Genomic DNA, 284,128 nt, shown 5'->3' on the forward strand with positions numbered 1-284,128 from the left:
TGCTGAAGTGTTTCTGTTGCTCTATATTAACTCCAAAGTATATGTGAAAAGACTAGGCAGATTAATTCTCTATATCTTGAAGAATTAATCTTATTCAGTTGAGGAAGTCAGATAGGCAGTCGCTAAGCTGATACGGCTGCTGTAAGTTGACGCCAAAATACATGCAGAAATACTTGTCAAAGAAACATACTAAATATTCAAGACCAAAACAATTAAATATAACACAATGTGTGTTAATACAGGTGGCTTATTAACTAAACTTGGCTTAGCACACTGCCGTGCATCCAACTAAATTAAATACATCTCTCCCCTTTCAATACTTTTTACTTTTAACAATATCTTGATCGTATTAGGACTAACACTGACGGCAGTGACGGCTTAGCTAACCTGAGCTTTCAAAACAGTTTGGTTACAAAATACAACTGAGAATTTCTATGTTAAAAGGAAAACAGTTAATGTCTTCAGTAACTAATTAATATATCTTTTAACTAGCTGTTGCCCGCGACTTCGTCCACGTGGTTAGAAGATATAAGTTATAATTTATACCTGCCTTCTATCTATCTTGTAGGATTCAGTCAGCGTTAGCAATGTAAGCGCAAAAAAATTGTTTTTTTACGACCTCACATTAGAAACTTCAAAAATTGTAGCCTATGTGTTATTCTGATGTATAAGCTATATTGTGGTAAAGTTTAATTCAAATCCATTCAGTAGTTTTTACGTGAAAGAGTAACAAACATCCATACATCCATACTTACAAACTTTCGCCTTTATAATAGTAATAGGATATTTTATTAAGAAAGGCTATTCCCGGATCTTTGTGTAGGCATCTTCAGAAACATTCAAGTCACATGTTCAATACTCCCAGACTTACAACAAGAATTTAACTATCAGAGATATGCTTGTAGGAGGGGATTGAACAAGCGACATAGCCGTTCTTTGTCTGCCAAACTTTTATAAATACATGGTTGAGACCTCTGGGCCGCTCAAAATATGAGCCAAGTCAATTAGTTGTCATTGACAGCGCTTTCATTAAGCATTGGCAGATGTTTAAAGTTTCTTGAAGCAGATTCATAATTAAATAATTTTACAACGATTATCTGTCGCGTATTTATCGGGGTAGAGACAGCTCATGCTTAAGGACTCTGGTTAGATCGGAAACTAGTCAGAATATCCCGATAAATTAGAGTGAATCAACAGATATTAAATAAATAATTAAGATTACAATGTTTATTCGAACTGAGAGATCTTTAGAGGCAAATGGATATATCTGGATTCGAACCAGCGACTGTGTACATGGTACATGGAATCTGATCAAACAATCCTTCCTTTCATTTTTCATTTACCCATAAGCTCAAGTGTAAGCTAGTAAATTAATTTAGATATTGAATTTGTTTCGTTAATGTACAACCTGGTGTCAGAGTTTAAACCGCCCGTAGACCTCTGATGTGACGCAACACACCCTTGAAAACTTGTCAGGTATTTTTTTGTTCCAATGTTTTCTTTTACCATTTTCATCAAATAATACTTATTTTGTAATACGCGTATTAATTTGATATACGTTAGTGCTAGCATCTGATCTTAGTACCTTTCATTTGGCTAACCAAAAGTCATGCCACTCGACCATCAGTGTTGGTGAAGTTATTAAAAAACATTGATTCTAAATCCTATTTCATTAAGTAAGTGATAATTACTTTTATTAAAAAAAAACGACATCCCCCAGAAATATTTTTATCCTTACGTCACGGGGAGTGTTTAAAACTTTCAAGTCACATGCACAAGACACCCAGACTCAGGACAAGCATTCGTGAATCACACAAAGGCATATCGTACGCTAGGATCGAACCGCAATTCGCGCATTGGGTTTGGAGAAGTAACTCGTACCACTCGGCTATCCGTTAATTTTTTTAATGATTTAGGTCATAGAAGTGAGGGTATTGAAATGAAACAACGCTTTCCTCTACTCTACAAACAAAAAATACGAAGGATATATATTTAACCAATAATGTCTCATATTAAATGGTGTTGTGTGTACTGTCTATCGTAGTCCTTAACAATCTTAATATTAATTTGGAACGTCAATTACCTAGAGGATTACATGTCTTTTCCTATACCTAGACTTATTAAATAAATATCTTTACTGCTTTTTTATTACAAAAATACAAAAATACCTTGACTTACTACATCACTTAAATGCTATCTTAAATCTAGGACAGTACAGGAGCGGCTCCGAAGAAAAGGACAAAAGGTCATGTGACCTTTGACCCTTGTGTTCGGGTCCGCCCCTGTCCCGGGCTCCGCTCTACACCGCTTCCAGCCTCATCCGGGCCAACAGCTTGACCGGGAGCTGCGCGCTCCACATGAGGGTGCGCGAGCCTGACGCCTGCTGTTCTCGTGACGTCTGTAACAATGGAAACACATTCATAAGTGATGCGAGAGCTGAGCAAACATGTCAAGTATTTAGCCGTAAAGATATTTGTAATGTTTTGCATTTAATTTCAATTAGAAAAATGAAAAATTTAAACCGCTGACAGGAGTAAACGAATTGGGGAAATCTCAACGCGTTTAAGACTGCAGGTTGCAATAGCTGAGGATAATTAAGTCGCGTTTGCAAAATATTTCAATCTTAGAAGAACAAAAGAAAAACACTTAATCTGTGATATTAAATATGGTTTCACTTAGTTATAATTGTGGACGTACCTTGTTGAGTACCGCGGTCACCTGCTGCAGCGCGCTGCAGAGCCTGGCGCTCCCGCAGCGCTCTGCCGACGGCGCTCGTATAGGTGGAAGCTGAAACAAAATGAAACCATTGTAATGAAAACATAATATTATACACTTGTAACAAAGGGGAGGAAAAGTTAAACCAATTACGTCATCAAAATTGACAGGAACTGGAGACGATAAATTTTTCAGGAACTCGAAAATGTGAAAACCTTTTTGCAGTTTTGGATGCTGAATACTCACTTTTTTAAAATACGCCATGGTGGTCTCCACTACTGGAGGGCTTTGGCTGCGAGCACTGCAGATGGCTGGCGGGAACGTCAAGCACGGCTGAGGGCGAGCGGAGCACTGGATGCAGGCTGCGACGTCCCACTTAAAGCTACCGGGGGGAGGCGTAGGAGGTCAGAGGGTGCAGGTAACCACCCTTCCCCCTATCCCAAACAATCACAGAACTCCAGACTTTACCTCCATAGATATAAAGTCCCAAATCCCTTACAGCAAAATGTTCTAGAACATTCTACGCGAAATGCGCATGTCAGGATTTCCGTGGGATGAGGAGTGCATTGGCCGTTGCTTTAAGTCTGCAATGGATTTAAAACTTTAGTTACTTGAATTTAAGGTAGGAAATTGATTGTATTGCAATTCAGAATAGGATCTTACGTTACTAGTAGATCAGAATCGATCGTTTGTTTGATATATTACGTAAGGGATGTATTATTTGAGGGGGTGCATTACCCCATCCCAGATTGTTGGCTGCAATGTAATTGTGACCTTATGCATATAAGAACAGAGTTCATTTTTGTTTTCATTTCTGTTAGATTCGTTCCGGGAGAAACTGTTTTACCCTTACATTATAATGATATATATACGTATAAATTTCGCGTGGGTGTAGGGAGAGGAATAATGAATTCCTGTTACTGTGTAACTGAATATTCTATTGCGTTTTAAAACATTCAACATTGTATTACCGCATAACTTTTTGAAAAGCTTGAAATTCTGACAATCAGTCTAACTCGTGTTGCCCAGGTAACTGTGTTGAGGAGGTCAGATAGGCAGTCGCTCCTTGTAAAACACTGGTACTTAGCTGAATCCGGTTAGACTGGAAGCCGACCCCAACATAGTTGGGGAAAGGCTAGGATGATTATGATTACCGCATCATTCTTTAGTTGCTAAACTGCTAAGGGTTAAAACATGTAATTTTTCTGCCAAGCTATTATTCATTTCCACCTATCCCTTTGTCTGAAATAAAATCTTCCAAATTAAAAGACAACAAAGCGATTATATTTGTATACAAGTCTTACTAGCTTTTCGCCCGCGGCTTCACCCGCGTCGACGTCGGTTACATCGCGTTTCCAAGAGAACTCTTCAAAAGTCCGGGATAAAAACTATTCTATGTTCTCTCTCAAGGTCAACTCTATCTCTATACCAAATTTCTTTAAAATCGGTTCAGTGATTTAGACGTGAAAGCGTAACAGACAGACACACAGAGTTACTTTCGCATTTATAATATTATTAGTAAATTAGTAATTAGTAAGGATGGCGGGAGTGAATAATAATTATAATTGAACTCATAGGATCATTAAGTCTAGATGAAAGAAAAATCAAAATACCCAGGTTTTTAAATAACAATTTTTTCACAGTTTTTATAATTGTAAATTGAATTGTCATCGGTTTTGAAGCTACGCTGAAAATTTCAGCCTGCTAGCTTATCGGGAAGTGCCTCAATATTGAGTTGCAAATCCAACCGGAACGACAAACAAACAAGAAAGTGAGTGTATAAAAAACGTGGGAAAAAGAAGTAAAGGTGATGACAGTTGCTCACACTAAAAAAAAAATATATTCTTTGGACGAAATTGTTTGTTTTTTTTTATAATGTGGCATTAAAAATACATACTACTTACTAGAAAAAAAAATCGGCAAAACAACGTTTGCTGGGTCAGTTAGTTATACACATAGGTATGTATTTACATATTATTTAAAAAGTACTTTTTAAGTCTCCGTTTAAATTTTTGTTTATTTGTTTCTTGTCTGATATCTGCTGGCAAACTGTTCAACAGATATGGTAAGCGTTTCTTTAGTGTTCTGTCGCCGTAATAGTTAGTTACTCTAGGAACGTCAAATTTACCAGCAGACATCAGGCGCGTGTTGTGGCCAGTGTTAACCAATAGGTACATACAACATTAACACATGGTATGTAATGTAATGTAAAATGTAAATGTAAATGCGGACAACATCACATACATTGTTCTGAACCCAAAGTAAGTTGCTGAAGCACTTGTGTTATGGAATTCAGATACAACGAAGGAACCACACACACCCAGACCCGAGACAATGTAGAAAATGTGAATTTTTACATTGACCCGACCGGGGATCGAACCCGGGACCTCAGAGTTAGCGACACCTTGAAACCGGTGCGTACGCCACTCGACCACGGATTTTATGTCGATCTTATGTTCCTAATTTTTTTTTTTTGGGATTCCAAAGTTACTTTATTTTTAAAGATCTACATATGTACACTTAAAATATATTGTGTACAATTGTTTCGAAAATATAATTGTTAAAAAAAAAAACAGGGCAGGTATAAATCATAACTTATATCTTCTACCCACGGGGACGAAGTTGCGGGCAACAGCTAGTTAAAAATATATAAAGACACCCAGACTCAGAACAAGCATTTGTGGATTACACAAATGTTTGTCCCACGTGGGTATCGAACCCGGAACACAACGCGCACAGCGGTCTTGACGGTGTGACCTCAACCACTCGGTTATCCGTACAGTCAGCAGATTTGCTGATAACAGAAGTCTATATTTGGAAACCAAGTTCCTTCACGATTTTCACCTGCATCATTTTAACAGAAATATCTTGGAACTAGCTGTTGCCCGTGACTTCGTCCCCGTGGGTAGAAGATATAAGTTATGATTTATACCTGCCCTGTTTTTTCACATTTTCCATTGTATCTTCGCTCCTATTAGTCGCAGCGTGATGGTTTATAGCTTAAAGCCTTCCTCGATGAATTGTCTATTTAACACAAAAAGATTTTTTCAATTTGGACCAGTAGTTCCTAAGATTAGCGCGTTCAAACAAACAAACAAACTCTTCATCTTTATATATTAAGTATAGAAGTATAGATAATAAAGAAAGCACTTTTAACTTTGAAAAAGTCTCACTGTTGCTTTGCATGTGTTGTGATCGAACCTGCACCTTCAAGAAGATAAATTCGTACGCAGAACCGAGAGGCCAACACGATACTCCAGTAAGTAATTAAAATTTTCGTCGTGAGATTCGAACCCGAGACTTTGTGTAGCAGCAGTCACGTTAATAAAACAACCAATAGACCAACCCCGTCTTAGGTTCATTGAACACTAGCTGTTGCCCGCGACTTCGTCCGCGTGGTTAGAAGATATAAGTTATGATTAATTCCTGCCCTGTTTTTTTCACATTTTCCATTGTATATTCGCTCCTATTAGTCGCAGCGTGATGGTTTATAGCTTAAAGCCTTCCTCGATGAAAGGTCTATTTAACACAAAAAGATTTTTTCAATTTGGACCAGTAGTTCCTAAGATTAGCGCGTTCAAACAAACAAACGAACTCTTCAGCTTTATATATTAGTATATATATAGATATAGATATAGATATAGATTACTTTTTCAAAGAATATATTTGTCTATAACGTTACTTTAGTGCTTCACTCGTGTGATATTGAACCTGCAGCTCGGTTTTCAAATCCATATACACTTTGTTTTTTTAGTCGTCTTTCAAAAGTAGCCCAGTTCATGTATCCGACATTAAATACCCCTAGGCGTGATTATTATTTTAATATCTTCAACTAAGATAATAGGTACGAAGAAAAATGAAACATGAGAAATCTGAAAAATCCTGTAAAAATGATAAAAACGCCGCCGCCCGCGCCCCTCACCATTGTTACAAGGCTCGGACCGCGCTCGCAACAGAGCTGTTTCTAAAACTACGAATTGCATCATAATATTGAATAAAAATTGCATTTTAAATCTCATAAATACCATTTTTTTTGTCAACGTGTTCTAGTCATAGGATACATGAACTGGGCTGCTTTTGTAAGACGACTAAAAAATCACGGTGTATACTCGTAGAACCGCCAAGTCACTACGAGACGCGACATTGTTTATATTATACATCTTACTACCATAGAAACTTATTAAAGTTTCCCTCAAATCATTTACGAATTTTGGCATTTAGAAGTTTATTTGATGTATAGAATAGAGATTCATTTAGGATACATTTTGATTCAATTTAGCGAATAAACAAACTATTCATTTATTGGGAAAAACAAAGTTGATGTATTAAATACAATGCCGGTTTGACTCGGCATTTTAAGCAATATTATAGGCCAGTGTCTATTTAAACATTGCGTTTCTCAGAAGGTTCACAACTTTGTCAAATGTCACCATATCTAATATTTATGTTTTAAAACTATATTGGACTGAATATTTCAATTTATTTATTTCTTATGTCGTACTTCAATGAAACAGTTTGTCTTTCTCAGTTACCTCTAAAACTGTAATCTGACTGCACGGCGTGTCGCGAGTTCGATCCCCGCGTTATAAGCATTTGTGTGTTCCACGACTGCTTGTCCTGAGTCTGGGTGTCTTTGTGCATGTGAGTTGTATGTTTGTGAAACCCCCCGCTGCACGGTACAATGACTAAATTTCTTTTTTTGAAGAAAAAGAATCTATGATCCTCCGAAACTTGTCAATACTATTGTGTCATTTTCTCGTAAATGTCTAAAACTGACATTTCCTTTCAATAGGGTATTTAACTAAAAAAACTTTAGTGCGTCAGACAAATATCCAAAAAATATTAGATGCTTACGTATTTATTATTTTATCTCTTAAATAAAAAATGAAGGGATTTTTATTAAAAATCTCGTGTGACGTCACTTTTACTAGCAAGTGATGTTATTGGTCCCCACTACTAAAGTTTAGTGTTTTTTATCTTCCTTAATTTTTAATGATGAGATAAAATAAAAAGTACGGATTCAATATATTTTTTTAAATCTGTCTGATGGACTATAGAGATTTGTGTTATAACTATAATAAGATTAAGGGCCGATTTTTCAATCGCCAGATAACTTTTTTCTGAGGAATAAATATGGCCGTTTGACATATTTTCCATACAAAAGCTGCCAAAAAGTCAAACTTATTCGTCAGATAAAAGTTATCTGGAGATTGAAAAATCGGGCCTTAGTCAAATACCCTTTTTATCTAGATGCATTCAAGAGTTTACTATAAACTTTTGAAATTATGTGTGTGTGTGTGTGTTCATTTGTTGTAGGGGATTATGGAGAAGGTAAATGACGATAAAATAAAACCCACATTTCCTTATAATTAAATTTACTGACTAGTATTCACAAAAAAAAAAAAGGGTCTACCAGTAGGATTTGGTGTACTTTAATATGTTTATTATAGCAATAGGTCCACATGATAGGCAAAACTATTCGCGTGCGAGGCTCTGCAGGGAAGTGGTGCTGGTCTGATGCATTGGACAGGCCGCGCCAGGCTGCATCACTGCCTCCTTCAGAGCGGGTATCCAATAACTACGTCAGGAGCGGATCATATGAAACGAAGGAGTTTCGATCCGCGCCGGGGTTAATTACTTGAATACCATAAATTTACATATCCGGGTGGTTTGGTGTCACCAGATACTTTCATCCTGGTGACAAGTCTTTTGAAGTCACGTCCGGGGATTTTTGGAGGTGATCAGGTTGGTGGCTCTGACCCCGGTCGGGGCCGGCGCGCGCTGGACTGCCCGCAGGTGACGGCTGGCAGCGTCTCAACAGCGGCGACGTGATGTCTGATCTCCTCCAATACTTAGGCATTTGATCTTCGTGCGTCATCGCTCGCATTGAGACCACTCTCACAGACTACTTATCGCTGGGATAAGTTAGTCTGTGAGAGCTTCGGGCGTCGGCGTTAGGTGTGGCTGCTGGTGTGGGGTAGAGGGGCTGGAGAGGGGACGAGTGGGGTGGGCCACCCCACGGCAGCCGCAGGGTGCAACTGGAACCTGGAAACAATAATATAACTGTTAGTAAAATAGTTATAACGCAAATAGAAAATGCAGTTCTGGAAACAAGAATATATTTGGAGAATAAAAAACCTCTTCTTAAATCTTTAAACAGTTGATTTAAGTACGGGAATCGAACCCATATCTTATATACTAAACACCACGGCGCTAACACAAAAGAAAACTCTTTCTACAACGAAACGGCGTGAACCAAAAAAATAAAACACTGAATTCTAGCACCAAAGCGATCTAACTTCAAAGAAATTTGAAAAACCAAACAGAAAATTCAAATAATAATTCTGAACTATAAATAAAAATGTCCCACAGTACCAGGATGCTATCACTAACCTCAGTGGAGTCTGTTAGGACTGCGCTGCGGAGACCCGGAGAGACGCGTCACGCTCGCTCGGCGGCGGGCGACGCACTGCCGAGTCTCGAATCTGAGCTAGACGAGCTAAAAGAAGGGGTGCAAACCATCCCTGTATCACAAACAATGGATTCCAAACCTTAACGGCTAAAATTTACGGTTGATATTGCCTTGGAATGGCACCTGCAGCGCTCAGCTCACCATCGATCCGTCACCGACTTATATAATGCAAAGTTGTGTTTTTGGGGGTGCATTCCCCATCCCCTTGGTTGATAACCTGCATGGAATTCTGGTCTTTATTCTGTATGAATTAAAGGTTAAAGTTCTGTGTTATTGTACGTTTTATTTTTGTTATTTGTCGGCCCCGGTAGCAGACATTACCTTATATGGTAGTGAGCGCGTCCCGGCGGCGGTGACTATGTTTACTATAGCTATGCGTGGGGGATGAAATGTTTTCTTTGTTATGAAAGATACGTTGTTATCAACATTTTTGTATTTCGTTCACAAATATTTTTTTTTCAGAATCTTTTGTGTCTTCTTGTTTTCCCGTAATTTCTTCTTTCAATATTTTATTTAATAGCACATGCCTTTCTGTCTCTAATCTGAAGTTAACCCTCGTTTTTTTGGCAAAATTTTTAATCTATTTTGTCCGACGATGCAATAATGTTGGTATGCAATTGATTTAATTCTACAGATGAAAAAGGTCCATAGGACCAATACTACAAAATGCGCATCACTCCCAAGTTTGGGATAATTACAATCGTATTATGACTGATATACAACCAGGACCCCAATTCTGCTATTACAATGGCCGATGAATGAATGAAAATTGGCTCAAAATGACAATTTTCGTATTCTTTTAAGCATTTCTATTACAAAAAAAAATTAAATTATAGAAAGTGAAGTACGGGACGGTATACTCAAGGTCAGTACAATGGATTTTCAAATTTATTTCGTTGGCAATATGCTTAAGAGAATAGGAATAATTACAAATTTAATTCAATTGCCATTAATTCATCGGCTATTTTTAATAGTAGAATCTTGGCCATCTGACGTGACCTGAAACACCATTGGAAAAATCTGGGTTGTACTGGTTTCCACACGATGTTTTAGACCACATTTATCAAGCGATAATTATTTTGTAATACGCAGATGAGTTCGAAATGCCATTGGTGCGTGGGTTCGAACCTACAACCTTTTTTTGGCAGTCCTTAATTTAATCCTTGTGTCATGGTGGTTTCACAAACATTCAAGTCACATGCTTGCCCTACTCGGGGATTGAACCCACGACACGTCGTGTACGTTTGGCGTGGTGACCTCAACCACTCGGTTATCCGTGCAGTAATATTAACCAACTAAGAAATTTAAGATGCTTTTATCACTCTCCAATATTTTTTGGAAATCTGTATGACGGACTAAGCAGCCTTTTTGACAAATAACTTATATTGCTTAAGTTCAAGATTTGTAGTTTTTCCTGAACCGCAAACATTCATTAATAAAATAGTAAAGGAAATTACGCATTTTGCTTACACATTACGACACATCCTCTCATAAACTTTTAGCCAATTCATCTTTGTTAATTATTATTTCCTTTAGGTATTAAAAACAAAACAAATTAAAATCACTCATACAGAGTTTGGGCTAACAAGAATCGGGTTCAAATTAAATGTCAAACGATCGATACCCCCCTAGTAGCTCACAGAATGTTCTAGAACATTTCAATGCATGTGATTTACTGTCTTAACGTTAAGAGAATAAGGTTTAAAATCCAGGAACGGTTTGTAACGTCAGGACAATGCACTCCTCATTCCAAAGAGTCTGTGACCTGCGCATTGCGAGTAGAATGTTCTAGAAAGATTTTGTTTATAGAATTTTCAGCTTTAAATCTAGTACGGTAAGGTTCGAAATCAATAAAACTATTGAAAGGGGGATAATGCAGCCTTTCTCCCTGAAGTAGAACCTGAGGGAGAAAGGCTGTATGATAAACGTAGATTGTAATAGACAGATTCTTGTACGTAGAATTTTCAGTCTTAAATCATGATCATTAAGGTTTAAAATTGAATGCTAAACGCTTATTTAAGGGATAAATTGGGGGGTTGTTTCTGTTCCTCATACCCTGAACGAGGTGGCTCCACGCTGCCTACTTTGAGTAGAATCTTCTAGAAGGTTTTTATTTATAGGATTTTCAGCTTTAAATCTAGTCACGTAAGGTTCAAAATTGAGTAAAATTATCAGAGGGGGGATAATGCACCCTTTCTCCCACAAGTCGAACCTGAGGGAGAAAGGCTGTATGTTATACGCAGATTGTAATAGAAAGATTTTTGTACGTAGAATTTTCAGTCTTAAATCTCGACAGTTAAGGTCTAAAATTGTATGCTAATCGTTTGTTTAAGGGATAAATAGGGGGTTGTTGCTGTTCCTCATACCCTGGAGGAGGTTACAGGACTTGCGCAGTTCGAGTAGAATGTTCTAGAAGGTTTTTGTTTATAGGATTTTCAGCCTTAAATCTCGTAGTGTAAGGTTTAAAATCGAATAATGCATCAAAAGGGGGATAATGCAGCCTTTCTCCCTCAGGTAGACAGACTTGCTGGTTATAGGTAGAATATTCTAAAAACATTTTAGGCAATTTAACTTTCAGCCTTAAATCTAGTTGTGTAAGGTTCAAAATTCAGTAAAACTATCAAAAGGGGGATAATGCAGCCTTTCTCCCTCAGGTAGACTGACCTGTGCTTTATACATAGATTGTAATAGAAAGATTCTTGCTTATTGGATTTTCTGCCTTAAACTTTGTTATATAAGATCCAAAATTGCATGCAAAACGTTTGTATAGGGGATAAATGGGGGCTTCATGCGGTTCCTCATTCCCTGAACGAGGTGGCTCCACGCTGCCTACTTTGAGTAGAATCTTCTAGAAGGTTTTTGTTAATAGGATTTTCAGCTTTAAATCTAGAAATAGAAGGTTCAAAATTCAGTAAAATTATCAGAGGGGGGATAATGCAGCCTTTCTCCTCAAGTAGACTGAATTGCGCGTTACACGTATTGTTATAAATTTATTCTTGTAAATAGAATTTTCTGCCTTAAAGCTTGTTGGATAAGGTCCAAAATTGTATGCAAAACGTTGGTATAGGGGAAAGATGGGGGGTTAATGAAATTCCTCATACCCTGGAAGAGGTGGCTCGACGCTGCCTATTTTGAGTAGAATGTTCTAGAAAGATCTTCTTTCAAACAAGTTTCTGCTTTAAATCTAGTCACGTAAGGTTCAAAATTCAGTAAAATTATCAGAGGGGGGATATTACAGACAGAATTGCGCGTTACACGTAGAAAGATTTTTGTTAATAGAATTTTCGGCTATAAACCTTCTTAGATAAGGTCCAAAATTGCATGGAAAACGCTTTAATAAGGGATAAATGGGGGAATAATGCGGTTTCTCATTCCATGGGCGAGGTTACAGGACCTGCGCAGTTCGAGTAGAAAGTTCTAGAAGGTTTCTGTTTATAGGATTTTCAGCCTTAAATCTAGATATGTAAAGTTCAAAATTGAGTAAAACTATCAGAAGGGGGATATTGCAGCCTTTCTCTCAGGTAAACTGACGTGCTCGTTATACGTCGTTTAGTTATAGAATGATTCTTGTACATAGAATTTTTTGCCTTAATGCATGTTGTGTAAGGTCTAAAATTGTATGCAAAACGCTTTTATAAGGGATTAATGGGGGGTTGTTGCTGTCTCTCATACCCTGCACAAGGTGGCCTCACGCTGCACATTTTGATTAGAATGTTCTAGAAGGTTTCTCTTTATAGAATTTTCAGCTTTAAATCTAGATATGTAAGGTTTAAATTTCAGTAAAACTATTAAAAGGGGGATAATGCAGCCTTCCTCCCTCAGGTTGACTAACCTGTGCGTTATACGTATAATATTCTGGAAGGATTTTCATGCACAGAATTTTCTGCTTTAAATCCAGTAATATAAAGTTTAAAATTCCGTGAAGCTCTTTTAAATAGGGGGGATACTTACTGCAGTACCTCATACCCTGGGCGAAGGAGTCTGACCAGCTCATTAAACATAGAATGTTCTAGAAAGATTTTTGTTTATACAATTTTCTACTGTAAATCTAGGCATATAAGGTTGAAAATTCTATGAAGAAGTTTAAATAGGGGCTAAATAGGAGGGAATACTGCAGTCCCTCATCCCACTAGTCTAACCGGGTTTGCGTCCGGCGTGTTTATATCATGAAATGAAAATATTATTTTGCAAAAACTAATGGTTTATACACAGATTGATAGCTTAATGGTAAGACCATTGGACATTCAATAGGGATGATGACAATTTTTTTTGCAGTGTCCGTCTTTGTAGTTTTTTGTATAATAATAGATACGTATTTTTTAATTTGTCCCGCAAACATAAACTGACCAAATTACAGTAAATGAAACTTACGCGTGACGTCACGATTCAGTATAAATTTTACCATATCGTTACGTCACAAGCCCCCTCTCCTAAACTTTAAAGCAGTTAATCTTTATCAATTCTAGTTTTCTGAAAAAGAAAAAAATACGTGTCTCATACTTTTAAATTATCTAACTGAGGGACTAATGAAAATTTTTCTTTTTATACCCAGTCATCATACCTATTCAAAGGTTTTATTTTCGAATCCACAAATCATGTTTTGAAATCCAAAAAGTGTTTAGAAGCACCTAATTATCTTTTGCTGAAAACGGCCAAGAACCACATCGTAAAGAAACCAACACACCTGAGAGTTTTTCAAGGTTGTGTAGAAACGTCAAGCATCTAAGCTAGGCTTAAACAGAGACATTAGGTTATACATCAACCATACGATAAGAAGGACAGGGCCCCAATTCTTCAAATAATTCAAAATAAATTCAAAATTTGGCTTAAAATATTAATTTTCGTTTTATCTGAAGCATTTTTCTACACAATAATTTGAAATTCAGTGTTTGACGCTAAACTCAAGGGCAATACAATTAAGTTCCAATTATTGTATTGGCAAAATGCTTAAGAGAATAGGAATAATTTCAAATTTAATTCAATTGCCATTCATTCGTCGGCCATTGTATAATAGCAGAATCCGGGCCCAGATGTGTTCTCTATTTACGAACTAAGACCTTTTGTATAAGTAGCCTCCCTCTTCCCAAGTCCTTGCTATTATCATGAAACGGTGCAACAAACTCCAACGTTAGTTAGAAAATATAATAGTATGTCACCAAATTCACTATTATACTTACCAATTATGTATTTAATAGCTGTTGCCCGCGACTTCGTTCCCGTGGGTAGAAGATATAAGTTATGATTTATACCTGGCCTGTTTTTTTTTCACATTTTCCATTGTATCTTCGCTCCTATTAGTCGCAGTGTGATGTTATATAGCCTATAGCCTTCCTTGGTAAATGGTCTATTTAACACAAGAAGATTTTTTTCAATTCGAACCAGTAGATCCTGAGATTAGCGCGTTCAAACAAACAAACAAATAAACTCTTCAGCTTTATATATTAGTATAGAAATATAGGTATAGTTTAATTAAATAAAATCAATCTTCATACAGAATTAAAGTTCTCGTTCTCGATTTAAATCAAACGACCCCTAACTCGATGGGTTTCAATTAAATTCAATTCTTTATTTCTTTCATATATATGTAACAATCACTAAATTAAAAGCCCCACAAAGCCTTTTACACGGTTTTTCTTTTCATAAGGGAGTTCCTATGGCCACCTTCCAGCTCCAGCATCAGATCAGCCCCATGTCATCATAATATTGTACCGTCATGCAATATTCAAATGCATGGGAAGTTTCACCTCAATCGGAAACCGGGAAATGGGTGTTCAACTTGCAAGATTTGATTACAAAACAAAAAAGAATTGAAGAAAGTTTTTCATTTTATAAATTTTTCAATTTATGCTAACTTTACAACTATCGCACAACGCCATCTAGTGTCAATCAAAGCAAAGCTTGCATTGTTAGTACTAGACATATGTAGCTTATGTCACAGGTCACTCGCAAATACCCTGACTTTCTATTAGTAAAAGGATTTCTATTCGAAATCGTATTTAGTAGATTCAAAACGAACTTATAGGAAGTTTTAACATATTATAAATCATACTTAAGAAATATACTTACGCCAGATGTCTTGGTAAACTTTGTTTCACGTTGAATTAATAAATGTTCCTTGGCACCGATAGTAGCGTCATCTATTGGCTTCAATTACGTTTCAAAACCATCTAGGGACGCATTGAAAAATATAATGCACTACATTTAGTCCACGTTTGGCACCGATAGTAGCGCCATCTTCTATCTTTAATTATGTTTCAAAATCATCTAGGGACGCATTGAAAAATGTAATGCACTACATTTAATCCACGTCTAACCGTGAAAGTGTAGTTAGTTGACAAAAACAACTCTAGCTGCAGCCCTCTGGCCCGCCCGTTAGAAATCGAAAATAATCCCACGGGAACATGAAATCTTGATAAAGGCTTATGCTTAGCCGGAGTGCGTGTCAATAAAGGTTATAAACTATCAATGTAAGAAGTTTTGTCTAAAACCATTCTGTGGTTTTCGCGTGATTTGAGTTTTTAATAGTTGATTTTTTAAATTGCATTGTCATCTGGTTTGAAGCTACACTGAAAATTTCAGCCAGCTAGCTTATCGGGAAGCGCCTCAAAATTGAATTGCAAAAATCCAACCGGAACGACAAACAAACAAGAAAGTGAGTGTATAAAAACGTGGGAAGAAAAAACATTATAATAAATTCCCTCCACTGCAAGAGGGAGTTGTGGAGGCTATATTTATTAACACTTTATAATATTTAAAACCGCTAAGCAAACGCATAGCAAAATATCGCCATAAGCTGTCAAGCTGTCTTTATCATTGACAAGAGGAAAGTAGAGACAGAAAGACATAACTAAACGTCACTCAGCTAAGTGCAGTACTTGCACAGATCTGTGAACCACATGACGTAGGGATAGAGGGTCGGGGAGGTCGTGAATAAAACTCATTTGTGCGTGTTTTGTTGGTATAATTAGTTTTTTTAATTTTAGGGATTGAAGTCTTAGAAACTAAGAGGAATAGGAGCAACGTGTGAGGCCACGTCGCTGCTACCCCCGAGGCCCTGTGGCCTTGGCCTGCTGGCCCAGGCCACAGGGCAGCTATCCTAGGCTTAAAAGCAGAATAAAAATTGCTCACATACTTGGTGTCTATTTAAACTCTATAAGAATTACTCGCTAGCTTAACCCTATCTTACATGTTGTCAGTCAGGCGCGCATCCGTCTCCAGGAGGAGGTCGAGAGCAGAACACATAGAGTGAGACTCCATGGGGTCTGTCCCCGCCCCCCCCCTCCGGGATCCGCGCCTGCCCGAGCTACCTAATCACAGAGCACGAGGTCTCCGTCATCTCTCACGCACTACTGGCGCGCATCAGATGAGGCGAGTAGTGAGTGACAGTCTAGTGTTGAGTGCGCTGCTGCTGCTGCTGGGAGTGCAGGTCCGGGGGGGGGGAGGTGGAACCCATCCCCGAGATCTGGAAGTAGAAGGAACCTCTGTTACCAAAAATTACAGACACATAATGGTGTTGCTCAGGCCACAAACATCTGTCTTGAGTAGGATTCAAACCCACCACCCACATCTCTCCTGTACCCTGTACTGTCACCACTTACGTTATGAATCTGCCGCGAGACTCGCTGCTGCGTCAGCTGCCTTCAGAGCAAGGTGATGCTGCTCCTAAATCAGATACCTGCGGAGGAAGAGATGAGATATATTAAAGAAGATACGCAATTATAACACCTAAGTATTATAGCTAAATATTGTTTTGTATTCGATATCCGTCGGCACTTCGGCAGCCATATTAGATTGGCAAACTTATAGTCTTGTAGAACCAAATAAAGAAAAAACGAATTTCAAAATGAATGACTACTTTTCAATGGCGCACTTTTGAACACTACTTAATTAAATAAATATCTGAGTTTAATATTTACACACAACGTGAACTGTGAGGGAGTGTATTGAGAACACTTACCTCTGAGGAGGTCCGGGCGGCGGCGCTCAGCAGTGCGTCATACGCGGCGGACGGCGGGCGGCACACTGACTCCAGATGCGCGTCTAGACCAGAATAAGACGCGAGGGCGCGGGAGGGGAGACTAGCCCCTGAGGTAGCAAAACGTATTAATTTAGACCTTATGTTGACAGGATTAAGGCTGCAATTTATTGTTCTAGAATGTAAAATCCACCATCCGCCGCTCACTGAAGTGTGCTAGCCTACCCCTGTAATATCACATCATTTTACTCAATTTTAGATCCTATCTACCTAGAAATAAAGCACCATATTAAATGCTGATCAAATTCTAGAATGTTCTACGCGGGGGTGCTAGCCTTCTCCCTGGATTACACTAAAGTGATACACAACTTTAGACCTAATTTATGTAGAACGAAAGCTGGAAATTGAATACTAACAGATTTGTTCTAGACCTTTCCCTCTACCATACAGCTCACACAGGGTGCTAGCCTACCCCCTGACATATTCTAACGTGTTATAAAACTGTAGACCTTATTCGTTGACTGTTAAAGTTGTAAATTTAATAAATTGATTTTGTTCTAGAATGTTCGGTCGACACCGGGGTGCTAGCCTACCTGCCCCCTGTGTGACTCCAAAATGCTACACAAAAATAGACCTTATTCGTGTAGAATTAAAGCTGTAAATTAAACGTTGACTGGTTTGTTCTAGAATGTTCCATCTCCCCCTTACAGGTGAATATCGATTTGTCTAGATAAGGTATTAATTCTAGTTATATTTTACTTGTACGGAAACAGAACGTTGAAAATGTAGCCAAGTTCGACAAACATTTTATTTTTAAACCCCGACGCAAAAAGAGGATCGTTATTGTACTACCCTCTGTCCGTCTGTCTATCCGTCTATGTATCTATCTGTCTATCTGTACGTTTATATTATATCTATCTGTGAACTCATCATAGCTCCCGAAAGGATTAAGCGTTTTCAATTATTTTATCATGGGTTTCTGTTACCGTAATAACAGCAAATACAAAAAAGACCAGATTATAATCAATAACAACAGATTTCCTAATCATAAAATTGAGTTTATTTGTCATCCAACAGTTTTCCCTCAATTAACTATTCGCAGGAGCTCGATTCGCACTTGACCGCTCATTACATCATATTCAAACTTGGCTTCACACACTACCATGCATCTTGGTCTCTCATCCCTCATCCCCACTCTCAATGAGTCGGTGGGTTGTGGGTTGTGGGGTGAGGGAGGGAAGGGCGCGCAAAACACAAACACCGATCTCTCAACCCCTGACAAACAGCGGATGAGATAACGGGCGAGGTTGGAACGAGGTGAGGAGCTTGGGGGAGAGGGGAATGTTGGGGATAGGGGGCCAGGGGGAGAGATGAGGGCGAGGGTGGTAGTCAAGTATAGTCTATAACATTCTGTATGCAGCGCTCCGGTCACCATCGATCGGTCGCCGGCTGATGCAAAGTTAGCTGTGACTAGTATTCAATGCTTACTAGCTTTCATACAATGATTTCGAAACATTAAAATATTGAAATAAAAAAGAGGTAGATGACCAATGGTTGAACTAGGCCCTAATTCTGCTATTTACAATGGCCGATGAATGAATGAAAATTAAAATAAATTGGACATTAAATTCTCCTAAGAATTTAGCCAAAACAATATTTGGAAATTCATTCTATTGATCGTGAGTCTTCCACCCCGTACTGAAATGGATACCATTTAATGGATAGATTTTTTCCCGATTTTTGCTCCCGTTGTATCATTTCCGATTTTTAGACGAATATCCACTTATACATATTTATCCATATCTATACTCTATACTAATACATAAAGTTGAAGAGTTTGTTTGTTGGTTTGTTTGAACGCGCTAATCTCCGAAACTACTGGTTAAATTTGAAAAATTCTTTTCGTGTTCAATTTAGTTTTAGGCTATATAACATCACGCTGCGACTAATAGAAGCGAAGATACAATGGAAAATGTGGCAAATACGGGAAAAACTATTCATCTTCGAGGGCTTCCGTTCAAAAATTTCTAACGTGTCTTTTGTTAAAACTTCTCATGAACCAAGGTGGGTTTTACTTAGCAAAGAGAATTAGCATTGCCATTCAACGTGACTATGCCGCCAACCGTGATATTTGTGTTGAATAGACCATTCATCGAGGAAGGTTTAAGGCTATATACCATCACGCTGCGACTAATAGGAGCGAAGAAAAGCTGTTATGGATGCAGTATTTTGGTTCCTTAAACTAAGTGTATACCTACATAATATAATATCTAAAACCGAATGTTTTAGATATTTAGAGCTTCATACCTTTTTATTGATTTTATACCTTCCACATGGGTAAAAAAAACAAATGATTAACTTTAAATCAAAACGTTTATTTGAATATAACTGAATAATTACTACATAGTTGTTATAAACTTATGTTATTTTATATCGCTTACAATATAAAAAATGGGTTTAACTTAATTTGAAATATAATCACAATAGCAACAGCCTAATTTTGTACAGGTTACATATGACAGTAAAAAAAATAGTGGAGATTAAATTACTAAAACATTTCACTCAGAAAGTTTACAAAAACCATCAAGAGATGGCGTGTTTGAATTTAACATTGAGTACCGAAAAGCAACGCTAGATGGCGGTGACATGCAACTAGTACCAAAAGCGTGACATAGATGGCGTGATTAAAGTCAAAGTAGTTTGTCTACTCGACACTAGATGGCGTTGTTTTCAATGTTTGCCTGGTAAATCTACACAATGTATTATTGAGAGTGAAATTTATATTTAATATTATATTTAAACGGTCTTCTGGAGGTATTCGTCGAAGACGTACAAGGCCAGAGACAAGTCGTGTCCGTTGTTGGCCGTGATGAACTTCTTGAGGTCAGAGGTGTGACCAGCGAGGGTCCTGATCTTCTCAGCGTGGTCTTCAATGAACTCTTCTTCGAGGTATTGAGCGATCTGTAATGAGGGAGAGGATTAACCATCAATTGTAATTATTTAGGCTTTTTGCCTAAAAGAGAGACGAGTGTTAGGACCTATATGAGAGACGTGTCCCCAGCCGTGGGGCTGGTCTGATATTATGAGTATCATACACTTGAAACTAATATATACAATATTGTTTATAAACATCACGAGGAAAACGGCATTCAAGAGAATTCTGAACCCGTCACAGATTTAAATACTTCAAAACTCTGACTTTTCTAGCTTATCATAATATGGTTGATGTACTATCATCACTTATGATAAGATAGAATATTGATCTAAAACCAACATTATAAAGGCGTAAGTTTGTATGTGTGTAAGCCTTTTCGAGATCAATTAACTAGACCAATTTTGACAATATTTAGTATTGAGTTAAATAACACTAGATTGAAACACGGGCAGAATTTTCGACTGCATCTAAAAATATTTTTAAAGATATAACAAGACGAAGGCGGAGGAAAAATCTAGCTGAAATTATTCTAGAATTTTCTGGCTGTTTTTTGCTTTTTGTTTCTTTTTAAATACGACTCCCGCACTAAGGAATTTAATTTAATTATTTAATCCTTGTGTCGCGGGGTGTTTTACAAACGTACAATTCACATGCACAATTCCCATTTTTGCAGCTATAGCCGACATTCACATTGGCGAAAGTGTAGGAAAAATTTAGTTGAAATTTTGCCGACATTTTTTGGTTGATAACTAACCTCAGGGTCATGTAAATGCTGGCTGTTCCTGGTGGCCTCCCTGTGGATGTAAAAGGCGCGTTCAGCGAGCTCCTTCTGTGTGTCCAGAGCCTTGGCGAGAGCCTCCAGCTCGTGGTTCTCAGCGGTGTAGTTCTTGCGTTCAGTCTTCATCGTGCTGTGCTGGTCGAAGTTCATTTTGTCACCTGGTGTTAAGGAAGATATATAGGTGATGGATTTTCTATGATGATGATGAAGTCTGTTATCCCTCATCAAGAAAATAGGGGTTGCAGAATATTGTTTCACTCTTTTCGATAGATGGAAACACACGTTTTCAATACTCTTTTGTATTGAAACTACTCACGTATTAAGGAAATTAATCCTTGTTTTTTACAAGCAATCAAGTCATATAACCAACAAATAGTCATCTTCACTCAGGACAAGCTTTCGGGGATCACAAAAATACTTGGCCCATGTGGAGATCGAACACGCGACACGTATGTCGCGTTCGGTGGGTTTGGAGTGGTGTTTTTAACCACTCGTGAAGTCAAAATCAATTTGTTTAGGTACTCAAAAAAAAGTCAAGAAACTAACTGATTATCGACGACACTTATCCGTGCGCTTTTTACCGACAAGTGACGTCATTAGCCCCACTTCCATACATTTCACAATCTTTGATAAATTTTATTTTCTTTTTTAATTAATGTATTACAAATATGTCAGCCTATTCACATCCCACTATTGGGTACAGACCTCTTCCCGTATAGGAAAGGGTAGAGAGCATTGATCCATTTTATATTACCTTACTTATTATATATTTTTCTCAAATATTATTTAAACTCACCTCTCTTAGTAACATGCTTGATAATATCAATGGTCTTGCTCCAGGCTTCATCGGATAACTTCTTGAACAGTTTGCTGAATCCGGCCCTGTTTGTCTGGTAGTTGTTGAAGTATGCAGCCGAGAGGAGGTAGTCGTAAGACCTCTCTAGGTGGAGCTTGGCGTATGCTTGGAGCTCAGTTGCCACGTTACCATGGCTACCGTACTCGCCGTATACCGCGTTACACCGGGGAAGAGCTGTTGTTGGGTAAAAAGAGTAAGATATGTGTTAATTATTTTTGATTCTTTATTTTTTGACTTTTGAAGGTTTTGAGGTTCTGTTAATTATGTATAATGTTTACTTTGTAGTTTTAAAAATGTAAATATTAGATAATGCCTAGGGGAAGTCCACTTTATGACACACTTTCTGGCTTCTGACTACCCTCAACAAAGTCTACAAAAAGCAGTACGAAATAACTAGAAACACTTTCTAACCAGCTATTATCTACTGCTACTAATTCATTTCAAAAAAAATGGTTGCCTGTAAAGTCGGTTTTACGGGCGAAGATTTTACGTGACAGCGTCTTTTTCTCGGTAGAATATTTATTGATATGAATATAATTAAATTGCACAATAGGAACAAGGAATTTAATGAAAATAAGAATTGCACAAATTTTAACTATAGAAATATATTTTGTTTACTAAAACATTGTACATGTAAGCGCCGATTCAATGCGCCTAATTCTCTAGCGCTGCGCGCGCGGCAGACCGATCATAGTTGAGTGGGAGAGAGACGCAAGGCATTCGGCGGGCCTCTCTCTCGTTCGGTGACTCATCGTAACGTTACCGGGCGATACACTTTTTCATAAGTGACTCCCAGCCGCAACCTAATTTAAGACGTTGTCACGTCAAAAAATAAGTATTTTCTTTTTTTCTAAGCATTCATATATCACACAAATACTTTTCCTACGCGGGGATTGAACCCGCGACACGTCGCGCTCAGTAACAAAAGCAACATACGGTGTAAGCAAGGATAAAAATTGTCTATGGCAAACATAAAATAACTAATATGAAAAAAAGATTCCTACATTTATACACATATAGGTGACTTTGGATAAATAATAGTGCGCTGAGTATGATAAGCAAGAGATAAATCTATGCATGACTCGACTTAACCCAGTCATATAATATTAAAAGATTTATTTCCATTTCGAAACTAGCTTCGTTCTGCAGACAGATCGCGTAGCAAGACAGTGTTATCAGCTACCAAGTGTAGTTCCAAATCCTGCCACTGCACGAATTGGCGCTAGCGTCGAGTTCCGGATTTCCAATTAAAAAAAAAACAATGAAAAAACTACTAATTCCTTCGGTATTAACTCTACAGGTCAAGACATTTTTGCTTTGTCATGTATAATAGAAGATAAGCGATCAAAATATCTAAGATAAAATTATAGAAAAAAAGATCGATATTTCTCGAATGTTCCAAAACAAAAGCAGCTAAAATAGTTTTAATTATATAAAATGTTTGTACTTACTCGCCTCTGTGAAAGCCGAAGATAATAACGATATTTATTAATAAGTACTAATATGAATCAAGATATTTATATTATAACTTAATGTACTTAATATTTTAACTTTTAACCTACTGTCAAAAGATATTGTCAATTATTTTTTGACCTATAACAAAAACAAGGGGCTTTAAAAAATATAAGACATCCTTCACACAATTGCGATAGAATTCAAGTTTTTTTACAACAGTTTTTTCAAGCGTATTTATCTAGATTGCCGGACTAATTCATTTCTAATCTAAGCTGACGCGGCGGGAAAGCGAGTGAAAACAAAACACGCCAGTTCGACTCGCGACCGCCGTGAAAAACTATTAAGTTCGATTATCAAAGAAAAAGTTAACTCAATTTAACTCTTTAAGAGCTACAATGCCACAGAGGAAGCCATCAAACTAATAATACGCCGTCATTTACGACGGAGGTTAAAAACGTTTTGGGAACTTTTTAACTTATCTTTAAACTCGAATCTGTTGTTACCAAAGCCATAAAAAAGTATATTTTTGATTGTATAAACTTACCAAGGCTATTAGAAGTTATTCCGCAGTCGAGAGCCACATCGTTGTAACAGGTGTCTGCGGCAAGACTCCCTGTGATAGCCAGAAGGCATGAGACAGCTAAGATGAGCATCTTCATGTTGCTGTGAAGATTTAAACAATACTTATTAAACATTTTCTATTCTGCAGTTTATTAACATGGTACTTAGTTGTTATTTTATTGATAAAGTATGGATTATAGTATTAAGTTCACATGTCACAATGTAAGTTACCATACTCCTCCGAATTGGTCTGATTATTGTGAAATTTTAAGTCTCAAGAATTGGCAACTATATATTTTTCATACCCCTAAGTGATAAGGGTTGTCCACTCCAATTTCCTTTTAATTTATTATTAATATTTTGTGTTTATTCCATACAATACTTTTTTCTTAAATAATTGACATGACAAAACAATGTTTGCTGCATCAGCTAATATTAATATAAACATCAAACAAAGCTAGGTCATATTGTAATTTTTCATCCGCCATATTTAAAACAGCTGATAAGATTTTTGTGAACTATCATAACATCCATTAAAAGAAATTGCTTTATTCATGGCCTAGAAGAATATTAAACCATTTCAGTATCCCATGGGTTATCTCATCAAGAAAATTTCCATTGCTTGACCGTTGTGTTTATTATGACAATACTGATCATATAAAAAAATATAAACTGTTAATGGGTTTTATTCACTAGTTCAATATTTTAAACTGGAATATTTAGGTTTAACAACTAAGCGGTTTATTTTTTATCAAGATTATATTATCTGTACCTATTTCATCTGGATATTCAAAGATAATTCTTTGTTCTAGATTATTAAACTCCTTATTTATGTATAGATTCTCATTTTTAAAGAAACATGGCTAAATAACAGTGACTTTGTAAAATGTTTACCAACATACAGAAACAATTTCTTTTTTCGTAATTAAAAATGTTTTAAAAAACCTAAACGAAATTCACCACTTGATTTAATGAAAAACTTCGTTTTTTTATTGTTTGTTTTACTAAAACACTAAAGCACTTATGAAGCAGAGAATGTTAGATAAGTGGCAATCATAATTTTAGTTCAAAGAGTTTTTTTTTTATATTTTTACAATACCTGATAACCATAAATGAATTTAAAATATGAAATTAGAATGTTGTTTGAAAAGAGGATGTGAAACAGTTGTCAATACGTAGGTTATCTGTATTCGTGTATTTACTAAGGCAGACTCAAAAGATAACAATAATTGGTTATACTAATAAATCAAAGCCCGATAAATACGTGATAAACATCTATACAATGTATAATCATCAATATTGACATTATTGACAAGCGATGGTAGGATTAAAACGATAAAAATAATTTATAAGTATTGATAGAGCCAATCAAAAATTCTCGAGATATACATTGTAATAAATTATAAACATATTTAAATTACAGAAAGCTACATGTCATTGTATTTACCGTCCAATAAAATAACAATAAAATTTATTTAACATTATGAAACACGCGTGAAAACAAAAGAAAGTCGAAAAAGAACACTTTTTTTTGTAGGTAGTACGAGTGATAGACTTTGACATAAAAACTTTTTTTTTAATAATGATGACGGTGACCCTCTATTAAAGTTAAGATAAAATAACGAATTAAAAAGGTGGTTTGCGAACACAATTACACTAAACTAAGTAAAAATCGAACAAAGAAAAACAACAGTATAAACGGAAACTATTATACGACGTAAGACACTCACCAAAATATTGTGAGAAGATTCGATAGAATATTTATGTAGCAACTGATTTCAGTTCCGTCGAAAGTGCAGCCTTTACACACACTGGCGCAGAAGGCGACTCTCAACAATGACTATTAAAGTGATAAAACTCCGTTCGACAAAGTCCGCGGAACACGCAATTAAATATATTTTCAACGCAATACTATTGGTGGTACCAAACGACAAATGATAATAACAGAAAAAATCAGAACTGTCACGTGAAGTTAGCAGCACACAAAGAATGGGTGGCTAGACGGAAAATTTAAATTACCTTGAAAATCAATTTTTGCTGTTATTTCTGGTTTAAATAATGCACTTTCTGTGTGAAATCACTAGCAACAGCTAAAGCTTTAGTTATCAATGTAATTTTATGCCCGAAACGCGTATAAATTACCTTTTTTTCTAATTAAATTCTCCACGAATTCTAGTAAATTCTAGATGTTGGTATTAACCGTGCCTCACCCCTCCCGGCGCATCTCCCCGCAACCTAAACCCTTGAATGACGTATCAGCCCTGTCATACTGAGAAAGTTGAGGTTTTGAGTTTCAAGAGAATTCTTTCCTTTTCTAATTAAACAACTTTTTTAATGTTTCGATGCCATTATAATGATTTGATGCAAGTCAGATTACTATATAACAGATATTGGTATTGAAATAAGAAAGACTTTAAAGCTAAAAATCTCATATAGGTCGGCAAATATTCCATTAGCAGTCTTGGAACACGAAACCTCGACAAGGATTTTTTGTTGTGCAATGGCCGGAGGTATCTTGCATCTCGCTTTATCATGTCATTCCCCGAGTACTTGTCAACACGAGATGGTACTGTTATCGCTGCGTAGTTCATTATTTTTCATAAAATCAGAGGCATCAACGTGAATAGTTCTTGTTTTCCAATTTTGTTGCGTTTTGATAAGTCGCCTTCTGCGCCAGTGTGTGTAAAGGCTAGACTTTCGCGAGTAGTCGTACGTTACGGAACTGTTTGTCATAACATAATTTGTCAAAGTATCTGTGATTTTAATTGTAAAGAAAAATAATAAAATGAATTCGATTCTCCTTGTTTTCGCCGGAATCCTGGCTGTATGCCTACCTGCTTCTGCTACACAATGTAAGTTGTTTTTTTTCTTAATTCCATAAAAAGGCAGGTTATATTTGGAACTTTTTTTTCTTAATAGCGGTTAACCTGAATAAAGAATAAGATTCCTTTGTTTCGTTTTAAAAATAAGACGGTACATAGTAATATATTTTTATTTTGTTTTGATATTTTCTATTGTGTGTAAGGATCGTTTTCCGTTATTAGGGATTATTGAATTCGAAAGTTCTTTTATTATGGTTGTAAAGAGTTGTCTTACCATCATTTCAACAACAATAAATAATGAAGCAAATATATCATATGTTTTCACGACAACGCCATCTAGTGTTTCGCAAGCCTAACAATACAGTCTAAAGGTCAAAAAGTTAATTTTATTATTTGTAATCACTAAGATAAACAAAATTAACCTCAACTCTCCTCATTATTTAACTTAGATTATTTTAAAAACATTACATTTATCAAGTCATGGTCGTAAACGATTAGGGACAATAAAACGGCAATCGTGTAGCAAATATACAGTAGCCATTTTTAAGCTTGAGATTTTAAAATATTTAACATTACGCTAATTATTAAGATTGGTAGGTATTTTGTTATTATATCTTACGTAATTAAACAAATGCCTTCGTTGTTTTCTTTCAGTCTACTTATATCCACCTACAAACCTTTTATAATTGTATTTGTTCATAGTCTATTAGTTGATAACTTATATATATTTTTTTAGAATGAAAGTTCATATAGACTCGGCTTTGCTTGCGGCTTTAAGCTTATAGGAACACTATTTACATAATTTTCCGGAGTTTTATATAACTACCCACTTGGATGAAAGACATACAATTAGAGTGTTAGACTAATAAAATTATTATGGGACATAGTTACAAGTTGGTATAAACAAGAAAAAACTGTCAAGTTAACTTTTTTTGATTAGCCTACTTACCCTTAACTGCCGAAAAAGGGCCTCAATTTGATTTTTCCACCAATTCCGGTTAGATTTATAACAAGGAAATTTATTTGTAAAAAAAATTAAGTCACCGGGCCGTATAAAAAGACTTTTACCCATATCCCTGAGGTTGTGGTTCAAAAATGTAGAGTAGACAACTGATAAGCATACTTATATTTATAAATAATATACCTATATAAATTTGACATTTTTGACATATTGCACCCATACAATTTTTTATTTTTATTTATGCGTTGAAGAACACACAGCTGGGCTTAAACCTACCTTTGTCTATGCCATTGTCCTTTGTCTCTTGCTTTTCATTATTTTATTGTATTTTTTTAATTTGTCCATTTTGGATTGGATGAAAAGTACAATTTTTGATTTAGCAGAATATCCAACAAAACTATTTTCAAAAAGTTTATCCGTTGGATCCCTTATAAATGTTATTATTGATCTTTCTGATGAATGAAAGGTTGTAGTAGGTAATCTAACAATCTTCTAAAGCAATAATATGTTTTAGACAGTTTTTAACTGTAATAGCTTTTCTGATAAATAATACCTGAAAAATACAACTCAAACAAGTGGGAATTGGTCAATTAATTTAAAATTAATACTGTATTGCGTTACTATAAATAATGTTATGACTGTGTTACTAAAATTACTTTCTTTGTTTATATTTAAAGAACATTGTCAAACAAAAGAATGATGAAATATTACTTAATATTGTAAGAAAATGTTCTTGAGCTGTCATCATAAAAATAAATAATATTATTCAGTGCAGTATTATCCATAAGGCCCTATGACGTTGGCTGTCAAGTGTGCCAATACAAATAAAAATATTAAGAGCCAATACTACCCCTTTGCATGGCAGACAGACACTTTTTTGTCCATTCACCTGTTGTGCCTATGGCTGTTTGGGATTTGATTGTGTCTAACAAAGAATAAAATATAGATTGTTTGTACTTAAAATTCATGTAGTAAAATGGAAGTCAAAAGATGTTATAAAATATTTTAGCTAGATAGTGTGATAATTTCATGCCAAATTATAGTAATTTAATTATTTACAACATAATGTGGAACTTCCCATTGCAATAATATTTATTATCATACCATGACAAATACTTGATAATCAGTGGTTATGATTTGTTTTTTTTTTTTATAATTAGCATTGCCATACAAAGTGGCCATGCTACCAACCTTTAGAAGCTAGGCTATGTTAGAGCAAATTTAACTCAACTTTTCTACCTACATTGTTACCTTTTTATTCAATTAAGATTATCGTCTGACAAATAAAGCTATCGTGGCGTTCGCCAGGTGGCGCGACTGATGCGTTAGGTATTGATCATAAAACCAATCTGAAATGTCCCACTTGCAAAATGCCTGTAGGAACAAAATAAATAAGAATTAAGCATTTATAATGTATGATAATTATTGAGTAACATACCTATATTGAATATATTGGTGTAAATTGAATTTTAAAGTTTTATACTTAATTTTAACTCCAATGGCGGAGGAGTTCCATTCCGCCCATTCCATAGACACACTAGAGATAGGATTCGTAAATATTTGCGTTTATATTATATCACACAGGTCAAGTAATAATGGGCTAAATGCTGTTGATATCAGAATAAATCAATTACAGAATGCATCAAGATCACAGGTCAAACTGACAAAGACTGTATAACTTGAAGTTAGTCAGAGTGAGTGAGAAGCGAGTACAAATAAACGGTGTGTGAGAAAAGGATGTCAATAGATTATAAGTATCTACATTAATTTACACGTTACGCCCGCAGAAGTCTTACTTTTAAATGGCGCCAAACGCGTCCCTCCTATTTAATTGGTCGTTGCATACGCGCCATTTTGCAAAATTGATCGATGATGTGAGATAGCACGTTTGTTGTTATTCTTTGAATTTAAATCGTAATAGAAAGCAATAGCCTGTATTTCATTGATTGAAATTGAACCTTTGGATGGACTAGATTCTGAAAGAGCAACATTTGTGCAGGGGTAGTTTAAAAATTTTAGCTTTGCTAAAACATGTTTTATAGGTACAAGGTACTTACAAACTTCAATGAATCACTCAGTCATATCATTCTTTTGTTTATTGACCTAATAATATATATTATTTTGTAATTTTCTGTCCAATACTGTAATGTTTAACACATATGACGAAATGAAAGAAACTTATTTATATCAATTGTGTATGGTCAGACCCAACCAGAACATGTAAATGTGCGAGTCATTATTTTTCTTTGTTTAACAATGAATAATTCAAATTACCTTTTTCACTTATTTGTTGTAATAACAAAGAGTTATTTTCTCGATCTTTGGACAATTGTGTAGTAAGTAATAATAAAGGCAAATGCGAAATAATGTCTGTGACGGTTTAAAAAGGATCAATAGTGAACGCTGACGAATCACTCAAATGTATTGAACTGACAAGTTAAAGTCACGTCACTTGTCGAAGAGGAATGTCATTCACATACATTTAAAGTTTATCATTCCTTTAATGCGATGTTATTATTCTGAGCCTTGAATTAGCCACTGCTGGGCATTCCCTTTTTAAATCTCAAAATAATATTACGTAACTAAACCATAAAATAAATAAACCAAGGGGCGGTTTAAAACTCTTATACCCGGGCCCCAATTACGGGGCGGAACACTCATTATCAATAAATTCTAATGATTCTGTTGGCAAAATGCTTTGGAATTCTCCTAAGCATTTTTATTTCAATTTCCATTCATTCATCGCCCATTGTAAATAGCGCAATTAGCGCCCACCCACCAAACTTTCAACAACCTAAAGATTCCATTCCAGTCCAAATCTTATCCGATGCAATGAAATATTATTTTATTCACTCGTATTTCTTTGACATAACATAACAAAAGAACGAATGCCATCTCTCAGAACCGCCATACTTAACCTAAAAAGATGAGTACCGTTTATTCGTCGTTATCGCTTCTGGGATATCAGTGAATACATAATAATATAAAACAACAGTTCTGCAGTTAATTATGATATGTTTTATTTTAATTTTGATCTCTCGGGTCAAGGTAATTTGAACTTGAGCTATCAAAAACTTTACTGGCAATGACAAGTAAGGACGGTTTTAATTTGAATATGTTATGTTTTTTTTATGTTACCATAACTATAGATTATCTATAGGCAATTATTGATAGTTAGGTTATAAAATAACATTTTATGAGCAGTTTATTGGAAAGGTCTATCTAGGTTGAAGTAATATTTAAATCGCATTACTTAATATTTTCGTTATTAAAGTAACGAAGTGAAATAGTTTATTCTGCAAAAAGCATAAAGATAAAATAACTGTGATAAAAGGATATCATATCACTTTTACATGTCAATTTAATTTTAAAGCTTATCTAGAGCTATCATTTCCTAACTAACTACCCTGAGAAGCGCCAATAAAACCTCAATGGTCATTGCCTCCCTTAAGACCAGACAAGCTCGTTAAATAACCTTCAAATTGATGGTTTTTTGCTAAAGAGCTGACTTTGCTCTGGATTACTCAGATTTCTAAACCTTAAAATGGTTCCAGAAAACAATTGTCTTATAGTTTGTTATAATCATGTTTAATCGATCAACTCTTTGTGTAACAATAATGTCACTGCTACACGACAGCCAGTGTCGCCATCTAGTTTCATTTTGCTTAACTAAAGGTTGTCAATGCCCTGAAAACATTTACAACAAAGAAAAGTCATCTCTGCTGAAGTTTCCACATATTATTATTATCTCGAATAATGATGAAACGTCTTAGAGTTTCCATAGATACTCAGTTGTAGTGTATGATATTTTTAAATTTATCTGATAATGTCAATCTTAAATGGTATTTCATCATTCAATGGTAGAATATTTTGTACAAACAATGGTACATTGTTGCTCAAGAATCAAGCATGAATCATAAACAAAGACTTAATGTCAAAAATGTTGAAAAAAAATAGTTTGATGTTTGACGTTTAACCGCCATTGTACTTATTTCATATTAATTGTTATACCGTTTGTCAGCGAAATTATTGAAACTATGCCGTCAAACCTTTGTCACAGATTCCATACAATTACAAAAGTGATTGGATGATAAAAATGTCACATTTACGTAAACCAATTAAATGTGTTACACGCGTAAAATCGACAATCAGTATCTAGTGACATTTTGATTTTTTAATTTATGATTGCATTGAAAAGACAATTGTCTTTTGTATCTTTTTTTTGTATTGTCTTTTTTGTGGCATACGTAGAATGGAAGATTAAAATTTAAATAGTATATCATTGGTTATAAAGCATCTGGGGGATTACACATGCTCAAACGACGAACCAAATCAAATGTTAAAAAAAACTGTTGCCATGCCAGTTTTTGTCCTATCGCCAAATTTTAAAGATGGCAACCACGACACCGACAAATAGCGTGGCTGTCTTTTAGTAAAAGAATTTCCATAATTGGTTCAGAAAATCCAGCTATTACCTACAACGACAAATACTCACAACCTTTTTTCTAATAGTAGTCTTCATTTAATCTTCAAGAAATTTTTTTTGTCTAACAAGTTTCACCTTTAGGGATCATCTTTATCTGCCTTCATCTTACAAATGTCAATTGGCATGTATCAGATAAAACGGACGTGTCTACAGACACATAGACTTATCTAAACTTGATTAGATAGCAACAAAGTCATGGGAGTATGAGTATTACTTTGATATAAAACCTCTTTGCTTCTTACCTATTTATAAAGGTTTAATGAAAGTAATTGTATGGATGAATAAGTAAATACCTTCGCTGCACGTTTTCCAGGCACTTTTACAACAGTAATGACTTGAGGAACACGGTTCCGAAATGAAATTTTAATTATGGAGAAGAACGGGAAAGAAACTATTAGTTTCTCTTTCAAAACTAAATCTGTTAATTTTATTAAACACACACTACTATCACCTATTACCTAATATCAATCTCGCGGGGATTTTTTGAAAATTTGGACAATGTTGCGAGGATATAACATCGAGCGAAGAAAGCTTTCTAAGGAATGTTTTTTTTAAAGACTCCCCATTATGGAACTTAATCCTTGTTTGCCGGGGGTTTCACAATCATTCAAGTCACATGCACAAAGACACCCAGACTTTGAATACTTTGTTGCGAACGTGCTACGTACTTTATTGCAACGTTTATCTTGCACAACTTGAGAACATAGGAAACGGTAATATTAATCGATTAACCCTTCCCTTAATCGATTAAATATACCTACCCCAAGATTACCTAACACAACAAAACATGAATGACATAAATACAGAATACTTGTCTCTTAAACCTATGTACCATTCTACTTTGTCTATTAATCATGAGGAAAATAAACAATAACTTGTCAATTAGTTTATTAGTAAACATGGGAACTTGGAACACAAAACGTAATTGATGTGTCATAGAACAATAGTCCACTAACCACATTTAGAAACGAGATAACATAATTATAATTATGTTTGTAAAGTGATAGTGATATCGAATTATTGCAAACGTAGATCATTTAAATCTACTTCAAAAAGGAGGTCTGATTCGTCTTTTTTTATTTGTTAACTTCGGACTGGATGAACCGATTTTCTTAATTCTTTTTTCATTGAATGAAGCTGTCATTTGGTCCCATAAAGTTTTCATTTCAAGTCTGTTATGTCAGAGGCAGTGATAGTCTATCTGATCTCCTCAACCGATGTTGGACTGCCATGTTAAAGGTTGTAGGTTTGAAACCCGGTCTGCATTATACTTTTTGAATTTATTTCTATATAACAATGCAAACCATACGAAAAAAAAAATCTTTAAATTGCACGAATCCAAGAATGACGTGAAAATTCGCAATATTGCGTATCTGTAAGGAATTTTTTCCGAATATCTTTAGTTTCAAGTATTAAATAATCTTGATAAAGAGTTAAGTACCTAGTTTTGAGAATTTAAACGTCTATAACTCTAATAGAAACTTCTAGACTGTTTATCTTCAAGTAGGTGGTATTAAATTCACAAGGGCATGGTATCTTTGATATTTATATAAGTAATAAAATAAATACACATCCTTATTCATCATATTTGTATATGTGAATGTAAGTTTGTTACACTTTCAATCTAAACTCCTTTACCGATCATCATGAAACTTTGTATACTCAGTCTAGGAGATAGCCGAAGCAACAGGACCATTTTCATTAAAAAATATATACTTACTAGCTGTTGCCCGCGACTTAGTCGGCGTGCTTAGAAGATATAAGTTATGATTTACACCTGCCCTGTTTTTTCCACATTTTTCATTGTATCTTTGCTTCTATTAGTCGCAACGTGATGGTTTATAGCCTAAATCCTTCCTTGATTAATGGTCTATTCAACACAAAAATATTTTTTCAATTTGAACCAGTAGTTCCTTAGATTAGCGCATTCAAACAAACAAACAAAACAAACTCTTCAGCTTTATATATTAGTAAGTATAGATATATTTTTTAATCTCACAACATAGCTACCTTAGCGCCATCTAGTATTCTATTAATGAGTTCCAACAATTACTGTTTTACTCCGAAAATACTTTCGTTTATCTATGGACAATATTTCATGGCTATATCCAGATTCGTATTAATTTAACCAATCATGTAGTACATGTAGAAACTACGTTTTATACATACATCTGGCAACATTTCAAACTCGAATGACTTTCACAAAATTGCACCTATTTTTAACCTTATTGAATAACAATGCCGTTATTTATTCATTGGTTTGATATACAATGCTGGTTCCTTTGGATATTGACTGACGTACAAGTTATGAGAGGATCAAACCGTTTGACAAATTAGTTTGACTCAAACTTCAAACCATTGACGTATTCTAATTACCTACTTAGATCCAGAATTTTATTTAAAGTAATCTGAACTGTTTGATTGTTTGGAGAGCTCGTAGCTTAGCTATCACGGTGAAAAATGGTCGAACACAGGTTAAGCTACTCTTGACACGGTCGATCTGTGGATAGGTGACCATCTATCGTGTTGTCCAGGTAACTGGGTTGAGGAGGTCAGATAGGCAATCGCTCCTTTAAAACACTGGTACTTAGCTGAATCCGGTTAGACTGGAAACCGGCCTCAACATAGTTGGGGAAAGTCTAGAATGATGATGAATGTCTAAACAGTAGTAAAGAGTCGTCAAACTCTAAACGCGTTATTATTAATTTCGACAAGTTTCTTGGCAATCGTGTTAAAACAAAAATAGAACAATGGAATATACAAATATAGAGACAAAAGTTTAAATAGGGTCATGCAAATGACTGAATTAGGCTAAAAATATTCAATTTAAATAGCAGATTGTATATTAACCACACGCTAAGGAGATATTAGTATAGAACTCCTTTATTTATAATTAAACATAGTTTTATAGTCATGAATACCACAAGATATTCACAGAGCTATAATATTTTTTGAAGAAGAAAAGTCTGAGTACTTTATTCTTGCCAAATACGCTAAAAAATTCTAGCATTCTCCTTTAAAACTCTTATAGCAAGTATTTTTTGCTAGAAAATAACAAAAACAGCATTTAATTCGTAAAACTATAACAAAGAACGTCAGTCAATAAATGAAAGACCTTCCGCCATTTTGTTCTACTGAGTTATTGACCTCTGTACATTTAAATTGACAAAGGAAACACATTGTTATGCCTAAGTCAAGTACAAAAAGTATTGATAAACTTCCTTGTTACTCTGTTGCGTCATGGACTAAGGAATCAACTATTTAAACTTTGCTTATAGACTATGAGTAGCAATAGACATCCGCGAACAAGAAAAATATAATACAAAATCTTTTTAATCTATTCTTCTATACTAATATATAAAGCTGAAGAGTTTGTTTGTTTGTTTGAACGCGCTAATCTCAGGAACTACAGGTCCAAATTGAAAAATTCTTTTTGTGTTGAATAGACCATTCCTCGAGGAAGGCTTTAGGCTATAAACCATCACGCTGCGACTAATAGGAGCGAAGATACAAAGAAAAATGTGAAAAAACAGGGCAGGTATAAATCATAACTTATATCTTCTACCCACGGGGACGAAGTCGCGGGCAACAGCTAGTGTTTCCTATTTACCGATTTCACATTCTATGACTGAAACAATAATTTCTTCGTGATTCTTTCACATAATGTTTTGGCTTTTAGGTTTTCATTTTGCTAACACATAATTCCGCTTAATACTATGACTTTTGGGATTGGCTGTACTAGCTTAGTAGCTAGTCTTTTTATAATTTTTGACTCAGCTATCTATTTGAGCATAAAATTTAATTTTACAGCTCTAAATTTAGCGCTTGAGAAGCAGAAATTTTTAAAATAAAAAAATCTGCCCATTTCACCATTCTAGAATTTTATAGGTCAATAATTAGCCTACCTATTTCACTGTAAGATCCTATGTGGATTCTACATAGGCCATTTTTTATTTTTTATTTTTTTTCTTTTTAAGGCAATGTCAATAATTAGGATATAATACTGTAAATTTCTACGTTGTCCATTTTTTATTGGTTTTTCTTTTCTTTCTAGGCAATGTCAACCCGGTCCAGATTCCCAAGGACTGGATCACGATGCACCGCTCCTGCCGCAACTCGATGCGTCAGCAGATACAGATGGAGGTCGGCGCCTCGCTGCAGTACCTGGCCATGGGCGCTCACTTCTCTAAAGATGTGGTAAGTTGGATGGAAAGCTAAAAACATGAGATCAAAGTAAATCACCTGTCACAAAAAATAATAAATTAAAAAGTTCTAAATACCCACTTTTTTAAAAGTCAATTTTTATCAAATTTTGACAGTTTTTATAGTTCAAAATTGCATCGTCATCGAGTTTGAAACTACCCTGGAAATTTCAGCCTTCTAGCTTATCGGGAAGTGGTTCAAAATTGAGTTGCAATAATATAATCTGAACGGCAAAAAAACAAACACAAAGAGAGTTTATAAAAACGTGGGTAAAAAGAGAGGTTGTAACCGTCACAGGCTATTGGTGTAAAACGAAAAAAAAAGATTATTTGTTTTAAAACTATAAATTCTTTGCAGCAAGCCAAAATCAAAAATATTTAAAAACCTAAAAAAATATTTTGTTACGTATTGTTGCATTTTTAACCAGTTATCTCGCGCCTAAACAAGTTTCACGTCAAAAAATACTTCAATAAAAAACAGTTTTGCAGAAAAAAACACTCTGATATATAGATAATAATTTCAATTTACCCTAGTTCTTCTAACAAAATATTTCTCATGCAGTTTTTTGGTACATGTAGATTACCTATGACTGGCCAAATGTACCTGTAATAAACGTTAAAAAAAAACATTGCAAAGTTAAAAATAACTACTAATAATAGATCTTTCTTCTCGAATAGACGACGCATACAGGTCACGACTAACGACTCATGGCCGCCCAGTAATTTGAAACGAATGCCATTGCCGATAGCGAAACCGTTTTTAAACAGCATCGGTTTAATTACTCATGATTTGATATCACAATAATGTTGAATATTGGGAAGATTCTGAGTGTGTATGTTAGGTACAGGTTGGCCCCTAAAATGGCAAGACTAAATTTGGTAAAATTTGGGGTTGTGATAGCTAAAACTCAGGTTGAACAAATACGTTTTATGTGACTGCGGTTAGAGGGGTAGAGTTTTGGCAGTCGCGGGAGAATGCTATTATTTTCATTACTAAGATACTATTATATTCCCGCGAACCATTGTGAAAATTCCTTTAAAAATGTGTATGGCTTCCAAACTAGAAACATATTTTGTTTATTTTAATTTTAATTATTTATACCGGTAATAAGATATATCATCACCATTACATGTATTTTTATGGAAACGCTGGAAGAATCCCTGATGTTTTAAAAGACGATGGCATAGAAAACTTCATGCACAACACCCGTCTTTCAATAACAAACAGTTTTTTTTTTAAGAAAAATACTTAACACATTCTCCTTTCTAGGTAAACCGACCTGGCTTCGCTCAGCTGTTCTTCGACGCCGCTTCGGAGGAACGTGAACACGCGATGAAGCTTATTGAATACCTCCTCATGAGAGGAGAACTCACCAACGATGTCAGCTCACTGCTTCAAGTCAGGGTAAGTCGAAAATTGTGATACACACTCCACAACTTTTAAACAACGCCATCTAGTGTCAAACTAAGCGAAGCTTGTATTATGAGTATTAGACAACTGAAAAACATAATTATATATTTCTGAATACGTACATAGTATAGATAAATTACATCACACGGAATAAATTATCGTGCTCATCCAAACATTTGTTTGTGATGGGAAATTAACCTACGACTCCTAGCACAACACACTATTCGCTTCACCAACTGGGCTAAAGAGGTCTATGACCAACCAAGACATTAATTTTCCCATAGTTTCCTGTCCTCTACTGTAGCTTTATAAAGCTCAGATTTTAGTGCAATCTGAGGTTAAAAATAAAACATTTTCGTAGTTTTTTTTTTTTGTATTTGTTTATAATTGCATTCGCATTTTCTGCTTATGAAAGTTATAAGGATGTTTAAAACTATACCCGGACGAAAGAGTTTATATTGTCTTTAATACTTCCTTCCCGTAATTCTAGTTTTCCTTTGTGAATGTTCGCGTGGGAAATATCGACAATTTCATAAGAATATCCATTAGGTATCTTCTTATAAACTATAAATAATATAAACTATATTTTAAACGACTTACAAAATTGAGGAGATTAATGTGTTTTCATTATCGCGTAGGACAGCGTTTGGGTGATCCACGAATGCTTGTCCTGAGTCTGGATGCTTTGTGCATGTGACTTGAATGTTTGTGAAGCCCCCTTGACATAGGGATTAAATTCCTTAGTGCATCTAGCTTACAAAAGCTCGAAAATAATGCCCAACTATGTTGGCACGGGTCAGCTAGTTCTGCATATAATTCTTATATTGTAAATAACAGAACCCAAATGACCTTAATTAATTTGACCTGATTGGTGCATTTAGATAAGACCTAGCATTATATTAGTTACAATAAGTAGGTACCACAGATAAAGCAACTTATTGAAATAAATTTAATTACGATCTTAAAATACAGGATATGTTATCATTTGTTTTTAAAATTGTTTTATTCGTATTCAAAATAAGAATGTTTATCAGTTGACTAGTATTTTTACATTGCACGAGCTTCGCCTTGTTTGGCACTAGATGGCGTTGTGTAAAAGTTGTAGGATGTATATTTTTTAATCTTAATTTATTTAGGGAGGGGGGAATCATAATTTATTTAAGGTCACCCCGATAATTTAATACAATTATTTTAAACACTTATTTAAAACTTTTTTCCAGTGTTAAAATAACCTATGCCCTTTCTCAGGCTCTAGACTATCTTTAAACCAAATTTAATTACAATCAATTCATTAGTTTTGGCGTTAACGTGAAACAGAAAGAGATAATTTCTCATTTATAATTTAAGTATGGATTTTAATTTAAAATGTTTATATTCCAGCCCCCAACTCGTTCTTCCTGGAAGGGTGGTGTAGAGGCCCTGGAACACGCGCTGAGCATGGAGAGTGACGTCACCAAGAGCATCAGGAACGTCATCAAGGCTTGCGAGGATGACAGCGAATTCAATGACTACCATGTAAGAATTATTCTCATATGAAATTTTGTTTAGTTTTTCTGTGGAATTTTATCGATATTTTTAACAAGCCAGTACAATATCTACATTGTAAATTGTGCCCATGTGAGGTCATCAGAATAATTTTATTTGTAAAACATAGGATATTTACATACAGGTGTTAGGAGGTATTATTTGAGCGCTATGTCTTGCCGTGAAGGCGTACAAATATTATTTAATAACTAAGTTTATAATTAGGTACAATGAGTGCAGAGACTATCAGAAAAAAAAACAAACTTAAACACGATGGCAAAAAATGTTGAAATTATCAGCAGATTGAAATAAGGAAAAAATAGCTTATAAAAAGAAGACTGAGGGACAAAATATTGTCATGTCAGATGTCAAAACATGTAGTCTAGATATGTAACGGATATTTATTGAATTTGCGTAGTTATTGCGAGTGTATAAAAAAATATAATAATTGGTTTTAAAACGAAAATTATATTTTATGTTTTTTTTTTTTTATAAAAAAAAGTAATTTACCATATTAATCATTATTGTCTTGTCCTGACCTGTCTTTATCATTTGGTATAATTTATTAATTTAACTCGCACTTCGTTCGGCGCCAAATTTAAACAAAAGCTGAATATTCGCAAGAACTAATGCTAGTGGCATTAACACTAGATAGCTGAGTGGCTAAGCACACCACGTCAAAACCTCTGGGCGTGTCGCGGGTACGATCCCTGTCTACGCCAAGCGTTTTCGTCTTCCGTTGTTCCACAAACAATTAAAAACATGTATTACAAAAACCTTTTTTTTTTCACAGCTTGTCGACTACCTTACCGGCGATTTCTTGGAAGAGCAATACAAGGGACAACGCGACCTCGCCGGCAAGGCCTCCACCCTCAAGAAACTCATGGACCGCCATGAGGCCCTCGGAGAATTCATCTTCGACAAGAAACTCCTTGGCATCGATGTCTAAAACCATCGCCATAATTATGTAACATTAAAAAATAAACTTTAAAAAATATCCAGAATTCCTATGTTACCGCGTGATTTGAAGCCTGTCACTTTGACAGCTCTGACATTTGAAACATCTTAGAATGTCAGTTGATATTCTTGTAAAGTTAATTTGTAATTCGGCGAATACCTTTAGAACGTATCTTTTTAATTGATTTTCTTACGTAAACAATTTACCTATTAAACATAGAGATATAGCACATGACCATCGCTATAGTATTCAGGTAATCTGTAAAGTTCACAAAATTCATTTTAGCTGCTATACGCTAGGTATTGTACAAAAATATTAATCTTAAGAAATATTCTATGTTAAAATCATATACTCCACTGTAGATTATATTCAGTCAATTATGAACGCGACATTATTTTCTTACGTGTGGCACTCCTGCACTAAAATGGCGCGTTTTATTTTAGTAGTTGATTCCGCAACTTTTTGGCAACAAAGAGTGCACTTTACAAAAACATGGCTGTTTATTATTTTGTTTAATTATTTCGTAAAATAAAGTTGATTCATACATTATATTTTAGTTTTATTTCCTGTAATGTCTCACCCCACTTTCTGCAGCAGAAAAATTAAACCTCATCGACGCGACGTTCGATTGAAAAAGACACTAATATCCATGAATAAGTATTATTTACTAAATAAATACTCTTTGCAGTGTTTACAAACCACAGAAAACAATTAATGCTCTGACGTTTTGAATCTAATATTCTTTAAATGTCTAACTGACTTGACAAAGACGAAAATCAGTAATTTTTCGTAATAACAATTCAAAAAATGACAAAACCAAGTTACAATGCGAAATGTGGTCATATTAAGCGCCCACCTCATGTCTTAACTATAAATGATGGTAATATATTTCTTTATTATTGTAAACTAGCTGTTGCCCGCGACTTCGTCTGCGTGGTTAGAAGATATAAGTTATGACTTTTTCTTCGCTCCTATTGGTCGCAGCGTGATGATATATAGCCTAAAACCTCTCTCGATGAATGGTCTATTCAACACAAAAATATTTTTTCAATTTTCAACCAGTAGTTCCTGAGATTAGCGCGTTCAAACAAACAAACAAACAAACAAACTCTCCAGCTTTATATATTAGTATAAGTATATTAGTATATAGATGCCAACGATATCTTCGCTACGTTTCATCGATTTTTAATTTCTCGCGCGGAGATTTTAATATTACGATAACTCATTACCTATTCACTTTTTTGGTGTAGTGTAAAAGGCAATTTTGTTCTATATTACATGTATAATATATCTAACTTATTTTTTTGGATAAGGATTAATACTGTATTGTTAAAAATAGGTTCGTAAATAACCCATAATTTTACTGTATTAAGAAAACACATAAAAATGGTTATTGTGGGTTATCCTTGGAAGATAGACATATACCACCGCGGACTTTTTTGTAGATTTATTAAAGAGGTACAAACCCGCCATACATAGTTTTGTTGTAACTCAAAAGGTTTTGGCAGCGTTCTCGAGGAAAGCTCTCGAATGGCTTAATTTTTTCCGACATGTTTAACTAATATCGTTGTAATATTGTCAGTTTACACAAAACCTAAACTTATTATACACTAAAACCTTCCTCAAGAATTGCTCTATCTATTGTTGAAAACCGCATCAAAATCCGTTGCGTAGTTTTAAAGATTTAAGCGTTCATAGGGACATACAACATGATGACAGAAAAAGCGACTTTGTTTTATACTATGTAGTGTTACTTTCGCTGGGCGGGTTCAATATTAATAATGAAGTTATTTTATTAGTCTATTTAATGCTGTCCAAATTAACTGATAGATTGTTTCGAACCCAAAGGGTAGTACGGGTAGTACCTCAATTAGTTAGGGTTCTGATTTTCAGAACCCTTTTACTGAGGAACCCCGCTCTCTTACCGTCAGCGCGTCTGTCACTCACCGGGTTGTATCTCACGATCCGTGATAACTAGACAGCTGTAATTTGCTACTAAATAAGAATATGCAAGTTCAGCAATGGTTGTTAAGCTCATAACATTGTTGGGTGACAAACAACGGATACCCTAACCAATTTGCTTTTTGGCAAGCCCACTTGCACTGTCGCACATGACCGTTTTTATATAAATTCCGACGAAACACTTTGAACTTATGCGGATTTAATGTTGGGCTGATTGTAGCACTGTATCATTATTATTTAACTCCTGTAAACTACTCAATAAACAGAATAAAAGCTACTTTGTCTTCAACCTCCTTGCTTCCAGACCTTAACAAGACCATAGCCAATGAGTACCGCGCTCTGCCTCTATTCGAGAAAACACTTTTTGACTACAACTATATTAAATATTATTCTCTACGCACTAACGACTTTCTAAAGTGCCGTTGGAAGTCTTATATGGACAGTTTTGCGGAACGCGAAATCGCACCATTCCAATTTGTTAACATCAGGTAAGGAAATCTAAATAGTTTTTACGAATTTTTTGGTGCTAAAAGCATATCTGGCGCGAGTTTCGATTGTCGCGGTGAAAAAGATTTTCTAAAATTTTAATTTATCTATTGATACATAATGTAGAAGTTTATCATCAAATCACAATTTACATGCATTTAATTGAGTGGAGTAATTAATTACATGGAGTGTAAATATCATATCTATATAAACTTCTCATAAATGTAAATAATAACAATTTATTTCAGAGATTTCCATTTCTACAATTGTGTGACTCGGCTTATACCTAAGGAGAGCATGCATACTAAAACGGAGTTTCGTTATAAGCTTAAGCCAGGACCGGGAGTCGATTTCTGTGGCCAAATGCCAATACCACATGAGTTGTTAATGAAACGTGGTACTCAGAAACCGAAATATAGAGGAAGAAAAATCTCCCAAGAAGAAACTATGCCGGAGACTGACAAACGATCGTTGCAAAAAGGCGTTGTAAAAAAATAATTAAATATTTTGACGTTCTTGGCTGAATACTAGTGACAATTGCCAAAGTGAAGTAATTAAAAAATATATTGACAGGTTAGCAGGTAGGTATCAAGTAAAAGTCTTATTAATTATTTATTATTTATTTCCTAAAAACTAAATTAAAATATTTAAAAACTTGATTTTCATAATATTTTTCATTAAACCAGAGAGAAATTTTCTGGATATGTCATCGTTAAAAATACTATTATTTATCAGCATTTGTACTAAAATATGTTTTCATACTTTTTAAGTCGATTTTATTGCTAAGTTTGGATTGTGTACTTAAGTTTTTGTTAATTATAATGTTATTGATAATTGGTTTTATGTAGCTTTACAAATAAATGTTAAATTGTGAACATTATTGAAATGTTTTATTTAACGAAATAGCCTAATAGCGCCATCTGTTGTTCAGTAAAGTCACTACACCAGCGCGCTCTAGTGTCGAATAGCAAAATCATACAATATTTTTAATCGATCAATCGTCATAAAAAATACGAGTGTCGGTTTTCTAATGTCATAATATAGCAAACGTATTTTTGCTAGTATTTATAATTTAATGGTGCGAAACGTAAAATTTCTTATGGAATATGGATTTCTATTTGAATTCCAATTCCCTTTTCGAATTATTATGACAAAAGTCAATCATTTATTTAACTGGGAGGCTTGCAGTGGGACATAAGGCTGGTGTTTTTATAAGGCTTCGGTAATGGCGCCCGCCGTGGGACCAACATGTGACGAACGTGTGATTAAAATACGATGTTAGACAAAAAACTTAATTTGAATTGCTAAAATCCTTATCACCTATGTCAGTTTGTTATTTATTTAACAAGATAAAAGGTATTTGAACTCAAAACACGCGACACAAAGACGAATCAAGATAAAATAAAACTGTTTCTGGTAACGTTATTTTATCGTTTATGTATGTATTACATATATTTTTGGGATTCCAAACGGAAATGAAACGAACATGTACTTAGAAATGCATTTGTTTCTATTTGAACGCTTTTTTAACGGGCGTTTAAAAAGCTCCCGTGCGAATCAGGCCTTACGAGATTTCGTTAAACTGTCTTGGTTGTAAATGCTTCAATTCTGACGATTTTAAAATGGCGCCCAAATATTGTCAAACCAAGAATGTTTTTTTTTTATCCTTGTAAAATTAGTTCCAGTAAAATGATCATAAGAACAATGATAATATATAGATTGTTATAATTTACGGCTACACGGATAGCTAAGTTACCACGCCACACCCACTGCACATTAACTCACGGGCTAGATCCTCGCGTAGAACAAGCGCTTACGCCATCCGTTTACCTATGTTCATGTGATATAGTTACCGGCACGGATCTTGAGCGCTGACCTTCACCTGCGCAGAAGTGATTGTTTGTGTAACTTTTGCGGTATGAAGTGAGGCGCGGGGCGGGCTAGAGCAGTGATTGTCCCGCGGCGCATCGCGCCTTAGCCGTCACTCGTGATTGGTTGAAATTCGTTCTTTGCTGCAGTAGCATGCACCGCAAGACGACGAGTACGCACAACGATTGGCGTTTTATTTTACGATACGCAAAGTAATCTCCACTCTTCCGCCGAGCGCTCAAGATCCGTGCCGGTAACTATACCATAACGATAAAATGGTTAAATGACAGTGTCGTTTCAAAGACCTGTCAACATTTTATTGCAGGTACTAAGTTACCAAGTCTAGTTTTTTTGTTTACTCGACAATTCATAAGTACTTGTTAATTGTTAGTTATATTGATAAGTTACCGGAAAAGGTTTCTTATATTAATTACAGTTTTTAGGGCCCCTTAACGTATTCTGCGATACAAAACCCCGGTTTTAGGAATTATGATCTCATCTTTTAGATGATTAAAAAAAACCGACAGTTAAACTTTCACACCCGATTTATCAAATACTAGCTGTTGCCCGCGACTTCGTTCCCGTGGGTAGGAGAAGATATAAGTTATGATTTATACCCGTCCTGTTTTTTTTCACATTTTCCATTGTATCTTCGCTCCTATTAGTCGCAGCGTGATGGTTTATAGCCTAAAGCCTTCCTCGATTAATGGTCTATTCAACACAAAAAGAATTTTTCAATTTGGACCAGTAGTTCCTGAGATTAGCGCGTTCAAACAAACAAACAAACAAACAAACTCTTCAGCTTTATATATTAGTATTAGTATAGAAGTATAGATGTCAAAAAACACTGGCACATATTTCTTTGAAATTTTAGCTGAAATATTTAATTGAAATCAGTCGATTCGTTGAAAAGGAACGATGTCACAATCAGACACGTAAAACTTATAACCTCTCTCTTTTTGCGTCTTTCAGCGATTAGACAAAATTCATTTATTTTCGACAAAAAAACAGTCAATGCAAGAAAGTTTTTTTAATATCACACATATTGTTGAAAAAAGTCGTCTTTGACAATACTGACAAAAGTTGCATCGTGTACATAACAAGAATCCTTTTATATCATATCTCTAAAAATACTTCTACGAAATCATTATCCTTAAATCTCTTTTATAAATAACAAAAAAATCCCAACTTATCTTACGTAACACATAAATCAACAACAAATATAATACGGAACACTGATTGGTTGACTTAAAACATAATGTTTGCTTATTTTAAACAAGTTTGTATAACTGTCTGTATAAAAAGACGAAAGCAAGTTAATTATCTGTTATTTGCAGTTTAAAACGCAGTGCATTTAATTTTGTCAACCATGAGTTCTTTCAGAATTATTATTTCATTATTCGTCATTGTCATGTTTGTGCAGACGATTTCTGGTAAGTTGATTTTTTTTTTATTAGACTAAGGTAATGTATATTCAGCCTGTTTAAATATTAGATGTTTTTTTTATTCTGCCGGTTATTACGTATTCATTGTACAGCCTGGTTTGATAATGGTTAGTAAACATGACTGCTAAACCGAAGTCTATCCCCTATTTATATGATACTAGATGTAACCGCGACTTTGTCCATGTGAAATTTAACAAAAACTGCTTTATTTTTAAATCTCGATAAATATGCGTGAGTAAACCGTTGCATCATTTAATAATGAATCATTCTCACGATAGTTACTACAAAACAACAATAGTAACTACAAACACAGCATTTTCAATATAGTGTAAATGCTGTGTGTATCTATAATATAATAATGTATATCCTGTGACAACTCACACACGGTTATCTGATCCCAAGCTAAGCAGAGCTTGTGTTATGGTAACCACACAACTGATAAACTTACTTATATATTTCTAAATACATACATATTATAGATAAATTACACCCAGACACAGAACAAATGATCATGCTCATCACACATCAGTTGTCCTGGGCGGGAATCGAACCCAAGACCTCTGGTATAGCAGTCAGGGTCACTAACCACTAGACCAACAGGCCCGGCATGCACGCCGCTTATGAGTAATGATGTTATTCCTGTTTTGTACTAAATGTATGTTGTGCTGTTGGTTACATACCAAAATAATAAAAATCTTGTCATTCTTTTGTTTTTAGCGCAATGCAATGGCGACAGAAACGCTGAACAGTCAGATTGCAGCAACTTCTGCTTCCAAAACTGCGAGAAAAATTTATTCTGTACTCTCGAGTGTCAGATAGGGTGTAGTTGCAAGCGGGGATACTTGTTCGATGGTGCAAGGAACGCCTGTGTCGCGGAGCAGGAGTGCAGTAAGAAAATAAATAGATTTAAAAGATCTGAATACCCACGTTTTTAAATGTCACTGTATTCAAATTTTATCAAAATCGGTCAAGCCGTTTTTGTAGTTGTAAATTGCATTGTCATCGGGTTTGAAGCTGCCCTGAAAATTTCAGCCTGCTAGCTTATCAAGTGACTCAAAAAACGCGGCGACAAACAAGAGAAGTGAGTGTATAAAAACGTGGGAAAAATCATAATTTGTTGCATCAAACTAGAAAAAAAGAAATTTATGTTGAAGTTAAAACTATAAAACTCTTTTAGAACCTCAAGATTGATAATAATAGTTATATAATATAATAATAGTTGCTAGACCATCCATGTGTGACAAGTCGCGAGTTCATCCTCGCGTAGGGCAGCTTGCAGCAGTTTGTGTGATCCACGAATGCTTGTCCCGAGTCTGGGTGTCTTTGTGTAAGTGACTTGAATGTTTGTGAAAACATCCGCGACACAAGAATTAAACTCCTCAGCGAAGGAGGCTTCATTTAAAAACGTTTAATATCGAATTAACGAAAACTTTTGCTTACAGGTAATCGGCAGTAAGGAAAAAACGTGACGTATCGAAAGTAAAACTTCAAATTAAGTAACGAAGCGCTTCAGTAGCAACACTGCAAGTCCAATATAATTTCTTCGTCCCTTTTTACGCCATATTAGATGTCTAATTATAAGCTAAAATATTATTTACTGACGCGTTTTATACCCTACCGGAGTCCTGAAACAAGATGGCGGCACACGACCCAGCTGTTGTTAACCATTGTCAAATTATTATGAATCCTCTTCACGAGAGTTATTACTTATTAAATTGAAGGAATTGATAAATATTCCACACATAAGCGTGCTTGTTTGTTGATTTTGACATAAAATATGTTTATGCAAAAAATTTTTCAAAATCGGTTCATCCAGTCAGAGGCTCGAGATTTAAGAACCTCGTTTATGAAGTCGATTGAAAATGTCGACGAAACTGTACTATATTTCTGACTAAACACCATTATAAATAAATGAATGATAAAACAATAAAGTCTTTGTTTAACGTACTTATCTATCCCATGCATCCTTTCCGTGTGTCTTTGAAAATGCTTTTTTTATACACACCAGCTAGGCAGCTGTTTCGTTTGCGTGGCTATGATATAACATAGATAGATGGTAAGTTTTTTTAATCAATCACGCACTGTTGCTATTCGGCAACATCCCACTTATTCCTACTTTCTAAAAATATTAACTTTTTTTAAATTATAAAATAGTAATATAATATATCCTGGGACAACTCACACACGGTTATCTGATCCCAAGCTAAGCAGAGCTTGTGTTATGGTAACCAGACAACTGATAAACTTACTTATATATTTCTAAATACATACATATTATATATAAATTACACCCAGGCACCAGAACATGATTGATTGAATGATCATGCTCATTCACACAAGATTTGTCTTGGGCGGGAATCGAACCCACGACCTCCGGTATAGCAGTCAGGGTCGCTAACCACTAGACCAACATGCCCGTCAATTATACCTACTATACCCAGAAGACAATTACAGGGACAAGTTGTGGCAAGAACTGTAGTTGTAACTAATACCTTGAGAATTTTCAAATCTGCTATTGTTTTAATTGTCTGCCAAAACACCTGTCCCTAAGTTTCCTACGCAAAATCGACAATAAAATTAATTCGGAACAAGTTTACACACTATTTCTGTATAAAATTCCTAGTCTGTTATTTGCTGTTTAATCTCGTGTGTAAGTATAAGTAATTAAATTATCAACCATGAATTCTTTTAGAATGATTATTTCACTATTCGCCATTTTCATGATAGTGCAGACGATTTCTGGTAGGTTTGTTTTTTTTTATTAGACTACGGTTATGCATATTCATCCTGGGCCTCGATTTTGCTAATTACAATTGTAATGGCCCGATGAATGAATGGAATGTGTATTCTCCTAGTCCTAATCATTTTGCCAACACAATAATTGGAAATTCAGTGCGGGGAGGAATACTCACTCAATAAAATGAAATTCTATTGATTGTGTTGTCTAAATGCTTAGGAGAATACCCATTTCCATCAATTCATCGGCCATTGTAAATAGGGGAATTGGGGCCCTGTTTGAATATAAGAATAGAGAGAGAGAAGTAGTAGTAAAAATAGAACGTAGGTGTAGTTTTACGAGACTTGACAGAAGCCAATCGTACCGCGCCATTTTCGACTAGAGGCGATCTATACTGTGAACTCAGTATAATTATTATCTAATAAATAAGTATGTTTCCGCCTTATAAAAGACTAGATACACTTAGGTGGTTAAATATAGTAATAGTAGTTTCGCAATCATTCGTCATTTGGGAAATTTTATGAAATGTTCAAGTTTTTTCATAGAACAAACCAAAAATATAAATAAATAAAACACAAAATTAATAGTCCTTATTATTTTAATGTACCCCATGAGTCCTCTTCATATGTCGTCTTAAAGAATCCTTACTGGCAAAAGGATTATTGCACATTACGCAGGAAAACTTTTTCTCCCCAGTGTGCGTAATTTTATGGCGGGAAACGTCAGATTTCGTGTAAAATAGGTTATGACAGATGTCACATTCGTGCGACTTTTCCTTCAAGTGAACATTCCTAAAATGATTATTGCAAAGGCTCTTCGTAACAAATACTTTACAACAAATATCACATTTATATTCAGGTTTTTTCAAACCATGCTTTTCAACTAAGTGTAAAACACGAAAATTCTCTTGGAAAAATCTTTCCGAGCAATACGGGCACGGGAATCGTAATCTACGTTCAAACTTAATACCATGGACATTAACTTCGTGATTTTTTTTATCAGCTTTATTGGCAAAGGTAACATCGCACTGCCTACACTTCAAAGGTTTATGCGACCTCGTTTTATGCAAATTTAAAAACACTAGGTTCGAGAAACCCGCGCCACAAATATGGCAGACCTGTTTCCTAAAATGTTTATTCATATGAATGTTTAAAAGTCGAAAAACCGTAAATTTCTCTTTACACAGCTGACATGATAATTCCCCGCCAATTTTAAAAGGTACTAATAAGTCTTCTTCTAGTTCAAAATTTAAATTATGTTCGTCTATTAAATGCGTTCTTAATAAATTCAAATCGTCGATACTTTGGTTGCATAATTTACAATTCAGTATCGATATTTCAACTTTTACTAATCGATTTTGTTGGTCGATAATTTTTTTCTCGATTGACTTTAAGGTATGTGTGTTGGTATGTTCCCTTAGAGCGTCGACATCGCAAAAAGGCTCTTTGCAACAGAAGCACCGGAAGCGACTCTTATTCCATTGAAACACGAAAATAGTTGAGTTAGCAAGGAGTTTTAAAGAGTTTTCTCTGAGTATAGGACCGTTGCCGCGTCTCTCGAGTATTTTTGACCAATCTTTATGTGATGATAAACCTGTGAACCAAATACATTGAAATTAACAATCTAGCAAAATTTAAAAAAACACGTACTCCGTAAGGACGTCTTACCTTTATCGGAATCAATTTTACATTTTTTCAATTTAGTCTTCTTTTTATACGCATACTTTTTTCCCGTTTCGGAATTCAAAATGGAGTCGTTTTGCGTGATCTCCATTTTAATATTTGCGAGGATTTCTGAAATATATTGCATTCTACATTACATATTAAACTTATTTCTTTTCTTTTTTGTTTCTTTTTTTTTTAATGACTCCCGCACTCATAAATTAAATTCTTGTGTTAGCGAGGGTTTCACAAGCATTCAATTCACATGCACAAAGACACCTAAACTCAGGACAAACGAGGAATGGACAACTCGACGCGCTCTCTGGGTTTGGGGATCTTAACTACTTGGCTATCCATGCAGTCTACTATCGCAGGATTTTCTGAATATATATACTACTAATATATAAAGCTGAAGAGTTTGTTTGAACGCACTAATCTCAGGAAATATGGGTCCAAATTGAAAAATTATTTTAGTGTTGAATAGACCATTCATTGAGGAAGGCTTTAGGCTATAAACCATCATAGTGCGACTAATAGGAGCGAAGATACAATGGAAAATGTGAAAAAAACAGGGCAGGTATAAATCATAACTTATATCTTCTACCTACCGGGGCGAAGTCGCGGGCAATAGCTAGTTGAAATAATAAACATGGCAACCATTGCTGGCCTTTATGTATGAGCTATGGCCAGCCTGCAATTGACCTTAATATTATGTGAATACGTTGCAGCCCACTGATTATTATCTCCCTAGCAACACTTCAGAGCTGAGTGCCTAGCTTTATGTGTAGCTCCAAGGATCATTAATAAAGTTTTTATTTTCTCACCATCATCATCATAGCTTTCTTCAGCTGGTTCCATCAACGGAGACTCACATTTTATATCCTCAATCTTCAATTCATTGTCCGCCATTTTGGAACCTGAAATTTTTTTTTTTGGAGCAATAACATTTTACATGCATATATGTTTTGAGTTATTCTAAGGGGCCATCATGTTGCCCAGGTAACTGGGTTGAGGTCAGATAGGTAGTCGCTCCTTGTAAAACACTGGTACTTAACTGAATCCTGTTAGACTGGAAACCAAACCTAATATCATTGGGAAAAAGGCTAGGATGATCTTTTGGCTTATTATAAAACCTATTGTACTCTCAAATAGTGTGGCTTTCTATTCATAATAATATTAATGTAATGATTTGTCTGTATTGATCAAAATGTAAGCCGAAAATTTTCACAAATTTTGAGATGACATTTTATTTCATGTTTTACCTTTTTCATTGTATTTAAAGCTTTCCATAATTTTCTTGTAATTCTCTTCATTTTGTTGGACCATATTTTTAAAGGAGGTTGCATCTCGTAACCTTGTGATACATCCTTCACAAATAAGGAAGTTGACAGCCTGGTTTTCAGTGTGAAGCAACTGAAAAATAAGTAATATTAATTAGAAATAAAATAATTATTAATGACTCCGTAAAAATAAGGAAAAGTCGGTTGAACTTGGTCCCAATTATTAGCAAAATGGAAAATAACTTACTTGTATATTAAAAGTATCTTTCAGCATAACATCGTATTTCTCTATTTCCCCAGAATAATAATATTCCGATGAAATATTCTTACAACAACCACCTTGTAGACAGCATCGGCAAATAAGTGATTGTCTTAGTTCTACATCGCTAGTTTCATTAACATCCATGTTTAATAGTTTAGAAAGGTGTTGCGGTTGTTATAGTATAAGTATAAAATGATGTTTCATTGATAAAACTGATATTTTATTCGTTTTTCTGAAGCTTTGTACGAAAACATTGAAACAACAAAAAACATATTTGACATACATGACAGAAAAGTTATGTTGATTCGATAACACAACAGACTAAATACACAGGTGTTTCATCTTATATTCTTATGAGATCCCATAATGGTTTCTATCCTTTTCTCTTAATTTAACATATGTTTAATAATTTGATAAAATATTTCATACGAAAATTACCGAATGTTCATTTAGAGGTACTAGATGCACACTTGAGAATATTTCCTAAGAATATAATAGTTAAAATACATTGCTGTTTAAAATAAATGACCTGTGTACGGGAACTAAGATATCTTGAAAATCAAGGGACTGGAATTTGGTAAAAGGTATTTCATCTCTGTCTTGCAGACCTAAAATTATAGTGTAGGTAGCATAGGTAGGTAGAGTACTTAGAAAAATAAGGAGTGAGCATATTTAGTTCCTCTGTCTACGGAGCATATTCTGCTCATTCTACTTTATAAAGAACTAGCTTTTGCCCGCGACTTCGTCCGCGTGGTTAGAAGATATAAGTTATAATTTATACCTACCTTCTATCTATCTTGTAGGATTCAGTCAGCGTTTGCAATGTAAGCGCAAAAAATGTGTTTTTTTACGACCTCACATTAGAAACCTCAAAAATTGTAGCCTATGTGTTATTCTGATGTTTAAGCTATATTGTGGTAAAGTTTCATTCAAATCCATTCAGTAGTTTTTACGTGAAAGAGTAACAAACATCCATACATCCAACTTACAAACTTTCGCCTTTATAATAGTAGTAGGATAGTTAGGCAAGTATCTAACTTATCGACGCACACATGACAAAAGCGTTTTATCTCTTTTTAACTAACCAAGAGTAAAGAGAGATATCTAAAACTGTCAAAATGTCACAGTCTTGTCAATGCGTGTCGGGGGCGCCATAGATTTATAGATTTCTTTATCTAAGGGGGCACTTAATTTTGTACTAAAGTATTCAAGCTTCATGGTAGTTGTGCTGTCAATAAACTGTCATACAGTTGCTGGCTCAAAGTGTTTTTGATGAATTGAAAAGTTATATTGGTGTTCTGCGTTTAGACAGAAACAGGAACAACATGCCTTCGTGTAGCATAAAACAATGTGGTGCGAGAAAAAACAAAAATCACCCTGGCTTGACATTGCACAAGTAAGTATAAATTTTCAAGAATTCAGTCGTATTGTCGTAGTCGTAGAAGAATGTATTGCTAAAAGATAACTTTTTTGAAGATTATTGAAACCTGTGTCATGTTTATGTGGCTTTCAGCGTTATAATTTCATTTTTTAATTAATTGCAAATTGCATTATTTACAAACAATAATAACTGTCAAGTGTGACTAGTGATGTGCGATGTCCGCAAGTATCGATAAGATTGATTAAGCTTTTAAAATACGTTAAGATGATATATTCATCCACAGATTTCCTGCGAACGAAAGTTTGAAGCAGAAATGGATGCAATATATTGGTTCTGAAAATATAAACCCTAAACATAAACAGTGGAATGTTTGCTCCTTGCACTTCGGAGAATCTTGTTTTAACAAAACCCTGGATGTGATGAGATTACGTGACGGCGCAGTGCCTACTTTGAATGTAATGGTAGGTTCACCAGGTGTCACAGTTTAAGAAATTGAACTCCTCCAAAACGGCTCCACTCATTCTCACCAAATAGGTCCATATTGGGTAGGTGAGGGAATAGCATAGCATCTATTTATCATAGCCCAAATTTCTTTTCTCTCTAGAATTTTTTTTATGGCAAAACAATGTTAGCGGGGACAGTTAATACGTTATATATGTTACTAGCTGTTGCCCGAGACTTCGTCCGCATGGTTAGAAGATATAGGAATTTTTGAACGAAAGCCTCGAAGATTAATATTTTTCCCCGTTTTTGCCACATTTTCCATTGTATCTTCGCTCCTATTAGTTGCAGCGTGATGTTTGACTGGCCTGTTGGTCTAGTGGTTAGTGACCCTGACTGCTATATCGGAGGTCGTGGGTTCGATTCCCACCCAGAACAAATGTTTGTGTGATGAGCACGATCATTTGTTCTGTGTCTGGGTGTAATCTATCCATAATATGTATGTATTTAGAAATATATAAGTAAGTTTATCAGTTGTCTGGTTACCATAACACAAGCTCTGCTTAGCTTGGGATCAGATAACCGTGTGTGAGTTGTCCCAAGATTTATATTATTTATATTATATCACAATTCAGGAGATACAGAATGGTAACAAACGACACACGTCCAAACAGATAGTCGAATGGCCCAACTGACGGACAACGGAACCGTAGTAGGTAATAGCGTACGTTGTACATCTTTGGGCACAGAACGCTATAAAAAAACTTGAAAAAAAAATAGCAAAAATAAAAACAAATAATAAATTTGAATATTTAACCTCATTTATAAACTGGTTTCATGTTATATAGCCTAAAAGCTTCCTCGATTAATAGTCTATTCAACACAAAAAGATTTTTTCAATTTGTACCAGTAATTCCTGAGATTAGCGCGTTCAAACAAACAAACAAACTCCTCAGCTTTATATATTAGTATAGAAGTATAGGATATAATAACAGTATTGAGGAAATATATGAAATATTTACGTACTATTTTCTTTTATTAATTATTATGTGATTTTTTCAGCCCCGGAAAATCACTTCCCCACAATCTACTTCAAGTATAGTGGTAAGGAAACCGAAATTTTATAATATATTTAGATTTTTTTATATGAATTATCCTGCATTTACTACAACCTTCTTTTAATTTATTGCGTAATATGTATATGTTTTATTGATACTAAAGTTTCTTTTAACTCATTTCAAGGCGAAACTTTGAGATTGTATTTCAGTTACATTTTCCTGAAATGCTAGTGTACGGTTTTGACCAAGAGTGGAAGTGATTCTTTATAAATAACTAGCTTTTCGCCCGCGGCCTCGCCCGCGTCGATGTCGGTTATATCGCGTTTCCAAGAGAACTCTTCAAAAGTCCGGGATAAAACCTATGTTCTTTCTCAAGGTCAACTCTATCTCTGTACCAAATTTCATTAAAATCAGTTCAGTTGTGAAAGCGTAACTGACAGACAGAGTCACTTTCGCATTTATAATATTAGTAGGGATGCACTATTTTATTTTTAGGAAAGCGGAACAAACAAAACTACAAGCGATTGTATCGCACAAACTGACACAGATACAGCTAGTCCTGCGCAGTCAGATGACAGTTCGCGGGAAGATACACAGCATGAAGAGGTTTTTATCATTTGTTTATTAAATTATTTTAAATTTAATCTAAGTAACTCACTTTACTAACGATTTATTGAAGTAACATAGAATTTTACGTATACACTAAGACGGACATAACAATACAATAAATTAATGTATAAAATGAAGTAAAGATTAGAATATATAAACATCACTTAATTGTACAATCGTCTCACAAAACGGTCGTAATCAGGCAAGATCCTTCTCCTCCTTCAATCCAATTCAATTGTAATATATATAATCTAAATCTAATATTTTTAGGCTATCAATCCATCGCGCGGTATAGAACCCTGCACTACGTTTGCCAAGGCCTGGACGCCAATCAGGGAATCGCGTGCGTCGAGCCCCACCAGTGCTCACAGCAATAAAGACTACCCTGCCTCCATGACCATTAATCGTGAGAACAACCTGAAATCACAAGCTGCCACGGAAGGCAAACCTTTGGCAGTCGAGAAACGAGAGCAATATTGCGAAAGTATTACTGTAAGTTGTTCCGTCAATAATCAAAATCAAAATTCAAATTCATTTATTCAGATTAGGCTACTAAGTAACACTTTTTGAAGGTTAGATTACATTGGACAGCGCCCAGTTTTGCCCACCCGTCACCGCTTCCTAAGTGCTTTAGCTGTGAGAGAAGAAATGGCGCAACAAATTCCCCAGCGGCACGCTGTCATTCCGTTTACAAAATTATTATTTATTATTATACAGAACAATAACAAAATAAAATTTGAGGTCGCACTTAATACTAGTTGATAATCAAACAATATGTCAATGATTGATTAGCTGTCCCCTTCCCTGCTTTTCTGGGCGGTATCTTGTTGGATAGTTTTTGACACAGAAATCACACTGGCTTTCAATTGTCAAACAATTGAAAGCCAGTCAATATTACCCCTTGAGTTTGTTTCGACATTTCTTCTCAGGGTAGTCAGATAGGAAATGTCGACTCCAGCGTTCTCAAAAAAATAAGACATGTAAAAGTGATGATATATCCTACTTACAGAATAAATGATTTCATTTCATTTCATTTCATTATTGTAGCGAAAGTGGTTCTCCATGCCCGGGGATTGGAGAACTGATTATAATCGTTGTAAATTTTCATTAAGTGATATATTTAAACAATTTTCGCACACCTCTATCTGGTCTCAAACCAAGCAAAGAAAAATTAAAACTAATGAACAAATGTATTTACATACTTCTAAATACATACATATAATAGATAAAGTGCACCCTGACACTAAACAAATGATCGTGCTCATCACACAAGCATTTCTTTTGTATAGGCAACGAACCCATTAGCCTTTTCTTTTAAAATGTATGGATTTCTACATTCTGATATTTTCTCATTTTTCAGATAAAACGCCTGGAAAATAAAATTGAAAAGCTAATGAAACAATGTCAATTACTCAAGATGAATGCAAAATGTTGGAGAGAAAGAGCCCGAAGACGGGACAAAAAAATTGATAAACTAACCTTTATAATCAAAACACTTAGAGGAGACATTCGCTTTAATAAAGAAGGTTCTATTATTCTTGAAAAAAGTGAAATATCGAATAACTTAATAGATTTTAGTACTCTGACTGGTGAAAAACGTTCCGTTTCAATTTCCAATAAAGTCAAACCATCGCTACGTAATAGAAAAACGCCTGTCTCTAGGAAGGCATGTGGAATCGTAAATAGGTCCAACTCTTCCGTTCTTAATCAATCGTTGAGAACTGAAGACATTTCTATGGTGACTGAACAAATTGGATTATCTCAAGATGGTAAAATACGCGGCACTGTTAGATGTACTACAAGTTCAGTTTTTAATAATAAGAGCAATATATTGCAGCGTAGGCTTGTTTCTCTGAAGGGCTCTTCTAACCAACGTAGGGCTGTCTCAAATCGGATCACAACAAGAACGCACGTATTGGCGCCGAGACCGAAGGGAGGAGGGCCTCCTGTTACTACGTCTACCCCTGAACATCTACCTTTTTCAGCCATCTCAACGAAATCGCAAGGAAATCATAATACAAATGATAAATCTAACAATTTGATGCTAGTCGTTTCTCCTTTAAACATCAATCGGCCAAAATTACAAAATAACAATAAATTAATTATAGAAAGACAAAAATACAAAGAAAATATAATTAAACCAAATAAAATATTAAATGACGTAGTTTCTCCCTCGATAGAAGATAAACCAGTAGCACAGAAAAACAAAAATTCCGTTCTTATCACAGAAGTATATACACCTAAAGATCCAGATCATGCAAACACTACTTTACAGAGTGATGTTATTTTACCATCACACGAGAGCACAGATGTCATTGAGGAGACACCTCTAGAAATGGTGCTTAAAAAGTCCGATGAAACTAATCAGAATAAGTTTATCTATATTATTGAAGTGGACTAGTCGAGAAAACTGGGAAAGGGAAACGTATTAAGTGTGCCTGAAGATATTTGATTAATTTGGATTAATCAAGGAAATCAACAAAAATCATCGTGCTTTGAATCTGGGGCCAAATAGTAAAGTTTATCAATGGCAAACAAGGAAACTGGTTCGAAGAATACGTTTTTAGTTAAAGTGATTTTATGATTAAAAATATACTCTAAAGACATCACACTACCGGCATCCGGAAGTTTAAAAGGTTACTCACACGTATGCCAAAAAAAACGAATGCTTTCACTTTCCTAATCGTTCTTTAATTTTTATGTTTATGTGTGAATTCTGTGATCGTTGTTAAGTTTTTAAAATTTAGAATGGTGCGAAAAATCTAGGTAGAAGTCAAATATTATTTAAAAATCTTCTCCGCATAGCGAACCACCTTGAAAAAGGCTACCTGTCCACTGCAACGCATGGCGCGACATTATAGCTGTCCTGAGATAATTTTCTATGTTCTATTAGTTTTATAATCGAATGCGATTTAACATTGACTACACTCAATCCAATCAAAAAATATAATTTCACCGCCTTAAATCAAAAGCTAAGGAATAATAAAAATATTTATGTTCGTTAAACATTGTTTTTTTTATTCAATTTATCTAGCTAATTCCAAGACCTAAGTCACCTGCATTTAGACAGATCCAGTGATAGAAGATACATTGCAAAGTTTAGTCTGTATATCTTGGATTTGAAATGATAAAGGTAAATAAATCAGAAAAACTTGAAAGTACTTTTTTGCACGTTATCACGGTCGATGGTAGGCTAATAAAGGACGTATGAAAAGCTCTATCTTATCCTTGAAGGACATAAACGACTTCGATTAATGCTGTGCACTACAGGGTCCATAATTGATCATTGTACCTAAAATTACCACCTGTAACTACATTATGGAAGCAATAAAGTAAGTTTTGAGTATTGACTTTCCAAGCATTATGTTTGATGATCAAGTTTTAATTTATACATAACCCACGTCTTAAAAGTTATAGTCAATGATTCAAGATGTTTTTCTCAGCCTTAGAAATATCAATTATTTTGATTCAGTTTAAACGTATATTAACCACCTTTTTTCATAGACTGAATATATCAATAATATAATATAATCGATTGAATACCACGGGAGTCTAGCCGTGGTATTAAATCGATATCGATACTTACATTTGCACTCAACCACTAGAACTGTCATTAGCTTCTATATTTTGGTGGTTATGTTGATATCAGCGTAATTTGTTTGTTTTTCGTAAATCGTTAATTAAAAATGATAGAAAAACATTTCTGCCAATGTTGTTTATCGGAAGAATGTTATAAGGATATGAAAAATGTGTATTATAGAGGACAAAAACCGGAAAACTATGGTGATATGTTGACGAATATCTTTAATATAACCGTAAGTAAAACAGCTGTTGTTTTATTTTTATTTTAAGTGTTGTTGTTTGTTTGTTTTTTTTTTGTAGTCTATTAAACTTACTTGACTAGCAAAATATCGTGTTGGTAATGATTAATATGGGAAACCGATTAAAAAAGGTTAAAACATCCCCAGAGATATAGATTTCTTATTTTCGCTTTTATCCTAGAAAATATAAATGAAAACCTTAAAGAAAAATTATACATCAGAATAACTTTGCTTAATTTGACTTGTACTTGTCTATACCTCAAATCTAACTAAATAGTACAGTGCCAAAAAAAAATGTTAACTTCTAGATTTCTGTCAAAATAATAATTATGGAATCCAACAATCATAACACTATAATTTTATTTATAAAAAAGTACCACAGAATAGCGCCAAAATTATTTTCTTTCAGATTTCAAAGACGGATGATGGGAGATGTTTTATATGTGAGGAATGTGTCTCCAGACTCAGGGATGCAGCAGCGTTTAAAGAACAAGTAATAAGCACGCAAGAAGCTATTCTACAAAAACTAGCTGAATCAAACAGCAGTTTAAAAACAGGTACTTTTTTTTTTCCTGGTTCTTCACGTTTAGTAAACAGGTACTTAAAAAAGAAACTAGATAGACGATTCTTCGGTTGAATGTCTGGTGTTTAAAAAGTTCTTTTTTTTTTCTAAAAGTTGTCCACAGACAATCCACTATCAACTCTGAGGGTTCTGTACAAATATGCTAAACAAAAATAAATTGGTTGGACCAATTGTATAAAATATATTTTTTATTTCGTATCATTAAATGTAAGGCAGTTTTTTCTATAAATAAATAAAAAAAACACGCGGTACAATATGGATACAATGTTATTCCAGTTTTGATTTATACTAAATGTATGTTATGCTGTTGGTATACCAAATTAATAAATAATTTATTGTATCAACCATTGCTTAACCTCAGCTGTATTTTTAATATTTGTTGTTATCAACAGCCAGTGCCGGCGTAAGGGCCACTGACACCCCGGGCGAAAATATTGTGGCGCCCACTTGAAGGAAGCAAGCAAGTGTTAGTTTTTGCTGATCCCAAGTAAAATTATATTAAGAATTTCATCTTTCCTTTAGCATTACGTTTGGCGGTGGAAGTATTCCACCTCTAGCGTAGAGCACAGTTCTGAGGGTTTGCCCCAGGAGAGGCAAGAGACTCCAACTTCAGACCTTGGCGCCCCCAGAATTAGTCGCCCTGGGCGCCCCCCCCCCTAACGCCGGCACGGTCAACAGCCATATGTCATCTCTGGAAGTTTTAACTGTCTAGCTGTTGGGGTTCATGACATACATGTTCTAGATTAAATAACAAAATAACTGCAGGGATACCTAAGTTGTGTAGGTCCCACACTAAACCAACTGAGTATGAAGTATCTCAATTTCCATCCCTTTTTAAGAAAGCTTTTGTGTGATCCACGAATGCTTGTCCTGAGTGTCTTGCGAATAATGTATGTATATTGAATAATTTAATTTCTCAGGTCCTATACTTGAATGCAAACTTGAAGATGAATCCGATGACTTTGATGATCATATCAGCGACAGTTTTGTTTGGGCAGAAACAGAAGATACCCATTTGCAAGGTAAGAACTTCTACTTAGTCCTATTTCCTACTATCCTTATTAATATTATAAATGTGAAAAGGTTGGGATGTTTGTTACTCAATCACGCAAAAACGGCTGAACGGATTTTGATTAAATTTGACATGCATATAGCCACATCCCGAGGGAAAGTTGAAAAGGTGTGTAAAAGCTATAAGATCACTAAGGGGATGTATTTCCATGGAAACGGGGGCCACCGAAAGCTGTAAACTGAATCTACGCAGACGGAGTCGCGGGCAACAGCTAGTATTATTATAAACGCGAAAGTTTATAAATGTATGGATGTTTGTTCCACTTTCACGCAAAAATCACTGAATGGATTTAGATGAAACTTGGTGCACGGACAATTAATAACCAGGAATGAGATATAGGATAGTTTTTATCCCAATTTTATGTTACCGTAGGAACATTTTCGATTTGTACCGGGTGCACCCGGGGCAGCAGCTTGTTATATTTAGTCCAGCAAAGTCGGTTTTATACTAATACTAGCTGTTGCCCGCGACTTCGTCCCTGTGGGTAGAAGATATAAGTTATGATTTATACCTGCCCTGTATTTTTCACATTTTCCATTGTATCTTCGCTCCTTTTAGTCGCAGCGTAATGGTTTATAGCCTAAAGCCTTCCACGATTAATGGCCTATTCAACTCAAAAAGATTTTTTCAATTTGGACCAGTAGTTCCTGAGATTAGCGCGTTCAAACAAACAAACTCTTCAGCTTTATATATTAGTATAGAAGTATAGATAGATTATAAAACTGAAGAGATTGTTTGTCTCAATGCGCACATTTATAGAGGAACGCTATGGAATATACCATCGTGCTAAGATGCACATGAGCAGAGCAGTAAATTAATATGTTAGATAAATAAAAAATCTAAGTTATATCTTCATAACTATGTGAAGTTGCGCGCAGAAGCTTATTAACTAAGTAATATACCTATTATTTACAGGCCAAACGTTTGTTATACAATTAGAACCAAGAACAAAGCTCCCCATCACAGACGAAGCAAAGAAGGAATCGAATGGAGTTAAACAGAATCTAGCGAAGGAAAAAAATATGGCAGTTAAAAAAAGCAACTTAAATAAAAAAGGTATGTTTAGAATAAAATCATCATCATCGCCATCCGCCCATATTCGTCCACTGGACATAGGCCTCCCAAATCGTTCGCCATCGAGAGTTATCTTTGGCTTCTCGCATCCAGCTCCTGCCAGCCATCTTGCGCAGATCATCACTCCATTCTCAGAATAAAATAAATAGTACTAATCATACACAACCTCCTTGCATATAATAATAAGTGGATTTTCCTTTCTTATTCCTTCTTTTAACTATTTCGTTGCGGGCAGTTAATGATTTCCCCAGGGACACACCTATCGTTAGCGTTTCGGCCTTCGTTGGTTCATTGTAGATCCTGGCTTACAGGAGTTGCAATGGCGGGCTAGTCCTATTAAAACCTCCTTAAAGTTACTGCGAAGGAAACAATGATACCCATCAAACATTTTAAGCATTGGCACTTATAATACCCAAATCGAGCCGTTTTTTTCTGGGCAAAACGTTAGGTACTGACTTCAACCCACGCTAAAGGTACAGAGTGAGGATATGTCGGTGTCTCCCCGACCTAAATCACCCCGGGCCTGAGTTAGATCTGAGACTAGGGGTCGCTCGCACTTGCTCCGCGAAACTCTGGCTGGCATTTGTCCAGTTGGACTACTTCTCACATTTAAAGATCGATCAGTAGCGGCTACCCGCAGACCGTACTGTGCGGCTCACTCTGAGGCTGATATGACCGCAAATCGTAACAGTTCTTTAATCGAACGTTGCGCGCCCGCGACTGGCCGCAGGCGAAACCGCATCCTGCGATCAGCTGGACGGCTAGCCGCATTGCGGGTACCTAACCGCATAGTCCGTATGAACCTTAGGTACCTATCAGATAGTTTTGTTGTAAAGACGATTTGTTTTAAGTATGCGTATAATTGCAACAGCATCCAGGATTTAAAATTAATACTTTGTGAAAGTCGGCTTACGACTACAAGACCAAGGACAGCGCGGCGTCTAGTATTGCTATAAATACTTAAATATATTTTTTTTATAAAAAAAAGCCTTCACAGAATAAGCAGCAAAGTATATTTACAATTTGGCAATTGTGTTGAGTTACATTGACAAGATATTATTTATTTTTCAGCGAAACAGCCAAGTGTCAAGCGAATGAAAGAAAAACTTCTAAAAACAACACCACCTCATGAAAACTTAACACACTCTCGTGAAAACACACTGAAACTCGTTCAAAATTCCAATTTGTGCCTATTTCGATCCCTCCAAAATAAATATGGCTGCTGTCTTTGTAATAAATCGTTCTCCGAAATGATAGAATTTCGAAATCATTTCAAAACGCACTGCGATTCAGAAAAGTTCTCTAAAGTGCAAAAATTACGCGGTCTTTCTTACAAAAACGCAGAAATCTCTAATCTAGAATGTTCGATTTGTCAAATTAATTGCTTAGATTTCAATGAATTAATGGCGCACTTGATAAATAAACATGAAATTTCCTTTCAGGGTAAAGAACATTTCCTAATTCCCTTTAAGTTATTAGATAAGTTTAAATGCGTTTTATGCGATCTACAATTTAATAGTTATTTACGTTTAGCTATTCATATGCACTCTCATTATAAATATAATGTATGTGAAAGATGCGGACAATGTTTCATAAACCGTTTAAGTTTACGCACACACATTCATTCGATGCACAAACAAAAAAAATGCTCAAAATGTCCCGCCATTTTTGTGACAAATTCAGCTAAAGTCAAACATTTACGAACAGTTCATAACATTCATAATTCGAAGCGTTATTGCAATCTGTGCAATTTGACGTTCCGATACACGTACATGTTACAAGAGCATAAGATTCAGGATCACGGGTTAGAAAGGCCGGTATCCAATTGCATGCAATGCGGTAAAACTTTTTTGAGTGCGACTAATTTGAAACTCCATATTCGTTCTGTTCATATCAAAGAGAGAAATTTTCCTTGCTTGTTGTGTTCCATGAGGTTTTTTACTAAATGCGATCAAAAACGTCATGAGAGAACGCATCAAGATGTCCGCTCGTTTACCTGCGACTTCTGCGGGTGTCGATTCAAATCGAAAGACTCGTGGCGTCGGCATTTGAAGCGACAACACGGTCATGACTCGAAAGATTCCAGTAAAATAACTGAACCAGTTAAAATGTAGAACGAGTAAAAAATCTAAAAACCCACGACTTTAAATGTCGCTCCATTCAAATTTTATAAAAATCTGTCCAGCCGTTTTAATCTTGTAAATGGCATTGTCATCGGGTTTGAAGCTACTCTGAAAATTTCAGCCTGCTAGCTTATCGGGAAGTGTCTCGAAATTGAGTTGCAAAAATCCAACCGGAATTTATGTATTTAGGAGTATTTATCGTGTAACGAACGTGGCTTCTTAAATTTTAAGGATTCTCTAGCTGAAGGGTAAAAACGTAAGTTAATTGCTGCTGAAATGCTTATCCTGAGTCTGGGTGTCTTTGTGCATGTGACTTGAATGTTTGTGAAACCATCCGCGACACAAGGATTAAATTCAATAGTGCGGGAGTAACTAGATTAGAAATAACAGTGCTGCAGTGTTAACGAAATGAATAAATAAAATACATTATTCAACAATAATAAAAGTGTTTTATTGCAAGAAAACCTTTATCTTTTTGCGAGTACCTTTTGTATAAAAAAAATCTACAAGGTTTCAATTCTCATTTGTATTTTTTTTACTTTTTTAACTACTTTAACAAATGAAGAAACCAATAAATTTCTACTTGAAAAACTAACATAATATATATTATCTAGACTGTAAGCATATAAAGAGTTATAAAATACTTCATGCGTAGGCAAATAATATTAATAATAATTTTCTGCATAGAGAGCCAAGCGGATAAGGTCACCACGCCAAACTGACCGCGTCATGTTGCGGGTTCGATCGCCGTTAGAACAAGCATCTGTGTGATCCACGAATGCTTGTTCTGTGTCTGGTTGTCTTTGTGCACGTGGTTTGAGTGTTTGTGAAACTCCCCGCGACATGAAAATTAAATTCCTTAGCGCGGGGTTTATAGAAAAAAAAAGTAAGCATATTTTTTTTATAAAATTTATATTGCTGCGCTTCCACACGCCTTATAATAGAAGGCGCCATTATTATCGATAAGTCACGTAACATCCTATTGCTGGTCACCTGAAAAAATCAAAAGTAATTGACTCTTGGTTGACCTCTGTTATAACCCAAATGACAAAATCATCTTAAGCAGTAATGCAAAAACTGATGTACTAATTGATACTCTATAATAAATTCATTGATCCAGCCTTTTCTCAACTATGTTGGGGTCGGCTTTCAGTCCAACCGGATTCAGCTAAGTACCAATGAAATGAAACGACTTTTACGGATTTTATCGCGGTTTAATTTTTGGTTTTAGTTCCCGACGTTTCGACACCTTTGCAGGTATCATGGTCACGGGCAGACTGAGATGGTGTTCGTCTTGACAGAAGATGTTGCTCGTTCTACCTTCATATTTTTAATTAATTATTTATGGTCCGACCTACGCAGTATGAGCTCACTGTGTCGTGATGTCTTGCAGCGCTGCTCTTGGGTTTAGCTTTGAGTTTTTGTATTATTGGGTCCCAAGTAGGTGATATCTTCCAGCCATCTTCTCTATTGAAATTAGGGTGTTTTTTAATCTCAATAGCCTCGCGAAACATCCTTGGTAGGAATTTGGATTCTTTAGCGAGGATCTGTGGTTGATCAAATCTAATATAATGGCTGGAGCCTTCAGCATGTTCGGCGACTGCAGACTTCGTTGAGCGGCGGTGTTTGACGTCAGCTATGTGTTCTTTTACGCGGGTTCCTATGCTTCGTTTAGTTTGACCGATATAAGAGAGGCCGCAGTCACAATCTAGTTTGTATACTCCTGCATCTTGTAGAGGTATGTGACACTTGACAGATGGTAGGGACTGGCTAATCTTCTTGGGCGGCTTGAAGTATGTTTTAATTGAAGCTCGCTTCAGGATGTAACCAATCTTGTCAGTGACTCCTCGGACGTATGGTAGTACAGCAGGCAAACGATCAACTGTGGCTGGCTTCACTCGGTTTCTGTGACGGGGCCGTGGAACTTGGAGCTTGTTGTCTCGCAGTACTTGCTTGACGTGTTGAAGCTCAGCGGCAAGGTGTCTGTCATCACAGAGTCCGTGTGCTCTCTGAAACAAAGATTTTCCCACGGTAGCTAACTGTTTAGGGTGGTGGTGAGATTCACCGTTTAAGTACCTATCTGTATGGGTCTTTTTGCGATACACGGTGTGACTTATGGTCTGATCAGGATTCCGTTTAACTAATATGTCTAGGAAGGCAAGAGATTTGTTATCCTCCAACTCCATAGTGAATTGAATTTTGTTATTTATATCGCAAAAAGACCCATACAGATAGGTACTTAAACGGTGAATCTCACCACCACCCTAAACAGTTAGCTACCGTGGGAAAATCTTTGTTTCAGAGAGCACACGGACTCTGTGATGACAGACACCTTGCCGCTGAGCTTCAACACGTCAAGCAAGTACTGCGAGACAACAAGCTCCAAGTTCCACGGCCCCGTCACAGAAACCGAGTGAAGCCAGCCACAGTTGATCGTTTGCCTGCTGTACTACCATACGTCCGAGGAGTCACTGACAAGATTGGTTACATCCTGAAGCGAGCTTCAATTAAAACATACTTCAAGCCGCCCAAGAAGATTAGCCAGTCCCTACCATCTGTCAAGTGTCACATACCTCTACAAGATGCAGGAGTATACAAACTAGATTGTGACTGCGGCCTCTCTTATATCGGTCAAACTAAACGAAGCATAGGAACCCGCGTAAAAGAACACATAGCTGACGTCAAACACCGCCGCTCAACGAAGTCTGCAGTCGCCGAACATGCTGAAGGCTCCAGCCATTATATTAGATTTGATCAACCACAGATCCTCGCTAAAGAATCCAAATTCCTACCAAGGATGTTTCGCGAGGCTATTGAGATTAAAAAACACCCTAATTTCAATAGAGAAGATGGCTGGAAGATATCACCTACTTGGGACCCAATAATACAAAAACTCAAAGCTAAACCCAAGAGCAGCGCTGCAAGACATCACGACACAGTGAGCTCATACTGCGTAGGTCGGACCATAAATAATTAATTAAAAATATGAAGGTAGAACGAGCAACATCTTCTGTCAAGACGAACACCATCTCAGTCTGCCCGTGACCATGATACCTGCAAAGGTGTCGAAACGTCGGGAACTAAAACCAAAAATTAAACCGCGATAAAATCCGTAAAAGTCGTTTCATTTCAATGTCTAACATTCGCGTAAACCTAAGAAACCACTAAGTACCAATGTTTTACAAGGAGCCTATCTGACCTCCTCAACCCAGTTACCTGGGTAACACGATACCCCACAGTTAGACTCGGTCGTCAGACTTTCTACCTTTAACGATTGTAAAGATGTATGAATAACAGCCGGGACCCACAACTTAACGTGCCTTCCGAAACACGGAGAAACTCGTTATGACAAAGATGGTCACCCATCTAAAGACCGCCCGCGTCAAGCGTAGCTTAACCTGTGATCGATTTACTTATCTAGTTATAGCTTAGCCACGAACTCTTCAAGTAACCTCTCCTAAATTCGAGTGTATTTGCAGTCATTTGATTATTGTGTACCTACTTACTGCAATTCTCTTCTAAAACACACGCCATTTGTACGTAATCGTATATGTATCCCGGCTTGCAGCTGCACCCTGGCTGGCAGTCCGATGTGCACAGCAATGATGCATCACAGTTGTTTGTACAAAAGTCGCTGCAATCCGCATACGTCGCGTGACGGTCGCCTCCACAATGCGCTGGGAATATAATCGAATTGTATACTTATTGGTAGTAATGTGAATGAATAGACTCCGGATAAAAATTGACAATTTATTTAAGAAGGATAGATAAACAATTCAGGAGTGTTCTTTTGTTTAAAAACTCTCTTCAATAATAGGTGCCTGGGCCCCGATTCTGCTATTTCACAATGGCCGATGAATGACTGGCAATTGGACTAAATTTGAAATTATTTCTTAAGCATTTTGAAAATACAATAATTGGCAGTTAATTGTATCGACCTTGAGTGTACAGTCCCGTACTGAATTTACAATTATTGTGTAGAAAAATGATTAAGAAAATACGGAAATTGTCGTTTTAAGTCAAATTTCATTCATTCATCGGCCATTGTAAATAGCAGAATTGGGGCCCAGGTTATTAACAACAAGATCGTAACACCGACTCTAAAAAAACACTCGTGACGAAATACTGGCCAATTGAGCACCTTCTTTTTACAGTCGGTAAAAAATGAAACGCGGCTAAAATCAAATGTAAACTAAAATAAAGATTACGAAATCAAATGTATCACTGAAATATATGAGTTGTTTATTAATTATTTATATAAAAAGACACACCACGATTGTTAACTATTTCTAACTACTAAACTACCTGGTCTGTACAATGCAAGTAAGTAGGTAGGTAAGTTATAACCAGCGGCAGAATAAAAACAAATATAATAAACAGGCTGAATGGTGAATTCACATAACCTTAGTATAATTAAAAAAAAAACTTACCGGATATCGTCTGCACAAACATGAAAATGACAAATGGTGGGATAATAATTCTGAAAGAACTCATGCTGGACAAATGCACTGCGATTAAACTGCAAATAATAGACAAAGGACTTTCTTTCGTCTTTTATATATAGACAGAGAAAACTTGTTTACAGTAAATAAATCAATTTTGGAAATATTATGTCTTAGACAAACAATGAGAGTTTAGTATAATATTTTTTTGTTGACTTAAAAATAATGTAAGCAAAGTTAGGATAGGCGTTGTTTTGTGTGATTTCGTAATTATTTATAGTGATGACAAATGTTTTCGTGGACATGGGTATATTGTTTGATATATCCTGAACAATTTTCGGTAACGAAGGCTAGTGCCGCAAGATACTAGCCAGCTATGTGTTTTTGCACTGGCGTATGGTTACTGGCAGGGATCTTGAGCGCTGACCTTCACCTGCGCAGAAGTGATTTTTTGGGTCCCCTTTGCGGTATGAAGTGAGGCGCGGCGCGGATAAAGTGCAGTGATTGGCCCGCAGCGCATCGCGTCATAGCCGTCGCTCGTGATTCGTTGAAATTTGTTCTTTGCTGCAGCTGCATGCACCTCAAGACGGCTCAAGATTGGCGTTTTATTTTGTCATGAGTGTACGATGCGCAAAGCGATCCCCACTCTTCCGGCGAGCGCTCAAGATCCGTGCCGGTGACTATACCACTCTTCGATTTTTTTTTCGAATTAGCGTGTGTCACAATTACGTCATTCGAATCTTTATATCACTCCCGTATGGGACATAATATCATAGTGCACAAGCGTGTTTGTAAATTACTCCACCCAGTAAAACCTCCAAGAAAAAGGACAGTCGGGTATTAATAAAAAAAAATGTTTTTTATCCATAATTTAATATATTACAATAATTGCTATAAATAATCAAATATACACGTTTAATAATAACTTATTATACATTATATAATAATTTTTTAATATATTTATATCATATACAATTGATCAGTAACACCCCGTGTTTATTAATTTTCTAATTAATGTAAAACAAGAAAATTCGAGACATCATCATCATCATCATAATCAGCCCATATTCGTCCACTGGACATAGGCCTCCCCAATAGCACGCCATCGTGATCTATCTTCGGCTGCTCGCATCCAGCTCCTGCCATCTTGCGCAGATCATCACTCCACCGTGCCTGAGGACGTCCTACACTACGTTTGTCGAGACGCGGTTTCCATTCGAGACGTATACAACACGAACTTTTCTACAAATAACATGGTTTAGGAATTAAATATATGCTAATTTTATAAAGAGGAAAAGTTTGTAAATTTTAGGAGGTAATCTCAAAAACTACTGAACCGACATTGAAAATCCTTTTACTAGTAGAAAGCCACGTCATTCGTTACCCCGAAAATACAACAAATTGGTCATAAATCATCTAGTACTCAATAAATTGGTCGAAAATTCCAAAACAATCTTTCCAAATGAAGGTACTTCGAAAATAAACTCTAAAACGGGGTGATACTGTTCAATATCATTAAAACCTTGTGCGTAATGATTGCATCATATAATAAGTACTAATATTGCAAGATACACTCGTTTATCTTCTCTTAAATTATCCATCGACGGGTATGAAAACCGGCGATGAAAAAATCACGCTGTACTAGGCGACACAATAATTATTATAATTAATCTAATAAATGAAATTTTCGAGTCACAGTGTACGTATTTGAACTCCTCGGAAACAGTTGGACCGATTTTTATGAAATTTTGAGGGCATGGGTAGGTCTGATAATCGTCAACGTGCTTTTCATACCCTTTAGTATTTTTTCAAGACCTCTGGTTTAGCAGTTAGGGTCACAAAACACAATGACAACAGACTAGGGCTCCGATTCTGCTATTTACAATGGACGATGAATCAATGACAGTTGGATTAAATTCGAAACTATTCCTATTATATTAAGCCAACACAATAATTGGAAATTCACTGTATCGACAGTGTGTGTTCCGCCCCGTACTGAATTTCCACTTGTTGTGTTGGCAAAATCATTGGCCTACCCTTTTCCCAACTATGTTGTGGTCGGCTTCCAGTCTAACTGAATTCATAAAAGTACCAGTGTTTTACAAGCAGCGACTGCCTATCTGGCCACCTCAACCCAGTTACCTGGGCAACACGATACCCTTTAGTTAGACTGGTTGTCAGGCTTTCAAGCTTCTGACTACCTGTAACGACTGTCAAAGATGTAGGAATAACAGCCGGAGCCCACAATTTAACGACTGCAGAATACGAATAGTGTTATTATAATCCAATTGCCATTAATTCATAGGACATTGTAATAAAAAAAATGTAACCTTGTATACGAAGTGCGGCGTGATGTTATACATCGACGTTCATCCCACACGGCTTCGAGTTAAACTGAGCAACAATTTTTAAGTCAATTGGGTTTTAAACCAAAATTTAAAATATCTTAGATTCTAAATCGTTAAATAGTCACATATTTACAATAGGGTATTTGACTAGAATAATGTAATTAGTCGGTCAGATTAATTCTAAAAAATGTTGGATACGTTTTTTTCTTTTATCTCGTAAACAAAAAATGAAGTGGATACGGTGAAATAAAGACTCGTGTGACGTCACTTACCAGTACTTTTTACTAGCAAGTGACGTCATTAACTCCCACTTTCATACGTGTCAGCATCTTAGTAGCGTTTTATCTTAGTTTAAATTGATGCGTGTCCAATATTTTTTAGAAATGTATCTGACGGAATACTTAATCAAATACCCTAATAACAGTAAAAATAAGAATATAAATTGCACCAAATACTTCCGTCTCTTTCTTACTTATATAAAACACATATCTTTATCTCTGTCAAAGCAGGAAGATTTTAAACTTTATAAATTCTTATATACATTAAGTAATTCAGGAGTAACAAATATATAATATAAAAAAAAACTTTTTATCACAGAATTTTGCCCATAATTATGTTATTAAAAGCAAGCCTATTCATGTTACATGCCTCCTCGCTAACGCTGACGAATCACTCAAATGTATTGAACTGACAAGTCAAAGTCACGTCACTTGTCGAAGAGGAATGTCAATCACATACATTTGAAGTTTTCTATTCGTTTTCTATTTAAATACGATGTAACATTGTCTAGGTATTTTAGACGGTTGTTGTGGAAGCAGGACAACGCAATACACTATCTATAGTTGCATCTCTCTTCCACACGACACTCGCTTTAAAATCTCGTAATACAGAGGCTGAAAATGGCAGAAATAAATTGATTAATTGTTTGATAGTTAGTCGTTGAAACCATTTATAAAGTCAAGAGCTGAGAGAGTGTTATAAATTGTATTTCTATACATATATATACTAGCTGTTGCCCGCGACTTCGTCCGCGTGGTTAGAAGATATAAGTTATGATTTATACCTGCCCTATTTTTTCACATTTTCCATTGTATCTTCGCTCCTATTAGTCGCAGCGTGATGGTATATAGCCTATAACCTTCCTCGATGAATGGTCTATTTAACACAAATAATTTTTCAATTTGGACCAGTAGTTCCTGAGATTAACGCTTTCAAACAAACAAACAAACTCTTCAGCTTTATATATTAGTATAGATTCAGGTTTTTGTTTACACCAAACCCTCAATACGCTACACAAAAGTATGTTACGTGTTGCGCTTCATGCTACACCGAGCGCTACGCAACGCCCTACGCTACGCGTTACACGCGCGCTACGCCAATAAGCTTTAAAAAATAACGAAAAAAATAAAATAAAATAAATACATTTGATCATTTACTATAGTGTCAAAGGGCCTAGAAACAACTTAGACTTTTTCATTTTTAAAAGCGCGATAATGCACTATATCGCGAAGAGTAGCCACAAAAATGCCTCTATTCACTCCGTTAGACGGTACTTAGTTTATGAGGTGTAAATAGGTCCTTTTATAGACATAACATAATATCTTAAAAATTAAAAGTGTAACTATATATGAATTGTTGGACGGAAAAGCAATATTATTTATTATATTAATTCAATACTCATTAGATTCACTAAAAATTAAATCTTGGTGTGATTCGACATTAGTTACATGATCGAATCGAGACATAAATTAAAAATAAAGGTCAAGTGAGAATCGGACTCGAGACATAGAGGGTTCCGTACAAAGGGGCTAAAGCCCACTTTTAAATGATAATAATGAAATATAAATATATCTATTACGAAATTGCCTATCATTTGATTTCAACTTCGCTTCGCTTTTTAAGACACCCTGTACATAAAAAAACTATAATAATTAATATAACAAATTGCTTTTAAATACGAAAGAGACAGCGATATTTAGTCCATATTTTTTCTCTATCTAACAAAGTTTCGGAAGATATCGGACGACTTTTATATGAACACCTTATTGTAAACAATGACTTATTTGATAGGTACATTGACGTATAAAAATCTAAAATTAACATTCCATTATTCTAAAACGTTGAAATAATGACTGTAAAGTATTAAATAGTGTGGTATTCTTGCGAAAAAGGATCGCCCGACTAGTTTCGTCAGCCAGCTTAAGTCGGCTCATGATTAAGGACTCCGGTTGGGTCCGAAACTTGTCGGGCGACCCCGATAAATACGCGTGAGTAAACCGTAATAATAAATAATAAGGTATTTGACGGTTTTTGGAAAATGTCTTAAATAATGATGATTGCAATTTGATTATTTCTTTATGAATTGCTATATCCAACTAATATTATAAAAGCGAAAGTTTGTATGTATGAATGTTTGTTCCTTTTGCACGCAAAAACTTGGTACACAGATAGTTTATAACCAGGATCAACACATAGGAGTGTAATAGCAATATGTATTTCATATTTTCATTATATCACGCCTCACGAAAGTTATTGCAGAATAGATCTTATTATACATCAATGCCTCAAATAACAAACAGTATTATTCAACCTAAATAGAATGCAAGGGTTCCGTCTCATCAAAATCAACTTTCCTATCATGAACCTTAAGATGACCCTTTAAAGTACATTTTTGAGTGAAAGCTCTTCCACAAACGGGACAAACAAACCGTTTATCATTATTGTGTATCCTCAAATGTTCTCTCAAAGTCTTCTTTCTCTGATACGACTTCTGACAGACCGGACAAGTATGGATCCGTTCACCATCATGTTTAATCATGTGCATCTTCAAAGCATTCTTCGTGTAGAAGGCTAAATCACACTTATCACACTTGTGATTCCGTTCGTTCAAATGGTCCCTTCTCACATGGCTTGAAAGGTGCCCAGGAGTTATATAACTTTGAGGACAAGCCTTACATTTGTATCTTTTCAATTCTTCGTTGTGTACTTCTGCTAGATGCTTCTGACGCGCGTAGAACGACGTCAGAGATATATTACAGCGTTTGCAAGCGTATCTGACACCGGATTTATGTTCCTTTGACACATGATTCTCACGTTTCGTCACTCTGTCGAATGTCGCGTCGCAGTACCGGCAGGGGAACGTGCCTATTTCATGTGTCCGCATATGGCCTCTTAATCTGGCTTTCGACGCAAAAGCTTTGCCACAATTCTCGCATATATAATTCGGGTAGTGAACATTCATATGCGTATTCAAACTGACGTAATTTAAAAATCTCTTTTTACACACCGGGCAATCAAGTTGATCTTTTTCAAGTTTGAAAGGCAAATTGTTCCAATTTCTGTTGGGGAATTTAAGTCTGGTGCAGTTTTCGACATGCTGTTTCAATTCTTCATACGTCGTCACGTCTGACGTGCATATTTTGCATCTCAAACATGTACCACACTTGTAAAACCGTTGAGAGTTGGAGAAAATCATTTTTTTGAATGCCAAATGTAGGTTCACTTTGCTATGGTCGACTATGTGAATTTTTATGTCGTCTAGATTGGTGGATTTTTCTGGGCATATAGAGCATGAGAACGTTCTGTTTTTCCTAATTTTGAAAGGGAAGAGTCCAGTACCTAGCATGGTCTCTGTTTCACTGATATCACTGAACTTTTTCACTGAGTTTGACACTTTTTTCACGAGCTTGCTTCTTGTCTTTCGAGTGCAGTCCTCTGGCTCCGTTTTGATTTCTGGTTTTATGTCTGTAAAGAGAAATAATGATTTAATCGCTTATCGATCCCGCCCGTGTGGGATATCGCTGTGCTCGGAAAATGCCTCCTCATATCTTTAATTGATGAAGGCAAGGACCCGGCCAGCTCTCTTTAAGCCGTATATTTCTACGGTTTTGCATTCTCTTAGAAAAGCCTCGGGCTCCGTGAGGTTTATAGCAAAGAAAATTTAGGAAAAAATTCACCAGAAAACCATCTGGTAGCGAAACGGAGTTCGCCGGGTTTGCTAGTTTGCCGAGGTCGTGGGATCGATTCCTACCCAGAACAAAAGTTCGTGTGATGAGCACTATAATATGTTCTGTCTATATTTTATCTATATTATGTATTTGTCTGTTGTTACTGTTGTAAGTACTCATAATACAAACTTTGCTTAGTTTGACAATAGATGGCGTTGTGAAATGTTGAATATTATTTAGAGTTTTTCAACAAAATTACCTGAGTCATCATCTTCAGCGATATACAAGTCATCATCATAGTCATCGTCCGAGTCGGCTTCCTTTTTCACTCTCTCAAGAGTCTGTTTTTCTTCTCCTGCAATTTAAAATACATCACCAGAATAAAAACCTTCTTCCTACTAATATTAACGTTTGTACGTATGGATGTTTGTTCCTCTTCCACGCAAAAAACCACTGAACGGATTTTTTTTTTAAAACCTCTCCCGCATTCAGGAAATTAATCCTTGTGTCGCGGGGGGTTAAAAACATTCAAGTCACATGCACAAAGACACCCAGACTCAGAACAAGCATTTGTGGAACACACAAATGCTTGTCCTACGCGGGGATCGAACCCGCGACACGACGCGCACAGTTGGTTTGGCGTGGTGACCTCAACCACTCGGCTATCCGTGCAGTCAAACAGATGTAGTCGAAACTTGGTACACAGGTAGTTTATAAACAGGGTTAAAACAAAGGATAGTTTTTATCCCGATTTTATGTTCCTGTGCCATCATATTCGATTTGTAGCGGGCGAGCCTTCGGACAGCTGCTAGTAAAATTATATTATTCATGAAATCTCTATGGAGCTAAGCTATCACGTTTGTCTGACTAGTTTCGGACCTAACCGGAGTACTTAATCATGAGCTGACGCGGCAGACGCGTAAGTATACAGTTGCGTCATTTAATAATGAGTCATTCTCACAATAGTTACTATCAAAATTAAAGTGAACTTACTCTGCCTCCTAAAGGTTATTTCTAACTTGGTGAGCGACTCTTGTGCTTGCTTCTTAAACTCCACTGAGTCCCTCAGTCTAGCGATGCAGGTCTCACACATAACTCTTTTTGTATCACCTATTTCTACTGTTGTGACCTGAAATAGATAATTATTTATTAAGTAAAATATTAATATTTGAATTTCTTGATCTAGGAAAAAATAATCAATTGTAAATTAAAAAGAAATCTATTTTAATTTACAAATTGTCCTTTTTTTAATTTTAATACAATTAGTAAGACTTTTTTTGATCATCGTAAAAATATATTTTTTAATGATACGAATATAAATTGATAAGTCATGATTTAGATAAGGTTCTTAATCTCACGAGTTTTTTTAGAAATAATAAAATTAATCTGCAACTGAATATGACTCAAATGTAGTCTCATTAGTTTTAAAAACAATAGAATGTAATTAAAACTGTGTTCGGAAATTATATTTAAACATACAGATTCTAATAAGAATCGAAACATATATTATCAAAACCGCAACATCGTTAACAATAAAAAAAAAACTGTTTACTTTTTTAATCGCACCACAGACTACTTGGAACAAGTATCAACTGTTTAGTTACATTATACTTACGTCTATAGCGAAGCATTTCAACAACATATCTGTATACAATTCAGGTTTCCCATTGTAATCTTGTTCGGTCAACATATTCTTAACTACACCATCATTTAAACACAAATTGCATATTCCTAGCAAAGGGAACGACTCCACAGTTATCTCTGTATCCATTATTAAGCATTAAACACTTATTTTCTCATTAAATAATTCATTTATCATTGTATTAATTAGCAATTCCAGAATTTGTGATGGTGTAGGAGTAGCGATTTGACAGTTGATTGACATTGTGGCCGCGTTCCAGAATGCAAATACTCATGATTAGTTTTTCTATCTCGCTCATTCATACTAAAAAGGTGAGACCACGAGAATTTCTTGTCAGAATTTTATGCTAAATTAAGAAACCTGTTTATTGGATACTTTGACAGATTGCGTTTAGTGTAATCGTAGTTTGTTTTTCAATGCCGCAGAGACTGTTCATTACATTATTATCACTTTTGTTTGAGATAAAGTAAATTAATAGTGGAATGTTAGCTAAGATAAACGGAAAAGAGTTGTATTCAAAAAGATTCTTCGCATTCTTTTAAAAATCAAGAAGTGTGGGGTAAAAATCGTAATAAAACAAAACAAAATAGCAGTAAATGTACTTTAATCATAAAATAAAGCAGAATTAAAATAAAACTACTTACAAATAAAACAACAAACGTAATTAAAAATACAGACTTAAAAAATAAATTTACCTAAATAAAATAATTTATGAATAAAAATGACCTTAGCATCAAAAATTAAAGTAGTGATAGAAAATAAACTATATTACTATTATCAATGGCCGAATATTATCTTTGGAACTTTATTTGAACAATAGAAATGTTATGAAGTGTTTAAAATTCCCAACCAAGCAATTGTTTACTGAAAAATCGGACTAATGTTACGCGAGAGCCAGAAACTTAAAAATTGCGCTAAATATCTTAATTTACTTAAAACATTAATTGGTGTTAATGCGCATTAGCTATCAACTTTTCTAAGGACAGCAGATTGTATGATTCATTACGACTTAGAAGTTGGTGTCAAAGCCAAAACACTCGCGTTTATTATTTGCATTAATATTCATACATTTGCTGTTAAAACTCGGCCCAATATTGAAGCCAATTGCTATCGCCTTTAGCAAATACGTAAACGCTAGCCCTATTTAACATTACTATTCTTTACTGCCCGTTTCTTTTCTGCAGTTTTTAGACTTTTTTTCGGTTTTTGTTTTTGTTTCTGAGCACTCTTTTTAGACACTTTCCCTTCGCCCCCTCTACTGTAAAGCATCTCGTTCGGAATGGGAAGCGGTCCGCGCTCGTCGATGTAAGGACCAGCTCTTAATGTCAATCGATTATTATATCGGAAACGATTCTCGCTAGGCATGTATCGAATGGAATGTTTGTCGATGTGTAAATCCCTGTAAATAAAAAGACACATTATTTATATGTGATAGTGATAACGTAAAATAATTATGATGGGCGGTATTTCAAATTTTCTTTTTTTTATGTAGCAAAAGCAATAGACCGGACACGGTGGAACAATAGAAGGGAGGCCTTTGCCATGAAGTGGGACAGCAAGGATTAGTTAATAATAAAATTATGTTGTAAAGAAACTTAGAATACTAAAAGTGTCAAATTTAATCCAATTGCCATTCATTCAACGGCCATTGTAAATAGCAGAATCAAAGCCCTGAATATTCTTGGGCCCGGTTTAAAAAACGTCCGAGGTCTACGGGCAGTTTAAGCTCTGACAAATCTGCATATGCCTATAATACGTGGCAAGTATACGAGAAACGATGTTACTTCTGTTTTGATTTGTACTAAATGTATGTTATGCTGTTGGTATACCTAATTAGATTAATCGGTCATTGTTAATAGCGGAATTAGCGTCCAGGTTCAGGGCCGGATTTAAGGGAGGGCAACTGGGGCGAAAGCCCCGGGGCCTTCACAATAGAGACTTCGGAAAAAAAATCTTTTAGATTTCAAATAGTAAACCTAGTAAACATGTTTTCCTTTGATATTGTTTTTTCGCTTTTACCTTTACCTACAAAATTGATCATTTTATTAGGAAAATAATTTGGGGCGGGGGCCTCCACTCTTTTGTTGCCCTGAAGCCTGTGGACCCCTAAATCCGGCCCTGTCCAGGTTGTACAAAAACCATACGGTCAGAAGAACAGCCTCACCTGATATCAGGGAACTGAAATGGCGCGAACACCTTCCCGTCAACATTCAGCACGTAGGACTCCCACTTACATTTGAGTCTTTGATTCTTTTGGAACGAGCAGTATTCCATGAACGCCCTCTCGTACATGCTCTTCTCAAATGTGGGTAGCACTCGGAAATTGTAGCCTATTTCTTTTAATTTATCTGGTGATGTAATAACAATTGTATAAGTAGGTACACTAGTTGTTGCCCGCGACTTCATCCGCGTGGTTAGAAGATATAAGTTAGGAATTTTTTGAACGGAAGCCCTCGAAGATGATTTATTTTCTCTATTTTTTCCACATTTTCCATTGTATCTTCGCTCCTATTAGTCACAGTGTGATGGTATATAGCCTAAATCCTAAATAATTTTTAATTTGAATCAGTAGTTCCTGACATGAGCGCGTTCAAACAAACAAACTCTCCAGCTTTATATATTAGTATTAGTGTAGATGTTAATTTCACTTTTTTTCTTTTGTTATTACAACTCCCGCAGTAAGAATTTTAATCCTTGTGTCGCGGGGGGTTTTACAAACATACAAATCACATGTACAAGACACCAAGACTCAGAACTAGCATTCGTGGATCACACAAATGCTTGTCCTACGTGGGAATCGAACCCGCGACACGTTGCGCACAGTGGGTCGACCAATTTTCATGAAATTTTGTGTGCATGGGTAGGTCTGAGAATCGGACAACATCTATTTTTCATAGCGAAATTTTTTTATTCCCCAGAAAACATTTGAGATGAACCACGCCAATATTATAAATAAGTAAATAAGTGTTTGTAAGTGTGTGTATGCCTGTTTGTAACCTCCTTAGATCAAATGGGTGGACCAATTTCGATGGAATTCGGCATGAAGGTAGCTGACACCTTGGATCTACACAAGGTTTCATTAAAAGAGGTTATTTTCATTCAGCTACGAAGCAACGACACCCGAGCAACAGCCAATTTAATAAAATTCTTACCTGGATTCAAATTCAAGTCAATGGTCGGCCTATATTTATTAGCACATTCACCATATATCGGTTTTTTGATATCCGTAGCCATTGTAAATATTATAAATTAAATTTGTACAAAATGTTTTATTTTCGTATCGACCAAGCGACGTATTGACATTGACGTTAAAGTTTTCTTAAAAATTAATGTTCAAAAAGGTTTAATAGTTGGCTCCGTGGGCGAGTGGCGTACGCACCGGCTTCAAGGTGTCGCTAGCTCTGAGGTCCTGGGTTCAATCTCCGGTCGGGTCAATGTAAAATTCACATTTCTACATTGTCTCGGGTCTGGGTGTTTGTGGTACCTTCGTTGTATCTGAATTCCATAACACTAGTGCTTTAGCAACTTACTTTGGGATCAGAACAATGTATGTGATGTTGTCCGCAATTAATATGTAAAAAAAGTTAATGAAGGCAAAGTTACACCAGCCTATGATTTTTGTCGGTTGCCCGGGAGCAAGATGGCTCGATAACATAGCAAAGGTCTCTGGTCGAATCTGGCTGAGGCTGGCACAGGACCGTAGATAAAGGTTGTCGATGATGATGATAATAAATGTCTGTCTAATAGGCACTGGCCTCTTCAGTATAGAAAAGATTTGAGTATTGATCAGGATAAGAACTCAGTATATATTTATAAATACCTACATAATGTAGATAAATTACACCGAGACACAGAACAATATTGATCGTGCTCATCACACAAACATTAGTCCTGGGTATGAATAGAACCCACGCACTTTGAAAAAGTCAGGGCCACTAAACCCTAGGCCAAATAGGCCTGTCATTTTGATCACAAACCCAGTTCATTTAAATCCAATATTTAGGTATTATATAATTAAATACTTCTCGCAAAGAGTGATAAGCACGGCCATTTATTCTGTGCCAAGCTTAATTTGTCTAAAATGTGTATGTATTTGGAAATATATAAAAAACTTTGTAAGTTTTCTGGTATCATACATCTTGACAGTAGTCAGAAGCTTGAAAGTCTGACAGCCAGTCTAACCAAGGGGTGTCGTGTTGCCCAGGTAACTGGGTTGAGGAGGTCAGATAGGCAGTCGCTCCTTGTACAACACTGGTACTCAGCTGAAACCGGTTAGATTGGAAGCCGACCCCAACATAGTTTTGAAAAGGCTAGGCCCATGCATGATGACTCATAATATAAATTTTGCGTAGTTCGAGACTAGATGGCGCTGTGTGTAAGAAGTTTTACCTGTAAATAATTTTAATTATTTCCCGCCAATGTCAAACATAGACAGTTTAAAAACATGCGCTTTAAAAAATAGAAGTCTAGATGTCTAGACATTAGACGTGTCGTTGTGTCATTGTAAAAGGATAAAAGTTGCTGATATTTTGAAAATAATAATTTGATTCTGCTTTCTTGCTGTAGGAGTAACAAATAATAATTATGGAGAAACTACCGCGACACACATTCCCTGAATGCGAGCATATACAAAGACAATCAGCTGATCAGTATGACTTGAGCCAAGGTACAAACGTCAAACAGATAATTCAAAATAACAGCTGATATTTATTCATATATCAATGGATTTCGACACCACACTCCATTCCTTTAGGCATTTTAAAAAAGGGTAAACAATCTTGGTGTCACCTTCTGTTTAAAAATTGGTTTAAATATGATTAAAAATCGAAAATACCTACCACTGAAATAAATAGCTTGTCGTGGGCTCCAATTTACAGCGCGCTGTAATTCGAAATGAAGAAATGATCGCGCTCGTCACACAAACATTTGTCCTCTGTGGGAACCGAACTCGTGACCCCTATTGCCCCGATTCTGCTATTTACAATGTCCGATGAATGAATGGTAATTGATAAAAAACTTAAATTCCTATTCTCTTCAGCATTTTGCCAACACAATAATTGGAAATTCATTGTACTGACCGTCAGTGTGCCGCCCCGTCCTGGATTTCCAATTATTGTTTTGGGAAAATGCTTAGAATAATAACAAATGAATCCCATTTCCATTCATTTATTGGCCATTGTAAATGTCAGAATTGGGGCCCAGAGAGTCCAGGTGCCTGGTACATGATTCAAATATTTGATAACGCTACACAAGGATTAAATTGCTTGGTGCTGGAATCGTTTATTAAAAAAACACGAAATAAAAAAAACGTGTACATATATTCCGGGAGGTTATTAAGCACTGCCTAAGACTTTTTAAGCGACTTTAAAAAAGGAGGTTCTCATTTTGACTGTTTGCGTGTATGTATGTCGATATCTTCTAATATATGAAATTCCCGTGTCACGATGTTAGTTACCGTACTCCTCCGAAACGGCTCGAGCGATTTTTACCAAATTTTATATGCATGTTCAGTAGGTCTGAGAATCTACCAACATCTATTTTTCATACCCCTAAGTGATAATGGTTGCTAACACAAAAAAAAAACTTGGACGTAATTGTTTGTTTTTATTGTTTGAATGATGTGGCATTGAAAATACATCAAAAAAAAATATTCAGCAAAACAATGTTTGCTGGGTCAGCTAGTGTTTTTATAACTTTTCTTTCATTATTTTCAGATGAAGCGCTAGAGTTAGCTCAAGCGCAGATGAGAGTGATCCCAATGTTTGAGCAGAACCTGTATGAGTATAAAATATTCAAGTATTACTCTTTAGCTCGAAACGATCTGCTTCGATGTCGCTGGGCTGCTTTCATAAACAGTTTGGAAGGGAGAGTTAAAACTCCTTTCGTATTTCCAAGTTATGAGTATGTTTATTTTAACTATAAGTGCTTGAACGATTACTTAAAGTCAAGATTTGCTTCAATGGATGATGATTATTTTTTCCTCTTCTCATTGAAATCCGGTTTTGGGTCTACCTCTACCACTTAAACGTCTACGTTCTGCTACGATAATCTGTGTAGCGCTAGACTTGCTACAATCACTGATAATCTAGCTCGTAGCCTTAATACCAACCATTTCTAAGTTCTGAAAGATACCTAAAATTCGAAGGTCGTGTACCCAAAAAAAAGCGACACCCGACTACTAAGAATCCGCTGTTAGTTTCCAGGCTGTATAATGTATAATGTTGGACAATATTCACACAACGCCATCTAGTCTCAAATTAAGCAGAGCTTGTGTTATGAGTACTAGACAACTGATAAACATACTTATATAGTTCTAAATAGATACATATTATAGATAATTTACACCCAGACACAGAACACAATACATATATATATATATATATATATATATGTATATAGTGAATAATTCCCAGATTTTTCCAATATTTACAATACAATTAAGATTATTCCAGCAAGTCCTACTCGCACATTTTTATCCCGTCTATTCAATCTATATCTTTATATTTCAGTAATCTACACTTCAACTGTCACAAAGTAAGATACGAGCCTAATGAAACGATTACCAATCGTCCGAATATTCGTCGCCATCTTACTTGTGGACCCGGCGTGGATATGTATGGACAGATACCAATAGCGGACGACATGCATTTACGTAAAAGTATCGAAGCAAAGCATGGGGAAGTTCTCAAAATCGGGAGAAAGCATTTGGTCCGCCATTAGATCATGCTTAACATGTAGAAAAATGTGCCACGGAACGCGGTTTGACATAAGTGGCTTATTCTCAAATGTTTTTGCTCAGGGGTCCTATTATGTAAAGTTGTTCTTTGGTGTTTAACCGCAAAGGTTACGTCCAGTTAATAGTTCAAGCGATTTTTAAGGGTACGCTGTTTTAACTATTAACACAGTTAATACGCATTCGTATCACCTTTAAACTTGCGGTTTGATTTGATGAGTTAGCGACCTGCCTGCCATACCTGTTTTAGATTGAACAGATAAACTGCGAACGCCAAGGTTTAGTCCGCATTTTTTTTTAATTATGTAATTATTCACTTGAGCGATGACTCTTCTGGGTGAACGTTTATGAAGTGTTGTTTTCGCATTGCACCAGAGTGATTTGTTTTAAAAAGTTAAATGATATGTCATTTAACTCTTAGGTCTCAGCCATATTGAAAACATTGTTTATTTTTAAGATTCATTTTGTACGTAATAAGTATAGAGAATACGATTTATTTTAAAAATGTTCACAAAATTGTAATTTTTATTTTTCGTTTAGTAACTTAATTATTTAATTATGGCTTCAGAATATGCAAACGAAGCTTATTGAAGTTACAAAACATAACCGATGAACTGTCAAAAATGTTTTTTTCGCAAAAATTGTTTTACAAAGCGATATTGGTTCCAGTTTATATGCGATTGTAAGACAAGTTGCTGTTCATTTACTTTTGTTTGAATATCTGGCAATTTATGTTTTTCTTTTCTTAAATATTTACGATGTATTTATTAATTATGTATTCAGGGATTAAATAAAGTTTAAGGAGAATCCTAAATTTAATTGAAATGTCAGCCTTTTATTTTAACGACACGAGAAAAGCGATCACATTGTATCGACGAAATGGAACGGTTGAGAAATGTGTTCGCTTTCTCCAAACAAATTTTAATAAATATTTATATTTTCTAATAATTATACTTACTTTAGTACATCTTTGTATTTTTGCATAGTATTTAATTTGTAAAAATATATTTTAATAATTTGTTATATTTCTGTTTTCTAAGGCTTTGACAACTTTGAGAAGGATATTTTAACTTAGATTGAATTTTATTTATATGTCTTGAATTAATTTATTCTTTGGTATTAATATTTTATTGAAATACTTTTAATAAAAATATAAACAAGTATTCATTGGTTTTATTAAGACGATTAAATATTTTAGTGACTATTTGCTAAGTTTTTATAAAGTTCAGACGCCGTTGTCAGTTAATAAGACGCTAGTGGGCCAAATATTCCCTTTTTTATACGCAAGCGACCTTAGGGCTTCAGTAATGGGCGTTTTCACATTTGAGGATTACTATAACTATAATCACTACTAGACGCTTTCACACTGTGTTGTTGTAGTCAACCAAAAAGTAATCTGTGTAGTCAGCGTTGTCGTCGACTGTCTTTCACATGTCGTGCCGATATCGGATGACGACACACGACACGTCACTTGCCCCCGCGCGTTGTCGTTACAAGCACTACTCACTAGTCTGTTACATATTGTTGTTATTTGTAGTCCGAGTTGACGATATCAGGGCCCCGATTAATGAATGGCAATCGGATTAAATTTGAAATTATTCCTATTCTCAGCATGTTTCGAACACAATAATTAAAAATTAAGTGTATTGACCGTGAGTGTTTCGCCCAATAACTGAAATTGAAATTATTCTGATGAAAAATGCTTAAAATAATACGAGTGGTGCCATTTTAATCCAATTGTCATTCAGTCATCGGCCATTGTAAATAGCAGAATTGGAGCATTGACAAATCGCTTAGAGTGGAGTTATTTTCAATCTGTAACAAAAACAAAATTCTAGATTTAACCATTTATCAACATGCAGATTCTTCATGAAGTTTAGTCTATGTGTATGAGAGATTGAGAAAACTATTTCGCAGTTACCTAACCGCAGTTACCAGAAATCATTGAATGGGAATCTTTAATTCTCGAGGAAAAATTGTAACCTGCTTTTTCAACTGAACAAGAAGACAACACAGCATAACTTAAAAAAAAAACATAATGTCATAAAAAGCTAGTATATTTTTGAAGATTTTTACTTTTTGTACCTAATTTTTGATTATTTATTGTGGTTTCACGTGAATTTTACCAATACAATGCCTGGGCGTCAGTATAAAGCGCCGGAATACCCGGGATGCGTACAGTTTAAGAAAGAAAGACCTAACTTTCCTATAACAGAAGGTATGTTTCAAATCAAATCAAATACCTTTATTAGTACAAAATATGCTACAAGAGCTGTAGGCAGTAGCAGTACCTACTGAATAGCAAATTTTTTTCGTACTCTATATTCGGGGTTTAAAGAGCACAGTAGGAATTATAAGTATTATATTTAAAAGTACAGGTAAAAGTCTTAGCACAGGTGCACATGTTGTCTACTAGGTTCTACTACACAGCTACCGTCAAGCTACCGTGCATTTTGCTATTAATGCACCGATCACATGTGCGCTTTGCTTCATCATCATCATCATCATCTCAGCCTATCGCCGTCCACTGCTGAACGTAGGCCTCCCCCAAAGAGCGCCAACCATCCCGGTCCTGGGCAGCCCGCATCCATCCGCTGCCAGCCACCTTCTTTGCTTGCTCATGCGGAAAATGTATAAAAAAATAGAAATCTCATTTTTAAGTCTCAAGTAGGTACTAAAAAAATAAAAGAAAAAGAATTAATGTTCCTCATCATGTTCTATGTTTAAAAAATCATCATTCCCCTGTCCTTATCCCAATTATTTTATTTGGGGTCGGCGCAACATGTCATCTTCTTCCATACCTTCCTATCGGCCGTCATCTCACAAGAAACACTCTTGGCGGCCATATCGTCTTTCACACAATCCATCCATCGTTTCTTTGGTCGTCCTCTTCCCCTATATCCATCCACATCCATGGTTAACGCCTTCCTTACCACATGATTTTCATTCCTCCGCATAACATGCCTATACCATGACAGCCGGTTACCACATAGTTTCTCTGTAATCGGTGCCACCTTCAAACTTAAAAAAATATTTTAAATAAATAGCTATTAGTATCTACTAATATTTATTTAGGTTTTTTAGAAGTAAGTACCTATGTATTCATTTTCAGTTTGTTTAAAAATAAAACAAAAAAAGTTCGCGTACCTAGTTGAAAGCAAGATGCCATCAATATATTTACGTTAATTTGAAATCTTTGGCATCCATTAGAGTTTTATCATCAGATATCTTTAACGAATAAAGATATACCTTCTATTCGTACATTTTCAGAAGTACTACATCAAATGACTCTAGACACCGAGATCCTGCCGCTATATGAGATGAAGATCGATGATTACCAACGCTTCCATCACGGCTCTCTGCGCACCAACAACATGCTATACTGTCGCTGGAAAGAATATCTCGCCAAGGTTTTCACGACCAAACGAGAGCCTTTCTTGTTCCCTTTGAATTCGTAAGTCTAGGGCACCTTTTTTTCATCATCATCATCATCATCTCAGCCTATAGCTGTCCATTGCTGGACATAGGCCTATGGACTGGACATACGTTCTCCAGCGCTACCGGATCTTTTTTTTAAAAGAGAATTATCAAATGTTACTTTTTTTTGAAGGAAATCCTCATGGACACCCGCTCCGTCGGGGGAGGAAATGGGTAGTGTCAGATTCTTACTGACTAAATCTGAACCGCCGCGCTACGTCATCCGCGTTTTTGTGTCGGTGTATGGCAATGCGTTGCAATCCTTCATACACATCAAATGTGCTCTCCTGGATTGAGCGGATTGAAGTGTCAGGGTTTTACTAACTAAATCCTTCCATGTTCCTTCCTTTGCACTTTCTGTACCTAGGCTACGGACCTTACCTTTTCGGACAGTCTCTCTTGGGTCACGGTAACCTTTTCGGACAATTAAACTGGATACTATAGGGCTTCTATCATAAGAATATTTATATAGTAAGTAAGGTAATGGAGTAGCACTTTTTGACGTCACAAAAACAACAAGTAGTCGGCAAATAGTCCCTTCTTCCCTCAGTACTCTAGTTTTTTATTTACACCTGCTCGCTCTCTGTAGTCTCTAAACATACATTGAGCTTTATCATCAAACTAGCTTTTCGCCCGCGGCTTCGCCCGCGTCTAGGTCGGTTATATCGCGTTTCCAAGAGAACTTCCATGTTCATTCTCAAGGTCAACTCTATCTCTGTACCAAATTTCATTAAAATCAGTTCAGTGGTTTAGACGTGAAAGCGTAACACACAGACAGAGTTCCTTCTGAATTTATATTATTAGTAGGGATGCTTAACCCTCATACCATAGACAGGTAAGTACTCAACTTATAAAACTACGACTTCACTATTATAAAAAAAATATCTTTACAATTCCAGAGACCTCCACTTCTATAATAATTTAGTATATTATAGACCTCAAGACACTGTTACTAACAAGACGGACATTCGAAGACATTTCTTCCAAGGTCCAAGGTATGACCATCTTGGACAAATACCACTTGTCCATGATCTGCGGTTTAGGAAACCCGATAATCCAGTTACGACGAAGGTGGAAAAGAAGGTTAATAAAAAGAGAAGGCAAAAGGCTAATAATTAAACTATTCTTAATGCTTTTGCGTTTTATCGATGATTTAGCCAATAGTATGCGTTAAAGGAACTATGCAGCAACGATTTCGATGTTAAAAATGTAATATTTTCACCTGTCATTATGCGCTATAAAATGAATTACATTTGAAAAGTTTTCATTTTTGACAGCGAAATCGCTCTCTTTCGCTTCGCTTTTGTTGCTTAACACTGATGTCGGTTGCCCTTTATTTTTAAACTATTTTTGGTCTAATCGAAAGTTTATTTCAAGCAAATAAAATGCCGGCCGATTTATCGTAATCGTCAAATAATACCTATATTTATCAGAGGAATTAATTAAAACCAAATCAATGAAATTCCTCTGATTAAAATATATTAACACGATAAAAACATGTTAAATGGCCTTATATGACATTTTATACACCATAGTTTTAACAGATAAAAACGCCATTAATATATTGCCGAGTTGCAGCAAAATTATGCTCAGAAACAAGTAAAAAAAACCTGTCGCCATTTAAAAAATATTACAAAATGGCCGCACCTATAAAAAATCATCTGTTTAAAAACTAAATGAAATGCACTCAATAAAGATAATTATACACTATGAACCGTTATTCTAGACCTATACAGTGAGACAGCATCTTTCCGGATCTGACGTCACGACCTCTCTTGTTTCCCCCTCCCGCTCGGCTCCGCCCGGCCGGGGGAGGGGGCGACGAGCTTGCCCGAACACTCAGGCGCGCTCTTCACATTGGCATCGTTTTTCGGTGCGATCACACCTCTTCTAGTGCGGGCAACAGCGCTGCTGTTTAGTGTAAAATTATTATTGCTTTAAATAAAAATACCTACATTTTTTCGTGGAAAAACTTTATTTTAAAATATCGGTAAGTGTTTAAAGTGCACGTGTTGAGGCGCATTTTGTTTGCGTAATGGAAAAATCCACGAAAGTGCCTGCCGAGGGTGATGGGAGTCGCCCGCCTCCCGCTGCGTCACCGCAGGCATCTTCTTCGTCGTCCTCGTCGTCGTCTAACAGCTCCGCCCCGGCATTTTGTCGGGTGTCAAAGATAAATATGTAAAGGAGGACTTGCAAAAAATCCCTCCAACACAAAATAACCTTTTTAATCCACAGGAATTAACCGCCTTTTTACAAAGGGCTGGTGGTACAAGTAAGTTGTTCTCTGCCCAGAAACGCTCTGCGGAAGAGCCTCATGCCATGTCTATGCGGAATAGACAGGATGGCCTGCCAGCTAAGCGACCACGTAAGCCATTTCTCGGTAACAATTCTGGGTTAGATCCCCAGCCATCCACGAGCTTTCAAGCGCCCCCCAAAAGTAGAGGCAGAATGTCGGGTAACAATAAATTCGGCACAAGGCAGAATGACAAAAAACGGTCCTCCGACAATCGTAAATCCGATCGATATCGTAAGTGACTATTCTCAAGAAACTTTGTTTTATGGCGGGCGGTTAAAAAATTACATTCAAATTTGGCAGAATTACGGTGCTCCAGAAAACATAATAAAAATGATATCTGGTTACCGAATTCCTTTTTTAAAAATACCCCCACTTCAAAGTCCAGACTTATTAACACATTTTCGAACTCCAACAAGCTTATTGATGTCAGAATAGATCGAGATTTTGAAACAACAAAAAATCTTGATTCAAATAGATCCATCTCCAAGTTATGTCTGTCCGATGTTTTTAGTACAAAAGTCAGATACCAGCAATCGCCCGATATTCAATTTAAAAAATCTAAATCGCTATATAATGCAAACAAAGTTTCATCTAATAAATATGTACCGTGTGCCGGATTTCTTGCAACCGAACGACTGGGCGATCAAAATAGACCTTTCCCAGGCCTATTTTCATCTAGCGATCGGCTGCAGTCATTACCCATTTCTGCGAGTATTATACGCAACAGAAAAGAAGTCGAGCCCGGAGCTCCTTCAGATCACTTGTTTGCCATTCGGGCTGTCATCGGCACCCAAGGCATTTGCGACAGGGACGAATTGGGTAGCAGACGTGCTGCGCGGGAGGGGCATGCGAGTAATCGTTTATTTGGACGATTATTTGATCGTGAACCAAGATCGATTAACCCTGATGGACCATGCTGCGGAAGCTATAAGGGTCCTAACAACTTTGGGGTGGATGATCAACTACCAAAAATCCACATTAATCCCTACCAAAGCCGTAGACTACCTCGGCATAAAATGGAATCTCGCCCTGAATTCCAAATATTTGCCCGAGGAAAAGGTTGGCAAAATCTCCAATATGATACGCCACATACTACAGGTAAATCAATGGAGTTTGCACGATGCTCAATGCTTGCTAGGCATGCTAAACTTTGCAGCCTTCGTTGTACCCAGAGGTCGGCTTCATTGCCGCCCATTACAAGTAGCTTGCAATCGGCTTCCAAAGCACCAAGCATACGTAAAACACCCACTCGAGTCGGAAGTGTCCACGACCTTAATGTGGTGGTTACGAGCTCTATCAACCGGAACAGCGATACATCCAGATCCTGTCTCACACTATGTAACGACAGACGCATCTGCCAGAGGCTGGGGTGCCATAGTAGACGACGCTTCTCTGAACGGATTATGGTCCCCGGAACAGAAGAAATGGCACAGCAATTTAAAGGAAATGTGGGCAGTTATACAAGCCTTAACCAATCGTCAGCAATCGCTACGTCATTCAACCGTGCTAGTCCAATCAGACAACAAGAGTGTGGTGAGTTACATGCGGAACGAGGGGGGTCTCCGATCACAGAACCTCTATCGGCTAACGTGCATGTTATTCGAGATTGCGGACGAGAACAAGATTCACCTGGTCTCTCAGTACCTGCCCGGTCAGGTAAACACAGACGCGGACATGCTGTCAAGGCTCAAATTACCCGGGGAGTGGACCTTAACGGAAGAAGCATGTCAAGAGGTATTTCGCAAGTTCGGAATGCCCGAAATCGACTTGTTCGCCTCGAAAACCGCGCACGTGCTTGCTCGCTACGTCTCACGAGATTGCAAAGACTCGAACGCAGAGTTTCACGACGCCTTCAGCAGAAGGTGGTCATACCGTCGAGCATGGGTATTCCCGCCACCACACCTAATTCCACGAATTCTGTCACACCTCAACCTGTGCAAGGGTCGCTACATCCTAATAGTACCGCGCTGGTCCAAAGTGTTTTGGCGGCCGGACCTGAAGAGGAGAGCGGTGAGCGCTCCATTACCCATATTCAATCTTCAGCAGCAGTTACTAGATACACGGACATATCTGCCTCCGGTTCACGTGGACCAGATGTATCTAGAGGCATGGCTAGTGAAGGGTGGTGTGCCGAATTAACTAATTGGTCTCAAAACGAAATAGACCTATTTAATTCTAGCTGGCGACCCTCTACGAAGAAAATGTATGCTGCTATTTGGAAAAAATGGTTAAAATGGTGTACTGATAATAATTTCAACCATACAAATCCATCTGGTGCCCAAGTCGCTAAGTACCTAGCATACTTGCACTTAACTCTTAAACTGTCTTACAAAACTATTTTAGTTTATAAATCAACAATTGTCACTTTGGCTTGTCCTAACGGACGAATCATAAGCAGTGATCCTATCGTTCAGAGAATGTTAAAAGCTATTTCACTTGCTAATGTTGATTCCAAACCTAGAAATTCTTTCATTTGGGATCCACGTATTGTGGTAGAATGGCTCAGCTGTAACCAGCCGCCTCATGCAAGTTTATTCCAAGTGTCTCGTCGCACAGCACTGATTTTGCTACTCGCTTCTAGTCGTAGAGTCCATGACCTGACACTGTTACGGGTTGATAGTGCTCATTTTGAAGACAATTCTAATCATATTATTCTACACCCAGCATTTGGCTCAAAGACAGATAGCTATACACACAGACAGTCATCATGGAAATTGCACACACATACAGATAAATCCATATGCCCTGTGTGGTGGATACGTAAGTTGATAGAAACATCTTCATCACGTAGAATTAACAATGACATTAATCATTTATTCATATCAACTCGTGGCAGAGTCAGGCCAGCCTCTCGAACAGTGATTGGGGGTTGGGTTAAAACTATTCTTAAGGAGGCAGGAATAAAGGCTACTCCTGGTAGTACTCGAAGTGCCGCAGCATCTCTTAATTGGCTTGAGTGCCACAATATTGACGAAATCATGGCAAAAGGGAACTGGCGTGTCCCCAATATATTTGCACGGTTCTATTCAGCTGAAATTAACACATCGCAAAGTTGTAACAATTTATCTCTGACATTTGAAGCCGTGTAGATTCTAAATAATATATGATTACCTACCTACTAATTAATGTAATTTCAGTTCAAAACGACATTGTTATATTAAGTTAAAATGATTTATTTAATCTATGATTTAAAGCTAATCATGAGTGAATATCAAGACTTATGTAGGTGTAAGTTCTTATTACTATAGTACCTATTTGTTTTGGTTGATTAAAATAAACATCTTTTTCTTTACATAATTATACATTTTGTTTAATATAGATACTCCTAGGTACTTATATTGAACCAAATTATTTAGATACCTAAGTTATTTATTTTTCACACATTGGCATATACTTAGCTTGCCACCAGGCGATAATAAACACATCTCACTGTATAGGTCTAGAATAACGGTTCATAGTGTATAATATAATGTTTTACCTGAAAATAAAACAGTTATTATATACGTAACCTTATTCTAGACCTATATTTTTAATCCTGCCTGGTGGACTCATACCTGATCCACCGGAAGTGAGATACAATGTGAAGAGCGCGCCTGAGTGTTCGGGCAAGCTCGTCGCCCCCTCCCCCGGCCGGGCGGAGCCGAGCGGGAGGGGGAAACAAGAGAGGTCGTGACGTCAGATCCGGAAAGATGCTGTCTCACTGTATAGGTCTAGAATAAGGTTACGTATATAATAACTGTTTTGTTTTCAGGTAAAACATTATATTATTTTTATTTATTGAGTTAATTTATGTTTGAATCGATGCAAATATGGTGCTAAAAATAATATTAATATATATAACCTACTAGGTACTTGATCTCAAACCAAATCAAAGATTTATTATAATTAAGCTAAATTATAATGGCGCCCTTTATCGAACATTTTATTTAAGGTTTTATGTATTTTATTGTACTTTTTAAATGTTTTAATTTGTAGATTTTATTCGTATATTTCTGTTTTTGTTTATTTTTATCTTTGTTTGTGCAATAAAAATAAACTTTTATTTTCTTGGTCGTTTTCGTACATTTCCATTTTTGGGTGATGCAATTCATTTCATTTCATCCCAAAAAACTTCCATATATCTTTATCCCTATCCCAACCAATATTGTGTATTTTTTGGTTTCAGCGAGCTTTATTTGAATTTCATAATATTAATGTATAGTATTCAAATATGAAGAATATTATACTACTAGTTGTTGCCCGCGACTTCGTCCGCGTGGTTAGAAGATATAAATTAGGAATTTTTGAACGGAAGCCCTCGAAGATGAATAATTTTTCCCGTTTTTTCTATTGTATCTTCACTCCTATTAGTCGCAGCGTGACGTTATATAGCCTATAGCCTTCCTCGATGAATGGTCTATTCAACACAAAAAGATTTTTTTAATTTGAACCAGTAGTTCCTGAGATTAGCGCGTTCAAACAAACAAACAAACTCTTCAGCTTTATATATTAGTATAGAAGTATAGATTTCATTTCATTTCTGCGGGGTAGGCTAAGTAACTTACAAATAAAACAACGACGATATTAATTCAATTAATATTTTAATAAATAATCTTAATTAAATAACGAAATAATCATTATTGTGTAAAAAATGAGTATACTTATCTTTTTACAGTATTTTTCATAAAATTACATATTTCTATAAATTCTCAGATATTCTCCTTTCTTTCTATTTCCAATATAAAAAAATCTTCCTCATCCATTATTGACTGGTCTGTTGGTCTAGTGGCCTGTTTGCTGTACCGGAGGTCGTGGGTTCGATTCCCACCCACAACAAATGTTTTTGTAAAATGCACGATTATTTTTTGTATCATCATCATCCTCAGCCTTTAGTCCTCCCACTGCTGGGCATAGGCCTCCCCTTTCTCGTGCCAATTTCTACGGTCATTTTTTTTATGTCTCGGTTTGATTTGCCTACATCACATAGATATTATGTATGTAGTTCTTATGTTTATCAGTTGTCTAGTACTCATAATACAAGCTTTGCTTAGTTTGAGACTAGATGGCGTTGTGTGCAATTTGTTGATACTGTAATATTTCCGAACACGGATCTTAACATCCACCCTCCATAACCTACACCCGTACTTCATATTCATGATTTATAGGCAACATGTTTCAAATTTCGGATCTTAACATCCGCGTTTCACATCCTACATCCGTATTTCATATTCCGGATTTAAGCAACATGTTTCTAAACACGGATTTCGACATCCGCCCTTCACATCCTACATCCGCATTTCATATTCCGGATGTTGGCTCTTCATATGCCCTTTTAGACTGCAGTTCTGTATAAAGGCCTGTCCACACACATGGCACCTATATCGTCTATCGTTCGTGTGTATTCGCATATGGTCTTTCAGAGTTTTCAGGCGCGGGTAGCACTTCTCGCAGACTTTACATTTGAAGTTTCTTTCGCCGGTGTGTGTTGGCATGTGGTTGTTAAGAGCGAAACGTGTGAAGAACTTTTGGCCGCAGCATTGGCATTCGTACCTGAAATTATTAATATTATGATATCGTGTTGCCTTTAATAATAATGACAGACAATCAACTTTTTTTAGGAAGTTATAAATTAGACAGAACTAAGAGCGGCCAAAATAACTTTTCCACGGGAAGCTAAGACCCTATACCGTTTTTTGGAATAGCAAAAAACATAAAACGGACTTCAAATGAAACACTACCAACTGTACCATCTTTGTAACAACATACCATGTTTCTAGCACATAAAATTTCTTATTTCTTAAGGCAAACGAAAAAGAAGAATAACAATTGAATACAAAGAATTAACAAGAATTACCCGAAATACTGAGGTAATAAACAAAAACAAGACAAAATATAAATATTATATAAAATTCTCAAGCATTTCGACCCCTTCAAAAAAACTATTTTCTATTCACCCCGTTTTACGGTACTTTAATCTATTAAAAGTAATTATTCTTACCTATAATCCTTGAGATGATCTTTCCGTTTGTGTATAGTGAAAGTCCGTCGCGTTTCGAATATTTTGTCACACATGTCGCACGGGAAACTTAATGGTTCTTCACCGTGTACCTGTGAATGAGATATAAGTTTTGATTAACTTCTTATGATGATACGACGGTTTACTCGAGCGAGCTGGGCCCCGATTCTGCTATTTACAATGAATGACAATTATTGGATTAAAATGAGGCCCTGACGTAGTGACTAATGATTAAGGATTCCAGATGGGACCAATCTAGTCGGTTCTTCTTTAATAAGACTAGTTTTTACCGACGTTTCTGCCTGAGGTGGATTTCGGAGTCGATGAAGAAGAAAAAAAAATAGTAGCTACATTTGTTTTCTTGGAGTTAAAATGAATTAGGACTACATATTTAGCCTTATTTTAGATGACGCACTTGGCGCCGTTAATCCGTGGATGGGTGACCGGTGACCCGTGACCATCTATGTCATAGAAAGTCCGACAACAAGTCATACTTAAAGTAATAACACCCCTCTTTCAACCGCAGTCGGTTACCCCCACTCACCTCGACCAGATGCTTCAACTTCTGCGGGTACGACATGAGTTTGACATCACACTTGGGGCAGTAGACCCTGCCCCGCTTACGATGCACCCTGTCTATATGCAGGTCCCGGTTGTAAAGCGCTTTGAAGACCTTGCCGCAGTCAGGGCAGGGGAAGTCGCCGGCCTCGTGACGCTGTTGGTGCATGACAAAACGACCCTTATCTACGAAACCTAGATGGGGAGAAAATGTGTCAGCGTGTATATGAAGTAGTAGATTTTGTCTGCGAGTTTAGTTTTGGGCTGTTGGTACAAAGGCTAAAAATAGAACGTTTTTGGTTTCTTTAATAATTAAAAAAATAAAATGCGGACGACATCACATACATTGTTCTGACCACAAAGTAAGTTGCTAAAGCACTTGTGTTATGGAATTCAGATACAACGAAGGTACCATAAACACCTAGACCCGAGAGAACGTTTTTGGTTTCTTTAATAATTAATAAAAAAATGCGGATAACACATACACACAGCACTTGTGTTATGGAATTCAGATACAACGAAGGTACCATAAACACCTAGTCCCGAGAAAATCGAGAAATGTGAATTATAACATTGCCCCAACCGGGGATCGGACTCGGGACCTCAGAGCTAGCGACACCTTGCAACCGGTGCGTACGCCACTCGACCACGGACGTCATAAGAAATACTAAAATGTTTCATTCAAATACAATCAAAATCGGTACAGCTGTTTTATAGTTGAAAATTGCATTGTCATCGGATTCGAAGCTACCCTGAAAATTTCAGCTTGCTAGCTTATAGAGAAGTGCCCCAAAATTGAGTTACAAAAATCCAACCGGAACGACAAACAAACAAGAAAGGGAGTGTATAGAAACGTGGGAAAATCAACTAAAGCATTAATGTTTGGGCCACACTAAAGAGTATTGTTTATAATTATCGCGATTATGGACCTTATCCGTAGGTAAAGCCACAACTTAACGAGATAATTTGACAACATTGCCGCTTAACGTTAGGCAATAGCTCAAGTGGCGATAAATAAAAAAATAACTCTATTATTATTGGCTTTAATGAGCATTGACGTTAGCCAGTAGCATAAGAAATTTAATCCTTGTATCGCGGGTCGTTAGACAAACATTCAAGTCACATGCACAAAGACACCCAGACTCAGGACAAGCATTCGTGGATCACACAAATGCTTGTCCTACGGGTTTGGTATGGTGACCTATACCGTTCGGTTTTAATATAGCTATAATAAAATGATACTCACCCAGTCCACAAGTCTCACAAACATAATTACTAAAATGTACATTCATATGTTTATTTAAAGCATGAAAATAAGGGAATATGACATCACAAATTGCGCACTTCGACTCATCCCTAGTCAAACGAAACGGCAACACCGAGTCCTTAAAATCGAAATAATACTTCTTTTTATGTTCGCTAGTGACGTGCCTTTTAAAATCGTCTAAATTATCGATTTTTGTTCCGCATAATCGACAATCGATTCTCGTTAAATCAATTTTTATCATGTTTTTGTGTTCGGTGATTTTGAATTTTTTTGGATGGTGTGCCCTTAGCGTGTGATCTCTTAGTAATGCTGGGTCAGAGAAGGATTGGCCACAGTAGTAGCAGAGGAGGTGGTTGTGTCGACACTTGAAGGGGCAAACGAAGGAGTATTCGACTATTGTCAGTATGTTTGTCTCTGTCATATATGTTGGGTCTCTTTCTCTTATCAGCTGTTGTACTTTCGACATCGGGAGTTCTGGAACAAAGGAGCTTATGATAGTTTATTGATTTTGCAAGGTTTATTCACTTGCTGAAAGTAAGCAAAGCTTGTAAGTATTACAAGTACTAGATTACCATACTTATAAAGTTAATGGTTTTCTAAAGAAGCGTTAAAGAATTTAATCCTTGTATCGCAGTGGTTTCTCAAACAATCAAGTCACATGCACAAAGACACCCAGACTCAGGACAAGCATTCGTGGATCACATAAATGCTTGTCATACGCGGAGATCGAACCCGATATCGGTGCAGTCGAAAAATAGACACATATTATAGATAAATTACACTCAAACACAAGCAATGAACATTTGTCCTGGGTAGGGATCGAACCCACGACCTCTGGTATAGCAGTGAGGGCCACTGACCGCTAGACCAACTGTCGAATCGAAACTAATAGTAATTAATGATACTTAGTTATTATATAATTAATAAAAACTCACTCTTTTTGACTATGACTGGCGGTACTGGTGTAGAGACACGTATTTCCGGTTTCAATTGTTCCTCGTCTATGGGCGGTTGTTTTGTTTTAGCTTCCGTTATGTGTTTTAGCGGGAGATCGTCGTTTGAGTCTTGGTCCATGTCTTCTACTTTGTTATCATAGTCTGAAATGAATTCATGAAACTTTATTCTAGAAAATGCGACTACAAATTAAAACTGCTGAGCCAATCTTGATGACATTTTTAAGTTACCAAATAACAGTTATTTCACGTTAAATGAATAAATAGTCGTAAACATTTACGTGATAACCCTCAGTTTAGACTGGTTTTCAGACTTTCTAGCTTCTAACTACCCGTAACGACTGTCAAAGATGTTTAATTTACGAAAAAAATAGGAGCTCGTTATGACATGAATGGTCACCCACCTACGAACCGACTGCATCAACTTAGCTTAACCCGTGATCGATCAACATATTGCAGTTGAATATGACGTTAAATTGTGGGTCCCAGCTATAATTCATACATTTTTGACAATCGTTACAGGTAGTAGAAGCTTGAAAGTCTGACAACCAGTCTAACCGAAGAGTATCGTGTTGCCCAGGTAACTGGGTTGAGGAGGTCAGATAGGCAGTCGCTCCTTGTAAAACACTGGTACTTAGCTGAATCCGGTTAGACTGGAAGCCGACCCCCAGTTGGGAAAAGGCTAGGCCGATGACGATTTGCACGTCTCGAAAGGACAAAGCAAGGCACTAATTGACACCGACCAACTCTATGTAGCTACATTTTACGTAAATAAAGAATTATTATTATTATTTGATACCTGGTGCGTCGGCGAGGGCATCTGCAGTGTCGTCTATCCCATCTGTTTGGTCCTCCTCGCCGTCAGCGCTGGTGTCTAACGGCTCATTCTTTATGATTTCCACTTCGATCTTCGGCAGGCATTCCATTTGAACATCATCTAGTTGAGTTTCTGTCGAGTCTGAAATTTTGAAGGTAATTTGAACATTAATAGATTTAAAAATCTACAGACCAACGTTTTTTAATGTCACTGCCGTATTTTTTTTGTCAAAATCGGTTCAGTCGTGTAAATAGCAGTAAATTGCATTGTCATTGGGTCTGAAGCGACCATGAAAATTTCAGCCTGCTAGCGTATCGGGAAGTGATTCAAAATTGAGTAGCAAAAAATCCAACCGAAACAACAAGAGAACAAGAAAAGTGAGTGTATAAAAACGCATGTATTTATGGATGTTCTTTCACGCTAAAACCACTGAACGAATTTAGACGAAACTTAGTACACAGATAGTTTATAACCGGGATTAACACATAGGATAGTTTTTATCCCGATTTTTTGTTCACGTGGGATCATTTTCGGGGCACGCGGGCAGCAGCTAGTATTATAATAACTCACCATCACAGTTGGCATCAAATATCTTCATCTTCAGGAAGGACTCCTCACATGTCAGCACTTGTCTTCGGAAGCTGATGGCATCGCGTATCCGAGTGACGCAGGTGGCGCACACTAGTCTCTCCGAGATCGGTCCGTCGAGATGTGATAACTGTTAGTAAATTTATGGCGGATAATATTTACATTTAGATACAAATTATATTATTATGATGAAATAATTGAAACCTGACACATAATGAGAGACTGGCATGAATAGTATGATAATAATAAATGCGGACAACATCACATACATTGTTCTGAACCCAAAGTAAGTTGCTAAAGCACTTGTGTTATGGAATTCAGATACAACGAAGGTACCACAAACACCCAGACCCGAGACAATGTAGAAATAAGAATTTTTACATTGACTCGACCGGGGATCGAACCCGGGACCTCAGAGCTAGCGACACCTTGAAACTGGTGCGTATTTTTTTTAACATTTTTGTAAACAAAATCTTTTGCTGTTGAGCATAAAGAATATTCTAATAATAAACTAATTAACTATTTCTTATGACTGTCTCTAAAAAGATTATGATGTTTCAATTTGCAAAGGACTTTACTTAGAAATTCTAGTTCTATACTCCTACTATCTGTTAAGGTTTTTAAAAAGGTTCTGTGTTTTTTTTTTCTAAAAATTCAGTTAGTTGGTCATCTTAGGGACAGAGTGTAGGAGGTGGGGTACACATTCTAATAAATGGCACTTATAATTTTTTTCATCAATAAAATATTTATAGAAATTTATTTTTTTGGAACTCCAACACCTCATACAGATACCGACCTAAGATTCAGTTAAAAAAATAAATTTGAAGTAAAACAAAAATACAGATTACCAAATATACCACTGCCATGGCTTTCTGCATAGAAATATCAAATTTTCCCAGGACCTAGTCTAAACTCTTATTGGTCCTTCTTTAAGCAACACTTATTTATTTAATCTTTATTTATTTATCAAAAAAACACAAATTTTACAAAAAAAATCAAAGCTCTCCAAACTGTTAAACAGTTTGTTGGTGTAATTAGCGCTCTTAAAACTAAAAACTTTTAACTTATGATAAACTAATAATTTTATAAAACATTTACTCCAATTGTGTATGTATTTAAAAAGGTATACAAATTTTGGTGTCTTTTTATACAAACACAATATTAAATCAAATAAAGAAATGATATTTTTCAGTGGTTTAATTGCTTTGGCAATCTTCATTGTTGTTTTACATTTGTTTTCAATCACAATTGATTTGATAAACTGAGTTTTTAGACAAAAATACTCACGAAGATAGTTTAATTTTTTTAAGTATCAATCCAATGAAGTATTTTTTTCAATGCATACAGAGAATAAACTTTAAAAGTAGAAAGACAAGATTCACACAGGCTATAGATCAAGAACTGACTTCCTTATCATATCCATGCCTTTTATCCTTCCTAAAGCTATCAAGTGTACCATTAATCAGTAAAAAGAAAAACAAAATTAACGAATAATCTAATTAATGTTTACACTCGCATATCGAACCTCTCTACTTCAAAAACAAAAATTACTTACCAATAACCCGAAACTGTCCATAATCATTTCTGAATAAACCTCTTTTTGTCCAAAACTTTCATATTCGAAATTCAAAACACGACATTTCTTAATATTTCCGCAGCATCTACACAGACCAGGATCAATTAAAGGCCCTTTGCTTTTCTGTGTACTCATTTTTAATAATAAGCGTAACTAGAAATGTATTTTACTTAGATAAGTCTATCGGTCACATTTTAAAGATAATTTTATGTGATTATTTACGGTTGCTACAGATTTTTTCACAACAAATTCTCGTTTATAAATAATTACAAACACATCGACTGTGGCTAGATTTTGACAGATATTTTGGCAGTGTTGCCCTCTGTTGCAGTTTAATGTCAAAGTAACTTTTTTTTAACAAGTTGATAACTAAACGCACTGGTACTTTCGAAAATAAATACCTATCATAAAATAATGTAAATAGAATAAACAATTCTTTAGCTAACTCGTTATAATTATAGAAGTTCCAGTTCAAATTATACTTTTCAATTTACGAGACAAAATGAATGCCAGCAGTAGGACGATCTTTTTGGTGCACCTTGGGAGGAGACTCTTCGCAAGAGTAGATAGCAAAACACTGTTATAAAATACTTTCATAATTGTATCTTCTTCTACAACATCGACTATAAGACTGAAAGCCGACGGCAACATAGAACGGCTTCGCTAATGGTGGCCGGCCAGCCTAGGTTGACAATTGCCAAAAGTAAAGTCTGATAGGTAATTAAGAAATTTAACAACATAATCAATTATATTTCATAATATATTTATTGCTATATTTCACGTATTTGCATATTTACAAATAAATAACAAAATTTACTTTTAATATACTCTCAGATAGGACATTGTGCAACAGTAAAAAAAAAAATGGTAGACGAAGTGAATTTGAGGATATTTACATCCAAAATGCAAAGCTATAAACAAAACAGGCGAAGCGTAAGAAAGGAGTTTTTTATGTAACCAAATGACGAGCAACCGAAATTGATTATATTATCAAAGTCATAATGACGAACTACCATGCCACGCGCCGACCTCTACAATATTTTAAAAAAACGACCACTTTGTATTGATCAAATGTTATGTAACTCTTGCTCAAGAAATAAATAATTATACAAATACTAGCTGTTGCCCGCGACTTCGTCCGCGTGGTTAGGAATTTTTGAACGGAAGCCCTCGAAGATGAATAATTTTCCCTGTTTTTTCCACATTTTCCATTGTATCTTCGCTCCTAGTAGTCGCAGCGTGATGGTATGTAGCCTTAAACCTTCCTCAATGACTGGCCTGTTCAACGTATTATTTTTCAATTTGAAATAGTAGTTCCTGAGATTAGCGCGAACAAACAAACAAACTCTTCAGCTTTTTATATTAGACTAGCTGTTGCCCGCGACTTCGTCCCCGTGGGTAGAAGAGATAAGTTATGATTTACATATACGTGCCCTGTTTTTCTTTCACATTTTCCATTGTATCTTCGCTCTTATTAGTCGCAGCGTGATGGTTTATAGCCTTCCTCGTTGAATGGTCCATTCAACACAAAAATATTTTTTCAATTTGGACCAGTTGTTTCTGAGATTAGCGCGTTCAAACAAACAAACAAACTCTTCAGCTTTATATATTAGTATAGATTAGTATAGAAGTATAGATATAGATAATTCTATTTAGAAATATAGTTTAATAATTAACTAAATTAAACTACCTAAATATAATTTCTTAACTCTGTATCTACATAATACATTATTTGTATTAATATTTACACTATTATAATTATACTTAAATTGTATATTATTGCATTGATATCTTATAATCTAAGAAAAATAATTAATTTTCCAATCAAATGCGTTAAAATAAATTACAAAAATCGGTGGACTTATTCGTATTTTGCAAAAGCTATCTAACTTTGCGACTAAGCGACAATTTTTCATTCGCGATTTAACTTTTATGTGACGAATATGTTTGACGTTTTGACAGCTTTTGTATATAAAATGTTAGCTTTTCGCCCGCGCCGATGTCGGTTATATCGCGTTTCCAAGAAAACTCTTCAAAATTCCGCCATAAAAACTATCCTATGTTCTTTCTCAAGGTCAACTCCATCTCTGTACCAAATTTCATTAAAATCCGTTCAGTGGTTTAGACATGAAAGCGTAACGGACAGACAGACAGAGTTACTTTCGCATTTATAATATTAGTAGGGATGACAAACGACCATACTTATTCCTCAGATAGAAGTTGACTGATGATTGAAAAATCGGCTCTAAATCTTATAATATAAATCTGTTTAGTCCGTCACTCGGTTAAAAAAATATATTGAATATGTATATTTCATTCATCACTTTATTAAAGAAGAAATAAGTTAACACATCTTCTTAGTCGTTGCACTCTTGGCAGAGTAGTCGTGGTTGTCATTTCAGCTGTTAGTGTTAACACATCACTTGCTAGTAATAAGCGTACTGGTAAGTGACGTCACACGAGATTCTATTTCATTGTAACCCAAGTATGTACTAGTTGTGTTTTAGTTGTTTAAACTCTGCCATCATCCGAATTATTGCTAAATACATATTAAAAAGAAGATACAACAGTTATTATGCACTTTGCACTGTTATTTCATTATACAGGGTGGAAGGGACGTCATACCGATCCCGTGGTCCAGGGGTTCTGGATATGATTCCAGACCCCCCTGCGTTGAAATTTTTCATCAGTTTGATGAATTGGTTTATTCAAGCGGCTTGCTCGCGACCCCGCATCTGCTTCAGCTCATGATTGAATGATGAATAGAACATTTTGACGTCACTTTCGGTTAGATTTGCGAGAGAGCGATGACCGACGAGTACCTTTACGAATCAGCTGATCGGGAGCAGTTTTAAGTGTTTTATTTACATTGCCTTTTTTCGTGAAAAGGGCTAAATAATGATTAGTCAGGACTCATGTCCAGAACCCCTGCACCACGGGATCGGTATGACGTCCCTTCCACCCTGTACCTAGAGATACAAGATATGTTTTAATTTTAAATGAGAAATCAATAGCCCAATTCTATAATTAGCTTAGAATAATAAATATAAGTATTCTATAATTTAAAGCCTCGATTAAGTCAAATTTATTGCTAAAACTTAAAAACAATTTACCCCAGTGTTGCTATCACTCAGGATAAACCTCCTCCATATCTAAATTCTGGTGTTGCCGCTTCATATGATTTTTCAAATTAAAATTCTGAGTGAAAGACGCATTGCACATAACACAGCGATATTTCTTTTCGTTGCTGTGTGATTGCATATGAACTTTTAACCCTCTTAATCTGGGGTAACTTTTCCCACAGAATTCGCACCTAAAATTCCTTTCCCCAGTGTGTGTTGCCATATGCTCTTTAAGACGTGACGGGAGGTAAAACCTCTTCTCGCATAATTCGCATTGATGTTTGAATATTTTTAAATGGTATCGTCTGTTGTGTTCTCTTAGTGATTTTCGACTATCGTAAGCCCTATCACAGTGCTCGCAAGGAAACATTCTTTGCTCCCCATGCACTTCTATCATATGCCTATAACGTAAAGAATAAGAGAATAAAACCTCATCGCACTTATAACATTGGTAGGCAGGCTCTTTTTTATGCAACTTCGCTTCATGCAAAAACCTACTATGTTTCGATTTGAATATCTTTCCGCAATCTTTACACGGAAAGGACTCTTCGACTTTCTGATGCGTCTTTTGATGAAGTATAAGCATGCGTTCTTCAAAATAATGAGCGCCACAGACATCGCATATGCAAGTACCGAAATGTTCAGCCATATGCTTTTTTAACGCATGAAAAAAACTAAAACTCGAATTGCATTCCGTGCACGTCAAATTAGTAACTGTCAAACGGAATTTTAAAAAGTCATTTGACATATCATATAGAGTTTTCCCGTGCGTCGTAGTGAGGTGACTTTTGAAGATATCGATGTCGTCGAATCGTCTTGGACAGAGTCGACAATCGATTTTGTAAATATCGATTAGAAGGAGTTTTTTATTTGTGATGCAGTTTTTGAATGTTGTCGGGTCGTGTGTTAACGTGTGTTCTCTTAGTTTGTTTGGGTCTGTGAATACTTCGCGACAGTAGATGCAGTAGTAATCACTGAAGGACGTGTCGAAGGGGCAGACGTACGAGTTCTCGACAATAGTGACGGTGTTCGAGAAGGATTTTTGATCGGTATCGATATGTTTCTTTGAATCTTGTATCTGGATGCCGGGTTCTGGAAAATATAATTGATAATGTTATAACAAATAATAATCATCAACTAAATTTGTTTAGGCACTTAAATAGGTCGACAAACTTATAAAATAGAATCTATATGTTGATGACTTATACCAACACAAATTGAATAAATAAACGACTGATATATTTCAGTTATGTATTTGAATTGGTAATCTATTTTTTTATTTTCTTTTTGACTGCCATACTGGGGGACATGGGTTCGATTCCCGCCCAGTACTTTTGTTTGATGAGCACAACCATTTGTTCTGTGTCTGGCTGTAATTTATCTATATTATGTATGTATTTAGAAATATATAAGTATGTTTATCAGTTGTCTAGTACTCATAATACAAGTTTTGCTTAGTTTGAGACTAGATGGCGTAGTGTGAAAGTTGTAGAATATTATATTAAATTATTTATCTTTATCCAATCCTGTATTTATGTAATGTGCAGTAAAGAATATTGTATTCTATGGTCACATACCCATTTCTTCTTCTTCATTGCTTCTCAACTTGCGTCTCGATATCTTCTCCGTATAAGTTCCGTTGGTTTTCCGTTTGCTTGTCTTTGTTCTAATTTTCTTTTTCGTTTTTGGAGATTTCTTCGGTTTTGGTTGCGGCTCGCTCTTTATGCTGTCGGCGTCTATAAAGGAATAACTCAAAATAAATACTTTTAATCTATACTTGACAAATATTCCACAAATCAGATACACAAAGATCCCAGAATCACATAAACTCTTGTCCTACGCGGGAATCGAACCCGCGACACGTCCTGTACAGCAGGTTTGGCGTGGTGACTTCAACCACTCTGCTATCTCTGATGTACATATATTTCTGGCAAGTTTCAAACCCATACTGTTAATTCTTCTTGTGTTGTTATGGCAAAAGACCGATATATTGACATCTTTATTATGAGCAAGTGCTAAGAGCAAAGTGGCGCCTTGGAAGCGTGCTGGGCCCATAGCCTGATGAATTTATTTATTGTTAAATTGTTAATTAAATAAAGAAATAATAAAATTGAACTCGTGGTAACCACGGAATTATAGACAGTGTATCATAGAGTATCACCACAGACTAAATACAATCATAGTTGGCGAGAATTTTCAAATTATTAGTTCAACAGATTTGAAGCACTCACGTCATTGTCTCTTGTAAAAAGGGTCTGAGGGCTAAAATTCAAATATTTGTTCTCAATAAACTTAAACTTTGCCTTACCATGGTCATCGAGGTCCACACCATGGCCATCATCCTCTAGAACATTGTTTACTTCTGCTTCTTCTTCTATCTTCTGTGTACACTCTTCTAACTCTATCTTAACTTCTGTTTCGCACTTCAAATCTTCTTGTTGATCATTTATGTTCACTGTAATCATTGGTATCAAATTAATAGCTGTTCGCTCGCTTGGATGTTGGTTATAACAGTAAAAGCTTAAAAAAAATTGTATGAGAATCGAAAATTCTGTGTGTTTATTCAAAGCGTGAGCTACCTTCATACCAAATTTCATCGAAATCGATACAGCCGTTTCGGAGTGAAGAAGTAACACACAAATATACCCACATCCTTAATATAAGTGTTATTGGTGTATGATTATAATTTAAACATTTTTTGTACACTTTGGTGTGTCATTATAATTTAACTGGTTTTTGTCACCTCCACGCTCTTGCTCGGCTCCAATAGACGGACTGCAGTCTTTAATGAGTCAAACAGACACATACCTTCGTGAACCTGTATACTGGCGTTGAGCAGTCTCTCCTCACACTGCAGCACCTGGTGGCGGAAGGCGCGCGCGTCCCTCAGCCGCACCACGCACGTCGCGCAGATCACGCGCTCGCTCTCCGGACCCTCTAGGTGAGAGAGCTGCAGAGACAGTTATAAATTGGTGACTATTGGTCTAACAAGATAAATTAAAAAATAATTAAAACCTTCAGTTAAAAAATTCAACACCTAAAGTGTTAAATGGCTAATCCGAGTTTTATTAAACACGTCTAAGAACAATCGCAAATAATTCACCTTTAACAGATAAAGTAAATTGAAACCGCTCAACCTGTTCAGGAACTATGCTAGCAGAGGAGATTCAAAGAAGGCAGACAGGCTAAAGACATATAAAATGACTATGATTTAATTATTGTATGCCTAAATAGGCTGATTGTAGTACTGAACACCTGTAACCTACTCAATCAACACAACAAAGATACTTTGACTTTGACTAAAAGAAGACAGACACAACAACGTTTTGAACTCTTCTATTTGTATAGGGAGTTCAAAATATTACAAACTAGGGCAATAAGCACAGAATAAACTGACACAGGCGAGTGAGGAAACCCAACACCAAATTATTAAACTACCCTTTTACAAAGTAAATGTATAATCACTCGATCAAAGGCCTTGTGGAAGGCACACATTTTCTGTTCCAAATAATAAAAATCATAAAAAAAACATAATCACCTAGTCTTAGCAGGAAATATGACATGTATGATGGATTAATTAAGGGCTTGTGACCTTGCAGAAAGTGGTATGCATTGGGTTATTTTATCTATACTAATATATAAAGCTCAAGAGTTTGTTTGTTTGTTCAAACGCGCTAATCTCAGAAACTACTGGTCCAAATTGAAAAAATCTTTTTGTTTTAAAAAGACCATTCAACGAGGAAGGCTTTAGGCTATAAACCATCACGCTGCGACTAATAGGAGCGAAGATTCAATGGAAAAAGTGAAAAAAAACAGGGCAGGTTATGTAAATCATTACTTATCTCTTCTACCCACGGGGACGAAGTCGCAGGCAACAGCTAGTACTTAATAATTTACTTTTTGGTAGCAGTTTAATTCCTTTCTGTGGACTGTCTGTCTCCCTGTCCCCAGCCAGAATGAAAATGCCTGAACTTAACAATCCAACAGACAATAATATTGTTACAGTGAGTACATAACATAGTAATTGAAAATCTAAGGAACTTTAAATACATTTTAGATATACGTATTTTAAAGCCTACTCTGATTTTCTCCAGCCTTCGATGTCACAGAAAATATACTGCGCCAACCGTCCCTTCCCAGATTTTTTTATAAGTCCAATGGTGGTCCCACTTTTGAAATAAAAGTAATGTTCCTATGTTACTTATTACCCAGTTTCATCTATGCAGGTTCTCGCCTAGGTATATACTAAATACAACGCGAAAATCGGACCAACAAGCCACTATTCAAAAGGAGCATAAACTGCAATCTATTTAAGTCAATGTATTTACATAACAGTGCTATAATCTTGGCAGGAATACTAAGTACAATATAATTAATTTCACAACACACATTCTGTGTAAAATTATTAATGATATATCTTAAATAATTACCAATGACTAATCGTATTAAAATGCGTGCCAAAAACGTTTCCTTCGCACGTTAGGTGTAGGAATACTGATTTTAAGTGTGTTTTATTTGATTATCTTGTTTGGAAACCATGTTTTAGGTATATTAAATGATGTTTTAAAACATTACTTACCATTAAACCAAAGCAATCGACGAATATTTCTGAATAAACCTCCCTTTGGCCAAGCCATTCGTATTCGGCATTTAAAATGCGACATTTCTTCAGAGATCCACAACATCGACACAAGCCAGGGTCCACGATAGGGCCCTTGGGTTTATTAGCACTCATTTTGAATCCAAATAAAAATATTTACATAAATAAGCGATCCGTCAGGTCAACAGCCGTCAATAACTATGACATTTTGACAAACATGTCAAAGCGATTGTACGATCGACTTTTGACTGCAATAGCGATGGGTGCGTTCCTCCTATGTTTTATCGATGAAACTAAACGCATTTAGAGTTTTACATTTACTACTCGACAACAGATGGCGCTATTTTCTTAAATTGTTTTACGGTTTCTGCAATAGATAAAGGGCATTCTTTCATTTGTTATTCTTATTATTCTTGTTGTTCTTATTATCTTGTACCCGGACCGTAGCGTAGTAACCGCATTGCCTAGACCTATTTTAGTCACCATAAGTGTCTAAAAGTCTAGATGTATATATAGATTTTAAATAATGAGGAAAAGGAAAGACGTATGACAATAAAAGTCGCACTTCCCATTCATTATAATATCATGTATTTCCACAATACACTTATTTGTAAAATGACATTAAAAAGTTTATGCGTCAATTTGCGCTTTTACTAAGTGTAATCAGTTCTAAACATTCATATTATATATTTTATTACATGTAAAAGTTTTCGTACATTAACAAAGAGTATTAAAGACGTACTGGGTTGATCCCAAATTGTTTACATTAAATATTTAGAAAAAAGAAATATAGATTTCTCACATTGATTTACACAATAAGTAAAGTTATTAATAATACCTTGAGCTACAATATTTGAGTTTATAATACGATTAATTGTACCACTCATTTATATAGAATATTACAATCAATATGAGAATGAATTCTACAAAATTGTGTATTCATATATTAAGAATTTTGTTTACAAATTCATAAACGTATCCATAGTACATATAACAGATCTTATTTCTAATTTAATTAATATCAATTCGGTATGTCTTATGTAATACTGAAATTTTTTACATGCTTGAGCTACATTTTGTAAAATGCGTGAGATGTTGCATGTATTTGGCGCCATTTTAGTTTTTTTGAATCTCATTCTTTTAATAATAATTGAACGGCTCGTTATATTTCATGCATGTTCTTGGTATTTAGACGGACTTTCAAAAAAGCTGGCGTATTTCAATACTTATCCATTCACAAGAAATTATTAGAACAGATTTTCTTCAAATTATTGTTTTTGCCGAAATTCGTAGAAACGTCCATTATTGAAATTTCAAATAAAAGGTCGAAATATCAGACGTTGCACATGTCACACATGCGTTTTGATAAGTTTTGAGACTTTAAATTCAGTCTTGCTCAAAAATACCCTGTGTTATGATTAACACACACATTTATCACAATAAATTTTGCAGACTTCAGTTCTAATCGGGGTTCTCGGTATTAAATACGTCTTTTTTTACATTTAATTTTATATTTTTGTTCCATTAACTCTCAAAATTTAAGTATTTGGCGCGTCCTTTAAACTGTTTAATTCTTTTATTTATATTGATTGTGTATTACAAATAATTAGGTAGCTTTATCGGTATAAAAGTTATTGAATCACTTTTTCTCAGTTATTGTTTTGTGTTACATTTGAGCATAGCTTTATAAAGACAGTTTAGTCAACTTCCTCAGTAATAGGTTCCCCTGTTACAGAATCTAAATTATCCGCGCTATTCATAGACTTCTGATATGTCAAGAAAGCTCTGATGAGTAGCTGTCGTTTGTCACCCTCCGATATTTTGTTACTACGAATCATTTCACCAAGGCCACTCAATCTTTCCCACACGATTGATTTGACAGCAAACGCTGAGATCTCAGCATTTTCCTCGAACATACGCCAGGTCGGTATGCCAATTTGTGGAATGATGCGGTATACCGGTTGGCAAACTGAATCTATTTTATAATTGAGCAACGACAGCGTTGTCTCATACATATTCTTGTATCTTATGTATTCAAGTTCGTAAGTTACGTCTGGTAGCAAGCTGTGGAATTGTCTGACCTCCCAATGGCCTATGTTAATCGGAGTCCACATTATATGGAGGCGGTGCTGGCGATCTTCCATCTGCCATTGTATCTTGAGCTCATCTATGTCAGTAGACTTGATATAATCTGACAAATCGACGAAGAATACACGCTGTAACTTAATAACTTCGTCTCTTGGAGATGGTACACTGCCATCTCTATTTGATGATCTTTTTAGATCAGGTAAAGTTGCCATCACGTACAGGAATTGTTGTTTTACCTTCTTGTATATGTCTTCGGTGAAGTATGAGTCTTCTTTGAGATCTGCTTCGCTTAAAAGTGTGTTGTTGTCTTCGAATATATACCAGAGAGACCGAAGAGCTTCAACGGACTTTGCTGCGTAGTCGGCACTCTCGTAGTTCAAACAATTTTCATTACTTGAAATAATACTCCCCATTTTATCAAACGTCTCAGCCATTATCATCTGATTGACTATTATATCTTTCTTTATAAATTCAAAGAGACCCCTCATTTTGATTTCTTGTTGTTGTTTTAATACGGATATGTTTATTTAGGAGGACGTATGTTGTTGAATTAAAATTATTTGATCACAAAGTTCAGAACACTTCACAGCACTCTATTTATATCAGATCAGACGGTTTTGTTTGGATTTGATATGACAACAATGTTAAGATTCACCCTCTCGTACTTAATCTCATTAAAATATCAATGTGTAAAGGGGCAGGTACTTTCAAGGAACGTGTCCTCTCGAGTGGTCTCTGATATAAAAAGGTAGATATAGTTTCAAAAATCGATAGCTGCAAACTTATGCGCATGTCCCAACACTAGCGCTCGAAAGACAACCGCACTTGACTGTACTAAAGCAACGCTTGCCCGATGGCGTCGTCTTGCGTTTGTTTGATTGAAACAAATAGTTTTACACAGAATTCGCTTAATAATCTCAGTTAGTTGTTATAGAATAGTATGTTAAGTTTATTTACCGCGAAATTAAGTTAGTTAAACGTGATAATGGATACGAAAAATACGGATTGGCGAGCCGGGCCGAATGTTTGTCGTTGTTGCTTGACTGAAGGATGTTACAAAGACATTTCTACCGAATATTTCTGGATGGGGAAGCGGGAAGTGTACGCAGAAATGCTTTCGGATACCCTCAACTTATCTGTAAGTATAATTCTAAATCAATTATCGCGTCAATCTTTGTGAAGACGCCACGGCATCCATTTTCTTGGCTAAACAAGTTTTGCTGTAATCCGGCCAAGTTGGAAAGTCTCTTGTGTTGTTGTGATTCCTCCTTGATTGGAGCTCTTCTATTTGGCTGGTTTTGAAAATCGATGAAGGCTCGAAAGGTACAGACCTTCTTGGGAGGCCTGTGTATTATTACTTCGAGCAAACTTATAAAATTTGTTATGTTGGCTGACTAACAAGAATATCGTAATAAAAATGTTTTGAGATGCTAATATTATGTTTATTATTGTTTTAAACCAAGGTCTTTCACACATATTGTCTTAAAAACAAGATAGTTATTGATTTTTATCAGGAAATTGTGTTTCTAATGTTTCTTTTTTTTTATTAAACAGCTGATATTTTTTCAAAGCTTATAAAGAAGTCAAAAAAACTTTTGAAACTGGTTTATTTAATTATTGAATAGTACAAAAAAATATGTTTTCATTATCATACATTGTATAAAAATTATTAAAGATAGACACACATTTTCATAAAAACAATATAGCTATTGATTTTTATTATGAAATGTGTGTAATGTTTGTTTATTTTTATTAAACAGCTGATTAGAAAAAAGGCATTGCTGATAGTAAAATAAAAAAAGCTTTTAAATATGACTAAGCTTTAATTATTGAAAGTTAAAAAAAAACCATTATTCATATACACGGTGATTTTTAGTTGTCTTACAAAAGCAGCCCAGTTCATGTATCCGACGTAAAATACCCCTAGGCGCGATTATTATTTTATCATCAACTAAGATAATAAGTACGAAGAAAATTAAACAAGAGAAATCTGAAATATACTCTTAAAAATGATAAAAACGTCGCCCCCCGCGCCCCTCACCATTGTTACAAGGCTCGGACCGCGCTTGCAACAGAGCTGTGTTTCTAAAAAACTATGAATTGCATCATAACATTGAATAAAAATAGCATTTAATTTTTTTTCAAATCTCATAAATACCTATTTTTTATCATGAAAGTGTTCTAGTCATTGGATACATGAACTGGGCTGCTTTTGTAAGAAATCACGGTGTATACATTAAAAAAAATATTAAATGTTTTGTTTGTAATTATTTCCTCAAGGCAATAACATACTAATTACGTTTGTTGCAATCGAAGGATCGAAAAAAAACCGAAATGATTTTAAAACTATTTAATTAATGAAAATGAAATTACAAAATTAACCCTATGGAATAACCATTCCACTTCGAAGTAGGAATATGGAATGAATATTCTTACAAAATTATGGTACTAAGATCAACTTCAATTGACGTCAAAGATGCAGCAGCGTCCTAGTTTAATATAATCAATAACTATTGCTTCATGTGCAACATCAGCGACCTTCATATGTCGGCCGGATATAATTCCTCCCCTCTTAGAACGGCGACTATTTTAGCACGTTTAGTGAAAATGTTGCCGGAATATCCTCGGGATTCTTATTTCCTTCCAGAATTATTACCGGGGGTTGCTGGTCCTTTTTCGTAGTTTTCTTACATTTGAATAGGTAGCGTCTGCTTATTGCGATGATGATGGTTATGCCTGCAGCCAACAAAACTCCGTAGAATGGGATTGTGGTGTGGTAAAGGGTGTCCATTTGCGGCTGGTCCAGGTGAACAGGAGTCTGTAGTGTAATTTTATCTTGGACGCTGTGTAGCCCTTGGAGGTCGATAGAATTCAAATTGACGTGGGTAGCAGCGGCGGCATGTTTCTCTGCGTTGTATGGTATTTTCATTAGTTTTAGTGGTTGTCCTTTAATTTCATTGTAGTCATTTGAGATTGTAAATTCTTCCGATTTCAGGCGGCATCCAACGGGAATTGTAGCAAGGTAACTGCCCTGGAGCGATGTGTAGTCTCTCTGGTTGCAGATTAGTTGTGCTTTCGTTTCGTGAGGAAAGGACAATACATAGTGTTGGTCATCCAATTTTTCCATAGCTTCGGTCGTTAAAGTTACTGTGGTGAAATGACATGATTCCTGTAAAACTTGGTTTGTAATTAACTCCTGGATACAATCGGCTTTGGTCCGGATCTGATGAGCTACTCCTTTCTCACAGAGGTACCAGTTATTCAACTTCGGGCATTCAGCCTCTATGTACACATATGACATCTCGTTAGTTGCAAGGAATGGGAAGGTTGGGATAAGAGCCTGTGCATGTTTGTTAGGTACTACTGAAAGTTTATAAAAATCATAGCTATTTTTAGAGAAAATTGGAAATTTAAAAATGAAAACTATCTTCTTGTCTACGTAATATGATCCTGGCTTAATAATATCATAATATTCCCTAAGTTCTAAATCTAAAAGTTCCCCTTCTGCGTAAATATCCTTAAGTTTCTTAATCATAGATTCTAATACTTTTATATCTATCATAGAATGGTGCGTGCTAGACGCGCGAATAAATGCTAAACTATTCTCTATCCTAATTAATTCTTGATCTAAGTCTTCTACATTATCGTTGATGACTTCTAGAAGTTGAGCAAACTGAGCGTATTTGATTAGGCTATTTTCTCTAACTGAGTTACTCTGTAATATTGTCTCTAAAGTCGAATTGATTTTAACTTGATTTTTGACTATCTGTGAAAGTACTTGGCTATGTTTAGACATCCATTCTTTACTAATACTAACATGATTATTGAATTCTGTCGCTAACTTTCCCTGATTTACTTCTAATGTCGCGATAGCCGCATTATACTTTAACGCATCTTGGTGATCTAGGTTTCCAGTTAGACTTTTTATTATGGATCCTAGCCCGTCGACGAGACCTCTTTTAGCTCTGTTGGGTTCTAAAGACTGTAATTGTGTTAAGACATTGCCAAGCTTGTTAGTCAGATGTTTAATTTGGATTTCGTATAAAGAGTAAGTGTCGTTAGTCATTTGATTTCGGCAGTTAACTAGTTGAGTTTTCAGTGAACGAATATTGAATTCTAGGTTACTCAGTTGCACGTACTGTATGAACGTATGGTGGTGTGTCGTCATTTTCATAAGTCCGAGTCTATACGGTAGGAGTCCGGGTCCATCGTCGAGGCTCTCAAGTTTTATCTCCTGAGGTCGCGTTATTGGGAGAATTGTTACTAGTAGAATCCTGTAACAAATTTACTGATTTAGGTACGCGCTTAAGTCTTGACTTTGCTATAGGGCCACGTTTCTTGGAAGTGTAAATATGGATCGGTAGATTAGCTAAAACTGTATCCTGAGTATATCGTGGGGCAGTCTTTTGTCTGTTAGCAAGAGGGTTTGTTACAAATATTTGTTGTTGGGGTGCATATTCTATCTCGGGTTCTCGGGATACATTTCTTTTTTCGATTAATGCGGTGCGTTTGGCTAGTGAAGTCGAATTGATAATGCCGTATACCTGTTTCATTTTATCCCTGTGGACCTGAGTATACTGTTGTAACAAATGTTGTGTCAAGTCGATGTCTTCACAGTCTCTGGGGTCAAAATGTCCAGTCAATAGGTCAAAGGGTCGACATCTTGTAAAACTATGTATTGAGCTGTTATAGGCGATTATAGCGTAGGGCACAAGGTTGATAATTGGTTCTTCTTTGTGCTGCAACTTAAGAAGTCTAAGATGTTCTAGAAGAGTGGAGTGAAACCGTTCTATGTTTCCATTGTCGTTAGGAGAGTGAGCTAATATCCTATGATGATTTATCTTATGAAGTCTTGTGAATTCCATGAACAGTTGGTTTGTGAACTCAGTCCCGTTGTCTGTTATAATAGTCATAGGAACACCGTGGTGCGTACAGTATTGTAAAAGCGCTTGTAATATACTAATGGCGGTTCCGTCTCGTAGGTGGTAAGCTTGCCCATATTTGGTAAAGACGTCGATGAAAGTCACGTACTTTTCACTTTGAACAGTGAATAAATCCATATGGATTATCTCGAATGGCTTTGTAGCTGGCGGGACGATGTTAAATTGTGGTCTTACTGGGTTTCTGTCGTATTTTGCCTGACCACAGATGGTACATTCGTTTATGAACTTAGCTATTTGGTCCTTCATTTTTGGCCAGTAATATTTACGAGACAAGGCTAACTGACATTCGGTAATTCCACGATGATTTGTTTTACCGTCATGATAGTGTCGTATTATCTCCTGCTGTCTTAGATAGTCTTTGACGTTTTCTAATTCGGTTTTAGCTAATACAAAATTTAGTGTAGAGCTTTTGAATTTATCTTGAAGGATTGGTATAATTGAATACATAGCCAAAGGTGGATTTATTAGAATAGCTGTTTTAACTTTCGGCTGCACGTATTCCTTTACAGCGTTGATTACATCTTCCTCTAATTTTGATTCAGATAGTTGGATACTTATACGTGTGTGGGTGTCGAATGGTTTTGAGACTACGGGGCGTTTCGTGACGTCATTTACTATAGTGAAACAAATTTGCCTATTAAATTTATTTAGCGGTTCGTCAGTTATGGGGATTTCTAAAATTGGGTTCTCAACACTTGTGTGTACGGTTTCAGTCGAGGAGTTAGCTTCTTCAAGGATAGATGCTGATGGGTTTCCCATTAGGGAATTGAGCTCATCAATTTCTGCTATTAAAGACAGGGTTTCTTGGGTATGAATTTCAACTCGTGAAAGTGCGTCAGCATTCGTATTCGATTTTCCTTTCTTATAGATTACCGTAAAGTCATACTCGCTTAGTTTAAGTCTCCATCTTGTAAGTCGTGAATTTGGTTCTTTCATAGTCATCATCCACTGCAACGGTTTATGGTCCGTAAAGATCTTAAATTTTCTTCCAAACAGGTAAGGTCTGAAATACTTTGTGGCCCAAACTATGGCAAGAAGTTCCTTCTCAATCGTACTGTAATTCATCTCGCTTTCATTTAATGTACGAGAGGCATAACAGACGGGTTTGTCGGAGTTCATAAGGCCTTGAGATAGTACAGCGCCGATGGCTACATTCGAGGCGTCTGTCGTCAAGTTAAACTCTTTAGTAAAATCTGGGTACTGCAAGATGGGATCATTTGTCAAGAGTGTCTTACATTTTTCAAAGCAGTTTACGTAGTCTACGTCAAGTGCAGTTTTTCGTCCTTTTTTTAAGCATTGAGTAAGTGGCTTTGTGATACGGGCAAAATCTGGGATAAATTTTCGGTAGTAACCGAGAAGGCCTAAAAACTGTTTGATTTCTTTGGCGGTCTTTGGGATGGGATATTTTTTAATGGCAGATATTTTATCGGGATTCGGCTTTATGCCGTCTTTACTAATGATATGGCCAAGATAAGCTGTTTCAAGTTTCAGAAATTCAGACTTGTCCATTTGTATCTTAAAGTTAGACTCTCGAAGCCTTTGAAATACCTTTTCGAGGTTAATCATATGTTCCTGGAGTGATGTACTGAAGATTATAATGTCATCCAAGTAGACCAGGCATATTTCATTTTGGAGTCCTCTAAGGACATTATCCATCACACGCTGGAATGTAGATGGAGAATTTTTAAGACCCATAGGCATTCTAAGAAATACAAAATGCCCATGTTCGACGTTGAATGCGGTTTTTTCTATATCCTGGGGATCCATCTCTACTTGATAAAAGCCACTTGCTAAGTCCAAGGTCGTGAAGTAGTGGCACTTTCCTAATTTGTCTAGAACGTCGGTGATGTTTGGAATAGGGTATTTGTCGTCTAGTGTCTTTTCGTTGAGTTTACGAAAGTCAACCACAAGGCGCCATTTCTGTTTTCCTGAGGCATCTATCTTCTTTGGGACTACCCAAATAGGAGAGCTCCATGCTGATTCTGACGGTCGAATGATACCTTGTTCCAACATTTTTCCTATCTGGTCCCTAACTTCCTGTCGGTGTACAAATGGGTACCGGTAACTTTTGGTGTGAACTGGAACATCGTCAGTAGTCCTAATTCTGTGTTTTACCCTATTTGTAAATGTAAGTCCCTCACCTTCTATATAAAAAACGTCTGAATAGCGAGAACAAAGAGCTATAAGGTTAGCCTTTTCTTCCTGATTTAAATGATCCGTCCTCAAGCGGGAAAGAACATCTTGAACGCGTGACGATTGTTGAGTGCTAATGCACTCGGTGTTAAATAATTCTGCATGCGCGGGGCGATCGAGAGAGAATATAATGTCGTTAGGCGTCGGGTTTTCTATTTCTAGGTAGCCGCGATTATTAGCAACGGTGGTGACGCATTCATGTATTATACAATTGCATAAGATTTGTTCCCTAATAAAGGCGTCGCCTTCGACGATGTCAATGGGAATGCGAATTATTTTAGAAGTTCCTGCTGGTATAATATCTTCATATAAGTTAACATTACATGAATTGTACATCCTGATGGGATTCGATGCAGAGCGGGTTATTAACTGATTATGTTTCAGATCTATGCGAGCTTCCCAATTATTTAATAAATCTAGTCCTATTAGCCCATCAAAGTAGTCGTGAAACTTATAAACGAATAGCTTCATATTACCGGCGTCATTGAACTCGGTAAAACAAGGCAATGTTATTGAATAACTATTTCTACTTGTCGCGTGTATGTTTGTTACTTCAAATGGATCGAAGTTTAGTGGATAATGGGTAAAGTATCTTTCGACAGTCTCGGGGCTTATAAAAGATTGATTAGCACCCGTGTCTATTAGAAGTTTTAAAGGGGGCTCTCTGATTTGGATATAGGGAAGTTGTCTCTGTGCATGAAGATTTAATTCTATTTTGGTTTCTGTGAAGTCGAAGCCTCCTGAAAATCCTGTTGAGCATGGTCAACTAAGGCGGCTTGAGATTGAGATTCAAAGTTGTCATTATTCATGTTATAATAAGTCGAATCACAAGTAAACCCGGGGTCATAGTCACTGTCAGTATAGTCGGTATAGTAATTGTACTCCGGCTCATTACAATAGTTGTAATATGAGTCATCGTAATTTGCACATTCATTTATATTCAATTCTCGGGATTTGAAATAATTGGATGGTGGCGGATTGCCGAACTTACTCCAGTCATGGGCCACTGGCCTATCAGTTGGTGGTAAAGGTCTGGGAGTAAAGTGTCGAATTCCACTCATTGGCTGAGCTCCTTGGGGTGCATTGTTTCGAGGTGGTAATCTAAAAGTATTACTACGGGGGTTGTAGTTCGGGGGTGGAGCACTGAACATTCTTTGGGTATTATTTGGCACCCGTTGTTGGTATTGTACTGGTGCAGGGAATTTAAAAGCTTGAGGTGGTGGTCCCATAGGACGCTGTCCCATTGGTGAAGGCCAAGTAGATACTGGCATAGAGAAATTATGAGGTCGAGTGGTAGCGAATGCTGCTGGTGTATGTGTAAGGCTATTTCTAGGAGGAACCGATGCTTTTGGGGGCTCCCTTTGTTGCAGGTACATCACGTTTAATTCTTCTTGAACAAATTCAAGAGCTTTTTCTATTGTAGGAGGACGCATACAGCGTATACGGGATCCTAATGGTTCCTTTAGCCCTCTAACATAAGCCTGCATAGAGACTTTTTTATACAAGTCACGTTTTGCTTCTATTGTAGTCGGTAAAGTCTCGTGCAAAGTCACGTAAGTCATAATTGTGCTGAACAATGTCTGGCAATGGTTATAAAATTCTTGAGGTGTCTTATTACCCTGAGTAGCTAAAGAAAGGTCGTTATACAGAGCGGTTTCATCACGTTGATCGGAAAAATTATTAATTAAGGCAGTTCGAATACCTAACCAACTTTCTGGTATCCCGTTAGCGTTAATAGTACATGCAGCTGTCCCAGTTATTTTATTAAGAATTCCATTTAATAGACATTGATTAGTTAATTCACTTCCCGGTGCCGTACTTAAATACTGTGTAGCTAAAGTGTCACAAATTTTAATAAAACGAGTTAAAATGTTGGGATTTCCATCGAACTCCGGGACAAGGCGAAGTGCCTTGTAGATAGAGTCTGGGTTGATTTGAGCCATGGTAACTAATTCTAAGTTATCTAAATCGATATCCCTATTTAAATCTACTATACGATGGCGGGCCTGGTGTAATTCAGGTTCCCGCGAACTAGAGGCCCTGGGATGGTAAATCTTGAGGTTTAAGATTCAAAGGGAACAACACGAGAATGATTCAAGTGTACTTACAGTAACTGCATTTCTGGTTTCCTCCGTGAATCGAGGTTTGGATTCTCCTTCTGGTCTGCAACAGGTCCGTAGATTCAGGATATCCGGAACGGTGCTTGATAGCCACCCGGGCGACTCGCGACGCGATTATCGATGTGAGATACAGTGCGATATATCCCGCGGATATCCTACCGACTGCGCCAATTACGTTTGTTGCAATCGAAGGATCGAAAAAAAACCGAAATGATTTTAAAACTATTTAATTAATGAAAATGAAATTACAAAATTAACCCTATGGAATAACCATTCCACTTCGAAGTAGGAATATGGAATGAATATTCTTACAAAATTATGGTACTAAGATCAACTTCAATTGACGTCAAAGATGCAGCAGCGTCCTAGTTTAATATAATCAATAACTATTGCTTCATGTGCAACATCAGCGACCTTCATATGTCGGCCGGATATAATTTACTTTATCTGATTAGACATAAGCTTTGTTTGTTTACATAATTTGGTAAACAAAAGCAAAGTGGACAGTTGTTTTGTAAAAATATCTTTAAAACAACATTTAAATGTAACTTTAAACTATATTTAACAGTTGATGGTAATCTTTTAGTGAACTTGCCATTATATGTATATTATATATAGTTTTGTAGGCACAAGGAGCAGGTTTGATCCCAGCACAATATAATACAAATAAATCTATACTAATATATAAAGCTGAAGAGTTTGTTTGATTGTTTGTTTGTCTGTTTGTTTGAACATGCTAATCTCAGGAACTACTGGTTCGATTTGAAAAGTTCTTTTTGTGTTGAATAGACCATTTATCACGGACGGCTATATAACATCATGCTGCGATTAATAGAAACGAAGAAACAATGGAAAATGTGGAAAATTATAACCACGTGGACGAAGTCGCGGGCAACAGCTAGTTATAAATATAATAAGATAAAATGTTATGGTGGCACCTTAATAACTGGGGCCATTAAAATAGATTACAAACTTCTACTTAATTTGTTTCTCTGCTTTTCTAACTATATTTGAAAGCATAATTGATAATCTCAATATATAAAAATTATGCATCATGTTGTTTGTACGCATACTGACATACATATGTTATGTATTCCTAAACTAATTGAACAATAGGGATGACGACAATTTTTTGTTGCAGTGTCCGTCTTGTAGTTTTTTGTATAATAATGGATACATATTTTTTAATTTGTCCCGCAAACATAAATTGACCAAATTACAGTGAATGAAACTTACGCGTGACGTCACGATTGAGTATAAATTTTACTCTATCGTTACGTCACAAGCCCCCTCTCCTAAACTTTAAAGCAGTTAATCTTTGTCAATTCTAGTTTTTCTGAAAAAGGAATAAATAAGCAGTCTGGTATTATGCTCTCCCTCCCCCAAGGAGGTAGTTTTCCATAAGGATTCCCTTGCCTAACCAAAATAAAGGCCAATACTATTTGAACCGAGTCAGCTCTCATTTTAAAAATAAATTTCCTTTTCTCCTACAGATTGCCTACTCCCAGTCCGGTGGTCCAAACAGTCACAGCAGGTTAATCTGTGAGCTCTGCATATCCAGGCTGAGAGATGCTTCAGACTTCAGGCGGCAGGTCGTGGAGTGCGAGAAGACTTTTATACAGCACTTGGATGCCACTGGCACTTCGGAAACGGAAGGTAAAATAATCTAATGATATTTATTCATGAAGCTTTCTAGCATTTCCATTACAAATTAATTAACCTTTTGAATGCATGGATAGCCGAGTGGTTGAGGTCACCACGCCAAACCCACTTCGTATCGTGTCGCGGGTTCAATCCTCGCGTAGGTCAAGTATTTGTGTGATGTACTAATGCTTGTTCTAAGTCTGGGTGTTATTGTGCGTGTGATTTGTATGTTTGTGAAACCTCCCACGACACTAGGATTAAATTTCTTAGTGCAGGAGTCATTTTTTCTTTTTTTTAAACCGTACCCTGATTTGACTGCATGGACAGATTAATTGAGTAGGTCGCCTCGACAAACCCAGTGAACGCGACGTTTCGAGGGTTGCCCTGCACACAACAAGCATTTGTTTTTTACAAGAATGCTTGTTTGTATGTCTTGGTGCATGTGACTTGAATGTATTAAATTAAATTACGTATTACGTACGTATTAAATTACTTTTGTGTGGAGACATTGACCATAAGTTAACATAGAACAACTAGAGAAGAGAAGAAAAACAAGAGTGGCAGAGTTAAAGGGGAGGCCTGCTTCTAGGATGAGATATATTCTAGACTTGTGATAAATCCTACTAATATTATTATAAACGCGAAAGTTTTCTTCCTCTTTGACGCAAAAATCACTGAACGGTTTTAGACGAAACTTGTTACGGAGATAGTTTACAACCAGAATTATTACATAGGATAGTTTTTATCCCGATTTTATGTTCCCGTGGGATGATTGAGAAAACAGGATCTCATAACCACACCCAGGCTAAGATCTATCCCACCTCACTCCAATTTATGAGAACAACTTTCTTATCATAAATAATATTTGTTACAGTACTGGTTGAGCCGATAGACTCCAGCGTCAAGTTGGAACAGGTGAAACAGGAGAAGCGGGTCAGCGATGATGAGTTTGATGACCGGATCGACTTTGACGATGATGATGATGATCGTGAGTATTACTTTTATTTGACAACAGACCTTAAAATGGAGGAGGTTATCAATTTGTTGGGTTTTGTGTGAAATTTGGAAGTGGAGGAATCAAATTTTGTTGATTCTTTTTGTAGCTATAATTTTCCCAAAAAAATTTATGACCTTAGTTTTTTTTTAAGTTGGTTGTACGTTTTTACGTAAATCACATAATTATATGGTATCATAATAGTATTAAAAAACCTTTATTTAGCCTATTATTAGTAACTTGAACGAAATCTAAATCTGTTATTATATAGTTTAGTGATAAGGCTCTAGCCTGTAGGAGGGTCAAGTAAAAGATCTTGACTTCGATTCTAAGGCATGCAACGATATTGTATGTATGTAAAAAAATATCACAGCTTCCATGTTTTGAAAGGCACAAAATTCTTTAACAAAATGTATGGATCCAGGACCTCTCAGCTTGATCTAGTATTTCAAGGATACCCTTTCTAAATTTCAGTTGACGACCAACCCTTAACGACATTAGCGAGCAAAATACCTAAAAAAGAATCCGAAGACTTACTGGAAATACTTGACACAACAAAACCGGCTGAGAAAAGGAAATCCACGACAAAAACAAAGGCGTCACCGGCTAAAAAGTCTAAAACCGTTAAAAAGGACACCGTTAAGGCTACAGCTAGCAAAGTAGCCGCCAAAGGAGAGAAGAAGAAAAAAGGTAGGCATCTGTTTTGTGTATTATTTGAGTCGGGGAAACGAGGTGCTGTAGATATCGGACTCCAATTATGCTCAACACTTTTATTGCAATCCACATGTATTCCTAGGTGGCTAAACTATAACTGTGTAAGTGTATCGATCACAGGTTAAGCTACGCTGGTCTCGGCTGTTATTCACACATTTTTGACGGTCATTACAGGTAGTCAGAAGATAAAAAGTCTGTCTAACCAGATTAGATTATAACATGGATCCTGTCAGGCACAGCTAAATCTTTTGATTTATTTATTTTTGCTAATCAGTTGGGTTAAGAAAGTCTCCCTTATGTGATATCAAGCTTGAAGCGTAAGCAGACTCAGAGTAATGCCTGAAAGAAGGTTAAGTTAGATTTTTGTTATAGAAGCATATATAAAAACCGTGCCTTAGTAAAGCTGTATGTTGCTTCTCGTCTTTTGAGCATATTGATTTAATTTGTTAAAAATTAACAGCAGAAAACGAGAGAACACGAGCGTAATTAATAGACTCATATTAGAATACTTCTTTAAATTCGAGTTACGCGGAATAGAAAAAAAATCTTTAGACGAAAATTAAATGTTGGTTCTAATATTTTGAAAACTCTTGAGTGTTTGTGATGCCGTGTGGCAAATTAAATTGTAACTTAACTTAATTTTGATCTCGACTTTTTGTAGTACCGTGTGCCAAATTAAATTGTATCTTAACTTTTTTCGAAAATGGTTTTGCACGAAACTTTATTTGCTATGAATAAATATGTTGGGTCAGCTGGTATTCCTCATCGAGAACTCTCAAAATATGTTACGCGTTTTAATATATGTTGGTCATTATTTGAGTAATGAAAACACTGGAATCGACGGCACCTCGTTTTTCGACTTTACAATTGACAAATTTTATGCTGGAATATAATAGACAGGACACATTTAATTATTTTAATGTTTAATGAGGTTAACTTAGAATTTCTTGATTTTCATGAAAGTAATTAAACTTTGTAATTTTTCTTTTTTAATTGTAATATTTTTATCGAAATTCCACTATGAAATGTGTCAATAAAAAAATATTTCATAAATGCATGAATAATATAAAGATAAACATATGGATATGTCTCAATTATTAATTCGTTTTGCAATTTAATGAAGCTTTAATTTCGATAATATAGCGGCGAATATATTTTTTTACTGGAGAAATTATTTAAAATAACGCCATCTCTCGGTGACTTCTTGTACTTACAAGTAAATGTTTTATATGTTATGCCATTTCCAAATGTACATTTAAATTATTGAAAGTAATGATAAAAATCTAAAAAAAATGCCTTTTTTACTCATAAATTTAATAAAAAAGTCGTTGAAAAATTACAAATTAAAATCCCTTTACTGCTACGCCATCTATTATTTTCTTTCCGATCTAAATAGCGACGCCATATTGTTTTGAAATGAAGTTTCTGTTGTAAAACGAATTTTATACAGAGCTATTAGTTTGATGTTTTATTATTGAATATTTGTATGTTATTGTGTGTTTTTTTTGTACTTGTGTCCTCCTTTATACAGATTTTAGGTGTGATGGCGGATTTTTTAATAAAGAATTCATTTTATTTGTGATTTGTGTACATGTTAATTTTGTAGGTAAAGGTTTCTAAAAGGAGTTATGGCAGTATTAGGTTTTAATTTACAAAGAAATTCGACGTTTCACGATAGGCTAGTAACAATAATCTTATTCAACTCATGCAGGTTCAAATCCTGCAGAAATCACTGTTATTAGTGAATAACTAGTCAGGTAACAGTGAGCTTATTTGGACTCTGATTTGTTAGAAAAAGGAGGAAACTCTCTTTTCGTCGGTTTTTTAATATTTGAATAGCCCTACACTGAAATATAGTAGCAAAAACAACTCTTTGCAATAAAATGGCAAAAGATTTATGATATTTTTTTATTACTCATCTTTATAGACTGAAAACAACACAGCTAGCCTTTGTTAAGGCTTTTGCCTGGCCTTTGCCATAAGTTATCTAACAGCTACTGTAGCTTTCAACGTATCCGTTTAAGTAAAGAGCAAAATGTATACACGAATTAGACTAAGATTCGTCAAAACAGTTTCGTCGTCTTCGATTGTTGTCAACGAGGTGCTAGCCGGACCGATTAGTACCTGGTTCGATACCCAGGTTATTTGCTTTTGTCGACTCTACGCATCGTGTTTGCAGGTGAGTGATTTTCTCTTGCCGTATTTGTGAACGTTGAAATGTATTCCATTATGTTATTTATTCGTTTTTGTTTTGGATTCCCTTACGTACCTATTTATTCCTTGAATAGGGATGATGACCGGGTGTAATAATCTGTCAGGCTATAAAGATATATTTGTCTTGGAAGTTTTGGAGAGGGAGATTTGTGATGTAACGTTCATTCACTGTTATTTGATCAATTTATGATTATAATCAATATATGATTGCGGGCTTAAATAAATATATATATATACCGTATTAATTATTCATCAAACTGCATAAAAGGAATTGAGAAAAATATTGTCATCATCCCTATTCTATTTAAATCGGTTTCTTATTTCAGACGTCAAAGATGGATTTTCTTAATTATTTATTATATTAATTGTCTGTTTGGTCTGTAAATAATTTATAAAGTCCCATAATTTTCAACGTTCATATTTATGGCTATATTGTTGTTAAACATGCTCTGGACCTTTCAATAAATGTGTATTTGTTTAAGTAAAAATTAAAACGAATTTATATTACTTTATTATAAGAGACATATCCATATGTAGGCGTTTTCTGCCTTTTGACATTCGGAAATTGTTTGTGGTAATATGTAAAAAAAAAATATACCTTATGGTATGAAGACTATGATAGTATTGCATATAACATATGTTTTGTGTAATATGAGGTACATTTTATCAATAAAATTATTACAAATAATTTCTAATGTCTTGCAATGATAATAATCAATTGTAATTGTTCTTAAATTTATTTTTTAAGGTAGTTTTTTTAAAGAACATTACAATTGATTATTATCCATTCATTTTGCTCTTAATTCTTAAGTCTTATGATATTTACCCATCGTTATGACTATACTATATTTTCGATGAAATCTTTCACGAATTTGGCCTTAGCCTATACTTAAACTAAAAAAACTTTGTCTATGAAATACTCTTTAACTAATACTTTTATTCTGCGAGCCATAATGCGTTGAACAAAATAGGTCTAAATATTAATATTTACTTTAATATATAATTTTTCACATAGTAATTGAAAGATATACGTTTTAAGCCGTAGTATAAACGTCTTTGGTCGCCAACCGTGATTATTCACAAGCATTCTGGCGCCGTCTTGTCAGAGACCACATGCAAATGTGTGTGTTAGCATCGCGGCGCTTGTGGCGTGACGCTGTAAACCTGTCTTAATTAATCTGCTAGGTTTTAACTTAAATTTATAGCATCTTTAATAACAAAAAGACAATACTTTCGCTTTGTTTCATATTATGTTTCGACGATACAAAGTTCGACATAAAAATAAACAGTAGAGACGTGCTTTAACGTAAACAAATCGGAAAGTTTTAAACTATATTGTTTAAGGAGTTATACTTTTCAAGAAAACTTCAAGAACTTTATTAAATGTGTAAAGAAACCTCGAAGAATCGAAGCCGAAAAATAAATATATCTACAAAAAAGGTTTTTCTTTTTTAGCTGACACATACGATGCGACGAGAACGAACGCTGCGACCATTATAAGTCACACGACAGCTTACCCTTTCAGGGTTAACGATAAGTCCATACTGTGCGTCTACTGCCAAGAGCTGTACGAAGACCCCGACTTGTTCAGGGAGCACATGGACACAGAACACGACTTCTTCAGTCTGAAAGTCGCTTTCCACCATCTCCCGAAAAACGAGTTTATCAAAGCCGATCTCACCAACCTAAGATGTAGACGATGCAAGGAGAAATTCGAAGATCTAGACTCGATTCTAGCTCATCTAGACGCCGTACACGGTAAAAAGATAGACAATAACGGCAAATTGGGTGTCATGCCTTATATTCTAAAGAAGGATGTCTACAACTGCGCTGTGTGTTCCAAAAATTTTCCCTCCCTATTCCATCTGAACAGACACACAATTACTCATTTTCTGAGCTATGTCTGTCACGTATGCGGTAGCAGTTATGTCGCTACGACAGGCCTACTACGCCATGTCCGATCAAAACATCAGAACTATGAAGTGACATGCAAGCGATGCAAAAAAGTCTTCCCGACTATGGAAGCAAAAGAACGGCATAGAAGGATACAAAAATCGTGTATGCCGTACTGCTGTCCGAAATGCAAAGAGCGATTCCTGGATTGGAAGTCGAGGAAACGGCATATGGAGGTCGCTCACGGGCAGACGAAACGGACGTTCCGATGCGCGGACTGTAATATAGACTTCGTTAACGAGAATGCGTATTATGAACATTTTCGTCTACACCATTCCGATGATTGTGCGGTATGCAAGCATTGCGGGTTGAAGTTTTTGTCTGTCTATCGTCTCAAACGGCATATCGCGAAACATAATACGGGATTCTAGTGGATGTATTGTCGAAATATGTCTGCTTGGGTAATGTTGCTTTTTTGTCGAAAAATCGTGGAAATAATTGATATGGGATAAAAGGAAGGCGATGTCAAAGATTCGTTTTTCTGGGACTTATTTATGCCCGAATATTTAAAAACAAATCAAATCAAAATTTAAATAACCTATTTGATTGATTCAGAAAATGCAACATTATTCAAGTGGGTCTTTTATCTTCCATTTCTATTTAAATAACAACAATTAATCAGATAAGAATAAACGATGTAACATTAACTAAAACATACATTTAAAATTAATATATTTAACTGTTTTTCGTTGGTGGTAATCGGCACACATGACAAACGTAGCAAATTGACTGAAATGACAAATGAACTGACTTGTGCTGTTGACTATCCATACGTTCGGTATTTTGTAGGCAGTAATGAAGTTTGAATTTGAACGAACGCTTTTCCTGTTCATTTGATTCATTTTTATTTGACGAGTGTACACATTAACACATATTAAAACAATAAGAGTAACGATTCTTTTAATGTATGTATATCCGTAACTTGTTTGTATTGTAAATAAATAATTTAGATTATCAAAAGTCATCTATTCATTTTGGCCCACTAAGTAGCACTTTTTGAATGTGAAATTACAATGGAGAGCACTCAGATTCGCTCATCCTTAGCCACATTTTAAGTGTTCTTATAACACCTAGTCTTTCCGTTTACAATGTTAAATATGTAGAGGAGCTCGTGGCTAAGCTATAACCGCATAAGTGATTCGATCACAGGTTAAGCTATGCTTGACGCGGTTGGTCCGTAGATGGGTGACCATCTTTGTCATAACGAGTTCCTCCGTGTTTCGGAAGGCACGTTAAATTGTGGGCCCCGGCTGTTATTCCTACATCTTTGACAGTAGTTACAGATAGTCAGAAGCTGAAAAATGTCTGACAGCCAGTCTAACCAAGGGGTATCGTGTTGCCCAGGTAACTGGGTTGAGGAGGTCAGATAGGCAGTCGCTCCTTGTAAAACACTGGTACTTAGCTGAAACCGGTTTGACTGGTAGCCGACCCCAACATAGTTGGGAAAAGGCTAGGCCGATGATGAATGTTAAATATGTAGCTACCGTGCCAGATAAAGACCCATTTCAGATAGGTTCGTATAATAGTACCAGGTACCTTACGACCAATCTCCAGTAGGTATCTACACACATTTGTAATAAAATGTGTGAAATACTAGATCAGCTCTCGAATAATCATGTTCATGATAAGGTACGTAAGCCTAAATCATGTGTTCTATATTAATCTTTTTTTTTTAAATTGTAATTAACCGCATATTTATAATTCCAATGTTCGTCTTTTTTCTATTTGTCATAAAACGTTCAATCAAATTATGTGAATTAATATGGATATTAAATTATATTTACTAAAAATTTTGTTATTAATTAATTTCAAAACGTGAGATAAATTAATTAATGAATGTTAAAATGGTATTTTAAATACCCTCCACTAATGTGGTTAGGTTGATAGGTGCACTCTGTTCCCTTACTTTTAGTAAAAATAACCATCCAAGCTACAAAGTAATATTGGTCTAACAGAAGACTATCCATGTCGATTAAGTGGACTCAAAAACACCATAACACATTGAAATAACCCTGCGAGGGCATTATAAGACGTCCAAAGATCACCCAAAACCGTCACCTACCAAACACATGTGACAAAGGATAATTTCTTTTTGTTCTAGAGTTCGATCCGTTGGTCGAAGCGAGACAAAACGCTAAGATTGTGTTGAGATACTCTACAGCATACCCATTCCGAATACCGGCCAATGACATGGTCTGCGTTTACTGCTGTGAGCCGTACGAAGACCCGAAGCTGTACAGGGAGCATATGCGTCTAGAACACTCCTCTTTCAATGTCAACACAGCCTTCGCGCACACCATGAGCTCGGAGGAGTATCTCAAAGTCGATTGCACAGAAATAGGATGCAGGCTTTGCGCGAAATCTCTAGACTCTCTTACTTCTTTAGCGGAACATCTAGTCAAAGATCACAATAAGGAAATTAATCTTAACGCGGAAATAGGACTGCAGGTTTTTAAATTAGGACAAGAGAGATGGGTTTGCGCGATCTGCTCACAGAAATTCCCCTCCCTTAGAGCCCTAAGCCGACACAACAGCTGTCACTATCATAAATACACGTGCGAAACATGCGGTAAATCTTACATCAGTCGGGAGAATTTAAACAAGCACATCCTTTTCGGACATTCGCAGGAGAAAATTTGCGTGAAATGTAGGAAATCATTCCCCAACAGCGAGGACAGGAGACAGCACATCTTGGCTAACAGACGATGCTGGCCTTTTTGCTGCAACCTATGCGGTGATCGGTTCGTTTCTCGAAAGTTAAAGTCTACTCACATGACCGAAGTCCACAGTGTCGGCAACGCGAAGAAATCCCACAACTGTCCCGAGTGTGATCGGTCTTTTTCAGAATGGAGGTTGTATAGAGCGCATTATATTATTACTCATACAGATGTCAACTACGTTTGCCCTTTCTGTAACCTCAAATTTGACAATAAAGGCAGTTTGGAAGGTCACAAAGTCATTCATACTAAGGAGAAATTGTTTCACTGTACGGTTTGCGCGAAATCGTTTGTGAGGAAGAAGAATCTGATGCAGCACATGTGGATCCATAGCGAGCATAAACGATTTCAGTGTAATCTTTGCAATAAGCAGTTTAATCAGAGAGTCAGTTGGAAGACTCATATGCGGTCTTATCATCCAGAATTAGTCGATTTTTAAGGGATTTTAGATAGGCGTAATTGTTTTTCTTATTTATAAATGCGTTGGACTGGAGATCGCTACTAATTTTTGGTTTTTATTCAATATTTAATAGGAGTAATTGTATATAATGAAATTTGAGTGCAGAAAACCGCCAGAACGTGGTAGTTAGCGTCTTTGATAATAATATTTGACAATAATCCATTTGCAGAGTAATTAATAACTTTACGAGACTCCCACGAGAAAGCTTTAATTTTATTTGTATAATAACGGTTTACTCACGCGCATTCATCGGGATAGCCCGACTAGATTCAAACGCAGAAAATCCCAGCAGACAGCGAAATCCCGTTATGATAAGAATACACTTCTGATATCGTTTTGGAACTTGACTAAAAATCAATGACTACCAATAACAATTAATTCTTCAATTCCAGTCTCGTGTATTCTGACCGCTGCACCCCAATTTACGGGGAAACCCATTAGAACCCCACAGAAATTGTACGTGCAATTAAAAACAAAAACGATATTTCCCACACTGTCTTCGTATTTAAAAACAAAGTGCTTGTGAACTTCTTCAAATATACAAAAATATAATTCTTTTAAATTGCTTACCGTCCAGAACGTAAATATACTTACATTTTTATTGATGCCGATCCGATTTTAACACTTTGTTATTACTTTTACTACGCGTGTAAATAAGCTATTTACTATTTCGCTGTTAAGTATGTATGTTTTTAAGAGACCGAATAAACTAAAACTTCAATAAATTTTAAGCATTATCCCTGTAAATCTGTAAATAAACAATTTTAAGCAATCAATTATCAATTTAAAACAAGTTTTTGACTAACATGAAACTCCTAACACACAAGTCTTCCATTATCACGAAATTAACCATAACCCATTGAATGCAACAAAAAACAAAATCATCAAAACGACGGGACGAACCAAGGCAATGACTGGGCATTTCTTTTTTTGTTCTAGACAAGCAAAATGACCCGAATTTCATCGCTAAACGGAACGCCGAGATTATCGTGAAATATTCAACTGTTTACCCATTCAAGCTACCCGAGGATAACATGGTTTGTGTGTACTGTTGCGAGAGTTACTCCGACCCGACCGAGTTTAGGGCTCACATGAACGAGGAACACGTCACTTTCAATACACGAATGGCTTTCGTACACTGTTCAGAAGGATACATCAAAGTCGACTGCACCAACATCAATTGCAGACTCTGTTTAAAACACTTCCAATCCCTAGAACAGGTCGCGGAACATTTGTACCACGATCATAAGAAACCGCTGAACTTAACCGTCGCGTTAGGTTTACAACCCTTCAAATTAGAAAGTAATAAGCTTCTATGTGCTATCTGCAACGCCAAGTCCCTATGCTTGAGACAGCTGAGCAGACACACACAAAGTCATTTCTGGAGGTACACTTGTGAGTCTTGTGGCAAGTCCTACGCGACAAACACAACTTTACGAAGCCATATTAGATTCTGTCATACAGGCAAAGAAAGGATATGTCGGAAATGTAAATCTACGTTTAGCTCTATAGAAGATAAGAGGAAACATTTGACGGAATCGCCTAAATGCTGGTCTCATCTTTGCTGTGTCTGTGGAGACAGATTCATCTCATGGCATCTCAAACAGCTTCACCTATCCGAAGTGCATGGTGTTGAAAAGAAAACTTACATTTGTCAAGAATGCGGACAAGTTTTCCATGAACGAAAGAAATATAGAACTCATTTCAAACTATCACATACAGATGATAATTTTGTTTGTTCGTGTTGTGGCATGAAATTTGAAACGAAGAAGACTCTTGGAGAGCACATAGTCTCCCATACGATGGAGAAACTGTTTCCTTGTACCGTGTGCTCGAAGTCCTTCCCTCGGAAGAAGAATCTGAACCAGCATATGTGGATACATAGAGAACAGAAACGTTTTGAATGCAAACTCTGCAACAAGAAGTTTAATCAGAAAGTCAGCTGGAAAACCCATATGAAGTCGTATCATCCTGAATTGGAAGATTTGGAGGGAAAGAATAATAATTTGAAACTCATGTTTTCTGTTTTAACTGATCGATAGTGTTTGTACTTTTGTAAGATAGTTTTTTTGTGGGTATCTGGTATGAAAAAACTAAATGTGAACCTATTGCTGTCTTTTTATGATAAGACGGTCGTGAATATGTTGCGTTTCGCATTGATATCGAGTATTACGAGGTATACTATTAGAGCCTCTTAAACCTACACTTCAAGCTGTGTACTATGATGCCATGTAGCATGCCATCTTACCTAGACAGTTACGACCACCAAGCTTAAAAAAGTCTTAGAAGGTACGGGGATCATTGAACCTAATGTCCTCAGGATGAAAAAGACAGCAGTTTTTCATGTCATTTTAAAATAAGAGCCGCCATTAATTTAAATAGATACAGTAGTTAAGCTACACAGGGTAGTTTCAGTTGTAACTTTAACTAGTCCGTGTTTTATTAGGCCAGTCAGTGAAAGGTATATTTTAATGAGTGAATAACTACTAGAATAATAGAAACATGTTTGATTATATGTCGCTAAATAAGTTCGGGAAATGGTTAAGCCAAGATTTGTCTTCCAAGCCAATAATAATCAAATCAGATCATTTCTTACAATTTTATACTAAATCTAGTAGATGTTTGCGTTCTTATTTGTTTGCGCAGACCTGACCAACGGTATTTCTTTTTGTTTTAGAACAAATACCGTCCGTGGTGAGGCGAAACGCTAAGCTTTTAATACAGAACGCGACCGCGTACCCATTCAAGTTGCCAGAGAGTCTCTTGGCTTGCATTTACTGCGATGTTCAATTCCCACAGCCCTCTGAGTTCCGACAACACATGAGTAGCGTACACAACGACTGCAAAAAGTATACAATAAACAAAATTCCCGTAAAAGTCGACTGCACGGAACTCGCTTGCCGAATATGTTCAAGTCCCTTCGATACCCTAGAAAACGTTGCCAATCATTTAAACAAAACACATTCTTTTGACATCGATTTAACTGGCGATTTAGGCCTGCATGCCTTCAAATTCCAAGATGGCCACCTATTCTGTGTCATTTGTAACAAGAAATGCTTCAGTATACGCGCATTAAGCAGACACACACAAACACACTACGTCAAATTCACGTGCGAATCCTGCGGGAAGTCTTATTCTACCACTCGATCTCTACAATATCACGTGAAACATTCCCATAGCAACGAAAGAGACTGCTCGCATTGTAAAAAGCGATTCGATTCGACGGAAGCGAAGAGGAGACATTTGAAAGAGTCTCCGGACTGCTGGTACCATCGTTGCGGTGTCTGCGACCAGAGATTTATGCTTTGGGAGGGTAAACAGAAGCATATGATCGAAGTTCACAAGAATAAGTCTTCTCTAGTCTGTCCGGAATGTGGAGACGTTTTCGCTAACAGGAAAAGATATATTAAACATTATGAAAAGTGCCACTCTAAGTGAAGTTTTTAGGAGAAGGATGTAGATGTTAGCCAGACATTAGTTTCTTTTCCCCTTTTTTTTCAAGTTTGGTTAAGTCAATACGTCTGATCCAACAATGTTACATCTGTCAAGACATCTCCAGCGTCATGTTATCCTGATCTTGTAGACTTGAATTCCCTTTTCTTAAAGATTTTAATGCTACGGAGCATGAATAATAAGTGTTTTCATTGTTTGGTATCTTGTCGCATATTTTTAGTATCTCCGAAACAAAATCTCTTGAATTGGACACACCATAAATTATAAGTATAATGTCCGTAGCTAGTTTTTGATACAAATATATCGTAACCCCTCGATGTAAATTTCAAGTAAAGCACTCTATTGCCCTGCGCAAGAAAAGTGAACGGACGTTTCTTTTTTGTTCTAGAAGAAAGTCTGATGTACGTCGCCAGACAGAACGCGAAAACGGTGATAGAATGTACGACAGCTTATCCCTTCAAGCTGCCCGAGGCCTGGATGGTCTGCGTCTATTGCTGCGATAGATTCGACGATCCCGCCGAATTTAGAATTCACATGACCAAAGAACACAGTAATTTTAAAATAGGCATGGCCTTCGCCCATATGCCTGACGGTGCCATCAAAGTTGATTGCACCGAGCTCAAATGTAGGCTTTGTGACGAACCGCTCCCTGACTTAGACGAGGCCGCCAAACATCTAACAAAAGAACATCGTAAAAAAATTAACTTGAAATTCGATTTAGGCATGCATCAGTTTAAAATTTATAAAGGCAAGTATACCTGTTCGCTTTGCCCGGAGAAATTCCCAACGTTGCCGTTGCTAAGCAAACACACACATACACATTACGTTCAGTATACGTGCGAGGTTTGCGGTAAGTCGTACGCGTCACTCTCCTCATTGAACTGCCATTTGAGATACTGCTGCGGATATGAACCCGGAACGAAATTCTGCAGAAAATGTTCGAAAACATTCACTTCGATAAAAGAGCGAACGAAACATCTAGAAATATCCGTGAAATGTCGACAGCATGTCTGCAATGTCTGCGGTATTAGGTTTATTACTTGGAACATGAAACAGAATCATATGAAAGAAACCCATGATATGCCAGGAAAGTCCTATCAGTGTCCCGAATGCCCGTCAGAGTTCAACAAACGTGACACACTACGAATGCATTTCAAAATCACACACACTAACGATTTTGTTGAATGCTCGTACTGTGAGAAAAAGTTTGAGACCGACATGATGCTGAAGAGACACATAGTCGTTCACACCGGTGAGAGAAACTTTGTTTGCAAAGTGTGCTCTAAAGCTTTCCCGAGAAAGTCAACTTTAGGTCAGCACATGTGGATACATAGTGAGGTTAAGAAGCATGTGTGCAAATACTGCGACAAAACATTTAATCAAAATGTCAGTTGGAGGACGCATATGAAGTCAAAACATCCGGAGTTTTATAAATGTTAGTGGATATGCTGGGTTAGGTACTAATGTTAGTTTTCTATGATCTCTGTACATACTAAAAAACTTCCTTACACTTGCTACACCAATCTAGATAGTTGAGCGTTTTGCGATGTCGTCATCCGTCATAAAATCAGGATGCAGGAATCACATTTGTAAATACTATGGCAGCTAAGATAAGTACTATCTAACCTAACATAGCATCATAGTGATCTAAGTCTAAACCACAAGGAAGTGACCAAAACCTCTCTTTTGTTCTAGACCTAAATCCGATGCACATCGCAAAAAGGAACGCCCACATCGTTATAGAATATATCACTGCTTATCCGTTTAGACTCCCGGAGAGTAGCGTCGTATGCGTCTACTGCTGGGACAAATTTGACGAGGCCTCTGCCTTCAGAAAACACATGGATGACGACCACAAAACTGCCAACATTAAAGTCGCATTCTCCCACATTCATGACGGATACATCAAAGTAGATAGCACGTTTTTAAAATGCAGGAAATGTCGCGTTCCCTTCAACAATATCGATGAAGGTGCCCGTCATGTTAAAGAAATACATAAACAAAATATAGACTTAGATTACGATTTCGGTGTGCAACCCTTTCATATGGAAGATGGGAAGTTTTCATGTGGCGTTTGTCGGGCGAAATTCTCTAATTTGAGGACCCTAAGCAGACATGTGCAAAAACATTTCTTTCAATGTACTTGCGAGCTTTGCGGCAAATCTTTCTCGTCTTCCGCCTCCTTACAAAAGCATATCGAATTCTCGTGCCCTCATGTTCCAAAAGTAAGAAAATGTAGGCGGTGTCGCATAGTTTTGTACTCAAACGAAGATCAAAAAAGACATTTCGAATCCTCGCAGAAATGTCGACAGCATTTATGCTCTTCTTGCGGCGAAAGATTCAGCACATGGAAAATCAAAAGGCACCACATGGAACTAGCTCACGGAATACCCAAAAAGGATTACCCTTGCCCCGAATGCGGAGTAGTCTTCAAAAAGCCCAATCTCTTCCGATCTCATTTCAAAATTGTCCATACCGATGATCATTTTAAATGCCCAAGTTGTGAGCGAAAGTTCGATACGAAATACGGTTTGGATAGGCACATGGTGGTCCATTCGAACGAACGTCTTTTCTCCTGTGATATATGTTCGAAATCGTTTCCCCGAAAATCAACCCTTAGACAACATATGTGGATACATAGTGACGTCAAAAGGTTTGAATGTAAACTCTGCGATAAACAATTTAATCAGAAGGTCAGTTGGAAGACCCATATGAAGTCGTATCATCCTGGTTTGTGTGATTTCTAACTTCTGTTATCTCTTTGATATTATACAATTGTTGGTTTTTGCCCAAGTTATAACGTCATCAGGCGGTCTACCACCTTGTCTTAAAATGATATGCTTGCAGTTATGGAAAAGAGCAGCTGTAGAGCATTGTCACCTTTCGTTATTGGATTCAGAATAGTTTTTAAAGGTTAATTGGTTGTTTTTAATAAGTCAATTGTTTTTAGCTGTTGATAGTGCAATGATTTGATATCTCTCCGGTTTGATGAACCAAACGAAGTTTTATGTAACATAAATTACGTTTTTGAATGTTGACATGTGTTTCGTTGATCGTTTTAAGCAATATGATTGTGCAATTCCTTTTAAATTATGTATTTTAAGCAAAATTAGAAAAACTGGTATATTTACTTGTATAAATACATTATGAATTATTTTTCACTGGGGTCGATTTAGGTACTCGCTAAGTTTATTTTAACATAGGCCAATGTTGAGCCTGCCTGAAAATAATATGTAAGAATCGATAAATAATTAGAAATCTACATCAGGGAGGTTACTATAGAAATAAGTATAGGAAAATTGTTTAAAAATTTAGCTATTTTAATTATAAATTTATACTTGTTTATAATGTTTATAATGTTTATTTTGTTTATTTATAACTTAATATTCATGCTTGATTCGCTGTAAATATAAAACTGTTTAATTATTATTGTTATTTTGTTGTCATAGTTTATCTAATGTACGTTGGTACTGATATATTTTTGTTACTTCCGTTAGTTGTAGTGCGATGTATTTAATAAATTGATTTTAAATATTTAGAACGTCTTTCTCTCCTACCTTACGAGATCCGGTCAATACTTAAATATCAAACTTTTATGTCGAAACTTATTTATTTAATTATCACACTAATCTACCATTACAGGTTACTTAACCTAATGCGGTAGCTATGACTAAACAAAGGTCTAAGTATTTATGTGAACTACGAACTTATGCCTGTAGACCAGTTATATTTCTCGGAGATGTCAAAGCTTGAACTGACAAGTCAAAGTCACGTCTCTTGCCGTAATGGAATTTCATTCCCATTAATTTGTTTCTATTCACTGTTGTATTGCATATTTGCAATACTTGGACCTAATTCCTGTTTCATACGCCTATCTAACATAAGCAATTAAGGCCGAAACGAACCTAACTGATCCCTTCTCTATGAAAATCATACTATAATAATAAAAAAAAGACAAAAGGAGGATTTAACGAAATATGACCATCGGCATTTGTCTGTTCTAGACGTGATGCCTGCGCTAAACGTGGCACGGCGGAACGCTGAGGCTATCATCCTGAACGCCACCGTTTACCCCTTCCGACTGCCGGAGTACACCATAGACTGTGTGTACTGCCGCGAAACCTTCGCCGACCCTTCGAAATATACACCGCACATGAAGCGCGAACACACCGCGTTCAAAATTAAAACCGCTTTCCAACATTGCCCTTATCAGAGCTATTTAAAAGTTGATTGCTCAGAAATATTTTGTCGACTCTGCGAGAAGTCAGAACAATTCGAGAGAGTTGATGATGTCGCGAGACATTTAAGTGAGGAACATAATATCAAATTCGACTTTGACCATCAAATGGGAGTACATCCCTTTAAGTTTAAACAGAATAAGCTTCTGTGCGGGATATGCGATGAGAATTTTCCGTGTATGCGACAGTTGAGTCGGCATATGTCGACGCATTACCAGAACTTTACGTGCGACAGCTGTGGGAAATCGTATTCAACGTACGATTCTTTAAAACAGCATATAAAAGCCGCTCACATGACGAAGGAGAAGAACGTTTGTCGGAAGTGTAGAAAGTCTTTCAGTTCGTTAGATGAAAAGAGGGATCACATAGAGAAATCACAAAACTGTTGGCTCTATCAGTGTTCGGTCTGCCAAAAAAGATTGTTGTCGTGGGCGTTAAAAGAGGAGCATTTGGTACAAGTCCATGGGCATCCGAAGAAGTCGTATCCGTGTCCGGAATGTGCCCAAACCTTTTCAACAAGATACTTGTATAGAGCTCACTTTAACACGACACACGGGGTAGGTTTCGTTTGCTCATATTGCGGCCGGAAATTCGGGTATCGAAGGAGCTTAGACCAACACTTAGTTGTACATACCGGGGCGAAAATGTTTCCGTGCGAGGTATGTTCGAAATCGTTTGCGACTAAGAAAAGTCTGACACAACATATGTGGATTCACAGCAAATATAAAAGATTTGAATGTAAACTTTGTAACAAACAATTCAATCAAAGAGTTAGTTATAAGTCGCATATGAGAGGGCATCATCCGGATATACCGGAAGAGGAATGGAAAATGTAAATTATTTAGAATGGTATTTAAAATGGTTCTTTTGTTTATTTTGAATCTCCTTATCGTATGGTTTTGGTGTAACCTGGTGTCAGAGTTTAATGTGACCTTATACCACTGACGTGGCTAAACACTTGACAAATCTTAGGAGTCCGGTTTCCTCACTAATTTGTTCCGAAAATGTATCTGACAATTCGTGCGAAGTTTACATGAATACATGTCAAAAGAAATTGCTTTTTGCACATCTTCATGTAAATCTCTGTTGATTAAAGGGAAAGTAGGATTCTCTTTTCTACTCCTCCAATAAAACCAGGATATTCCGCAGTCATATTGATGACTAAACGTGTTGTAAAACCGTAATCGTATTCTTCGAGAATTCGTCCATTTTATAAGTTAACTTTACTTTCTTTGTTCGGAGCAAAAATCTCTCTCAATTTGTCGGTTTGGTCTACTGAGACTATTCTTATTTTATAGGGATAAGTAGTCTAATCATACAATAATTTCTAGTAATTTAAATTGTTACTCAATTATATCTACTAATGCAAAATCTATTATAAAATGACTCCTAATATAAGATTTATAATATATGGGTTAATTATGAAATGATGTGGGAACTGTATAGAGAATTAATTATTTTGTTGTTAAGCTGATTTTATTTTGCAAATAAACTAAATTATTTTATATTTCTGTCTTTACTTTGTATCCCACCAATAAAATCCAAAATCATGATTTTCAAATCATTTTTTGCATATTGGGTTGGTCTGAGCCTCGGACATCTTTTGTATAACCCTCTTATTAGTATATTAATCACTAGAACTCATTTTTATGGATTCTAATAAAATTATTAAATAAATAACCTTCACTACTACCTCGGAAGGGAATTTTACAATTTGCAAAAGTCGTTGCATCGTGAGCTCTGGAATACCAACATATAAATCTGTAAATGATAGCCAAGTAGCTCAACTCCCGACGAGTTACGTAAAGCAACATACAACTGACCAGTCACAGGGTGTTTTTTCTTTTTGTTTCTAGAACCCCACGTAACGCCGAAAACGAACGCTGAAGTTGTGTTGCAATACTCCACCCTGTACCCGTTCAGGATGCAGGGCAAGTCTCTCATTTGCGTCTACTGCTGCGAGGAATACGAGGATCCCGCGATTTTCAGGAGGCACGTCGACATGTACCATGAAACATTCAGTGTGTCGACAGCCTTCGCACACATGAACAGCGCTAAAGACTATCTCAAAGTTGACTGCACTAACTTAAAATGTAGACTGTGTTCCGAACCCTTCGAAAATATCCAAGATATCGCCGAACATCTTAAGAATTTTCACCTCAATAAAGTCACTAAGCAATTAGATTTATCTTACGATATCGCGATGCAACCCTATCGGTTAGAAAAGGATAACTATACTTGCTTCAATTGTGGAACGAAGTTGCCGACTTTAATGAAACTTTGTCGGCATACGACTCTACATTACAAGCAGTATACTTGTGATATTTGTGGCAGGACTTACCTAACAAACGAGGCTTTAAAGTACCATATAAAGTGTAATCACTCCGGTCAACATGTTTGCCGTAAATGCTGGAAGGATTTTCCAACGCTAGAGAAGAAGAGAGATCATGCAAGAAAGTCAAAACGATGTTGGACTTTCTGCTGCGTTTACTGCGGTGAGAGATTCCAATCGTGGGAGTTCAAACAGAAACATCTGGAAAAGGAGCATGGCTTCAAACAAGTTACGTACCCCTGTCCCGAATGCAATATCACGTTTAAGACTAGGAAATATTTCTACAATCATTATAAAATACAACATACTGATGAGGGACTGCAATGCTCGTGTTGTGGACTCAAATTTGGTTCAAAAACTCAACTGGATGATCATGTTCTAGCTCATACCGGTGAGAAGCAATTTAAATGCTCGGTTTGCGGTAAATGTTTCTCGAGAAACAAGACCCTGAGGCAACACATGTGGATTCATAGTGAAACGAAGCGATTTGTCTGTCTTATCTGTGAGAAACAGTTTGCTCAAAAGATCAGTTTGAAAGCGCATATGAAGGCTCACCATCCTGACGTTGATATAGGATTTTGATTCTAACTTGCATAATAAACTTAATTTAAAATAGTTAACTAGTAAATAAATGTCTCATTAAGTATGCGTTCTCTTTTCTTTATTACTCCTTTGTCTCTAACAACTTGATCTATATACTCATGCCACGGTTTACAGCGACTTGGCCGTGCTTAAGAACATGGGCGGTAAACGCTTACAGCCAAGTTAACCTAGACCTTGGCTGCCAATATAGGCACAAAAAGACTACAAAAACAACCGCGAAATCTGAGTCATCCATTCTAGGCTTGTAAACAAGTTAAATTTAACCCCAGATTTTGGACGATGCGAATTGAACTGCTCTATGTTATAACCTGATAAGTTAAAGTCACCACTCAAGTGACTCGTTAAAATGAAATCTCATTTCATTTCCACTCTCATGCGATGCGACGTAATATAAAAACCCTCTAAAATTCTCACTTCTCATTGGCTTATTCTCAAAATTTAAACATCTCATAAGCTACTTCAGCTCTATCTGGTCATGTTAGTGCTTAGTTACTCTCGGTATAACGCTGACCATTTTCTTTTTGTTTTTAGGGACCACATTGGAAATTCACGGCCGTAGTGACAATGAAAGTGAAAATAAAAAGAAAATTATCCTTGTTTACCAGACGCCGCAGAGGCGTAACGCGGAACTCATACTAACTTGCTCCACTGCCTACCCATTTAAGACGCGCTTTAGTCAGATCCTCTGTTCCTACTGTCATGACGAGTACAACACTCTAGCTGACCTCCGTTACCATATGAAAACTGAACACTTAAACTCTGACTTTAAAAACGTCTTCTATAGGGCGAAAGATAATTTAATCAAAATTGATATAACGAATCTTAAATGTAAACTTTGCTCTCAGAATATTCAAGATATCGACAGCCTTATGAGCCATTTGTACGGGGAACACAATAAGCCAGTTAAATTTAACGTGCGTAACGGAGTTTTACCTTACAAACAGGATTCTGATAATCGTTGGATCTGTGTCTATTGTAACAAGATCTTCACCGCCTTCATATCTTTTAAAAGACATATAGTAACACATTTCATGAACTACAGTTGTGACAAGTGTGGGACGACTTTCGTATCGGATCACGCGTTGAGAGATCATCATCGTCAGGTCAAATGCTTCCGAACAGCGTATAGGCCTCGAAACGGTCGAGTTTTAAAACCTAGGACGAATGCTGAGATCATCTTACAATGTTCTACAGCCTGCCCTTTTAGGACATGGAAAAGTAACTTTAATTGCGTCTTCTGTAGAGTTCAAAGTAACGATCCTAGTGGTCTCAGGATGCATGTCGTCACGATACACGCTAATTATGACGTCAAATCAGCGTTCTATAAAAAGTTAGGTAAAGATTTTCTTAATATTGATATAACTGATCTGCAGTGTAAACTATGTTTCATGCCTGTTGATACTTTTGAAAATTTGATTTACCATTTGAAGAATGATCATCAGCAGCCTTTGAACACTGACGTGCAGTTAGGCGTCTTACCCTTTAGACTGAACGATGGTTCAATATGGAAATGTACGATATGTCCAAATGAATTCAAAGATTTCGTCTCACTCAAAAAGCATACATCAGAACATTTCCAAAATTACGTTTGTGATACATGTGGGGAAGGATTTATAACTGAATCGGCTATGATCGCTCATACTAAGATACCACACGAGAATATATACAGCTGTAGTCGCTGTGTCGCAACGTTTTCATCTCTAGACGAAAGAAACATACACGTTAAAACTCAACATACTTCTATGCCATACATGTGTGTGTACTGCAAAGAGAAGCCACGCTTCGCCAACTGGGAATTAAGAAAGAAACATCTCATGGCAGTCCATAATTATAAAACAGGCGCTGATAAATACGAATGCATGACCTGTCAAAAGTCCTTCAAAACGAGGTCGGGGAAGTACAACCATATGGCACGGGTGCATCGGGTTAAGAAAGGCTCGGAACTGAACTATCCCTGTCCAAGTTGCCCGAAAGCATTTACATCCAAGCTGTTCTTGGATAGGCATGTTGCTAAAAAACATTTCGATGTTTGAAGCGAAGACGGGTTCTTAAACGGTTGAACGTTATAAAAGAAATTCAAATTGTAGAAATTAATTAATATATTACTAAAAGCAATAAAAAACAGTTTTTTTTATATTCTTGAAAACAGATCCTATGAAACGTACTAATAAGTCCGGAACACGGCTACACTATGACGAAATAAAAGACGATGTAATAGAATATAATAATGATAAATTCTTTTCTTTTTTAGGGCACACAAAGGATCTCGGACTAATTGAGAACGAAACTAAACCAAAACAAAGATTGTTCGAACGGTCCGTTGGCCAGAACCCACAGAGGCAAAACGCTGTGCTCGTTCTAAAGCATTCCACGGCTTTCCCCTTTAAGACCCGTTTCAATAGGATCGTTTGTTCCTACTGCCATGACGAGTTCGAACCCATGGCGGCTTTAAGGGAACATATGAAAACAGACCATTCCACCGCAGACTACAACAGCGCGTTTTACAAAGTATACGATGCTCTTAAAGTTGAGATAACTGATCTGAAATGCAACATGTGCTCTCAAGAAATACCTAATATTGATAGTTTTATGTCCCATATATCGCAGAACCACGATATTAAAGTTAATTTCGATGTGCCCTTCGGTGTTTTACCGTATAGGCAAGGGCCGAATGGACGATGGACTTGTCTCGAATGCGAAAAAACATTCGCAAAATTCTCTCAAATTAACGTACATTTGCGAACTCACATGAAGATTTTCACATGTGACAAATGCGGTGCCACCTTCCTATCCGACCACGGTTTGAGACAACACGAACGGAATTTCAGATGCTACAAATCGTCGTACAACCCGCGATTTGGAAAAGCCTTAAAATATAAAAGTAATACTGAGATTATTCTAGAATGTTCCACAGCCTGTCCATTTAGAACTTGGGGTCAGAATTTTAACTGCGTTTTTTGTAGAGTGCAATCAAACGATCCGATCGGCTTGAGAGCTCACATGGCATCTCGACACGCCAACTTTGATATACAACTCGTATTCAGTCGAAAAATACGCAAAGAATTCCTTAAAGTTGATATCACGGATTTGCAGTGCAAACTTTGCTTTATGCATATTGACACTTTGGATGACTTGATGGCTCATTTGAAAAATGATCATAAGCAGCCTTTGAACGCTGATGTACAGCCTGGCGTCCTTCCATTCAAATTAAACGATGGCTCAAGCTGGAAATGTGCCATATGCAAAATCCAATTCTCAGATTTTATATCCTTAAAAAAGCACACGGCCGAACACTTTCAGAACTACGTCTGCGATACTTGCGGCGAAGGTTTTATAACAGAATCTGCCCTGAAAGCTCACACAAAAATACCTCATGACAACAAGTATACTTGCAGTCGTTGTGTAGCTACCTTCACAACGCTAGATGAGCGTAACATACATATAAAGACCCAACACACAACGTTACCTTATATGTGCGTTTATTGCAAGGAGAAGCCAAGATTTGCGACTTGGGAGCTTCGGAAACGGCACCTAATGGAGTTCCACAACTACAAGCCTGGAGCTGAGATGTATGAGTGTACGACATGCCATATGACGTTTAAAACTCGCTCGCAGAAATACCATCACAATGTGAAAGCGCACAGGACTAAGAAAGAGACGGAATATAGCTATCCGTGCGGCAGTTGTTCTAGAGCTTTCGCTTCTAAACTGTCGCTCGACAAGCATATCGCGAAAAAGCATTTTCATGTGTGATCTCTTTGAAATGTTGGACTACAGAAATTAATATGCTATGCCTAAAAACTGGGATATGGAAAATAAGTATCATAAATGATATTGTATTGAGTAACTACTAATTATTCCTTTGTATCTAAGTTATTGAATGAAATTAAATCATTTATTCTGTAATTAGGATATTTCATGACTTTAACATGTCTTTTTATTCTTTTGAGCTCGAAGCAATCGACTAAGAAAAGTCTACGAGAAGAAACGACAGGACCTAAAGCATTTGTCTCTTCAAACACCACTTCTCTAGCCAGATGTAATTTCTACAATCGTTAACAACAGTAGAATGGCTCCAAATGTTAGATACGTGTGATCACATGGTGCAAGCCAATTCTCTTACTTGAACTTGGCTTGACACCTTACCGCGTATTTAAATAACGCTCAATTGTGTAGAAACAATATTTCGTTTGGGTGAATCATGTGACTCATACCTGGCATACCATGCATCGGAATCTAACCGAAAATCGCTTTGTATATTCTAGTGGTCATAAGTATTATTGTTCCCAAGTGTGTTCGTTACACGACACTGTCAGAAATTGCTTTATCAAATTAATAGGCCGATTGCCGGAAGCGAGTGACAAAGACTTGTACTTCTTTATAATTTCGTGCGTTTTCTATTGAAGTCAACGATTTTAGAAGTGGAACTTGGCTAGCAAGGCAGAAAGATGATAGAATAATCTATTTGCGGGTAGACAGCGCTTGTATTCTTGCCAAATTAATCGAAATACATGTCATTGTTCTGTGAGAGTTACGAAAGTACGGAGTCGGGCAACTGCTAAATAATGTCCATTCAATTAGTGTATATTTTTGACTGATGATAATTTTAGTTGATAAAGTGTCCATTTTTAGGTAAATATTGAATAAGTTTATTTTAATTGTAAAATGTGTCGCATAAATATCTCGAAACGTTGTACGCTCACTTATAACGATTTATGAGAAGATTTAAAAAGTTGCGAATCTGGGATTCTACCAAGCAACACCTTTTAAACTAAAACTATTTCAGATATGAATGGAAGACATTTCGCAATGCTAGGTATTGTGTGTACCACAACGAATAGTGTACAGTACTTGATAGCTATATCCATTTGAGATTAACATGTCTTTTTAATGGTAACCTTGGTGAGGACGAACCATAAATAAAAGATGCAAGAGTTTCAGGGATTGCTCGACAAGTTTCGGACCTAACCGGAGTCCTTAATCATGAGCTGACGCGGCGGCAGGATCGCTTCTTCGATCGATTCGTCGATTAAGGACTGGCTGGGTCGGATACTAGTCGGGTAAATAAATTACGCTTGAGTAAACCGTAGCATCAATTAATACATGTCTTACTTTATAAACGACTCGCTCAAGTCATAATTTTCGCTAATTGAATTAATTTCATAGATGTAATATTAACGACATGTGTCGGAAACGTTATATAACTTATGGATCTCATATTAAAGCGTTAACACACTTGAGTATACATGCATTTATTATTTACAAGACTTTCCAAGTTACTCACCATATAACATCACTAAAAAATATGTAAATGGAAATAGACAATAATAAGAATGTTTTTTAATTGCAAATCATTTTAATAGGTATTTAAAGAAAAAACAAAATGTCGGACTGGAAATGCTCAGGGGCTCAACCCAAAAGGATTTGTTACTTTTGTAATAACTAAAATTGACAAGAATTATCCTCATCTTAAATAAAAGTAGGTTGGTTTCAAATGGCATGATCCTTTAACAGTCTTTATTGTGATACAAGACACGTGGCTGTTGAACCCATGGTCCCTAACGAGGATCCCGATGGACTGCCAACCCGATACGTACCCACTCTTCCATGATTGCAATATTTTTAAGGAGCCCTCTGGATCCTAGCAATCTCTAAAACATAGATCATGTTGTGCAATCTGTAAATAAAAGTTTCAATGTTTATAAGCAAAAAGCTCTCTAAATATTCGCTATGTCATTTGATAATAGACATGTGATGTTCCAATATGCATAGACATGTTGAATGTTTGATGACAGTACGCGTATTTCAGCTTTTTGACTGCTACGTCGAAATTTGTATAACTGTCAGTGGCTAACCAAGATAGGATCTGTGGAATTGAGTTCTGCGGGTGTACTATATCTTCGAGTAATATTATTGCGATTGTAAAAAAAGAGATGCCGCTTTACAATGTATTGCGCTGTCACGCTTCCTCAACCATAATCCATGACTCTGAACTATCCCTCAAAAGATAAGTCCGTATTATTAGTCTGTCTAGCATCGAGTTATTACTGACCTGATGGTATGGCCACAGCAGTGGTGATACCACTTGAGGTAATATAATTGTGGAGCCGACAGCGTATTACATGGTCTAGTGTCTTCCGTAACTGCAATAATATTTCTTTAAGAATTAGTGGTTGATCTGCTAGACGCTGGCGGTTTATGCAGACAACGTGAAAATCAGACGGATTTTTACTTTCATCAGCATTCAACGTGTCTTAAACATTGTATTCTAGTTTTTACGTAGCGATTACGTAGTTTTATTATTTATTGTTAAAACATTTTTTTTATATTATACATTATTAAAGACCTAAGTTAGAAAATAGATACGCAATAAGTACATTAAACAGATTATAATTTATACTGCATTTTTATTTCATTGAAGTTATTCACACCACAGAAACTTTTTTTATGACGAAACATGACTTCGTTCAGAAGCATATTCGTATTAAAAGTATTTATATACTTCAATCCTAAACAAATAATAGTTCAATAATCCCTCTTGAATTGACGCATAAATAAATAATGGAAAAAAAACAAAGGATGAATCTTTCAGGATAATTACAAGAGTAACAGTTAAATACCACTAATAATACGCTCTTGAAGAGAAACAAAACAAACACAAACAAGTAATGTTAAGAGAAGATGAAGAAAAACGATTGGCAAGAGATCTGACTGAAATTTTCTATTTTTAGGAATACAAGGACTTTCGGGCGAAGTTAACATAAAACTCGAAGGTGATATAGAAAAGATAGCCAAGCCAAAATATGTTAGGAGCGCAAGATCCGAAGCGAGGATATCCACAAAGAAAAATGCTACGGCCATACTGGACTGTTGGACCTTCCTGCCCTTCCGATGGAAGAAGAACAGATTTAAGTGTGCCTACTGCGAGGAAAACTTCACAGACTGCTTCGAACTCCGTAATCATGTACGGACTTGTTCCACGCACCATAATATGAAAGATATTTACAGCAAATTCAAAGAGCTTACACTTATAAATGTGGATGTGACTGATGCTATATGCACGTTCTGTTCAGCACCATTCACGAATATATCCCAAGTAAGAGAACATGTTATTCAACATGGACTAGATTTTGATCCGAATCATCCTGATGGCGTACTCCCATTCGCCTTGAACAAGCAATGTTGGAGATGTTTCATTTGTGCTGAAAAATTCAATAATTTCCTCAAAGTTTACGAGCACATGAATATACATTATCAGCATTATATATGCGCGACTTGTGGCAAAGGATATATGACGGGACCGAGGTTAAGGAAGCATTCGGAAGTACATATCTCAGGTTCGTTTCCGTGTAATGAATGCGGGAGGATTTTTGTTATGAGAGCCGCCCGAGATTCTCACAAAGCCTCAGTTCATCCTAAAGCTCCTAGATACGAATGCCCTCACTGCAACATGCGATTCGATAACTATTACGATAGGATAAATCATATGAAGAACGCTCATAGTGAAAGAGAAGTGTCCTACAGATGTCCTCATTGCGAACTTAGTTTTAAAACGAGCGGCAAACGAGCTATCCACGTCCGATCCGTCCATTTTCCCCCACAATTGAACTTCGGATGCAATTTTTGCGAATGGCAATTCAGAACGAATTATGAATTGAAAAGACACATGATTCGTCACACTGGGGAACGGAATTTCCATTGCCCGGTTTGTGGGAAGTCGTTTTTGAGAAACAGGGCGTTGTCTACTCATCTGAAAACGCATCAGGATGTGACTACCAGGTGGAGAAGCGTCCCGTTAAAACAACGCACGCAGAGAGTCCCGAATGCCTTGACTGATCTAGTTCCTAGTGACGAGGTTAAGATTATTATAAGCGCCAACAACTTAAGTACCTAATGTTTTCAGTATTATTTTTCTAATAAAATCATTTTATCAATTTTGTGTTTGATTGCATTTATGCGAGGAGGAGGTTTTATATAACGTCATATGATGCCTTAATGTCTCTTATGAAAGTTATTGACAAAAAATTATTGAATTGCAGGCATGCCATGAAAACTAGGTATGTCGTAACAGATAGGTAAATCGATTTTCCGTGGTTAAATGAAAATACTTATTATAGATTTGTATGAAAACAGGTTTTAATTGCTGAAACCAAAAAATATTTAAAAACTTGCATGTTTCGGGGAGATGGTACTTCAAGTCTCACAATAACGTAGTGTTTCTGTTTTAGGTTCCCCTAACGAAACGATGGGGAATATAGGCGTTAGGCGCGTTAGGAAGTTAAAGGAGAACGTGAGCGCGCGTCAGATGCGCCGGCGACGACGCGCCAACAACGAACTCCCCGAAGAATCCGAGAAACGAATCTCAAAAACCATGATGAGACGTAACGCTATCATTCTTCTAGAATGTTCCACGGCCTGGGCCTTTAGATGGTTCCATAGCGCCTTCTTCTGTTCATACTGCGAAGCCAAATTTGTAGACATACCTCTCTTACGCGATCATGTGAAAATTAACCACCTAAACGAAACGCCTACTAATAGTATTTTCTCGAAACTCACGGAAAATAACATGGTGAAAGTTGATATCGCTGAACTTGCTTGCCGACTCTGTAGCAGACTGTTAAACGGGATAGATTCTTTGAAAGATCATTTGTTAATACACGGGAAAACGTTGAACGTTGAATACAGCGACGGCGTCCTCCCTTTTAAGTTAGATGATGAAAATTTTACCTGCCAAATCTGCTTCGAACAGTTCCTATCCTTTTCCAAAATAAATGAACATATGAACACTCATTATAAGAACTATATCTGTGACGCTTGTGGCAAAGCTTTCGTGTCCAAATCTAGGTTTCGAAAACATGTACAATCACATGAAAAAGGTAGTTTTCCTTGTGGCGAATGTGATGAGATTTTGGAGACGAGAGCGGCAAGAATGTGTCATAGAATGCGCATACATCGTAAGGGCGTCAGATACGCTTGCCCGCGATGCCCAGAGCTGTTCACAACTTACCACTCTAGAGCCAAGCATTTAGTTGAAACTCACGCGCAACAGAGAAAGGAATACTATTGTAATTCTTGTGACAAGTCCTTTGAAACCAGTTCGAAACGTGCTGGGCATATACGCTTGACTCATGCCAATGTAGACAAACGACATTTTTGTCCCAATTGTCCGTCGAATTTCGTCAGCAAATCGAAATTGCTCAGGCATTTGAGAACGCATAGAGTGAAGTATGATTAGCTGGGTCATAATAGTTACAACGGATAAAAGGACAGTACAACTTATCTATTGTAATAAGAATTAAAGTCATTTTTACAACATTTTAGAGTATTTAAATGTTGGTAAAAAGTCGGGCGATCCCGCTTGATCTGCGTGAGTAAATTGTTTCAACATATGATTATTCAATTCGCCTCTTAAATGATAATAAAAAAGAATAAGAACAAAACTCATTTAGATCTCAGCTATTTCATTTCGCTTTTGTTTTACCTGAATAAAATTAAACAACGCATTTAACACAATAACTATCACCCAGCATGATGTATGCTCAATTTCCAATCAAATAGGTCCAATTTGATTTATCATTCTAATAGTCCCCTCCACCAAACAATCCTCGCTGCATAGTGACATTTTCTTTTTGATTTTAGGGCTCGTCGAACTCAAACTTAAATGGAGACCGAAACGCAAGTACAATGATCACAGGGATAATGCCGCCATTATCTTAGAGTCCTCCAACGTTTGCCCATTCCGTTGGAAACGAGGTTCTTTCACTTGTGCCTACTGCCCACAGTCCTTCGGCGACTTCTGTGGTGTCAAAAACCACGTTATTGAACACCCGAATAGGATCGAAGCGATGCGTTTCGCACGAACCCTCGCGAATATAAAAGTTGAAGTCACTGATCTTAGATGCGAATTGTGCCTTACCAACTGCAAAGATATAGATTCTCTTTGCGAACATTTAATTTCTAATCATAATAAACTTATAATAAAAGAACACGGGTTAGGTGTTACCCCGTTTAATTTGTCCGGCAAAGAGTACCAGTGTACTCACTGCGATGAAACTTTTGAATTATTCTCGAAATTAAATACTCATTTGAACACGCACTATCCGAACACGATTTGCTTTTTATGCGGCAAAGCTTTCTCCACGATCCATAGATTAAGAGCACACTTAGTGATCCACGATTCGGCTGAATCAGTTCATTACAAGTGTACTAAATGCGACCAGGTCTTCCCCACAAGAGTTTTAAGGAACAGTCACATAGCTTTAACACACGGTCCGGAATATAGATACAGATGTCCATATTGCAAAGAAAGCTTTAAAAATTACTCAGATCGGGGCAAACATTTAAAGCAGTCACACGATAAAAAGATTGAGTATCCCTGCAAACTTTGCCCAGCTGTTTTTGCCATGTGTAACCAAAGAACGAAGCATATAAAACAAGTGCACATACGATTAAAGTCGTTTTCTTGCGATTTCTGCGCGTACAAATTTGTAACTGCGGCTCAGTTGCGAAATCACATTGTTAAACACGTCGGGGAAAGGAAGTTTCAATGTCAGGTGTGTAAAAAAGCGTACGCTAGGGCGAAAACTTTGCGGGAACATATGCGAATACATAATAATGATAAACGTTTTGTCTGTCAGTATTGCAATAATGCATACGTCCAGAAATGTAGTTTGCAAAATCATATGAAGACGCATCACCCCACGGCTGAGCCGTTGAAGAAGATTCGGCTCTCGCAAATGTATTGAGGTTATTTATTCACAATAAATATTTATTATTAATTGCTTTGTTTTCTTTATTCACGATTAGGGCCTAACCTAATTAAATTACTATCAAAGTTGAAATTATTGAAAATGTATTTTTACCCTGACATAAGTCCTATATGTATAGTAGAAGACCGAAAGAGCTGCTTACATCATTTCGTCAAGATTAACCGATCGTGTAAAAACATTAGCGAAGTTTTTTTGCGGATGAGATATCTGCCAATGAACTACGAGAATTGACTGTCAATTTTAAACTTTTCCTATTACTCCATATATATAACGAAACCTCTTTTTCTTCGACCGTTTAAATATCTAATTTTATTACATAAAAAGTGTAAGAGCAAGTAATTTTTGGTAATCCATATGTTGATTGAAAAACAGAAATGTTTTTCATTTTATATACTTCCCAAGTTAATCATGCAATGCGTAACAATACGCCAAAACAATACGTAGCAGTAGCTCGCAATGCTTAAAGGATAAAAAGAAAACATCAACAGCCTATATTGGAATTTTTCTATTTTTAGGAAGAAAAACACAGGATACAGAGATTAAGACGGAGTTGGAGTCCGATACGGAATATAACGGACCTCCAACGATATCTACAGCAAGAGAGGGTTACCAGAAACGGGCAATCTTCAGAAAAAATATCTCAACAATCATGGATTACTCGACAGCATACCCTTTCAAATACCGAAAAGGAACTTACCTATGTTTCTTTTGCAAAAACACTTTCATAGAACCAGAAAAATTAAGAGAACACAATCAAATCCATCACTCTGAAGTCAAACAGCTGCTGAAACCGAGGAAATATGAGCCTCTGAAAATGGATTTCGCGACGACGATATGTAAAATATGTGGGGTACAACTCAACGATTACGCTATGCTCAAAATACATATGCCGGTCGAACACGGAAAAATCATAGACTGCACTTATGGGGATAGTGTGCTACCTTACAAATTAAGCAAAGATGAACACAGCTGTCAAATATGCGGTAAAACTTACGAAATGTTTTTGAGCTTGCACAAGCACATGAACGACCATTACGAACATTTTATCTGCGAGACGTGTGGAAAACGATTCGCGACTTCACAACGAATGGTAAACCACGCGAGGACGCATGAAAGAGGAGACTTCCCTTGCAAACGATGCGAAGATATCTTCCCGTCTTACGCATCTTTATACGCACATAACGCGAAAATCCACAGATCGAACAAGCGTTACAAATGCCCGATATGCGACGAGAAATTTGCGTCCTACAAACATAGGCTGAAACATTTGAATACTATACATGGAGAAAAAACAGCTGTCTTCCCATGCCCATCTTGTCCCAAAGTCTTCGATCTATGCAGTCGGAGAACAGCTCATATTCGCTTCCAGCATCTTCAAGAACGGAACCACGTATGCTCAATTTGCGGCATGAAGTTCTTCACGAATTACGAACTTCAGGAACATTCTATCAAGCACGGTGGAGAGAGGATATATCAGTGTGATGTTTGCAAGAAGTCATACGCTAGGTTAAAAACTTTAAGGGAACATATGAGGATTCATAATAATGATAGGAGGTTTATATGTCCGGTTTGTGGGCAGTCGTTTATTCAGAATTGTAGTTTGAAGCAACATGTTAGAGTGCATCATCCCACGCATTTGAAGAATGTTTTTTAGATTTTGAAAAGCTTTATACATATTTTGATAATTACTTGGAAGATGTCGTCGTGGCCTTGTTTTACACATGGGTTTGTTAGTACGATATGTAGGTTCGATCCCAACGCAGTCAAAGTACCCACCAATGTGTCGTTTTCAAAATTATATATGCTTCTTGATATTCTAAGACACCACTTTCAAGCGCCGAAGGGAAACATCGGGAGGAAACCTGTTTCCAAATATTTTAATCTGAACTCGCCCGCGGTGAGCTAGTGTGAGCCTTGATCACAAGCCTTGCCTGCTCGGGAACCGGCCTGTGCCCAACTATGGGACGTATATAGGCTGGTCCTAATTTGTGCCATAACCCCATGCTCATAAGTATATTGCACATCCAAATACCAATTGACGGCAACAAGTATACTGTCATCATCGTCATTTGATTGCTAATTTAAATTATCGTGATGTGAAATCATCTTCAGCTCTTTATTTATAACCTGCTGCTGTCAATCTATACAAATTACATTTTAACATTCGTGAAAGTTATAGATGCTCAAAGCCTCAAATGTTTCCAATTCGTTTCGGTAGATCACGTGACTTTTTATCTGTCAATTCCTTTTGAGCGTTCACTGTGAACGCTAACTGTCGAAATGTTGTATAAAGGAGTATGCCTCGCTCTGTTTGTATCATAAAACGTTTATATTTTCAAGACTTATTATGAAATTGTTGTTGTGTGTATCGCGTGATGTGGATACAATAAATTATCATACGTGAGGCTTAAGTTCGCTAATTTGAATTAGTCTTATGGCAAATGAATGCAGTTTCTTTCATCACTCTTAATCCAAACTAATATTATAAATGCGAAAGTAACTCTGTCTGTCTGTCTGTCTTTCTGTCTGTCTGTCTGTCTTTTCTTCACGCCTAAACTACTGAACCGATTTGTGTGAAATTTGGTACAGACATAGTTTGAAACTTGAGAAAGGACATAGGATAGTTTTTATTACAAAAAATAAAAATAAAAAATAAAATTTATTACGGACATACTATATAATAGTGCCATCTATTGGTCAAATGTCGAGCTGTTCCTATGCTCCGTAGATAGATGGCGTTAATCGCGCAATGGTGTCATTACACGTGTTCGATTCATGTTATTGTTTTAATTCATCGGAAAATCCATCAGAAAAAAGTAAATAAATAGTAAAAAGGTATGAAAAAAATAATTAAATAACATATAAAAAATATAATACTACTTTTAGTACAAAGAAAATGCCCGAACGGAGTATAGATAAATAATCCGAGTTGTCACTATGGTCGATAGATGGCGTTGGGATCGAAATAGATCGCGCTATGGTTTCGTTACACGCATTTGGTTGGACATAGGATAGTTTTTATCCCAAAAATCCTGCGGGAGCGGGAACTTCTCAAAAATCCCGCGAGATCGGGAACTATGTGAGTAAAACCAAAAATCTGCCGGAAGTCACTGTTCCACGCGAACGAAGTCGCGGGCAAAAGCTAGTTTACAACTAATCCTAAAAATATTCTAATTTATTGACTGGAGATCTGTAAAGTTATTGTACAGTTAGTACACATATATTGTATGATGTATAGTATAGTTGACGCAAATAAGATCTGAAAATGAAAATGAAATACTTCAATAAATTTATTGTTAATATGGTGGCGTTTTCTTTACTCTAATCTTTTATAATAACTTAATTGAATTACGTAACATTTAAGATTTATTATCCTTGCTATTAGAGCTTCTAAGTTGTCTTTGTTTGACGACCTCCGTGGTCGAGTGGCGTACGCACCGGTTTCAAGGTGTCGCTAGCTCTGAGGTCCCGGGTTCGATCCCTGGTCGGGTCAATGTAAGAATTCACATTTCTACATTGTCTTGGGTCTGGGTGTTTGTGGGACCTTCGTTGTTTCTGAATTCCATAACACAAGTGCTTTAGCAACTTACTTTAGGTTCAGAACAATGTATGTGATGTTGTCCGCATAAAAAAATAAAAAAAAACATAACAAAAAATATATCTACATTCTGAAAGAAAGGGCTATAGTTCATTACTACCGCACAAAGTAATTAAATCCTTGTGTCGCGGGTTTTCACAAACCTTCATATGTACAAGACACCCAAGCATTCGTGGATCACATAAATGCTTACCCCCACGGGATCGAACAAGCTACACGATGCTCCCATTGGCTTTGGTGTGGTAACCCATCCCACTCGGTTAGCTTTAGGTAATACCGAACGAAGCATATAACGCAACGTCTACAAAAGCAATATGATCACGTGAGTTTTTAATTAGTCAGTATTCAGTGTCTAAATGTTTTATTTTTTCATCTTGATTGTTGTGACTAGAATAATATACGTAACAAGTAAGAAAATGGATAACATGTGTTTCTCGTTCTAGGTGACGATTCACCGGACGGTAACAATTCAAATGTAAGCAAAAAACCTGCTGAAAGGGCTGTGAGAAGAAAACAAACGGTTGCTTTACTACAAGCTTCAACAATCTGCCCATTCAAATTCATAAACAGCAAATTTGTCTGCTTCTATTGTAGCGAGAAATTTTCCGATCCAGATGACTTGAGGCATCATACCTCCGAACACAAATTAACGACAAAAGAGGTCACTGATGCACTGATCAAACTTAAAACACGCGATCCCGTCAAGGTCGATATCACTTTCATGGGTTGCAAACTCTGTGATGAACCGATACCAGACTTCATATACCTTAAAACTCATTTATACGATAAGCATGGGACGAAAGTTAACCTAGACACAAACGATGAATGTCTCCCATTCAAAATCTATTTGAACGAGTATGAGTGCACGTTTTGTAGCCAGAAATACGCGACTTTTAAGCCGTTGAACGAGCACATTAATGTCCATTTCAAGAATTACCTTTGCAAGGAATGTGGGGCTGGGTTCATTACCCCTGATCGTCTTTACTCCCACAAAGCTATCCACGAGGACGGCCAACACTCATGCGAAGACTGTCCCAAAAAATTCCGCCACTTGAAAGCTCTAAAAAAACATATCAGAGATGTTCATAACAAAGCTGAGTGTAACAGATGCCCGTACTGCGACGAGACCTTCAAAAAATACCGCGAGAAGAAGACGCATCTGATCTCTGTCCACGGATTCTTTTTCGAGGAGTTCAAATGCGATTTATGTCCGAAAGTCTTCACTTTGAAAGGGAAATTGGACGTCCACAAGAAACAAGTGCATTTCCAAATTAAAAATCACACTTGCGAAGAGTGTGACTTGAAGTTTTATCAAAAATCTGACTTGAAAGACCACATGTTAACTCATAGTGGGGAGAGGAAATATCAGTGCGATATCTGCAAGAAATGTTTCTCTCAGAAGAAGTATGTCCGCTTTCATTTAAAGGTGCACGATCGTTCTGACGTTTTCTGCAGGTTTTGTAAGAGGAAATTCTCTCATAGTTTTAGATTGAGGATTCATATGAAAAGGAAACATCCCAAGCATAAAAGCAAGGTTTTTATGTAAATCGTATTTGACACAAAGATGTAAGGTGCGTTGGGGTAATTCCGATTTTATTTTACCAGTCATTGGTTGTTTAATATTAATGTTCCATCGATTGTTTCCATACGTTCGCTGCCTGCTAACCGGGAATTTGCTCAAAATTGAGTTGTAAAATCCAACCGGAACAACAAACAAAAAAATGAGTGTCGTTGGCAGTTTAAAACCTATTGCCAAGTTTGTATAAATTATACTCATTGGAAATTCGGAATACTCTTTTTCGGTTTTACCTCAAAGCACCTTAATAAAGAACACCACTGAATATGTCACCTTTGACGGCTATGTTATCTTTGATGATGTCAACTGAAATGTGAAGAAAGATGTTATATTACAAGATATCACTGATTGATGATCGGGCACTCCTGATACCTAACTGGATACCTAACTGATACCCACTTCGCGTGGGTATCATTGCATCATTTAATAATGAATAATTCTCACGATAGTTACTATAAATGTATAAAATATATGGTGATCTCATACTACCAAAGATATTATTAGGAAGATATAAATGAATATGAAATCTTGTAACTAAAACGTAGTGATTATGCACGATGTCTTCGAAATTTAGCAGAATTAATAGCGGTTCTGTTCAACTAGAATACCTGTATTCTATAATTAACTTATTAATATAAAAAGAATCAATATTAAACGTTTACACATCTAATTGTTTAAGAGCGGCTAAATCACGCGTCTGTTACTCAACGGCAACCCATGATTGCGGACTCCGTTTAAGTCCGAAAGTAGTTGGGCAATCCTTATAAATACGCGTGAGTAAACCGTACTGAAACGATTACGAAATATTAGCTGTGACTGTCTATCATATACTTTGAATGCAAAAAAAAAACTTACAACGCATTTTTACAATCTATCTGTCTTTCTCTAGTACATGTTATTTAAATAATAATTCAAATATACACACTTAAATAAAACATTATTTATAACGAATTGTAACATAGATAGGTGATTTGATCGATTTTTAAACGTAAAATATAACCACTGTAACGGTTTTTAAAATTATTGACACACATAGACTGTTTTAACCATATTATATAACACAACTTTCACACAGCGCCATCTAGTCTCAAACTAAGTAAGCTTGTATTATGAGTACTAGACAACTGATGAACGTATTTAGGTATATATGCTATCATCCGATTAGATCACACAGTTCAACTACTACCTTAGCTAGATATATCAATATTACTCGTAAAATAAGTCAATAAAACGTATAATACCCTTTATTATTAATAAACTATATCCTAGAGGTCCCATCAGAAGGCTTACTCTTGATAATCGAATATATTTCAATAGAAAAGGGATGATGACTTGGTATAAATATTAAAGATCTATTAAGTCCCTTAGATAATTCAAAATGTATTCCCTCTCGCAACCGTTCTCAATTCATGTCTACAACCGGCCAGAGCCACAGGCCGCGAAGAGCGTGCGGATACGATCTCGTAGCTTTGGCTCAAGCAGTTGAAAAGGCCCGCGATATTTTTAGTCGGTCAGAATCCGACATTTCCTCACGCCATGTCCTCGGAGTGGGTTGAAGTCATTAGCGTTTCACCACGAAAAATAAGAGCATGGCTTTACAATGTTACCACACAAAAATATATTTAGTGCTGTGATCGGATCGAAAATAAATAAAATGTAGTCTAATTAAACACATGGCTACTCTGTATTAAATGATCTCTTAGTTTTAAAATGAGTATTATAATCCAATGTCCTTTATTGAAATAAATGAATTAATATATAGCAAATAGTCGTTTTCTTTTGACAATGTTCTTAGTTATCCTCTTTTATAACAACTACATCGGACTGCTATCAGAAGAGGAAACATTTTCACCTAATAACTAAAAAAATACCAAAATGAATTCAGTGTTTTTAATTAACAGTAATTACAAAAGCTAAGTTATTTTAACTTGGACTTAATCTAAAACATAATGAAGAGTTTGTACATTCTGATTTTATTAATGAACTGTAATATAAATGTCCTGCTCTGGACAACACCACTTTTCATTACCAAAATGCTCTTATGCCAACGAGAAGAGTTAAAAACGGTTCACGTTAAGAATTGGTATAAAAAAGATATAGATAAAGACGCGGACCGAAGCTAACCTAAAACAAAACGATGATACAAATACGAAAGCATGTACGAGTTAAGCGGTTAAGAAAGTTAAAAACGAAATCATGAAAAAGAAAACAACATAACCCGATCATTTCTCATTTTAGGTGACCTCCCACAAGACGGAGAATGTCTTACAGAGATCAAACAGTGGGAAGGACAGACACAGAACGACGAACGAACACAATTCACCGAAGATATTAAAGCTAGGAAAAAACAGGCCGTATTACTACTAGAGTATTCAAAAATATGCCCCTTCAGATGGATGAAGAATCTGTACATCTGCTTCTATTGCGAGCAACAGTTCTCGGACCCTGACAAACTAAGACAGCATCACACAGTACACAGCTTTCAAAACAGCGCACAAATCAAATACGCTCTAGCGAAACTGAAAAAGTACGAATTAGTCAAAGTTGACATCACAGACGTTGGCTGCAAGCTATGCGATGACTTCATCCCAGATTTTGTTACTCTAAAATGGCATTTACTAGAAAAACATAAAAAGAATTTAGACCCGAAATCCGGTGACGGCGTCTTACCGTTCAAAGTGACATTGGACGACTTCCAATGCGCGTTTTGCATTGAAAAGTACACGGAATTCAAGTCTTTGAATCAGCACATGAATGTACATTACCAAAACTTTATCTGTGAACAATGTGGAGCTGGTTTCATAACACCAGAACGTTTGCGGACCCACGCATTTTCGCATGAAACAGGATCTTTCGCATGCGAAAGTTGTGACAAAGTTTTTCGGTCCACCAACGCCAAAAATGAACACTACGCTACCGTCCATATGAAAGTGAAACGCCACAGGTGTCCGCATTGCCCGGAAACCTTCAGAAACTACTTTCAAAGAAACAAACATATTTCCTCAATCCACGGTTTAAAATTAAAAGAATTCAAATGTACGATGTGTCCAAAAGTTTTCACTTTGAGTGGAAAATTAGGAGTACATGTTAGGACAGTACATTTGAAGATGAAAAGGCATGCGTGCGATGTTTGCGAATGGAAGTTTTATTCCAAATCGGAGTTAAAAGAACACATGATTCGTCACGGAGGGGAGAGGAAGTATCAGTGCAACATTTGTAAGAAGTCTTACGCCAGGAAATATACTTTAAGAGAACATATGAGGATCCATGAGAATGATCGCCGTTTCGTGTGCACGATATGTGGCAGATCGTTTGTACAGAATTGTAGTTTGAAACATCACACTAAAATACATCACCCGAACGTTGTGCAACCCGTTAAGGTTGATAGTCTTGATTCTTGACGAGTTTTGATACTTGGATGGGATTTTTTCATGATCTTTAACAGCTGTTGATCTAGAGTTGTCTACGAGGACATAATCGTCTGATAAAATGACAGTTTCTGTCTATCGTGTATTTGTAAACTTAATTTATTTTAAAATTGATTGAGTAACTCCTGATTGGGATAGAGTTTATTTAATTGTGTGTGTTACTTATGTCGTTGGACAACTTAATCAGTTTTGGAAAAGAGGCTTTTTATCTGTCAATCATTGTGTATCATATGTAGGCACCTGAAAAGATTCAAATTCTTATATGAATTGAATATCATTACATTTAATTTACTTATTCGTAAATATTGCTTTAATGTTAATTAATTTTTTTTCTTTTTTTCTATACATAACAAAACCACTTTCTTATATACTTCCAACACTATTTTAATACCTATATTATCTCCTATTTATTTCAAAGATAACAATGAAAAAGAAAGGATCTCATTAAACATTTCAGAGGCAAATTGTTTAGCTTATAATTTACAAAATATATCACCTCCTTTACTATAAACTTAAACAATAAATTAAAAATACAATAAAACAAGGAATTGAATAAACCATGTGTTTTATAATCCTCTTTTATTTCCTAAAAACGTATCCTGGGTTCTGGTGTTATTCGCACGTATAAAAAGTGCAACTACATTAAAATTTCTATTTTTCTAGGATCGGATACATTGCCGGAGTCGAATCGAAGAATCGTGCCGTTATTCCAAGTTGCTTACGACAGGAGTCTCTGTAGACCATTAGGCACGGTTCTAGACTTCAGTAGACTAAAACTAAGGAGCTTAAAAACATTGAAAAATCCACCTGTGAATACCTACAGCCCTTCTCGAAGTCCGTCGCCCGCTTACCCGGACACGCCAGTTTTTGTTGAACAAGCAGAATCGATTCAAACGAAAGTTCGGAAGAATCCCGATATCAGGCAGAATGCTTTGATCGTTTTTGAATTCTCGACAGTTTACCCATTTGTGTACGGAAATAACAAGTTCAAATGCTTTGTTTGTGCACAGCCGTTTTTAGACATCAATTTACTGAAAGCACACATGAGAGAAACTCATACTTTCGCGCCTTTAAAGAGATTAGTCAATAATAGAAGAGAAAGCGTTTTGAAAGTCGATGTGAGTGATGTAACATGTAAATTATGTACCGAGAGACCAGCTAATCTAGTGGAATTGAAGCGACATCTCAAAGAAATCCACGATAAACCAGTGGATCTTGAACTCCAAGACAATTTGATACCGTTCAAGCTAGATCTGATAGACGAATCGTATCGCTGTGTTATATGTGAACAGAACTTCATCAAAGTTAGAATTTTAGTTATTCATATGAGTGTCCACTTCAACAACTATAGCTGCGAAGTTTGTGGTTCAGGTTTCATGACTTTAAGACTACTGAAAAAGCATTTAGAGGTCCACGATTCCGGGAACTTTCCTTGCGATAGATGTAACAAAGTTTTTAGTACTCCTTACAAGAGAACTTTACATATTAGAGGCGTACACTTAAAGCAGTGTCCAAGACGATGTCCCATCTGTCCAGAACGATTCAACTCTAATTACAAGAGGACGATACATTTGCAGGATGTCCACAATCAAGCGACCAGAGTCCATAAATGCAAGACTTGTGGACGAGGCTTCAATTTAAAGTATCATTTGATCTGTCATACAAGATCCGTTCATCTCCAAGAGAGGAACCAACAGTGTGATGTTTGTCATCAGAGGTTTTGCAACAAGGAGTCTTTAAAACGTCACATGGTTATACATACTGGCGAGAAGAATCATAAGTGCGATGTGTGTGGGATGGCGTTCTTGAGGAGGAAGAATTTGAAGGATCACCTGAGGATGCATGATTTGGGATAGATGCTAGATAGTTAGAATGTGAGGGATTCATTTTGGAATAGGATGGGTGACTTTTGTTCTGAATTCAGTTTTTTTTCTGTATAGATTCTGTGTGAAAGGGAAAATGTATTCGGCCTGTTAGAAGTTTTTGCTTTTTAAATCAATCAATCAGTTCGATTCAATCGAGGCCAACTACCGTCTTTTTAAATGAGCAGATTTAATGAAGAATGGATAATTTGTGCTTATAACATTTCGCTTTCGAGTTTGCGAATTTCGAGCACTTAATATGTTGCGGAAATCGAATCAAAGTTTCTTGTCAGATTACTGCTGTAAAAAAATATATATTAAAACAAGTCATCAACATCATTATTTCGAACTGCTGAAATATACTAATCAATATAAAGAAGAGAAAGTAAATCAATTATGTTTAAGATTAATAATATACAATGAATTGATATAATACACTGCCAGTTTTATAATCATTTAAGTACACCTTCAGGTAGTTAATATTTGTAAAGGTTGATTTTTCAACTGCCAGATAACTTTTATGCGACGAATATGTTTGACGTTTTGACAGCTTTTGTATAGAAAATATGTCAATCGGCCATATTTATTCCTGAGATAGAAGTGATCTGATGATTGAAAAATGTCCTAAAGGTTTTTAATTAGGATCATGTTGTTCATGTTCGCTATAAATGAATCACAAAAAAAGAATATTGTTTCAAAATGTTATATTTACTACGAGCTGAAGCAGCGCGACTCTCAAATTTAACATGTGTCATGATTATTTTCTTTGTATCCTGAAAAAAAAACAGTTTATCTAAACGCACGTCGTCATGTGTGAGTAATACTCAATATACAGTGTCGTTGTGCACTAACACAGCTTTCATTTGTGTGTCACTGTCACACAAATTAAAGCTTCCATAATAAACAATCGCTGTCAATCACGCACACATAGCACCGCCCTTACTGATATGTTGAAATATCTGTAGTTTAAGCTGAAAAATGTAAAAACTCTAGAATAAATTTGAGTAAATAAATGCATAACAATCATTTTCGGTATTATTTAAATATTCGCCCATATCTGCTCTCTTAATTATGGCATTACAGTATTAAAGCCATAACATTTTTTTACTAGCTAAATCGGACGATCCCACGGGAACATAAAATCGGGATTAAAACCATCCTATGTGTTAATCCTGGTTATAATCTATCTGTGTACCAAGTTTCGTCTAAATCCGTTCAGTGGTTTTTCGTGAAAGAGGAACAAACATCCATACGACCTTAGCAAGTATTTATATATCAAAATTCATAAAATTATATATTAATTGTAAGTAGTGCGTATAACTAATTTGCATCGTAACCCTACTTCTTAAAATTACTTTTCTTGACTCTATTCCTAAACGCGGGAGACTTTAAAAAAAAAAACAATTAATTCTACAAAAACATAGATCCAATTAAAGAGCATCAAATACATCCAATTTTTTTCTTCTAGGAGTCATCCAAGAATCAATAACATCACTTATTATGAAAGACGAAGACGGACAAGAAATTAAAATGACAGTTCTCAAATATCCCATACCCTTAGACATGTTGGAATATGAAACAGAAGTAAACGGAGAAAACGATGAGAAAACAATCGTAAAGCAGAATGACATTAAAAATAAAACTCAGAAACTTAATGTCAATGATAACACACCAAAAATATCAGTCTTGAAAGAACCCGTCTGTTTAGACGACATCGATTGGAACAAAAACAACGAATCTCAAATATACAAGATTAAAACTGTACAAGGATGCTTCAAGAAATTGAAGAAAGTTAAAAATAAGAGCGAATCTTGGAAACAAAACGTGTTAATCATCTTCGAGAACTCATTCGTCTATCCTTTCATACATTTGAATAATAAATACAAATGCTTTATTTGCTCCAAAAGATATTTAGAATCGAATCAATTGAAAGAACATATTTTTGAGCATACCGTTAAAGAAATGAGTAAAGAATTGACTAATCGAGTAAGAGATAAAAATATAAAAGTTGACGTAACGCATTTGCAATGTAAAATCTGTTTGCAAAGCTTACACGATTTGGAAGCATTAAAAATCCATTTAAAAGAACATGGAAAGGATATAGACTTGACAATTCAAGATAATATTATCCCATTCAAATTGGGTGATAAGAATTTCGACTGCCAATTATGCGGTGAGAGATATCTTAAGTTAAGACTCCTTATAATCCACATGAGCAAACATTTTAATAATTATAGCTGTGAAGTTTGTGGCACAGTGTTCATATCATTAAACCTACTGAAAAGACACCAACAGATCCACGAATCAGGTAGTTTCCCCTGCGAGAAATGTGACAAGGTCTTCAACAGCGCTGAAAAACGACGGATGCATACCCGAGGAGTACATCAAAAGAAGTTCATACGGCGATGCCCAATTTGCCCTGAGAGATTCAACTCAAATTATCAACGCACTAAGCATCTGCGTATTGTACACAATCAAAGCACTGGCTTGTTCCGATGCGACACTTGTGGCCGTGAATACGATTTGAAATATACACTTTTGACTCACATCCGATCGGTGCATCTTCAAGAAAAGAATCACGAATGTCCCATGTGCCATTCTAGATTCTTTTCCAAACACTGTTTGACAAGACACATGGTTATTCATACTGGAGAAAAGAAGTTTAAATGTGAGGTCTGTGGGAAAGCGTATGCAAGGAGAAAGAATCTTAAAGAACATAGCAGGTCTCATGAAGGAGGAATATGTTCTGTGTGTGGACAGCATTGTGGGGATCAGAGTAACCTTGTTGCCCATATTAATAGTATGCATGCAGTTATGTAAAGATTTGATTGAAGTAGATTGTGTTAATGCGTTTTTTGTATCGAAGCGTCAATGAATTAAGTAGGTATTATATTCGTCATAAGAGACTGCTTGTATTCGCAACTAAATTAATAAATAATACTTAAAGTCAACTGAATTTTATTAAAAAAAGACATTTACAAATATCCCGTAGATAAAAACGTGTGGAGTGACAATTAGGTTCGTATAGACACTAAAGTTTGCATTTGTTAGTTTTGAGCGGCCATTTTTAAATAGGCATAATTTTATTTTCCCCAGGACTGACAGCAAGACAGCGAACGGGACCAAGAACAAGTATTTGGCAAATGACAATCTCGGAACGACAAAACGCGGCAACCTTCCTAGAATTTACTACCATCAAGCCATTTTTCTACCAACAAGCGAATTTCAAATGTTTCTACTGCAATGACGTCTTTCCTGAAATACATTCAGTTTTACAACACACCGCCTTCCATGTGACACCTGACAGACCATCGTTATTAAAGCAATATCTGAGGAAAGGAAAGCGTGTCATCAAAGTTGATATTTCCGGACTAAAATGCAGGTTATGCGAGCAAAAGTATTCAGATCTCGATGATATAAGGAAGCATTTAGCTCTCGCACATAAGAAAGAATTCAATTCAGCTGGGAACGGACTCATGGCGTATAATTTAAGCACGAACAATGGGCAACTGACCTGCCACAAGTGCTCGAAAACTTTCAACTCCTTTTTTCTTCTTAACAGGCACATGAACGTGCATTTTAGCGTTGTTTGTGAAACCTGTGGCCTCGGCTTCATGTCGCATCAGAGATTAATAAACCACAGGATAGTCCATCAGACAGGAAACCACAAATGCGATAAATGTCAGGAAGTATTTACTACTAAACTAAAGTTACGCTACCACTGGGTAAAGAAACATGAAGTGACGAACACAAAGAAAATAAAACCATTAAAATGTCCGCATTGTTTAGAAAGATTCGCAGAACATTACAGAAAGATGACTCATCTGAAAGAAGTGCACGGAATATCGTTTACTTTCGAATGTCAAGTGTGCAAATCAGTGCTACCAACCAGAAGAGCATTAACAGAACACACGACCAAACTTCACACGCAAAAAATTCAGTGTAAAGTCTGCGGAAAATGCTTCGGAACGAAGTCTTTGTTAAAAATGCACATGAGAGGGCACACCGGCGAGAGAAACTTCTTTTGCGCGATTTGCCAGAAAGCTTACATGCATGAGAGGACTTTGCGACAGCATATGCGAGTTCATGGTCCGGTTTGGAAGTATTCTTGTTCGGAATGTGGCAACGGGTTTCATAACAGGAATGATTTTAATAAACACATGAAACAATGGCATCCACAGTGGCAGTTTAAGACTATTGTCAAGAATTTCGGGAGCGATCTTATGAACTGAATTTAGGTTGTTAAGCTACGTCAGAATCCTACACATTACACCAAATGAAATGAAAAATAGATATAGATTATAGTTGTATAATTCGTCAGAGTATATCCGAGTCCTTTTATGTCAATCACTTAGAATAAAGTTTTTCTGTCTAGTTTGCTGGATGAAGTACAAATACTGCTGTGACTAAGCGATTTTTTATATACTGGTTACATCTTCCGTTACAATTTTTATAAAACACTCGACCCCGACCACTTTTGATTGCCTCAACTCATTTCTATTAAACATGTCGCACATAATTCACCTTTATTATAAAAGCAAAACAAATTGAAATCTCTCAATCAGTTCGGGGGCTATAGAGTCGTTCAGACAGCCAGACTCGTCTACCCTTAACATTTTTAACTTTTTAAAGGGTTTACTTTGTAACAAAATACATCGAAAGTGCAACTTATTAATTTTAAATGTTTTCTAGTCGTGGTGTATTATTATTTTATACGTCAGCCAATATATTTTTGTATCAATTATTTTATTACGTTTTTATTATAATAAAACCGGAGAAATGTTAACCATATTTTTTGCCATGGCAACAAAACATAACATGGTACATGCGCCATATTTTAAGTGTCTGATCACTTATTATTTAAAATCACAATTGTATTGCAATTGCTTTTTAGATTGTGTGAATAAATGAAAATGCATATTGCCGACACTTTTTTGTTTTATTTTTATCTTGGTTAAAAGTTAAGAGTTTCCATCTATTTAGTAGAACAAATAATTTAAATTAAAAACATACTGTATAGTATCACATTAAAATATGTAATATGTACTTACAAAATAAATTTAATAAATTACCTAGTTCCTGTCATTTTTTTATTTGCGACAAAATATCACTACATTATTTCGGTAAGAAAAAATCAAATTTAACTTGCTTTTAGTCTAATTAAGACATAGAAATTATTTTATCTTCACCTAACCTAAGCAGAACAAATCATGTAGAAATCGCGAAACACGAATTTAAAGTGAAAAATAATAAACTAATTTTACGAAACGTTCCACAAAACTTTAAAAATAAAACATGAACATTTTTTCTTCAGGAGCATCACCAAAACGCCGGCAAGGAGCCCTGACCAGCATTTGGGAGCTCACCCTCTCTGAAAGACAGAACGCCTGTCAACTACTAGAAACTACCACAGCAACACCCTTTGTCTATTGCCGGTCGTATTTCAAATGTTTCATCTGCAAAGAACAGTACCCTGAGATAAAGAGCTTACTCCAACACACTAGGACTCACAAAACGCCAAATTACACGAAAATTATCAAACAATACTTACCAAAAGGAAAAAGAATGGTTAAAGTCGATATATCAGAATTAAAATGTCGGATTTGTGATGAGAAGTTCAAAGATCTCGACGAATCTAGACGACATTTAGAGTCAACACATAATAAACTCTTCACAGAATCCGGGAACGGGTTAGTTGTCTACGATTTGTCGTCGAAAAACGGACAGTTTTCGTGCCATATTTGCAGCAAGAAGTTCCAAACCTTTATTCTCTTAAATAGGCATATGAACGTGCATTTTAGTAACGCTGTTTGTGAAACGTGCGGGGCTGGTTTCATGACCCATCAGCGCCTAATGCTCCACAAAGAAATTCACCTCCCCGGCGGCTACCCATGCGACAAGTGTAAAAAAGTTTACACTACCAGTTCTAACCTCAAATATCATGTAGAAAAGACTCACGAAGGAGCAACGAAAATGCGAATGCTTAGATGCCCACACTGTTCTGAACGATTCACCGAACATTTCAGAAAATTGAAACATTTGAAAGAAGTTCATGGGATAACCTTCACTTTTGAATGTGAGGTCTGCAAATCAGTGTTCCCGAGTCGCAGAGGGTTAACAACTCACACGAATAAGTTTCATTCGGAAAAAACGCAATGCGAGCTCTGTAAAAAGAGTTTTAGTTGCATTACAACTTTGAAAAAACATATGATTTCTCATACAGGGGAGAGGGATTATGTATGCAATGTTTGTCAAAAAGCGTATCGGCATCAAAAGAGTTTGAAACAACACATGAAAACTCATTTACAAACAGCACAAAGTGAACAGTTTATGAAATTCGCTTGCTCCGAATGTGGAAATGGGTTTTCGAGTAAAAATGATTTCAATAAACATGTGAAAGAATGGCATCCGGGATTTTATTTTGAAGATGATGGCGCCAATTCGTGAAGTTAAAGATTTTTGGGTGTAAAAGATGGCGATTCACGACTACCTCCGTTTTTGTCTATGAAATGATTAAATTGTCATCAGCTCAAGAAAGAAAACATGAAAAAAATAGTTATCCAAGTGTTGTGTGATCATGCTATATAAATTTCTGTCTCTGAAATAATTTCAGGTCTTATTATGAGCTCTTTGTCAATAAAAAAAGGATCTGGAAAGTCTTTTATCATGTGAATAACCGAAATGAAATGTTCATGCTATATATCTCTTTGTAGTGACGAATGGACTATTTAATAATAGTTTCCTTAAATATGTTTTTTTTTTCAATTTGAATCAGTATTATTTATATGCAGGTATTAATATTGTGTATGCTATGGACTGTGTTTATGATCTCAGAAATCGATTTTAAAATCGTCATAAGATTTTACTAATTTATAATCAATATATTAGATTTTACAGTATAAATGTGTTTCAATTCGATATTTTATTTACAATGCTTTTTTGTTGTATTATTTTCAATATCAATCATTTATCCAAGATATTTTAAAATTAAACTTTAATTTTTGCCAATATGCCCAAATGTATGTTTTTTTTTAGTCTTGTACCAAATTAGTTCCTTCTTATATCTATCAAAATATAAGTAAGTAAGTAGTTAAACCTGTGTAAAATGATAAAATATTTGTGTTTTATCTCATAAACTATGTTTTGCATATTCTCCTCTCTCAAACTGTATATTCTCTTTCACAGACAACAAACTGCCGACAGAGACAAGCATTTGGCAAATGACAGTTGCAGAGAGAAAAAACGCGGCAACTTTCATACATTGCACCACCGTCCGGCCGTTCATATTCCTGGGCTCAAGTTTCAAATGTTTCTTCTGCTTGGAATACAATTCAGAGGCATCTGCGATATTAGAACATACTTCGTTACACGAAATCGAAAGCAGGGGTGTTATTTTAGAAAAATATGTGCCAAAAGGCAAAAGAACTTTACAAGTCGATATTTCTAACCTCAAATGTCGATTATGTGAAACTTTTTTTAAAGATCTCAACGCTATTAGAGAGCACCTTATCACAAGGCACAGGATAGAGTTCTATACAGCCAGTAATGGTATGACAGAATATAATATGGAACCTGTCAACAATAAATTCGTTTGTCACATTTGTAGCAACGATTTCCACAATTTCAGTTTATTAAATACACACATGAACAGCCATGTTGGAAAAGTTGTTTGCGAAAACTGTGGCGCGGGATTTTTAAATCAACATTTATTAAAGAAACACAAAGAATCACACTTATCAAAAAGGTTTAATTGCAATGACTGTGATCGGGTATTCTTTAAAAAAAGTCATTTAAAATATCACATAGAAATAAAACATCTAGGGAAAGAAAGAGTAAAGCCAAAGAAATGTCCGAAATGTTCGGAAACTTTTAAAGAGCATTACTCCAAAATGGTGCATTTAAAAGAGGCTCATGGCATTATAAGGACTTTCCAGTGCCACATCTGTGAAAACACATTTTCTACGCGCCGAGCTTTGACAGAACACAGTAACCGATATCATACAGAAAAGTACAAATGTGAAATATGTTCTAAGTGCTTTGCATTAGAGTCTAAATTGAAACAGCATATGCGCGGGCATACGGGAGAAAGGAATTTTATATGTCCGATTTGTAAAAACGCGTATATGCACAAAGTGACTTTATCTAAACATATAAGAAGTCACAATGAAACGTTTAAATATGTTTGTGCTGAATGCGGCGCTGGTTTTCAGGGGAAATGTCTTTATAAGAAACATTTGAGGCAATGGCATCCGAATTACAAAGAAAATTGTAATTAAGTTATGTATTTTTCACTAAGAACGGTGAAATTTATAATGTTTTCACTAGTCATTAATGACAATAAGAATAATTAAGCTATTGTCCTGAACGATACATAGCATTTCGTCCAAAGAAAGACGTTTTTTTTTCAAATCTCACAGGACAGTTGACAATTTTGACCATTGTCAATGCATTCCAGAAAATCAATATTGCAACGGTATTTTAATTAATGCTGTTATGAAAGTACTTAATTATTATTTTTACTGTCAACTCTTGATCTTGTTAATGATCTCTATCTCAGTCTATTAGTATTTAAGTCAATAATGTAAATATCAATGTTCGTTCTCTATGAGACTGAGGGTAGTGTTATTCCCGGTCGATTTACTTATTATGATGATATACGTAGGATGGCGCTTCAGGTTTAGTCAGTAAGAATATGATACTACCCGCTTCCTTCCCCGAGGAAGTGGCTGTCCATGAGGATTCCCTTGCTGACCCAAAGAAAAGGTTGGTGTTAGCAACAGCTTCAAGATGGCGCCCAACGTGGGACTCACAAGCGTGACTTCGCCCTTTGGAGGAATTTGTATTTTTTTTCAAATTGAAATTAAACAACATTTGTAAAATGGCAATACGCATTTTATTTACAATATAACCTACTTATTCCCATTTCAATAAAGTTTATACTTAATAGTCAGTCTTAAAAATGACATTTTGACACTACGATATCGCTTTCGTCTGGCCATCTATTTTTATTCTAGTATACTGCGTAAAACATATATATTTTATGCTCACAAAAAAAAAAGATGTCGCTCTCTAATATAACCATATTTCTTGTCGATTTATTTATTGAATTTGGGCAAAAAATGCGATATCTTAAAATATATTTAATGCTTTAAGGTTCACTCCTATGACGTTAAATTACTCATTACTGACAGCAATATCCGTAGCTCATATTTATAGTCGGTATGCGGCGGATAAAACGATGAGAAATGTATTGAAAAACAAAACAAAAAGAACCCGTACTCGTGATAAAATTTGCACGATACCAAATATACTAAATGGAGCAGCAATGAACAACAATTTCGTATCCGTACTCAGATATTATAATTACAGGCCAAAAGGTATTATAAGTCAAAATGTGAGACGCATTTCGTGTGAGATAGTTCCCAATTGCCCAGCATAGAGGATTGAAGGGAGGGTTTGCCCACCAGTGGCAAAAAAATAGGCTAGTTAAACATAAAGAGGCAGTTTACTTACGTAACGCGCTGCGTCATCGGCTCATGGTAAAGGACTCTGGTTGGGACCGGAACTAGTCGGCGAAACCGATAAATACTCTTGAGTAAACTGTTGCATCATTTGATAAATCTCTTGGCAGTAAGTACAAAAATACTAACGTATATATTTTCATAATACAGCAAATGCTTTAAAGCTAGTGTAAAATCCTCTACTAACATTTTAACAAAAAGGTAGAAACAAAACGCAAACCCTCCAAAACATTTATACTCTGTGTTCCATAACTGTCAAAGCATTGAATCAATGGGCACTTCCAGTCTAAACATCACAAAATAATCATAATTTTATATTAAAAACGTAACAGAATGAGCTCAACCAGTCGCAAGGGTCCCATCGTGGACCCTGGCTTGTGTCGATGTTGCGGCGGACTTAAGAAATGTCGCCTTTTAAACGTGGAATACGAATGGCAGGGACAACGAGAGGTGTATTCAGAAATGTTCGTCGATTGTTTCGGATTACTGGTTTGTTTTTGTTTTAATAAAACCTTTTTTAAATAATGCACCTTCTCTATGGAAGAGAGGTTCTCTTCTCTATGCTGGTATTATTTATAATTGTCTGCAGTTGAACAAATTTGCTATTGATGTCAATTAAATTAAATTTAGGTAATGATTATTCAATCCAATGTTATGATTTTTCAATGTACACTTTTAGGAAATAAATTTTATAAGTTCGCGTTACATATAGGGTTTTTACAAGAAATGAGTTTATTTTCTGGTATAAATATTTATTAAAAAGATTTTATTAATCTACACTGCTGGTATCATTAATTTAAGTTCAAAAACAGAGATATAATCTTTATTTAGATATACTGACTACTATTACTGAGATAAAATGTAATAATTAACTTATAAAAAACATAACTTTGTAAAGAAACAGTTCAAAACATTATGGTATTTATGAAATGAGGTTTGATGGTCACATTATTAAAAGATTCACTAAACTTCAACTGGTTGCTTTCTCATGGTTGTTTCAAATGGGAGTCCACCTCAGCAAATATCTATCTATAATATTGAGGTACTGCCATCTGTCTGACAGTCTCTAGGCTGTATCTCAGGAACTGTAAGGGTTGAAATTTTCATAAAAGAATTCATAATGATAATATCTATTCTTACTATTACAATAAATACAAAAATTAAAATCGAAGTTAAGGCTACAGTTGTTTTAGTCTTAAAATTTGAGTTGCTTTTTTATTCACTGGTTTTTATTTTGCCACGTTTTTAGACTCACTTCCTCGTGTGTCGTTCCAGTTGAATTCTTGCAACTCAATTTCAAGGCAATTTTGAAAAAATTAGAATGGAGTGTCTTTAAAAAGCATCGGTGTTTAAACTTTCCAAATCTGACTGGTTAATTGGTTATAATTTTCAAAATATTAAGGTGTTATTCTCCCCAGCAGCTCTCTCACCTAGAGGGTCCGGAGAGCGAGCGCGTGATCTGCGCGACGTGCGTGGTGCGGCTGAGGGACGCGCGCGCCTTCCGCCACCAGGTGCTGCAGTGCGAGGAGAGACTGCTAAACGCCTCTGTATTTATACATGACGGTAAGGAATCAAGTCGAACCAAAGTGCAGTCTCTCTAGATAATTTCCAGGTAGTTTCGTGACATTGTTAAAAGTAAATTTATTAACTTTCAGTAAAAAGCCTAAGACATTAATAACACAATCTCTCTACACATTTTTCAAAATATAAATGAAACCCATTTCAATGTAATAAACTAGATAAATTTAGATTTTAGTTCCCGACGTTTCGAAACCTTTGCAGGTATCATGGTCACGGGCAGACGAACATTCGCGTAAACCTGAGAAACCACTAGATATATTTAAATGATTAGTTTATTTCTTTTTAAATGACTGAACTGCCTCCCTTATTTCCAGATAATGATGAGCAACTCAAAATGGAGTTGGATATCAAACAAGAGCCAGACCCAGGTGCAGAGCCACTAGCGCACTCTGATGGCGAAGACCACCTGACAGACCCCATAGAGGATAACAGGCCGAATATGAACATTACGGGTATATCGTCACCTTTACAATGATTATTGAATCTAAAAATATCATCATCATCTCAGCCTATAGCTCTCCACTGCTGGACGTAGGCCTCTCTACACATTCTCCATCGCGACCGGTTCATTGCCACCAGCAACGAGACCCAGCAGCTTTCACCAGGTTGTCGGTCCATCTGACAGGTGGCCCACGCTGCGCATCTAATAATATAAGAGGGTAAATTATTAAGTGATGCAACAATTTACTCACGAGTATTTATCGGGATCGCCCGACTAGTTTCGGACCCAACCGGAGTCCTTCATCATGAGCTGATGCGGTGGAATCGTGGGCACTCCCGATAAATACGCGTGAGTAAACCGTTGCATCATTTAATAATGAATCAGTCACACGGTAGTTGCTATAAAAAACTTGTGTAAATGCCGTGCCACACAAACAAATATTAGAATTCGCTGTAAGCCACTATGAAATTAGACTATCAACTTATAAGGCCAAGGTCAGCTGACCGACCAGCCACCGCAAGCAGAACCCTTGTACTATAGAAACGCCGATCTTGCTTCTTCAACGGCAAATGTCTTCAAAAGCTGGTTATAAACTTTAAGTACCTCTCAAATAGAGAACAAGAATTAATCACCACACTTATAAGTCCCACGTTGGGCGCCAATACCAAATAACACCGTCCATTATAAATTGACCTTTCGTTTTCAGTTACGATCAAAGAAGAGGAGTGTCCCAAAGAAGTAGCCAATGTAGATCCACCAGATGATGAAACCGAGCGTGCCAAGACGGAAATGTTGGTCAAGTTAAAGAAAATGCAAGAAAAACTCAATAAAATGCAGAATGTAGATGGTATTCCAGAACAAGGTAACCTTTATTTATTTATTGTTAGAATGTTATGGATGCTGTAAATAATGTTAAGAAACTAGAAAAATATATTTAGATTTTTTTTTGATTCCTACTCAAATGTAATAAGTGATTGAGTGATTTGATTTGAATAAGTCGAATATAGTCTTTATGGTGAATAAAAAAGAGTCGTCTCCCGCCTTAAGGAATTTAATCCTTGTGTCGCGATGGTCTTTGGATTATATGCACCTGACACTTAAAACAAGTGTTAGAGGATCACACAAATGCTTGTCCTGCTCGGGAATTGAACCTTCGAGACGTTCCATACTGTGGATTTGAGATGCTGATCTATACAACTCGGCTATCCATGTCAAAGTCAAAATATTTGTATTGACTTTAATAAAAACTAGTACTCTAAGTCCTAAACCTTGCCTACCTCTGCACCCTTCACTGTTTCCTATAATCTTCTATTCAATATAAAAATATATTTTTTTACAGTTCCAGAAATCGCCCGCCCGATCTCACCTCTACAACGCCGGCCTCTAACCATAGACAAAGACCTCCACATACTACGCAACACTATTAAAATAGTGGAGAATTCCTACGTCTGTCCATTCATGACGGTCTTCAGCGACTACCATTGCGTATACTGCAACGAAATGTTCATAGATCCCAACCAATTAAGAGACCACACCATGACCCACGACCCTAAAACTTACAAAACTGTGGTCAACACGAAAAAACTAGCGCAACTTGATATAGACCGAATCGATTGTAGACTGTGCGACGAAAAAATCGATTCAATCGATACTTTTAAAGAGCACATCACTAGTGTACACAAAAAAACGCTATATAAGGATGTTCATAATGAATTCATGACTTTTAAATTAAAACATGGGACTTTAACTTGTGTCGAATGTGGGAAGAATGTTGGTTTCTTTCACGCGTTAAAAAAACATATGGCTGAACATTTCGGTACGTACATTTGTGATGTCTGCGGCGCCCATTACTTCGAAGAAAGACACTTGATCATCCACAAAAATACACATAATAATAATCGCAACGTGCAAACTTATCCGTGCGACGAATGCGACAAAATATTCAAATCGAAAAACAGCAGAAACTTTCACGTAGCAAGGATTCACAAGAACGAACCCGCGTACCCGTGCAACAAATGCGAAGAGGTTTTCATATCGTACCATAAGAGGTACAGACATAAAATGACGGTACACGGAGAAAAAAGATGTTATCCATGTGAAGGCTGTGACAAGATATTCAACAGCCGAAAGGCCGTAAGGGAACATAATCAAAAAACTCACTTACAATTATTACGTCACGAATGTAATATTTGTGATAAGAAGTTCTACCTACCCTCCGCGCTAAGGGATCATATGACGTCACATACCGGTGAACGTAATTTCCGGTGTGAATTTTGCGGGAAAAATTACCCGAGATCCAAAGCCTTGAAAGTTCACATACAGTCCCATAATACGGAGAAAAAGTTTCAGTGTAGTCTTTGCCCGTCGTCTTACACACAGATAACGAATTATAAAAATCATTTGCGGAATAAACATCCGTTTCCGGAAGGGGAGGTGTATCGGTAGATTTTAAAGTTATGTGGTTAGTTATACTAGTAAATGTCCCACTGCTGGGGAAATCATTGATAACCACACATGATAATTTATTTTATTTCATTGAAAAAAAGTGGGAAAAATGTCGAATGGTCTAGCAATCTCGGTTCATAAAATAGAGCATGGTGACAAACAGACAAACAGTTATGTAAAAAAACATATGTGAAGAAAATAAGTACTTAAAATATAGACTTAACTAAGTTTAAGAAAAAATCATTTTTATTGTATAAGATACCAGTGGACTACATTATGTTATTAAGGCCTGATTTTTCAATCGTCAGATAACTTTTATTTGAGGAATAAATATGGCAAAACTGTCAAAACGTCAAACATAATCGTCGAATAAAAGTTATCTGGCGATTGAAAAATAGGCCTTAAAATGTGTTAAATTATAGATTATTGTTATAACTGATAAGAATAATATAAAGAAGTTACATATTTATATTTTAGTTTTATTTATTGGAAAAACAGAGACTAGAATAAAATCAAATATATTTATTGAAATGGTACACAATCAAGTTCTATGTGCTGTGTCCGATGAAAAATACTGACATCCTATAAAAAGATATGAAAATATTTGCCGAATGTATTGCGATTCGCGTAGAAACTCATTCTGCATTGGTAATTATTATCAATCTTTAGCCCAGAAACCTATACTGGCTATTCAGTGACGAATCATGTATTAATCATTGTGTGCTTACAAGTATACATTCATTAATGAATGATTTAATTATTATAAAAAGTTTTGTTACAATTTATTTCAGTTCAAAAATAATAAATGTATATAACTAGCAGTTGCCTGCGACGTCGTGCGCGCGGTTTGAAGATATAAGTTATGACACCTTGGGTTACAATATCGCAATTTTCTTACGGAACCCTACTATTTTTGAAATAAATTATACCTTACGTTTGGCGGGGATAATGTAGCTTCTCAACAGTGAAAGAATTTTTCAAATCGGACCATTAGTTTCGAAGCATATTCGTGTCAAACAAACAATCAAATACTTCCTCTTTATAATATTATTAGTAAGTATAAATAACAAATCTTAGTAATAACAACACGCATCCGCACAAAATCCAAAAGCGTCAAGCGTAGCAATCAAAGCGTGAAACGAAACGCAACTGTCAAACAAACCCAGAGTATTTCGATTTTATTTATTGCATAGAAAAATATTATTTATAAATGAAAACTTAACTTATTTACTGTGAAATGGAAACCTCGGGAGCACCCGCGAAGGGCAAAGGCCCTATCATAGACCCCGCTTTGTGCCGCTGCTGTAGATCTATAAAGAAATGTCGTCTACTAACTACGGAATATGAGTGGATGGGCACCAAAGAGATTTATTCTGAAATGTTTATGGACTGTTTTGGGTTACTCGTAAGTTTTTTATTTACTTTTTAAACTATTACATCTTTAGCTAGGCTTTAGAAGACCGCGTCGAATGAGTTTTTTGAAGCAAGTGTTTCACATTTTATATTAATAAAATTTCGTAGTTATTTAGTGTTAAAATATACCAGTTTTGTGATAGAGTTATTCTATTTAGGGAAAATATAATGATAACTTTGTGTTTAAGTAAAACAAAGCAATCTAGTTTTAAGAAAAATGGGTACAGTATCATAATTTACCTTGAATAAATGATGGTGGCTTTAAGCATAACATTATATCATATAGTTGTATTAGATAAACTAAATAAAATAAGACTGTTATTATGAAATGATTATAATTCCTATGTTATGAACATCTTAAATGCTTGGATGAATTGCCTTTTTTATTATAATCAAATGTTGCAAAATTCTTAAAGATAAAAGTCTTAAAATAATAGTAATTGCCTAGCAATGCCCCACTGCTGGTTCAGGGGTAAAACATTTCATATAGGAGGGTCCTGTATGGACCCACATACTGGATATGGAATATTTTAGCAATAATCACAAAAATAGCTTATGGTGGGCTTATTATTTTCAATTATAATACTTCACCTTATTTCCCACAATTGTCAGTGGTGTCATAGAGTCATTAAGAGAGTAGATTCAGCTCGAAAAGTCACATCCCAAAAAGATAGATATCAATCAGGTGCAATTTTATAATCTTAGTGCGAAACTTTTAATTTAAATTCAAATTTAATACCACTTAAAAATAAAAAAAATCAAACAGTAAACATTACATGGTCTAAAACTGCATGAGAAGGGGGTATCCCTAAATGATGAATAAATCCAGACCTAGGAAAGAAAAATTAAATATTTTTGGATCCTAAAAAGGTCACAACAAAAATAAATTCGTAAATTAAAAGATAACATTATAGAAAAACATAGCTTCTGAAACATTAAAGAACATAAAAACAACAATTTAAAAACAATAACTATAAAATTAAACTATAAGCTCATTCAAAAGATTTCACCTGCATTCACTAAATACACAAACTCTAAAATAATAACTATCGTGAGAATGATGCAACAGTTTACTCACGCCCGCGTATCTATGGGGACTGTCTGACTAGTTTCGTACCCAACTGGTCGGGCGATCCCGATAAATACGTCAATCATTCTCATCAGTGGCCTCTAACATCTACGTCAGACAATTGAAACAGCAGCCATGTTAGTTTTCTGATATTGGCACTTGCTATGATGGCAATAGATTATATGATATTTATACCATATTGCAGTTATCGCATCTGGACGGTGATACCAAGGACAGTTGTGTGTGCGCGACGTGCGTGGTGAGGCTGAGGGACGCGTGCGCATTCCGTCAGCAGGTGCTTCAGAGTGAGGAGGCATTCCTCAGCATGAGACTGCATCCTAAAGAAGGTTAGACTTGTAAGCCGTAATTGGAATGACAGCGTGCTGCTGGGGAGTTGGTTGCACCGTTTTTTCTCTCACAGCAAAAGCACTTAGGAAGCGGTGACGGGTGGGCGAAACTGGGTGCTGTCCAATGTAATGTGACCTTCAAAAAGTGCTACTTAGTAGCCTAAGTTGAATAAAAGAATTTTGATTGATTTGATTTGCCGGTGGCTATTGGTCTGTAGACCCTGGTCTTGGTTCAACAAATTCTAGAACCAAAAATCTTCTTCAAAAACCACTCAACGGATTTAGACAAAATTAAGTAAACCTGTTTCGCTAGCTCTGTGGTCCCGGGTTCGATCCCGGTCGGGTCAATGTTTAAATTCACATTTCTACATTGTCTCGGGTCTGGGTGTTTGTGGTACCTTCGTTGTATCTGAATTCCATAACACAAGTGCTTTAGCAACTTACTTTGGGTTCAGAACAATGTATGTGATGTTGTCCGCATTTATTTCATATTTCATACCCAGGATTAACACGGGTTTTTATCCCGATTTAATATTACCGTGGGATAATTTTCAGCTAGTAGTAGTTAATAGTTTAATTTCATATTGGTATAAATCAACTTGAAATATTTGTAACGTACCGACCAGACGCGACAGATGAAGCACGGCGGTTCAGATTTAGATTTCATTAGATTAGAATATTCTTTATTGTACACCATGGAATTGCAGCAGAGATTGAAAGAGTCAGAAACAACCTGACACTACCCACTGTCTCCGCCGAGGAGGTGGGTGACCATGAGGATCCACCTCCTCTCCGAAATGGACCACGAAAATAAGCGCAGTATAATAATTGACACACGGACGCAGCTATCATCCTTGTTTTAGCCTTATGACAATCTGCTAATACACCGTGATTTTTTAGTCGTCTTACAAAAGCAGCCCAGTTCATGTATCCTATGACTAGAACACGTTCATGATATAAATAAGATAAATAGGTATTTATGAGATTTGAACAAATTTAAAATGCCATTTTTATTCAATATTATGATGCAATTCGTAGTTTTTTAGAAACACAGCTCTGTTGCGAGCGCGGTCCGAGCCTTGTAACTATGGTGAGGGGCGCGGGCGGCGGCGTTTTTATCATTTTTAAGAGTAATTTCAGATTTCTCTTGTTTAATTTTTCTTCGTACTTATTGTCATAGTTGATGATAAAAAAATAATAATCGCGCGTAGGGGTATTTTACGACGGATACATGAACTGGGCTTCTTTTGTAAGACGACTAAAAAATCACCGTGTATTTCCAGCAATTTCTGCCAGTGTTGTAGAATAAACGCAGATGGTCGCTATTTGGAGACTGTTCTGGTGCTGCAACAAATCATGATTCTAATTGTATGGTTATAATAGTGAAATTAATATAATTTTCAGATGACATCAATGATGATAGCAAAGTAGAGGTTGTGGTCAAAGCAGAGCCTCTCTATGAAGATGACTCAGATGGAATGGACCGAGATGACTTGCCTGATGATGATATGACAGGTAGACACACGTTAATTTTTAAAGAGATTGTTCATCATCGGCCTAGCCTTTTCCCAACTATGTTGGGGTCGGCTACCAGTCCAATCGGTTTCAGCTAAGTACCAGTGTTTTACAAGGAGCGACTGCCTATCTGACCTCCTCAACCCAGTTACCTGGGCAACACGATACCCCTTGGTTAGACTGGCTGTCGGACTTTTTTCAGCTTCTGACTATCTGTAACGACTGTCAAAGATGTAGGAATAACAGCCGGGACCCACAATTTAACGTGCCTTCCGAAACATGGAGGAACTCGTTATGACTCCTCAATTTTTTTATTAAAAGAAAATGACTGGGGAGCTCGTGGATAAGCTATAACCGCATAAGTGAATCGATCACAATTTAGCTACGCTTGACGCGGTTGGTCCGTAGATGGGTGACCATCTTTATCATAACGAGTTCCCTCCGTGTTTCGGAAGACACGTTAAATTGTGGGTCCCGGCTGTTATTCCTACATCTTTGACAGTCGTTACTCGTCTATATAATAAGATTCTTTGATCTTCAAAAAGGTTTTTTTTGAAAACTTTTTATCATCATAAAATTCGTACCCGCTTTGGATTGAGTGGAAGGGCCAGACTCCTTCTGACTAAAACCCACCGATCTTCCTTCCTTTGCCCTTCGTGTATCGGGGCCACGATAACCCTTTCGGACAATCCCGCTGCCCCGGCGGGAATCAGCCCTAATGGCCAAAGCCGAACGTGAATAAATTTAGATTTTTCTTCATTACAGATTCTCTGGACACCAAATTAGTTGACGTGAAAGATGTGAAGCTGGATGAGGTGCCCGTGTCAGGTCGGACGCGAGCTAAGAGAGTCACCGTCAAGAGGGAGCTGGTCACCAAGATGAAGGAGCTGACTGCGAAGCTTGATGACATGCTGGAGAAACCTGGTGAGTTGACAAGAGGTCAAATAGTTAACCAAAAGGATAAGATGGAACTTTATTACTTCGTTCGCGAATGAATAAACAGTTGATTTTTTTACCCTATAATATTCCACAACTTTCACACAACGCCATCTAGTTTCAAACTAAGCAAAGCTTGTATTATGAGTACTAGACAACTGATAAACACACTTATATATTTCTCAATACATACATAATATAGAAATTACACCCAGACCAGAACAAATTATCGTGTTCGTCACACAAACATTTGTCCTGGATGTGAATCGATCCCATCCAGGACAAATGTTTGTGTGACGAACCCACGACCTCCGGTATAGCAATCAGGGTCACTAACCACTAGACCAACAGGCCTGCGCGTATATCTGTCGGCACGAGAAGTCTGTCCGTATCTGAGAGTGAGGTATTATTGTCTGTCTGTGACTAGGAGGTATCTTGTGAACCGTGATAGACTGTAGAAATTTTTACAGGTGTTTTGTACAGATTTTTTTAGCCTATTTGTGCCAAGTTCTAAGTTCAGTGTCGCGAGTCCTGATGTGACAACTTTATTGCTTCAGATACTTCAACGGATATGTAACATTTATTAATACATAGACATGACCTAACTGACCTTTACAATTTTTTTTTTACAGCGAACATCCCAGTGAAAAAGGAACTCAAGGAAAAAATTAAGAAAAAACCGGAACTAGACCACGACTTTATGGTTTATTCGAACGCAGTGACCATAGTGCACAACTCTTACGTTTGTCCGTTCCAGAATCGAATATCGATTTATTATTGCTTTTACTGTCGAGACCAGTTTACGAATCCAACAGAATTAAGAGAACACACATTAACACACGACCCCGTAGAACACTTCCAAGCGACCATGGAAAACCGTAAAATACCGAAAATAGACATCACTAGAATCGATTGTAGGTTATGCAACGAAAAAATCGATGATCTCGAAATCTTCAAAAAGCACATCACTAACGTCCACGGAAAAAACGTTTACCCCGTCACTAATGAGTTCTTGAAATTCAAACTGACTTTAGATAATTTAGTATGTACGGAGTGTAACAGCGCCTTTCCATACTTCGACGTTTTAAAAAAACATATGATCGATCATTTCGGTACATATATATGTGACGTCTGTGGCGCTTGCTTTTTGGAACGGAACTCTTTAAGAACGCACATAAAATCACATTCTAAAATCGAAGAAAGCTTTCCATGCGAAATATGCGGGAAGAACTTGAAATCGAAGTACAGTCGGTACCTACACGTCGCCACAGTTCACGAGAAAAAACCAACGGTCAATTGTTACAAATGCGAAGCGAGCTTCCTCTCTTACGCGTTGAGAAACCGCCATTTGATCGAAGTCCACGGCGACAAACGGACGTTCGCTTGTAAATTATGTGATAAAGTTTATAATAGACGAAAAACTCTCATGGAACACAACAGAAGGAATCATTTAAAAGTATACAGACACCAGTGCGATCTGTGTGACCAGCGGTTTTATTTACCCTCCCGTTTAAAAGAGCACATGGCAACACATACTGGGGAAAGGAATTTTAGATGTGAATTCTGTGATAAAAGTTATCCTAGACTACAATCTTTGCAGGAACATATTCGGTCGCATAGCAACGAAAGAAGGTATAAATGTGACTTGTGTAATTCAACTTTCACTCAAAATGGGAGTTTGAAGAATCATATGAAAAGTCATCATCAAGGATATGATATTGATAATAATTTTAGTTGAAAATGTTAAGGGATCGGTTCATCATCATCCTAGTCTTTTCCCAACTATGTTGGGGTCGGCTTCCAGTCTAACAGGTTTCAGCTAAGTACCAGTGTTTTACAAGGAGCGACTGCCTATCTGACCTCCTCAACCCAGTTACCTGGGCAACACGACACCCGTAGACGTTCTTTGTTAGCACATTTTCGTGGTTCCTAAGTGGTTTTAACCGGTAAAAGTCAAGTATACCTTTCCATCTTTCTTCGGACGTGGAAAATCCATGAGGATTTGGTAAAGAAGGTTTTATACCGTACTGTCAGGTTGTCTATCGAAAATATGCCCGCGGTCGCATTTTGTGGTTATTGTCCATGAGCTATATCTCCCGCCAGCAGCCAGCCAGTAGAATATCATATAAATCCCTACTAATATTATAAATGCGAAAGTAACTCTGTCTATCTGTTATGCTTTCACGTCTAAACCACTGAACTGATATTAATGAAATTTGGTACATAGATGGAGTTGACCTTGAGAAAGAACATAGGATAGCTTTTATCCCGGACTTTTGAAGAGTTCTCTTGGAAACGCGATATAACCGACCTCGACGCGGGCGAAGCCGCGGGCGAAAAGCTAGTATTGTATAAATGAAGAAGTATTAATTATGTATTAACATTAATTTATTGTATATTTGTCAGTATTAAATGTGTATTATATATTTTTGGTATTTTTATTGCTCTGTATTAATTTTTTCCTCTTTTCCGTATCAACATCAAGTGTAGCTTTACTTGTGATCGATCAACTTGTGAAGTTGAATTTAGCGTCTAAAACAAAATCTAGTACTTACCTAGTTTTATAATATTAATAAAAAATAAAAATATGAAATGCATCAAAGATGTCTGTGGACTGAAAAGGTTAAAATTAGCTAAATGAAACACAATAACACTTTCATATGCGTTTATAAAACTTAATAAATTATCTTAAATGCTATTGTGATCAATTATGCGTCTAGTTATTACTATAAATCATTATAAATACATTAAAATAATTGATATAAATTTATACTACCTAATTAACTATAATCTATTTATATTTAAATTATTATAATAAAGCTGTTTATTGTGAAAATAAATACGATTAATTAATATTAGTGTATAAAAATAAAATTATTTACATTCGGGTTTATTTTTTAATATTATTCGCCTAGCAGGCAATGGAAATAGGTATACAACCTTAATTTTAATTTATTGTATTGTTATAATTGTAGTTCAAATAAAAATAATACTTTTTAAGTTTACAATAATAATAATCTAAAAATAGATTATAATAAGCCAATTAATATTTAAAATCAAGAGATTTTCGTAAATGATTCATTTTGAGATCATAATTTTATGTTTAAATAATATCATAATTTTTGATAATTTTTAATAATACTAGATCTGGAACTACCCCACTGTATGACAAAGATTCAGGCCCTCTAACACAAAACAACGCAAGTCGCAAATAACTGATAACTTTTGGGTCCTACGCACTCTATACAAATCTCTAGTAAATTATAAAGATAGGTTTTTTTTATATTATTTGCGTCTTGTACACTCACCTGATGTATAAACTCATAAAAGTTTCCATTCAGAAACGCGAAAATTAAGAAAACATTACAGTAATTACGATTATTACAAGTTGCAAATGCAGCCGAGAGGTTGAAGTGAAGGTAACGACGCACAGTGGGCTGAAAATAACGTTTCATGGACATTCAATTTTTTTTTCCAATTTGACGTGTTTCTTTATTGGAATCTGTTAAAACATGCTTCTTATTGATATGTTTTCAATATAAAGTCATAGATCATAGCGAAAGGCACACCTTTGATTTTTTTTTCAAAAACTTTGTATGGGGAAAACCATAAAATAAGCTATATCTCAGCTGTCGCGTGAGTGCGCGTTATTTTCTTTCACATGATTATTGCTCTATTTTTTTGCAAAATTTTGACGTATTGCACTACGCTCGCGAAAGTGCGATTACAGAGAAAAATTTTTTTGAAAAATTCGTAAATTTATTAAAAAAAATACCTATATATTTCTAAAAATTATAACATTAGCGGCCATAAACAACTTCAGTGCTGTTTAGCTCTTCTCAATTTTATAATAATGAACAATATGCGGCTAAATATGTATCAGAGAAATATGTTTTTTACCTAATTTGTTTATGACACACGGTTTTGGATACCAGACCCTTTTAAAACAATGGATTAATATCAGGAAGTACCTATTGTTGCCATATGATTTCGTTGCCATCGGTCAGCTTTAATGGAACTAATGAGGTCATGAACACACTGGAATCATCATTTCCATCTTCCATTTTCTGTTTATACCTGCTTTGGTTCGATGAACCATCAAAACCTCACTTGGACACTAAAATAAGGTAATTTTTTTCGACACACACAGGTAAACTTTTCAAAATTCTTGTTACTGTTAAATCTAGAAGAGCTTGAAGGGAAATTTTGGCTGCTGTATCCGTCACTGTAATTGTTATTTTTTTGTCAGGATAACAATGAGATTTAGCTTGCTGTAGCTTAAAGTATGATGGATACAAGTCTGACACACCTTCTGGAATTTCCCTTAGTGTTATATATTGCCACGTGGACAATTTTAAGGAGTTTTTACCAAGTGCTTTCTCTGGTGTAAAAACATGCTTGGGATATGCTTTTTTGGTAAACGAGTTTTACTTTTCAGCAGCTTCTGGGTGTTTCATCATAAACTCAATAACAGAAGCCATATTGTTCAAACCTTCTTGTCTCATCATTCGCACAGCAGCATATGCAAGCTCACTGGACTCACAGTCTCTTTGATTTTCAGTCCTTCTTTTCTTTTGTTTTATTCCTAAATCTTGAAATGGTTTTCGAAGCAAACGCTTCATACTTGTCTGTGCTTCAGTTGACGAAGATGTAGAAGGGACTGGACATTCGAGAGTGATATGAGATTCAGACGCCACAACATCTGATGCCTTCGGTTCTGCAATGCAACTTGGCCAATCAATATCACACTGAAGCCAGTCTTCATATTCGCTCGCTCGCTTCGTGAGGTTTTGATGGTTCATCGAACCAAAGCAGGTATAAACAGAAAATGGAAGATGGAAATGATGATTCCAGTGTGTTCATGACCTCATTAGTTCCATTAAAGCTGACCGATGGCAACGAAATTATATGGCAACAATAGGTACTTCCTGATATTAATCCATTGTTTTAAAAGGGTCTGGTATCCAAAACCGTGTGTCATAAACAAATTAGGTAAAAAACATATTTCTCTGATACATATTTAGCCGCATATTGTTCATTATTATAAAATTGAGAAGAGCTAAACAGCACTGAAGTTGTTTATGGCCGCTAATGTTATAATTTTTAGAAATATATAGGTATTTTTTTTAATAAATTTACGAATTTTTCAAAATTTTTTTTCTCAGTAATCGCACTTTCGCGAGCGTAGTGCAATACGTCAAAATTTTGCAAAAAAATAGAGCAATAATCATGTGAAAGAAAATAACGCGCACTCACGCGACAGCTGAGATATAGCTTATTTTATGGTTTTCCCCATACAAAGTTTTTGAAAAAAAATCAAAGGTGTGCCTTTCGCTATGATCTATGACTTTATATTGAAAACATATCAATAAGAAGCATGTTTTAACAGATTCCAATAAAGAAACACGTCAAATTGGAAAAAAAAATTGAATGTCCATGAAACGTTATTTTCAGCCCACTGTGCGACGTGTCGCGGGTTCGATCCCCGCATAGGACAAGACTATGAGATCTACAAATGGTTGTATCCTAAGTCTGGGTGTCTTTGTGCATGTGACTTGAATGTTTGTGAAACCCGCAACACAAGGATTCAATTCCTTTATACGGAACAACAAAAATGAAAGAAAGATTCATCAATTGACGTAAGAGTACCCATGACATGCCATATTCTGCGACAGTAAGCCTTTCTATATTCACTGAAAGACAGTCATCAAGAATCAGAGACTTGCATTGCTTTATACAATTAGGCTCTAGAGTCTAGACAGACGGACCGCATTTCAACTGCAATCCAATTGCAAATTCGCAGTTTAAATGCAGTTGACACAACTGCAACAGAACTACAAACCAACCATGCAGTGCATTGCAGTCGGCGTGCAGTTCTATTGCAGTTGTGTCAACTGCATTTAAACTGAAAATTCGCAATTGGATTGCAGTTGAAATGCGGTCCGCCTGTTTAGACCCTTATAGAAAACGAGCAGACAGCCAAACCACACAACCAAATTTAATAAAATTTAGCTTGAAGATAGCTTAAACATCAGAAAACAATCTACGCTGTAGTCACAAAACGGGCAGAGCCGGGGGCGTAAACTATGTTAATACTAAGTCCTTAATAAATATATTCTATACTATACAATATTATAATTAATTTCATAAGTTATATTATTGCATTTTAACTTACGTTACAATATTGAAAGTTACGAGACTTACGGTTGGCAAAATAGTCCACAATTTATAGAAAAAAAATGTTGTAAAATTGTGATGTATTTGTTGAGTCTTCCGCCTCATTTTAAACTAATATTATTATGGTTTTAGAAGCGCAATAAACGGTGTATAGGCATCTCTTATCATCATTCTCCTGTCCTTATCCCAATTATTATTTGGGGTCGGCGCAACATGTCATCTTCTTCCATACCTTTCTATCTGACGTCATCTCACAGGAAACACTCTTTGCAGCCATATCGTCTTTCACACAATCCATCCATCGTTTCCTTGGTCGTCCTCTTCCCCTATATCCATCCACATGCTCAACGCCTTCCTCACCACATGACTCATTCCTCCGCATAACATGCCCATGCCATGACAGTTTTTATACACTCACTTTTCTTATTTGTTTGTCCGGTTGGATTTTTGCAACTTAATTTTGAGTCACGTCCCGATAAGCTAGCAGGCTCAAATTTTCAGGGTAGCTTCAAACCCGATGACAATGCAATTTACAACTATAAAAAGGGCTGGACCGATTTTGTTAAAACTTGAATGGAGTGACATTTTAAAACGTGCGTATTTAGATTATTTTTTTCTGTAACCGGAGCCACTTTCAAACTTCCCCTTATATACTCATCGCTTACTCTATCTGCTCTCGTCTCGAACACCTTTCTCTTAAAATTCTTATTTCTCTTCTAAAACTATAATAATATTATTTTCAAACGTGACGGTACGAAATCCTTTTTCTTAATATTTAAGAGTTTAATAAATAATAAATTAACTTACGTTTAAATATGAGTGTGAATTTGCAAACCGTACAAAAATAAAAATTGTGATGAATACAAAACATATTTTTCTAATTTGTTAATAGAGATAATAAATGTGTGTTAAACGGTTTTACGTATAATAAACCGTATTTCCTTTTCATAAATAATAACATTGATAATACATTATTTAATTTCAGATTTGTAAATGCTTCTTTCAACCAATAAATTATACAATTAGAAAGTATATATTTTTACTAAACTTTATCGGAGAGATCTATACTAAATCTATTTTATTAATTTAAATATTTGTATTATAATTTATAATCTAAAAATACTTCAGACTATCATCGAAAGAATTAATCTCAAAAGGCTGGTTATCCAATATACATAGAAAAAAGAAAATTAAAAATATACTTTGAATGGCTGGGTTTGGAAGACTTTACATTTATAAAAAAAAAACTTGACTAAAAAGGCAACGATTATATTTGAAATACCGAAACGAAAATAACGAATGCACGGATAGCCGAGTGCTTGAGGTCACCACGCCAAACACACTGGGCGCGACGTGTCGCGGGCTCGACCCCGCGTAGGACAAGAATTTGTGTGATCCACGAATGCTTGTCCTGAGGCTGGGTGTCTTTGTGCATGTGACTTGAATGTTTGTGAAACCCGCGATATAAGCATTAAATTTCTTACTGCGGAAGTCGTCACAAAAGTGAGTATTTTATAATTTATCATTTTCTGAGCAATTTAGGATTATAAGATGATTTTGGTACCGTTCATTTCAATATTTAAAATATGATCGGTATCCAATATACAAAAAATATAGAGAAAATGCTTCTGATAACTCAAAAACGGGCAATCTTTAAATACTTAGGGAAGTCCGAGAAAAGTTTAAATTATACGAGAAAAACTAAGTCGATACATTGTAACGACATTTCAACATGAACAGACAGACAACCAGCTTAAAAACTCATAAATATAATGCGAGATATATTGTTAATAGGAAGATTTGCAATACATTGCTTCACCAAGTAACTCTGGTATCAAAAAGTGAATAGACTTTGCCAGCAATGCATTACAAATTATAGAAATATTACTCGCACCATCTAAATAAGGTATCTGACTAAAAAATCGAATAAGTCCATCTATACTCAATTTGTTTAGGTAGTTAACTAAAGGTAAACAATCTAGGTGTGTCTTATTGTCTAAAAACTCAGTTTAAAAATAAAACTCGACTAAAAACAAACGTGAAACAACAATAAGGATTACCAAATGAAATGTACCACTGAAATATATCAGTTGTTTATTTATTTAATATGTGTTTGTATAAAAAGGCACACCGAGATTGTTTACCTTTAGTTAACTACCTAAACATATGGAGTATAGAAGATTTCAAACAAATATTGGATACGTATTTATTATTATAATAAATTACGGAAATAAAATGCATCAAATATAGTGAAATCTATGGAAGAGGGAGGCAACAACGCCATGTGTCAGTAAAATATGTACCGATAAGTGACGTCATAGAAAATTTTAACTTAGGTACCATACCATTCTTGTTCACGTAAAAAAAGAAAAAATACTAATCCGATATTTTTAAGAAATCTACTTACACAGAATTTCTATTTTTTTAGTCAAATAATAAATAATTACTTACATAATTAGAAATAACATCCTTCAATATCACACTCGGGATGATGACTCTTAATATGAGATTTTAAACTTGGATTCTGTATGAAAGCCTGCCCACAAATATGGCACCTATATCTACGATCATTCGTATGAGTCCTTATATGGTATTGCAAAGATTTCAGCCTAGGATAACTCTTCTCACAATATTCACACCTAAAATTCCTTTCCCCAGTGTGTGTTGCCATATGCTCTTTTAATCTCGACGGTAAATAAAACCTCTGATCGCAATATTCGCATTGGTGTTTCAATACTTTTTGGTGATTCCTCCTTTGATGTTCCGTTAAAGTTTTTTGCCTGTTATAGACTTTGTCGCATAAATTACAGGGATACGTCCGTTTCTGACCGTGAGCTTCTGTTAAATGCTTGTTTTTCAAAGCGTAGGACATGAAACATTCGTCGCAACGCGGACAGCGTATAATAGCCTTCTTCTTATGAACTATATCAACGTGCATGTCTTTATAATGGTTGGATTTGAAAACTTTGCCGCATACTTCGCACGTATGCCGTTCGTCGTCTTTATGCCTTTTGAGATGCGCATCCAACCTCGGCTTCTCTAGGAAACAGACGCCGCATATATCGCAGGTGTAATTACTGAAGTGTTCGACCATGTGTGTGTTCAACGTGTTGAAGTCTTCGAAAACATCGTTACACATGACACACACTAGATCATTCCAAGTCAGTTTGTATAGTAACATTTTATCTGGCGCTTCAAAATATATCTTTTTCCCATGCACTTGATCTATATGCTGTTTGAAAACATTCAAATCATCAATTTTCATTGGACATAATCTGCAATCTATTCTCGTGATATCAATTTTGATCATTTTTTTGTAGCCCATGAGTAGCTGAAAGGGCTTGGTGTCGTGTGAGACGGTGTGCTCTCTTAAATCTTCTGGCTTTGGGTAGTAGTCTTTGCAGTAGAAGCAGTAGTAGTTGTTGCGTCTGTTTTTGAACGGACAGACGTATGAATATTGTATGATAGTAAGTAAGTTCTCCTCAGACATACAATCTAGATCGCGGTCGTAATTGTTCTTTTTTTCGACAGGAGGCTTTTTGACTGTTTTTGGTGATTGCTTTTTTGATGTACCTGGAAAAGTATAACGTTATATTTAGCAGCTTTTTAAACAGATCTTGTTTCAAGTTTAAACCTTGTGTCACAAATTTCACAATAATTCAAATGACATTCAGAACAAGCATTCGTGGATCACAGGAATGCTTGGAACTATATGCTATATGTTAAGATATCTATAAATAACTGACCGGCAAACCTGGATGATACCAAAACAGGCAGAAATGTGGAAAATAGTATATTTATCGCGTGGCGTTTCAACATTGTAGTGCCACGCTGTATGAAACCTATTTTGTCTAAGTCCTTTTCTAGCAACAGCGAAAGAGAAAATTGTGAGGAATATGGATGCGGCAAAAGCTAGAAAAAAACATTATAATCTGCAAATGCCAACTCGCAGTGAGCCAGTGTGGTGAGAATGGGGTCAATGAAAATGAATGAAAATTGGAAGATGCTTATGCCCAGCAGTGGGACGTTTATAGGCGGTTATTGTAGATAGAATGTATAGTATACTTAATTTATTCTTTGTACCTCATCAGAAGTCTTCTTAAAATAAATGCCAAACATTCTTAGCAATTTAATATATTTTTTCTCTTACCTGCTTTCTGCTTCTTAACGGCCACCTTCTTCTTCTTGACGGGGCCGTTCTTCTTCTTCCTCTTGATTGGCTTGTCCGAGTCTGAGGACGACGCCGACCACTCGCTCTCCTCATCCTCTTCAGGCTTGGCGTCTACTTCTAGAGGGAGAGCGAGGTCTTTGTCTGTCTCTTCTTTTTTTGGCGGTTTAATTTCTGTAGAACATAGCGAAGGTGGTTTTAGATAGATAGGTAAAATATTCTTTATTGCATACCACATAAGTACAGGATTTTATATAAATAAATAGTTACATGGTGCCACAATGGGCGGTCTAGGTAAATTTAGGTAACATTTATTTCAGATCTAGCATCATACCAGAGGTCTCGGCTTCTATCCCCACCAAGATCAAATGTTTTATTTATTTATCATTTATGTACACAGACCAATAAAAGTATCACAAATATAGAAAGAGGTGTACAAAGGTACTGCTTATTTCTTTGAGAAATCTCTTCCAGCAGACCTGCGAAAGGATAAATAAGTTAGAAAAATAGACAATAGTGTACAAGCATTGGAAAAACAGAAAGAGGTGAATATGACAAATACAATTTTAACAAAAGAAGAAAAGATAATAAAAGAGACAAACTAAGATAAGATTACAATTACATAAATAAATACATATATACAATATAAATATGACACAACAGAAATTAAGATGACAGGTAGTGATCCTTTACTCGTCTCTTAAATATGGAAATAGATGAAGTTGTGTGATGAACACTACCATTTGATCTGGTTTTTAATAGCCTGTTTTAGATCCCACTACTGGGCAAAGGCCTCCCCCTTTCTCTTCCAAACCTCTATCTTTTGCGATCCGACCACGTGCGCCCCGCGTATTTGACTAGATCATCACACAACCTTCGTCGGACGACCTCGTCGAAATAGACTACATGAATTAAATGACTATGAGTTCTTCTTTACTGGTTGACTTATTGTACTACTACATCTTACTATTGGCATGTGGTACATACCTCCCACATCTTCAGTGTAGTCCATGGACATATCGTCCTCATGGTCGAGGTCTCCGGCGGCGGAGTGCTCGCTGCAGTCGTCCTTCGGCTCCAACTTCAATTCTATATCTATCGGTGGCTTGTCGGCTTTCGTTTCTGTAAGGTTTGGAAAAGGAAAAAAATATATTAATTAAATGGAAAAGTTTTTGTTAAAATAGGCTGGATCATTTTGATCTGAGACATTAGACCAGGGCCACAATTAAATCATCATCAGGCCATATACGTCGACTGCTGGATAGAGGCCTCCCCAATTGCATGCTTCGAGATGAAGTAATGGGAATAGGATTAAATTTGACACTATTCATATTCTTCTAAGCATTTTGCCAACACAATACATAATTTGAAATTCCGTATGGAGCTCGACACTCACTGTAAAAGCTATGATATTCCAATTATTATGTTGGCACAATGCTTAGCAAAATACGAATACTGTCAAATTTAATCAACTTTTTCTTTTATTCATCGACAATAATTTTAAATAGCGAAATAGCAGGCTCCTAGCCTGGTTGTCTAGAAAGTCTGAGAACCAGTCTAACTAGGGAGTATCGTGTTACCCAGGTAACTGGATTGAGGGGGTCAGATAGGCAGTCGCTCCTTGTAAAACACAGGTACTTAGCTGCATCCAGTTACACTGGAAGCCGACCACAACATAGTTGACAAGGGCTAGGCCGATGATGACCCTATTATGGTAGTTGGCTGCATCATGACGTACCATCAGCATCCTTATCGTCGAGCTTCGCGCTGAGGAACAGCTCCTCACACTGCAGCACCTGGTGACGGAAGGCGCACGCGTCGCGGAGTCTCACCACGCACGTCGCGCACACGCCGCAGTCGCGATCGTTGTCGTCCACGTGGGATAACTATGATAATAACAATTTATTATATTTGGAATTAACTCAAGTTGTGGTGCAACACAGATGTAAACATGTGCTGTTCACTTGATAATCAAGGTAGATAATTGTTTAGGAAAGGGTTACTCAAGGGTATTTATTAGGGGACTGCTCGACCTTTTAAACTACCTTTCGCCGTATGGGTCGAAGGTTGATTCAGAAAGCGGAAATTGTTGACATGGCCTGTATTAGTTCAAAACAAAGAAGCTTAAGGAAAACAGGCAATTGGTTGAAGAAACTCTGAGGAGGTGATGGGTAGCAATGAAGAAGAAGAAGTGGCAATGGAGTAGATTAGTGAAGGGTATTGGAGGCAAGGAGGAGCCTCAGTATGAAGGCAAAGCTTCAAGAAGGTAATGGAAAGATGCTTGGATGTTGTCTGTTAGCAATAGAGAAGGCTACAAGCAGTAGTAGAGATTCTTGTTGAAGGTAAAGAATAGAGAGATAGAAAAGGCTGTGGATGGTGACTACAGGTGTATGAAGAAGTTCAAGGGTGGCAATAGGAAAGTCTAAGGATAAAATCTAAAAAAGCTTTAACAGGTTCAAACATAATATAGGTACATTTTGGTCTGTTATTTTCAGAGTTTCCATGGTCAGCTAAATAGTTAACTATAATTATCTGTTGTGTTAATAAAAATTAATATGAGGAACCTTGAACACGCTACTATAATACTATTTCTTAGACATCAAATTCAAAAAAATATTATTGATTCATATATTATTTATCATTAGTGCCCCACTGCAGGGGAAAGCCTTTCCTCCCTCCTTCCATTTGTCGGGTTCTAACATAACCAGAGGCCAGATTTGTGAGAGTCATTAAAACAATCATATAATCATATTATTATTTTCATGACTGCCTTAGACTGACAAGTAAGTTAGACTTACAGATAAAGTAAGGTGTATGGACCAAATTATAGCATTCAAAACAAGTCATAAATACTTTAGAATTATTAAATGTTGTTAAAATTATCCTACATAGCTTCATAGACGCAAAACTAATTAATAGAGAAAACAAGACAGTACTCTTATAACTACGCTAGTAAATAAGGAAATGGCAATTATAAAATATCTAAAATAAACAAAACAAATAACAAAAACTAATATTTAAAGAATAGTAGAACATTCAACATTATAGTTTAAATTTTGTTCTTTTACCATAAACAAATTGTTTTTTTTTTCACTCACCAAGACACCAAAGCAGTCCATGATCATATCGGCGTACACTTCCTTCTGTTCCATCCAAGTATACTCCGCGGTCAGAACTCTACATTTTTTTATAGCTCTACAACATCTACATAACGCTGGATCTATTATAGGGCCGTTGTTTTTAACCGTAGCCATTTTGTTTTAAACTCCCTCAAAAGTATTTTCTAATCTAGTTTCGCATTATTTACATTCAGAATTATTATAGTTTTTATTTCGATTTATTTTGTACAAGAAAGCAAGAAAGCTTCTACACGCCAAACTGTCTTGTCAATATCACAGAGTAAAAATTTCAATAAAATGTCAATATCTGTTTACGTTTAGTTATGGCTCTTTTTGTTTTTGACATGGAATCACTACTATATATTTTGAAATACACCTGAAAGTTTGGCTGCATACCAAAAGCTAAACAAAGTAAATAATGTTAACGTTATAACTGTATTAGTGAAAAACCTTTGATATCTTGGTTTAATAAAAAGCTTTTATTTAGCCTGTCTCTAGCTTTCTTTGGTACAAATAGTTTTTTTAAGTTATTGCTTCTGAAAAACGTGTGAAATGTTTTCCATTCGATACAAAACAATCAACAACAATGTCAACCATCTCATTACAAAACAACGCACGCTTTTTTATAGCAATCTCAACTCTCAACACTCTCAAGTCCTTAAGATTTTTTTATCTGTGACAAAATGGCGGTATTTCGTTGAGGCGAGCTTGTGTTTCTTGTTTGTTATGTGAAATCGCAATCATGTCGGAAGTAAAGAATGAAATAGCGACTTATTTCGGGAGATGCAAGTGTTGTCTCTCCTATGGATACCTTAAGAACATGTGGACTGAACACCAATTTGAGGGAGAATCGGAAGTATACGGCGAAATGCTTGTCGACTGTTTTGCTCTCACTGTGAGTATCTTTCGGCTATGAGGCTATTTGCCCAATTTACTTCGACATTGATTTGGCTTCAAAGTTTCATACAGATTTTGGCTTATTGTCTTTCCACACACAACAAATATTTAATAATATTCCCGAGAATTATTATTTCATTTTATTTACGACTTTCCTAGTTTCAATTAGAATTATCAAACGCCACGCCGTTCTATGCGACGTCATGATGGTAAAAATTTCGAATGAAATAATTAATTTGATTGTTATCATAATTCTCTTGATACGGAATTGTTTACGTTTAAAATTCAAGTGAATTTAAAATTCACTAAAAACTGCCCACCATTATATTATGAGAATGATTGGCTAATTTAATTTACAGCGACTTTGATTTTACGTCTATGAACACCACTAAAAAATATTTAAAAATAAAAGTATTTGTCTCCAAAAAAATAAGTCAATATATTGGACGAAATTAATACTACTATCAATAAATTAAATACTTAGGCCTCTTATATTGCAGTGGCCTAAGAAATAACATTACATTTTAAGCAGCGCCCTTGTACATCTTATTTTCTTATTTGGTATTTACTTTTTTCTTATCATGAATTATGTTATAAATATATAATAATGATGATTAATATTTTAATTGTGCAGACATCTCTGTAGCAAAGGTCTCTCCTCCATCCTTCCCCAAAGAGTCTTTTTGTTTTAGTAGTAAACCTTTTTCCTCCTATTTATTACTTCAGATTATTGTCCTAGCGGATTCCAAGAAAGTCAATACTTTCTGGACACACCAAGCTTAAGTGCTAGGTGGTTTTCATTGTAATTTGGTGATGAGATATTAATAAGTCTTGTCCAATTTTTTACTCTGATATTCATTCATGCCTGATTACCAGAGGTCTCATGTACCACCTCCTAAAGGTGTTGTACTTGTGGAATTGAAGAGAATATATTTATTTTATTTATTTACAAGAACATGTAAACAAATGGAGTTATTAGTCCTCATATCTTCTACCATTTTTGATTGAAAAGTAAACCTTGATGCAGTTCCTCTTTAAATCTTAGACAACACATTGAAAAGAGACCTTTCTGTTTGTGTTGGTTTTCATCATCCATTATGGTTGTCTTTTTACCAAATAATTTTTAAATTATTCTTCATTTTGGTAAGATATTTGAATTAAAGTTAACAATCTTAATGAGACTTGAAAGAATAAAATCATATCAAATAATTACTGACTTAAATTATACTTGCACATTATTTTTAATTATCATTATTGTTCTTATATGTGACTTCTTGTGGGTTGAACCTCTGACTGACCTTAACCAATTCGTAACGTGACGCGTTACGGCGCCAGTACGTCTATCTTCCCTTTCACTTTTTTCTTGTTCTTTCTCTCTCTCCTCTTTTTCTCTCTCTCGCCTCTTTCTCTCTCTCTCTCTCCTCTTTCTCTCTCTCTCTCCTCTTTCTCTCTCTCTCTCCTCTTTCTCCCATGGATATGGCAACAATACCTCTCTCTCTCTCTCTCGCCCTCCCTCTCTCCCTCTCTCTCTCTCTTTAAGTTATCACTTCTGCTAAGCATCTCAAGCCTCAGACGTGTTTTTTTCTTTAAACACTTTACGAAATAATGTTTCTAATTTATAATAGACTGCATAACGATTTGGTGTAACGGTTTTATTAGTGCAACATTATAGTGGTTTTATTGTGTATGTTATTTGATAAATAAATAAAATCTTTCCCCAACAGTGGGACAGTTCCGAGTCCATCGATCAAGACCAGATATGCGAGCAGTGTGTCAACAGGTTGCGGGACGCGTGCGACTTCAAGAAGATCGTCCTCACCTCGCAGGAGGATTTCTACCGGCAGTTAGGAGATGGTGATGGTTAGTACTTGGTATTTTTGACTGATTTCAAAAGTGAAGGTTTCAAGATACCAGCGTTGCCAGACGTCTCGATTTTGGCGGGACGTCCCGATTTTTTTATGAAATTTAAAGGTCCCGCGCGGGACAGGCTCGGTACCGCTTTTCGGAGAGAACCTGACCGTACGCCTTTCGTAGGATTCACACAGACTATTGTTTTAAACTAGTGACGTAGCGCGGTTCACCGACGCCCGGGGCGGATTCACACCAAGTACGAATCTAAATGAACGCTCGATATTTTTCTCCGAGTTAAGTTACACTGGTTAGCTTGTTTTGATCGCGCGCAGAACATCAAACATCAAGGTAATCGTGAGTTAAATAAAAAGTCAAACATGTACTTGAAAACCTTTGATTAAAAGTACGTGAATCCCGCTATTTACACTCAAAAAGTACCAAAACGCTGCAAGATACTCTCTTTTGAGTTTTTATGTTTGTTACCTCAGAACTTTTTATTGGATGGATTGATTTTGTTGATTTTTTATATGTAACGTGAAATATTTGTCGTTATTAATATAAAAATTCAGCAAGTTTGGCTTAGTACATTTTATTTGACGTTGCGTTTTGTTTTTGTTGTTAAAACAATATTGTTATGAGTCGAAATGGCTTATGTTTAAAATTCAAGTTTCTTATATTTTGATAGTAATATTAATAATATGGGAAGCACTCCAATTTGGCCAGCGTTCACCATTTTATATTACGCTGTACAAATGATAAAGTACAAAAAAAATGTTTCTCCAATTATTCTCAATTATAAATACCTATATTTAATCCCAGATAAAGACACAATACCAAAACTCGAAGACTGCGACGAGGAGTACCTCATGGTGTATAAAGAGGCGGATAGCGACACCGCTGACACAGCTGACACCGACACAGCTGACATGGACGTCAGTGTCAACGACGCCAGCGCGTGCGATGAAGAATACGAGGATGTTGAATACCTGGAGGACGAGGTTGGTGGAGACGCTAAGGAGGCTTTAGTTGCAAGTGAGTAACAGTTTTGGGTAGACAGTAGTTTATGTTACTCCTTAGTTATGGGATGATTTCGGTGATTTTTTTGAGGAATTAGCGTCTCGTTGACACTTCTCGTGACCCAAAGGCTGGCTTTTACCTATCTCAGAGGATTAGCATTGCCATTCAACGTGGCAATGCTGCCAGCCTTTTGGGCGCACTTCCAGCCGGCAGCGATGCCGATGAATTTTTTGATGCCTTGAATTAATTATTGTTTATGTTTTTTTTTTGTATATAGCAAATGATTATACTGTAAATAGAGAAAATATGTAAAAATAAAAGCTTCGACATCTTTAGTAATTATTCGGGACGAATTTTTATTTTTGTTGCGAAAAATTTATTAACTTGTCCTACGTAAGAATCAAACCTGCTATACATCGCAAACAGTGTTTGCTGCTTCATAATTACTTTCATTCCTCCTTATTACTCATATCCAAGATATATTTGACCCAAGTTATTTAATTAATTTATTTTATTGACTACCATAATGATTTTCTATCCACAATTTTTTACTTATATTTCCAGAAGTTCATCATTATTAAAATCAAAACCATCTATTAATCCCACAATCTGACTTCACAGCTTCATCAACGCAAGCTCAAAAACCGAAACGACGTCGCAAGGCCGACACTCCAACAGACTCAGACGACGGCGTTAAAAGAAAATGGCCGAAACGTCTCCCCAAGAACGAGAGATTCAAAACGTACAAGCAATACACGGAGGAGAATCTAAGACAGTGCTTGGAGGCCGTACGAAGTGGAGAAATAACACCGAACGATGCAGCAAGAAAGTATAATATACCGAAGAAGACGATTTGTGCGAAAATGAGGCTGGAACCGACAGGTCAGTAGTAGTTTGAATGTGGTTTTTCGTTGATCCGACTTTGAATAGAGGGTGTTGTTAATTTGTGGGTAGTTTTTTTTTGTTTTTTGATCTATAGTAAGGCCAACCAGACAGAGATAGAAAACGTAAACAAGCAATTACTGAGTTATTGTGATGGCGAGGGATTATTATCCCTGTCCTTATCACTCGTACGCGCATATATGGCGTGAGTTGGTCGATGTCAGCTGTCGTTATGGGTTTCGTGGTACAAGAAATCAATCAGTGCGGCAGTTGTCAACATTTGGTCTGCATGTTGTGAACTAGTTCATTCCTTCATTTTTGTCGAAATTCGAACTTTATAATAGTTTATTCAAATAACAATGTCATGAACCCCTGAGTATTTGTTTACATTATTTATCTCGTCTGGTTGGCCTTACTATAAGATTGTGCTTGTTGGGCCAATTTTGTTTTTTTTTAGTAAAAATGTTAGCTGTTTTTTGATCTCATTAAAATTTTGGTTGAGTTTGTTTATTAGTCTTTATTTGAAGTCGGTTGTATGTTTTTGTTGTTAAATTAATATTATTTTGTTCTATGGTCGAATGTTTGCCAATTTACTTGTTGCAAACTGATTGCTCATGCCAGTTTTCGATACTGTTTCGTACTAATTTGCTCATTAAAACTTATTGTGTTTAGAATGTAGGAATTTATCAAAGAATTTTTATGAGCCAACTTCTTTACACTAAATTGGTCTTTATTCGCGTAAAAATAGAGTTTAAAATTGCCGGAGCTTCGAAGGTACGCCGCTGCTGAAACTTAAAGCTAAGAGATTATATACTGTGACATAATCTCAATACAAAATATTAATGTCAAAATTCGTCACTTTTTTAACCCCCAACGCTAAAAAAGCGGTGTTATAAGTTTGACGTGTCTGTCTGTGTCATCGTAGCTCCCGGATTGAGCGATTTTAATTTAGTTTGTTTTGTAGTTGTTAGTTTGTTTTGTGTTTGTTTTGTAGCCTTAGGCATGTTTCATAAAACAAACGGTCGAGCCGTTTAAATGTTGCGGGGGGTTTTCTTTAATTTTAATTTAGTAGCCATATATAAACATGATTGAATTTTGAAAATGATGGTATTACGAGGTCAGTCTAGCCCTTTTTTTATCTTTGAATTTGCGACAAAGTTTGGCAAGCATCTTGACTATTATTATGTTAAAACTGCACTTTCATGTAAAACTGGTCAATATAACTTTGATATCCTATTTTCATTGAAAGTTTATGAGTTTATGAGGATATAAAAGTTTATGAATAGGTTTCCAATTACGTGTTTTTGATGAGATCATAAACTGAATCAAATATTAACAAATTGGAATGAAAAACAGTAGCCAATATATGTATTCGAGGATGCACCGTCATGTCGTTAAATTTTATTTCATATCTAAATGTATTTTTAAATAATTTAAAATTTATGAAAAATATGCATAACAAAGCAATATTGACCAGTTTATCTAAAGCAAAAACTTTTCTATAGATCTGTTTTTTTCGTTTACTATCATTGTGTGTGGTTTTTACCCGACTGCAAAAGTAAGGGCTGTGTTTATCGCTCTTATCTTGTAAATCGCTGATCGGTTTTGTTTTTATCATTGCCCATACTACGCTGTACGTTAATTTTTACACTTTAATTTTATGCAGCTGATCAAAATCATCGAGATATATCGAGAATCTAATCTCAACTTTCTTGAGGCGGAATCATAATTATAACCAAAAATGTGTTATTCACGCATTTTAAATCGGAGCCTTATGTGTAACCTTTTTGAAAGTAATTCTAAAAGAAAAACGTATTTTCGTACTTATTTACTGATGACGTCGGGCATACGTGTTTTACGTAATAATAAAATAAAATTATTTATATATAGGTCCTAAAATACCACCTTGAGGAAGTCCACTCAAACTATATAATCTAATAATTAGGCTGAAAGTACAAGTCTTAATAAAAAAATAACATTCCCGGGGAGTTAGGTAAACATAAAATCTGTATGTAGGTACGTAAAACCAGCACGACTAATGACTAACTATTTAATGGCAATGTGATATCTTGGAATAGAAAACTTCAAATGTATGAGAATGACTTTCCATCTAGACATTTGAGTGATTCTTCAGCGCTTGGTGTAATGTAACTTGCACTCAACCTCCAGTTGTATTATTTTCGAATGGTCTATGTTCAATCTAGTATCAGAAATACCTAAGCACGAAGATGCTGAAAAAAAGGAACGAACTTATCTATTAAAACAGCGATATAAGCAGAAAACATGTAAACAAGAAAATGTATATAAAAACATAATTTATAATTAATAAAAAATGGAAATCAATGTATGAATTTCTTGTTGTAGATGTCCTGACCGACAATACAACGAAAACAACAAATACATTGGAAATTAAAAAGAAAGAGATCAAGCAAAGAGATCCTAACACACCCCCTGTCGACGCGAAAACAAAACCCGCAGTAAAACAGAAAACAAAAGATAAACCCGTAAAACGTAACGTAAAAAAGACGAATAAAGTTGATACAGATACTAAAATACAGTCAACAGATGAAGATAACGCTCCTGTTGACGCAGAACAAATTAGAACTAGGTACAAAGCCATTGTCGACGAGAAATTTAAATCTGGCAAGACAGAACCAGAGAAAAATGACGTAAATGAACTTGCCAAACACAAAGATAACCTCAAAACGATACTGCATAATACTAATGCCACAGCTATCAAAGGCTACTGGGGTGTCGGCTATTACTGCTATTTTTGCGACGAACACAAAGAAACCCCTTCCGATTTAAAAACACATAACATTGAAAAACACTCCAAAATAGAAGAAGTCATTCAAGTCAAATATGTTGCTGATTTAGTCATAAGACTGGATATCACTAATCTTAAATGTAGTCTATGTGATAAAGTTATAAATACTCTAGAAGATACCATGGAACATTTGAAAACGATGCATGAGAAAATCATACATTCAGACGTCAAAAATCACATTATACCATTCAAATTTGACACGGAAGTGCTAAAGTGTGTGATGTGCGAAAAGGAATTCAAATTCTTCAAACTTTTGTCCGAACACATGAGTGAACACTACAGGAATTATGAATGCAATACTTGTGACCGAGCTTTCATTAACAAACAATCAATGCAAACACATAGCTACAGACATAATCGAGGCGTTTTTAAGTGCGCGAAATGTCCAAAAGTTTTCGATTGCCGTCCAAAGAAAAGCGCTCATGAACGAGTAGTCCATACGATGTTTAACAAAACCCGAAAATGTGCGTTTTGCGATGAACGGTTCTCGACGAAAGACCTCGTACAAATTCATGAAGTCAAAGTCCATGGTGTCAAACCGATTGTATTTTCTTGCACGGCATGTAACAAGTCTTATAAAAGTCAAAGTTCTTTGATAACTCACAAGAATCGCTTTCATTTAATGTTGAGACCCCATAAATGTTCTTATTGCGAAATGGCGTTCTTTTCCAAAATGGAGTTGAAGTCACATACGGTTACTCACACTAAGACGCGGGATTTCAAGTGTAATATGTGTAGTAAGTCGTTTGGTACGCGATGCAGTCTTAATCAGCATGTGAGGTGTCATTTAGATGATAGGAGATACAAATGTGATCAATGTGAACGTGGTTTCGTTCACAGGACCGCGTGGAAAGTTCATATGCGGAGTAAACATGGGAAGATTGTTTGATAGATATGTATCTTTAACGATTCTCGCAATAGGGACGTTAGTCCTTGTGTCTCGTGAGGTTTTGCAAACATTCAAGTCACATGCCCAAAGACACCCAGACTCAGGACAAGCATTCGGACACTTGTTCTACGTGGGGATCGAATTCGCGACATGTCGCGTTCAGTGGGTTTGGCATGGTGACCTCAACCGCTCTGCTATGCGAGCAGTTATTTAGTTTTTTTTAATGTATGATGAAAGTAAAGCTTGGGGTTAGAATTAAACCTCCTTTTGACCTCTCACGTGACCTTACATATGAAACCCTGAAATATATATAATATGTAAATAATTCGGTTAGTTAGTTAGTTAGAAAATGATAAGTTTTAGAACTAGTTTTAATTAGGTTTTGAATAGAAAATTACTATACGTTTTATACCAGACTACTTTACAAGAACGGTAGTTAATTAATTCTTTTTAACAAGTTTTTTTCTATGGCTACGATGTTTATTATTTATCTAATATTTTTTTTTAGAATTTTATATCTTTTTTGTAAATAATGACAATAATGTTTTAAAAACTTCTGTGAAGTAAAAAAATCGTAGTTAGTACTATAAATAAATTATTTTACTATAAACCGTATATGACTTTGTTTTGGAACCTTAACGTATATTTAAAGATTACATTCTGAAAGAAATCTCCTCAAAACAAAAGTGAAAAGTGCAAAATTACAGAATAAACTCTTGTTCGTAGATGCACTGGGAACTAAAAATACTACGGAGACTTCACTGCATCAGCTACAAAACAATGAAAGGACTATACTGAAAAAATATAAAGATAATGTGCGTTTAATTATAACGAATTCTAACGCTACCCCGATTAAAGGGCGCTGGGGAATCGGCTACGGCTGTCTCTACTGCGAATACCATACTCAAATACCAGCAGAATTAAAAGAACACACGACAAAAATACACAAAAACGACACAGGAAAAAATAAAGTTAAATCCGTAGCAGATATGATTATAAAATTAGATATAACTGACTTAAAATGCAAGCTTTGTGCCAAAGAAATAAACAATCTCCAAGATTTTATGCAGCATCTACATCTAATACACAAATTACCAATCAATTTTGATATTAACAACCATATAGTGCCCTTCAAGTTTAAAACAGAACAACTGCTATGTGCGTTATGCGACAAACCGTTCAGTCATTTCAAACATTTAACCGAACACATGACTGATCATTACCCCAACTACAAATGCGATGAATGTTCAAGACAGTTCATAAATCTGCGATCGCAGAAGATACATTCGTTTCGACATCGCATAGGGACATTCAAATGCATGCACTGTCCAAAAATCTTCAACACACGAATCAAAGTTAAGGAGCACGAAAGAGTTATACACCAAAACGGTTCGAAAACACGAAAATGTGGGTATTGTGACGAAAAATTCATGGATTCCGTACAGAGAACGAATCATGAGGTCAAAGTCCACGGAATTCAAATGCCGAAGTTTGAATGCAAAGCGTGTGGCAAAAGTTTCGATAGTCAACGATCTTTGAATAACCATGTCAACCATTTTCATTTGTTGCTAAGGCCTCATATTTGCCCGGAATGCGGTAAAGGTTTTTATAAGAAGAATGAATTGAAGAGGCATTCAGTCAAACACACTGGTTTGAGAGAGTTTCAGTGCAAAGTTTGTTTCAAATGGTACGGGTCGAAGAGATCTTTAACGGCACACTCCAAGTTGCACGAAGATAGAATTGTTTTAGCTTGTGAGTATTGTCCGAAAACGTTTAAGAATAAGAACGGATTGGTTCACCATATTAGGAGTCAACATGGTAATATATATTAAAAGGAATAGTCAATTCTCTTGAGAATATAATGATGCAGAACCATTGTGGATCCTGTCGGGCACAGCGAATAATTAGGAGAGAGGAAGCAGTAATGACACTACCAACCTTATATTTAATAGTACACATATTAAATCTTGATTTTATCTTTGTATGTATTAAGTAAATACATATATTGTAATATGATCTGGTGAAAAATTATGCTGTTTTGGAAACGTGACAGTGCAAGCTGTGTTACTGCAATCAACTTTTAAGATATGTCGAAAGGGCATCAGGTGGTGAGAGACGCGCTAGATCGAAACGGATGGAGGTTGCCTTGATGTTGACCACGACCCTCACATATGAAGGACTCCAGCCAGAGTCGCGCAGAGCATGAAATCAAAAAAATCAAAAGCAAAAGTTTTTATTTCAAATAGTCCGTTTCTCAGACACTTTTAAAACGTTACATTACTGACTCTATTTGCACGGTTTCAAAGTGTCATTCTTATGGAGAATAACCGGCAAGAAACTCCATGCGCGAGCGATCCCGTTACTCTGGCTAAAGCAGTAGAAGGGTGTCTTTAATCTGTGGAAGTCCGACATATCCTCAAGCCGCGCCGTGCCCTCGACGTGGGTTGAATTCATTAGCGTTTTAACCCGAAATAAAAAAAAAGATAAGAGGGACTGGTATAGTTACCGGCACGGATCTTGAGCGCTCGGAGGAAGAGTGGGGATCGCTTTGCGCATCTTAAAATAAAACGCCAAACAATTGTGCGTACTCGTCGTCTTGAGGTGCATGCAACTGCAGCAAACAACGAATTTCGACGAATCCCTCATGTCGGCTATGACGCGATGCGCTACGGGACAATCACTGCACTTGAGTCCGCCCCGCGCCACACTCACACAATCACTTCCGCGCAGGTGAAGGTCAGCGCTCAAGATCCGTGCCGGTAACTATATGAAGAAGAAAAGTCACCTGATAATTATAATATGAAGCTATTAATACTACACTAGCGGAACAAAAACAGCTGTATTTAATAGACGATTTTTTTTTTGTAATTGAATCTACCAACCCACTTCGAAAAAGTGTAGTGATTAATGCTTAAACATTCCCTATACAGTAAAATGTCTGTGTCTAGCAGTAGGACTGGCGTATTATTTATATTATACTTGATTTAATTATTAATAATATAGTAATTGTTTGTTTTATTCGGAGTAATTAAAGTGAATGCCACAGTGATGTAAACTACAACTTATGACTATGACTATCTGTTTATTAATTCAAAAGTTTGTCTTTTATGGTCTTAACTTATATGTTTCTTATATATATTATTTTTATAATTATTGTAAATACAGAAACATGACATGAGAATGATCTTATTTTTTTATTAGACAATATAAACACCCAAATACTCCTTAGACATATTAAAAATTATTTCGGTAAGTATTATAAAAATAAAATGTAAGTATAGGAGTTCCTGGATATCCCAAAACCACAACTTTTTTCTGAGTTTTATCTTAAGTGCTAAATATGGTTTTTATGATAAACAATGTTAATATGTACTGTATTTATTTAATAACGGTTTACCTAAGCTTATTCATCGGGATAGCTCGACTAGACCCAATCAGACAGTCTTACGTCCCCGTCCTCTCGTCAGGTCCTAAGTAACGACTCAGGTTGGGTCCGAAACTAGTCGCCTGACTAGTTTATTACTCGCTCGGGCTGTCTCTATATATTCGAACTAGTAAACCGTTATTTTTAAATGAATAATTATGAAACCGCCTCACAAAAGTAATAATACAAATACATATATTTTAAAAACAACGGATTTAACAATCTTACATAAAAAGTTGTTTACGATATAATTGTGCGTTTAACTACATTTATTCTTCAATATTACATCTCTCGCAAACATACTAACTCCAAAATAATTCATTCCACAGAGGAAGCAGATTCCAACCGAGAGAAAACATTCCGACTCGTGAGAGAAATAAAAGCGATCCTAACATACACGAACGCGACACCTTACAAGTCAAAGTCCATCCGGTACTACTGCGCGTACTGCTCCACCGATGGCCCCAACTTCGAGGATCCCGACGACTTACGATCCCACACACGAACAGAACACATACACGACAGAATAGAGAAAATAGAATACGCTATGCGGCCATATTGGATGAACGAAGTACTAAAACTCGATATAGACAACCTCCTTTGCACAGTATGCTGTATTGTCATCAACAATTGGAACGAAATGTTCAGGCATTTAAGAGAGAAACATAACGTTCATCTAGATCAAGCGTATACCAGAGTCATACCCTACGTACTGAGAAGCGATCTCCAATGTGCATTGTGCAAAGAATCCTTCTCCAATTATATGCATCTAGACGGGCATATGAACGCCCACTACAATAACTACGTCTGCGACGACTGCGGAGTCACATTCCTCGCCCAGAACCGTTTGAAACAACACGTCAAAATACACAACATTGGCAAGTATCCGTGCAGTATGTGCAAAAAGGTTTTCTCCCTAGAAAAGTATCGGCGTAAACACGAAGAGACTGTTCACAAGCAAATGTGCAAGTTCAAATGTCTGTACTGTCCTGAGAAGTTCACTGGGGAATATGTGAGGCATTTGCATTGCTTAGAGGCGCATAAGGATAAGGTGAAAACTATTACGTGTGAGCAATGCGGCAAGGTTTTCACTTGGCGACAGTACTACATGAATCATATGAAGAAAAAACATGACAATATACGCAATTACGAGTGCGATGAGTGTGACAAGAAGTTCTTTAGTAATTACGAGCTGAAAGACCACGTGCTAAGGCATATAGGTAAGAAGAATTACGAGTGTGGTGTGTGTCATAAGAAATATTATTCCATGTTGGCGTTGAAACAGCATGGGAAGCAACATAGGAAGGATGAGAAAGATGATAATTGATTTGTAAGTATGGTATAGGTGTGTTTTTTTGGGCAGAAACTAAATGCAGTTTAAATATGGTATTTAGTAGAAAGAACTCTGTTAATTCCGTCAGACAGATTGCCAAAAATATAAGAAAGGTATTTTTTCTTTCATCTCTTAAACGTGTGACGTCACTTACCAGTACGCTGTTTACTAGCAAGTGATGTTACCATATACATTTCATCATCTTATGATGTGATAAAATTAAAAATACGTATTCTATATTTTTCTGAAACCTGTCAGATGGACTACCTAGATTATTTTAGTTCAATATTGTTAGCAAAATAAAATTATTTTTTTGTGCTATTGAGGATTTATGCGGGCAATGCAATCTTGTAAGAATGTTCTTTAAAAAACTAAACGTCTCAATTAAACATTTGTAGTCTTGCTAACTCCTATTCAAAATTTATATTTGTTTTTTTGCTTCCTTGTATCGCGGGGTATTTCACACACATTCAAATCACACACACAAAGACACCCAGACTCAGGACAAGCATTCGTGGATCACACAAATGCTTGTCCTACGCGGGGATCGAGCCCGCGACACGTCGCGCTCATTTGGTTTGGCGTGGTGACCTCAACCACTTGTCTATCAAGCCAGTCAGTCAGTTCCCAATATTCCCAAAGCGGCTAAGCATATAGTCTAATCTACCTTTTTAGTTAATTGAAAACTATTTTCGTTAGGTACATACTCGCTTAGTGTTTTGCCAAACATTAATTTAATTTAGTCTTTTAATGTATTATAACTACACTCCATTTGTTAAGGTACTTGAAAAAGTTAATCTTGGTGTGTCTTTCAATACAAACAGATCCTACTACTATTATAAAGGCGAAAGTTTGTAAGTATGGATGTATGGATGTTTGTTACTCTTTCACGTAAAAACTACTGAATGGATTTGAATGAAACTTTACCACAATATAGCTTATACATCAGAATAACACATAGGCTACAATTTTTGAGGTTTCTAATGTGAGGTCGTAAAAAACACATTTTTGCGCTTACATTGCAAACGCTGACTGAATCCTGCAAGATAGATAGAAGGCAGGTATAAATTATAACATATCTTCTAACCACGCGGACGAAGTCGCGGGCAACAGTATTAAATACTACAACTAGTATTAAATAAATAATCGACAGGTTTACATATTTCAGCGATATATTTGATTTCGTAATCTTTATTGCTGTTTTACATTGGTTTTAAACTAAGTTTTCAGACAAAAAGACACCAAGATTATGTCATTTTTAAAGTACCTTAACAAATTATTTTTATTAATATTAAGTTCGTAAACTGTAATAGATAAATTAATTATTATTAACTTGCTGATGAGATTTCTCAAACACGATAAAACAACTGGCTAATAAACTTCTTATCGTTTTGACAGCAATCATTCTGTTAATAATCGCTTTAGTTTTGCTAGACAAAGCATACCATACTGGAATGAAAAAAAAAAGATTCATTATCCAATATAAGCTTAAACGCTTAAAGACATTCATATACAATAAGGTCGACATTCGCTTGAAAATAATTAATAAATAACTATAAAAATGGCCATCCTTGCAAAATCGTATACATAGAAATTCAAATTCACATAAATTGCTAAATTAAATGTTCTGTGTACATCTTGCGGTCTTAAAACAATTTATATTCAAATTGCGTCATGATACAATTTGTTGATTGTGTATTAAAACGCTACTTCATATGACCATTTTAATATAAATAATTGTGCGTAGTAATAGCCAGTCCTGCTTTTAGAGTTTTAATAGGGATGATGACAATTTTTTTTTGCAGTGTCCGTCTTGTAGTTTTTTGTATAATAATGGATACGTATTTTTTAATTTGTCCCGTAAACATAAATTGACCAAATTACAGTGAATGAAACTTACGCGTGACGTCACCATTGAGTATTAATTTTACTCTATCGTTACGTCACAAGCCCCCTCTCCTAAACTTTAAAGCAGTTAATCTTTGTCAATTCTCGTTTTTCTGAAAAAGGAAAAAATACGTGTCTCATACTTTTTAATTATCTAACTCAGGGACTAATGAGATTTTTTCTTTTTATACCCAGTCATCATGCCTATTAAAGGGTAAAACTTAACCTATTAAAGGCTAAAACCAAAACTACGTAGGCACAGTGCGAAGTACTTCTGTTGCCGCTAAAATTAATACAAAAAATTGAGATGAAAGTTAAGTAACGTTGTTGCGGTCATAAATTCGTGGGTACCATAAAATTTTATTTGTGACTTCTACGTTTTTATACACTCACTTATCTTGTTTGTTTGATTGTCATTCCGGTTGGATTTTTGCAACTCAATTTTGAGGCACTCCTCGATAAGCTAGCAGGCTGAAATATTCAGGGTAACTAAACCCGAAGACAAATCAGTTTACAACACTAAAAAAGGCTGGACCGATTTTGATAAAATTTGAATGGAGAGACATTTAAAGCCGTGGGTTTTTAGATTTTTAATGAAAACCTTTCTGTGTCCTTAATGTCTGTCACTTGACCGGTTATTTATCTGTATGTCTGAGTTATGACTAAAATAAAACAACTAAATAATTATGTACTCTGTTTAAGTCTGTTCAAATGGAAGGCATTACATTATGTACTTGTTATTTTGTAAATATAGTATTTGTTGAAATATTTTGTTTCATTTCAATATTATTTCCTCTCTTAGGGTCTAAACAGACGGACCGCATTTCAACTGCAAACCAACTGAAAATTTGCAGTTCGGCTGCAGTTTGAATGCAGTTAAAGCAACCGTCACACGACTGCACGCCGACTGCAATGGGACCGCAAGGTTGGTTTGCAGTTCTATTGCAGTCGTGTCAACTGCATTCAAACTGCATCCGAGCTGCAAATTTGCAGTTGGATTGCAGTTTCTCTAAGACATCATTTCTGGCTGGCGTAGTAAATTGGTAATGATGCTCACTGTTGGGGCCTGGGACTTTGATAGTGATGAATGTGATAAACAACGCTCGTTCTCCGAGAGGCTCGTTTTTTTGTAGGAGAGGCCAGCAGCGCGACAGCTATTGGCCGATTTTTTTTTCAACAAGATAATGGCGCCCCACGTGGGACCAAGAAGTGGTGATCAATTCTCGTTCTCTGTGTAAGAGGCTTGCAGTGGGACAGTTAGAGGCTGATTTTTTCTAACAATTTGGTAATGGCGCCAACGTGGGACCCAGAAGTGTGTGATCGATGCTTCTTCTCAGTATGAGAGGCCTGCAGTGGGACAGTCACAAGCTTAAGTTACATTAGCTTTCTTCTATGGACAGAATTACTTCATATGTCCTGATGTGTCTTCATATGCCCTTTCAAAGTACATTTCTGAACGAAAGCCATACCACAAACATTGCACGAGAACCGCCGGTCGTTCGCATGTATCCGCATATGCTGTAACAAGGCCTTCTTTCTCGCGAACGCCTTTCTACACACACCGCATTCAAACTCTTTCATCCCTCCATGTTTGACTAAATGCTCTTTCAATTCAGTCTTTGTGTAACAAGAATACACACACAACTGGCATTTTACATCTTTTTGTTCTAAATGACATCTCTTTATATGTAAAGACAGAGTGTACCTGCGATTAAAGGATTTATCACATACATTACATTTATATAATATTGGTTCTACACCATGCACGTCTACTAAGTGCTTCTGCCTTGTAAAATAATCAATAAACTTCTCAGGGCATTGCGGACACTTATTTTTCTTTAACATCCGATGAACGGCATCGTAATGAATTTTATACTTCAATTGCGTTCGAAAAGTCTTTTTGCATGTTTCACAGGGATAGCTACCTTGTCTATGCAACATGTAAGCATGGATTCCTAGCCTATGTTTCGTTACAAAACCCGCCCCACATTCCTCGCACATATAATTGGAATAATGTTTATTCATGTGCCTCTCAACCGCGCCAAAAGTTTCGAAACATAACCTACAAATTTGACATTCGAAATTGCTTAGTTTGAAAGGTATAACTCGATCTGAATATTCTAAATACATTTTCTTTTTATGTATTTCTTTTAAATGTGTTTTTAATTCATTTAAATTTGACATTTCTGTGTCGCAAATTGTACATTTCAGATCAGTGACTTCGGCGTAAACTACAAGACAATCAGCCGTATATTTCGTTAATAATTTAAATAAAATCGATTTAGGATGTATAGATTGGTGATTTCTTAGTAAATTGTGATTGGAATATATTTTTCTGCAATAGAAACAGGGGTAGCCATTTTTTGTTTTCGATTTAAAAGCAACGGCGTTGCTGTATTCGAATATGGCGGTCGCGTTTATGGCTAGAGCTAGCTTCTCTGACACATATTGAGTTGTCTTAGGTTTGTTGAGCAGCCTCTGTAGAGATTCCGCTGTTACTATCGTGTCTGGAATAAAGAAATAAAATATTATTAAATAAATATCGGGTTACGTACCTAGAGGTTTACAAAGAAATCGTATCGTGTTGCCCAGGTAACTGGGTTGAGGAGGTCAGATAGGCAGTCGCTTCTTGTAAAACACTAGTACTTAGCTGAATCTGGTTGACGATGACGATTTTCATTTCTTAAATAAACGACTCCCGCAACTATTTAATCCTTATGCCGGGGGACTTTCACAAACATTCAAGTCACATGCACAAAGACACCCAGACTCAGGACAAGCATTCGTGGATCACACAAATGCTTGTCCTACGCGGGGATCGAATCCGTGATACATCGCGCTCAGTGAGTTTGGCATGGTGACCTCAACCACTCGGCTATCCGTGCAGTATTAATAAATACCTCTGAGCCTATTCAAATGTTCCACGTATCCAGGGCAGATATTGTAGAGAGAGTATCGCGTGGGCAGCGCCGGGGGACTGGAGAAACGAGACAACAACGCTTCTTCTCCAGACACCAGATATTCTTCCTCGTTTTCCACCTCTTTGCTGCTATCTGAAAATAGTTATGCATAGGGATGTTACTTTATTAAGTCATAGGAAATTTCGACACAGCGAGAACTTTTATCTTAATATATATAAATCTCGTGTCACAATGTTTGTCCTCAATGGACTCCTAAACCACTTAACCGATTATAATAAAATTCGCACACCATGTGCAGTTCGATCAAACTTGAGAGGTAGGATAGTTTAAATCTCAAGTTATAGTCGCAATTTCTTCTAACCACGCGGACGAAGTCGCGGGCAACAGCTGGTAAAATTATATCTTACTTTCAGAATAAACTGATTTTGAATACTCAATTATTTGCAGTCTAATATCTATAAAGCTTTTTAAAATAAAATAAGTAGCAAGAGTGATAGCTTGAATTCATTCAAAAGAAGACTATATCCTAGGGAAGGGGGATAGATTGTCCCCGAGGGGGGAGACCCTATCTATCCGTGAGGGATAGTGTACTCGAGAGGGGAGAATACCCGTGGTTGAATGTTGCAACCGAAAAGGGAGAGTATTCGTCGGGGGATTTTGTTCCCAAGGGAGGGAGAACGTGTATCCATGGGGGAGAGTATACCCGAGGGGGGAAAACGTGTATCTATCTATGTTATAAGTATTATGCATATTTCTTACCACATTCATATTCTTCCTGATCATCAAATTGTTCCGCTTGAGAGCTATCCGAGTCTGTTCCACTCTCACTTTTCAATTCAGGTTTGATGTCTTGATTATTGTCACTTGATTCATCGAGCACTGAAAAAAATATGAGAAAGAAAATTCAACAATGCACGATACTTAACATGCGAACTTATAACTAGTAATGTGACAATATTAATAACAGTTTGCGTATGTGCTACGGCTGGGCACAGGCCGCTTCTCATGTAGGGAAATCTGTATCTTAATAGCGGTTTTGTGATTTCAGATTTTTCAATAGCTTTTTTTCATTCAATCACTCACTGTTCTTTTACACATATTAATTTTATTAAATAAACTTTACCATGGGCTAGTCACGTCGCGCGAATGCAGCCTGACCGTTGGACAAAATGGTCACCCACTGGACGATCGAGGAAGGGTATCGTCTTCCGCCACCAAGGTGGTGTGACGATCTAGTCAAGTACGCAGGGCAAACGTGGGCGGAAATTCCAAAAGATAGAGAAGTTTGGAAGAGAAAGGGGGAGGCCTTTGCCCAGCAGTGGGATCTAAAACAGGCTAAAACCTTACCATCAACAAACACGGTCTCTTTACTGTCTACTGCACAGTCTAGAGCTTGCAGCAGCTGTCTCTCAGTACTGACGACCATCATACGGAAGCTGGTCGCGTCGCGGAGTCGCTGCACGCACGTCGAGCATATTAAGGGACTGATGCGATTGTGTGTTGATAGCTGTTAAAATGTTACGTTTCAAGCATTGATAGCCCTTAGATACCACATGTCGACATTTGTTTTGGAGGAGCTTGTGGCTAAGCTATCTTTGCATAAGTGAATCGATCACAGGTTAAGCTACGCTTGACGCAGTTAGTCCACAGATCGGTGACCGTTTTTCGGAAGGCATGTTCAGTTGTGGGACCCTGCTGTTATTTATATATGTATGATGAAATTGCATTGTCATTGAGTCTACAGCTACCCTGAAAATTTCAGCCTACTAGCTTATGGGGCAGTGCCTCAGAATTTAGTTAAAAATCCAATGAGGCTGACAAACAAACAAGAAAATTTATAAAAACATGGGAAAATACCAGCTGGGTGTCCAACGGGAAATTTCCAATTGCTGGGTATGGTCTTCTTCACAAAAATTGTTGTAAATTTAAGCAGCATAAATACTAAGCAATACTTAATAACAAGAACATATTTAAAAACTAATGTAGTTCTAAACAGGAATTTTCAGATTAATTTATTTCAAACTTTAAAATATCCTTAAAAGCGTTTTAACATGATATTGTTTAGAGAAATGAGTTATGGAACATACATATTCCGGGCAAATTTCAAAACAATATTTGCTGGGTAAGCTAGTATAAGATTCTTATAAATGAATGAAATTCACACTGACTATAATGAAATATTAAGTCAATATGTTCCGATAATAATTGATTTTCAAGGCTGCTCTAGCCTTGCCGCGGTTGCCCTGTAGATGGGAGACCATTTCTAAACATATGCACCTTTCTATGCCTCAGATAGCAAATAAAACGGAGTTTTGAAACACCAAGAACGAAGCGAATTTTGTGTGAAATTTCAAGAATTATACTCCGAAATTTAATATACTGAGGGATTAATTCTTTTAAGCTCATATTTTTGTTAGTATAACTCTATTACTTTATTCATACTTACGTTTAAATTAAAGCATTCCATAAAAATATCTAAGTACACCTCTCTAACGTTGTTAAAATAATATTCTTTGGTCACATCTCTGTGATGGCCGTTTGCTAAGCAAAACCTACATTCCCCATAACTCGTGTACACGTTACTTTGTGCCATTTCGTTATTTTTGTGTTAGAAATCTGTGTTTTATAGCACAATAACAAACATTGGAAATGTTTTTGATTGAATTGTCAATTGATAATAGTGTTGTGAAATGTTAGTTGGATAATATTACCGATATTTTTTCAGTCCAAAATGGAAAGTGTTACGAGTAGAAATTAGAAATGTTGTTTTCCATTTGGGAATAAGAAGTAGTAATATAATTAATATTTCTATTAATAATATTGTTTTTTCTCACTTTCTATCTAAAGTCAAGTTAATGTTAAAACCGGTATTTGTTTAGAATTTCTGTGTACAAACTAAACGCGGTAGTTAAATTTTGCTATTCGCCGCTAGATGGAGTTCTATAATTTGTGTAGAATCTTGGTGACTAAGTTTTGTGGTAAATTTGTCACTCTCATATTAAAAGTTTAAGAATACAGTTCTTTAACTACAGAATTATAAACAATTAAACTATTCAAATAATTGATAACTTTTCATTTCTGATACCCTACCATCTGAACCCTTAACCCATCATTTTATGCTATAATAACATGCAGAAACAACTGCAGGCGTCATGAATCGCCATTTAAACATAGCTTCTTTTCACCCTTTGTAAGATTAAGAAAGGAATTCAAACATCAATAAAACAACAAAATTTCTACAAAACTATTTACTGCAAACTAAACTCGACATGATGCGTCTTCAAATGCCCTTTAAGACTGCATTTCTGAACGAAAGCCTGCCCACACACCGCACAAGCGAACCGCCGATCATTATTGTGTATCCTCATATGTTCCTTCAAAGTTTTCTTCCTCGCGTACGACTTCTTGCAAACAGAACATTCATAAATCCTCTCCCCATTATGCTTAACCATATGAACTCTTAATTCATTCTTCGTAAAACATTTATACGAACACATTTCACATTGAAAGTCACGTTCTTCTAAATGATCTCTTTTCATATGTCTCGATAAAGTATAGCGACGATCGAAACTCTTGTCACAAACATTGCATTTATATTGTAAGGGAGCTACACCGTGCACTTGGACCAAATGTTTCTGCCTTCTGAAGTACTCGGCAAATCGTTCCGGACATTTCGTGCATTTAAACCTCTTTAGCAACTTGTGAACCGTGTTCACATGGTTGTTGTGCTTCTGTAGCGTTGTGAAAACTTTGCCGCAGGACGCGCAGGGGAAACTGCCTCCCGCGTGCATACTCTTACAATGAACTTTCAACCTATATTTCGTTACAAAACCGGTCCCACATTCTTTGCACACGTAATTCCTGAAATGCACGTTCATATGCCTTTCAATGGACCCGAAAGTCTCGAAGTTAAAGCCGCATATTTGACACTCATAAACACTTGACTGTGACAACTTGAACGGTATGACTCTGTCAGTGAATTCCGGATGCATTTTCTTCTTGTGTACATTAACGAGATGAGTTTTCAATTCGTTTAGGTTTTGAAGTTTCTTTTCGCATAAATTGCACTTTAAATCTGTGATATCGACGTAAACGACTAAACACTCAGCGCCATAGGTCCTCAAAATCTTTTTGACTTCAGTTTTTTTGTGTTCATTCGTGTGAAGTTTCAGTTTGTCTAGGTTTTCGAATATGTTTCGGCAGAAGAAGCAAGGGAAGCCAGTTCGACTCTTGCTTCTGAAGGGAGTAATGTTGGAGTGCAGTAGGAGGGTGCTCGCGTTGACCATGTGCGCCATTTTCTCTGTTATGAACAAGCGGCGGCTCCCAGTTAGCGAGCGGCGTCTGTCTTGATCCTCTATTAACTTCATTATGGTTTTCGGAAGAACTTTTATATCTGGGAAAGGAGATTTATTTTGTAAGAACTTATCTGATATGAGGAGGAAGAGATGTTGATGATGATGATGATGCCTATGCTAGTAAAAAGAGAAGATAGGTATTTATCGCCAAGAGATGATGACATCCGATTAGTAAAGGTCAACACGCGTTTGTCTCGGGGGGTTGAAAACAAGCATACGTGGATCCCAAAAATGCACACCACAAATACTCGGCTATTCGTGCAGTCGGTAATGTAATCAAATATGTTTAAGATAATGCACGCTATCGAGACAGTGTAGCAATTGGAAAAATGGATTTTAGGGGAGCCTTTGGCCAGCAGTGGGACATAGGGAAGAAAAAAATATATAACAACTAGCTTTGCGCCCGCGGCTTCGCCCGCGTTGAGGTCGGTTATATCGCGTTTCCAAGAGAAATCTTCAAAAGTCCGGGATAAAAACTATCCTATGTTCTTTCTCAAGGTCAACTCTAACTCTGTACCAAATTTCATTAAAATCAGTTCAGTGGTTTAGGCGTGAAAGCGTAACAGACAGACAGACAGACAGACAGACAGACAGATAGACAGGCAGACAGAGTTACTTTCGCATTTATAATATTAGTAGGGAAGTAGGGATGGCTTATACAAATAGATCATATTTTGTAGTCTTACTCTGTAACAAATCCAAGTGTTTGCAGTACTCTGGGCATATATCCGGCAGCGTTGCCCGCGTGGGCAGGGGCGGCGGCTTGTCGCGCGCGAACCTGCGCAACAAGGCCGCCTCCCTGTCTTCTGGGGTGTCTGACACGTAATCTGTGAGACAGAAATATGATTCCTATTTGTATTATAAAGGAAGTTTGTTAGCTTAGCATTAGCTACTTTATTTAATATTATGTACAAAGCACTGCCAAGTGGATAAAACAATTCAAACCTCATATGAACTATGAAACTAGCTGTTGCCCGCGAATCCGCCCGCAACAAAATCATCCCACGGGAACATAAAATCGGGGTAAAAACTATCCACTGTATTAAACCTGGTTATTAACTTTCTATGTACCATGTTCCATCTAAATCCGTTCAGTGGTTTCTGCGTGACAGAGGAACAAACATCCATACTAACAAACTTTCGCGTTTATAATATTAGTAGAATACATACGTCCGCCATTGTATCTATATGGTTTTATTTTGAATAAGGTTAAGTTATTATTAAATGATGTAACGGTTTACTCACGTCAGTCGAACTTCGACTCGCTCGCCCGCCGCGTCAGCTCATGATTAAGGAGTCCGGTTGGGTCCAAAACTAGTCGGACTACCCCGATAAATACGCGTGAGTAAACCGTCACATCATTTAATAATGAATCAGTCTCACGACAGTTATTATAAAAAAAGGTTAAGTTAATAACGAAACACTCACCGCTAACAACATAATCCGAGTCATAGTCACCAACTTCTAGTTCTATTTCGCTCAGTTCCTCCTTTACATCCGCCTGCTTCTCCAATTTAACTTCTAGAGCATTCTCATCGACCGGCACTGAAATTAATGAGATATTTCGGTAAAGTAAAAACATAAAATAATATACCATTTGTTATGTAATGAGGTGTCTTTTTGCCAACAAAACTTAGTTTAGAATTGAAAAAATTTAAAACATTAGTAAAGATTAACAAATTAAATATACCACAACGAAGAAATATCTGTTGTTTGTGTATTTTTGTATTCAATATGCTAGATTATAATATGACTCCATGGGAGATTTGGCTGTTCAAGGCATATGAGTACTGGCGATAGTTAGGCCCTCAACGATTCCACATACAATACGCAGATCACACAAACGCTAGTCCCACGCGGGGAGCAAACCGGCGATATGTCTCGCACAGTGTGTTTGGCGTGGTCACGTCATCCACTCAACCACCTGTGCAGTCGTAAGTTATCTCATTGGTTAATGACCGGGCAACAAGTTAAAAGTGACATACCATTAACAAACACAGTAGCTTTATCATCAGAAACTAGAGCTTGCAGCAGCTGTCTCTCAGTACTGACGACCATCATACGGAAGCTCGTCGCGTCGCGGAGTCGCTGCACGCACGTCGAGCATATTAAAGTGGTTAGTAGGACATTTGTTGATAGCTGGAACATAAATATATTCCACAACTTTATCACAATGACACCGGCCCCAACATACTTGGGAAAAAGGCTAGGATGATAATGAACTTTCACACACTGCCATCTAGTCTCCAATGAAACAAAGCTTGTATTATGAGTACTAGACACCTGATAAACTTGCTTATATATTTCTATACATACATAATATCGATAAATTACACCTAAGCAAGACAAATGATCATGGTTATCACACAAAAATTTGTCCTGAATGGGAATCAAACCCATGTTTCCGGTTTAGCAGTCAGGGCCGCTGAAACCCAGCTCAAGAGGCCAGTCCAATACTGAGTTTAGTGTGGAAATTGAATGTAGGTAAGACTTTCTTTGTTATTTATTTAGTAGCACTGATTTCTTTTTTGTACAGAAGTCAAGAGTTAATACAGGAAGTTGTCTGTATGGTCTGTTGATTATAAATTTATTGGTTTTTATTTTGATCTAAGCTCATCTGTGGAAATTATGTTATTTTACATAATTTACATAACATCATTTTCTAGGTATCCCATGTAGTACATTAATAAACTGTAGAAAATTAAATTATAATTTTAGAAATATGTAGCAAAATCAGAAAATTGTATGTGAAACAATTAAAGGATACGTTTAAAGAATTACCTTACTATGTATACAACTTAACAAGCATAAAGGGTTTTTATTAAACTAATTTAATCGTACAAAGTTTCTATTATACTTTCAGTTTTTTTACGTCATAAAATCCACTAAGAATTAAAATCGATTGCAATCTACGTCTATATTATACTAGAATGAAAGCACAAATCAATATTTCTCGAAATACTTACAAATAAATTAAAACTTTCCATAAAAATATCGAAGTATACTTCTCGTATACCGTTGTAGTAATATTCTTTCATCATATCTCTGTGTTGGCCTTTCGCTTGGCAACAGCGACACTCTCCATAAGTTGTATATATCGCAGATTTATTTGCCTCCATTTCATAGACATAAATTACGATTAAAAGTTATTAAAACCTTAAACTAATAAATATCAACAATCCGATGTTTTTGTTGGCAATTTGACGTTTCATTAGTGTTGGGAAGCAAGTAAGTTTTGAAAATGTTGCTGAGTTTCGGTAAAAATTACCGGTTTATTTTATAACTTGTTTTGCGGCTGAACAAAATAATTGTGGCAGATAATCATAATCCAATCATCAAGAAGCAATATTAAATATTTTATAACAAATTTTTTAATACCAAAAAAACAAGAAAAAGAGCTTTATGTACCAGAATTGTACATGAAAGTTTAAACAAATAAAAAAAGAGGAAAATTCACATTTAATATTTTGATGGAATCTAATAGATATAAATACTATAATAGAGGCAGGCGTTTCTACCTTTTAGGAATTTATCAAAATGTTAAAAAGGAAATGAAAGCAATATGGATGAACAAAAAGGTTTAATTTATATCACACGAGCTTATATTTTACATACTTTGTAAAAAGATTATAGTTGTTACTTAGCCAAAATAATTTGGAACACTAGCTTAGCCTAAATTACAAACAAATTAAGAAAAATGATTTGTTTTTTTATACACCAAAATTAAAATAATTTTAAATGACAAAAGCAATAGTATCAACTTAAAATAATAAGTTAATAAAAACTATACTATTTAACACTTAACAAATAAGGCTAATCAACTTTTTAACAAAACATGATAAAAAATCAGATCTATTCAATTACTTTTTTTTTCTAACAGATCTACATAGGCACAGTCAATGAGGTCTTCATCCTTAACTTCAAGCTTAATCTGGAGGTCTCTTGCAATGGCCTGACCTTCTTCGAGAGTCTGTTCTGGTCGCAGAACAACTTCCAGCTCCATGAATTGGCCAAGATCTTGAACTGTGTCAATATGGATGCGGGTCTGGTCAACCAAGTATAGTTTTCTAAAAAAAGATAATAGTAAAATATTAAATAAAATAAATGGTGTCTCATTAAATTAATAGGTACATGAGATAAATTTGACAATAAGTATACTTGTTATTTATTCAACATTATCTCAATACATCAAACATTTTTGGCGTACTGGCAGATTATGATTTTTTTTTTAAACCTTTCTTGACTCAGTCCCTAAGATTTTATGAAAGAAGTTTTTTTTAAAGTTAAGATGTCGTAGACGTAATTCAATATGAAAATCATCAAAAACCTAATCTCACCGTTCCTTAACGACTCTGCCTCGAATACCCAAACATTTCTTTAACATTTCATTCAACAACTTCGCCTTTTCATTTTCGTTGACCGAAAAGTTTAACAGCTCGTAATTACAAATTTTCGGACCTCCTTCGTCAGCGCGATCGTATCTTACAAGCACAGCTGATGAATCAAGATAGTTTCTCATCTTCAAACGTCCTTCATTTACTTTGTAAAATGTATCATCTTGATTTATTAATGTTGGCGGCCCGCCGCTCAGTTTTTCGGCAATTTTGCAAATATTTTCGAAGTCTGTAACTTTTGCTTTGATTTCTACGTTACGCATGTTGGTTTTGTAATAGAGACTAGATTGAATAAATCTTCTTGATAAATAGGTTAACATGAGCTGTTGTGCGATTTCTATTCAGTTTTCTCGTCAGTTATTAAGATTTAAGAGTAGCCGGCACTCAGCAAATCGCAAGTACAACCACAAGTTTCGACAGGTACAGATTTTAAACTTTTGACATTTTGATAGTAACGTAACGTACGTTCAGCAATCTTATTGATTTATTTATTGTATTTTTCACTATTGAAATATTTATTTAGGTATAATATTTTGTATTTCAGTATTTTTGTATATTCAACCGATTAAATATTATGTATAAGTGTCTTAGTTGTTGTTCGAGTCACACAGAAAGTAAAGACTTAAACAGAAAATCACGGCGGAACGAAACGTTTTTTTACAATCGATCTACAACCACAGTTGTCACAGTCAAAATCAAAATAGACCTTATGCATTGGAATTAAAGATGCTTTACCAACCTACTAAGTCAACACTTGTGCGGTATCCTGTACTTAGCTAAAAAAAAACAAAAGCAAATGTCAAAATATTGTCAGAATCTTGAAAACAAATCGTGACGCGGAATAAAACTATATTTTATCAATTAAAATGATGGATGATGAGAATACAGAGAGTTGGATCTCACAGCCAGATGTTTGCCGATGTTGTTTATCTGCAAGCGGGACCTGGGACATGACCGCGTCTTATATTACGGAGGCCGGTAGCAAAGAGGTTTATTCAGAAATGGTTCGAGAGTGCTACGGCGTTTCAGTATGTTTTTTTTATTAAATTGCTTTAAAAAATATTGCTTTTACTGCTTTCTGTTAATCTCACTTATTCCTTATAACAATACCGCACAAGTAAATATTTTTTCAATATCTATAAGACTTGCTATAGAACTTTTTATGTAAATATGATTAAATTTTCATTAAAACCCGCCCAGCCATTTGCGCGTACAGAGCTGATAAACACACGAACACTCATAAAATGCACTTACCTTCACATTTACAATACCATTATGATTTTACCTTCACATTTACAATACCATTATGATTTTGATTCTTATTAATCAATTAATTACTATTTCTTCAGCTATCTTACCTGATGGAGTGGGGTCCAAGTAGGATGGTGTGTGCTCTCTGTGTGGGGCACCTGAGAGACGCTTGCAGTTTCCGGAAACAAGTGATGAAGGCAGAGAACCGGTTCATAGCTTATTATGACAGCAGGAAAGGTATGTTTAGAAAGCAATGGTATTCTATTCTATTTTATTTTATTTACTGGGTAATAAGGTTGGTGTGAGTGGTGCTTTTTGTCAGTCGTGGTAGGTTTAAGGTTCAAATATTGAAAAAGCAAAACTTGTTTTAAATAGCCCACTTTGTTCCACTACTGAGCAAAAACCTGTAAATATTTCCATGATTGACTATCCTGGTAAAACTTTAAAAACAATAAAATATTTTTTCTATAAATTAAGCTTTATAGATATATGAATAACTATTTTTTTTTTTTTTTGTAAAAATATATTTATAATTAGTATAATTACCTTATTGTAATGACTTTATAATTTTAAATTAAACTGATTACTTAAATTTTCAGATGAATTCAACTCAGTGCCAGTCAAGTTGGAGCAAGACCTTAGTCCAGACATCTCAGACAGTCCAAACTGTTTCAACAATGACTTAGATACTAATGGTGAGATTTATTTAGATAGATAGAATACTCTTCATTGTACACCATAAGGAAAAACAAACCAGGTCAACACACAAATATGATGAGTACAGAAGGCGGTCTTATTGCTAAAAAGCAATCTCTTCTAGACAACCTTTTTAATTAATTTTAATTACATACATACATCTGACACTCCCAGGAAGTTGGGTGTCCATGAGAGATACCCGCCTTAGCTAAGAAATTAACGAAGGGATCACTAACGTACATGTGGTTACAGGCAACGAAATATCGCCGGGAAATACTTAAAAGTTTAAAGCCCGCAGAATACCGCCGAATTACCTGGCAGTAATTGTTGCGTTAGTCAGCAGATTGCCAAAACATTAGAAAAGAACACATGTTTCTTTTCCCGCCATGAATTTTTAACATCCTTAATGCCTAATGAACTTGTAAAAAAAACAAGAAATTAAAATATTTATTAAGATGAAGATGATAAAGAAATATTCAAGACTATCATGTGGAACTTTTCGGGTGGCACAAAATATATTCAGATTTATAAGTACATTATCTAAGTCTAGATGTGAAGAAGAAACATCACAACACACTTATATAAATAATTATGTTAAATTATGAATTTTATGATTACAGAAGCTTTATTAAAAACTCAAGTAGTAGATACCAGCACATCTAAGAGAAAGAGACAAAAAACCGCACTGAAGTGTAAAAAAAAGAGAGAAAAGATAGTAGACGATGATTCGGACACGCCCATTTCTGAGCTGTCAAAGAAAAATGTATCTTATGACGTTGAAGATAAGATTGAAATTGGTTTAAATGGAATGGAAGTTATAGAAAATGGTTTTAAATGTCTTGATACTGCGGAGATAGGTAAATATTGTTTTTCATTACTTTGCTTATTAATGCTTAGTAACATAAATAGAAGTATTATGTGTTTAGCAATTGCAAAATAATAACAAATGCGTGCGATGCACAATTATTGCTAGCTGAATGATAATTCGTATCACATTGACTTTTTAAAAGTAAAACATGAAACACCTATTCATATAACTTCATGTTTTATTCTCATTTAAAAAAAATGGGCTTTTTAATAAAAAAATGCTGACTTTTTCTGAATTGTATTATGGCACATTATTCTTCACTTTAGGTACCACCCACACAAGATTACAAAACGGTGTAAAGCAAGTTTCAGAACGCAAGCGAGTCATGTTAACATGTGAAACTGTCCTAAGAGACACCACAGCCTGCCCCTTCAGACACCACAAAAGCTGGTTCCAATGTTTCTTCTGCCAACAAGACTTCATGGAAATAAACCTCCTTCGAGACCACACATTAAAAACCCACGCCGACGTAAACGAAGAAATAAAAAAAATAAAACGTTACCCGCGCTCCTTACAAATCGAAATTTCGAATCTTGAATGCCGCTTATGTCAGTTGACTTTGACAGATGTCATTTCGATGTGCTGCCATTTTATTGAGGTTCATAAAAAGGTTGTTTATAAAGAATGTATTGCTGATTATAAAGTTAATGGCAGTCCATATTCATGTCATCTCTGTGGAAAACAATTTCACGTATTTAGAACTTTAACAACACATCTGAACGAACATTACGCGAACTGCATATGCGATGTATGCGGCAAATCATTTTTAAATTCGAAAAGGTTAAAAGTCCACAAGCGTACGCACGAAAACGGCCATTTTCCGTGTAAAGAGTGCGGTAAAGTACTTAAAACTAAAACTTCTAAAGCCAATCATATGGAAAGTGCTCATTCGAAACGCGTTATTAAATGTCAAATATGTTTTAAACCTATGAAACATTATAATGACCGAATAAAACATATGTCTGAGGTCCATAATATCACGCATAAGTTCAAATGTCCTATCTGCAGTAGAGAGTATAATATTAAGCATTATTTAGCGACGCATATACGTCAGACGCATGGGCATAAAAACAAGAAGTGTTTGGAATGTGGCATGGCGTTTATAACGAACCATGGTTTGAAGAAACATATGTTGAAACACACTGGGGTTAAACCGTTTTCTTGTACTGTTTGTAGTAAGGCATATGCGAGGAGTTATACTCTAAGGGAGCATATGAGATCACATGATAATGAAAAGAGGTTTGTTGAGAATGAATGATAAAAAACATTATTCATATTTTGGACAGAGGGCGCCACATAACCTTTTCCCGGGAGTATTCAACTCACGTCGAAGGCAAGGCCGGTAAGGGTATGTAGGATTTTCTAAAAGCACTCCGGGCCCCTTCTACTACTAAAACCAGAATCTCGGGATCGCTCACGAATTTTCTGCGCGACTGTGGCGTTAGTACTCCTAACCCATTACAAAAATAATTGTCTAAATATGAGAAGTGATTATAGCGCCATCTAGTGTCGAGTAGCATATTGCAAAGCTGTCAACTTATATCTGCCATTGGTCTCAGTACTTTTAGTGAAGGGGCATAATATTCTTTCTCTCCTTTCGGTTTTCTCGGCGTTCGATATTCTTCATTCACAACTGTTACAGTTTTGTTTTAAACCTAGACAGTCCCATTGTTACGATTATAACGCTGATCAAATCTCATAATCATATCTAATCAAATTATTTCTGTAAAATTTAATAAAGAAAAACCTATTTATACGCAAGACTTGTATTTTTAATTCTTGCTCCTTGTTTTCTGGTTTCAGTTAATGTTAAAATAAAACAAGATATATAAATACAAATTTATTTATCATCAGGCTTTTTATATACAATTAAATTCTCACTCTCCTCGTCGCCATGATGGACGCGTATATGATTTTTCAAACTACATTTCTGTACGAACGCTTGAGAACAAGCTCCACACGACCACCTCCTGTCATTCAAATGAATTTTATTATGTTCCGTCAAAGTTTTAGCGCGGGCATACTTTTTATGACAAACTTTACATTCGTAATTTTTCTCACCAGAATGAACTATTAAATGATAAGACAGTGCATGTCGAGTTTTAAACATCATCCCACAAGTATTGCATCCAAATTTAGGTTCCTTTAAAGTTTTCAAATGATCAGATCTTATATGTGAATTCAAACTGTTTGGTGTACCGAACTTCTTTGAGCATAATTTGCAGGTTAGGTTTAATGGCGCGCGATTATGTACTTCTTCTAAGTGTTTCATTCTTGTTCTGTAACTTGGGAAGGTTTTGTCGCATATTGAACATAGAAAAGATCGTTTTTTGTGTGTGTATCGAATATGACTTTTGAGTAAAATGTTGGAGCTGCATATTTTGTTACAAATGTCACATTTTACCGGTTTTTCTATGTTGTGTAGTTGTGTGTGAGCGCGTAATCTTTCGGGTAGAAGAAAGCATCTACCGCATACGTCACAAACATAATCTGTGCTGTGTTCATTCATGTGTTTCGATAAAGTTTTGAAAAATAGAAATTCTGCTTTGCACTCATAACATTTATACTTACCGTCGCTCAAATCGTACGCTAAAATACAATCATTTGGCTTAATAACGTCATTAAACAAAATATTATGATCATCTGTCAAATGTTTTATTAAAATTTCGAGGTTATCAACTTTTTTTTTACAGATCCTGCACTTGATGTCACTGACGTCAGCCCGTATTCGGTCTTTAGGCCTTAAAATACTTTTTAAAATCGATTTGAAGCTGATATTCTCGTGTAGTTTATCGACGTGTGTTTTTAGTTCTTGAAAACCTACATATTGTTTATTGCAGTAGAGACAATTGAAATATCCTTTATTTGATTTGAAAGGTAAAATGGTGGAATGTTCTAGAATGAGGCAGACATTTTGTCTCGCTTTCACGTAGTTCGCTTTCCTTCCGTCGACGTTCTCGCGCTTTTTCGATGAATATATTTGTTTTATTTTATCTGCAACAAATGCAAAAAGTAATAACAACATAGACTTCTCTAATCTCGTTAAAGAAGTTACTATACGACGCAATGTTGAACGCTGTACTTCGGATATCTCTAGGACAGTCAAAAATATGCTTAAATACTATGAGCATAAAGATCACAAATGATTAGCTGGCACTAAAAGACTCGAGCGTTGTCGATGCCAAAATTTTTACGAAACTATTATGTACTTTATGTCGACAATTTTAAAGTCTGTTTTCGAGTATCACGAAATAAAGGTACGAAGATAATTTTGCATTACTATGAGTTTATTATTTTATCAGCTGGGAATGAGTGTGTCCGCGTCGGGGTCCGAAGAAGACAAGTTCCCAACAGTGAACATGTGGGCTGCTATAATAACATTCTCGCCTCGCCTTTATCGGACGAGGCGAAGAATGCTTTATAGCCTTATGATAATGGCCATAAGATTGCGGGCAGGCCACTAGTTATATTATTATATTATGTAAGTGTTAATTTTTAAAAATATCTGTATCAATCATCGGGGTGACATCTTCTATTCAGAAAAAATACCGTAAATAAAAAGAAAAAAAAAATCTGTTAGGAATATAAGGAGTGGGGATAAACACTAAATATATAAATAATAGAAAGACTCACTTCTTTTGCTGTCTGTAATCTTTGGCTTCCCTTTCGTTTTATCTACAGAATCTGAAAAAAGAAAATATCAAGTTTCAAACATTTTTGGCGGGGGTTGGCGTCAAAAGATGAGCAATTAATCACCATATTAGTTATAGATAATAACAAAATCGGTTGAGCAATTTGGACGTCACAGCGCGAGCGTATCAGACAGACAGTTACATCCCCCTACATAATATTCAGAAGTAAAAGCACCTTTCATGTGATCTTCTAGTACAACAGATTTAGCTTCAATCACATCTTCCATTTTGATTGATGTTGAATCTGTAAAAGAAAATAAAATGTGTACATTATTATATAAAAGACTCGAAATATATCTTGAATAATTAATCTATGCATAGGAAATATGGGGGGGGGGGTAGTGAAACATAAAAAAAATACTTTTCAATTAAATCTACATTAAAACGGTAAAAAGGAAAGTGTGTTTTAGTAGTAAGAGTAACGAATAACTACGCAACCTAAATTAAACTTTATTCCATCGCTTCTACAGTCGCTTTTCACTCGCATAATAACTTTCACTTGAATCTTGTATATGTATTAATATTTATTTGAGAAAGTATTGATTATAATATTATTTATTGCAGTCATAATACACGTCACTCACCATCATAATTTTCTTCTGTTTCCAAGTCATAGTTATCACACAGATTGTCATCAACATATGTTGACACTGGCGCCATTTTGGTTGGTAGTTCTGAAAAATAGACATTTGCAAGTTAATCCTGGAAGATTAACGCAGTTTAAACCTTTTCTTGAAATTTTAGTCCGTAAGAAAGTTATCATATATTTCACAACTTTCACACAACGCCGTCTAGACTCGAACTAAGCAAAGCTTGTATTATGAGTACTAGACAACTGATAAACATACTTCTATATTAAAAATTAATTATAAAGAGACTTATATTATGCTCTTATATTTTTATAAGGAAGGAATACTTTCGTGAGGACGATTCATTATTAAATGATGTAACGGTTTACTCACGCGTATTTATCGGTAGTGCCCGACTAACTTCCGACCCAACCGGAGTCCTTAATCATGAACTGACGCGGCGGTAGTCTAACTAGTCGGGCAATCCCTATGCGCCGCGTGTGTAAACAGTTGCATCATTTAATAATTAACGGTCCACCGCCTAGTAAAATAAACTTCAAGAATTAGTAGAACACAATTAAAGTTGTAAAATTTTGTAAAAGGCAATAGGAATAATAACAATTATCCATTGTATTTATGCATGTGTGTGTGTGTGTGAAAGAGATAGAGAGAAAGAATGAAGAAGAGTTCGTGTGTGTGTGTGTGTGTTTGTGGTTATAACAAAAAATATTATTATCTTACCAAGATTATTGTTTCCCGCATCACATTGTTCGTGCTTAACAGTTCGCGTCATATCTAGAAAAAAAAACGAATTTGATAATAATAAATAAATGCGGACAACATCACATACATTGTTCTGAACCCGAAGTAAGTTGCGAAAGCACTTGTGTTATGGAATTCTGATACAACGAAGGTACCACAAACACCCAGACCCGAGACAATGTAGAAATGTGATTATTTACATTGACTCGACCGGGGATCGAATCCGGGGCCTCAGAGCTAACGACACCTTGAAACCGGTGCGTACGCCACTCGACCACGTCCGTTGTCCGCATTTATTATTGTGGTCAGAATCAGGGCAAGTAGTGAAAGTAGTATTATTTAATTGATTACCTATAAGTTGAGAGCTGATGGCAGCCTGACACCGCATCACTTTCTGTTTGAATTGCAGAGCGTTCCTCAGCTGTGTGATACACACTTCACATATCTGCTCTTTTGCGTGTTCAGGCCACTGTAAGTTAGAAAGTTACTTGACAAAATATACATGAGAATATAATGCAATTATTTGTTTACATTCTATCTAAATATTTTTAATTTTAACAATACTGCTGTCTAAAAATCAATGTAAAAAGGTAATGATAGTTGCCAAATTAAACATACTTCTGAAATATGTAAATTGTTTATGTATGAAGTCTTTTTTTAAAAAGATATCAATATTTAGATTTATCTTCTATAATAAAATTGTGAAGGACAAGTGAGTAATGTGATGATTTTTAAAGTTTATAGCAAATGTGGTAAGAAGTGGTTGTTTCCCTACTCACCGTCAAATTAAAGCACTCTTTCAACATATCTCCATACACCTCCGTCTTTCCCATCCACATATATTGGAACCACAGGCTTTTGAGACACACCAGCTCTAAGCAGCAGCAACATAGCTGGTATGATTGTGAATTATGTGCAGTATCCTGTCTGAAAATAAACATTATTAATGTTTTTAATGCTATAATCCTTAAGACATCAGTGCAGAATAAAAATATACACGCGGGTACTATCTATTATATGTTATTTTTAACTCGAAAAATAACAGCAGTTTAATGTGACTAAATTGCAAAATATAAACAAAAAGATGTTTTTCTTTCATAATTTATAACTCACCTCTTTTTACTTACTTATACGGAACAGTTATATATATTATTTATAAAATGGATCATAAATAAGAGGGCCTATTATATACAACACAGAATAAGTTAATTAATAAAAAATAATATTTATTTACATACCTTAGTTGATTTGACAATTGCTGTGCAGATTTTCGAGTTAAAATTACGTCTTTCTCCATTACGTATCGTCACTACACGTAATTCTATATTATTATAGCACCTTATTTGATAATTTAAAATGTTTATTTAAAATTGCATTGCAATATTCAGCTAAAAAAAATAAACAGTAAGCACAGCTGCATCAACCCAACAAGCGATTCTGTCAAATTGACTGACACAACAAGAGCAACTACAGAATATTGACAACTTTATGGAGTTCCCACGGCCACGGGTATCGTAAAACGGAGTGAATAATAGAGTTTAAAGGGGTAAATAATTGAAAATTGTGTATTTTTAGGGGGTCGCATGTATTTGCTTACATAAAAATGCTTAAACACAATTATTTTATGAATTGCTCGACAATTTTCATAATAATCCTTATATTTACTCCGTTTCACGGACAGGACATACTTTTTATAACGCTATTATTTTTAAATTATTAAGCGTAAGAAATACCCCGTTGTCTTGGAAGGTTTTAGAAACATTGCAATAAGCATTCGTAGGGCATTTCTGCGTTAATTCACGTTTCCTCCTCTCTATTCTATTTTGTTCGTGCTGCGCTTGTTACCCATTTCATTTTAAGACCTTAGTACCTTTTGGACTGCAAATAAAGTATTGATGATGTATTTTATTATGCAGGAAACCGTTGTGGAAAGGCGCTATGGTTTTCGAGTTTCGATATTTTAAAAACTTTTGTAACTATGTGCCTACCTATAGCTTGAACTCCAAGCAAGGATATATGAAGTAAAACTGTACTTACCTATACCATTTTTAGACACACTTGATGGACCATATTATATAATAGGTATAGTTATTAGGCTTTCCTATTGATCTTAGGGGCAGTTCAGGGGTCTGTAAATAATGGGTAAAACGGTCTTACAACATTTTGTACTCCATGAATCATGATAGGTAGATATTTTGAACGATTGTGTTTATCAGTTGCGACTGTAACTACAAATCCTAATAAAAGGTCGAGATATATCGAAGGTACAGGTGTGACGGCGGAAAATACCCTCAAATTAACTTGTTACTAAGCTAAGGCTAAGTACAGAAAAACAAATCAAGTGGGGATTTGTTTTTCTGTACTTAACCTATTTTTAAAGAACCCCCAGTGTAGCGAGTCCGACTTACAGTTGATCTGTGATCTTTTGATTAAGAAATATAAATTAACATACGCATTTAAAAATAACAATTAGTACAAAAATAAAAAGGCACACTCCAGTTGGAATTTCATGTTTTATTTAATACACTTTTATCGTAGGTAATCCTCTATAGTTGCCACTTAATAAGGTCTAATACAACCCTGTATTATAATATAATAATATAATTTACACTTAAATTAAAAAAGAACATAAGATTTTAAATCCTTTTATTCATTTAGACACCAATTGGAAAAAATATATGTTTCAAAAATAATACCACTTACAACTTCCAAAATGGATGTTAGACTACGGGGCCATCTTAAATATTTAAATAACTTTAATCAGTCCGTACAAAATGGCGGCTGATACAAACACTCGTTTACTTGTAAGTATATTTTAGAATTTTTAACCCCCGATGCAAGAGCTACGTTTCTATTAAAATACGATTAAAGAAAAAATCTTATTGATAGAATAAGATTTTATTTATTTTACAGCGACCTTCAGCTGTTTTTAATTTTCTGCAATAGTTACACAGTAAAGATAGGATATATATATTAAACTGTAGTAGGTAGGCACAGCCAGGGGAATTTTCTTTAAAATTATCTTATCCAATAATATACCTGTAATTCACTTTCCGTAATGCCAAACATAAACTTCAAGTTTTCCGATTACCAAAATAACTATAAATAAATAAAAAGTTAATAACTTACTGTTGCGTTTTTAAACTTATTTTCTATGAAATCATTTACATTATTTCATTAATAAATTATTGATTATTTTACAGTAAATATAAGATCAAACTTAAAAGACTAAAATGTACAATATTTTGCGATTTTTTTTTCTTATTTAGGTATATTACTTTGGTAATTATTGATACAGCTAGACCCACATAAGAAAACCTTAATACATACAATATGTTTAGTGAGATCATGATTTGTAAATATTTATTCATTTCTGAACATTGTAAGTCAACTTAATACTAGTTTATGAGAAGCAAAATAAAAAATACTACTCTGTTGTTGTTATTCATCCCATTCGGTATGCAACCATTTGTCATCTTCCTTAATTTTAAGAAAAAATATATGCATCTTCGAAATACAAGGCGGTATGACCGATCTACTGTTGCCTGTCTATTGGACGAATAAAAAAAAAACTAAATATTATAATATAATAAATAAATGGCTGTCTTTCTTACACACAAATTACATACTTAATATTTTACTTATGTAAAATTTGGATGTAAAAGAGCCTATTGCTGAATAATGAATCGATAAATATATTTATCGATTTAGACACATAATCCCTAACATTTAAAGATTTGAATTCTTATCCTAGCGGGCGCGGTGTACAAACACCCCTAATTACGTTATAATCTAACGGCCATTTTCAATTTTTAAACAATCGATGGATTTGGCTACGAGAAATGGTATTATGACAAATTTTGTATAGAACTTGTGTCAAAATTCAATTTCTGGAGTAGAGGGAATATCGAAAACGGCCGTAAGTCGATTTTAAGAGTCAATCCAGACTGAAAAAGTAGCGGCTTTGCTTTTACATGACTGTTACTTTACTTTGAAAATTAGTAATACAAATCCTTAGTAGGTAAAGTTCTTTGTAATTAATTAATTAATTTGTTTATATTGATATAAGTAGTTTTAAAAAATTTAATATTAGTTTAGTTTAATTTATTGTAAAAAATTATCGTTTACACCTTGAGTAATAGGTACCTGAAAAAATACAAAAACAAACTTGTACCCTAAGTCAGGAAATCTTAACCATTAATAATAATATCGTATAGATTATAAAAGACGCTGTTTTTCGGTCTGAATTGAGTCTAAGTTGTTACTTTATAATCGTCGCAAATTGCTAATGGCTTAAACAAGGGTCACAACTCACATGGCCTTATCGTTACGTGAAACCCCTTGCAATATAAACGTACTGTCAATTTACTCCTCCAAAATGGCGGCAATTAAGGTACATTGGCAGTTTGCAAGGATAGTATCTGACTCAAAATCGACTTAAAATTAAATATCTCTAAGGGGCGAGCTTTATCTATAGGTATATCTATAGCTCAAATTTCAAAGAGAAAAATGACTTTGTCTCTTTTATACAATATCATTTATTTTATTAAATTTTAACCTGAATATATAGATATATATATTTAACAATCAGTCAATTTTTCTCTATATATATACATACTAATATAATATAGCCAGACTTTATAATTGTTAATTTAGTCCTAAAACTTGGTTTTAATTGAGATTTTTTATAAACTTCAAGTCTATTTCTGACCTGTTTTCGTTTTTAAAATACAATAAATATATATCACCACTTACTTCTATTACTTAAGGATAAATAATGGGTAACGTCAGAAATATCACTTAATATTCTAATATCTAAAATTCTCGTGTCATAGTGTACGAGATTTAAGTCCTCTGAAACGGGTCGACCGATTTTTATGAAATTTCGTGTATGTTACATATTCAGTAGGTTTGTGAATCGGACAATATAGGTCTATTTTTCATACCCCGTTAGAACTTATTTGTATAGCAAAACTTTTTCTGGGTCACCCAGAAGTCCTATATAAACTGAATTAATAAATATTCCCTATTTTGAAGGGTTGAAAAGTCTTCGACGTGGGTTGAGAATATGAGTTTTTAGTCACATTCCTTATAAGTAACCTTTTATAGGGTAAACAGCGTCCACCAAGTAGTTAAACGATCATTTAACAAACTGCTTTTAGACAGTTTTCTCCTTTGCCATTTTTTTCTTGACACAGCATGTAACAGAAACGCATGGGAAGTCTAAATTAAAAACAACGCTACAATTTTAAATATGAATAAAGTAAAAACTATCTTTTTTTTTTTTTTGAGGAATTAGTTAATTTATCGACTTCAAAATCAAAATCAAAAGTTTTTATTTCAAGTAGGCCGTTTTCCAGGCACTTTCAAAACGTTAAGGTGATGGCTCTAGTTGCGCCATCTATTCGCCACTTATTCGGATTCCAAATATATTTTACTTAGGTATACTAAACCGAGTATAAGTAGTACCGAAGTATATGCGACTATGCAATTCTATTACACGCTGTGTATGTAAATAATTTGTTATTTAATTTAGTATAACGAAATAGCCGTAGCCGTCACCGCATTCAACTCGCTGCACGTTCAGATTTTCGCCCTCAGCGCCCCTGAAATATCATTATTATTGAAAATAACACGAAGGAAATATTAATATTTCAAAATATCTGATAGGGTTTACCAATAACAAATGCTTGTGATTATGTGTATCGGTAAGTTTGTTGCTTTTTGGCACATAACTGGCTAGACCAATTTAGATAACATTTTGCATTAATGCGATTTTGTGTTTATTTAAATGAATAGTTTTCCACATTTGGAACATTATTTTAGTTAATATATAACTTACGCAAAGTACTGTGGCTCTGCCACAATCGCTTGTGCCTCAAGGTGTGCCATGGCCGGCACCAACTCAATGGTGTTCATAGGGTTAACTCTGCAAATTAATAATAATATTATTAATTTATTGGACCTAAAACCCAACTTACTATACAATTCAATAAATATAATAATATGTAGGGAAAACTTTTATTATTAACAATATTACATAAATATAAACTACAACTACACAAGTTGATCGAGCACAGGTTGAGCTATACTTCATACGGTTGTCCCTTGGGTGGGTGACCATTTATGTCAATACGAGTTTCTCCGTGTTTCGGAAGGGACGTTGTGTTGGTAAAATGCTTAGAAGAATACGACAAGCATCAAATTCAATCGAATTTCCACTCATTCGTCGACCATTGTTAATAAAAGAATTTTGGCCTTGTATCCAGGTTAGTGGTTACTTACTCGCAGTACTCGATCGGTGCGGCGGCTGCGGCCACTTGTAGCGGCGTGTCGGTGTCGCGGTCAGTCTGACACGCAGAGTCCACGAAGTCTGGCGGTGGCATACCACTGGAGGAAAGAAAATTGAAGAGTTTCATATTGGAGTGTTAACTCCATAATATAATATACTATTGAAATGTCGAGCGTTCGGATAATATGGGAGATATAGTGTGACATACTTGATACCTACAAAGATCATCAATTACACTAATATTTGTATTTCATTTTTTTGAAATTGATACAATATAATAGCGGTCTTGATAATGTAAAAGATCTTTAAATAATGTAGGTACCTATGTTTTGTTAATAAATAATCTGGATTTGGAGATATCAATAAAAAGGGTCATTAAATGGGCAACATGACTAATGGAAAGATTTGAACTCCCGTCCAATGGGTACCATTTGTATTTGTATTTGTACCATAGTTAAGGCAACGTAGATTTAAACTAACAATTGTTTCATGACAGACTTTCATTTTTTTCCTTTAAAACCTTTTCATACAAATAATGACTGCACGGATAACCGACTTCAATCCCCGCTTAAGACAAGCAATTGCGTAACTACGAATGCTTGTTCCGAGTCTGGGTGTCTCTGTGCATGTGACTTGAATGTTTGTGAAACCCCTCTCGACACAGGGATAAAATTCAACCTTTCGGGAGTCGTTTAAAGGAATTATGATGTAACTCACCCTTCTAATTGCTCCACTTGACCTTCACCTTCAATCGAAGAACTCGGACTCTGCTGATCAGTATTACAGTCTTCTTGCTCACAATTACAGTCATTTTGCTCATTAAACACGTTATCCTCACAGCTGTTATCTTGAATAAACTCACTCCCATCGCAACCATCCTCATTTTGAACACTGAACTCGTTACAAATGGTTTCATTTTCTCCATTATCTTGACTTATAGAGTCATTTTGTTCATTGAAGTCAGTCGATTCATTTTGCTCGTTATATTCATGTTCAACCGATTCATCCTGTTCGATGTATTGATCGCCTTCGGAGTCATTTTGTTGGGTGTACTGAGCGACTTCGAAGTCGTTTGAGGATTCGCCATTACTGCGAAGCGGGTAGTAACATCAATATTATAAAGGAGTTAGTTTGTTAGTATGTTTGTTACTGCATTACACACGAACGTTTGGATTCAATTTAACTATATTTGTTATGGAGGAGGTTTTATTAAATAATTATTAACAGGAGGTAATAGCGTGGGACGGTGTTATATTGTAAAGTTTCTTTGTTTGGACGCGCTAATCCTGGAAACAACTGGTCTGATTTTGAAACTTTCTGAGCTCGATTGCCTATTTATTAAGGAAGTCTATAGGAAATATACAATCACGGTATTAATAGGTGCAGAGTAGTATTGAAATAATCAGCGATGCGATAGTTAAAAGAAGATATAAACATACCTGTTAAGTTGTGAGTCGTCCTGTACGTCTTGTTGTAATTCTGGTGGTGGATCTGAAGATTCACTGATCATTGTCAAAGTGGCTCTCTCCTCACTATAAAAATCATAAAAATAAATATACACGAATAAATATGTATAAATGCGAAAATATTAAGTCAAGGGTTTAATCTATAAAGCCGTCAGTGTAGGACTCGCGATGGCTTGAAAATTGGTCTGAAGACAAATTTCCACCATCAAATTTATTTGTTAACCATCCAAAAATTAAAAACCATCCACGTTGCTTAACCTCGTTATTTTTGTTATAGAGGCATGAAAAATACATCATCTGTCACATTTCGACTGTCTAGCTATCTGCGGTTCATGAGGTACAGCCTGGCGACGGACTGAAAGCGTAGCCTTAGAAATAATGTTTTGTTTTTACCCTTTGGGTACAGAGCCCGAAAAACCAAATTTTCGCAAAGATTTATTATAAATTTTAACAAAGATATCTTTGCCGAAATGTTTTCAAATACAATCATTTTCTTTCTTTTATTTTTAAATAACAAAAAGGCCACTTTAACTTAAATGTATTGATTGATACTTGAAAAGATTGATACAACTCACCAGCACATATTACCGCACGGATTCTCAATGACGGGCCCGTCTCCTGCCACAACCGTTATGATAGTCGGTTCCAAATCGAATCGGGGCTCAAACATCGGTTGTTCAATCTCAGGTAGATTCGGATCAATCATTGTAATTATCGCGGGTTCGACCATCGCTTGGTCCATGACTAGGTCGTTCACACCCGGCTCTATTATCGCTTGGTCCATCACACCTGATTCAACCATCAGAGCTTGGTCTACAAGACCTGATTGATTACCCATTGAATCAACCATCCTAATTAAAGTCGGTTTCATGCCCGGATTCAGCGAGTTTATTACTTGATTCACGTTTGATTGATTCGAATCAACCACCGCAATTATAGTTGGTTCGATGAGAGATTGATTGTCAAGATTCTCTATTGATTCGATGTTTTGTTCTGGGATTGATTGGTTTTCGTTGTCTGACTGATTGATCATTGTTATGATTGAAGGTTCTTGAGATGATTGATTGGATGCTGCTTCCATATCATGGAACTCAAATTCGACGGAAACACTTTCCATGGTTTCAGCGTTGTCGTCATAGTTTTGGTTGACATCTAAGGTCCCTTGGACGGTTTCCTCTTGTGTTCCTTCTGAGCTGGTCTCCTTCTCAACCGGTTCAGATTCTTCTGCTTCTGTTGTACTCTGTTCTGTTTGGAAGTTCTCTTCTTCGTTGTTGTTGTCTTCTGAAGAGGAATCGATGGGGCTAGAAGCATACATGTCTTTTTAGCGCATTGCAAGTATAAAATCAAAAAAATGGTGACACGTTAGCAGTATTGAAAGACAATTTGGACAGGGTCCATGAGACACAAAAATATTGTTTACCTTATTTTTAGTACCTAAACAAATTAAGTATATCTGTTTATTTACACAGGTTTTTCTGTTTGATTGACTATGATGGCTTAATATTAAAACCTTTTTTAAAGAACGATGAGTTTCTTTTTTTCATTTTCGGTGTACAGGTAAAGTTGAATGTTGCTAATAAATTTTTGCTAATGTAATAAAATTTAAAATTATCTCGGTCGTAGTATGTACTAATTAATTTTAATAATAGATTAATTTTCTTATTTTATTATACTGTTTTCATTTTGTTAATTTTTTTTTCAATTTTTTTTTAATACACACGTCTACATTCTAACATTCCCAGTAAGGATACCAGAATAAATATTGTGTGTCTGTGATTTACTAACAGTTTTTAAGTTACTGTACTAGTAACACTCTATGGACTGAATAACTCTTAAATAAATGAATTGAATTGTATACAAACCAAATACCAAAAAAAAATCTTTTTTGAAAATAGCCCTTAATCGTACCTCTCAATATCACCATCAGTCTGCACGCGCGCAGCCTTCCTCTTCTTAACCGGGGGCTCCTCCACCGGCGAAGCCCTCGCCTCCATCCAATCCTGCTCTTCCTTGAGCACCAGCCCCACAGCCCTATAGCTCACTCCGCATGCATATGCAGTGCGCTGCCGAAACCTGGACAACGGAGTCAGGTCCACGGCGTCGCCGTAACGGTCCTTTATGTCTTTAAACTCTTCAGAGAGGAAGTGGTAGACTTTTGAAACGATGGATTTTGCTTGACCCTAATGGAAGAAAAAAAAACAAAAATTGATGTATTCCCACGTTTTTATACACTCACTTTCGTGTTTGTTTGTCGTTCAGGTTGGATTTTTGCAACTCAATAGCTAGCAGGCTGAAATTTTCAGGGTGGCTTCAAACCCGATGATAATACAATTTACAACTATAAAAACTGCTGAACCGATTTTGATAATTTTTAATAACGTGGGTTTTTGAATCCTATAAATTTTTAAATCCTAAGACAATAACCCTCATAACAAATCGTTTATAGCAAACACTGAGATGCAGTAATTGATTCTATATTCCCTTTCAAATTTGTCAATCGGATTTTCACATCCCATACAAATTCGATTTTGGCGCCCACCGTGGGACTCACAGGCGTAGAACAATACTCTTACGCTGTTTAAGAGGCCTGCAGCGGTACAGTTACGGACTAAATAAAATAAAACTATTATTCAAAAGCAAAATTAAAAGTCATTTATTCAAATTAGGCTGCTAAGTATCACTTTTTGAAGGTCAAATTACATTGGACAGCACCCAGTTTTGCCCACCCGTCACCGCTCCTAAGTGCTTTTGCTATGAGAGAAGAAACGGCGCAACAAACTCCCCAGCAGCACGCTGTCTTTCCATTTTAACACAAACCTCAAGTTTAGTGCTGGAAACATTGAGTGCGGCGCGTTTCCTACATGTTGCGCATTGTGGTTTAACGAAGATCTCGTCAAGGCGTTTACGTTTCTGTGAAATATGAAAAAACGGTTTAGTGTCAATGGGAATTGCGATTCTGAGAGTTCCGTAAAATAATGTTAAAGAAAAGTCGGTTGTGTGTATTACCGGGCCTTGTGTCCCCCACCAACAAAAATAATGACCGAAAGTATCGTAGCTTAACCCCTATTTTTATTTTTTAGAACCAATTTTTTGTAATGGCAACTATGACAGAAACATATTATCAGAAAGACACGAGCTGATAATTCCAATTTATACATATAGTAGACGGCAAAAAAACATGTGCGGCGATTAAAATTATTACATGGTTTGCACATTAATTTGTATAGGTCATTTATAGAATTATCAAAAAATTACACATTAAAACAGTTGCTGGAATTTAGACCTGCAACTATGTTAAAACCCTAGTTCACATAAATACTTAGACCTTTGTTGAGTCCTAGCTACCGCATTAGGTTAAGTAACCTGTAATGGTAGATTAGTGTTATAATTAAATAAATAAATAATTTTTTCATTGAAATGAAACGACTTTTACGGATTTTATCGCGGTTTAATTTTTGGTTTTAGTTCCCGACGTTTCGACACCTTTGCAGGTCGGGTCGTTTCGAAACGTCGGGAACTAAAACGAAAAACAGTCGTTTCATTTCAATGTCTAACATTCGCGTAAACCTAAGAAACCACTAATTTTTTCATGCTTGACACTGTCAAGTTGACAGCGATGACATTAGTTCTTTAGTAGGCCTCTTGCAGCCATCATCATGCTAGCCTTTTTTCAAGTATAAGGGCAGCCATCTTATCGAATCCTCTCTTACATATGTAAGAGAGCGCCGCGCTAAAATATGAGTTGTACCTAATATTATTACACCCACGCACCTGTATTTCTTCATTCAGCTCAGGAGTTTCTCCATCTGGCTCAGCTGGCTCCTCGGGTTCAGGTTCGCTGGGAGCTGGTGCAGCCCTTTCTGATGCAGTCTACAATGTATAATGTTCTTACGTCATATATACATAATTCTATTCCGTGTTTCGGAAGGCACGTTAATTTGTGGGTCCCGGCTGTTATTCCTACATCTTTGACAGTCGTTACAGGTAGTCAGAAGCTTGAAAAAGTCTGACAGCCAGTCTAACCAAGGAGTGTCGTGTTGCCCAGGTAACTGAGTTGAGGAGGTCAGATAGGCAGTCGCTCCTTGTAAAACACAGGTACTCAGCTGAAACCGGTTGGACTGGTAGCCGACCCCAACATAGTTGGGAAAAGGCTAGGCCGATGATGATATACATAATTCTATAATCGGCTCATATAGTCCAAAGTTCTGGTCAAAAAATTCAGACGAATAGAGAACGTCCTCCTTTTTGAAGCTATGCTTTTTACTAGACTAATGCAGATTAGTCTAGTCTAATATCCTATATCCTTCCGGCCACGTCGTCAACTTTTCATTTGTTTCTTTTTTACACGCTTTTTATTAGCTTCACCTGTATGTTTGTTTGTATGTTTGTAACCGACTTCTTTGGGCGCGATTTTGGCCCACTTTAAACGGCCAGATTTTTTTAAAATAAAATATTTTTTTTTATTCACACTATTATTAATTTATATTCATTGAAATTTAAACACTATTTTATTAATTTAAATTTATTTTCTATTTTTTAGTTCGGTTTTCTATAAAAAGCGTGTTTTTTAGTTTTTTTTAACTATTATTGAAAGTGATACTGAGTCGTAATTTCTTTTGTGTTTTTCTAGCACACAATCGTAAGCTTTATCTAGAAGCTTAAATTGACAGATAAAATATCGCTTTTTGTTATTACATTAATCGACTGCTTTCAACTTGCAACTCTATCTAAACCTACAGAAAAATAAATAGCAATAGAAGACTTTATGCGATAAACCAATATCCACGATAAATATTGAATACTTATAAGAACGCTGAAAAATTCTTAATACTAACAAAGTAAACTATAATTACATACACGTCTTAGACTGATAGCAGATCAAAAACACAAAAAAAACTAGAAATTGAAAGACAAAGTCATATTTTTAAAGCTAAAATCCTTACCGGTGAGTTCAAATTCCTCAGCTTTAGAGTCGGGATAGCCCAAACGAAGAGTCGTCGACTCTTCTTGAGTTGCTGAAAGCATTTCTCCTGAAAGTGTTCGGAGCAAATCTGATGTCTGTCCGGCTTCCAGTCCGAGCCGTTGCCTGTGGCATCTATCCAGACTTGCCTCACCTGTGGATCTTTGGGGAATCTAAAAAAAAAATATGAATCGTTGGTATACGTCATCGCAAACTAGGCAGGAAATTAATAAAATTACTACAGTACTAAGAAATTTAGTCCTTATACTCCTTATTAAATTTTGCAACGACCAACTTACGCTTATTTATCGGGATTGCCCGACTAGTTTCAAAATAAACTGGACTCCTTAATCATGAACTGACACGACCATAGATGAATGAGTTAAACAATTAGACTCGGGCAATCCCGATAAATACGCGAGAGTAAACCGTTGCGTCATTTAATGAAGAACCATCCTTCAGAAAGCTACTATATAATTTAATCCTTGTGTGGCAGAGTGTTTCACAAACATTCAAGCCTCCGAACAAGCGTCCTACGAAGACATCGATCCCACGCCATGTCGCGCGCAGTGCGTTGGCGCGGTGACCTAAACCACTCGGCTATCCGTGCACTGTGCAGTCCAGTTAAAAGCATTAAAATTTCAAAAATTGTGACACAAAAGAAAGGAGAAGAGTGATTTCTCTCAAAAATAAAATCATTTTGATATTTTAAAACATGATCATTAATAAAAAACTTAAATTACCATAAAATATAAATATGTTTTTTTTTTATGTAAGTATAATTACAATCTAGTCTTATTAGATGCATACCTACTTTTGTAAACGGTAATTTTTTAGTCGTCTTACAAAAGGAGCCCAGTTCATGTATCCGACGTAAAATACCCCTAGGCGCGATTATAATTTTTTTATCATCAACTAAGATAATGAGTACGAAGATAAATCTGAAAATACTTAAAAATGATAAAAAAGCCGCCGCCCGCGCCCCTCACCATTGATACGAGGCTCGGACCGCGCTCGCAACAGAGCTGTGTTTCTAAAAAAATACGAATTGCATCATAATATTGAATAAATATTGGATTTTAAATTTATTCAAATCTCATAAATACCTATTTTTTTTATCATGAACGTGTTCTAGTCATTGGATACATGAACGGGGCCGTTTTTGTAAGACGACTAAAAAATCACGGTGTATTATATACAAATATATTGAAAAAAAAACTTTTTTTATAGGTACTCTGTTTGTTCATAATACTTAAAAATTTAAACATTCTTTTTGATGTTTTTTAACCTAAAAATACATTAAAAATTGAAATAAAATCTAAAAACCAATATATAACAAGACCAAAATTTATTAAAAAAATATACCTTTGAAATATGTCAGTTATTAATTAGTTTAGATGTGTTTGTAGAAAAATAATCCAAAATGATTTGCCTTTGTAGGTATAGACAAATCATTTTGAAGTGGACTTGTATTGACTATAGTTGCTTGGTTAAATAAAAAACTAAAATAGATAGCCAGATTCTTAATCACTATTTCATACTCATAATCTTGGTTAAGATAACTAACAGTTATTTAATTTACAAATTCTGTAATAAAACAATGATTATATATAAGAATCCATGTGAATTAATGAATTTTGTAATTCAATTTTTATTTTACTCTAATTTTATGTACTTCAACAATTCAACATCTATTTTCAAATAACAAATATATAATGCTGGTTATCTATCTAACTTTTCATACATTTTTAGATATTAATTAATTAATTTTTCAACGCAGCCTTTTAAATAATCAAGGCTGTTTTCCTGAACACTTAGCATCTCAGGTAGCGGTTGAGTGTTGACATAATTCTGTTTAGATTGCTAGCCTGTGGGATGGATTTTAGCTCCAACCTTTTATATCATTATATCTATACTCTATATAATTATACTAATCTATACTTCTATACTAATATATAAAGCTGAAGAGTTTGTTTGTTTGTTTGAACGCGCTAATCTCAGGAACTACTGGTCCAAATTGAAAAATTCTTTTTGTGTTAAATAGGCCATTCATCGAGGAAGGCTTTAGGCTATAAACCATCACGCTGCGACTAATAGGAGCAAAGATACAATGGAAAATGTGAAAAAATCAGGGCAGGTATAAATCATAACTTATATCTTCTACCCACGGGGACGAAGTCGCGGGCAACAGCTAGTTTAACATAAGCAATTACTGTAAGTGTATTTCATTCGCAAGATTTGATAATTCAAAAGCTATGCTAAATTATTACATACATTCAAGGACCCACGTTGGGCGCCAATAATGGAAAAAATGTTAGAACTTCATCATACCCAGTTAGAGACAAAGCATTCGCAAGGTCAGTAGCCGAACATTAATAATTGTATTTTAATATTTTTTATTGTAACTTCAATCACGAAAGTATATTCTAAAAATTAAATATTTATACTATGTATTTGATAAAATAAATAGTTCTTTTATTTTTAACAATAGATTGCATAATCCTCTATCTTGCTATACTCAACTTTAAAACATATTACACAGTGGCTGAATAATAGAATCCAAGAAGAAAGAATTGTAAGAAAAACAATGAACTGTCATTTTGTTTTTGTTTGTTTTTAAGAACAGCTGCTAAGACATTTCATAAGCAGCAGTCATTATACAAAAGTCTTGATTTTTTTTTATGATTTTTAAAACATAGATGATTTACTGGACAGTATAAATGTGGTTAAATAATTATGAAAATAACAGAATATCAGTTATTTTACTTACAAATGAAAAGTGACTCCTTCTGGCAAATCTTTGCCGCTTTTATTGTTGCACGACTGCACCGCGCATTGCGCCATTTTGGTTAATTAATCACTACAATTTAATTATTTCTTATTATTTGTTTAGGCAGTAACAAAATTAATAAAAGTTAAACAGCCGCCGGTGCGCGGCAGATTGCGCCGATTCCACCGCGCCCCTTTGACAATTGTAGCGCTTTCATTTTTACACTGTGGTTTGGACGTTTAGTTATCACGTCGTTTAAATTACAAAACCTAAAATCATCTTGAAAAACTACAGCTTTTCAAATAAATAGTTTCTTTTTACTCAATCATAAATAAAAAGTTACTTGAAAATCCGTTTTTGAACAGTTACGTACAGTTTTAAAACATGATTTTGTGTTAGTATAGCGCAAAACTATCTGCAGGTAAGTTCAACAGGTTTAATAAAACGCCCATCTAGTAAATTAGTGTTTTCCAAATTAATATGAATATCAATACAGGTAGTGTACATCGGATGCCCAGGTAATTGATTTGATAGCATGACGCATGCTCACAACATGTCTTTTACAAGTCGGTCATCGACAGGTTATTTACCTGACCTACTTCGCCAAGTTGCGTTGTATAATAACTGAGCATACCTTCTGTAAATGATATATTCTTTACAGTTTTCTTCCTCGTATTGCAACTTTGTAATCCAGAATCTACAAACCTAAAAACTGCGTGTCCCAGGAGAAACAATTAAATGTCTTATCTTTTTCTTTTCTTTTTGCAGATTTTTTCTGTTAAAAAAATAACCGTATTCGTGTTCATAAATGTATATCCTCTATGACGTACGGGAGTTTCCTATTTTCAACAGTTTCTTTTATATCGAAGACTGCTCTCTACCAGACCCGTTTTCGTGGATTAAAACCAGACAGAGCTGTTTATATTCAAATTTCGGTCTGTTTTTTTGTAAAGACACGAGAATGTTGACTGTTCTGCTTTAAATAGCTAACCCATAGATTATTGAAAAATATTTCTTACTATAGAGTCGGGAAAACAAAATATGTCATGTTTCGGAAAGTCGTAGGACGTCGACATCGGTTTGTGTAATACGACTTTAAATCACAGACAACTAGATTCGGAACAAACATTCGTGGATCACACAAATGCTTGTCCTACGCAGATCGAACTCGCGACACGTCGCGCAGAGTGGGTTTGGCGTGGTGACCTCAACCACTCGGCTATCCGTGATTACCTGTGATGTGTGATTGAGCAGGCTGTGGTCGGCTTTCAAAAACACTTTGTATTTAGATATATACAAGGCAAATAAAACATACAAATACTCTTCTTATATTTTAATCAGTCGGTTCATTATACAATAAAGTACGTCTTCGCCTGCACAACAAAAGCATTTAACATTAATGTGTTCAATTTATGGCTTAAGACATTTTCTATATACACAAGAACACGACAACAAAACTATTATCAGAGTATTTTAATGGTATGTACTTAGTTCAATAGGGCTATTTACAAGTTGGTATTATTATTTCAACATGTTTTTCAGTAAAGGTGGGCCAATAACACAAGCTTGGTTCGTCGTAGGCTGACATCTGTTCTGGTAAAATATATCTCCACCATTTTACAAATAGAATTAGCGTGAACAACGGACGAATACAAACGTAGAACCAGTGGCGTAGATACCTTAGGTGGCACCCATCTAAAGTAAAAAGCAATAAACTTGATCGCTTGCTATTGTTGAGTGCATGGGCGTAGCCACACTGGGGCAAGCTGGCCCCACCCTGGCTCTGACCTACAATGAGCTGGAGGAGAAACAACAATAATAATATCCGTAAGAAAGTTACAAAAAAAAAGAGATGAAAGTGAATCTGATCAAGATTTCGGAAATGCAATTTTATTCAATCGTCAAAAATTTCTCGTATGATAAAATACTGAATAATAATTCAATACCTAGTACAAGTCTGACTTATACGTAGTATGTCGTCGGGGAGATCTCAAGTCATCATCGGCCTAGCCTTTTCCCAACTATGTTGGGGTCAGACACTGGATGTCAGACTTTTCAAGCTTCTGACTACCTGTAACGACTGTCAAAGATGTAGGAATAACAGCCGGGACCCACAATTTAACGTGCCTTCCGAAACACGGAGGAACTCGTTATGACAAAGATGGTCACCCATTTACGGACCAACCGCGTCAAGCATAGCTTAGCCACGAGCTCTCCTCGGGGAGATCTCAAGTGCTAAAGTTAAAACCTAAACTACCTACCTGACCTAACCTAAACATAGCACCGTAGCTACACTATTGCGCAGAACTGGGAATTATACCGTGGACGTAATATACAGAATACACCCAAAACTGTCTCATCAACTAAAAACACCCTGGGTTCAACTGCGTGAGGCAGAACCACTTCTTGTCTTACTGTGGCAATGTTCTAATGGCAAACATTTTCTATGACAATTAGTTTTCCGTACAAGTCGACACATATTGTGGTGGTAAGGTAATATGAAATACACCCAAATGGGAATCTGTCCTTGATTTCTGCTACATGACAGAGCAACTACAGGTCCTTGTAAAGGTGTCCGAATCTTATTTACTAACTGAAGCCTTCATCACTAAATTCAATCTCTTCTTTAATGTCAGCTAAATCTTCAAGTAAATACCTGAAAAAGAAAAAACGTATATTACATTCATTCAATACTAAAAAGATAATAGAGTATTTGGCTAAAAAAAATCTAAATTGTCCCTTAGACAGGTTTCACAAAAATATTGAAAACGTATTTTTCATTTTATCACGTCATTCAAAAGTTAAAATTAAAAGCACTTAAGATGATGAAATGTATATGGTAGTGGGGGCTAGTAACATCACTTGCTAGTAAAAAGCGTACTGGTAAGTGACGTCACACGAGACTTAGAGATATATTAAATAGACCGAGATTTATTTCAGTGTATTTATTCTGTTTAATTTGTATGTTTATCAGTTTTCTAGTACTCATAATACAAGCTTTGCTTAGTTTGAGACTAGATGGCGTCGTGTGAATAGTGAGGTATATTATTATAAATAATAAATGCGGACAACATCACATACATTGTTCTGAACCCAAAGTAAGTTGCTAAAGCACTTGTGTGTTATGGAATTCAGATACAACGAAGGTACCACAAACACCCAGACCCGAGACAATGTACAAATGTGAATTTTTACATCGACCCGACCGGGATCGAACCCGGGACCTCAGAGCTAGCGACACTTTGAAACCGGTGCGTACGCCACTCGACCACGGAGGTCGTATTATTTCACTCTATAAAAGCTTCAGTACTTACTCGGTGTCTTCAAAACTATCTTCTATCTTTAACGGGTCGGTTTCAGGCAGAGCGGAGGTCAATGTCGATGTCCTGTAACAAAAAGAATATTATAAGTAGCAGTTCGAATAGAACATTACTTACACTGTCAACTTAGGTTACAAACAACCTGCAATGATAATTGTAAGTGTGGAAAATCTATATCTATACTAATATATAAAGCTGAAGAGTTTGTTTGTTTGAATGGGCTAATCTTAGGTTCTGATTAAAAAAATCTTTTTGTGTTGAATAGACCATTTATCAAGGAAGGCTATAGGCTATATAACATCACGCTGCGACTAAAAGGAGCGTAGATACAATGGAAAATGTGGAAAAATCAGGGAAAATTATTCATCTTCGAGGGCTTCCGATCAAAAATTCCTATCTTATATCTTTTAACCACGCGGACGAAGTGGCTAGTAATAAATAAGTTACAAACAGAACAAAGGATCATACTGATTACAAAAACCTTTTGTCGTGGTTGGGACTCGAAGTCACGACTTCCGATAGGTCAGCCAATCAAATAGTATATTTACAAGGGTTGCCACCCTAACTATGATAATATAGGGTTGTTTTATCTCCAAGTATCTTTTAGTTCAATAAAAAAAACATTAATTGTTTAAAAACCTACTCATTTACTGATGAAGTATCCTCACTGGGTAAACCGATGTTTGGCCTGAAAATAAACATAAAATAATTAATACTTAGATTAAAAATGTATAATTTACCACGTTTTTGAATGTCACTCCATTAAAATTTTATGAAAATCGGTCCAACCGTTTTTATAGTTCTAAATTGCATTGTCATCGGGTTTGACGCTACCCTGAAAATTTCAGCCTGATAGCTTATGCGGGAAGTGACAAACAAACAAGAAAGCGAGTTTACAAAAACGTTGGAATTGTTATAAATTAAATTATTCTAAAATATCGTGTGACAGACAGACAGTGACGTGAGTTGACGTGCTTCAACCATGGAGGCGTTGAACAATGAGGAATTGAGAAAATCGTGGCTCGGGTTGAGGCTTGCCGCTCGATTCGATGTTATGCATGTTCGAGTGGACACGCGTGTACTCGCAGCTCGCCACGAGGCCGCTCTAATGGATACCCAGCTTTACATTATTTATTTAACTTACTCGCTCAATTGTTCAATTGGTTCCACCTTCGGAGTTACATCGGGACATTCTGAGATCGGCAACCTGCAATAACAATATGAGGTTTAAACATATTATACAAATAGGTCAATTGCAAAGTGTGTATCCGTCTGTCCGTCATTAGACTGAATCTCGTGAACCGTTATAGCTAGATAGTCGAAATTTTCACAGATAATATATTATTACAAGAACTTGCCTGAGTCCGAAACAAGTCGGGCTACCCCGATAAATACGCGTGAGTAAACCGTTACATCATTTAATAATGAATCATTCTCACGACAGTTACTATCAAAATCTATACTAATATATAAAGCTGAAGAGTTTGTTTGACCGCGCTAATCTCGGAAACTACTGGTCCAAATTGAAAAATTATAAATTATTTTTGTGTTGAATGGACCACTCATCGAGGAAGGCTTTAGGCTATAAACCATCACGCTGCGACTAATAGGAGCGAAGATACAATGGAAAATGTAAAAAAACAGGGCAGGTATAAATCATAACTTATATCTTCTACCCACGGGGACGAAGTCGCGGGCAACAGCTAGTAAAGAATAAGGTAGTCAAAAGTTTACCTTGATTGATTTTAATTCACAAAATCGTCTAGTTTTTCTTTATTTGTAGATACCTCAGCGTCGCAATCCAACTTAACTTGACCGATATTAAGGAATATTATTCAACGCATTTTTATCAGGAATGAGTGTGGCAAAGATGTTAAAAAATAAAAAAATACGTATCTTAACGAAACTACAAGAAAAAAACTGGAAAAACAATACCATGATTCCATTGAATGACGTTTTGCGAATATATAGACTTAATCTATACTTCTATACTAATATATAAAGCTGAAGAGTTTGTTTGTTTGTTTAAACGCGCTAATCTCAGGAACTACTGGTCCAAATAGAAAAAATCTTTTTGTGTTGAATAGACCATTCATCGAGGAAGACTTTAGGCTATAAACCATTACGCTGCGACTAATAGGAGCGAAGATACAATGGAAAATGTGAAAAAAATAGGGCAGGTATAAATGAATCATAACTTATAATCTTCTACCCACGGGGACGAAGTCGCGGGCAACAGCTAGTACTTAATAAGTGAATATCACGTACGCGTAACTATGGTCTCTCAAGCTTCGTAGCTTCCTGGCAGCCCGCAGCTCTTTAGTAAGGGATGGCTCTGCAGCAGGATTGGCCATTTCTTCACCGGATCCAAATGTCTCGTCACCCGTCTCTGTTTCACTGTAAATTGTAATCATGGATTAATTTCATGAAAAATGAAACCATTTTGTATGGAGTACCTTTTATATTTTAAACAATTTTATTATTCATTATCTTTCAATAATAAAATTGTTTAAAATATAAAATAGTTTTGAGTGAGACATCCAAAATTAGGACTTTTATCTCACATATGGTTGTCCTACGCGGGGATCGAACCCGCGACACGTGGCGCTCAGTGGGTTTGGCGCGGTGACCTCAACCATTCGGCTATCCGTGTGATCTGAATGATAACTAACTCTATCTATGTCTTAGTTGAGACATTTCCCATAACCTAATTATGCTAATATACAGTCGCGTCAGCTCATGATTAAGGACTCCGGTTGGGTCCGAAAGTAGTCGGGCGATCCGATAAATACGCGTGAGTAAACCGTTACATCATTTCATAATGAATCAGTCTCACGATTGTTACTATAAAAAATTCTTCTCACCTATTATCCTCCACCTCTATTTTCTTTATATTCTTCTTTCTTTTCTTCTTCTTTGGCTTCTTCCCTGGCTTCTTCACTACTTCAGCTACCGCCTTCTCCACCACATTGATATGAAAGCCGGTGGCTTGTGCCGTCCGTTCCTTATGCTTAGAGAAGGGAGTCAGGTCCAGCAACTTCCCATATTTCTTCGCTAGAAAGTCATATTCCTTCTTAAAGAAGTGGTAGACTCTTGCTATAATAGTGTCGACTTTGGTCTGTTGAAGAAAACAGACTTTTTAATTATTTTTATGACTCCCACACTTAAGTCTGAATTGGCCTGTTGGTCTAGTAGTTAGTGGCTATACCATACCAGATGACCATACCATGCTATATAAGAGATCGTGGGATCACGACGTTTCTGTGCAGATACGTATGTATTATCTAATATATAAAATTCCCGTGTCACGATGTTAGTTACCGTACTCCTCCGAAACGGCTCGAGCGATTTTTTGTATACATATTGGGTAGGTCTGAGAATAGAACAACATCTATTTTTCATACCACTAAGTGTGTTAAGGGATGCTCACACTAAAAAATATATATTTTATTTTTTGGACGAAATTGATTGTTTTTATTTTTTTTATAATTTGGCATTAAAAATACACACAATTAGAAAAAAAATATTAGGCAAAACAACGTTTGCTGGGTCAGCTAGTATTTAATAAATTTAACGAATTAAATGCTGATAGTCGTTTTGATCTATTTACTACTAGGAAACATTCTGCCAGATCCTATTTAACTAAGTGCTTTGTTGATGATGCTTAAATTTTTATTTTTTTGGGTACAAATATATGTATATACGCTCAAACTTGTTTAACCAATTGTGACACTGTTATACCTACTAACCACGTTACCATTATGCTTTTCAAACTATTTGTGGAAGCTTGTTATTGGCATTTATTAATCTAAGTTGTGTAACTAATTGTATTAAGCTGTAAGCTCCCCTAATAAAATAAAATTTAGAAATATTTATACACGGTGATTTTTTAGTCGTCTTACAAAAGCAGCCCAGTTCATGTATCCAATGACTAGAACACGTTCATGATAAAAAATGCAATTTTTATTCAATATTATGATGCAATTCGTAGTTTTTTAGCAACACAGCTCTGTTGCGAGCGCGGTCCGAGCCTTGTGACAATGGTGAGGGGCGCGGGCGGCGGCGTTCTTATCATTTTTAAGAGCATATTTCAGATTTCTCTTGTTTAACTTTCTTCGTACTTATTATCTTAGTTGATGATAAAAAAAAATCGCACCTAGGGGTATTTTACGTCGGATACATGAACTGGTCTGCTTTTGTAAGACGACTAAAAAATCACCGTGTACCTATACTTAGCAAGTATGTTTATCAGGTATCTAGTAGTTACTTACTGATAATACCTTGTGTGAAAGTTGTAGTATATTATTAAAGAATTGGACGCTTGGGATTTCACAATCATTCAAGACACAGATATAAAGACCCAGACTCAGGACAGGTATTCGAGGAATCACACAAAAGCTTGTCCTGTGCAAGGATCGAACCCGCGTCATGTTGTTCTGAGTGTTTAGTGTGGTGACCTCAGTACCATTAAATGGCAACTCTTTTAAAAAATTCGCAAAAGAATAAAATTATGGATGTCAACAATGTCGTTTCTGTATTTTCGGTACTTTGTATTACAGATAATTTTTGCAATCATGTTTCGATAAATTAATACCGTGATTAATTAACAGAAAACGAGACAATTTGTAGACAACAATATACTTTTGTCTAAAAAAATTGTCTTGGGCGTGTCATGGCCAAAATTGGGCATTCCCCTTTTTGACTCAGTTCTAAAATCTAGAAGAATACTTACAGCTAAAGCATTCTGATACACCTTAGGACTGCAGATGACCTTCCTCTTCAGGGTAACTTCTTTCTTCCTCTTACTTCCACAGACCACGTTCGTTACTTCTAGAACATTCTTTCTAACTTGTGTTCGACGAGGACGATCAGTTTTCACTTTGTCCTCTACATGTTGTGGAACGGTTTTCGTTTCATAATTTATACTGTTCTGTATTTTCTCAAGTATTTCCTCGTCTTCAATCTGTAATAATAATTCTATGATATAAAAATGAATTGCTGTTCGTTAGTCTCGCTAAAACTCGAGAACGGCTGAACCGATTTGGGTTTTTTTTATAGTCTTGAAATATTCGTAATATAACCATCCCTGGACTGCTATCCAGGGATGGTTTAAACGGTGAGAAAATATGGAAAAGTTGCAAAAAATATATTTTTATCTGCAACGTTATTATCTACTGTTAGGCGGTACGTAGTTCGCTGGGACAGCTAGTTTGTTATCCCTACTAATATTATAAATGCGAAAGTAACTCTGTCTGTTACGCTTTCACGTCTAAACCACTGAACTGATTTTAATGAAATTTGGTACAGAGATAGAGTTGACCTTGAGGAAGAACATAGGATAGTTTTTATCCCGGACTTTTGAAGAGTTCTCTTGGAAACGCGATATAACCGACCTCAACGCGGGCGAAGCCGCGGCCGAAAAGCTAGTATTATAATAAATTAATGTGCTTTAGTATTTATTTAGTTGTTTACTTTTAATTATTTCTGTTGTTGTACAAAATGATATCTAAATAGAGATGACTGGTCTCAAAGTGAATAGTTCTGTCTACTCTATTTTTATAATAACTATCGTGAGACTGATACATTATTAAATGATTTAACGGTTTACTCACGCGTAATTATCGGGGTAGCCCGACTAGTTTCGACTCGCGATCCCGCCGCGTCTGCTCATGATTAAGGACTCCGGTTGGGTCCGAAACTAGTCGGGCTACCCCAATAAATACGCGTGAGTAAACCGTTAAATCATTTAATAATCTGTCTACTCTGCCAGTTATATGACTCCTGCTCTATATCATTTAACACTTGTATTGACTTACCTTTACCATTATTTGTCTGTTGTCTGCTAAATTCTCATAGGTCTCGTTATGTTCTGTCCGAGTCTCCCTGTAAGTAACGAAACATTTTATTTTTATTATCACACTAATATACCATTACAGGTTACTTAACCTAATGCGGTAGCTAGGACTAAAGAAAGGTCTAAATCAATAACTAAATGTCAATTTAAAGATAAATAAAAACTAATAGGTACACTTAAAGAAACCATCTTATTCCTATCTTACAATATAAAAATAAAAAAATAAAATAGTAAAAATGATCTTAAGAGGTGTTAAGAACATGGATGGAATGAAGTTCCTTATAGCCTTACAAAAGGGAACTAGACGGTAAAAATTAAGACCAAAAGCTGTAAAAATACTTTTTTCTATATTTGTGAGATCAGATAGAGTTGTGAAAACTCACTCATTTTTTATGTTTGTTTAAAACAAACGGGGTGAGCTAAATAAAACCGTTTAAAAACGACTCCCGCATTTAAGATGTTAATCCTTGTATCGCGGGGGGTTTCACTATCATTCAAGTCATATGCACCAGACTCCCGGACTCAGGACAAGTATTCATGGATCACACAAATGCTTGCCCTTAGGCGGGATCGAACCCTCGGCACGTCGCGCTCTGTGGGTTAGGCGTGGTAACCTCAACCAATCCTGTATCCGTGCAGTCAAGAACATGTAATGCGACCTATCTTGTAACTCCAAATATTCAGGGCTTGCACGTAAGATTTACAACATTCATGGTTCACGTGCCTTTCGAAACACGGCGGAACTCGCTACGACAAAGATCGCCCATCTCAGGACCGACCTTTTCAAGCGCAGCTTAACTTATGATCGATCAAATCGAGCACCTCCATTCGGGTGTACATCGGTCGAGAAATTACACTTATGTTAACTGACCTCGTAATAAGTTGTTTTTCATTACTCTGAACAGGTTGATTTGAAGTCGATGCCGACACGACAGGATCGCCGGATGCATCTGCAAATAAATATATATTTTGAGAACAAAACGTGCAACAGACTTCAAATACAAAAAAAAAAGTCTGAGATTAACTTGATGAGATATTTATCGAACTAAATGAGAGCTATTTCAAGTTAAATGAAAAATATCGGTAACAAACATAAAACAAACAGACAAATTGAGTACGGCGTCATTTCTATAGCCGATTGTAAAATCCAATTAATCTATTCAAGGTACATTAATTTAGGACGATACAAAATATGTTTTTGTTAACGACTCCGGCACTATGGAATTTAATCCTTATGTCGCGGGGGTTTCGCAAAGACATCCAGACTCGGAATAAGCATTCGTGGATCACACAAATACTTATCCCACGCGGGGCTCAATACCGTGCAGTCAAATTGTATCTCAATTCATCATCACGGATACATCACTGTATATCTAAATACAGCATGCCGTATCGCCCGCTCTTCACCGCTTCCTAAGTCTGCGTTTCAACCAGAGATGTGCGAGGATGTCCGCTGAGCCATTTCCACCAGAGCTGTGCTGACCGAAGCACATTCTATTGGCTCTTTACAAACACATCCCTGGCTATAAGCTTGCACGTCTCTGGTGGAAACGCAGTCTTAAGGCTGTGACTGTGAGGAAACAACGGCGATACGAACTTACTCCCGCCGCGTCTGCTCATGATTAAGGACTCCGGTTGGGTCCGAAACTAGTCGGCCTACCTCGATAAATACGCGTGAGTAAACCGTTACATCATTTAATCATTAGATGAAGTCCAAAAGGCGCAAAAATGTTTAATAAATATAAAACTCAAAAATATCCGAGGGAAGATATATTGTTGGTTATCTACTTATGTTTAAACATTTCAGGAAATTATTCTGGATACCAAAGGGTAAAAACGGGATCCTGTTTTAAGGATCCGGTGTCTGTCGCTTTATAACCAGGCTGTATCTCATGACTGGTATAGGAAGACAGTTGAAATTTCGCGGATTACGTATTACTGTTGATGTATATCATATAATATTCCACAAGTTTCACACAACGCCATCTAGTTTCAAGCTGAGGTAAGCTTTTATTATAAACATACTTATATTTCCAAATTTGTCTGTGAAGAAAGTATCACAGAAATTAAATGTCCAATAAGTAGTAAGATTTACATAAAATATGTTAATAATGGGAAACCAACAAAAAAAAATATATATGCACGGATGCAGTTACAAATGTATTTGTCGTGTCTTCACAAACGATACTTCTGTGTTGATGATTGCAATTATAATCTATACTTTAATATATAAAGCTGAAGAGTTTGTTTGTTTGAACGCACTAATCTCAGGAACTACTGGTTCAAATTGAAAAATTCTGTGTTGAATAGACCATTCATCAAGGAAGGTTTTAGGCTATATGCCATCACGCTGCGACTAATAGGAGCGAAGATACAATGGAAAATGTGGAAAAAACAGGGCAAATTATTCATCTTCGATGTATTCCATTCAAAAATTCCTAACTAATATCTTCTAACCATGTGGAGTCGCTGGCAACAGCTATATGCGATAAAATTTTGAGTAATACTTAAATGATTTACATTTTAAACAGGTTTATTCTCTCTAGCTTTTTATTTGTAAACTATAAAAACACAATAAAGTAAAAATGTATAATGAAGAGCGCTATTATCGCCAACAAACTGCTTTGCAGTTTGGCGATTTTTTATGTAATTTTCTATTTTCTATTTTTTAATAAATAAATAATAAATAATAAAATAAAAAATTGTTTTTATGCTTATACAAAGAAACAAACATACAAAAATTCATTGGTACCTGAACATAATGATGTCTCTTCAAATACTAGAGGTTTATTTACACTACTTTCTTTCAGATCTTTTATAGATTCTTTTGAGTCCTGTCTTTGTTTTTTTCGAGTATATGGTCGTTCGCTGATACCAGATGCTCGTTTACTCCTGTCTGCTTGGCATTCAAATTTAGTGGGTAAACAACCCGGTTTCATACGTATTTTCGACACAGAACCCATTATATGATATTCCATATAATTATCCATATCATATGGCAACTGGAAAATGTATAAAGCAATCGATATACAAGTTCTATACATTTTGAGGTTAGATTTACTACCGAAAAACTTGTAACTAATTTTTAGTATGTAAACAATGTCGCAGAATACTATGAATATATGGAATAACGTTACAACTTACGTCAAAGTGATCTTCACAAAAATAAATAGATGTATCAGGACTAACAGCTTTAGGGTCTCGCCGTGCAAGAGATAGCCACTTATGTCGCATCGTTTTATCGTTTGGCACGTAAACAAACACTTTCTTAGGGGTTTTTAGTGATGTATTAGTGCACTGAGGGACTGCACACCACTTATATCCTTTGGAATTCATATTTAAATAATATTTAATACTTTTTTGTTGCTTGACTCTAATGTTTACAAGTTTGCTGAGAGGTGACATCATAGCAAATGTCAATATTGTCAACCGCGCCGGTAACTGCGTTTTGGCGCAAATAAATGTACGTTTCATTATTATTATTTTTTCAATACTCTTCTAATATATAAAATTCCCGTGTCACGATGCTAGTTACCGTACTCCTCCGAAACAGTTCGACCGATTTTTATGAAAACTTCTATACATATTAGGTAGGTCTGAGAATAGAACATCTATTTTTCATACCCTAAGTGATAAGGGCTGCTCACACTAAAAAAAAATATTTTATTTTTTGGACGAAATTGTTTGTTTTTATTTTTTTATAATGTGGCATTAAATACATACAACTAGAAAAAAAAATTCGGCAAAACAACGTTTGCTGGGTCAGCTAGTTATTTTATAAATTACAGAATTATTATATTTTTTAGTAATAGTAAGAATACTTTTAAACAGGTTGGCCTTACTATATATTATATGACCAATCCTTTTCCTCTTGACATTTGAATTTGTGTGGAACTACACCGCTTTCATTTTAAGTCTCACCCCAACAATTTATATTTAATATAGCTCTCCATATCATTTTCAATCTAAACATGAAAAATTATTATTAGCCATTTACAACTAGCCGACGCGAGCAGAGCACTGGGCACAGTCTAGTATAGATTAAAACTGGTATAGAAAACAAAAGAGAACGCAAAACAGTTGCATTGTTTTCCAGATATATAATATGTATAGGTAACGGCACGGATGTTGAGCGCTCGGCGGAAAAGTGGGGATCGCTTTGCGCATCGTAAAATAAAACGCCAATCAATTGTGCGAACCCGTCGTCTTGTGGGCTTTCAACCAATCACGAGTACAGTGACGCACTGCACTTTACTACGCCCGCGCCTCACTTCATATCATGCCCCAAAAGGGACCCAAAATTCCAATAAATCACTTCTGCGCAGGAGAAGGTCAGCGCTCAAGATCCGTGCCGGTAACTATAATACTATGTATAAAGATCTGACACTAAAAGTTTTGTACCTCTGACCAGATTTTATGTTTATAGGTACTTAATAAATGTTAACTACGAAAGAGTATGTCTGTTCTGTCTGGTTGTAGTAATGTCTTATACCCTATTCATCTGGGCTTGAACCAAAGTGTAAACAAATAAAACAATGTTCCTCAAAATTTTATTTTAGTTTTTATTGTCATTTAATTAAATGTAAAGTTTCCCATTTGTGTTGTCCTTTTAAAATTCACATAGCACCTTTTTAATGGTAGACATTTCGTTTAGGGAAAACGTGTGTACTTTAACGGCGCATTGCACTCAAATCCAAGTCGTCTAAAGTATCAATCTTCGATACTCTCGGTTTTGAAGGTGATCTCAGGCAGCCCGTTGTTTTATATTTTTTATAAACCTGTTTACAGTGTCTCGTAGTTTCCATAATTTCAGCTGTTTTGTTAACAATATAAGTTTTGTACGGATTGTTTCAACGTGTAAACACATTAATAACAGCCACCTTTTTCGCTGAATTCATTGGATTTTTCTTTGCTCGTTTTTTCTTCGATGAAGCCCAGGTTCAGATTCACTCAAGTTATTACACAAAAACGTCAATATAACAAAACCAAAATAAACTAAATGAATTTAAACGTATCAAAACAATGAACTTAATTAGAACAATAAAAGTAACAACGAATTAACGAAAATATCTGCAGTGGGACTTCTCGCGTCAACAAGTTGATCCATAGTAAAGATGGCGGGAACAATCCGACCGATGATAAAACGTCACATTTTGATGTAAAATGTTCGCAGTATCTGTGCTCTACATTTAGTCGTATTAAAATGCGTTCCGTGTTAGAGAATCAATTCTTTTTTAGTTTATTTTACATGAAAACAATTTAATAGATAATAGATTAAAATTAATTAATTATTTTATTTGATTTCAGATATGTCTGAACGGATTACATAGGTTTTATAGCCTTAGTTCTTAAATGCAATTTGTTATGTTGTCTGTGTATAATGAGTTCACTACATCAATCGTGACATATAAAAGACCCTTTTAATTATAGTTTGTTTAGTTTTTGGCTCATGGCTCGTTGAATAGTGATTGTCTTAGGAATTCACGATCACTGTATTTTATAATAAAACTATTTTAACCGGATTAATCGCGTACTTATTGAATGTACATTTTTCCCACCAATGTAAAATCGATAACCACACAATGAATCCGGTAAGAAATTATTAGATGAAACCAATTAGGTATTATTTATTACTGATGTTTATGTACCTACTTACATAAAATATGATTACGGAATATAAACCAGATAGAGCCCGACATAATTCTGACTGGCCCGTTGGTCTAGTGGTTAGTGGCTCTGACTGATATACCGGCGGTCGTGGATTCGATTCCCACCCAGAACAAATGTGTGTGATGAGCATGATCATTTGTTCTGGTGTCTGGGTGTAATTTATCTATAATATGTATGTATGTATTTAGAAATATATAAGTACATTTATCAGTTGTCTACTCATAACACAAGCTCTGCTTAATTTGAGACTAGATGGCGTTGTGTGAATATTATCCAATATGATATTGTTTAATTATTATATTCTTATTCAGGTGTGCAGGAGAATCAAATGGTGTATTGCAATTGATTATTTTCAACTTAAAAGAGAAAGTAAAATCTGAACTGTGAAATGTAAAATGTGTCCTGAACATAAGGAGTGCTCTGCACTGAAACAAGCAAATTTTATGAACAAACCATTTAATGATGGTCAACATGCAATTAAAATTGACTGACTTAGTATTTATCTATACTAATATTATAAAGAGGAAACCTTTGTATTTTTGTGTGTTTGTATTGAATTGGCTCAAAAACTACTGGAGTGTTTCAATTTTTTTTTAACATTACTTAGAGGTATTCTTCCGAATCCGTATAGGCTATATTTTATCCCGGAAAAGTAAGCTTAAAAAATAAATGTCCTCCCGTGCGAAGCCGGGGCAGGTCGCTAGTATTTTATATAGTTACATTAGATAGTTATATTATGTAACCTCACCTGAACTATTTGATAGTGTAGATTTTTCAATGGAGTGTACTCTTTTCTTGACAACACCCTCAACTTTAGTTACCAAATGCTTGCGTTTTCCCTCCGTTTGACAACTAAATCGAGTTGGCACACAATTAGGATTCATTTTGATTCTTTTAACTGAACCCATGATTTTATATCGTATATAATTTTCCATGTCACTTTCAAGCTAAAATAAAAACAGAACCAATGTTATGTATGTTATGAATCCGAATCTGTTCCAAAAATGAAGAATGTTACTAGGTATGCCAAATCCCTTGAAATTGGGTCTCAGTAAAGCCTGTATGTATACAAATACACTAGTTTTTATCGTAGTCAAAAATACCAAGTAGTATTGATTTTATACGCATTCAAAGTTTCGAAAATATCGAGTCCCGCTAATAGTCACGTGACCGCTTGTGACGTCACACCACAACGAGCCGCGCGGCCCGGCCCCCGCGCTTAGTATCAACAAGTCGGCAGCGCTGTAGTAGGTGTAATAGCTTGCGCAGTATTTAGATGGGTTTTCGTCCGCGAATTACGTTAATAATCCAATAATAGTAATTATTATTCGTTTAATAAAATGGATGAAGGATTCGAAAAAGGGCAATCGGACAATCTACCTAAAATAGATGGATTAATGGTTGCGCATTATTATAAGCCATCTACCTACACCTAGCCCATACGAGCAGAGCAGAAGCACAGTCTAGTATAGATTAAAACTTGTATAGAAAACAAAGGATAACAAGAACAATAACTTTAATACCGATTTTATCTAAAATTTATGAAAGGTGTATGTATAGAAGACTGATTGATTTTTGCAATAAATTCAGAATTATAAGTGACGAACAATTTGGATTCCAAAAAAGTAAATCTACAACTTTAGCTACATTCTCTCTTATAAAAGCAATACTTTCCAATGTTAACAACAATCAAATGACCACTGGACTATTTTTTGATTTATCAAAGGCCTTCGACCTGGTATCACATGACATATTGCTAGAAAAGTTGGAAGCTATTGGAATAAGGGGACCCGCTCTACAGTGGATTATGTCCTATTTGAGTAATAGGAAACAATGCGTTAGTATCAATAAAATTAACAAAAATAGAGTCATGACATCCTACTGTTCAGAATATAGACATAATAAATACGGCGTGCCACAAGGAAGTGTGCTTGGCCCAGTATTATTCCTTATATACATAAATGACATTACAGAAATAACCAAACACAAATGCATCCTCTTTGCTGATGACATATCTATTGTAGTAGCAACTGATAAAAAACAAAATACCATTACAGATCATGAGCGTGAAATTAATAATACTATCAATAAATTAATACATTGGCTTGACGTTAACCGTTTAAAAATAAACCTAAACAAATCCGTCTATATCCAATTCAATAATACAAATAATAATAAAAATAACATTAAACTTAATATAAATAAACTCAATGAGGTAACGCATACAAAGTTCTTAGGTATAATAATAGATAAAGATATTAATTGGAAATTACATGTAGATAATATTAGCACTAAAATTAATAAATTCGTATACGCACTCAAGCAAGTTAAAAATGTTACCAATATGAAGACTGCCTTTATATCATATCACGCCTATGTTGAATCGATATTACGATACGGTGTTATAATGTGGGGCAATAGCACCGACATGACCAGAGCATTCATTGCTCAAAAAAAGTGCATACGATCAATTTGTGGACTAAAACCCGACGAATCATGTCGACCACTGTTTAAAAGACTTGGCTTGTTACCGCTCCCATGTATCTACATTTACGAAATATGCGTATTCGTAGTTAAGCATATACAGCTGTTTAAAACTGCAAATGAAATATGTCCACGCAACAGACGAGATCCTTTTAGATTAGCACAGAGTGATCTACCAAGACTGACCAAATATAATAAAAATTGTCTTGCAACATGTGTGCGGATATATAACAAGATGCCAAGTAAATTCAAAGTATTAAATATAAGATTATTAAAGATTGCATTATATAAATGGTTAAGTGATTGTAATTTTTATAGTTTAAAAGAATTTATGGATTACAAATGTTAATGTATAAATAGTTTAGTTTCCTAAAAAATTTGCGTGCTATGTTCATCTTAGCTAAACATGCTTGTACCTACTATATACCTATTTAACACCTTTGTATACCATGTTTAATGCAAATAAACGATTTATTATTATTATTATTATTATTATTATTAACGCAAAACAGCTGCAATGTTCTCAAAATATTATAACATGTAGTACTATGTGAGAACACGGAAAATTCTGGCATCTCTGACCATTTTTTGTTTATAGGTATAAAATAAATGTAAACTACAAAGATTATAATAGTAATGTCTTAGGTATTCACGATCACTGTAAATTATATTGAAACTATTTTAATTCGGATTAATCGCGTACTTAATGATTTTGCATTGTTGCTGCCAATATAAAATCAATAAACACGAGATTATTAAACTGGTAAAAAAATGTTTTATGGTCAGGTGAAAATAATTATTATTACTAATGTACCTTTATAAGATATGATCAATATTCCTACGTTACCTACGTTAAAATGGTCTTCACAACAATAAACTGTACTGTTATCTCCAAACGGATCTAACCTCTTCATAGCTTTTATCCATTTTTTTCTCATTTTAACGTCCTTAGGAACGATAAAAAAAAAATTATCCGGCGAATTGGTAGTTGTATTTTTACATTTAGGCACAACACATGATTTTCTGGTATTTGGATTGGACATTTTGACGGCACGGACGCGCGATCGCTAGCGGACTGAGTGAGCCAGATTGAGCGTGTTGTGGTGTGACGTCACACCATCACCGGGCGTTTACAACTTGTTTTACGTCTAAATCGGAAACTAATTGAGGTATCGAAGTAATTTTTTCACTAGTATTTTTTATTTTAGACAGAGAATATGGAGTGCTAATTTAATAATCAAAATTAGTTAACATTCTTCATTAGTTGTCAGTTTCTTGAACCTACATTAAAGTGATCTTCACAGAAATACACTGCAGTTCCACTGGACAGAGAAACGGGATCTCTGTTAGCTAGTTGTAACCAGGTGTTTCGCATTTTCTCATCACTGGGTACTTTAATCCACAACTTTTCCGGGTTTCTTATTGATGTATTCTTACATTCCCGCACGATACAATAGTGGTAATTACTATATTTATCATTTAATCCTTTAGAAAACATAGTTTTGAATTCCGATAAAAAGGTTACGCGCATTATTTACAAGAAAAGTCACGTACTCACGTCACGTCACGGCACAGATAATATAGATAATATAGATCATCATGGCGGACTGCGTTTATGGCTGCATAGCAAAAATATATGTAATATATCAAATAATAAAAAGTGCCAACTAGCCTATTCTCAGAACCAATGAATATGTACACAACAAAAAATCCATAAGAATCGGTCGAGCCGTTTCAGAGGTGATCAGTTTTGTATACCGTGACACGAGAATTTCATTTACTACATATAACTTTTCAGGCAATTTTCCTACTAAAACTACATACTTACGACTTTACATTATAAGTTTAACCTCAAAATCCATGATTTTGGTACCTAATGGATTTGGTAAAGACCAGAATGCTTACATCGAAATAATCGTCATAAAAGTACAGACGAGATTTTTAAGACAAAAGCCCTGGATCACTTCCCAAAAGTGTTAACCAAGTACCTAATTCTCATAGTCTTATCAGTTGGCGTGTGTAACCATAACTTGTTGGGTGTTCTTTTAATAGTATTTTACGTTTAAGAACAGCACACCAATGATAAGGATTATAACTAATTTTAAATTCCAAATACTGAACTTCCACAGAACAAACAGCGTCGCAAATTGTTTACTAACAGAAAGACGTAAACAATATGGCCGGTCTCGCATTTTCGTCAATTTACGCGGAAATATATCTTATTTTTATTACATACTAGCTGACCCAGCAAACGTCGTTTTGCCTGATAATTTTTTTAGTTGGATGCATTTTTAATGCTACATTATAAAACAATAAAAACAAAAAGTTTCGTCCAAAAAATAAAAAATAAATTTTAGTGTGGGCAACCCTTGTCACTCAGGGGTATGAAAAATAGATGTTGTTCTATTCTCAGTCCTACCCCAGATGTAAACAAAATTTCATAAAAATCGGTCGTACCGTTTCAGAGGCGTACGGTAACTAACATCGTGACACGGGAATTTTATATATTTACATGAGATGTCAATTTCATAACCTCAAAACAGTTGAATAGATATTCTATAATATAATTACTGTACAAAATGATTAATAAGTAATAACATGTTTACTTACATCAAAATGATCTTGGCAGAAGAAGACAACCGTATTATGCCTTATTTCCTTAGGATTCCTGCTTGCAAGTTGAAACCACTTATTACGTACTTTCGTATTTTTAGGAACGGTTACAAATAGTTTCGCCGGCGTCTTTATAGTAGTATTTGTGCACCCGGGCACTGCACACGATTTATAACTCATTTTTTTTTTCAGTCAATTATCACTAGAAACTATTATAAAATGATAAAACTGTCGATTCGACTCGCACTCCGGCGTTGATACACAAACGTGTGACGTCACTCGATTGATAAGTCGCCATGTTGCTGAACCGAATGTTTTGACAGATTGTTTTGAGTTGCGTTTCGTTTAACATGATGTTTACAATATACGGAATTATTATAATTCGTAGGGTAAACGCAACAAAAAAAAAGTTTTTTAGAAACTTGTTAAATTTCCTATTAATATACCTTAAGCGTGAATAAGTCAAAGGTTAAAAGAGTTTATAGGTTAAAAAAATACAAATTTAGAGAGAAAAGGGTCATTAAAAAATGTAAGACCGTACTAAACGTAGAATAATTGTTTTCATATCGGCACGAGAAATAGTTATCACCGTTCATGAGATACAGCCTGGTGACACACAATAAAACCTTCGTTTCGTTTTACCCAATGAGTACAGAACAATACAAAAAGGAAAATTGATATAAATACCGTGAAAACTAGAAGAAGTCGCCGACCGGTATAAGGTTATCCAGTTCCCAATCTTCCCTTCTGCAGTCTTCTCCGCCTGTTCCTCTTCTGTTTGCTTCCGACTATCACATCTTGAAGGCACATCACCTGGAGGTACAGACCCCATGTGACACTGGGTTTCATTCTCCGACTGTAACAAAATAATGTTCTTAAATATAATATATAAATACCTACGTACCTATTCTTTAATATTTGACAGCACGGATAGCCGAGTGCTTGAGGTCACCACGCCAAACCCACTGAGCGCGGCGTGTTGGGGCGATTCCCGCGTATGACAAGCACTTGTGTGATCCACGAATGCTTGTTCTGAGTCTGGGTGTCTTTGTGCATGTGACTTGAATGTTTGTGAAACCCCCGCTATAAAAGCATTTAATTCCTTAATAAGGGAGTATACTTTTATTTTTTTTAGGCCCGATTTTTCAATCGCCAGATAACTTTTATTTGACGAATAAGTTTCGACGTTTTGACAGATTTTGTATAGAAATATGTCAAACGGCCATATTTATACCTCAGATAAAAGTTATCTGACGATTGAAAAATCGGGCCTAAATATGTCGAATGGCTTTGCGGTTGCACGAGATGCGGTTTTGATTCCAACACAATATGCGAAGTACCTACTTGTGCCTTTTCCAAAGTTGTTACTTTACTCATTTATTCTATGACACCAATGACAATTACGGAAACACTCTAAATTACTAACTTAATAACTAATAATAATAATGCATAGAATAAACCCCTCTGCATCCTCTCTCCTACTATTGTTATATGCTGTGCTCAACAGGGTCCATAATTGTCTCTAAATTATATAATGGGGAATATGCACGTGACTTAAATATGGACAAAATATTTTTTTTTGTAATATTTATTGCTACTGAAAACACACTATATAATTATTTTTAGAATTAATTTTAATTTAATAATGAAAATTAATCATCAAAAAGTGGCTGTTTTGAAATAACCGCGCAAATTTTCGAAACGCAACACTATTGGTGGAACAAAACGTGACGTCAGTTTTACACGAGACGTCTGCTGTCAACAAGCTATTTGTATGGTTTCTTTTTTGAGGAATAATTGTTATTGTATTGTGTCGCTGTTTTTTTATCTTAAGTTAATAGTTTTATGTGTTCAAAGTATTAATTAATTGTTAGGAAGGACTTAGAGAATGACTGAAACCGGTTTCGTAAAAGCGCAGTCGGATAATCTTCCGAAAATCGACGTGTTTATGATGGCCACGTTTTTCTGGCACTGGAATATATGTGGCACTACTCCTTTTTTTAATCGCAACTTCACTTTTTGTCCATGTTCTAATGCCATTATTTTGTATTTAATATAATTTTCTGTATCCTCTTCAATCTGAAACCCAAAAATAATATAAAGGTTAATAAAACTAGTCTCGAAGTTGCCTCTTACTCTAATAATTTAGATGTTTTTATTCATGAATAATACTTATACATACATAAAGATAAATTTAGAATATCGAATAAGAATTTTTAATAATATCTTTACATCTTTTTGTAAACTAGGTTATGTTTTTGTAGAGGTTTGTAAGCAAAACAAGTAGGTAGGTAAAAGTAAGAATGATTTGTATATGTATTTTACTTTTTTGATATCTTTACTTACTTTGAAATGATCTTCACAACAGTATAAACAGCTCAAACACGATACATTGTCTCTTCTCATCGCCTTGCACCACTTTTTCCTTAGATTTTCACCTTTCGGCATAAGGAAATACACTTTGTCAGGTGCAGTGTTGATGTTATTTGGACACATAGGAACGACACAATATTTATAATATGGTTTTTTGTGCTTTTCCATGGTAATTAAGTCGATATTCACTCACTTTATTTATTTTTTGGTAATTTTGTAAACCAAACACTTTGCTGTTGACATCGAACTCGTGTAATGGTGACATTGGTGACGTTACGAGCAAGCGCGCCAAAATGGCCGCGTTTAAATTGATCGCGATTTTAATATTTAATTTTTTGCATAATAGTTTATATTTTCGACGTGATATTTGTATGTTTGGTAATGTAATAACTAGTAGAAACATATAAAAAATAAAAAAAAAATCATGCATATTCCCCATTACTCGCTGTTGCCCGCGACTTCGTCCGCGTGGTTAGAAGATATGAGTTATAATTTATATCTACCCTGTTTTTTCCATATTTTCCATTGTATCTTTGCTCCTATTAGTCGCAACGTGATGCCTAAAACCTTCCTCGATGAATGATCTATTGAACATAAAAATAATTTTTCGATTTGAACCAGTAGTTCCTGAGATATTTTAGTCGTCTTACAAAAGCAGCCCAGTTCATGTATCCAATGACTAGAACACGTTCATGATAAAAAAATAGGTATTTATGAGATTAAAAAAAAAATAATGCAATTTTTATTCAAAATTATTTTGCAATTCGTAGTTTTTTAGAAACACAGCTTTGTTGCGAGCGCGGTCCGAGCCTTGTAACAATGGTGAGGGGCGCGGGCGGCGGTGTTTTTATCATTTTTAAGAGAATTTTCAGATTTCTCTTGTTTAATTTTTCTTCGTAATTATTGTCATAGTTGATAATAAAAAAATAATAATCGCGCCTAGGGGTATTTTACGTCGGATACATGAACTGGGCTTCTTTTGTAAGACGATTAAAAAATCACCGTGTATATTAGTATAGAAGTATAGATAAGAAACTTTTAACAATATATTAAGCCGGTTCCATCATAACCTAACCTTACTCAATGAGGTATAATATTCCTCATTCTTCATAGTTTCTTCAACTTCCATTATGATATAATATGTTTGTTCTCGAAGCTCGCTATATAAAGTATTTGGTAAAACATTACGGCAGAAACATTGATATGAATCAGTTTTCAAGACAAATATCGTTCGGAAAGAAAGACTCTAAATAATGTTATCTTCAAGTGATTTTGATTTTTCATTCGGATCACTATATCCAAGCAATCTATAATAAAGCTAGCATTATGGTAACAGGGATGATGACAATTTGTTTTTGCTGTGTCCGTCTTGTAGATTTTTGTATAATAATGGATACGTATTTTTTCAATTGTCCCGCAAACATAACTTGACCAAATTACAGTGAATGAAACTTACGCGTGACGTCACGACTGAGTTTTTTTTTACTCTATCGTTACGTCACAAGCCCCCTCTCCTAAACTTTAAAGCAGTTAATCTTTGTCAATTCTAGTTTTTCTGAAAAAGGAAAAAAATATGTGTCTCATACTTTTCAATCATCTAACTGAGGGACTAATGAGATTTTTTCTTTTTATACCCAGTCATCATCCCTATTGTGTCTATAATCCATACTTAATATTATAAATGCGAAAGTATCTCTCTCTGTCTGTTTGTCTCGCTTTCACGCCAAAGCTACTGAACCTGAAAAATTTGGTGCATATATTTTTTAGAGCCTGAGGAAGGACATAGGCTACTTTTCAATTGAAAAAAAGGGTTGCACCTAAGTAAGGTAACGTAGTAGGGTCCAAAAGTTTCCGGCCTACCCGCATTGCATTAATCAAAAATATCAAACTTGACATTGAATAACTTGACTTTTATCGACATAACCACAATCCAAAGTATTAGTATATTTCATTTGAAAGAAAGAAAGAAAGAAAATATATTTATTTGTGCTAAAAAAGTGACGCATACACACAAAAACAAATAAATTAAAATAGAAAATAGAAGGGGGAAAATATGCGTCATATTAACACAAAACGGCCGATGCTCAGCATAATGCTGATTTATACCATTTATATAAGTTATAACCTTTTAAAGTTAGAAAGTCGACAGAAAATTCGAAATGGATAACAGTGAGTATCAAACCGTAATTAAATTTTTGACCAAAGAGGGAAAGACGCCGGCCGAAATCAAACAACGTTTGGATGCTGTATTCAAACAATCCTCCCCGTCATACTCTACCAGAAAAGAGTGGGCGATACAGTTTCATTTAAGAAGACAATCAATTGAAAGGCCTCCAAGGACGTGCGTCCGAGGCCATTACTGACGAAAACATTCAATTTGTCGAAGAGACAGTACTGAAAGACAGGCGGTTGAAGACAAAACAATTAGCAGCTATGACGGGACTTTCGAAAACAACTGTGCATGTGCTGTGTATCATGGCCACAATATTTTGGGATTTCGAAGGAATTTTAATAGCGGATTTTAAAGAAAGCAACACAACTGTCAAATTACATTGTAATATTTATGCCTAAAGGCCATAGGTAATTTTTTTCTTATAGAATCTTTATCTAAGACACCAAGAAAAGGTCGCATCAAACTAGCTATTAGTGGTTTGCTTTTTAGGCATATGTCGGATCAATAGAAAAATCTTCAGAAAGCTCTCTGAAACTACTATTTTATTTAATTTTATTTCAAGCACATTATTATAATGGTGTGTGGGTTTTTTTTTTTTTTTCAATTAAATCTATAAGGTAGTAACAACTGTTAGGAGCTCCAATGTAAGACCGTGGTTGCTTTTTTATTTTCTCCAATGTATATGCCAAGATTCTTGATGACTCTTGTTTCTTATCGTCTTCAATTAATTCACTGCAGTCTGAAGACGATTTAATTTTTAAAGATGATTTTTGATGATGATGGTGTGCATGAAATATCAATATCCTATTTTCTTGGAACATTTTTGTATGTTGGATATGGATGGCTTGGTACTTGTGATTTTAAATGGTGAAGTAAAAGCAGAACGACAAAAGGGTTTCGATTTTATTTCTGTATAAACAACTTTACTTCTGAACTTATTCCTTATATACACTTTAATGGATTTATTTACCATCTTAGGTGCATCTTTTGTAGTACTTTCCTGCATGGCTGATGTTCCGGGGGTTGGGTCTTCAAGTTCCAGCTGTTCTGTTGAAGTTGTAGTTGTTTCATTTTGTAATTCTTGCTCAGCTTCTGATATTATTTTTCTTTTTTGCTTTTTCGCACCATATTTCCTTTTGTTTGAGTCGGAAGTTGGTTTACTTCCGTCAGGTTGGCATTCAAATTTTGAGGGAACGCACCCAGGTTTCATGCGAATCTGCGACACTGACCCCATCACATGATACTGCATGTAGTTTGCCATATCATTTGGTAACTGAAAATGAAATAAAATACCTTTTTAATAGCTCATTCATTGAGGATTTGATTACAATAAGTATACTTCCCATAAAATAAGCTTAAAATGAATTTAGCAACAAAATTCTACAAAATAAAAAAGGAAATACTTACGTCAAAGTGATCTTCACAAAAATAAAGCTGTGTAGTGGGTAATATTCCTTTCAAATCACGTCTTGCAAGTTCAAGCCACTTTTTTCTTAATTTCTTATCGAAAGGAACGAAAATAAATAACTTCTCAGGAGTTTTTATGGACGTATTAGTACACAGAGGGACGGAACACCACCTATATGCTTTCGAAGTCATGTTTTTAATGTAAAAACTAGTAAAATGTCCAAATTAAATATGAATTAGATAATGTTTACATTTACCGAATGTTCGTTGTACTCTAAAGTGACGTAAGTGACGTAACGTAAGCAAGCGACGCCATGACAGACGCGTTTTGGTGCAAATTTTTAATTTATGAATAAAAAATTATTTTTTAGGTACTAAACCTACATTTTCAAAGAAAGAAATAAAGAAATGTTATGTTTAATATAATTCATATATATTTTCAAAAATTATAGAACAGCTTTTCAATATTGGTCATCATTCCTATTGCGAGATGCTATTAAAAAAGAACGTCAAGGGAAATTGTCGCGAGGAGTGTTGCTGCTTCATGACAAAGCGCCAGTGCCGGTCCACACATCGGGTGTTTCCAAGGGTGCGATCAAAGAATGAGGTTTCACTGAGCTCGACCATCCACTTTATAGTCCCGACTTGACCCCAAGCGACAATTTTTTTTTTTAATTGACATCCGACTTGCTAGGAAAAAGTTAGAAAAATGTTCGAAGTTGAAGTTTGATGAAGAGGTGAAGCCCGCGGCATTGGCACATTTTGAAGATAAAACTACAGACTATTTTTTTTAAGGAATCGAAATGTTAAAAAAGCAATGCAAAAAGTGTATTGAAATTAAGGGGGACTATATTGTAAAATAATAATAGTTGTTTGAGATTTATCCTTCATTTTATAGTTCAGGAAGGTAACTTTTGGACCTTACTACTTAAAAGGCCGATAAACTGTGCATCTTTCCATACTAATATTATAAATGCGAAAGTATCTCTGTCTGTCTGTCTCGCTGTTACACCAATACTACTGAACCGATTGTTAAGAAATTTGGTATGCAGATAATCTGATTAAGGACATAGGCTACTATTTAAATTATTTTAAATGAAAAAAAGAGTTGTAATGGTAGGTCAAAACTAATATAAAACTCTTTTTATAAAAATTGTTGGTTAAAAGTAATATAAATGTGTAATATACAAGGGTAGTCTGAATTTAAGGGGTGTAATGGGGGGTCGAGGCTACATTTTATCTCGGCATTCGCATGGAAACGGGGACCACCGAACACAACTGAAGTCCACGCGGACGGAGTCGCGGGCAACAGCTAGTATAGAATATAATGCAACTTTCACACAACGCCATCTGTGTTGAAGATGTATTAACTATTTATAAGGTCCTTGTTACTAACAGGTGATAATTTCCAACTTGTCACAGCACTCAAACTACAAATATCACAACACGAAAATCCTTAATTTATCTCTGCTTTTTCAGCTCTCATGTGGTGACCTTGCAGGTCTATACTTTGATTTGTATGTAGTAAGAGCAGGTTGGATCCCAATGCTCGCAAGTCGCAAAGTATTTTTTTACATACATGTACATTCTTAATTATTCTAAGGCACCACTGACAAAACGGTGAAGGAAAGCAGTGTGTGAAAACCTGGACCTGATGTTGGAATCTGAAATTGCCAAATTGCCAACCCGCAGTGAGCTAGCATAGTGATCAATTCCTTATATAGGAAGAGGCCTGTGCCCAGCAGTGAGACGTATGTAGGCTGGCATTATGTTATATTTATAGCTAGGATAGCTACACAGAAGATTGAAGATGACACCGTTGAATTTTGAAAGTAAATATAGTGATAGTAGAAACATTCCATGGGATAGAAATATATTTTTTGTAACTTGGTCTTTATACACATTTGTTTTAAATCTTACTTGTATAGATTTATCAATCATTTGTAAAATATCTGTCGTAGTTTTTCTCCCTTGAGCTCCTGATGTGTCTGAAAAGGTGAATACTCAAGTTAATAATTTTAAATAAGTGGGTTTTTTATGTACTTAGTAAACCTTAACAACATTATTTTCGTTTTTAACAGACTGGACATAAAAAAACCTAAGACCAAAGTGAACATTAAAAAGTTACCAAAATAAATGAGTAATGAACAATGTGTACTACTGTATTGATCTATAGTTTATTTATTATACCCCACCATTCTAAAACACTGTCTTATTTTGCAAAGTTTTCTAAACAATAAATTCATTTATGAACACACTATAATGAGTGACAGTGTGCTATTTGTTGCGCCGTTTCTTCTTCACAGCTAGAGCACTTAGGAAGCAGTCCAGGATGTGCCATATAGGGAGCTGTCTATATAATATAATGCTTTGACTGTCAAAAAGTGTTTGTAGCCTTACTTTTTTGATTTTTAAACAACTCCCGCACTAAGGAATTTAATCCTTGTGTCGCGGGGGTTTTCACAAACATACAATTCACATGCACAAAGTGCAGCACATTGTGTAAGCATTCGTGGATCGCACAAATACTTGTCCTACGCGGGGATCGAAACCGCGACACGTCGCTCAAAGTTGGTTTGGCGTGATGACCTCAACCACTCGGCTATCCGTTCAGTCAATTCAACGACTTATACTTTATTAATTGCTCATTGAAGGAAGGTCTCGTTGTAAAATTTTCAATGTTACATACCTTCATCAGGTTTAATTTCATCCCTTACAATATTGACACCTTTTTGCACAGTGTCTTTCATATTCTGAACTTCAAGATGGCATCCTTCTTCAACATGCCTGACAAGCTCTTTTTCTCTCTTTCTTTTTCTTTGAACAACTACTGCGCTCTGACGATCCGATTCGCCCAATCGCTTATAATCCTCTTGGCAATGGAATTTACTAGGTAATGTCTTTTCAGACAAAAGTATCTTCGAACTGAAGCCCATTTTGTACTTCATATAGTTCCTTATATCTTTTTCTAGCTAAAAAATACAGTCAAAGCTTGGGACAACAGTTTCTGCTATTAAATTAAAAAATCAAAACAAAAAGTTTTAGGTTAAGTTGATAGTAATTTTGTTTCACGAAAGACATTTTTATTTATATCCTATTACATTTTGAATAAAATATTGTTGGTACTCTTACATCAAAGTGATCTTCACACATAAAAACATTTGTATGAGACAATATGCTGTGTGGGTCTCTCTGAGCCAACTGTAACCACTTATTCCGTCTGTTAGGGTTCGTCGGTACAGAAACGAATAGTTTTTGTGGCGTTTTTATCGACGTATTTGTACATTGTGGGACGATACACCATTTGTACACCATTTTTATTAGTTTATTAACAGAAATATAGTATAAACATGCTGAATGTAGTATTTACAAACTTGTTTACTTGTAGGTGACGTCAAGCAGAACTTTGTCGTCCGCCATTACAGAAACAGCGTTTTGTTTAAGCGTGAATATTGTAATTTTAACATTTTTTACGGAAAACACTACAAGTTTCCTAGAAATATAGATAATATGGGGAATTAATCATGTACCAACGTATTATTCTGTGTATAACCTCAATAAAGAAAATCAAGGATTAATTAAAAACACTACAATAAATACAGTACCTAGACCGTCTAGGCTTGACAATTGTTACAATATATATTATGAAAGAAATATGAAATTTCTTTGCAGCTCTAAGGTAGACAATGGCCGTAGATTTTTTGCATCAATATTAATTATAGTATTTATGTTACATAAATTTGTGTTATTTAATCTGTGGATAACGAGAAACGAAACGAAACGAACGAATTTCTTCGTGAGCTGTGTAATCTGGAATCTAGCTACCTTTGCCGTGTTTCGGACTGTAACAATTTGTAGTGTAAAATAGGTAACCAATTAAACGAACTAATTTATATAATGTTGGTAATATTTTTTTTATTATATTATTTGGTATATTGGAACGATTCGATTTTTATGAGTAGGTATTAAGCTTTTAAAGGGTATGAAATGCTTGTAAATTGTGTATAGGTTATGTTTTGTTTACTTATAAAATGTTACGATAAGTTTCATCGGGGAAGTTGGTGATTAATTTTAATTAACTAGGTGGGTAGGTACTTTTGTAGAGCTTCATCAATGTTATAAAGTGTGACGTCACATGACAGGTTTTTTCGCGCCACTTATATTGGATGTATAATTAATTTAGAGAAATGTTACAATAAAGATTCTAACCTAATAAAAACTAGTTTCAATCGGAAACAGTAAAATTTGTTAGTTATTACAATTATATATTTATAGAACATAATTAATTGTGAGAAAGTTCACACTTACGTCGAAATGATCCTCGCAAAAATACATTTTGGAATCCGAAGATACATTTACGTCCCGTCTTGCAAGTTGTAGCCACTTTTTCCGTAATTGTTCCTTTCGAGGCACATGTATAAATAGTTTTTTTGGTGTTTTGATTGTAGAACTTTCACACTGAGGTACTATACAATATTTATAAAACTTGTGATCCATTTTAAAAGATAATTTGTAAAACTTGTTATCCACTCAACCAAACAGTTCTTTGTTTAGCATATCGTGACGTAACACGAGTCGCCATGACAGTTTGGCGTGTTTTTTAGCCATAATGTCAAATAGTTCATAAAAATGTAAAATATAATGTGTTACAGATTGAATTTTACTGAAATATTCATATTTCAGCTAAATTAGACCATAAGGCACACGATGAATTAGTTTTTCAAAATTAGTCAACTACCTACCCTATTCAATTTAAAGAAGAAAATATGAGTTTTTTCTATTTACCATTGAGTAAGTTTTCTATTAGCTTTATTCTTTTATCCCTAGCTTGGCTTTTTGCTTTAATCCCCTGCAAGGAGGCAGCACTATTTAGTAAAAACTTCAATAAGATACATAGATAGAATATTTTTTACAGGGGTTGACAAACATAAAAACTGACAAGAAGCCACTATGGGAGGTCTCATATCGCTAAGAGCCTATAGTTTTCTCTGTATACACGGTGATTTTTTAGTCGTCTTACAAAAGCAGCCCAGTTCATGTATCCGACATAAACTACCCCTATGCGCCATTTTTTTTTATCATCAACTAAGATAATAGGTACGAAGAAAAAATAATAATAAGCGAGAAATCTGAAACATGCTGTTAAAAATGTTTACGTTTCAAACTGTAGAGAGTATTGAGACGTAAGGACTTACAAGATCAACTACAGTTCTTACATCACAAATCGCATATTCACAGATATTTTGATTTTCTAAAAATCTATACTAACATATTAAGCTGAAGAGTTTGTTTGTTTGAACGTGCTTATCTCAGAAACTACTGGTTTAAGTTGAAAAAATATTTTTGTGTTGAATAGACCATTCATCAAGGAAGGCTATAGGCTATATACCATCACGCTGCGACTAATAGGAGATACAATGGAAAATGTGGAAAAAACAGGGAAAATTATTCATCTTCGAGGTCTTCCGTTAATAAATTAATAACTTTTATCTTCTAACCACGCGGACGAAGTGGCGGGCAACAGCTAGTTATGCGTAAAAAATATGTCAGCAGCTGTGTTGTGTTATGGAATTCAGATACAACGAAGGTACCACAAACACCCAGACCCGAGACAATGTACAAATGTGAATTTTTACATTGACCCGACCGGGGATCGAACCCGGGACCTCAGAGCTACCTTCACCTTGAAACCGGTGCGTACGCCACTCGACCACGGAGGTCGTCAAAACCAGTAAAGGCACAGTATTCGGGAGAAGGCCAAGTTATTTTCTTCTTTTTAAATGCTTGCTACTGTAGCAAGCATTTTGCTCAAAGTATGCTTTTTCTTATTATTTATTTTTAAATTCTCTAAAATCTTTTAGAATGTCCGTCTTGTGTGAGTGAAACAGATGCTATCACGTCGTCTATAGTTTTCTCTGTCTAGGCTAAAAACGATCTTAATGACTATAGAGGCCAGCGTTGCCAGACGTCCCGATTATGGAGGGACGTCCCGATTTTTGAATCAAATTTTAATGTCCCACGCGATGGACAGGCTTGGTCCCGGTTTTCGGGGAGAACTTGACCATACGCCTTTAGTAGGATTCACACAGACTATTGTTTGAAACCGGTGGCGTAGCGTGGTTCACCGTAGTCCGGGACGGATTCACTCCAAATACGAACTTAAAAAAAGCTCGATTAATTTTTCGCGTAGTTAACACTTCCTTGCTTGTTGTTCGCGCGCGGAACATCGAACATCAAACATCAACTTTACTATGTCCCTCTTCTGACGGAGGAGTCCCGCTATTTTCACCCAACAGAACCGAAGTCCCAACTTATTAAAATTATCTGGCAACGCTGATAGAGGCCGTTAAAAAAGTCGTATACTAATGGCCCTCGACGACTGTTGCATTTGTACAAGTAAAGAAACAGAAATAAGCCAAAAATCACGGTTACAGGTACGAATAATGGTCGGTATCGACGTTTTCCTAAGAAAACTGCGATATTTTCTCTGCACGTAAAAACACCCTTCGAAATGTCTGCTATAGATATGTCAGTTTTGGTTTGAAGTCAAATCCGGTCTTTGTACGCATTACTGGGTTTCTTGGAAGCCTAGTAATTAATAGTAAATCTTGATATCGACTTGTACAGCACCAGTTAATACGACACCTAATCGCGCATAACTATTTCGATAGCTAGTTACTTCTCTCGCTAATTAATTGATTGTCTGTACTTTTTTTTCGATTAGTTTTCAGTACATGATTGTTTTCTACATGTAGAGACTTGTAATGAGCGATTTGATACGCTTATTTTCTACTCTTTTCTTTAATACAAAATAAATAAATAAAACATAATAAATAGCAAACTTACATGTATTAAAAATTTCGGAACTGGAAACTTATCTAAGTAAACTCTATGTGCAGTTTTACGAAATAAATTTCTCTCGAAATGTATGGAACAAATGCGAGAGTGAAGTTGAGGCTGCCAATTTTGCCGCCCAGTAGCTCTTATCCAGATTTCTCGCAAAATCAGAGCTTTAGGAAACCTGAAAAAGGCAAGATTTGGCTATTAGACAGATAAAATAATTATGAGTAAAAAATTGTGTTTATTTTCAGACTAGCGATGCTAGCGACCTGCCCCGGCTTCGCACAGGTGACATTTATTTTTTAAGTTTATTTTCCGGGATAAAATATAGCCTAAACGGATTCGGAAGAATCCACCTAAGAAATGGTAAAATAAATTTTGAAATCGGTCCAGTCGTTTTTGAGCCTATTCAATATAAATATACAAAGGTTTCCTCTTTACAATATTAGTATAGATAAAGTATCATCTGAAGTAACATTTAATACAGAAGTAAACTATTATCTTGGACTTCCTCATTTGAGTCATTGAATAACATAATCCTAGATACTATATACCTATTTTGATTTCAAAAGAAAAATATTTTAACATGAAGATGGGTAATTTATTTTGCCTTTTAAGTGGTCTCCCTATAATGGTTGACAACCGGCTAAATTGAAATGTCGTGTCGAATAAAATGACAACTCTGATGACGTACTGTTATAGTCGGTTAATACAACAAAACTTATCTATTGTTTATACTTACTTACTTAACTCTGTTGGCTCAGCGACCCAAATTATGTCTTAGCCTCTGATGCAACTTACTATACTCTATGCTCTGATGTGAGAGAATGCCACCTTACCCGATCCTTCGCGATTTAATAATGATGAAATGTATTTCCCAGGCGTTTGAGGACACTTGTGATTATAACTAATCATATTTAGTATTTGGAAACTTAATTACTTCATTATAAAGGTTTAATTTTCAACTTACACATGAAAGGTTATGTTTTCCATTTTACGTTCACTGCGGCTTTTACAGCCGACAACAGAACACTGCACCATGGTAAAACTTTTAATGGAATTCCTTTATAAAACACTTATATTGTATCTAAGATTTACGCACTAATTGAAGCAGAAAACGCAAGTCTGACAGCACAATTATAACTTCACACAATGTTTGGCACGAACGATATCAGTTCGTATATGCGACAGACACAAAAAAGCAGGTACGGTAAGAAATATATATCCATCTCTTTTGCACTTAGTATAGCCTTGATCATAGATATAGAATAACGAGCGAGACAAATAACCCAAAGTTCTACTAAGTGCAAAAGAGACGCATATATTCTTCTTTGTCCCTTCCCGTACATGCTTTTTTTTGCCTGACATATGTTACAGGTAGTCAGATGCTTGAAAAGTCTGACAGCCAGTCTAACCAAGGGGTATCGTGTTGCCCAGGTAACTGGGTTGAGGAGGTCAGATAGGCAGCCGCTCCTTGTAAAACACTGGTACTTAGCTGAAACCTGTTGGACTGGTAGCCGACCCCAACATAGTTTCGAGAAGGCTTGGCCGATGATAACGTGTTGGAGGAGCTAAACATTATGTGACGTTATAATTGTGCTGCTGAGAATACTTGTGTTTTCTACTTAAATAAGTCCGTTAATCTAAGATTAAATACAAGTGTTTTATCTATGAATATTCCATTAACAGCATTACCATGGTCCAGTGTTTTGATTTAGGCTGTAAAAGCCTAAAAACATATTCTTGTTTTTTTTTACTATTACGTCTTTTCCCGCGTATCAATTTTCGTTGGAATTTTATAGTCCCATACCATGAATTCAAATTCGAAGACGACAATAAATAAAAACATTTTTGGGTCTGGGATAAATGTCACGTATCATGGTAACATTGTTTTTGCATGTACTTTTATTGTTGTCCCTTATGGGCGTAACGAACGAGATAAATATAAATACAAAATTAAAAAAAAAAAAATTAAATGTATTTATTAAAAACATAGTTCACATTACTTAAATACATGTACGAATACAAATGACTCGGATGTAAAACCAGTAAAAATATCTTAATAGTCATAATCATAGGACTTGAGTTAATCTACACCAAAACATAATAATATACGAGAAGGATGGTCTAAAGATAATATAGGGACACCCGAACTAGGTTTGTTTTAAACCTGTGTTTCGGGTTATCAGTGCAAAAAAATGATTGATGGATATTTTAATGTAATTCTATCACTTAATTGTATTATAAAAGACTAAGCAGGACAAGCTGTCCTGAATTATTTAATTACATGTACTTATTATTATAATTTCTAAGCTAAACAGTTTATTGTAATATTTCTAGCAATTTTTCCGTATCTGAGTAATTGAGGGACTGTAAGTATTCTATTACCATTCTATTACACCTATTTAAGCTTACACTATATAACTTTAGTAGCCTGTTAAATTTGTTATATAAATAGGGTCCTTGAAATAAATAAAATCTGTTAGTAAAAGCATGTTGCGTTTGTGGGTTAGTGCAAACTAAATCCTTTCTTCTCTTGCCGGAAGGTACCGGGCTGAAACCAATTTCAGTATGCTGGAGTCGTACTATATGTAGAATAAATAACTGGCGTACTGTAAGTACTTTGCATACCCTGTATAACTGGTGAGTAGGAAACCTGAAAGGACGAAAAGTGGCGACCTTTAGGATTGCTCTTTGAGCACGTTCTAGGGGCAAGATAATAGATTTAGATGCACCACCCCATGAGTCTATGCAGTAGGTAAGAATGGATTGGCACAAAGCCATATACACCTGGCGAATTAGATTAAAGTCTGCAATGTTGCGTAAGTGTTTAAAGATATAGATTAATTTACGTACTCTGGTGCATAATGAATCAATATGTTTACGGAAATTAAGGTGACTGTCAATAGTGACACCTAGATATTTAGTATTGTCAGTTTTTACTAATGTAGGGCAAGCGCATGCAGTCGCCGCGGACGCGCTCGTATTACACTTATGTGCATAAATATTTAGGTTAGTAGTCGACTTATTACTATTTCTCATTGAAAATAACATGTAATTTGTTTTATTTGAATTTAATGTTAGAATATTATTGTTAAGCCAGTTAGACACAACATTAAAACCATTTTGGGCATTTTGATAGACCTCATCCTTAGACTTACCTGAGAACACAAGAGCTGTATCATCAAAATACGATATAATGACACCATTTTGCAGAGACAAATTGCACAGGTCGTTTATGTAAACTAGGAATAAAGTAGGTCCCAATATACTACCCTGGGGGATTCCGTAACTACTGCTGTTTAGTCCCGCACTTCTATATTGACCAATTTTTACGCACTGCTCACGGTTATTAAGATAGTCCGAGACTAATTTGAGCTGTGTTCCTCTTATACCAATTTTTTCCAGTTTATACAATAACAGAGAGCAAGCAATGGTGTCAAATGCCTTGGCAAGGTCTAAGAAGATCCCCATTGTGTACATACCTTTATCTAGACTTGTACATACATAGTTAGTTAGCTGATGCACCGCTTGGTTAGTTGATCTTTTTGATCTAAAGCCAAATTGGCGATCCGAAAGCAAATTATTGCTCTCAAGATATTTAATAAGCCTAACGTTAATTATTTTCTCCAAAATCTTAGAAATTCCTGATAGAACTGCAATTGGTCTATAATTGGTAATATTGTTTTTGTCTCCGGCTTTAAAAACTGGGGTTACTAAGGCCTTTTTAAGCAGATTAGGAAATATACCGTTCGATAAACATAAGTTAAATATGTAAGTTAGTGGAGGTGCAATTATGTGCTTGAATCTTTTTAGTACGCTATTTGGGATGTTATCCCATCCAACGGCACAAGAGTCTTTTAAACCATCTATAATACTAACAACCTCTTTAACGTCCGTATCTAATAACACAAACGAATGTAAGGTATTAGGCGACATATGTGTAGTTTGTGGACAAGAATTTCGGGAATAATTTTCAGCTAAATCTTTACCCAAATTGACAAAATAATTGTTCACTTTATTTGCCGCTAGTATTGGAGTTACATCGGTTGCTAAAAGTTTTAGAGCAGAGTCTGATTTCTTACATCTGAAAGTGTTACTTTTAACAACTTTCCATATCAGCTTACTGTTTTTGCCGGCTTTTTGTATTTGAACTTTGTCATATTGGGTTTTTATCTTTTTCAATAGGTTATTACAGAAATTCCTGTAGCGTTTGTAAGTAATGGAAAGCATCTCGTTATCAGGTGCAAGTTTTAGCTTTTGGTGAAGTTTATCCCTATGTCTAATGCAACGGACAAGGCCAGGCGTAATCCACGGCTTAATATTGCTGTATTTTCTAGGTATCATTTTGTTAGAGGTATTATTACTAATTAAAGTTTGTAATGAACCAACAAAATACTGCAAACTAATATTTGGATCACTAGAACTGTAAACGCGGTCAAGATTTAAGTCGCGTATGTCGTTTTCAAGTGTCGTCATGTTTAATTTTGTTATGGTACGCATGCAGTTTTTTCTAGGTAACGAGGTTTGTAATGTTAGTAATATTGCTTGGTGGTCAGTAAGCGATGAATTCGTAATATAAGTTTTTGATGGTAATTTAGACTTTATAAATATGTGATCTAAGCATGAACCACTTTGGTGTGTAGGGTAATCATGAGCTGGCCATAGTCCATGGAATGTACAGATATTGAGGTAGTTATGTGCATGAGTGTTAATTTTCCCAGAAACAATGTTTATGTTTATGTCGCCTAAAAGTATGATATTATTATAAGACGAAAGCTGTTCTAAGATTATACTAAGCGAGTTTAAAAAAGTATCAACATTTTGAGATGGTGGCCTATATATAGCCAATGCTACTATGTTTAGGTTAATTTTAATCAAGAGGCTATTACAGCCTTGGAATAAGGGTTCTTCTACTGCTACTTTTAGGGTATTTTTAATATATATAACCAGGCCATCATTTTGATTGACATTTATCGCGGTTTTATATAAACATAGTATAACCATCTAGCAATGGCAAATTATCTATTTGTTTTGATAACCAACATTCCGTAAGTACTATGATGTCACAGCTTATATCAAGGTTCTGTAGAAGAACTTCAAACCCACTAAAATTTCGGCAAATACTACGAATATTCTGAGTTAGGAAAGTTAGTAGTTTTTCACCAGTAGGAATATTCTTTTTGCAGTTTTCGACATTGCAGATTATTGCTTCAGATACGGAAAAATGATCAATTTCGCTTAAGAGATTATTTATCATTGCGTTAAGATGTAAATAAGTTAATACAAAAAGAGAAGTAAAATCTAGTGTTTAAGTGCTACTTACAAGTAAAATAATCGGCGCTCTTAGGCGCCTTCATAATCTATCGTGTGTATATAATTGTCCTCTGCATATTTGCGTGCTGGGCAGTTCACATCGCCAGTAGGGTGGTCACATTTACGCTTGAATCGCTTGCAGGTTGCACATTGGGCAGGAGCGGATTTGTTGTTGCATTCTTTAAAAGAATGTCCCATCTCCCCACAGTGGTTGCAAGTAGGGCTTGTTTCGCGACAAAACTTGGCTGCATGACCAAACTGTTGGCAGTTAAAGCATCTGGTCACTATTGTAAAGTCTCTTACTGGGCACGACGTCCAATTAATAAAAATACGGCCTTGATTAATCAGCATTTTTCTAATGCTAGCTGGAACTTCAATGATGTAGTTACGGTAGGACGATCTTTCTTACCCGACTTGTGGCTCAATCTTACATCACTTAGAAATGACGCACGCGTAGTATTCGGCAATTTTTCAGAGAGGTTTTGTTAAAATTGCACTCCATTACCTCCGATTCAGTAAGGGCTACCGGGACACCAACGACTGCGATACGAGGACGGCGCTTTGAGGGTTCTTCGACTTTGAGGCCTGAAGAAACCAGTTTTTCTGAAGTTTTCAGCTTCTCTATGTCGCCTTTGCTGTCCGCACTGATAATAACTCCTCCGTTTTTAGTTTTCTTCAAACCACGGACTCGAAGTTTCAGCTCTCCAGGCGAGATAATTTTCTGGACAAGGGTCTTGGTATCATCACTGCTCTGCGTCTTGTCATTTGGGTAAATAGCAAGAGAGCTGAGATTGGCTGGGCGTACAAATTTGTCCTCTCCTTTTTTTACCATATTGGCATATGAAGTAGAACCTGACTGGCGTTCAGCTGCTACAACCTGTCTTAGTTCTTGGAGGGAGTTCGCGATGTCCTGTTCTCCTTGCAGTTGTCGTATAGTAACATGGGCCTGGATTGCCTTCTGCTTCAGGGACTGGTATAGTACCGCCATCTGAGATGTCCCATGAGAGACCTTACGGCATAGGTTGGTGACACGGAGTTTCTGGTCGTTATTCATTTTACCTTCTGCTACGATACCACAAACTTCCGACATAATGGAGTCCATAGAGG

General features: G+C 35.8%; 29 protein-coding genes and 4 long non-coding RNA genes across 61 annotated transcripts; 16 read left to right on the forward strand and 17 right to left on the reverse strand.

Moving 5' to 3' along the window:
- Window positions 1–1,951: 1,951 nt before the first annotated feature.
- Window positions 1,952–3,193, reverse strand: LOC113505612. Its single transcript, XR_003401640.1, has 3 exons — window positions 2,962–3,193; window positions 2,698–2,787; window positions 1,952–2,398 (listed from the first exon to the last, which is right to left on the reverse strand). It is a non-coding gene; the product is annotated as an uncharacterized LOC113505612 (long non-coding RNA).
- Window positions 3,194–8,073: 4,880 nt separating this feature from the next.
- LOC113505596 lies at window positions 8,074–9,902 on the reverse strand. The gene is made up of 2 exons (XR_003401638.1): window positions 9,109–9,902; window positions 8,074–8,760 (listed from the first exon to the last, which is right to left on the reverse strand). It is a non-coding gene; the product is annotated as an uncharacterized LOC113505596 (long non-coding RNA).
- Window positions 9,903–16,131: 6,229 nt separating this feature from the next.
- Window positions 16,132–17,858, reverse strand: LOC113505580. The gene is made up of 3 exons (XR_003401633.1): window positions 17,145–17,858; window positions 16,786–16,862; window positions 16,132–16,649 (listed from the first exon to the last, which is right to left on the reverse strand). It is a non-coding gene; the product is annotated as an uncharacterized LOC113505580 (long non-coding RNA).
- Window positions 17,859–19,526: 1,668 nt separating this feature from the next.
- Window positions 19,527–25,673, reverse strand: LOC113505693 (ferritin, lower subunit). Its single transcript, XM_026888498.1, has 5 exons — window positions 25,478–25,673; window positions 23,731–23,849; window positions 21,672–21,905; window positions 20,852–21,033; window positions 19,527–20,123 (listed from the first exon to the last, which is right to left on the reverse strand). The coding sequence occupies exons 2-5, from the start codon at window positions 23,843–23,845 to the stop codon at window positions 19,959–19,961; spliced, it is 696 nt and encodes a 231-aa protein (XP_026744299.1). The 5' UTR covers window positions 23,846–23,849; window positions 25,478–25,673; the 3' UTR covers window positions 19,527–19,958.
- Window positions 25,674–26,280: 607 nt separating this feature from the next.
- LOC113505694 (ferritin subunit) lies at window positions 26,281–40,660 on the forward strand. The gene is made up of 5 exons (XM_026888499.1): window positions 26,281–26,599; window positions 36,071–36,213; window positions 37,489–37,623; window positions 39,010–39,144; window positions 39,947–40,660. Exons 1-5 carry the CDS (start codon window positions 26,533–26,535, stop codon window positions 40,100–40,102), a joined length of 636 nt encoding a protein of 211 aa, XP_026744300.1. The 5' UTR covers window positions 26,281–26,532; the 3' UTR covers window positions 40,103–40,660.
- A 74-nt stretch (window positions 40,661–40,734) lies between these two features.
- LOC113505695 lies at window positions 40,735–43,385 on the forward strand. The gene is made up of 3 exons (XM_026888500.1): window positions 40,735–40,991; window positions 42,378–42,561; window positions 42,808–43,385. Exons 1-3 carry the CDS (start codon window positions 40,919–40,921, stop codon window positions 43,055–43,057), a joined length of 507 nt encoding a protein of 168 aa, XP_026744301.1. The 5' UTR covers window positions 40,735–40,918; the 3' UTR covers window positions 43,058–43,385.
- Window positions 43,386–45,753: 2,368 nt separating this feature from the next.
- Window positions 45,754–47,804, forward strand: LOC113505640. The gene is made up of 3 exons (XR_003401644.1): window positions 45,754–45,861; window positions 46,591–46,761; window positions 47,316–47,804. It is a non-coding gene; the product is annotated as an uncharacterized LOC113505640 (long non-coding RNA).
- Window positions 47,805–49,190: 1,386 nt separating this feature from the next.
- LOC113505443 (zinc finger protein 33B-like) lies at window positions 49,191–52,835 on the reverse strand. Of its 2 annotated transcripts, XM_026888123.1 has the most exons (6): window positions 52,803–52,835; window positions 51,799–51,937; window positions 51,534–51,684; window positions 51,096–51,188; window positions 50,278–50,403; window positions 49,191–50,203 (listed from the first exon to the last, which is right to left on the reverse strand). In XM_026888123.1, exons 2-6 carry the CDS (start codon window positions 51,823–51,825, stop codon window positions 49,209–49,211), a joined length of 1,392 nt encoding a protein of 463 aa, XP_026743924.1. In that variant the 5' UTR covers window positions 51,826–51,937; window positions 52,803–52,835; the 3' UTR covers window positions 49,191–49,208. The 2 variants fall into 2 exon arrangements, with proteins under 2 accessions (XP_026743924.1, XP_026743923.1); XM_026888122.1 differs by lacking the exon at window positions 52,803–52,835 and having other exon boundaries at window positions 51,799–52,144.
- A 177-nt stretch (window positions 52,836–53,012) lies between these two features.
- Window positions 53,013–58,308, forward strand: LOC113505441. Of its 2 annotated transcripts, XM_026888119.1 has the most exons (6): window positions 53,013–53,209; window positions 53,478–53,655; window positions 54,698–54,739; window positions 55,189–55,299; window positions 55,573–55,794; window positions 56,663–58,308. In XM_026888119.1, the coding sequence occupies exons 1-6, from the start codon at window positions 53,139–53,141 to the stop codon at window positions 57,701–57,703; spliced, it is 1,665 nt and encodes a 554-aa protein (XP_026743920.1). In that variant the 5' UTR covers window positions 53,013–53,138; the 3' UTR covers window positions 57,704–58,308. The 2 variants fall into 2 exon arrangements, with proteins under 2 accessions (XP_026743920.1, XP_026743921.1); XM_026888120.1 differs by lacking the exon at window positions 55,573–55,794.
- A 504-nt stretch (window positions 58,309–58,812) lies between these two features.
- LOC113505442 (PR domain zinc finger protein 5-like) lies at window positions 58,813–64,681 on the forward strand. The gene is made up of 5 exons (XM_026888121.1): window positions 58,813–59,117; window positions 59,533–59,680; window positions 60,627–60,728; window positions 61,694–61,834; window positions 62,924–64,681. The coding sequence occupies exons 1-5, from the start codon at window positions 58,989–58,991 to the stop codon at window positions 63,964–63,966; spliced, it is 1,563 nt and encodes a 520-aa protein (XP_026743922.1). The 5' UTR covers window positions 58,813–58,988; the 3' UTR covers window positions 63,967–64,681.
- A 159-nt stretch (window positions 64,682–64,840) lies between these two features.
- LOC113505444 (zonadhesin-like) lies at window positions 64,841–68,845 on the reverse strand. Of its 2 annotated transcripts, none has more exons than XR_003401630.1 (3): window positions 68,406–68,845; window positions 67,478–67,652; window positions 64,841–64,968 (listed from the first exon to the last, which is right to left on the reverse strand). XR_003401630.1 is itself a non-coding variant. In XM_026888124.1 (3 exons), exons 1-3 carry the CDS (start codon window positions 68,467–68,469, stop codon window positions 64,955–64,957), a joined length of 249 nt encoding a protein of 82 aa, XP_026743925.1. In that variant the 5' UTR covers window positions 68,470–68,845; the 3' UTR covers window positions 64,841–64,954. The 2 variants fall into 2 exon arrangements, 1 of the variants encoding a protein (XP_026743925.1); XM_026888124.1 differs by having other exon boundaries at window positions 67,482–67,652.
- A 4,158-nt stretch (window positions 68,846–73,003) lies between these two features.
- Window positions 73,004–76,944, reverse strand: LOC113505451 (zinc finger protein 846-like). The gene is made up of 4 exons (XM_026888143.1): window positions 76,328–76,944; window positions 75,706–75,841; window positions 74,972–75,067; window positions 73,004–74,509 (listed from the first exon to the last, which is right to left on the reverse strand). Exons 1-4 carry the CDS (start codon window positions 76,481–76,483, stop codon window positions 73,356–73,358), a joined length of 1,542 nt encoding a protein of 513 aa, XP_026743944.1. The 5' UTR covers window positions 76,484–76,944; the 3' UTR covers window positions 73,004–73,355.
- A 104-nt stretch (window positions 76,945–77,048) lies between these two features.
- On the reverse strand, window positions 77,049–79,689 carry LOC113505455. The gene is made up of 3 exons (XM_026888148.1): window positions 79,507–79,689; window positions 78,519–78,702; window positions 77,049–77,753 (listed from the first exon to the last, which is right to left on the reverse strand). Exons 1-3 carry the CDS (start codon window positions 79,586–79,588, stop codon window positions 77,495–77,497), a joined length of 525 nt encoding a protein of 174 aa, XP_026743949.1. The 5' UTR covers window positions 79,589–79,689; the 3' UTR covers window positions 77,049–77,494.
- A 1,085-nt stretch (window positions 79,690–80,774) lies between these two features.
- Window positions 80,775–84,046, forward strand: LOC113505457. Its single transcript, XM_026888150.1, has 3 exons — window positions 80,775–81,020; window positions 82,069–82,255; window positions 82,864–84,046. Exons 1-3 carry the CDS (start codon window positions 80,939–80,941, stop codon window positions 83,072–83,074), a joined length of 480 nt encoding a protein of 159 aa, XP_026743951.1. The 5' UTR covers window positions 80,775–80,938; the 3' UTR covers window positions 83,075–84,046.
- A 1,092-nt stretch (window positions 84,047–85,138) lies between these two features.
- LOC113505456 lies at window positions 85,139–88,007 on the forward strand. The gene is made up of 3 exons (XM_026888149.1): window positions 85,139–85,305; window positions 86,358–86,541; window positions 87,464–88,007. The coding sequence occupies exons 1-3, from the start codon at window positions 85,221–85,223 to the stop codon at window positions 87,681–87,683; spliced, it is 489 nt and encodes a 162-aa protein (XP_026743950.1). The 5' UTR covers window positions 85,139–85,220; the 3' UTR covers window positions 87,684–88,007.
- Window positions 88,008–90,135: 2,128 nt separating this feature from the next.
- LOC113505721 lies at window positions 90,136–90,999 on the forward strand. The gene has a single exon (XM_026888531.1). It carries the CDS (start codon window positions 90,136–90,138, stop codon window positions 90,997–90,999), a length of 864 nt encoding a protein of 287 aa, XP_026744332.1.
- A 2,727-nt stretch (window positions 91,000–93,726) lies between these two features.
- LOC113505447 (zinc finger protein 260-like) lies at window positions 93,727–101,387 on the reverse strand. Its single transcript, XM_026888137.1, has 8 exons — window positions 100,594–101,387; window positions 99,021–99,168; window positions 98,433–98,591; window positions 97,616–97,777; window positions 96,660–97,154; window positions 95,400–95,608; window positions 94,838–94,947; window positions 93,727–94,389 (listed from the first exon to the last, which is right to left on the reverse strand). Exons 1-8 carry the CDS (start codon window positions 100,747–100,749, stop codon window positions 94,125–94,127), a joined length of 1,704 nt encoding a protein of 567 aa, XP_026743938.1. The 5' UTR covers window positions 100,750–101,387; the 3' UTR covers window positions 93,727–94,124.
- A 2,178-nt stretch (window positions 101,388–103,565) lies between these two features.
- Window positions 103,566–108,850, reverse strand: LOC113505450 (oocyte zinc finger protein XlCOF6-like). 2 transcript variants are annotated; one of them, XM_026888142.1, is made up of 5 exons: window positions 108,316–108,850; window positions 106,545–106,686; window positions 106,046–106,191; window positions 105,314–105,467; window positions 103,566–104,828 (listed from the first exon to the last, which is right to left on the reverse strand). In XM_026888142.1, exons 1-5 carry the CDS (start codon window positions 108,469–108,471, stop codon window positions 103,741–103,743), a joined length of 1,686 nt encoding a protein of 561 aa, XP_026743943.1. In that variant the 5' UTR covers window positions 108,472–108,850; the 3' UTR covers window positions 103,566–103,740. The 2 variants fall into 2 exon arrangements, with proteins under 2 accessions (XP_026743943.1, XP_026743942.1); XM_026888141.1 differs by having other exon boundaries at window positions 105,314–105,472; window positions 106,045–106,191.
- Window positions 108,851–111,248: 2,398 nt separating this feature from the next.
- LOC113505446 (zinc finger protein 287-like) lies at window positions 111,249–165,134 on the forward strand. 11 transcript variants are annotated; one of them, XM_026888136.1, is made up of 6 exons: window positions 111,258–111,562; window positions 121,174–121,336; window positions 122,199–122,312; window positions 122,793–123,008; window positions 129,301–130,051; window positions 131,316–131,412. In XM_026888136.1, the coding sequence occupies exons 1-6, from the start codon at window positions 111,410–111,412 to the stop codon at window positions 131,326–131,328; spliced, it is 1,410 nt and encodes a 469-aa protein (XP_026743937.1). In that variant the 5' UTR covers window positions 111,258–111,409; the 3' UTR covers window positions 131,329–131,412. The 11 variants fall into 11 exon arrangements, with proteins under 11 accessions (XP_026743927.1, XP_026743928.1, XP_026743926.1 ...); XM_026888126.1 differs by lacking the exons at window positions 129,301–130,051; window positions 131,316–131,412 and adding an exon at window positions 141,534–143,084 and having other exon boundaries at window positions 111,249–111,562; XM_026888127.1 differs by lacking the exons at window positions 129,301–130,051; window positions 131,316–131,412 and adding an exon at window positions 163,704–165,134 and having other exon boundaries at window positions 111,250–111,562.
- Window positions 135,528–137,127, forward strand: LOC113505454 (oocyte zinc finger protein XlCOF26-like). Its single transcript, XM_026888147.1, has one exon. It carries the CDS (start codon window positions 135,536–135,538, stop codon window positions 136,574–136,576), a length of 1,041 nt encoding a protein of 346 aa, XP_026743948.1. The 5' UTR covers window positions 135,528–135,535; the 3' UTR covers window positions 136,577–137,127.
- LOC113505452 (zinc finger protein 85-like) lies at window positions 150,291–151,780 on the forward strand. The gene is made up of 2 exons (XM_026888145.1): window positions 150,291–150,369; window positions 150,642–151,780. Exons 1-2 carry the CDS (start codon window positions 150,333–150,335, stop codon window positions 151,745–151,747), a joined length of 1,143 nt encoding a protein of 380 aa, XP_026743946.1. The 5' UTR covers window positions 150,291–150,332; the 3' UTR covers window positions 151,748–151,780.
- Window positions 165,135–165,331: 197 nt separating the features above from the next.
- LOC113505453 (zinc finger protein 888-like) lies at window positions 165,332–166,880 on the forward strand. The gene has a single exon (XM_026888146.1). The coding sequence runs from the start codon at window positions 165,379–165,381 to the stop codon at window positions 166,465–166,467; it is 1,089 nt and encodes a 362-aa protein (XP_026743947.1). The 5' UTR covers window positions 165,332–165,378; the 3' UTR covers window positions 166,468–166,880.
- Window positions 166,881–172,008: 5,128 nt separating this feature from the next.
- LOC113505448 (zinc finger protein 12-like) lies at window positions 172,009–176,570 on the forward strand. Of its 2 annotated transcripts, none has more exons than XM_026888138.1 (5): window positions 172,009–172,245; window positions 173,175–173,319; window positions 173,652–173,789; window positions 174,486–174,641; window positions 175,119–176,570. In XM_026888138.1, exons 1-5 carry the CDS (start codon window positions 172,090–172,092, stop codon window positions 176,222–176,224), a joined length of 1,701 nt encoding a protein of 566 aa, XP_026743939.1. In that variant the 5' UTR covers window positions 172,009–172,089; the 3' UTR covers window positions 176,225–176,570. The 2 variants fall into 2 exon arrangements, with proteins under 2 accessions (XP_026743939.1, XP_026743941.1); XM_026888140.1 differs by having other exon boundaries at window positions 172,010–172,245; window positions 173,178–173,319; window positions 175,119–176,569.
- A 673-nt stretch (window positions 176,571–177,243) lies between these two features.
- LOC113505459 (transcription factor Ouib-like) lies at window positions 177,244–183,296 on the forward strand. Its single transcript, XM_026888151.1, has 5 exons — window positions 177,244–177,629; window positions 178,912–179,053; window positions 180,458–180,568; window positions 181,334–181,492; window positions 182,137–183,296. The coding sequence occupies exons 1-5, from the start codon at window positions 177,462–177,464 to the stop codon at window positions 183,240–183,242; spliced, it is 1,686 nt and encodes a 561-aa protein (XP_026743952.1). The 5' UTR covers window positions 177,244–177,461; the 3' UTR covers window positions 183,243–183,296.
- A 6,559-nt stretch (window positions 183,297–189,855) lies between these two features.
- LOC113505466 (PR domain zinc finger protein 5-like) lies at window positions 189,856–195,241 on the reverse strand. The gene is made up of 5 exons (XM_026888184.1): window positions 194,948–195,241; window positions 193,588–193,735; window positions 192,837–192,971; window positions 191,832–192,023; window positions 189,856–191,254 (listed from the first exon to the last, which is right to left on the reverse strand). The coding sequence occupies exons 1-5, from the start codon at window positions 195,101–195,103 to the stop codon at window positions 190,137–190,139; spliced, it is 1,749 nt and encodes a 582-aa protein (XP_026743985.1). The 5' UTR covers window positions 195,104–195,241; the 3' UTR covers window positions 189,856–190,136.
- A 384-nt stretch (window positions 195,242–195,625) lies between these two features.
- LOC113505461 (zinc finger protein 431-like) lies at window positions 195,626–208,575 on the forward strand. 3 transcript variants are annotated; one of them, XM_026888164.1, is made up of 5 exons: window positions 195,626–195,863; window positions 197,590–197,725; window positions 198,536–198,748; window positions 199,355–199,615; window positions 207,085–208,575. In XM_026888164.1, the coding sequence occupies exons 1-5, from the start codon at window positions 195,711–195,713 to the stop codon at window positions 208,080–208,082; spliced, it is 1,761 nt and encodes a 586-aa protein (XP_026743965.1). In that variant the 5' UTR covers window positions 195,626–195,710; the 3' UTR covers window positions 208,083–208,575. The 3 variants fall into 3 exon arrangements, with proteins under 3 accessions (XP_026743965.1, XP_026743964.1, XP_026743963.1); XM_026888163.1 differs by lacking the exon at window positions 207,085–208,575 and adding an exon at window positions 204,058–205,580; XM_026888162.1 differs by lacking the exon at window positions 207,085–208,575 and adding an exon at window positions 201,980–203,456.
- A 2,330-nt stretch (window positions 208,576–210,905) lies between these two features.
- LOC113505722 (gastrula zinc finger protein xFG20-1-like) lies at window positions 210,906–220,454 on the reverse strand. The gene is made up of 10 exons (XM_026888532.1): window positions 220,218–220,454; window positions 219,237–219,390; window positions 218,680–218,796; window positions 217,938–218,078; window positions 216,149–217,289; window positions 214,754–214,799; window positions 214,244–214,403; window positions 213,656–213,775; window positions 212,876–213,028; window positions 210,906–212,482 (listed from the first exon to the last, which is right to left on the reverse strand). Exons 1-10 carry the CDS (start codon window positions 220,368–220,370, stop codon window positions 211,383–211,385), a joined length of 3,285 nt encoding a protein of 1,094 aa, XP_026744333.1. The 5' UTR covers window positions 220,371–220,454; the 3' UTR covers window positions 210,906–211,382.
- Window positions 220,455–221,104: 650 nt separating this feature from the next.
- Window positions 221,105–222,091, reverse strand: LOC113505476. Its single transcript, XM_026888199.1, has 2 exons — window positions 221,589–222,091; window positions 221,105–221,318 (listed from the first exon to the last, which is right to left on the reverse strand). Exons 1-2 carry the CDS (start codon window positions 221,963–221,965, stop codon window positions 221,108–221,110), a joined length of 588 nt encoding a protein of 195 aa, XP_026744000.1. The 5' UTR covers window positions 221,966–222,091; the 3' UTR covers window positions 221,105–221,107.
- A 379-nt stretch (window positions 222,092–222,470) lies between these two features.
- LOC113505470 (zinc finger protein 492-like) lies at window positions 222,471–226,221 on the forward strand. Its single transcript, XM_026888190.1, has 5 exons — window positions 222,471–222,673; window positions 222,995–223,133; window positions 223,496–223,591; window positions 224,213–224,449; window positions 224,727–226,221. The coding sequence occupies exons 1-5, from the start codon at window positions 222,512–222,514 to the stop codon at window positions 225,716–225,718; spliced, it is 1,626 nt and encodes a 541-aa protein (XP_026743991.1). The 5' UTR covers window positions 222,471–222,511; the 3' UTR covers window positions 225,719–226,221.
- A 66-nt stretch (window positions 226,222–226,287) lies between these two features.
- On the reverse strand, window positions 226,288–230,942 carry LOC113505467 (zinc finger protein 62 homolog). 2 transcript variants are annotated; one of them, XM_026888187.1, is made up of 9 exons: window positions 230,722–230,942; window positions 230,263–230,410; window positions 229,835–229,952; window positions 229,463–229,516; window positions 228,737–228,826; window positions 228,328–228,396; window positions 228,094–228,144; window positions 227,032–227,454; window positions 226,294–226,430 (listed from the first exon to the last, which is right to left on the reverse strand). In XM_026888187.1, the coding sequence occupies exons 1-9, from the start codon at window positions 230,778–230,780 to the stop codon at window positions 226,378–226,380; spliced, it is 1,065 nt and encodes a 354-aa protein (XP_026743988.1). In that variant the 5' UTR covers window positions 230,781–230,942; the 3' UTR covers window positions 226,294–226,377. The 2 variants fall into 2 exon arrangements, with proteins under 2 accessions (XP_026743987.1, XP_026743988.1); XM_026888186.1 differs by having other exon boundaries at window positions 226,288–227,454.
- A 3,895-nt stretch (window positions 230,943–234,837) lies between these two features.
- LOC113505474 lies at window positions 234,838–237,326 on the reverse strand. The gene is made up of 5 exons (XM_026888196.1): window positions 237,215–237,326; window positions 236,493–236,864; window positions 235,769–235,873; window positions 235,326–235,412; window positions 234,838–235,089 (listed from the first exon to the last, which is right to left on the reverse strand). The coding sequence occupies exons 1-5, from the start codon at window positions 237,283–237,285 to the stop codon at window positions 235,011–235,013; spliced, it is 714 nt and encodes a 237-aa protein (XP_026743997.1). The 5' UTR covers window positions 237,286–237,326; the 3' UTR covers window positions 234,838–235,010.
- Window positions 237,327–237,488: 162 nt separating this feature from the next.
- On the reverse strand, window positions 237,489–245,152 carry LOC113505473. The gene is made up of 6 exons (XM_026888195.1): window positions 244,972–245,152; window positions 242,185–242,374; window positions 241,013–241,111; window positions 240,059–240,151; window positions 239,150–239,421; window positions 237,489–238,542 (listed from the first exon to the last, which is right to left on the reverse strand). The coding sequence occupies exons 1-6, from the start codon at window positions 245,043–245,045 to the stop codon at window positions 237,813–237,815; spliced, it is 1,458 nt and encodes a 485-aa protein (XP_026743996.1). The 5' UTR covers window positions 245,046–245,152; the 3' UTR covers window positions 237,489–237,812.
- A 1,957-nt stretch (window positions 245,153–247,109) lies between these two features.
- LOC113505464 lies at window positions 247,110–278,957 on the reverse strand. 11 transcript variants are annotated; one of them, XM_026888173.1, is made up of 14 exons: window positions 278,676–278,955; window positions 277,712–277,886; window positions 273,555–273,837; window positions 272,786–272,853; window positions 265,600–265,768; window positions 255,017–255,095; window positions 254,108–254,174; window positions 253,024–253,254; window positions 251,156–251,409; window positions 250,560–250,688; window positions 249,436–249,498; window positions 248,935–248,979; window positions 248,286–248,357; window positions 247,110–247,627 (listed from the first exon to the last, which is right to left on the reverse strand). In XM_026888173.1, the coding sequence occupies exons 1-14, from the start codon at window positions 278,744–278,746 to the stop codon at window positions 247,561–247,563; spliced, it is 1,773 nt and encodes a 590-aa protein (XP_026743974.1). In that variant the 5' UTR covers window positions 278,747–278,955; the 3' UTR covers window positions 247,110–247,560. The 11 variants fall into 11 exon arrangements, with proteins under 11 accessions (XP_026743974.1, XP_026743975.1, XP_026743976.1 ...); XM_026888174.1 differs by lacking the exon at window positions 248,935–248,979 and having other exon boundaries at window positions 278,676–278,957; XM_026888175.1 differs by lacking the exons at window positions 277,712–277,886; window positions 278,676–278,955 and adding an exon at window positions 275,174–275,911.
- Window positions 278,958–284,128: the final 5,171 nt, after the last annotated feature.

This window comes from Trichoplusia ni, chromosome 26, assembly GCF_003590095.1.
Source record: "Trichoplusia ni isolate ovarian cell line Hi5 chromosome 26, tn1, whole genome shotgun sequence".
In the NCBI taxonomy this organism is placed as follows: Eukaryota; Metazoa; Arthropoda; class Insecta; order Lepidoptera; family Noctuidae; genus Trichoplusia; species Trichoplusia ni.

What these genes read in the sequence shown, in the direction of transcription:
- LOC113505474 (XM_026888196.1), bottom strand. Translation starts at nt 237,285, where the DNA reads ATGATCAGTGAATCTTCAGATCCACCACCAGAATTACAACAAGACGTA. An exon ending in GACGACTCACAACTTAACAG is followed by an intron (nt 236,865 to 237,214) that starts GTATGTTTATAT and finishes CCCGCTTCGCAG; the next exon opens with TAATGGCGAATCCTCAAACG. An exon ending in GCACCGATCGAGTACTGCGA is followed by an intron (nt 235,413 to 235,768) that starts GTAAGTAACCAC and finishes ATTAATTTGCAG; the next exon opens with AGTTAACCCTATGAACACCA.
- LOC113505452 (XM_026888145.1), top strand. Translation starts at nt 150,333, where the DNA reads ATGTTGGTAAAAAGTCGGGCGATCCCGCTTGATCTGC. An exon ending in GGCGATCCCGCTTGATCTGC is followed by an intron (nt 150,370 to 150,641) that starts GTGAGTAAATTG and finishes TTTTGATTTTAG; the next exon opens with GGCTCGTCGAACTCAAACTT.
- LOC113505722 (XM_026888532.1), bottom strand. Translation starts at nt 220,370, where the DNA reads ATGGAGGCAAATAAATCTGCGATATATACAACTTATGGAGAGTGTCGC. An exon ending in CTCGGATTATGTTGTTAGCG is followed by an intron (nt 218,079 to 218,679) that starts GTGAGTGTTTCG and finishes TCTGTCTCACAG; the next exon opens with ATTACGTGTCAGACACCCCA. An exon ending in TCCCGTTGGACACCCAGCTG is followed by an intron (nt 214,404 to 214,753) that starts GTATTTTCCCAT and finishes ACATTTTAACAG; the next exon opens with CTATCAACACACAATCGCAT.
- LOC113505444 (XM_026888124.1), bottom strand. Translation starts at nt 68,469, where the DNA reads ATGAGTTCTTTCAGAATTATTATCCCACCATTTGTCATTTTCATGTTT. An exon ending in GTTTGTGCAGACGATATCCG is followed by an intron (nt 67,653 to 68,405) that starts GTAAGTTTTTTT and finishes TTATATTCCCAG; the next exon opens with CGCATTGTGGAGGCGACCGT.
- LOC113505446 (XM_026888126.1), top strand. Translation starts at nt 111,410, where the DNA reads ATGGATACGAAAAATACGGATTGGCGAGCCGGGCCGAATGTTTGTCGT. An exon ending in CGGATACCCTCAACTTATCT is followed by an intron (nt 111,563 to 121,173) that starts GTAAGTATAATT and finishes TTTCTCCTACAG; the next exon opens with ATTGCCTACTCCCAGTCCGG. An exon ending in AGGAGAGAAGAAGAAAAAAG is followed by an intron (nt 123,009 to 141,533) that starts GTAGGCATCTGT and finishes TTTTGTTTTTAG; the next exon opens with GGACCACATTGGAAATTCAC.
- LOC113505466 (XM_026888184.1), bottom strand. Translation starts at nt 195,103, where the DNA reads ATGGCTACGGTTAAAAACAACGGCCCTATAATAGATCCAGCGTTATGT. An exon ending in CGACGATAAGGATGCTGATG is followed by an intron (nt 192,972 to 193,587) that starts GTACGTCATGAT and finishes CAAACCTTACAG; the next exon opens with AAACGAAAGCCGACAAGCCA. An exon ending in CTACACTGAAGATGTGGGAG is followed by an intron (nt 192,024 to 192,836) that starts GTATGTACCACA and finishes TATGTTCTACAG; the next exon opens with AAATTAAACCGCCAAAAAAA.
- LOC113505456 (XM_026888149.1), top strand. Translation starts at nt 85,221, where the DNA reads ATGCCTGGGCGTCAGTATAAAGCGCCGGAATACCCGGGATGCGTACAG. An exon ending in TAACTTTCCTATAACAGAAG is followed by an intron (nt 85,306 to 86,357) that starts GTATGTTTCAAA and finishes GTACATTTTCAG; the next exon opens with AAGTACTACATCAAATGACT. An exon ending in TTCTTGTTCCCTTTGAATTC is followed by an intron (nt 86,542 to 87,463) that starts GTAAGTCTAGGG and finishes TTACAATTCCAG; the next exon opens with AGACCTCCACTTCTATAATA.
- LOC113505457 (XM_026888150.1), top strand. Translation starts at nt 80,939, where the DNA reads ATGGAGAAACTACCGCGACACACATTCCCTGAATGCGAGCATATACAA. An exon ending in TCAGTATGACTTGAGCCAAG is followed by an intron (nt 81,021 to 82,068) that starts GTACAAACGTCA and finishes CATTATTTTCAG; the next exon opens with ATGAAGCGCTAGAGTTAGCT. An exon ending in TTCGTATTTCCAAGTTATGA is followed by an intron (nt 82,256 to 82,863) that starts GTATGTTTATTT and finishes TTTATATTTCAG; the next exon opens with TAATCTACACTTCAACTGTC.
- LOC113505470 (XM_026888190.1), top strand. Translation starts at nt 222,512, where the DNA reads ATGATGGATGATGAGAATACAGAGAGTTGGATCTCACAGCCAGATGTT. An exon ending in GAGAGTGCTACGGCGTTTCA is followed by an intron (nt 222,674 to 222,994) that starts GTATGTTTTTTT and finishes CTATTTCTTCAG; the next exon opens with CTATCTTACCTGATGGAGTG. An exon ending in TCTTGATACTGCGGAGATAG is followed by an intron (nt 224,450 to 224,726) that starts GTAAATATTGTT and finishes TCTTCACTTTAG; the next exon opens with GTACCACCCACACAAGATTA.
- LOC113505455 (XM_026888148.1), bottom strand. Translation starts at nt 79,588, where the DNA reads ATGGCTACGGATATCAAAAAACCGATATATGGTGAATGTGCTAATAAA. An exon ending in TGACTTGAATTTGAATCCAG is followed by an intron (nt 78,703 to 79,506) that starts GTAAGAATTTTA and finishes TTACATCACCAG; the next exon opens with ATAAATTAAAAGAAATAGGC. An exon ending in TTTCAGTTCCCTGATATCAG is followed by an intron (nt 77,754 to 78,518) that starts GTGAGGCTGTTC and finishes TTTTATTTACAG; the next exon opens with GGATTTACACATCGACAAAC.
- LOC113505459 (XM_026888151.1), top strand. Translation starts at nt 177,462, where the DNA reads ATGGAAACCTCGGGAGCACCCGCGAAGGGCAAAGGCCCTATCATAGAC. An exon ending in GAGACTGCATCCTAAAGAAG is followed by an intron (nt 179,054 to 180,457) that starts GTTAGACTTGTA and finishes TATAATTTTCAG; the next exon opens with ATGACATCAATGATGATAGC. An exon ending in TGACATGCTGGAGAAACCTG is followed by an intron (nt 181,493 to 182,136) that starts GTGAGTTGACAA and finishes TTTTTTTTACAG; the next exon opens with CGAACATCCCAGTGAAAAAG.
- LOC113505473 (XM_026888195.1), bottom strand. Translation starts at nt 245,045, where the DNA reads ATGGCGCAATGCGCGGTGCAGTCGTGCAACAATAAAAGCGGCAAAGAT. An exon ending in GAAGGAGTCACTTTTCATTT is followed by an intron (nt 242,375 to 244,971) that starts GTAAGTAAAATA and finishes TTTTTTTTTTAG; the next exon opens with ATTCCCCAAAGATCCACAGG. An exon ending in TGAGGAATTTGAACTCACCG is followed by an intron (nt 241,112 to 242,184) that starts GTAAGGATTTTA and finishes TATACATTGTAG; the next exon opens with ACTGCATCAGAAAGGGCTGC.
- LOC113505454 (XM_026888147.1), top strand. Translation starts at nt 135,536, where the DNA reads ATGCACATCGCAAAAAGGAACGCCCACATCGTTATAGAATATATCACT.
- LOC113505461 (XM_026888162.1), top strand. Translation starts at nt 195,711, where the DNA reads ATGTCGGAAGTAAAGAATGAAATAGCGACTTATTTCGGGAGATGCAAG. An exon ending in TCGACTGTTTTGCTCTCACT is followed by an intron (nt 195,864 to 197,589) that starts GTGAGTATCTTT and finishes TTTCCCCAACAG; the next exon opens with TGGGACAGTTCCGAGTCCAT. An exon ending in GCAGTTAGGAGATGGTGATG is followed by an intron (nt 197,726 to 198,535) that starts GTTAGTACTTGG and finishes ATTTAATCCCAG; the next exon opens with ATAAAGACACAATACCAAAA.
- LOC113505694 (XM_026888499.1), top strand. Translation starts at nt 26,533, where the DNA reads ATGAATTCGATTCTCCTTGTTTTCGCCGGAATCCTGGCTGTATGCCTA. An exon ending in ACCTGCTTCTGCTACACAAT is followed by an intron (nt 26,600 to 36,070) that starts GTAAGTTGTTTT and finishes TTTTCTTTCTAG; the next exon opens with GCAATGTCAACCCGGTCCAG. An exon ending in GCTCACTGCTTCAAGTCAGG is followed by an intron (nt 37,624 to 39,009) that starts GTAAGTCGAAAA and finishes TTTATATTCCAG; the next exon opens with CCCCCAACTCGTTCTTCCTG.
- LOC113505447 (XM_026888137.1), bottom strand. Translation starts at nt 100,749, where the DNA reads ATGAGTACACAGAAAAGCAAAGGGCCTTTAATTGATCCTGGTCTGTGT. An exon ending in TGCCCTCGCCGACGCACCAG is followed by an intron (nt 97,778 to 98,432) that starts GTATCAAATAAT and finishes AATTCATTTCAG; the next exon opens with ACTATGATAACAAAGTAGAA. An exon ending in AGTTGAAGCATCTGGTCGAG is followed by an intron (nt 94,948 to 95,399) that starts GTGAGTGGGGGT and finishes TCTCATTCACAG; the next exon opens with GTACACGGTGAAGAACCATT.
- LOC113505476 (XM_026888199.1), bottom strand. Translation starts at nt 221,965, where the DNA reads ATGTTAACCTATTTATCAAGAAGATTTATTCAATCTAGTCTCTATTAC. An exon ending in GGCAGAGTCGTTAAGGAACG is followed by an intron (nt 221,319 to 221,588) that starts GTGAGATTAGGT and finishes ATCTTTTTTTAG; the next exon opens with AAAACTATACTTGGTTGACC.
- LOC113505467 (XM_026888186.1), bottom strand. Translation starts at nt 230,780, where the DNA reads ATGGAGAAAGACGTAATTTTAACTCGAAAATCTGCACAGCAATTGTCA. An exon ending in CAATTGTCAAATCAACTAAG is followed by an intron (nt 230,411 to 230,721) that starts GTATGTAAATAA and finishes GTTTATTTTCAG; the next exon opens with ACAGGATACTGCACATAATT. An exon ending in AAGAGTGCTTTAATTTGACG is followed by an intron (nt 229,953 to 230,262) that starts GTGAGTAGGGAA and finishes TCTAACTTACAG; the next exon opens with TGGCCTGAACACGCAAAAGA.
- LOC113505450 (XM_026888141.1), bottom strand. Translation starts at nt 108,471, where the DNA reads ATGAGTGCTAATAAACCCAAGGGCCCTATCGTGGACCCTGGCTTGTGT. An exon ending in TCGATTGCTTTGGTTTAATG is followed by an intron (nt 106,687 to 108,315) that starts GTAAGTAATGTT and finishes CTGTCTCTGCAG; the next exon opens with CTCTCTCACCTAGAGGGTCC. An exon ending in CAATGAAGAAGAAGAAATGG is followed by an intron (nt 104,829 to 105,313) that starts GTATGTGACCAT and finishes TATATTTTCCAG; the next exon opens with AACCCGGCATCCAGATACAA.
- LOC113505441 (XM_026888119.1), top strand. Translation starts at nt 53,139, where the DNA reads ATGCCTTCGTGTAGCATAAAACAATGTGGTGCGAGAAAAAACAAAAAT. An exon ending in CCTGGCTTGACATTGCACAA is followed by an intron (nt 53,210 to 53,477) that starts GTAAGTATAAAT and finishes ATTCATCCACAG; the next exon opens with ATTTCCTGCGAACGAAAGTT. An exon ending in AATATTGCGAAAGTATTACT is followed by an intron (nt 55,795 to 56,662) that starts GTAAGTTGTTCC and finishes CTCATTTTTCAG; the next exon opens with ATAAAACGCCTGGAAAATAA.
- LOC113505695 (XM_026888500.1), top strand. Translation starts at nt 40,919, where the DNA reads ATGACAAAACCAAGTTACAATGCGAAATGTGGTCATATTAAGCGCCCA. An exon ending in TGTCTTAACTATAAATGATG is followed by an intron (nt 40,992 to 42,377) that starts GTAATATATTTC and finishes CCTTGCTTCCAG; the next exon opens with ACCTTAACAAGACCATAGCC. An exon ending in TTCCAATTTGTTAACATCAG is followed by an intron (nt 42,562 to 42,807) that starts GTAAGGAAATCT and finishes AATTTATTTCAG; the next exon opens with AGATTTCCATTTCTACAATT.
- LOC113505448 (XM_026888138.1), top strand. Translation starts at nt 172,090, where the DNA reads ATGAGCTCAACCAGTCGCAAGGGTCCCATCGTGGACCCTGGCTTGTGT. An exon ending in TCGATTGTTTCGGATTACTG is followed by an intron (nt 172,246 to 173,174) that starts GTTTGTTTTTGT and finishes TATTCTCCCCAG; the next exon opens with CAGCTCTCTCACCTAGAGGG. An exon ending in GCCGAATATGAACATTACGG is followed by an intron (nt 173,790 to 174,485) that starts GTATATCGTCAC and finishes TTTCGTTTTCAG; the next exon opens with TTACGATCAAAGAAGAGGAG.
- LOC113505442 (XM_026888121.1), top strand. Translation starts at nt 58,989, where the DNA reads ATGATAGAAAAACATTTCTGCCAATGTTGTTTATCGGAAGAATGTTAT. An exon ending in CGAATATCTTTAATATAACC is followed by an intron (nt 59,118 to 59,532) that starts GTAAGTAAAACA and finishes ATTTTCTTTCAG; the next exon opens with ATTTCAAAGACGGATGATGG. An exon ending in AAGCAACTTAAATAAAAAAG is followed by an intron (nt 61,835 to 62,923) that starts GTATGTTTAGAA and finishes TTTATTTTTCAG; the next exon opens with CGAAACAGCCAAGTGTCAAG.
- LOC113505721 (XM_026888531.1), top strand. Translation starts at nt 90,136, where the DNA reads ATGTGGTGGTTACGAGCTCTATCAACCGGAACAGCGATACATCCAGAT.
- LOC113505693 (XM_026888498.1), bottom strand. Translation starts at nt 23,845, where the DNA reads ATGAAGATGCTCATCTTAGCTGTCTCATGCCTTCTGGCTATCACAGGG. An exon ending in AATAACTTCTAATAGCCTTG is followed by an intron (nt 21,906 to 23,730) that starts GTAAGTTTATAC and finishes ACCCAACAACAG; the next exon opens with CTCTTCCCCGGTGTAACGCG. An exon ending in CAAGCATGTTACTAAGAGAG is followed by an intron (nt 21,034 to 21,671) that starts GTGAGTTTAAAT and finishes CCTTAACACCAG; the next exon opens with GTGACAAAATGAACTTCGAC.
- LOC113505464 (XM_026888173.1), bottom strand. Translation starts at nt 278,746, where the DNA reads ATGGTGCAGTGTTCTGTTGTCGGCTGTAAAAGCCGCAGTGAACGTAAA. An exon ending in GACTTCTTCTAGTTTTCACG is followed by an intron (nt 255,096 to 265,599) that starts GTATTTATATCA and finishes ATTTATTTGCAG; the next exon opens with ATGCATCCGGCGATCCTGTC. An exon ending in TGTATCAGAATGCTTTAGCT is followed by an intron (nt 251,410 to 253,023) that starts GTAAGTATTCTT and finishes TTTCTTCAACAG; the next exon opens with ACCAAAGTCGACACTATTAT.
- LOC113505451 (XM_026888143.1), bottom strand. Translation starts at nt 76,483, where the DNA reads ATGGATACAGAGATAACTGTGGAGTCGTTCCCTTTGCTAGGAATATGC. An exon ending in AATAACCTTTAGGAGGCAGA is followed by an intron (nt 75,068 to 75,705) that starts GTAAGTTCACTT and finishes TTTAAATTGCAG; the next exon opens with GAGAAGAAAAACAGACTCTT. An exon ending in CGCTGAAGATGATGACTCAG is followed by an intron (nt 74,510 to 74,971) that starts GTAATTTTGTTG and finishes TTCTCTTTACAG; the next exon opens with ACATAAAACCAGAAATCAAA.
- LOC113505443 (XM_026888122.1), bottom strand. Translation starts at nt 51,957, where the DNA reads ATGGATGTTAATGAAACTAGCGATGTAGAACTAAGACAATCACTTATT. An exon ending in AAGATACTTTTAATATACAA is followed by an intron (nt 51,685 to 51,798) that starts GTAAGTTATTTT and finishes CTTATTTTTCAG; the next exon opens with TTGCTTCACACTGAAAACCA. An exon ending in CTTTAAATACAATGAAAAAG is followed by an intron (nt 51,189 to 51,533) that starts GTAAAACATGAA and finishes AAAAAATTTCAG; the next exon opens with GTTCCAAAATGGCGGACAAT.
- LOC113505453 (XM_026888146.1), top strand. Translation starts at nt 165,379, where the DNA reads ATGACAATCTCGGAACGACAAAACGCGGCAACCTTCCTAGAATTTACT.